At 40.7% G+C, this 284,333-nt stretch overlaps 10 protein-coding genes and 1 long non-coding RNA gene across 20 annotated transcripts; 6 read left to right on the plus strand and 5 right to left on the minus strand.

Annotated features, from left to right (window-relative positions):
- Nucleotides 1-14,176: 14,176 nt before the first annotated feature.
- myo18b (myosin XVIIIB) lies at nt 14,177-62,723 on the minus strand. 3 transcript variants are annotated; one of them, XM_028026594.1, is made up of 44 exons: nt 62,543-62,723; nt 59,319-59,461; nt 56,089-56,241; nt 54,952-55,350; nt 53,877-53,940; nt 52,296-52,408; nt 51,224-51,391; nt 50,789-50,999; nt 49,934-50,076; nt 49,745-49,845; nt 48,964-49,027; nt 46,435-46,579; nt 45,469-45,630; nt 44,368-44,458; nt 43,230-43,422; nt 42,471-42,551; nt 42,221-42,341; nt 41,951-42,098; nt 40,499-40,682; nt 40,268-40,418; nt 39,575-39,684; nt 39,421-39,486; nt 39,215-39,343; nt 38,083-38,226; nt 36,842-36,931; nt 36,623-36,742; nt 36,380-36,485; nt 34,980-35,104; nt 34,717-34,871; nt 34,372-34,495; nt 33,557-33,757; nt 33,366-33,476; nt 32,733-32,837; nt 30,081-30,242; nt 29,888-30,001; nt 28,847-28,963; nt 28,675-28,758; nt 28,304-28,441; nt 27,687-27,872; nt 22,043-22,176; nt 21,905-21,946; nt 19,012-19,149; nt 16,943-17,892; nt 14,177-14,392 (listed from the first exon to the last, which is right to left on the minus strand). In XM_028026594.1, the coding sequence occupies exons 2-43, from the start codon at nt 59,355-59,357 to the stop codon at nt 16,953-16,955; spliced, it is 6,372 nt and encodes a 2,123-aa protein (XP_027882395.1). In that variant the 5' UTR covers nt 59,358-59,461; nt 62,543-62,723; the 3' UTR covers nt 14,177-14,392; nt 16,943-16,952. The 3 variants fall into 3 exon arrangements, with proteins under 3 accessions (XP_027882395.1, XP_027882397.1, XP_027882396.1); XM_028026596.1 differs by having other exon boundaries at nt 59,315-59,461; nt 62,543-62,722; XM_028026595.1 differs by lacking the exon at nt 21,905-21,946.
- A 2,340-nt stretch (nt 62,724-65,063) lies between these two features.
- Nucleotides 65,064-138,796, minus strand: grk3 (G protein-coupled receptor kinase 3). 2 transcript variants are annotated; one of them, XM_028026598.1, is made up of 22 exons: nt 137,411-138,796; nt 136,459-136,580; nt 115,890-115,966; nt 95,625-95,698; nt 95,404-95,505; nt 93,523-93,597; nt 92,253-92,314; nt 92,115-92,166; nt 90,293-90,384; nt 90,110-90,209; nt 87,307-87,385; nt 86,989-87,119; nt 85,462-85,556; nt 83,893-84,000; nt 81,790-81,856; nt 74,510-74,610; nt 73,624-73,690; nt 72,618-72,713; nt 70,983-71,145; nt 70,379-70,515; nt 69,640-69,753; nt 69,398-69,559 (listed from the first exon to the last, which is right to left on the minus strand). In XM_028026598.1, exons 2-22 carry the CDS (start codon nt 136,569-136,571, stop codon nt 69,398-69,400), a joined length of 2,067 nt encoding a protein of 688 aa, XP_027882399.1. In that variant the 5' UTR covers nt 136,572-136,580; nt 137,411-138,796. The 2 variants fall into 2 exon arrangements, with proteins under 2 accessions (XP_027882398.1, XP_027882399.1); XM_028026597.1 differs by having other exon boundaries at nt 65,064-69,559; nt 136,459-138,795.
- On the plus strand, nt 84,007-84,525 carry LOC114150252 (uncharacterized). The gene is made up of 2 exons (XR_003596694.1): nt 84,007-84,164; nt 84,305-84,525. It is a non-coding gene; the product is annotated as an uncharacterized LOC114150252 (long non-coding RNA).
- Nucleotides 138,797-142,160: 3,364 nt separating the features above from the next.
- Nucleotides 142,161-144,430, minus strand: cryba4 (crystallin, beta A4). Its single transcript, XM_028024860.1, has 6 exons — nt 144,318-144,430; nt 143,636-143,679; nt 143,271-143,389; nt 142,998-143,139; nt 142,697-142,839; nt 142,161-142,567 (listed from the first exon to the last, which is right to left on the minus strand). Exons 2-6 carry the CDS (start codon nt 143,672-143,674, stop codon nt 142,420-142,422), a joined length of 591 nt encoding a protein of 196 aa, XP_027880661.1. The 5' UTR covers nt 143,675-143,679; nt 144,318-144,430; the 3' UTR covers nt 142,161-142,419.
- Nucleotides 144,431-151,023: 6,593 nt separating this feature from the next.
- On the plus strand, nt 151,024-155,618 carry crybb1 (crystallin, beta B1). Its single transcript, XM_028024677.1, has 6 exons — nt 151,024-151,128; nt 151,456-151,599; nt 152,579-152,697; nt 152,864-152,996; nt 154,207-154,349; nt 155,229-155,618. The coding sequence occupies exons 2-6, from the start codon at nt 151,477-151,479 to the stop codon at nt 155,404-155,406; spliced, it is 696 nt and encodes a 231-aa protein (XP_027880478.1). The 5' UTR covers nt 151,024-151,128; nt 151,456-151,476; the 3' UTR covers nt 155,407-155,618.
- A 1,135-nt stretch (nt 155,619-156,753) lies between these two features.
- Nucleotides 156,754-165,634, plus strand: acads (acyl-CoA dehydrogenase short chain). The gene is made up of 10 exons (XM_028025401.1): nt 156,754-156,901; nt 158,350-158,510; nt 159,406-159,555; nt 159,633-159,744; nt 160,296-160,447; nt 160,537-160,707; nt 162,278-162,415; nt 162,658-162,753; nt 163,956-164,012; nt 164,099-165,634. The coding sequence occupies exons 1-10, from the start codon at nt 156,874-156,876 to the stop codon at nt 164,249-164,251; spliced, it is 1,218 nt and encodes a 405-aa protein (XP_027881202.1). The 5' UTR covers nt 156,754-156,873; the 3' UTR covers nt 164,252-165,634.
- A 988-nt stretch (nt 165,635-166,622) lies between these two features.
- Nucleotides 166,623-168,220, minus strand: cldn5b (claudin 5b). Its single transcript, XM_028025402.1, has one exon. It carries the CDS (start codon nt 168,099-168,101, stop codon nt 167,454-167,456), a length of 648 nt encoding a protein of 215 aa, XP_027881203.1. The 5' UTR covers nt 168,102-168,220; the 3' UTR covers nt 166,623-167,453.
- Nucleotides 168,221-180,268: 12,048 nt separating this feature from the next.
- On the minus strand, nt 180,269-193,295 carry LOC114149935 (uncharacterized). Its single transcript, XM_028026059.1, has 5 exons — nt 193,042-193,295; nt 191,392-192,349; nt 190,125-190,168; nt 189,031-190,047; nt 180,269-180,412 (listed from the first exon to the last, which is right to left on the minus strand). Exons 2-5 carry the CDS (start codon nt 192,137-192,139, stop codon nt 180,269-180,271), a joined length of 1,953 nt encoding a protein of 650 aa, XP_027881860.1. The 5' UTR covers nt 192,140-192,349; nt 193,042-193,295.
- Nucleotides 193,296-206,632: 13,337 nt separating this feature from the next.
- septin5b (septin 5b) lies at nt 206,633-223,663 on the plus strand. The gene is made up of 12 exons (XM_028026054.1): nt 206,633-206,892; nt 207,051-207,061; nt 210,573-210,663; nt 210,786-210,872; nt 210,957-211,080; nt 213,598-213,732; nt 214,328-214,445; nt 215,623-215,724; nt 216,094-216,190; nt 216,266-216,401; nt 218,660-218,762; nt 220,269-223,663. Exons 1-12 carry the CDS (start codon nt 206,850-206,852, stop codon nt 220,329-220,331), a joined length of 1,110 nt encoding a protein of 369 aa, XP_027881855.1. The 5' UTR covers nt 206,633-206,849; the 3' UTR covers nt 220,332-223,663.
- Nucleotides 223,664-224,780: 1,117 nt separating this feature from the next.
- Nucleotides 224,781-258,236, plus strand: mctp1b (multiple C2 domains, transmembrane 1b). Of its 7 annotated transcripts, none has more exons than XM_028025301.1 (21): nt 224,781-225,497; nt 239,155-239,275; nt 239,350-239,492; nt 239,583-239,662; nt 241,927-242,050; nt 245,966-246,004; nt 247,299-247,466; nt 247,632-247,762; nt 247,998-248,184; nt 248,600-248,693; nt 248,808-248,910; nt 249,385-249,487; nt 250,085-250,186; nt 250,281-250,355; nt 251,136-251,255; nt 251,383-251,493; nt 251,583-251,636; nt 252,586-252,695; nt 254,104-254,213; nt 255,015-255,112; nt 255,214-258,236. In XM_028025301.1, the coding sequence occupies exons 1-21, from the start codon at nt 224,991-224,993 to the stop codon at nt 255,283-255,285; spliced, it is 2,652 nt and encodes an 883-aa protein (XP_027881102.1). In that variant the 5' UTR covers nt 224,781-224,990; the 3' UTR covers nt 255,286-258,236. The 7 variants fall into 7 exon arrangements, with proteins under 7 accessions (XP_027881102.1, XP_027881103.1, XP_027881105.1 ...); XM_028025302.1 differs by having other exon boundaries at nt 247,302-247,466; XM_028025306.1 differs by lacking the exon at nt 224,781-225,497 and adding an exon at nt 227,388-227,669.
- An 8,475-nt stretch (nt 258,237-266,711) lies between these two features.
- On the plus strand, nt 266,712-276,992 carry LOC114149742 (arrestin domain-containing protein 3-like). Its single transcript, XM_028025790.1, has 8 exons — nt 266,712-267,505; nt 271,463-271,544; nt 271,864-272,011; nt 272,096-272,198; nt 272,321-272,577; nt 274,248-274,401; nt 274,487-274,641; nt 275,942-276,992. The coding sequence occupies exons 1-8, from the start codon at nt 267,226-267,228 to the stop codon at nt 276,017-276,019; spliced, it is 1,257 nt and encodes a 418-aa protein (XP_027881591.1). The 5' UTR covers nt 266,712-267,225; the 3' UTR covers nt 276,020-276,992.
- Nucleotides 276,993-284,333: the final 7,341 nt, after the last annotated feature.

Genomic DNA, 284,333 nt, shown 5'->3' on the forward strand with positions numbered 1-284,333 from the left:
ACAGGAGGAAGAAGAAGAACAAAAACAAGAACGAAAAGTCTACACATCCATCGTCTGTACCTGTTTGTCCTTGCAAGGTCGCACATGTACATCAAGGACAGATCACCACGGCAACACAGAGATGCTTAGAATAAACAACCATGCACGCGCGCACACACACACACACACACACAGAATCACGCCCAAGGACAATCTGGAGAAACCAATCAATGTCCTATGCAACTGGATTTTGGACTTTGCTCTCTGTGTGAGAGCAAACAGTCACATTTCCTCCACTCTTTCCATCAACACCGGCATCCCACAAGGCTGTGTGTTTAGCCCAGGGCTTTACTGACCCTTTGCAACTACATCACTTAATCATATTGAGGCGCCAAGATGGACGTCGGAAGTAATCCAAAAATGTGATATTTGGTATTTTTCTAATCATACTTATAAAGTTTATGAGCGTTAATCTTCTTACTCTGTTTAAAGTGTTTGCTGCAAATCTGCGATTGCGCCGAGGGCCGTCAGTCATTATGACTATGATATACAGTAGTAATGATATAGATAATAACAGTTATAGCATCACTGAAAAATACACAGCACAAGTCATTACAGGATGCATTTAGAGGCAGCCGCAGCCCAGCGCAGAGTGTATCTGAAAAACACCTGGGCTGTTGTTTTGTTGAAATCAGTATCATTTCTTTGCTTTGTTTTACTCAATTGAGTCAAACCGAATCACATCAGATTACAACACTCTGAAATCAGTGAATCAGAGGACAAATTGTGTCGCTTCGCATAATTTTTTTCTACAATGTGCATCAACATTTGCGTCACATCAGAGATGCACGACCCTGTTATTTACAGTGAAGACGACATTAAACTACAAACATGTCAACAACAGTAGCCATGTCATAAAATAGTATTTCAAAGCAAAAAAAAAAAAAAACACCCTGAAATATTAGGTGGTTATTTTTACACTGCTTCAGTGTAGCTACGGATGAAGTCGCAGAGCTGAGTTGGCTGTTTTATGTTGCCCGTTCACACTGTGGTTCCACAAGTCCTGAACAATGTGTGCTTAAACAAATGAAAGCAGATGTGGGAGAAGCCCTGTGAGTTAGTGTTGCTCACGCTGCCCCATCATTTCACACACACTCCTCAACAAAGATGGGTGACCTTTGCTGTGGCAGAGCAAGCCGTGCATTAACTTCCTCATTTCGCCTGGGGCATTTTACACATTACCAGGGTTGTAATAGTTTGGGGTTTTTTCAGCATCGTTCAGTTTTATTTCATTGTGACTTTTTGTTTGTCCAATTCCGTTAGTTTTAGTGAGTTTTTACAGTGTGTTTGCTAGTTTTTATTAGTTATCATTATTAAAATATTGTTGAGTTTTAGTTATAGTAGCGGTTTTAGTTTTTTTCATACTTTGCTTGATTTGATTAGGTGTAGAATTCAAGAAGGCCAAAGTATTGTATTATGATCATGTTTACACTGATTGGGTGATGAATACTCAACATTAGATACCATCTTCAAAATATGTATTGTTATTGTTGAACAGCTGCTGACTCTGGAGTTTGAACCCAACTTCTGTTGTCACCATTTTGTGGACTAGCGTTAGCGCCACCAGGAGGAGAACGGAGAACCGCAATGCTGATATAAACTGCTAGTGTGGGGGAAAAAATCTATTTCACATCAGTTCACATGTCTAATAAATAGATCCATAAACTTAAAATCTAAGGATTTGATTTTGCAATAGAGTGGCATGTTTATTTTTGGTTGTATTTACCCAGAATGCCTTCTGCTACAGTCCGCTTTTTGCTTTTTTAGCTGCCTCGGGTCTGCTTGGCATTCATACATTTGAACGGCAGCAGAGTTCACTTCCACTGGGTTTGTAGGTGGACCAGAGTTTGCTTTTTTGGTCCGCATTAGAGTTCGCTTGCACGTTCAGTCCTCCCCAAACAAACGGGACTTTCAGAGCAACCGGACTGAAGTTGGATTAATTTGGACCAAACATGACTGGTGTGATTCACCCTAAGCTTGAGACAAAGACGTAACATTAGAACCTTGAGGTTCTTCTACCCGACAAGAGCTTTAAGGATCCGAAGTCCAGAACATCTGATCAGAACCTGACCCACCTCAACTGAATTTTGTGTGAAGGAGAAGAAGTTGTGCTGCCTGCAAGCTTTTGTTAAATCTGAAGCTCCTAACCGAAGCTTTTAGCCAGAGACTGAACACCCAGCACAGCTTGACCCAAACAGACCAGATTTCCTGGTCCAAAAATTCCCTCATTAGAACAAATTACCAGTTAAAAGAAGACAATCTCAGCACTGATGATTATGTCATTTCTGCGCTGTGGAAAAAATTAATTGCCAGACGCTGTTAGGTGAAAATCACTCAGTCAGGTTTGTTTCCTACCATATCCATGGTGTGACAGCCACAAGGTCAAACACTGGAGAAAAGGTCAGATTAAAGCTCCAAGTCAGGCTCAGAGTGGGCTGTGTGTGTCAGACAGAGACCACACACAGGTTTCACACTGAAGATAAGGAATCCCAAACAGAGCAGAGACAGTCTGGCTCCCATGCAGCTGCAGGAAACAGCCTCAAGCCTTGGCTGTGCAGCCCAGACAGGTTCATCTGGCGAGAGTTCATAAGCACTTAGAGCAAAGACATAACATGACATGACCAATATATTATTAAAGCCAGAATATATTGCATGATAACAAAATTGTCCACCACAGCACAATTAGTCATGCATTATAATGTCATTTAAACATTACAGGGACAAAATGGGGATAACCAGGTTCAATGAGACTGTAGGAGGAGCACAGGAACACCACCCGCAGCAGCACTGCCACCCGCAGCAGCACCACCACCCGCAGCAGCACCACCACCCGCAGCAGCACCGCCAGCCACAGCGCATCTGCTTCTGTTACCCTCTGCTGATTAAAGGATGTGGTCGATACTCCATCATTTTGTCTCTAAAAGTTTCACAGAGATCATTATTCTAATTGACTTCCTGTTTCAGTGTTTATGTTCACCATTAGCCATCTAAAAAAAATGCAATTTGTAAACCTGCAACATGGAAACAGTGACATAAACGTGACTGAAGGAGATCAAGATGTTTCATGGGTTCTTTTAAAGGGACAGTAATATGTATTGTCCAGGCAAAAAGGGCCATTTCATTGCACAAGTAACAAATAACTATGTTATTCTATCATTTTATAGCAAATTCAAGTAACTATGTCACATTCAGTTGTTTCAGAAATGCTGTATGTATCAAATATGACTTAAAGAAAAATTTACTTTGTAACTGAACGCCTTGAATTTGGATCTCTGTCTCTTTAAGAAACTCCTGCTCTTTCTGAAACTCCACCTTCAGGAAGTCATGACAACATGGCTCCTCTATCAACCTTTTAACAACATTTTGACCAGCTTTGCTCCTATAATGAGCTCAGCAGATGTGCAGTTCCACCAGGTGTTTGCTAATTGCTGCTGGCTAGTCTGAAGGAGCTGAGTGGAGGAGTTGAGGGGAGGGCTGCTGTGAGAGGCAGAAACTTGGAAACTGTAGCTCCAAAGAGGAGCTGCGTCTCGAAGGTGGAGCCTGGGTGGAACGTCCACCCAGGCGTTTTGCACAGCTGGATGGTTGCCGTGGAGATTAAAGCATTTCTCAAACCTTCATGAAAGAATCAAAGCAAGATTCCAGGTGTTTCTGATGAGGGAATAGCATTATAACATGATGTAAAGATAAAAAAACCTCAATTTTACACAGCACTGCCCATTTAAATCACTGTATTTTTAGTTTCTCTTGAAAAGAAATAATAAAATGTTCTATCATTCAAATGTTGCCTTTCTCAGTGTTACTTTTAGTTTCCTATTGGTGCTAGCTACACTTTCTACATGAAGCATTATCAGGTGAGAAGAAATTTTAAAAAAAAGAAAATGCCCAAAGCCAAGGCTGCATAGGAAGGAGTTCTGTTTTGTGGTTAGGCTTTAGGTTAAAGGTCACACTCAGGCTAAATGAACAGAAGTCAATGCAGGAGAAAAGTGAATATAGAATACTATGTGAGAGTGATTGCATGTAGGCGTGTGTGTGGGGTGTGTGTGTGTGTAGGGTTGGATGGAAGTGAAATATTGTGTAGATTAGTTATACACAGCCTGTTAACACAGCCTTTATTCCTGTTAATTATAATGATTTTCTGCTTACAGCAAATGAAAACACATCATTTAAGATTAGAATATTACACCATACCAATTACAGCAACAAAAAAAAGAAAAAAATCATTTCCAATGCAGAATTATCTGGTCGTTTTTTTCCTACAGGAGTTGCTCAACTTCATACTTTTAAACACCTCGCAGCAAAGCAGCTCTAATTCAGTTCCAGGAAAGGAGCGTGACAGGAGGGAGGTGAAATGTTGCAGCAATCCGTGTCAGCGATAGAGGAGGCTAAGATCCAGGTAATGCAAACAGAACACATGGAGAAAAGCATTTCATATCCCTGAGCGGCTGTTGTGTTATTTTTGCTCAACTTAAAAATGTACTAAAACATGTATCAAAAGGAAACTCCTGGGATGCGTGCTTTCATACTGCCTGTTTGTTCTGCGGCTATTTATAGCTTTAAGTTGGAAAGAAGGTTTAATCAAAAGCCTGAAGTTGATCTGAAACGTGTTAAACAACCAAAATATAATAAATCCCTTTACAGACAGAACCAGAGCAGCACCAGGAATAAGAAGCATTTCTGTTTTATTTGATGCGCTCCGTTCTCACTCCAGGGGGAAACAATCTGGCTCTGTGGCTTCTCAATGCTCATCTATGTTCTCCTGCAGCCGTGTGTTCCTGCTGCTGGGCGCCGAGCAGGTGGTGCACTTGGCTACTCGAAACAAGTTACCAACCAGAGGGAACGGGAACCAATTAAAAAGCGGGAATCTGCAGGCGGTTAAAAGATAAATGCAGCGGCTGAGAAACGCTGAGCGGCTCCAGGAAAGCTGAGCGTGGTGTTCTCTGGCGCTGCAGGTGATCGTGGTTCTGCCATGAATCCAAACAACTGCCGACTCTTTCTCAAGGTCAAACTGAGCCGGCTGAGGCTCGGTTCATGTTCTCTGCCACTGATGTAAACAGTTCACAGAGACAATATAGTGCGCCTCTCACTCTGGAACCTGGAATCAGTCTGCAGCTGCGCGTTCTATGTCAATCTCACAAATCTCAACAAAATTCAGCCGAGTGAAGTTGGCCCCCCCACCTTCCTCCAATCTGACAAAAATGGTGTCAAACGTTTGTGCTGGTGTGTGCAGCAAAAATTTCCGTTTGTGCCGTTATAATTTTAAAGCCATTAAGAAATATTTCCGGAGGTCATGAAAGGTCAACCTTCTTCAAATTAGACAAAATTGGTGTCAATCAACGCGACTACATTTGTGCAGCAAAATGTCTTAATATCTTTAAAATGATAGTGGCACAAATGAACATTTTTGCTGCACAAACGTAGCACAAAAATTTGACACCAATTTTGTCTGATTTGAAGAAGATGGGGGCGGGGGGGACTTCACTCAGGTCAAAGTTCATGTAAGCTGTGGCATTTATTAATGCTGAGAGCAGAGGATTTGTGTTGCAGTTTTGTTTTGCTGTAACTTTTGCATAATTCAGTTTTTACAGTGTGTTAGCTACTTTTTATTAGTTATTAGTTAGTTGTTATTAATTATAATGGTAGTTTTAGTTTTTTCATACCTTGGTTAATTTTAGGTGCAAAATTCACAAAGGTCAAAATATTGCATTGTGATTATGTTTACATTGTTTGGGTAATGAATACTCAACAGAAGACACCATTTTTAGAAACTGTATTATTATTGTTGAATAGCAGCTCACTCTGATGTTTTCTCCCAACTTCTGCTGTCGACATTTTGCGTACAGAAGCGTCAACGCCTCTGGGAGGAGAACGGAGAAGAGAAATGTATTGACGGCTGCCAGATGGGAAAAAAGAAAAATCAATTTCACATCACTTCAAACGGCTAATAAACAGAATCCTTAACATTAAAACTAAGGACATTACAGCTATAATTTCCACATGTTTTAGGTAGCTTTATAAACATATGGCATAATTGGTCTATCTAAATTCTCCCTAGGGGTGAGTGTGTGTGTGAATGGTTGTTTGTCCTGTTTGTCTTTGTGTTGCCCTGCGACAGACTGGCGACCTGTCCAGGGTGAACCCCGCCTCCCGCCTGGAACGTAGCTGGAGATGGGCACCAGCAACCCTCCCGACCCCATTAGGGACAAGGGTGAACAGAAAATGGATGGATGGATGGATGGATGGATGGATGGATGGATGGATGGCATAGTTTCAGTTAGTTATAGTTTTTATTTATTTCAGTTAATAGAAATATTTTTTCAATTTCTAGGAAATTGAAAAGTAACAAAAACAAGGTTTTTGTTACTTTGTTAGTTTTAGTTGCCTATGGTAACTTTGGCGAAGAACAACTAAACACTAAAACCTTTTGGGCCAAAAATGCTACAGTGCAAACTGTGACATTTTTGTGTAAACTTGTTTGATTCTGCACCGTCTTGTTTTGCACTAGCAAACATGCCACTTTAATAGTCATTTAAATCCTCTTTCTTCCCCATTCTGACCCTCGCTTTGAACTTTAGCAAGTCATCTTCATTAATAAAGTGGCCCATCAGTACTACCAAGGGGAAATATCCACTTTAGAAAGGTTTGTGAAATCTGTTTTGTGTATTCTGTGTGCAGGAGGTCTTTGTGCCTCCTGTTGATAAGGAGTCACTGCAGACAGAGTGATCTGCTAACAGATGGCAGGCCACCCCTAGCATCTCTCTTGCTGGTGTGGCACACTGTTGCCTTACCTGACTTCATTTTTAAGCATTTAAAGCTCATTACACAGGCAAGACAAACTCTCTTGGTATGAAGAAGTCCAATTTTTCACAGAGCAGCCTCAGCGCTCTCAGACTTTGAAAGCTCCAGATATGTTTTCACTGCTCAGCTCGCACAAGTGCTTTTTCAAATACTAAATGTCTCTGTCTAAGTGAGGACAGTTGACAGCCGTTTCCACGGAGAGCCCCCAGCGTTCACCCTCCCCACCCCGCTCTGTCACCGCAGCACTGGAGGCAGCATGGCTCATAGTCGGGTCTCAGATATCAGGCACAGAGTTAATAACTGGATTTTTTAAATTATTTATTTTACACATGTGCACTATATTGTCAAAAATAACTCGCTTGTCTGTTTTTCCACACATATACTTGAGTGATATACCATTTTTGGACACACAGGCTTGATTGACAGCACTAAGATCCGCCTCCTCACTCTGATTGATTGGAGCTAGCGCTGGGAGAATCCAGAGGAGCTTGATTTTTTGTTTTTCACAGATAATTTGTTCCACACCATCCTATCACAGCATAGTGACAGTATCAACAACTACTTAATTTTTTTGTTTTGTTTTTAAATAAAAGTTGCCCAGCAACAGACTGGCAACCTGTCCAGGGTGACCCCGCCTCTTGCCTGTAACGTTAGCTGGAGATAGACACCAGCACCCCTGCTGACCCCACTAGAGACAAGGGTGTTAGAAGATGGATGGATGGATAAATAAATAAAAGTTACATACTGCTCCTTTCAAGACTCATTTCCAGTTATCAGTACCACTGGATGACTGATGTTGCCAACAGTGGCAGCATTTACTTTTCATGTAAGGCCACTTTTACGGCTTTTCGGCATTTAAAGAATAAAGTCATAACTCATTTTTGTCTGACATTGTAAACTGATTGTCTGTCCTAACCACAAAAATATACTCATTTCCCATGTTGCACTTTATATATATATTTATAAAAGACATAGTCATGTAATTCATATACCGTTCTGCTGTTTTATACCATCTTTCGACTCTGAACAGAATCATCAGCACCATGTAAAGAATTCCTAAACTTTTGCCTTTATGTGCTGAGGCAGTCAGAGCTGCATGTCTCCTCCATCTCTGCCAAACAAAGAATGAAATGATTAGACGGCGGCTTTAGAGGGAGAAGAGATATCGTTCGTTCTGAGAAGCATCACTCTCCCCACCCCGCCCCACCAACCGTCCCCGGCTCGCTCCTTGTCTCATCTATCCTCATCCTATCTGATTCTCTTTGTAATCTACAATCCCTCCTTCTCCTCCATCTCCATCTTAAGCCCAATCTCATCTCTTTTATCTCTTTGCTTTACAGCCATTGGTCCTAGCTCTCCTGCCGCTGTTGTGTTTTCTTTACAAATTCCTGTGAGAAGGAAGGCGGGAGGTCGGCTGGGGAGTCGGTAAGCCTTTGCAGTGAGATGAACGCTCTGACAGCATATGGCTCTGTTGCACTACACAGCAGAGGCCTGCAGGTCACAGCTTCTTGTTTGCTGTGGCAAAAGATAGCAGAGCGCAAACAGGTGAGCCAGAACAAGGCAACAACGTTTGTAGACCTCAAAGATGAACTGAAGCTCATTTACATCAGCTTGATGTTGAACTGAAAACCAACATGTAATTATTCTCTGGGATCCAGCAGCAGACAGCCAGTGGTGCAGAGCAGGTCACACAAAGTGGACCAGCAGCTGCAGACTGGGAGTCAGTTCAGCACTGTGAAGCTTTTTTTTTTTTTTTAAATAGATGATAGTATATAATAAACTACCTTTTAAACTGTTGGGTTTTTTTGGGGGGGGTCTGTTTTTTTTTTTTTTTTTTTTACAATAGTCTGATACGAATAAATGTTGTGTGCAGGGACACTTTATATAATATTGAAAAATATCTTTATTTTCTTTAGTTTCCTTAGTTTCCAGTGAGGCTACGGAGAAAATAAAATCACCTTTAGTTACCAGATGTTGGTAATGCTCTAAAGCCCAGACTTAACCGGATATCTGGGAAAACATTGTTATGCTCTTTGTTGTTTAATATCAATGAGAACGATTATTTATAAAAAGTGAAGATTTGAGAGAACTCTGTATTAGTGTTTGAGAAAACATAGATTTAGGTTCCCATGCATTACAGAAAAACAAACAATGCGCTTATATATCCACTTGCTTTGACATGATTGACTATCAACATCATCTTCTGTTTTTAATAACTTCATATTCTAATACATTATTTTAATGCTGTCAGCCTATATAACCGTTCATACAAATGAAACTCCTGGCATCGTGTTTAATGGGCTCTCGACAATAAACCACGTAATATACTTGAAAACAAGGTAAAAACATTGACTGTTAGAATGGATGAAAAATGTTTAGATACTTAAATAGCACATTTTTACAAGAAAAATGTCTAGCATAAGCTAAAGCTAATGTTAGCCACAAAGTTTAAAGAAAGTAAAACTCACCTTTGTATCTGTGTATAACGAGGCGAACATTTTAAAACCTTTCTCCAGCTTACTAGTCGGGGCTTCCATCGATGTTCATCATTAATTGTTACCTTGGACAAGCCCTGCAAACACCCAGTGGAAAGAGCCTTTTTCAATAGATCGGAAACGATTGAGCCGCTTTTCCCCGAACGCGGAAGCTGAGGTGCAAAGAGCCCATTCCTGCCAGGAAGTTGTGATTGTTTTGAAGCAATCTGATTGGCTGACAGGTTTTAGCTTTGCGCCACACTGCCCCCTATGGGTTTAACATGTTTATAACATTTTTTTTAAACGATATGGCAGAGGTTTTCATTCATAATTATTCCTGACTTTTCGCATAAACAAGCTTATTCACATGTGATTTTTTTTACATTTTATTTCTTATTTAATTGAAACACCGCACTTGCGAAATTGTCTTTTTATGACGTTAGCAGAATTAGCGCACATCTATAATGGAAACGCAGCTAATGTATTGAAGCTACTGAGGCTAATATGTTCGGTCATTGAACAGAGGATTTAAAATATTGGCTTCTGGGTCATTTATGGCCGATAACCTCTTCTGTTCTATATCGGCTTAGAGACCAAAACACAAAGCTTGTATTTTCCTTCCACTGACACCTTCCTTTCTATACACATCCTGCAATGCGGGCCGTGTCAGTGGGGGTGTCCAGCTCTCAGCATGAGATGTCCTGAGGCAGAGAAAATTGCTAAAGTTGAGAACCTGCATTGCTCTTCTTACCGTTAACACTCTCTAACAAGCAACATTTGGTGCCACCGGCCTGCAGTCAGTCAGATCTCACCTAGAAAAACCTGATATGAACCGAGACTCACTCAACAAAGGAATGCTTTCGGCACGCGCACATATCATGTACATTTTATTGCCTTCTGTCATCAATTTTATTAGCAAGTCTCGGGGAAACAGGATTTAGCCGAAGTCGTTAGCTGCTGACAGCATGTTTGGTTGCATGACTTGATATGAGACGCATCAGAATCAGAGTCAGAGGGAGAGTCAGAGTCAGAGGGAGAGTCAGAGGGAGAGTCAGAGTCAGAGGGAGAGTCAGAGGGAGAGTCAGAGTCAGAGGGAGAGTCAGAGGGAGAGTCAGAGTCAGAGGGAGAGTCAGAGGGAGAGTCAGAGTCAGAGTCAGAGTCAGAGTCAGAGGGAGAGTCAGAGGGAGTGTCAGAGTCAGAGTCAGAGTCAGAGGGAGAGTCAGAGGGAGTGTCAGAGTCAGAGTCAGAGTCAGAGGGAGAGTCAGAGGGAGTGTCAGAGTCAGAGTCAGAGGGAGTGTCAGAGTCAGAGTCAGAGGGAGAGTCAGAGTCAGAGTCAGAGTCAGAGGGAGAGTCAGAGGGAGTGTCAGAGTCAGAGTCAGAGGGAGAGTCAGAGTCAGAGTCAGAGGGAGAGTCAGAGGGAGAGTCAGAGTCAGAGGGAGAGTCAGAGTCAGAGTCAGAGGGAGAGTCAGAGGGAGTGTCAGAGTCAGAGTCAGAGGGAGAGTCAGAGTCAGAGTCAGAGTCAGAGGGAGAGTCAGAGGGAGTGTCAGAGTCAGAGTCAGAGGGAGAGTCAGAGTCAGAGGGAGAGTCAGAGGGAGAGGGAGAGTCAGAGTCAGAGGGAGAGGGAGAGTCAGAGGGAGAGTCAGAGTCAGAGTCAGAGGGAGAGTCAGAGTCAGAGTCAGAGTCAGAGGGAGAGTCAGAGGGAGAGGGAGAGTCAGAGGGAGAGTCAGAGTCAGAGTCAGAGTCAGAGGGAGAGTCAGAGGGAGAGGGAGAGTCAGAGGGAGAGTCAGAGTCAGAGGGAGAGTCAGAGGGAGAGGGAGAGTCAGAGGGAGAGTCAGAGGGAGAGTCAGAGTCAGAGGGAGAGTCAGAGTCAGAGTCAGAGGGAGAGTCAGAGTCAGAGGGAGAGTCAGAGTCAGAGGGAGAGTCAGAGGGAGAGGGAGAGTCAGAGGGAGAGTCAGAGTCAGAGGGAGAGTCAGAGTCAGAGTCAGAGTCAGAGGGAGAGTCAGAGGGAGAGTCAGAGTCAGAGGGAGAGTCAGAGGGAGAGTCAGAGTCAGAGGGAGAGTCAGAGGGAGAGTCAGAGTCAGAGGGAGAGTCAGAGTCAGAGGGAGAGTCAGAGGGAGAGTCAGAGTCAGAGGGAGAGTCAGAGGGAGAGTCAGAGTCAGAGGGAGAGTCAGAGTCAGAGTCAGAGTCAGAGGGAGAGGCCGCCGGTCCTGTAGCTGTAACTCGGAGCGGCAGCAGCGGCCTCAGTGAACAGGACTCCTGCTCAGCCCGGATGGAGCCCAGAGGATCTGATGCAGCGGGGATGTACAGTAGTCACAGAGGAGGCTCCTCCACTGACGTGGCATAGGCTACCTAATGTGCAGCTGTTCAGCTCCTAATGAGAGCTCGCTGTTCCGCTGCGCGTTCATTGCTTCCCACAGACTGCTGCCGGAAGTACAAGAGTGCTGTGAAAAAGTATACGGCTCCTTACAGATTTCTCGTTTTACTCTATTTTGTTACATTTAAATACTTTGGAACATTGACATGATAAAACTTGATAATTAACAAGTTTTATTATCAGACAAATATAATTTGAGTAAACATGAGGATATTTGGGTTTCTCTTCTGGACCTATTAGTCTAACAAAACAATCCTGCTGGATGATGGGTGGATGAATGGATGGATGAATGGCTGGATGAGTGGATGATTGGGCTTTTTGAAAATGGAATAGAATCCGTTTTAGTTGCCAGGTTTGTACGAAAAAACAAGGAGTTCCACTTGCTTTCCCATCGTCACTTACTGTCCTCATATGTGGACTCAAAACGAATTCTACATTCGTTTGTACTTTGTATATGTTTTAATGTCTGTGACAAACAATGAATTCTGTCTATCCATAAGCTCTATGCAGCATCTACACTCACTTCTCAACTAGTCGGAAATCTTGAAAAACCTCTTGGGATAAATGGGTCAAGACTCTTGGCCAATCAGCAAACTCGGTTGCATGACACCTGCGTCACTTCGAGGTGCTAAAGTAGGCCACGAGCTGCATTTGTAAAACCATTTAAACAAGAAGAAGCGCAAAATGCTCAAAATGTTGTAGGCATAATCCAAGTGTGCGTTAAAGAACTTGGAAGTGAAAACATTTAATCAAATAATTACTGTAAAGCAGGATGGAAGAGAACACAACATGCTCTACAGTTTATCCATGAGCTCCATGCTTACAGATAGACTGTAAGAGTGAATAAATATGCAGTCTAAGAGTTTCATCTCTTCTAGCTGCTTCTGGAGTTCTTCAATATGTTTTACTCTTAATCCCACTGTGCAGCGTCTGTGAGTCTTGTAGCGCTGCGCCTTTAATCTTTGAAATTCAGGCACTGAATTCAGGAAAAGAATCTCTAAATGTCAGCAGAGATGCAACCCAATCATCAATGATGAAAGTTCAGTTGTCTATAACATACGATGAAGTGACTCCATGAACATTAATATGTGATATAACACGGGTACAAAGCTCATTGTCGTTATGCAGAGGACAATGTGAACAGTTAGATCTTCATTATTCACCATGACTCTAAGCCAGTACCTTTTCTCCCATAGCATTGTTCTGTACTAAGCTAACATTAGCATGTTTATTCAGTCTTTTGATATGACTCTTTGATAGCACAGCATGCAACATATTTTAACACTGCTCTAGTTACAGGAAAAACTGAAAAAGAAATGTTGTTCCTCTACTATTTTTCCAGGAGTTCTCTTTCATACGGTTACAGCTGTCTGGATTTCACCAGTCCGTCTCCAACCAGAGCCAGGGTAGATCACATTACACACAATAAATGCTCCTGGAACGAGCTACTGTTTTCTGAGATAGCTGGAGTCTTTTAGTTACCAGTGTCGGTACATTCTGGCGAAGCAATGTGAGAGAGAAAGAGTCCACACGCAGGAACCGCAACATCGTGTTGGTGGAACATGACCCTGAGCAGACAGAAGCACAGACGAGCGGGTTCTCCAAGCTGAGAGCAAAATTTTACAACGCTTCACACCTACTCGATCACTAACCAGGCACTCGCGGAAGCGTGTTCACTGATGAACCCATTGAACCAAGATGCACACTTGCACTCAGCGAGGAATTATTTCTGCACATTACAATCAAGCTGATACTCCATTATTCTGGTTCATATCCAGAAAGGAGGATGAGCAGCCGAGTCGAAATATGAGTGGAATTTTTACACATTTGACATTTTAGCAAACGCAGTTTGATCAGCAGGCATCCAGTCATTAAGAAGACAGAACATCACAACTTTCACTTTACCTTGTTGCAACTGAATTTCCCCACCGTGGGACGGTAAAGGATTTTATTCTATGAGGCCACAGAGACAGTTTTCGACAATTCAATTTAAAAAAAAAAAGAAAGTTCAATTTGAGTCATATTAATGATCCACTGACATATTAATGAGACCTCTGACTTCAATCTGTTAATTCACCTATTCCTAGATTTTGTTTTTGTGGAAACTCTACATTATTTGCAGGAAATTTGCCTACTCACTGATTTTTTGTGTTGAGTATATTTAAAATATTTGACATAAAAGGCAGTTTTCTAAGCTGGTGTTTGTAAAGCAGCCGATTTTTGAGGACCACGACAGTAACACTGGGAGAAGCTACATTTTTTCACAAATGATCTCTGATACCAAACTGTCACAACATGGTGACAGCTTGAATAGATATAGAATAAACATATCTTTATAAAAATTCCACACATTAAGTGTGAAGCACATTTTGCATATGTGTAAGAAAATTTTTTCTGAGCAAAAAAGGATTTTTTAAAAATGAAAAAGAACAGCAACATGCACTGTATGGACTCAAATGAAAGGCTCAAAGTAAGAAATGCACAAAGACACAACTCAAAAATGATTCATTCATTTTTAATCATATACAAACAGAACGTATTTGAAAATACAGAGAGCGTGTTTTTTTTTTGTTTTTGTTTTTTCCTGTGGCTTTAATATTCGGATGACGAGTCCAAAGCATCAGCGTCGACTTCCAGAGCATTTCATTCAGCATCCTGTGGTCTGCAAGTCTCTTTGAAGCTCACAGCTGGAAGCCAACACACAAGGAGGCTGATGGGATATTAAAAAAGAAAAAAAAAAAGCATAATAGAACATGATGGTCAGAACAGAGAGGTTGACGTGAAAGCAGGGTGTGATGATGTTCAGCTGCAGATACAAGTCCGGGCCTGGATCCGTCTACCACCTGAGAACCTCTCCTCATATTCAGCCGGGACTGGAAACGAAGAGGCCTCTTTAATTCTGCCTGAGTCACGCTACACCGACCCTCAGCAGGAGCAGCTCATTTGGGAGAAAATGACATTATTTTGTTCTGTTTTATGTGATTAATGGCCGTGGCTGATGGTTGCTGCACAGCGCTGCCAAAATAATCATGGCTGCGTTTCCCTGATAATGATCGCATTTTTCTCCTTAAAGCCGTGTTCTGAACACATTCATATAGTTCTTCAGGCAAAAAAATTAACAATGATAATAAAAGTGCATGGATGGATTTAGAAAATAAATAAATAAAACAATCTGCAAAAAAAGTTTTGTTTTTGGATATACTGCATTTTTAAATTGAATTTTTAGCCTTGAAATAAAAGCCAACCAGAGTACATTATATGAAAGGACATAACTTTACAGTATGTTCTCACTAGCTGAGTTTCCATTACAAAAGTGCGCAAAATTTCTCAATATTCTGTCAATAAAACATTACTTCCCATTTATGTTTCCATTAAATAAACAAAATTAAAATCACACATATATTTGTTGGCACGATGCGTCATTTAAAGTCCTGCTACTGATAATAATTTGATGCCGATGTGTTAACAGATTAGATATTTCTTCATTTGTAAAACCAAAAACAAAGTATAACGTTACCAGATGCTCAACATTGCTCATTTTAGTTTGTTATTATTATTATTTTCATGTTGGGAGTCCTGATAAACTTTATTCTCCTAATATTATAACCTTATTCTGGTAATACAAAAACTTTATACTCGTATTATTTTGACTTTATTGTATTATGACTGCAATCTTGTAAACTGACTCTTTTCTCGTCATTAAAAAAAATAATGTTAGTGTAGAGTTGACCTACACTACACAGTGAGTGCATTGGTGAAAAAAGAAATCACAATGTTCCACATATAAAATCTTCATAAATCAAAAAAATGTGATTAATCAATAAAACCCATTTACAAATTTCTTTTGGTCTCATGTGGTATTCAACTCCTAATATAAGCTAAATTATGGGTTTCGATTAGCCGTGAGAATTTGATATAGTTCCTCTGAATGTGTGTGGAACTCAGAGGAACTTCAATATTTTACAGAAATAGAAGCAAATCTTCAGCACACAGTAATATGCTGTGGGATCAGTAGCAGCCAAAGCTGGTGGCTCATTTGTTGATAAGGGACCTGCCTGTTTTAAGTCATGAATATATAAAACGCTGCACTGGTGTGACTTCAGCAGTGATCCCTCCGCTGGATTTCTCAATCAGCTTAAGATGCTTTTGGGAAATATGGCCCAGATATTGGAGTCATTTGATGCATGAATAACCTGATGTGTGAATGAAAACGTTCCCTCAGACGCCACTCCAGGGTTTCCCCCGGAAACCTGCGAAGCCTGGCAGCAGGGCGGTCCACCAGCGGCCCGACGCGTTTTTGAGTTAAATGTTAAAAGTTATTAAAAAAAAATTCCAGAGGTTCACTGGAGTCGCAATTTGGAAATATTAGCGTGTGAGGCTGACGGGCGGATGCAGGGACGGCGAAACTGTTACACACCAGTCCAAAAAAAAAAAAAAAAAAACCCAGAAACCGCGCTTTATCCGTCTGTTCTGTCTGCAACTCTACAACTGTGCAAAATGAAGTTATTAAAATAAATTTGCATGATGAGAACACGTCAATTTCTAAAAAAAAACAAACAAAAAACCCCTCATGTTCAGGTGCTTTTTGTCTGGCCGCATCGAGAAACTTTTTTCACAACACACGAGTCACGTGATCAACAGCCGGATGTTACTACTGGTGGACATCCAGTAGTAACATCCGGCTAACCGGAACCCACCAGGAAGTAGCAGGAGGTGATGCTGCATCTGCCTCCACTACAGCTCATAGAATCACACAGTTCATAAAAAGTTGTGTATCACTCCAGTGTGTTGAATCCATAACTCTTCTGTAAAATCACAGATTAGAATTTCCCCAAAACTATTTCCAGGTAGGCGGGGCCTATCGCTCCAAAACCTGAATGAGACGCTGACGTCTCCTCTGATTGGCTGACAGATGTTGAGCGTTAGCATCATGGCTGTATTATGAATATATCTCATGTAACTGTTTACATCCATTGCTGCCATAATTTTAATAACTTATCATGGGAACAAGTTTATTCACATGTGATTTGAATTTCATTTTTATTTAATGGAAACACCACAATTGCAAAGTTGTGTTTCTTAAACATTAGCAGAATATAGACAAAGATTGTAGTGGAAACACAGTTAATGTTCCTGGTGTATAAAAATAAACGAACAAACAATGCTCAGCCTGGTGGGGGAGGAAGTACAGCCTGGTGGCCTGCCAGGCTTATGAAACACTGAGGGAAACCCCGCGCTCCATTTCCTGTCTACAGCTCACCTGGCCTGCATCAGTCGACCTCCTTCCTCAGGTACTTCTTCATGACTGAAGCCACGTCTCCCCCCTCGCTCCCCTCCGCCTCCAGTCTCTGTCCCTGCGGTCGCTCCAGCCTCCGCCGCGGCCCGCTGCCCTGGGAGCTTCCCCCTGACCCGCCTGAACTGGACGACTCCGTCTCAGAGCTCTTCCTGCTGCGTGTGGATGGGGGCAGCTCTCCGAAGTGGACGCTCAGCGCCCTCCTGGTTCCTCTGATAGAGCTGGCCAGGCTGCTGGTGGACTGGGCCCTGCGGATGGCGGGCAGGATGTCTGAGGCAGCGTCGTCGCAGCCGCCGGTCAGACGCCGGTTTTGGAAGACCATGGGTTCCGACACCAGGGACCCCTCGCCTCCGTCTGTAGCAGCCGCGACGCTCTCCAGCATGCACCGCCGCAGCGGCTGTGGGGAGCGTTGGAAGGGAGCGGCCGCCGAGTGCAGGGGCTCGTCTTGGTCCTCCTCGGGGATGGACAGGGGCGGAGGAGGATGGCGGGAGGCAAGAGAAGAAGACAGAGAGGAGAGGCGAGGCAGGGACGGGAGCGAGGAGGCCGAGCCGCTCAAGTTGAAGCGAGGGAGCTTTTCTGAGTCGGCGACGGAGCGAGAGCTGGCGGCGCGCGGCAGCAGAGGGGACGGCGGTTTCAGGATGCCAGGGCCAGGCCGGAGCTCCTGGACATCCGCCGGACCGAGGGAAAGAGCCGATGACCTCCGCCTGAGAGTGGAGGCTCCGGTGGTTTGGTAAATGGGAAGGGACACGGCGCTGCCAGCCCCGTCCGCCACCTCTGTGCTCGCCCTGCGTTTCCGGAGTCCGTCCAGCAGCTCGGACAGCGCCGAGGAGGACGGAGCCCGGCTGAGATGTCTGGCACCGCCAGCGCCACCAACACCGCCGGCCTCAGAGCCCTCATCGTCAGGGTCCAAACAAGAACTGCAGATGGATAACAGAAAGACGTCTGTTACAGTACCTGATCACAGCACTATCATATTTATTAGTATTATAGACAGAGTTTTGAGTCCAGTTTTCCTTTTTCCAGTCCTCCTAAAGCTTTGACCTGCCTACTTTAGCCAATCCCTTTTTTTTTCATTCGCATTTAGATTGCCTCGAGTCACTGATTGCAGCATTCACTCTTCCTGGACCAGCACACATCAGCTGTGGACAATCACATGTGTTGTGTTGTGACTTTACATCATGTGGAGATGAAGCAGCATCATGAGCCAAGAAGTTATGGCCTCGGCATAAAGTCATCTTCTCAATGGACGATGACCCTCAGCATTCCTCCAAATTAATGAAAAAGTGGCTTAAAGTAGCGGTGTTATGTGTTTTCCAGACATTTAACATAATTTTGTAGCACAATGAAGTGACTATGTCACCTGTTTAAAGAATGCTGTATATATCAAAAGAAAATTGACATTGTAATTTAACAACTTGACATTGGGGTTCTGTGTCTTTAAGAATCTCCAGCTGTTTCTGAAACTCCGCCTTTAGGAAGTCATCACAACATGGCTCCTCTATTAGCCTTTAAACAACGTTTTTACCAGAGTTGCTCCTATAATGAGCTCAGCAGGTGCTCCGTTCCACCAGGTGTTTGCTAATTGCTGCTGGCTAGTCTGAAGGAGCTGAGTGGGGAGGTTGTAGGGATGGTTGCTTTGTGAGGCAGAAGCTCTGAAGCTTGGCGACTGCAGCAGAAAGGTGGAGCTGTGAATCGAAGGCAGAGCTAGGTCCAGTCAGGTGTTTTGCACAGCTCAATGGTTGCCATGGAGATTAAAGGATTTCTCAAACATGCATGAAAGAATCAAGGCAACACTCAAGGTGTTTTTGACAAGGGAACAGCATTACAACTAAAACTAAAAAAAAAAAATCAATTTCATGTAATACTGTCCCTTTTAAAAAACATTTTAAAAAATAATTTTAATTTTTCTAACAGATTGTTAAACTGTAAGACTAAAACAAAAGTGAGACTGTGTAAATTTAGTAGGTTGAATTATTTTGTAGTTATGCATTTCTTTAATTGTACAACTTGGATTTATGGATGTTATGAACACTCACCGGAAGCTGTAGGTGCTCATGGTGTCGGTGACAGACTGACGGCCATCTTGGCTGCTGAAGGGAGAGCCACCTCTACGGGAGCGAATGCCCTCTCCGACGTCCTTTGAGCCAACAGAGCCGACGCTGGACACAGAGTCACTGCAGGGGGGAAAAGACACCTTAACACACGGGCTGACCGTTTGCTTCTGCAGCCAGCAGCCAGCAGCGAGGCTCATGCAAGCACCTTATGAACATGGCAGCTCAATAACCGCTGGTTTCACCACAAGCCAGGGCGGATTTACAGCTACAGCTGCACTGCATTTATGAATTTACTTGAAAGCATGAATTAAAACAATCTCACCTTGGATCATGTTCTGGCTGCACATAGCTATTAAAGTACTTGCCCACCTTACAGATTCTTTCTTCCACACTTTTGTTTCAAGATCACTAAACCAAGATAATCTGAGTCAGTACAAATCACAACTCGTATTATTCAGACGTTACGGTGCCTACAGCAGCTTGGCCTTATGGGAAAACGTCATTTTCCCCTGTACCAAAGAATTGTTTCGAAACAGAATTCTTTTTAATGTCATTGTGCACAAATAAAGCACATCAAAATAAAAATAAAAAAGTAACTCTCAAAGACACACCTAACTGGGGAGTTAAGAATAAATAAATAAATAAATAGAGGTTACGTCACATTGGAGGTTTTAGGTCCAGTCTTCTTTGCAGATTTATTTTTAAGAGCTTCAGACACGTTGGACAGTCCTTGAGTCTGAACACTCAGTTCAAGGTCATTTCACCAATAGGATTTAAGTCCAGGTTTTGACTAGATCAAGACTTTCAATATGTTGTTTTCCTTTTTCTTTTCTTTTTTTTGGAGGGGGAGGGGGAACAGGTTAGAAGGACTTTAGCGGATGTTTGCTCAGTCGATTTCATATTGTGGAGTCATGAACTCTGACCTTTACTGAGGCAGCTCAGGATTCAGTGGTGCTTCAGATGCTCTTGGTTTTTTGTGACCTGCTGGATTGTGTTGCTGATTCACCCTGGAAGTGATCTGGGTCCTTCGTAGCAGTGGACAATAACTCACTGACACTATGGTATGCAAGAGTCTCAAAGCTTTAGAAATAACTTTGATATTCTTGAATTTCTTTAGTTGAAGGTGTGAAATCTCACCTACCTCACAGGCTTTATCAAGTCGTTTCCTGATTCTATTGGTCTGACATTCGAAAGTCTTTTTCTTTTAAAAAAACAAACAAACAATGAAATCATCATTTGAAAACTGCCTTTTGCATTTACTAGAGTTATCTGTGTCTGATATTAGCATGTCTGATGGTCTGAAACACTAAAGTCCAACATAAACAGAAGAAGTGGGTAAGGAGGCAAATGCTTCACAGCAACATTGTTTCATGTTGATCCTGAAATGTCCATCAGGAGCCTAACATAATTTAAATATGACGTGTAATTTACGGCCGTCATAAACATTTTTACAGCTGTGACACTACAGCAGCACATGCAGTCATTTTAGTTGACTTTGCTTGAAGGATAATTCTTTGTACTTGGATTTGATTTACAAAGTTCAATATTTGCGTCGGTAACACAGTTGTTCTCACCAATGTCATATTACAGGAACAGATCACACACACAATCAGCTAAAGAGATTTGATATTTGCAACTTAAAAATGGAAAGTTAAACCTTTTTGCCCATTGATTCCTTTATACCTTTCCATATTTAGACTTCACCAAAAGGAAAAATGTTTAATTACTGTACAGAAGATTCAGCCATGTTTTCTAGCGCCATTTAAAAAAAAAGAAAAAAAAGACATCTTATCATGCACACGACTTGTAAAGTTTGCTCCACTAAATCTGTAAGCTGCCAGTAAAAACCAAAGAAGAAGAAGAAGTTTGCTCTAAACGGTATGTGTTGAGTATCTAGGTTTTTCCTATCAATTGAAGAAGCTTTGTCTGGAGGCTGCAGCAGATCTAGTTAGCATTCTGGTACCCGGACCGCATGAACATTTCTAATGATTAAAGTACTACATTTATGAAGTAGGAGGACAACTTTTTGTCTGTTGACTAAAAGTATTCTAACTGAAATGTTTAAAAGCTAAATTCCTACTGGGTCACAACAAAACAGCTAACGTGCTAATGTTAGCGTAGCACTTCAAATTATTTGCCTTAAAAAGGTTGTCAGCAAGAGGAAAACATAACTTTATAAAAACGGTAAATGGATGCATGGAGTGATATATGATATATGTTTAGATATATGTTTAGAAACAAAAGCCTGTCTAGAAAAATATTCCATTGGTAGAAAATATATGTCAAAAAAACAAAAGCAGACGTGGAACAACAGTGGCAGCGAGTGAATTAGCTGCTTGTTGTTTTACTGGATTTAAACCTCTTATTTTTTATTTGAAAACCTGCAAGGTAAACAGCAGATATGACTTTTGGGAAACAAGAACTTCCCCGGTTCTTAGGAAAACTGGATAACTGTGACGTTCAGTAAGCATACAAACCTCAACCCAAACAGGCTTAGGTCAGTTTGAGCTCAACCATCAGGTCGTGTTTGGTATTACGATTTCAACAAATGTGAACCAATGAGTTTGGATTTTGATTTCAGGAACAGTAGATCAGAATACTGAATTCAAAGTTCAAAGCGTAGCCTGAAACTGAAGGCTCCTCTGCCTGAAGTGTCAAGCAGCTTTGGTGAGTCCAATGTTATGATTAGTGCTGGAACTTATATCCAAGACAAACTGGAAAATCAAGAATTATCCCAAAATAGGCTATATTCTTTTTCAACGATATAACCAATTCCAAAACCACTCTCTATGGTGAAATGTTATGAAGTCACATGAACAAACCCTGGAAGCACAGCCCCACACCATCACCTCAAACACACTCATCGGTTCCTTACAGGTCTTTTTTTCGAGTGAAGGACTCCACTGCAGTTTGAACGCTGGATTTAGAAGCACAGTGGTTAAAGATTTGGCATAAACACATGGACGGGATGATCTAATCGGAGAGTTTCCCCCCATGCCTCGAGTCCAACTACCTTTCGGTCTCGCTCTCGTCGCTCGATTCCACTTCCTCCAGGGCGGCCTGCAGATCGACGATGCGGCGGATCGATGTCTCCAGGTCGGCCTGTAACGTCTGTCGCACGGTGGAGAGCTCCTCCACCTGCATTTCCTGTAAGCAAATCAGATTAGAGGATGTTTGAAGACGCGCGGAGGTGGGGGTAAAGTGACACTCCCCCTTGGGTTGACCTTGAACCGCTCACCGCCTGCTCTTATCCCCCCACATGCAACCTGCGCAGACCTGGGCTTTCAATCTGCCATAGCGATTACTTTCAGCAGAGCTCTCATAACCTCATCAGTCAAAGCCCTGAATGTCCGTTTTCTCAAACACACACACATAATTCTATCTGTGCTCTGCGCGGTTTATCTAAAAAATTGTTACACCCACTCCCCGACACTGGGAAAACAAGTGTGATTGATTAATTCATCTTCTTTTTTTCTCCTCTTCCATTTTTTTCCTCTCTCATCCCGTCTCACACACACGTCTCCACACACAAACATGAGACCCTTCACATGGGCAAACGCCTCAAAGCTTTCAAAGTTATTGGCTTTGTTGGCTTTGAGGAGATGGGTGTGGGCGCAGCCGGTTGCCACAGAGACACACGAGCGCGTGCGGGGGTGTGTGTGCGTGCGCGCTTGTCTGTAACCTTGAAGAGACAATGAGAGTTAATCACAGTCGCAGAGAGAGAAAGCAGGATGAGGGAGAGATGACGCCGAAGAACGGCGCTGGGTAAGTAGGAGGAGGATGAATGTGTATGGAGGTTTATTCATGAAACGAGTGTGTGTGGGTGTGTGTGTGAGGGGAAGGCGGGGGAGGGGAGCAGGTGTGTGTGCGTGAGTGCAAGGCCAGTTGGTAGGTTCTTAAAGGGCAACTCTGTGCATGTGAATAGCTTTGAGCTAATAACTGAATAATTGTTGTTCCCTCAGAGGTCACGAAGGAATCTGCTGAGAGTGAGAAGCAGAAGCTGAGGAGAGCTGGCGTTCTCTCAGAAAAACAAAGTCGTGTTATTTGGGCGGCAAAATGTTAGGTAGGCTGCAGGCCAGTCCGGCATAAACGCCATCCTCCACTCTGACTGTAGTGATGTGCAGAGTTGAATTTTCACACATTCTGGAGTTGGATTAGAAAGACTGAACATCTCAGTAGAACAAGAAGCAGAAATAAGCAGTTTGTTTCAATTGTTCTGGCAACGCAAAACTGAATTATTTCTCCAAAGCGCTTTTTAAAAGCCGTGTGTATTGTAGTAGGCTACGTTCACACAGCAGGCAAATGTGACCCAAATCCACTTTCCTTTTTTTGCCCAAATGTGAACTATATATGACTTTTCCACGGCTTTAGATCAAAATGGTCCAATTCAAAAAATCTGACTTGTGCCACTTCCATGCTACTAAGTCGGATACATATCTAAATGTTTTCATAGCGTCGTGTCGCATGTTAGCAGAATTAAGACGTGCGTCATAATTACGCAGCAGAAGAAGTCACACGCGGAAAAATCTGGACGTAAATGATGGCTAAAAGTAATAATTATGAAAATTCAGAACTTACGAGAGAAATCTGTCAGTGAAGCTCATCACATCACCACCCTACCACTCTTGGCTCTGACTGACCATTGCCATCAGTTGTGTTTCCTATCCATTAGATTCCTTCATCTTGTTACGATGTGACGATGTTGTCGGCTCCCGTTGCCGAGTAACCTTCAAAACTGATACATAGGCGGCCATTATTGCTTCCATAAACAACGCGCTGCTGTGTGACATCTACGTTCTTCTTCTGCGCTTGCAGAGTTGCAATCCATTCACACATGAGTTAATAGTTTGAATAGTTCTGCACAACACTGGACCTGAGCATCATGACCTGCTGTGTGAACGCAGCCTAAGACAGGAAGAAGCGTTTTAAAACTAGCAGATACATCACCACTTATATATATCCAGCCTTGAACAGGTTTGGTTGAACTTTTTCTAATTTTGTCAAAAGCTTCCATGTATTTAATTAGTTCTAGTATTAATTAGAGGGTGACAAGAGTTTAAAGTCAGCCCCACTTTACTCTGAAACCCCCTGTATAAAATCCAGCACAACCATCAGCCACCACTCACCATCAGAGTCTACCTACATGTGATTCCTAACAGAACAACAGTTCAATAAATCTGAACCTAAATACGACACAAAAAGCAGGAAAGGCTTCGTGTTCCTCAGCTGAGGGTTGGAACCGACCAAGAGCCTCTGGGCAACACAAAAGATTGGAAGCATTTTAATAAATCGCTAAATTTGATCCAGTGAGAACTTCTGCAGGGGGATTCGATGCAGACAAAAAGCCGCCGGCATGTACAGCTCTACATGTTTAGGTTTAGGAGTCAGAATGACAGGACGCCTTCAGTACCTTATGCTTCAAAAGAAAACAAGCTTGGCGCATTTATGGTTGTGCTCGTTTACACACACATCTTAAAATGTCGCAGGGAATCTTCCCCAGTGACACTACAAGACTGATATACTTGAAACGAAGTAAAAAGGAAGCGCTCGAGTGACTACGTAGACACTCTGTGCAATCAGTGCAGCTATGATCACGCTCTCAGTAATGACAATTATGTTTTCCAAATGTCCCAGATAATAGAGCAGCTGCTGTTTTTGTTAATGAGAACAGCGGAGCTGCCGCTGCCTCTGAGGTGTGCTTCACTTGCAGTCATCGCCTGGAGGAAGCGCGTCCTGCCAGGCCGCCTGTAACGGGGCTCAGGTTTAAAGCAGCTCATGTGCTGCCCAGGTACCACTGATCAGTCCAGACGGTCCGGGTCCTCTGGGAGGAAATCGGGACTGAAAATCCTCCAGGGCTGAAGATGATGTGGGATTAAAAGACAAGCTAGAAAACAGTGCAGGATTTTGACCTCTGCATCTTTTTCACTTGAATTCAGTCTGATCAAAATGTTAGGTTGGGGTAGGTGACATGTTATTTAACAGTGCTTGTAATATCTACGATGGGAATTAAATATTCATGTGAAACCTCCGGAGAGGAGACATGGAGCAACATCTTTTAACATAATACAAGCTAGAGCCTAATCGTTTTGGATACAGGCGATGTGGCCCTCTGCCCGGGGCGGCATGCCTGGGGCGGCCCATGATGCTAAAAACAGAAACCAGTCAGTTTGGCTGTGAAAGGGCTTTCTGTTGGTATCTTAGATGATGTATCTGCATGTTCAGGCAACAGAAATGGTTGCCATGCAAATGTTGCCGGTGACCCAGAATGCCTCTCCTGCAAGAGCCACCAGTGTGTCACAAAGGGCTCACAGTGTGCTCTAGTTCTGTCCTGTATAGAAGTACTGAGAGCAATATTGGTAAAAAAAAAAAAAAGAAAGTTTTTTTTACTCCAGTCATGGTGGTAGGCTACTACACCCTTTAGCACAGCTGGCCTGATGTAGCCTGACAACCACCATCAGGTTAAGTGCCACAAAGTCTGAGACAGACGGAGCAGGGGTTTGAACCAGCAACCCACCGGTGACAGGACGACCTTTGCCCTCAGACCTGGAGAGGCGGTTAGAGGAACAAGAGGTAGAGGAGAGGAATCCTCACAACTTGAGGGACGTGGAAGTTCACTGCAGTTAAGGGAATGTACATCAACCCAGCAGACGTCCGTCGGTCCGTCCGTCTTCTCCCTGAGCTGCTCTAGTTCCAGGATAATAAGATTCTCTCTGTTCTGTAGACATCAGGAAGCTTGCTCCACTTCTCTCTGCTGTTGATTTGTTATTATTAGGAGATTCCAGCTGGGGAATCAATGATAGTTCCTTTATTATTGTTTTTTTTATGCCGTTGAGGTTTTGCTTTATTACCCCTTTCCACAACCTTTGCATTAGATCCACTAGAACTGAACTGAATTCGTGTTTGCATGGTTGCACTGACAAACAATACGCTTTTTTCTTTGGTGTTTTATGTTGATTAAAGCTTCACTGTCTGGACACTGACGGTGTTTTTGGATGTTGATTGGGGAAAAGTTGAGACGACGCCGTGAATCTGCTATAGATGGCCCTTAGCTTCCACTTCTCTAGTTTCCAGCTCAGTTAGAAAACAGACACCTGCAGAGTTCTTCATCCTGCAGCGTAAACTCAAACTGTACACTTCATGGGAAGAAACTTTCCGAAACTTTCGGAGTGTTTCCAAAAAGTTTCACTCTGAGACCTGGAGTCAAAAAGTGTCAGTGTCAGAGACTCCGGTCTCTGGTGTCGTGTAAATGAGCGGCTGGATCGCAACAAACGTGTTACGGTTTAACTGAAGAGCAGCTTTCTGTAAGCAGCCGTTTCACATTGAGTCCGAGGTCAGTCTATGGTCGAACATGTTGCTATGGACTTTTCCCAAAGGAGTAGATAGTGTGGATTAACCAGCAACTATCCAAACGTGGAAAGATGATTCTCATTATCAGTCAGAGTGGAGCAGTGTGTGTGATGTGTCCAGGTCTCTCTGTGTGTGTTTGTCAAACAACACCAGGACTGACGCAGTGGGTCCTGAGCTGTGTGTGGCGCTGCACAGCTTAAAATGGGAGTTCAAGTCTTATCAACATGCACAGAGCAGCTCACATATTATCATGACATCCTTCCTCTGGATGAAGTTGAAGACTCATACTTCTTTGAATTAGAATTTTGAATAAAACACTTGAATAAGTAGGTTCATGATTCTTTTTAAAATATCATGGCCCTTGCTTTAGAAAGTCTTGTTGAGGTTTTCATGTCAGAAATCCAGTTCAGATCTTGAGTTATGGAAGAAATAAATGGCTTTGCAATTTAAACTAATAAGTCTCTAAACGATCCTCTCTGTTATGAAGTTTCTGTAGAAAAATGACACTGCATCTGTCTGATTTCTACAAAGAGTCTTGATTTTAGCAGTGAAAGAAAAGTGTTTGTCAGTGTTTTCATGATGCTGACCACCAGGCTAAATTGGTTTCAAACAGCAGTGTGTGTTTGGAAAGGCCCTGATAAGAATATTCATAAGCTGCACTGTAAACAGTGTCGTTTTAAGCAGGTTTTATAAACATCATCAGAAGCAGCTCTGAGAGACACACTGACCTCCGTTTTATAAATAAAAATAAAAATCAGCCTGAAGATAAGAGTCAGTGAGCTGATACTCCTGCTGTAGCTGAATGTTTTATTGTATTAATATCTAAGCTAAGCAGATAAAGACTCACTCAGAATTTTAAACACTGAGTTCTAGGACTGTCAGAACACTAAAATTCAAAATCAGCACCAATACTAAGAAAAATAATCAATATCATTTTGGATTTGCCCAGGCACGAATATATTCAATGCATCCAAATGACATCCTATGTTGGTAAAATGGCCTTTTATGTTTTTCAGAAAAAGGGAGGAAAAACTGAAAGTTTGTCATCAGAACGACCTGAAGGGTAAGACATTAATTATCTTATATTTAATTTTCTGACCTCAACCACTTAACTTCAGCAACATCCTCCATTAAGATGATCAGATGAACAGTAAATCGATTTACGATTTAAGGTCATATAGACTTTGAATCTGATCAAGATGTTGAAAAGCTAGTCTGATCAGTAGTTACCAGCTCCGCTAGTAACCAGCTGCACTAGTTACCAGCTCCACTAGTTACCAGCTCCACTAGTTACCAGCTGCACTAGTTACCAGCTCCATGCGCCGGCGGCTGCTGTCCTGCTCCCTCTGGCTCAGCTCGTCCATCTCCAGCTTCATCTCCTGCAGCCGCTGCTGGTAGTATCCGGCGTGTTCCTTCTCTCGAGCTTCGGCCTGGGCGCTCTGCTCCAGCTCCTCTCCCAGGCGAACCACGCTGTCCCTCAAACGCAGCACCAGGACCTGCAAATTACACTAAATTAGCAGCCTTCTTCTTCTTCTTTTTATTTTTATGGCGGTTGGCAAACAACTTATAGGTGCATTTACCACCACCTTCCAGATTGGAGTATGGATCAGACGTTTACCTATTATAATCTCCCCATAATACCCGTTCTTCTTAGAAAACAAAAAATACTGCTAAAAACTACACCCCCAGATGATCTCTGAAACAATTCCCTAATATCTAATTTATTTTTATTCCTACTTAAATCTCTAACACCTCTCTTTCCTGAACATATTTATTACATTCTAAAAAAATATGTTGGACTGTTTCTAATTTTCCACAATAGTTACAACAATTAAATTAGCAGCCGAAACCGGGCATGGACTAAGTGCGGCATCAGACAGGGTGATAATTAATGTGTTGGAATTAGAAAAGCTGTATCTGATCTCACCTCAAACCTCTTGACTTGCCCCCTCTTAAACTCCAGCTTGTTTTCCAGGTCACACACACGGGCCTCCTGTTTGCTGACTATGCTGCGCCCCACAGTGGACGACTCCAGGAACTGCATCCTGGACACGCACTGCTGAAGCTGCAGGTGGAAGAGGCGGAAAGGCCGGGGTGAGATGAACGCATTTAAATTCAACGTGAAACCACGAGTAGCGGCGCTCCACCTGCTGCTCGCCGTTACATTAAGGCGCGCAACAAGGACGTTAAATGACCCAGAAAGCCATTACAATCTCATCTGCAGAACTCCCAGCAGCACATTCACTTCATAAAGCCCTTAGTATCGAGTTTATTTTCTGCTCGTCAAACACACATCACCTCCTCTTGGAGCGAGCGTCTCTGTTTCTTCACCTCCTCCAGCTCAGCCTGCAGCTCTCTGATCTGAGAGATGTCACTGGAGGACTGAAGGGCACAGAGTGGGACTGAGAACTTTTTCTTTTTTATTCAGGTTAGAAATTCATCCGATAAGTGAAAATAATAATAATAATACTTGTGCAATAAGAGCTTTGTGTTTCTTCATCAGCTCGTTGAGGTCTTCCTGGTCTTCCTCCAGCCTCTTCAGCAGATCCATCTTCTCATGCTGCAGCAGCAGCAACTGTTCATCCACCTGAACTCACACAGTCATAGAAATACAATAAAACAGATATTTGGACTTTTGTTGGTTTTTTTTTTTCCTAAGAAAAATAATAATAATAAATCAAGAGAAAATATAATCTTTAATATAGTTTAATATCTAAAAAAGAAACATAGTAAAATTCCTGGGTAATCTTCACTTGTGGTTACTTATGGTTTAATAAAGCTCAGATTGAAAATGTATGAGGTTCATCATAAACTCCTTCAAGGTGTAAGCAGAAGAGGATCAACGTTAAAGAAACAGATTGAATGAACAGACATAAGTTTGTCCAAAAAACTAAAAGTTGGGACAATTATTAAAAGCAAATGTACTTCAGTTGGATGAACTCATGTAATCCTGAGAGGAGTTAAAAAAATGAATAAATAAAAATCATTTGCTAAACAAATACAGTAAGGTTTGATTACTGAGTTTGTTCACAGACTTTGCTAGAATTTTGTTTTGATCTTTTTTGGAAAAGTATTCAGGAAAGATGATCCTGCTTATATTGATAATGCTAAATCGTTATGCTAAAAGTTCAGCTTCTACACTGTTTTCATCTGTGCTTCGAGTTCTCACTGTTGATAAAGATTAAATATTGCTTACTATTTTTTTCTGAATTCATTCCTCTTTAGTTTTTCATGTGTATTATTTCTGAGTGGTTTTTGAATTGTAAGAAAAACTAATAAAAAAACAGCCATTTTGAGTTAGTAGAGATTTTCTGCTCAGATGATTCATTTGCTAAAAGTCCTGTTTTAGAACCGGGCCGGTAGAAGGATTTGACTGAAAAATATATGAAATGGAGTTAATATCCATAAAAGTCTAGAGGAGCAATCACAGATTACAGTCTGCTCTGGCTGACTGAGGGTGGAGTTGGTTTTCACCAGTCTGTTGGGTTTGAACCAGCATGCAGTCACTCACCACACTCTTCTGCCTGCAGATATTCTCCAGTTCCAACTGGGCGTTGTCCAGCTCCATGGCGACGGCTTTCTGCGTGTTCTCCGCCTCCAGCCGCCTCGCCTCGCTCTCCTCCAGCTGAACGGAGACACAGAGGGTGAACACGGAGCGCCCCCGGTGACTCCCGGCGGAGCTCGGCCGAAACGGCGCCTCTCACCTGGCAGTGCAGGCGTTCGATCTGGTCTTTGCTGCCGTTGGGACGGCCCTGGCCTGAGCTGTCCAGGGTGGCGAGGAGCAGCTGGGCGTCGGCCAGCAGGGCGTGGGTTCTCTTCAGGTCTCTCCTCAGCTTCCTCTCCACGTCAAAGTCTCTGTGTCCCACCTGCAACGTGACACCGCTTAGATTCTTTAAAGACAGAAAATGGGACGAGGGTTTGGTTGCCGCCGTGTCTTTATCACACAGAAAGCTATTCGATAACAAATGAATGCGATTGCCAGGTTTTAAATAAAAAAATCACCTCATCTCTGAAGAAGCTAGTCTGTAGGTGTTCCACAGGGAACTATCCTCGGATCCTTTTTTTAAACCCTATATCTTAAATGGAAGTGTTGTGTAAAATAATAATTTTTTTTTTTTTAGCTTTACATCATGTTATTCCCTCATGAAAAACATACCTGGAGTGTTACTTTGGTTCGTTCATACATATCTGAATCACCAGTGGCAACTGCTCAGAGGTGCCTATGTGCCTGCCTGCTCTTAAGCAGCACCAGCCGAGCTTAAAGAGACAGAGGCCCAAAGCCAAGACATCAAACTGCAAAGCCATAATTCTTTGCACTTATGTTTGATATATGCAACGTTTTCATTACAATTTACTTGATTGTGCTATAAAAAGTCACCATGAGCTTGTAAAATACAGTAAAGTATTAAGACATTAAATCTGTGACATTCAAATGTATGCCGATGACACTGTAGTTATCATGTATCAGAATGACAGGCTGTAAATAAGACAGGAAGCATACTAGTTAATTATGTTTTTACCTCAAAAATCACAATGTCTGATGTTTCTGCTTCAGATGAGACACAGCTGGTTGTTCAAGAACATCAGGATTTTGTAGTTGTAAAGTAGCCAAAGACTTTTAGGCTCAAGAGAAAGTAGCTTGTGATGGTTTCTCCTCACAGAACTTAAATTTGAAAGATTAAACTAATCACAGGTCAATAGAAGACGCTAATATGACCTTTATGAATCTTTCATAAACCACTTTATGTTTAACCTCTTGATCGCATGCTTCGTTCAAACCATAATGATCATTAAACACATAAAAAGTAAAGAATGTGTTTTCACAACAGAGTTTTTAATATTGCGTCTTAGACTTTTTCTTACCAAATGTCCTGAGAAGTCCTGCTTTTCTTCCCCAGCAGCAACATTTGAATGTCTATTAGACCTGGACTGCAGATGACTTCAGATGACTTGATCCTGAACGCTTTGCCAGTTTGGCTACACACCAGGTCCTGTTCTAATTCCAGCCTTGGTGTGAATGAGTGTTAAATCAGCTGCATTTGTTTGTTTTGTGGTGGTTGGACTGCAGCAGCAACACATCCAGGCTCCATGAGAGCATTAACCTGCTATAAGAGTGATTTACGACGGAGCGCTGGCAGGAAGTGGGCCGCTGACAGACACACAGCTGTAACATTTGGCTTCCGAGAAGTTTTGAAGTTCAGTTAATTAAATTAAAATGATTATCCAGGTAACAAATGAAGCAATAAAGTAACCTTGCTGTTCAGCCCTAATTTAGTACCTATATGGCCATAGAGAGAGTTTTTAAAGCTGCAAACACTGAAGGACCTGAACCTCTTCCAGGCTGCTCTGTCCCTTCACTTCATCTCCACTAAATACACTAAGCAATATATACTTATATATAGTATTTATATTTCCCCATATAAGCATAGACCATATATGAGTACATCTTTATAAATATACAAAAATGTATTGCAATCACAACCAAAAAGGGCATTATATTTTTAGATGGAATATATGACACAAGTTACTATTAATATACACTTACAAAAGGAAAATATATTTAGCAACATATTACTGGAAATATATTATGAAATATTCTAATATATTATTTTCCTGATGCATTTTCAAATATATGTTGTACATATACTAAATTATATATTGATGATGCAGGTATTACACAATATAATAGAGTCATGAAATAAATTGAAATGTATGGCCAAACATATTTGTACCTCTATATCTTTACATGTATTACCAATACATTTTACTATATGAATCATAATACATGATGGTGAATATTTATAAACATAAAAATACATTTATTTAGCGATACACAAACTCATACATTATATTCATGTTTAATATTTTACAAAAAAGGGTTAATGGAAAGCAGCAACCATTTCAAAATATTACATGAATAATGTAACATGTTATTTAATACACGTATCATCAATATGTAATTCACTGTATTTACAGCACATATTAGAAAATGTGTTGGGAAAATAATATATTAGAATAAATTACAACACCAGTAATACAACTGGTAGATATGTTTTTCTTTCATAAGGCTGTCTGTCGTCCAGGTGAAAACTGGTTGAGCATATTATACTTTAAAAAGTTTATTCCACTTCATAACTTGAAGTTTTAAATCAATATTAAGAAATTACTGACTGAAAATGTATTTGTAAGTTAATTGTCTTATTTCAAGTGATTTGAGATATTTACACTAGAAACTAGATAAAAAAAAATATTTGGTAAGATTGAATGTTTTCTATCTGGTGACAGAATAAAGCAAAATGAGAGAAACTTTCCTTCCCCCGCCTCTCACTTGTAGGTGTGTGTAGGAGGGAGCTCACCTGCTCACACAACGTCGCTATGAGTCCCTCCAAGTCGTGCTTCTCATGAATCACCATCTGCTTCTCCTCGTACTCCTGCTCCAACTGCATCTCCAGCTGCTTCAGCTGCACAAATACACACACACGATTTCAGTCCAGGACAGCAGAGTGCGGTCAGTGTGTTCATTTCAACCTAGTTCTACTAGGAAGATGTGCTAGGGAATGTTCTTCTTTCTAACTACAACTCCAACCACTCCAAACCCTGGCTTTCTAACCAAATGGGCAGATAGAGGTTTAAAGCAGAGTGGCAAAAGCAAAAGAGGTGGATTAGTTGTGCTAGCCAACAGCTAGTTATGTCACCCAGGACGTGTTGCTGTGGAATATCATCTCTGCTGCTCAGAAATTGAGCTGCTAGCATGTCATGGCGGTCAGACTGTCTGTCTGTCTTCAGTCAGAGGACTTGGATGATAAATTTTTGATAAAGTATTTTTGAATTGAATTCCTAAATAAAATGTTTTTAAAAAGAAGCAGCTGTCAGGAGTTTAGAGTATTAACAACTAATATAAAACGTGTTATATATTTTATGGAGTCCTGAGCAGACATTGGAGCAAACATCTGTTCATCATGTAAATCTGCCTCCCCGGTCGGACCCACCCGTCTCTGAGAGGACTTATGGACGTCCTCCAACTCTTCTTCTTTGTCCTCCAGCTCCTTCTGATGCATCTGCTTCATCCTCTCCATCTCTATCTCGAACCGCATGTGGATCTGTTGGGTGAGAGGTGCAGATGAGCCGCGGCGGCCAGCAGACAGGTCTGTGCCAGCCCTCCGCCCCGCGCCCCGTCCACCTGCTGCTGCTGCTGAATCTGGGCGGACAGTCTGCTCGTCTCCTCGGCTCGCTCGCTGGCCTGGCTCTCCAGGAGGCGGATCTGTTTCTTCATGTCAGGCACCGAGTCCGAGGCCAGGTCGACCGGCAGGCTGAGGTCTCTGATCTGTGCGCACAGCTCCTCCTTCTGCTTCTGCAGGCGACTCATCTCAGCCTGGCTCTCCTGCACACACACCATGAACACAAACAGAGAAAATGTGGAGGCTGATGGCGCTGCGACTGACCTGCTGAAACGAATCAGAAAACTATCCAATGACCTCAGATTAAAAGTCTGAGGTAGCATCACTAGGCCTGTCACAATAACAAATTCTGCTGACTGATAAATTATCTCAGACGTTATTGTGATAAATGATAATATTGTTTTTTGGTTTTGTTAGAGCATTTACAAGTAAAGTAATGATATGCAAGAACACATTCTGAAAGGTCAATAAAAGATCAATAATGAAAATGTAACATATTTTCCAATATCCTAAATAAATAATTAAACAAAACAACAGAAACAACAAATAAAATGAGTCATGAAGTTTCTGTAAATACAATGAAACCAAACATTAGACTGAAAACTTTTATTGTCCAGTTTTTGGTAGAAAGAGAGAAAAGAGAAAAATCATGCAAATGGAAATTGTTGCGCTTGTTTTAATTTATCGTATGTTTCATTTATTTGTTGCTTACTGCATCAGGCCTAAGTACTGGTTTCTATTTTTAAAAAAATTACATTTACTTTCAAAAAGTGCCATGAACCAAACACTGACATTCCTTTATGAAACACAGACACACCTGCAGGCTGCGGCGCAGGCTGAACACTTCAGAACCCAGAGCTGAGTTCTCCTGCAAGGCTTTGTCCTTCTGCTCTCTCTCACTGTTGGCCTCCTCCAGAGCCTGGGCCAGCTCACTGTCAAACCTGCAGCAACACACACACACACACACACACACAGAAAGCACACAAACACCCACAAGTTTGTTGGCTGTGAGGAAAGGTCTTATTACAGCAGTGAAAATGAAGATATTTCAAAAACACGATGTAATTAGAAAGAATATTAATACGCATTATGTATTCATTAAACAGCCAGAGATGAAGTGGAGGATCAGTGAAGCAGCAAGGTGTCTGAAGGGAAGGTGAACCTTCTCTGTTTGCGCTCCAGTTCGTGCATGCGATTCTGCAGAGCATCGCTGAGTACTCTGGCATCCTGGAGGTCAGAGGTCACCCTGCGACAGTGGCGTTTCAGCTCCGACGCGCTCCTCCGAGACTGCTCCAGCTGGGCCTGCAGCGTTGCCACCTACACACACATACCCCCACACGCACACAGGTGGTGTTACCTTGAGACATTAGTGTCTCAAGGTAACACTGCCGGCGCTGCCGTGCACGTCGGCGCGTCCCGTCTCACCTTGGCGTCGAGCTGCTGTCTGCTCTGTCTCTCCGTCTCCAGCTTCTCCTCCGTCTGCTTCAGGCGTCTGCGGACGAACTCCACCTCGGTCTGGCAGCACTCCAGCTGCATGGCCAGCTCGCCCTCTGAATGACGGGACACTCGGGCATCAGTTTGTTCTGAGTCTCGGTTCATTAAAACTTTGTCCCGTCAGGCGTTCCCGAGGTCAGGTCACCGCGCTTTTCTTGAGGAAGTTTTAGTATTAAATCCCTTGATCCACAGGAACAAAGCGCCTGATAAAAGCTGCAGTTTAAATCAGGAATAGTCGGGCTGGAGGATATGACTGAAAAACATTTCATGACATAAGATTTTCATATAAGCCGAGGTGAATAATTACTATTTAGTGATTTGTTGATATCTAGTAGCATGACCTTTCTTCTTTTATCCACAGTTTTTACTTCATGTAGTTTATTTTTAAGCAGTTATGTGTCAAAACCATAAAGGGGCAGCGTTATGTGTGTTCCATACATAGTAACATTTTATAGCACAATCAAGTAACTACGCTACCTTCATTTGTTATAAAAATGCTCTTTGTATCAATGACATAAAAGAAATTTGAGTTTGTAATTTGATGCCTTGAAATTGGGCCTCTGTCTCTTTAAAGACTGCTGCTCTTTCTATAATGAGCTGAGCTGATGTGCAGGTCCACCAGGTGTTTGCTAATTGCTGCTGGCTAGTCTGAAGGAGCTGAGTGGCGGACGGCTGCTCTGTGATGAGGAAGGTCTGAGGAGGAGCTTCACCTTGAAGGCGGAGCTAGGTCCACCCAGGCGTTTTGCACAGCTGAATGGTTGCCAAGGAGATTAAAGAACGTTTCAGACATGCATGAAAGAATCAAAGCAACACTCCAGGTGTGTTTCTTATGAGGAAATTATAACATGATGTAAAACTCAAAGGAGATCATTTCACATAATATTGCCCCTTTCAACTGTTGCTGAACATGTCACTCAAAAGGCTGTTGCTAGGTAACCAAAGAGTGAGTTAGCAGATGCTACCTCCATTGCTTAGCTGACCATGAGAGGTTGAGCAGCTAAAGCCTTCCCCCTGCCTGCATCCCCCAGAATGCAGTGCAGTTCTGGATCAGATTCCAGCAAATATTCTCCATATTGAAACTTGAATATTTGATTAAATATATTATCTATTGATATTGATCACATGTCTATTGCGATTTATGTTGTTATTGATTTATAGTCCAGCCCTAAGTATAAGCCTTTTTCTGCTGTTTAATTGTTTCCTCCACCATCTCTGCATACATTGTTTTAACATTCCTGAACATTTTCTCACTTTTTCACGTTTGATCATTCAGCAGCCAAACCTCAGTGTGTTTTTGCTTTTTGTCTTGCCAGCAGACTTTCCTCTCATACCTGTTGCAGCTCCTCTCTGACTTGCAGCAACTTGAGCTTTCTGCTTCTCCTCCTCCAGCTGCTTCTCCAGGGTTTCCATAGTAACCTTACACTGGTCCAGCCGAGCCTTCAGAAGTCACAAATTAAACAGCAACAACAAAAAAAGAGACGCAATCGCTCAGATTTTTTTATTCAAACCGTTAAATTAAAATAGACAGCCGTCATCATGCTAGATGTGTCAGGTGACTTAGTTGGCCGGCTCACCAGCAGGTCCTTGTTCTCCCGGCTGAGTCGAAGCCTCTCTGCCCTCTCCACGTCCAGAGCCTGACCCACTGCATCGCCTCGGAAACGCTCATCGCTTAGCTCCGATGTCACAGCGGTAACCTGCAAATATAGATCACATTAATAGCGGTGAGCGTTTGTGTATGCGTGTGTGGGCGTGCCTGTGTGTGTGTGTGGGCGTGTGTGTGTTGCAGCTCTAACCTTGGTCTCCAGGCTGTCTGCTGTCTGCCTCAGCTCGTTCCTCTCCTTCTCAGACTTCTCCAGGCGGCGCCTCAGAGCCGATACCTCATCCTTTCAGAAAACGAAAGAGAAGCTTTTCACCAAGACACAAACATCCTTTAAGGCACATCACAAACATTTGCTGGATGAATTGCTGTTGTTTTTTTCTTGTTTCCCATCACTGAGATCAGCTGGTGTTAGATGTGTCTGTCAGGTGATGCGGATGCTGCTGCAGCTCACTGCTGTTCCGTCTGGTTTTACTGTCACTTTAAAGTGCAACGGCTCTTTAAGAAAAACACGACATTTTTCTAAATGAATTATTAAATCCCTAAGATGCATCATTACAACCCAGTGGGGGAAGTACTTTCTCATCAGCCAGACGGGTTTCCTGGAAGGTTACAATGTTTCTCCTCCATTAGCACATTGAGTTTCCTTTCAGGAGATCTCAGGTTTTTAAAAATCCATCTATGCTGCAACCCACCTGAACCCAGATCTAACAACACAGATGAATCAGAGTGAACATTTCCAACATTAGGTCCATTAGGATTAGCAAACTCCTTCCTGTTCACTGAGTGTCAGAATAATGAGAGAGGACATTTTTCTGTGATGTGATGAAATTCAAATTTTAACTGTTTGGCCAAAGTGACCATCGTTATATTTTGAGATAAATGGGAGAAGATTTCAAGCCCGAGAACAACTTCAGAACTGTACTTGGTGATGGCAGCATCATGTACACTTTACATATCAGATGATACAATGAGGAAAGAACAATATGTGGAAATACTGAAGTGAAAACTTCAAGACATCATCCAGGAAGTTAAAGCTGGATCTTCCAAATGGATGATGATCCTAAACATGCTGATTAATTAGTTTTAATGTGTCTTAAAGTTACTCAACACCTAAGCTGCCTAGAAATCAATGACAAAGGGCCACCTGGGCCGAGTCCAACCCTCAGCAGAAACGTAGCTGGATGGTTAAAAGTTTGATAAGTTCTAACGATCTGTACATTAACTGAAGGTTGGGTGAGGAACCAGAAAGTTTACATCCTGTCTATCTGATGAGAAAGCAGACAGAAGAAGAGAGTCTCAGTCACACTCTGTGTGTGTTTTATTTCACCGGCGACGTGCAGGGACGCTCTGGAGGGGATCTGTACATAAATACGAACGTCAAACGAATTCTTTAAAAGGTAGTGAACTGAAGGAGGCCCATATGAATTTCTGCACCTCCTTGGCTCTCAGCCTTTCGTTGTCCATGTTCACATCGAGCAGAGGACGCAGCCTGCAGAAAAGTTTCCACCAGCTCCATTCGGCTACGGCCTTCAGAACCCGCAGGTTCCTCTGCAGACACCTCACCGCCATCTGCTGCACCTGGAAATAAACACACACACACACACACACACACACACACACACACACACACAGGCAGAAACAGTAATGTAAAAAGTCTGAGTTAAAACCACACCTGAGATCATACAGTAAACTCATCTCATTATAGCAAGAAGTGGATGAATATTCTGGAGGCCAACTAAAACTCTGGAGCTACATGAAGAGGTCCAGAGTTCAGAGTTTTAATTCAAAGATGTTTTCAAAATCCTCTATCAATTTATGAAATCTCAGATGTCTTTGACACTCCTACTGATACTAATCACTTATGTAGCCAACTTAAGAGCTCTTTATTTAATTTCAACTTCTATTTAAATGGCATTTATTGCCTAAAAACATCTGCATATTTTGTAAAAAGAAAAAAAAAAAAAAGAAAAAAACGGACTGGGGCTCCACAAAGCGAACCGGACTGAACTGGGGCTCTGTTAGAGATTTTTTGGTATTATCATTTTATTCTTACTTTAGTTCACATTCAGCCTATAGATCATTGTGATTTTTTGTTTAAAGTGTTCTCTTCCTTACGTGTGTATGGAGGCCACTACTGTCGGTTCAACTTTACGCACCTCCTAATTTAGTAACTACCTATGATCAGTCGTATTTTGTTTTATTGACAGTACTGACCGAGATTTGAACCGGGCTCAAACCTTTGATCAGATATCACATCTGGACCTGGGTTGTTAGATGTTTGGGTTAGAAGCTTTATGACCTCTGTTGTTTTTCCTGACTGCCCCCTTGCCTGTCCTTCTTTGACAATAAAAACAGGAGCTTTTGTGAGAGCAGATCAGAACGCTCTGTAGAACTGCTCGGAGGAGAAGTTTGGCAGAGCCTTCCCTTTTGCAAAAGCTCCACGTAAAATTCATATACGTTGTCTGTGGTTCTTTCTTTTATTTAGGTTCGAAAGGAAAATGCCTATCAGGCTCCACAAAGCAAACCAGACTGGAGCTCTGGGGCAGCGAACCGGACTGGGTCTCACCTTGAGTTTGCGATACTTCTGACGTCCCACATGTCCCTTACAGGCGGCCTGTAGGTAAATCAGCCACCTGGTCACCTGCTGATCCCTCTGCTGCTCCAGGTATTGTAGCACACCTCTCTTCATAAACACCTGAGACCCAGCAGAGAAAAATATATTTCAATCATAACTGACTGACTCCTGTTTGATGGCTCCAAACCCGCTCTCACCCTGCTGGCTCCGACCACGATGCTGTTTTTATCTACGTCCAGCTCAACCAGCAGCTCTTCCACTGCCTGACACACAAAGGAGAGAAAAACAGCAGATTTATTCTGAGTTTGTGATATTTTTGTTCATGTGAACTCCAGCGATTTGCTTCTCTACCTTTCTCTCATCATGGCTGACAAACATGGAGGCGTAACGCTTCATAATCAGAGGAGAGAGAGCCTGGAAATGGCACCTGAAGTCACTGAGAGTCATGTGTTCTGGATAACCTGGAGATGGAGAGGAAAATATGGCTTTATATGCATTTCTATTTTTATTTTTTTACTGATTTAGAAACTGTTGACATTTCTATCTTTATATAGGCGTTATGGAAATATGCAAGTCTGTATTTATGTAAACAAATTTCAAAATCAGATCATCAGAAGGGGCCCTGATGTAAAATATGTAAACTATTTCACTGACCACTTTATTGGGGATTAGCTGTAAAAAATTTAAAAAGTAAAGAAAAAAATCAGGGCAGCTCAGAAGAGAAATGTTCTAGCCTGATAACAGGAAGGTGTGCTGTGAGTGTACACTATGATTCCATTGTTGTCAAACTCTTTTTTATTTTGGGCCATATCAAAAACCTGAATGTTCTTAAAGGGCCAGTTGTCCCCTCACATATTCAGAAACATTTTTTTTTTAATGAATGAAAAAATAATTTCCCATTTTTGGGACAGCAGTAACTGACAGAAACTGGTGAGTAACCAGTCAGTTTGTTCAGTTGTAGGTTGTACTGTCTGATGTCTGGCCTGTCTGAACATCTTAACTCCTGTGTTCGTACGTAAAGCTGGTCTGAGGTGAAGGGCCGACCTGTGCGGTAGAGCTGCAGGGCCGACAGGATCTGGGTGGAGTGCAGCTGCACTCTGAGAGCCGACACGTCCAAACCGCCGCTGCTCGATTTTGCGCTGACAGACTGCAGGAACACCGGCCTGGCTCGGCGGATCAGGTTCACCAGCGCGTCCTGCAAGGACCGCGAGACGATGACAACCGTCACGCTTCTGGGGTGACGTCAGAACGCGGTGACGGTAGCGCCATACATACCGCCTGCAGCTTCACTGCTATACACTGGGAGTGTCTGCGTATGGCCGCCATCCCGCCGCTGAAGGTTTTCCGGATGATTCCGTTCCGCTGCAGGGCGCGCTGGCTGCCTCCCTCCAACCCGGCCAGGCCGCGGCACAGACGGGGGAGGGAGATCCTGGGGCTGAACATGGCCTTCACCACGCCTCTGAGGGAGGACAACAGAGAAGCTCATCACACGTTCCAAAACGACGAGGCAGCTGTAACCCAAACTGATCTAATACATGACTCTTCATCAGAGCAGACAGAGCGTCTGCATAGCGTGGCGTGGGGTTACGCTTTGTTATAAATGACCCATTGCTGCCACTTTGAGTTGGACATGTGTTCATTCAGAAGCAACACAAGTTTAAAAGCTTACACTGGTGGATGTTTAGGGTTTTTCAAAAAGAATAATGAACGGTTTAACAGAAGTGTAGGAAGTCTGGGTAGAATTGCATTGTGGTTTTTGAGGTGCTATTGTGATAATGATCAAAATTATAATACCGGAAACCTCATCCTACATCACACACTTCTTATAGAAAATTGGGAGTATTTTTTCAAAATTGATATCTTTCCATTAAGCAAATTTATATTTGTGATTTCAATTTGCTTAATGGAAGCACAGCTACTGATGATCCACCCAATAGTCTCCAGCTGCGTTTCCATTATAAATGTGCACAAAACATTTTTGATATTTTGCTAATGTTAAAAAAATCTAATCAAATTTTGCAATTGTGGAGTTTTCATTAAAAAAGAAAACTTAAATTGAGAATTCTGCCATGGCACCAGCACTCAACATCTATCAGCCAATCAGAGGAGATGTCTGCTAATTAGCTGCTGTATACAAACTAACGTAACGTGTAAAAGGTTTGATGAAAAACCACTTCCTGGTGCAAAGACTTTTTAGTCAGAAATGGGTTTTTTTTAAATACCGTGTTTCTATTAAGCAAATTTATTGTTTTATTCCAATTTGTGCAGTTTTGTGGTTAATGGAAACAACTACTGTGCTTCACCCAAAAGTCCTTATCTAACAGTGAACCTACTGAGTTCATTTCATTTCCTTTCACCACAACATTAACAACCAAACATCTCACAGAAGAGTAAAATAAAATAAAAAATAAAAAAACAACAAAAAAACCCAGTAAAACTTCTAGCCATGTTGAGGCAATAAGAGTCTGGTCTGTAGGAAAAATGTTTAAAGCAATAATAACCACCAGAGAGCCTCCATGACAACAGTAGATGAAGACGGTCCGGTCAGTAAGTGAAGACTGTCCGGTCAGTAAGTGAAGACGGTCCGGTCAGTAAGTGAAGACGATCCGGTCAGTAAGTGAAGACGGTCCGGTCAGTAAGTGAAGACGGTCTGTCTTCAGGCTGTCCACCTGCTTTTGGCCTTTCATCAGATCAATATGCTGCATAACTTTGTGCTTCCAGACTCACATGGTGGAGTTTTGGAGCAGAGTGATGGCATTGAGAGCAGACGGGTTGTTCTGGATCCGACCGAACCATCCTGAGAGGTCGTACCGGACCGGGTCCAGTCCCGTCAGGTGGCTCACCTCACACTGCAGCGGCTGCTCACACTGACGTACTGCAGACACACACACACACACACTTCAGTTATGTCACTCTGAAGGAAACCGCTTGCTCATACACACAGGGTATGAGCTCTGGTTATGTGCGTGGGTGTGTGTGTGTGTGTTTGATATTTACCAGTGTTGCTGTAATACTGACAGACTCTCTGCAGGGCGGCGCTCTCACAGGAGGAGGGCGTCACCATCTCTTCATCCAGAACCCACAGCAGACCTCGAAGGTCTCCATCTGCTGCCCGGACCTGAAACACACACACACACACACACACACACACACACACACACACACACACAATCATATACACAGCTCTTTTTTAGGACAAAATCTGTCTTAAAAGACGTGTTCGGAAACGGTGTGGTGGATCTCGTACCTGCGCAGGCGACTGATCGATGGCGGACACCACCTCTGAAGACCTGCTGTCTGGACACTCGAACGCCACATGAATCCTCTCCTGCACCAGAAAACACACACAGCTCTAACACCACAGCTGTCTCTAACATTCACACACTCCGCTCATCCAGTTGTCTACCAGTTGCTGATTATCTGTATTTCTTACACTAGAAATTTATTCACTAGACTTTAGTGCTTAGGGGAAAATGTGTGGAGCAGTGAAAATCTGAGAGAAACAACTTTAACAACAGTTTATATATCATGAGGTGTTAGCCAGTGTTTATTTTTCGCATCAACTCTAAGTAGTAGTGGAAAGAAATGACTTTCAAACCATTTCACAAATAAAAATTTTACAATGGCCTAGTCAAAGTCTAAAGCTTTTTAAAATTATTATTTAATCTTTATTTCACCAGGAAAATGAAAAATCTCTTTTGCAAGAGAATCCTGGCGAAGACTGGCAGGATCACAGAGATTATAGAACATTCACGACAAAAAGAAAAAAAGTTAACGCTGTCATCAATAAATTGATCAAGATTCCCCAGTTGAAGCATCAACGAAGAAAATCTAATACAGAATCTGAATTCTGGTGTTATCAGCTGCTCTCCATCAAACCTGACTAAATTTAAAATCTTTCGCAACTGCAGCCAAAATTTGCATCAATTTCCTTCCACCTCATAATTTTACACTGTCTTGTGTCGGTGTGTCACATAAAATCCCAGCAAACTCCACTGCGTGTTACCTGTGCGTATCTCTCCAGTGTGTGAGTGAAGGTGTGTGAGTGGTAGTGCTCCAGCAGCCGCTCCTGCAGGTAATTGTGACACAGCTCGGACCAGCTGGCCCCTCGCTCCTCCGCCGAGTGTCGGGGGTTCCTGAGGCCCGGGGCGTCCACCACCATCACAGAGGCTAACGCTAGCTGCTCGCTGCTCAGAGCTCTGGAAGCAAAACAGAACCGACGTCACGCCTGCTCAGGTTTCTGCAAAAAGGCACCAGAGCTGTCAGGACGGAGACTAATCTCTCCATAAGTCAGAGTCCAAAGTGATGGACTGAATTTATATGGGCAAATCAATAAGGGGCTAATTTGGGCCCCATGCAAACGTGGTTAACTGAAGTTGTTTTGTTTTTTTTAAGTTAGGTGCAATGTAAAATATTCATATTTTAATCAACAGCCCTATAGCATTTTCTTTAGTTTTATAATAAAAACTGACCACATCTATCCTGTGACTTTTACTCTAAAGCGTTCTAATCTGCATTTTTATCTTTACTTGACCTTTATTTACACCGATTGTTTCACTGAGATCCAAACTCTCATTTACAAGAGAGAACAAATCATGACAAATACAGCAACAGAGCAAGACATGGCAATAAAATATGAGAGCAAGTTTCATAACATTTTTCTTTGTCTTAAAAAAAAAGTGTGACTTGTGCCAAATGAATTGAATGACTTTATTCAGCCTGACCCAATAAGAGATATGTGTTCAGACAGAGTGACCCAGGCTGAGAATAGACTCGAGGATTACTCGATTTATTCAAATATTGTATTGCTGAAAAATATTGTTGAAAAAGCACAAAAAAGCACAATGTATTTTTTTGTGTGTGTTACTGGCTTTTTAAATAAGTTGTAGTTTTTGGCCTGTGTGACAAATGTCTGCACAACCATACTGGATATGACACAACAGGAATGTGAAGCACAGCAACAGTAGAAAAAAACTTTTTATTTCTATAAACTGAGTCCATGCAGTGAGATGATCCAAGGCACATAGTGCTTTAGCATTCTGTTTAATCTCTATAGAGTCACTGTGTAATCCAGCTCCCTTTTCTGGGCAACAAACTGTGATTTTATGACTTGTGATGTTGCGTTGTTTAAAATGCTCTCCTACCTGTTGATGAGAGACACTATGGTGGTGAAGAGCTCTTCATAGAGACCAGCAGCCATTCCATCCACACACTGAGCAGCTGTTAGACGGGGACCTGCACAAACCGCAGTCACACAAACAGAGGAGGCTGAAAGACGTTAGCTTCACTGAAACCAGGGCCGCTCCAAGGCTTTCTGGGGCCCTAAGCAGATTTTCATTTGGGAACCCACACACTAACAAGTCAACGGCAGATGTGTCATCATTTCTAAGCTACTTTATGTATGTATGCTTACTATCATAAGCATCATTTGTAATAAGCTTACATCATGACATGTTATGGTTATTTATTTTAACCTTACATGAGCGGCAAACTAAAACAAAATGTGGATTTTGAAACGTTGAGTGGTTCTTAGGTGTGTCATATTATTTTAACTATTTTATAGTGACACCAGATGATAAACACTAAATTTACAGTAACAAGTTTGTTATCTTACATTTCCCCAACAGCAGGAAGAGATTAACTTAAAATTTGTTATTATTATAATAATATAAAAATAACTTTTTCCATGTGTAAAAGCATATAGTTCAAACTGAATGTTTGAACATACAGTATATCATCTATCAATCTCTCTCTCTCTCTCTCTCTATATATATATATAGAGAGAGAGAGAGAGAGAGAGAGAGAGAGAGAGAGAGAGAGATAGATAGATAGATAGATAGATAGATAGATAGATAGATAGATAGATAGATAGATAGATAGATAGATAGATAGATAGATAGATAGATAAAAAATGCATTGTAAGTGTATTGTTTTTTTTAATTTATTTTAAATCATGCTAGTTTGGTGCTCGTGGGGGCCCCCTGGTGCTGTGGAGGCCCTAAGCAGCCGCCTACCTCACATTGCCTTGAGCTATAGTTTAGTGTCACATCTACTTGCTTCCTTTCAGGTTACTTTGTATCTCTTGAGTTACATATCTCGATCATCTTTGATCATGTGTTTAAGATTGAAACCCCATCAGGATTGACCTCCTGGTGACCCCAAGTTAAACTCCCTCCATTGTTTCCGTCCTTCCTCCACTCTGCCTCTCTGGGAGCGTTTCCCCTCCAAGTGGTTGTGACTCTCACCCTCCTCGGCCTCGTTCCTCTCTCTGCTGACTCCGGTGGCTTTCTGCAGCAGCTGTCGCAGGTGATGCTTGAAGACGGCCGTGTCCAGCTCCTCCGCCTCACACCCCAGGACTTTGCTGGCTGCCTGAGCGCTGTCAAAGTTCACAAACTGTCTCCGGCCCACTGCACATAAGAACAGAGCGCGCTGCATCATGAAGCCTGCTGGCGTGCAGCTGGAACCAGATGCTTACAAAAAGCAATTAATCGCATGATAAATTAAAATAATTTCCATTCTAATGTCAAATATTTATTGATGGGGAATTTTGATCAGAGAGACATTATAATCCATTATATCAGTGGCTTCAGTGGTAAGTGGTTTTTGTTTGTGTTTCATTTTTGTTTTGTTTTTTTCTGGATGTTTGAGCTACAGTTCCAGTGACCAGTGTTCTTTATAAAATTAAAGTGTATTGGTTTTTGAGTGGCAGAACTCAAAACGCTCTAAAAACAACAATGTTATCAATTATCGCGATGATTCCTGGGACAATTTATCGTCCAGCAAAATATGTTATTGTGTCATGCCTAATTTCCATACATCGAATAAAAACACACAGACAATTTTTTTTCTCTAAAGTTAAATCAGTCCAAACTTCTCTTGTTTTCGGTCGGTTACAATCACCTAAATTATTTCGACATGCTAAATGAAACCAATACTAACAGTAGGTAATGTTAATATTAGCTATTGCGCTTCCAGTAACAATATATGCTGTTGAGCTGCTCCTTCCTCTTTGGAGTAGCTGATCTCTGTTCACTATTATTCTTCCTCATGGTGAGAACATTTCCACACTGCGAGGACATTTGACGTTTGATCCACTTTCACCTGAACAACAACTCTAATCAGATGAACCGTGTGGTTAAAGGCCATGAACTCGGTTCAGATATGTGTGATCGCTTAGCATGTGTGACTGATGATGATGATGATGGTGTCACCTTTACAGGCCCCAGCAGCTCCCAGATGGTAAATAGCAGCCAGGACGTGCCAGATCGCCTTCTGCTCTCCGGCTGAGAAGTTTAGCGTTTCCATGGCAGCCAGCAGCTTGGTGAAGGCGACAGACGCTCGCTGTTTTTCTTCAACCTACAAGCAGACAGGCAGACGGAGGAAGAAAAGAGGAGGCCTTCACACACCACCAGCCGAGTCACGTCACACATCAAGTAGAACTCTTTACGCTTGGTTTCATTTTTCTAGCTTTAGTCCCTCTTTACTTCATATTTACAGAAAGATTATAAAACTCATCAACTGAGACTCATATTTCATTTTAGGCAGCGGAGTGTAAACTAGAAATGTTTTTAGCACTGTACATATGAAAGCAACACCTAACAACACATTCTAAGCTCTGCTTATTTATAAAAATAGCATTTTATCAAGCATATGCTTTTTAAAGCATTTGCCCCATCTAATACAAATGACGTAACAGCAGTTATCTGGTCACACCGAACTTTAAATAATGAAAACTTGTAGTCCTTTTCACCAGCAGGTGGCGCTGTCAAACCATTCATTAGCACTAAAACCAGAACTTTAAAAAAAAAATGACACTGACATTGTTTTCATGGTTCTAGAAATGTTGCTCTCTGTAATGCAGTAAATATTTATGTTCAGATTTAAGAACATGGATGATTTCTTCATAGCTCACAGCTTCATAGCAGGAACATCATAGTTCCTGTACCAGCTGAAGGACACGTTGCAGTCAAGACGTTTCCTCAGGAAATGTGCTTATATGATAACTGTTATCTGAATGTTATTTCACTATAAGATCCTTATTATTTATGTTATTACTGGTGCTGTAAATGTAAACACACTAAAAGAATATGAAATAAAAATCTAAGCTTCTTTTGAGTTTTGTTCCCCGTCACTTCCAGCTAGGATTGATTTCCTCGCTCCGCTAACCGCTGACCGCCTGTTGCTGCTGCGGCTCACTGACACACTGCAGCTGTGTCTCACATGTTAAGGCCACTGCGGTGACACAGCAGCTGCTAATGAACGCCGTGGTTTTCAATGTGCACAGAGTGAGCTGGCTGACGATAGCACAGTGTCAGTTTTTATTTTTAAAAGACACCTGTTGCCCAGCAGAGGACGATCTGGTTATGGGAAATTTACATTTCTCTCCAATACAAACAATTCCCAGTTGAACGGCTTTGTGCCTGTAATCCTATAGGAGTAAAAGATGAACCTTTCTGTGTCCATAAACTGTAGATTGTGACAGCAACTCTGGGAACCCTTTCTATGTGAAGTCAGGATTTTGCGCCATGCAAATAAAATCAAATCTAGATTTTTAGTTTTTCTCTGGTTTATAACAATATGAGAGCAGGTGCTTTGGCACGACCCAATGGTTGCCAAGGGAGATTCAAGGATGCATGAAAAAATTATGCCGTCATATAAAGCTCAAAAAAGTCGATTTTACATAATACCTCCATTTAATGTAAAGTATTAAAGGAATGATCCGAAGGTAGGTCCTGTGGGACGTCTATACAGTTGCTTAAGAGATAATTTATGATTTTATTTAATCCAACAATCAAATTTTTTTTATATTAATTGTCGTTAGGCACAACCAAGTGGTTGCCATGGGAGATTCAAGCATTCCTCAAACCTGTAGCAAAGAATAAAAGCAACAGTCATTAATGTTTCATCATGTAACATTACAGCATGATGTAAAAGCTTCAAATTGTCTATTTTACATAGTACTGGTCCTTTAAATTTTAATGTCACACAAAATCCCCTTTTTTCTTTCTATATCTGGATTAAAACCAACAACCGTAAAGCCTCTGTTACAAACATATAGATCAACCCTGATCACGGTCTGTGTGCTGTAAGTATTTGCATTTCATGGTGGTGCATAGAAACCAGGTTTCAAAATGCAAACAGCAGAAACTGACAGAGGATAGAAAAAGTAGGAAAATAATTGAAAAAAACATCCAATCTGATTTTTCATCAGCTGATTAGAAGTTGAAGAGAAGCTCCTAAAAATGTCCAAATCTCAAGACTACGACCAGGCCGGTGTCACTCCCAGCTCCTGTGTTTCATAGTTTTACTTGAGTAAAACATGGATCTTGTTTCTTTCTGCTGATTCAAAGGTGAATTAACAGAATTTCTTAAGCGTCGTCAGGCCATAAAAGCACCGGCTCACTTGACCCGACTTTGGAAAAACTGAGAAATTCCATAAAAATCTTTAGCAAAATGATGTAACAAGCTGGCGAACCATCAACATGTATGGTATGCATTTGTAGATCTGGAAAAATGTGTGGCTGAAATGTAAAACATGTACTTTCGTATGCTGAAATTTTTTTTTTCGTATATAAAACACAAAATCACAATTCCACATGCAAATTCCCAATCACAGGAAATTTGTTGAATTTATGGTGACATGATGAACGCGTGCCGTCTTCTCCTCGTCGGCTCATCTCACCCATCAGCTCACACACTGACACACACACACACACACACTGCAGCTGCTCTTTCTGTACCTTGGTAGGATGAAGGATACCAAAAGAGTTGGAATCAGGGAGCTGGTGCAGCTGCAGTTCTGTCCTGGGGAGCAAGAAACAGGAAGTTAGTCGCTACGGGAGACACTTCCTGCCCACAGTATCGGCATCGGTAATGACTTTTTCATTTTTCTTTGGGATAAATAAAGTATTTTTTTGAATTTAATTGAGCTGAATTATTGTGGCAGTAGGGAGATAGACCCTGAACACAGAAACAAAATGGAGAAACTGATTGAGCTGTTTTGGGTTTGCAGGAGGAAATCAGAGAACTGAGAGGAAACCTGTGTGTGTATCTACTGTCTGAATATACGAAAGCATCTGGAGATTGAACCGCAGGTTAATCCAGACTTCTCTTCCTAAAATCTAGGCTGATTTCTGTTTTTATCGTTCTGTGATGTCACAGGAAGTAGTGTGTTGAAGGTGTTAAAAAACATCCACAGGTGTGCCTCCATTTAACTCAAATGTTGTAAATTAACCTATAAGAATCTTATAAAACCATGACATCATCATCGGAACCTTTTTCTTTTATGTTTTCAGGCACACTCAGGTATGTAAACTTCAGATTTTTACAGAACGTAATGAAAAGTAATCAGTTTCTCCTTCCAAATTTTGCAAAATTGACATAATTCTGGAAATCTTCAACATAATTGGTTAAATTAAGTGAGAAACTGACAGAATCTATAGCAGAAAATATAACTTTGAGAACTAAAACTCTTCCTATGAGCACATGCCATTGAAAAGCTGCTTTGATTTCAAACATTACCTCATTTCTGAGCTGAGTCCCGCCAGCATCTGGGAGAAGACCAGGAAGTTGCTTTCTCCTGGACTTTTCTGACACACTGTCCATTTATCCAGCATCATGGTCTGTGTAACGGAGAGCCGCACAGCAGCAGGAATCAGCTTCAGTGTGTTTGACCGCTAATCCATGTGTGTGCGTGTGTGTGCTGCGTACCTGCAGGTGTCCGGCAGAGACCTGGCCGGCGTGGTTAAAGTCCAGAGAGAAGACCGTGGCGAACCGAGATGAGGTGTCGCTGTGCGGGGAGCTCACACAGCCAAAGGACCTCAGGATGGAGAACATGGCGCTCACACGCTCCACTGTGGGACAAATACTGAGGATGAAGGACGGCCGGAGCACAGCGGGGCTTTTTACAGGTTAGTTTGATTTCACTGTGACTTTTTGTTTGTCTAATTCAGTTAATTTTAATTAGTTTTTAGAGTGTGCATGCTAGTTTTTACTAGTTATTATTGGTTAAATATTGTTTAGTTTTTAGCAGTTTTACTTCTTTCATATTTTTGTTCATTTTTAGGTGCAGAATTCAAAAAGGTCAAAGTACTGCACTGTGACTATGTTTACACTGACTGAGTACTGAGACCATTTTCAATTATTGTTGAACAGCTGACTCTGGAGTTTCCTCCCAACTTGTGTTGTCACCACGTTGCAGACCAGCGTTAGCGCCACCAAGAGGAGAATGGAGGAACTGTAATTTATCAACAGCTGATGTAAAACTGCTGGTGTGGGGGGAAAAATAGATTTCTCATCAGTTCAAAAGACTAATTTTAAGTTTTATAAGCACAAAAACAAAGGAAATCATATGTATGATTTCAATATGTTTAGTTAGTTTCATAAACACACAATATAGTTCCACTTTTTCCACATTAATTACTGTTTATACTTCAGTTAATGAAAATGTTTTCTCAGTTTCACTTTTTCCTTGTTTCATTCGTTTCAGTCAGCTACAATACTGTTGGCATGAAACTCTGTGGGATGCGTGGTGTGTCTGGTTCTGTCGTGATCCGGAGTTCTCACCGCTGATGTTCGGTCCGGCTGCTCCGGCCCGTTTCAGCAGAGTGTGTGTGAACGCCTGGCAGGTGGCGGTCTTCCCCGTGCCGCTGCGTCCCAACGCGCACACACTGTGGTCCCTCCGGGTTCCCACCAGGGACAGATACACCCGCTTGACCAGCGCGGCCAGAGCAGGGGGGGCGTCCCACACACACTCCCCCCGCCGCGTCTTCAGGGTCTGCGGCAAAAAGAACCGAGGAGAAAAACTGCGTGAAAAGAAAAAGTTTGTGGGACTTTTGTTGCCTTGAAGGCGGAGTTAGGTCCACCCAGGTGTTTCCCACAGCTGAAGGGTTCCCACAGGAGATTAAAGGATTTCTCAAACAATGCGTGAAAGAATCAAAGCATCACTCCAGGCATGTATTTGACGAGGAAACATCGTTATTAAAGTGTGTAGGAGCTGACCTTGCTGGGGGTCTGCAGCGGGGGCCACAGGCTGACCAGGTTGGGTCCAGAATGAGTGAGGGGCATGCTGGCTTTGGAGCGACTGGTCAGTGTGTGCAGAACTCCGCTTTCATTCACACACTGCAGGTCGCTCAGGTCCTCACACACGTCCAGCTCTGACGGGTTACACTGGGGAGGCAGAGAGCTGTTAGCTGCAGCAGCTCTGATTCAGAGCCCTGCAAAGTTATACGGGTGCAGAAAGAATATTAAAAAAAAAACTCTGCCAAATCATTTAGTTTTTCTCTTTCAAAAGTATGTGTATATGTATATATTTTTCTTTCTTTAAATAAAGAATAAAGTGCAAAAAGTAAAACGTTAAAGAAAGGGGGCAGGATGAAATAAATGTATACTTCTGCCTACTTCCTTTTAAACCCAGTAGTTATGTAAATATGGATCATGGGATCTGAATGTGAATCTGTTTGAAATAAGCAAATAAAATGAACTCATTTTCATTTGAGCACCAAACCAACAGGAAGTTTTTAAGCAAAAAGATTTTCCTAAAACGTTTGTACTTTTACTAAATGTACTTAAGCTTACTTAACATCTACTTCAATCCTAATCCCGCCTCACTCAGGGTTACAAGAGTTCAAGTTGTGCTTTGTAATATTATTATTCAAAACACTTTAAATAACAGTTTGGAGCATTCTTTGTCATTTCACAGCTTCCTAATTCTGCTTTGTTCTCACTGATAAACTATTTACATTATTAATAGATAAGATAAAAATCCCTCTGAATGCAAAAAAAAAAACGTTTTACCCCAAAACTCCTCATGTGGGAGTTTTAGCTTCATTTGGTCCAATTCCACAAAAAGTAAAGCTGCTATTGCATTTTAGACAATGAAATGTTGATCTCCTTATTTAAAAAGGAAAAAAAGAAAAATCTGCGGATTTCTTTCAATGTGATAAATCGATTAACCACCAGAATAATCGATTACTAAAATAATTGCTAGTTGCAGCTCTAACGCATATTATTATTGCTGTTATTAATCTTTGTAATTAAAAGAAAAAAAAAGAACAGAAAGAAAAGCAGTCACCTTTTCAACTTCAAACTCTGTGACATCGTGGAGCGAGCCGTCCGTCTCCAGCCGCACTCTGACCCGACCCGACGGGAGGTCAGGTGTTCCTTCATCCGGCTTCAGCTGAGTGGCTGGAAAGACAAGAAGTGAGGATCTTTTAAAAACAGATTTAACAGATCCCAGGTGATCGAACAAGCACGCCTCCTTATTTATCCTCAGGTTGAGTTTCCCATTCAGATTCTCTGCTTTCTGCACAGCACAGGTGGAGGTCAGAGGTCAGGGCTGCCAGGCTCTAACTGGATGGGTGTGGTGGCTGGATGAAAGCAGCAGCTGGAACTCATCGACAGCAGGACGTCCAGCCACTGCTGGCTCACTGCAGACTGTGTGTGGATTAACAGATGATGTTACTAATCCCAGATCACGTCGCTGCAGAGCCGCAGTGTGTTTACACACACACACACCGGCTAACGCAGCTCAGCTGCACGATCCGCTCATTAAAACTGTCACTGACAGACAGAAAGTATTTTTAAAAGATGCTTTAGTAGCTTGGTGGTTGTCACCTTTTCTTTGTTATTTTTACAAATTACCAAATAAATGACAATGAATGGATTTTTTATTTATTGGTCTAAATAAAAATGCAATTCACTTTAATTCTACTCAAAAAATAATAATTCATTGATCCCAAAAGGAAATGAAATGCTGCTGTAACTCTTTAATTCAAGATTCTTCAAAGAGATGCTGACGGCTGTGGACAGGAAGGACCTCCTATAGAGGTCTGTGTTACAGCAAAACTGAAGACGCCTCTGACTGAAGACACTCTGTCTTAGAAGAGCAAGGTCAGGGGTGTCTAAGTTTCTTGGTTTTATGAAGAATCGTTCTTGCTTTGTCATCTGCAGAGGTTCTACAGTGATCCCCAGAACAGAACCAGAACCAGAACCAGAACAGAACCAGAACAGAACCAGTCTTCTTTACCAGATTGTTGAGGCTTTTTAGGTCTCTGGTTCTATCACATGAACTCGATGGTCAGGTTGTGCAGTGCTCAGAGCTCAGGTCTCATTCCCTGATTAAAGACGAATGGAGTCGATGGAATCATGAACATGGATGAAGAGTCGGGAGGCTTCACTGACGTCTCCTCAGGTGTAAGTGTGGTTAAGACATTTTGACTTTCATTGTCTTTATCCAGGCAGCTGGTTTGCTAAATGTAAAAGTTTCTGACAGTACGATAAGAAGACTGAACAGCTACGGTTGGTTTGGCAGCGTTTGGTGTAAACACAGAGCTGGAGTTTGGCCATGGAGGAAATAAAACCAGGTCTATGAACAAGAGTCAGACTAAAGTCCCTCCAGCAATGCTATAAAGACTGATATAATCAGACAAAAAGACTAGAGAGTTACTGTTGCACTTCGTTTTCATAGAGTTGTTTTCACACAGCCTGGCCTTTTAATCTGTAGTTTTATGAACTAAATAATGACAGGAAACATCTCCTGTTGTGGATCTGCTGAAGTTACTTTTCAATCTGGTAAAGACCAGGTTTTTTCTTTCCACCAGTGCTGTGAGTGTAGTGTAAGCGTTGCCGCCTGCTGTGTGTGTTCTTCGCTCACCGCGGGTGAAGCCGTCCTTGTGGACGAACCACACAGGTCCGACCTCGTACCACACGTCCCTCACCTGACAGGACAGACAGCAAAACAACAAACAGGTCAGATCACTAAAAACTAAAACACATAGAAAACACAAAGCCATTTAACTCATTTCTGTCTTTTTTTTTCTTCTTTAGATTTTTGTAGTTGTACATACAAATAACGTCTGTCTTAAATCTGAAATAGGTTTATTTGAAATAACATCCAATCCACCAAAGGGTCTTCTTAAGGCTTCCATGTATTTTTGTAAAAAAAATTTAAAAAAAGAAAAAGAAAAATTTAAAATCTTGTGGAGAAACTGATAATGACATTTAGCAAGAACCTTCACTATCTTTTCTACAAAGCTTCAAGGCAATGATGTGTTTGTGTGTTTTTCAATAATAATGAACTAAATCAATGGATTCCAGAGAGATGCACAAAAGATTTCAAATCCATCTCAGAACGTCAAACTTCAAAGGCTCATCATGTAAGAGCTTGATATGAAAAGACACATTGTGTAATGTACTGTAAGTGAACAACATCCGTCCTCCTTTGTTTTTTAGGCTTTTAATTTTATTGCGTAGAAGTTCAATGCCACAAACGTCCAGCGGCTGTTTACTCAGAAACACCCCTGTGTGCAGCCATTCATTATGCTCAACTAAACACAGTGAAGGTTTGAAAAGAAAAATCAGCTAGAAACGTTTCAAAGACCAACAAAAAAAACTAATAACTGGCCTAAAAAGTGAAATAGCTGCAAGGCAAATGTCATACTAATGTTCATTTCATGAAAATATTAGTTGTTTGATTTATTGATGTGCAGGAAAAGTCAAAATAATTTGCAATTTTATTATTATTTGCAATCATACTTGCAGAGAAAAAGCTGATTTTGGCCCCTGAGGACTTTAAGCTTTGGGATTTTGGCCCTCGGTTCAAAACATTTGAACGCCTCCCTCTGGTTCGTGTTTAGCTTAGTAGTGATGGCGCCTCCGCCGGGTGTGAATAAGGGACTAAATCAAAGGATAAAATATTCCTTTTTAAACGACATCATGAACAGACGCACCTCCTTCCCGTTCTGCTCCGTCCCGGTTGCGTCAGCTTGCCTCCCCTCTGGCTCCTGTCTCTCCTCGATGCCGTTCTGGTTGGTTTCCACCAGCCTCCCGTCGTCCGTCCTCCTCTTGTTCGGCTCGACCTGCAGCTTCTTCCTGCCCGCCACTTCTTGCTTCTTTTCCTGTTGCTGGTTTTGCTTCGGGGGCTCAGGTGAGAGCGTCTGTCCGTTGGAGTCCGGAGTCATTATGTGGCGCTGGGACGGCAGGCCTCCGTCCGACTGGACGGAGTCGGACCGTTTCTGTTTGCTGTTGTTGACCTGTTCGGCCCGCAGAGCCATCTCGGCCTCCAGGATCGGAGGAGTCTGATCCGGGACCAGGAACTGCTGCACCAGGTTGTCGCTCAGTTTGTGCGGCTGAATGAGGAGAGAAATGAAGAGATGATGATGATGATTTATTTGGATGCAGCAACAAAACCTCCTGAAGGAAATTTGTCAGAGACGAGGCCCATAAAGGTTCTTCACAGAAACAAATGCATTAAATGGACTGAAACACATGACATGAAGAATATACAGGAAAATGCAACTTCAAAAACTCCTGTGATTAACACTTAGTTATGCAACATGTGGATGCCTCCACTACGCTGCAGAACGCTGTGATGGACACAAAGACCTATTCAGAAAGTATAAGTGATTCTTAGTGTAAAGTCATTGTCAACAACAGACACTGAAAGCATCTCATACTGGGACTAATGTATGATCAGAACCTGAAGGAGACTGTAGGTGTTTAGTGGTGTTAGAATGGAGCCTTGAGGAACGCCACATGTGAAATCTGCAAATGACAATAAGTAGTTGATATCTGATATACAATTCAGCACATTAAGTCCCGCCCATTTTTGCAGTCTACCAATCAGCATGCTGTGATTATCGGCGTCAAATTCAGTCCAGTTGTTTTCCCTTTTCTTCACCTGCTGAAACATGAGGTGTGGTAAAAACAGAAGTTGTATTTTATGACGATCTCAGATTTTCTAAATCAATAAACCCAAGAAACTCAACACATAAATAAATGTGTTTAATGCTGTTGAGTCTGTTGTATTTGAGTGTTTGGAGGGAGCATTAACTAACTAAAGCCTGTCCATGTAGTCATCGACTTACTGTTCTCTCCTCTTTGACTTCTTTGACCTCTGGCTCCTTATGTTTGGTCTCCTTCTCCGAGTCTCTGACCAGCTGCTTCAGGATGCCTCCAGGCAGGACGGACAGTGGCGGTGGAGGGATGGTGGCGGCCGCCGGCTTGTTCTCCTCCTTTATCTGGAGGTTTAGGAATTAGAGGAACCACGCAGAGTCGGACAAAAACAGGAAGTCATTGTGCGGTGCATGCTGAAGCTTCATCAGATGAGATGCAGCCATGCAATGTTTGACAGAAAGCCGTCAAACAGACAAAAAGAAATATCTGCTCACCTACCAAGACTTGACCTTCCGCCTAAACTAACGGCTGAGATAGAAATCATTGTTGAAAGAAGCTCTAAACTCAGATCAGATCCATGTGGAAAAACACACCGTTCATATTTTTATAGGAGAGGGAAGCATGAGTTATTGATCCAAAGTATTTCCTGTTGCATTTTTCAGATCCGACGCGTCACACATATTTAATTACTTCCATAATTTTTTTTTCCCCACAGTCTTTTCATGGTGACCAGGCCCGTCACCGTAACAACGTGACCCAGAAACTATTCCGATAAACGGTAATATTGTTGTTTTGACACTAATTAATAAAAATAATGGTAGAATTATGCGAGTTTACTCTCTCGACTTTAATTTTGCAAAGAAAACTTAACACTAGAACTGGAAAACATTTGAAATATCTCAAATAAAACATAAAACATTCACAAACAATAATGTACAACAGAATTATGAAACCAAATACACAACCGTCTTTTAGTCTCCAAGTCAAAATTCATAATTCAAACGTTTGTTCCCATTAAAAGGTTCTTTTTTCTCTCTAAAACTGAACTTTCTTCTTCTGTTGTTGAATGAAATCATTTGGATAATAATATCCAAATAATATTCCACCTCTGATTAGGTGCAATCAACTTGATTGTCAGTAAATATATTTTGACATAATAGACAGTTTTGTTGTTCCATTAATGAAAATGTGTAATAAGACCGGACCCTGATTAATGCACTTCATCCTACAGTTTGATCATCAGTAGATATTGAGACTGATCAGTTTTATTCATAACATTGATGAATCTCTGATACATTAATAATTTTTCTTAGTCTATCAAATTTGCCACGTTTAAATATCTTCCACGCAATTAAGGGTAACATTATGAAGTATTTGGAAGTGTGAGGTATTACATTTAACACAAGAAAATTAAAAATATAGATATGACGATGTTTATCTAACAGGAATCAGCAAAACAATCTTGTTTCAAGTTGCATGAAATAATATTTTTTGGGGAAAAAAAATCTGCTACTGAAAATTTGTTTTAATTTTTAAATAGAAGCATTTTATTTTTTTTTATAGTTTAAAATAAAGAAAAAGAGGCTTGATTCATTATCTTCCAGCGCAGGGCTTTATTTGTGGAAAATTATGCTTTTTTAAATCTTATTATTATTTTTACATTAAGTTTCCAGTATTGAAACTTTTGGTGTCATTTTGTTGTGGAAATTCAATGACATAATTCAATAAATTATGTGAAAAAAACTGCCAAAATGTACATTTGTTCTAACTTTAAAAACATTTATTGGTTCTTCATCACTTTCAGCCAAAGTTACTGAAAGCCAGTGTGAAAACTCCAAAGAGCCACTCTGAGCTCAGCAGCAGATCAATCCCAGATATCAATGCCAAGCTGGTATCGGATCCATACTGGCATGATGAGATCGATATTTTAACTTCATTTGTTTGGAAATGTTTGTTTTGTCAAATTTGAGTTGTGTTTTTTTCTATTGTTTCTGTTTGTCATGTAAATATGTTATTAAAATATTCAATAAGCTTTGTCTAAATTCTGCTCTAAGTTTAGCCAAAACACTTGAAAAATAAACTACAAAAACACAGAAGACTGATGACAGTCGAGCTGCAATATGGACGTTTACCGGCCCTGTATTAAATGGGATCAACACCAAAATATGCCGCATGTCACACCGAGACTTTTTGTTATTCAGTGCGATTCCTAGAAAACATCTTCAAGGCCCCAATCTGTGGACCTGCCAGCCCAGCGCTCTGAGTGACCAGCAGCCTGCAGATAAACAGCTTGGCTGACCGGCATGTCAGAGCTCCAACTGCCTGATGAAATGTATTTTAAGCACTCTCTTGTAGATGCTGCTCTAAATGTAGCTTCAGGAAAAGCATCCAAAGGAAATTGGTCCTGGAATAAATTCAGATTTTATTTGTTTTTATTTAAGATCCCAGGCAGCTGCAGAAGAACCACGGCTATTCATACTGAGGTCCAACAGAAGAAATATACACTAACCTTGAACGACCCTTTACACAACCTATTGCGATTATTGTTTCTACATTCTGTAGAGTGATCATGTGTCTATACACACACACACACAAACACGATGATTAGGTATTTAATTCCATTCAGTCAAACTTCTATTTAAAACTATTATCTTCTACACTAAAGGATATTAACAATGTTAAATTAAGCAAAAATAAATAAAAAAGTCAGCTAAGTTCCTGTTTTGAACTTAATCTGAAAATATAGGTCATATGTAGGGTGTGTCCAAAGCGAGGGGCAGGGGCCATTTGCGGCCCTCAGTCCAATTCTAGGTGGGCTCTTGACAGCTGTTTAAGCAAAGCCTACATTTAGTTTGCCAGTTCAGGCAGTTGATGCAGATACACATTTAAAAACAATGTTACACTGAGTAAAAATTAGATTTATAAAGGTGAATGGATGGATAACATGAGCTCTGCTAAAGCTCGAGGTTTGGGCTGGGTCTTGTGGAGTTGATCGGGTTCTACTCTCTGTTTGGGCTGGAAACTGTCCGTCAGACCTGGCAACCCAGAGCGCCTGGTCAAACCCTCCTGACAGTTTCTCTGTAATCGTTAAGCCTGACTCTATGCTCCAGGGTTTCACCAGGGAAAATCTCCAGCGTGGGCGTTAAATGACCTTTATTGTGTGTTTTCCTGGATGAAGCAGCCAGATTCCCTCTTCCTGTCCTCCACATGTTGGTGAGCAGAGCTAAAACTCTATAAATGGCCGTCTGGTACATGCAGGATGACTAAAACACTGGAACTGCACAATGACATGCCACAGTGACTCAGGATCAGAACACAGGCTACCACTGACTGTGTAATCAATACTTTATCACACACACACACACACACACGCCTAGGCAGGGACTAGAATCAACACAGCATGCAGCCCTCCTGCACCTCCCTTCTGCTCCCACAGCTTTAAGCGGGAAGACAATGCCATGGTTGCTCCGAGGAGGAGGGCGGGGCTCAGGGGGGTGTGGCGGTGGTCGTGGGGAGGAGGGGTCACGGTGAGGTCAGCCAGTGGTGGTGTGTGTGTGAGACAACCTATCATTGGAAAGAAGCAGTTAAAAAAGGAGGGAAGTTGTGCAGACAGAGAGGACCTGAGCTACGAAACAAACGCACCCATCACTGGGATTCGGTTTGATGTGGCTGAGGGGTTTCAGTCTTGTTTTTTTTTTTGTTTTTTTTTTTGGAAGAAACCATTTTCTCATCCTGATTCGAAGACTAAATTAAGTTTCAACTTCTTTTTGCTTCGTCTTCTTCTGTTTCTCTCCGCTTTCCTCCCAGTTTTTCCATGACAAAGAAAATCAATCAATCAATCATTATCAAACTGAAAAACCCACAAAAAAATCTGTTTAGTTATTCATAATGTCAAGTAATGTAGGAAGTCTAACAATCAATGAGGTGTTTGGGAGAGAACAAAGCCCAGAGCATCATTAATCCTCCACCGTACTTAAAGTGTTATGTGTTTTCCAGCCACATAGAATCACTTCATAGCAGAATGAAGTAACTCTGTGACCTTCAGTTGTTATAAAAATGATGTATAAATCAAAATGTCATGTAGCAAAAGTACAGAAAGCAAAAAATATTTAAAAATCATAAGCAAGAACTTAAGAATACCTTATTTACAAGTAAAACTAATTAAACTGACTGATTTTTATGAATGACTAAAAGACAGTCACTACACAGGCTGTCTCAGCAACAGATCTCAGAAATACTGAAAAACAACACAACTAACTAAACCTTTGTTATTATCCACAAGGTACATGTTGCTGGTTACCTTGACCCACTGCCAGATTACATATTTATTAACTAAAACCCTTTACTTTGTCCCATTAGCTACACTCAGCATGGCTAACTGTGTCTAATCATTAACACTAAAGAATCTTTGAATCACAGCAGTGGAAAGCTAACATCTGATCTGTTTTAGCTCATTTTAGCTACTTAAACGATCTGCTTGTTCAAATTAAACTGTTCAGATGATTTCTTCACTTTCTAACAGACTCACAGTGATACAATATTTTTCTACAGCGGGAAAGAGAGCTATTATTTATAAAAACTTCACGAAACCCGTAGTCTGTAATTTTTTTATTACAAACTACGGGACTTTTGGACTTAGCCCTGCGACACAAAGAGCAGCGAAGGAACGGCTACCATCTGAGAAAAAAGACATCCAGAGGAGAGACACGTTCTGCAGGCAGTAAAAGTCAGCAAAGACATTTTCTCTGATAAATCTTCACTCAAGCTATCAAGTTATTTGTCCAGAAAAGAATAGTGGAGAGCAGCAGCGAAGCTTGGCGACACGGTCCATGTGTGGAGTTGCTTCTGATCCAAAACACTGAACTTTCTACACAAACCAGTGAGACCAGGAGGGAGAGCAGCTCCTACCAAACAATCTGAGAACCATCTGATGACTTACAGAGTCTTCAGTCCAGCATGATGAGGCTAGATGTTACAAGGCTAACACGACTACAATGAGCAAAAAAAACACACACATCAAAAGGGAGTCAATAAAGACTCTTAGCATGAATTTAAAATATTTAATTTTATATATAAAAACAAAAAACTCAAAGATTCTGAAACACAAAATGCTTTTTGCTGTTCTGCAGCTTCCCTTAATGATATGAGATAAAATAAGAAGAACAACAAAACAAAAAAAACAATGTTTAAAGCTTCCACTGAGCTGCTGCAGTGTTTCCACTCTGCTCAGAAACTCCCATTTTACAGTTAGCCACTGATGGTGTCATGGAGGACATGCTGCTGTGAAAAAGTCTTAGTTGCCCAGATACTGAGCTGCTAGCATGTCAAGCCAGACATGTATGACAGTCATCTGACTGAACAGTGTCTTCAGTCAGAGGTCTCTTCAGATGTGCTGCAATACTGACTGCTACTGGACAGCCTTCCTGAACACAGTATGACAAGAGCACTATGTGCATTTTGACATTTTATTTCCCTTTGGGATAAATAAAGTATTTTTGAAAGAAATTGAAATAAACGTGCCCAGTTTCTAAATCAAAGTTGCTTATTGAGCTGTAAGTTAATTATAAACTAATGAATCAATGACTAAGTTTATGAAACTCAGCAGTAAATCTCAGTGTTTCCAACCAAACCATTGGGGCCAGGAGAGTCACTGTTACTGTCAGGACGGCTAAAAACTCGCTTAGAGGCGCAAATGTTGAACGTCTTTTTGACAAGACGGCTTTTAGAAAAATATATACTGTAGGAAATTTGTCATTTTAAAGAGCTGCCATTTATTTCTATTAGGATTAAAATAGAGATAAAGATAAAAATTTAGCAGAAAAAATGATGGATCTTGTTTTCAGTGGGACAGAAAATGATGTGATAAGTTAAAAGAAGCATGTAGATTCCAACCTAATGAAGAGAAAATCTACGGCGGCACATTGGAGGGCGCATTAAGGTGAGGGAGTACTTTTAAAAACAAAAGTACTGTCTTTGGGTTTTTTAAACAGGGAATATGTTTCACCAAAAAAAACAAGGACATTTCTGAGTTCCAAAAGTCAAATATTTGTATGAAATTTTGAGATTCATTTTAGAAATTTTCTTTAAAAAAACAAGAAAAATTTAAAAAGTCAAAAATGTAACATTTTTGACTTTTGCCGTTTTTATGTCTAGAAGTTTTTTGGCAGAAATTGACTATTTTTTTCCTTTCTACTTCCAGTGACCCTTTATGCAAAAATCCTATCTAGAAACATATCACTGACTGTTTTAGTGTCATTCTTTGTAGAAGTTCAGTGCAAATATTGCACGTGTAAACTGCAAAACTAAAAACCTCCATTTGTTATTCAATAAAGTTAAAAATATCAGCTGTTTTTTTTTTTCTTTAGCCAAAGTTATTAACAGTCATGGTGGAAGGTCCAAAGAGCCACAGGTTGCAGACCCCTGATCTGGAAGTTTTCATTCTTATTTCTTATTTACTATTTCAAATCCAAATCTAGTGGCTTCAGTCAGTTTTTTTTCTCTCACCCTGAGAAAAGAGCTAGCACTGCAGGGCCGCACCAGCCGACCCCAGAACCACGCTCTGAACCGACTCCTGGAGGAAAATTCCAACCCCAGGTTTTAACGTCCATCTCTCTTTGTCTCCATAAAACTCAAAAATGTCTTTACCTCCAGCTGTGTGTGAACACCAGGCAGGCAGGGGGAACGTGGGGCTGGAAACCTTCTGAAGAAGCTTCTCAGAGATCCAGAAGGCCGGCGGCGGATCCGGGGAGGGCCAAGTAAAAACGTCCTGCTGTCACACAGACACCACCACAGACTTACACTGGGTATGACTGAACGAGGGGGGCATGTAGCAATAGAACCAGAAATAGAGCAACACACACTTAAAGTAGCAGCACACAACGGCTGGCAGGACACTCTATAAATATCAGCAGGCGCTGGGCGGGGTGGAGGAAGGGGATACAACCCTGTTTGGACAACTGGCTGACATGGATCCTCAGGAAAACACGATTTAGGGAGACAAACTGCCAAGAAAAGTCACTTCTTATTGTCTGCATTAATTATTTCAACACTTTGAGTCTTAGGTGAGGAGATCCAAAAAACATATGACCAATCGACCGGACAGAAAGTTAAAATCAACCCCTCCGTCCCACCAGACCGGCTTTAGAGACGGAACCTGTGAGTTCTGCTAAATGATGTGACAGAGGCTGACAGGTCACCTGATGGAAGGGGAATGATGGCCGCCCGGCCCGGCGGGGTCCCTGACAGGACACACTGCACATGTGCAGATCTGCAACTCATCAGCCGTCTGCTGTGACTGACAGCTACAGGTGGGGGAGGGGGAGGGATGGAAGGAGGAGCCTGCTTATTTCTGGTAGGAGGAGACAAAACAAGCAGAAAACCCCCTCACTGATCACAGTTATTACAACAGGAGCCGGTCGAACCGGTTATCACTGAATGGGCTTTCATATGAGTCGCTATTTTTCCTGCTGTCAATGTTTCCAACAGGTTTGCTGTGACATGCTCGGCTTCCAGGAGGGAAAACATTTGCTTCCCTTTGTGATTTCTTATTTGTTCACCAGATTTAAGAAAAGAGAGGACCTTTTTGGCTGTGCGGTTGACCGTTGAGTCGTGTGTGAGTTGTAGTCTCCCACAGACAGAGATCCTGTTGCTTGTTGTAAAAACTATTTTACCAGACAAGCAAACTAAGCACACACTATTGTTAGCACTGCAGCACAGCTAGCTGCAACAAGATTGTAGAAGTGCTTATGTGAATGCCAAACGGACGGAGACAGCTTTTTTGGAAATGAAATGATAAAATAAGTTCAGGAAGTGGACAGCAGGGCATTGGAATGGGGAAAACGTATATTTTTTCATACTTCATTTTCCTTTAGCACTCTTACCCAGCTCTGGAAATTGATTGAACCGTGATTGATTGCTTTACAAACTGATCTGAATGTCCTTCAGGAAAGCTGAGGCTCACAGGAAACCAAGCAGCCAAGGTTAAGGCAACCATCAAAGCAACCTGGGCCAGTCACCTTTTAGCCACGCCCAGATCAAGGTGTGATCTGTGTCTGTGTACTTCAGACACAAAGTATTGAGGTTTTGGTACATGGATATTCTTTTTTAGCCGGTCCATAATATTGAATAAAAAGTTCTTTCAAGGGTCAGTATTATGGAGCTTTACCTTATATTCTAAAATGATTCCCTCATCAGAAACACACCTGGAGTGTTGCTTTAATTTCTTCAATTCCTTCAACTAATCAACTAATTTGTTGATTAGTTGATAAGATTTCCCCTGACGAAAAAAAGGCTATCAAAAAAAATGAAAAAATAAAAGCTATTTACGCAAATCAACCCTTTTTTTGTTTGTTTGAGAAATCCTTGAGTCTCCCGTGGCAACCATTCAGCTGTGCAAAACGCCTGCTCTGCCTTCGAGGACGACGCTCCTCAGAGCTTCTGCTTCAGCTCCCCATGACTCCTCCACTCAGCTCCTTCAGACTAGCCAGCAGCAATCAGCAAACACCTGGTGGAACGGAGCACCAGCTGAGCTCATTATAGGAGATACCTCTCAGAGCAACACTGGTAAAAAGGTTAAAGGGTCAATAGAGGAGCCATGTTGTGATGTCACCCTGAAGGTGGAGTCCCAGAAAGAGCAGGAGTTTCTTAAAGAGACAGAGGCCCAATTTCAAGGCATTAAATCAAAAAGTCACATTTCTTTTAAGTTGTATTTGATTATGCAACATTTTTATAAACAACTGAAAGCAAGAGTTATTTCATTGTGCTACAAAATGGAACGATGTACCTGGAAATCACACAATACTGTCCCTTTAAATATGTTTGATGTATTTTTCTTCAGTTCTCATCAGTTGTTGAGCACAATCTTCAAAATTACAGAAATAAAGACTCGGAATATATCATTCTGTGTATTTTGATTGTATATACCAGCTTCAATTTTTTTTATAACAAATTTGAGATTAAGTTCAAATTTCCACCTCTTGGAGAGCAAATCTGTCGCAGACACTGCAAGGCAACCTGACCCACCATGATGTTTGACCAAGGCCTCCCTGAGAGGACACCAATGTATGATATACACTTTTGTTGATTAGTTGGCATGGGGACTATGAGGAAATGAGACAAAAAGACTTCAAATGAGTCAAATACAAAATAAATGCAACATGACAAGAGGCAACACAGAAAAAGTCGTTTTTATTCTTGAACTGTTCTTACAAGCAGTCCAACACGCAACTTTCTATCTCAAAAACAAAAAAGAATCCTTGAAATAAAATAAACTTTAGAATATTCACTGAATAATATCAGTCAGATAGCAGTATTCTTTTTTTCTTCTTTTACCTTAATTTGAATAACCCAAAAGCAGTAGTATTTGTGTTTGTGGCGTGTGAAGACGAGAAGAGTTTCAGACGGGTGTAAACTGGAGGGGTTTTCTACAGTAAGCCTCGGCCCAAAAGCTCCGACGTGTGGAGGAGAGACGTCGGCTCCCGGCTCCCCATGCACACAATAAATATGAAAAAAAAAATGAAAAAAAAGCACAGAGTCTGGTGTCTGAACAAAAATAATCATCTGGAACTCGCAGGTACAATATCTCTAATAAGTCTTTTTTTTATGTGCAAGATTCAAGCTGAAGTCATCACCACAAACAATTATACTCACATCAACATCCCCGACCTCCCCTCGACAAGTTCATTTTGTTTTCTACATTAAATCTTTTAAATAAACCTAGAGCGTTTTGTCATTTCATATACACATATATTTATATATACTATATATATTTTTTTTCCTATATGCTGTCCTTTTTTAAAATCGCGTTGAGCGTGTGTCTGAGGGAGGGAAATCTGTGTGTGACGTAGAAAGAAAGTAAAACGTCCACCGGATGGCGATACGAGGCGTTAATGAGCCTCACGTATCTCCCAATACTCACGACTTACACACAGTGTGGAGAGAGAGAGAGAGAAAACTTTCAGGAACAAGTACACGGAACCGGGCGGTGTGTGTTTTCAGAATCCCCCGTGGCAACCCGAACACACTAACACACACACACACGCCGACACACAAACACCAGTGGAGAAACGTTTGGTCACAGTTTTGTACCCTTCTGACAAAATCTCCTCCTTAAAAAGTTTGTGAGAGTGGACTTTCAATCGTTTTGTATGCCGACATGTCCGTAACGAGAAGCAAACGTCCAACTTCCGGTTAGTTCCACTCCTTCATTTCAACAACAACAACAAAAATTTCAACATAAAAAGTTATTTGGCACATTTAACAACTGGTAAGTAACACATTGGGCTAAAAAGGTGCAATGACATAACTCTCAATGAAAACAATAAAAACCATTTTGGTTTATAAAAATAAAAGACACCTTAAGAGGTGGCAAAAAATCTCTACAACGTGATAAGATTTCCCCCTGACGAAAAAAAGGCTATCAAAAGAAAATGAAAAAATAAAAGCTATTTACGCAAATCAACCCTTTTTTCTACTGAAGCTTTTCGCATTACAGTTTTGCAACAAGGACATTGTACTGCATAAAAAAATAAAAACCCTGAAATTACAATAGATTTCTCCTTCCATTGCACATCCTGTAACACTGCGACAACCCGTCCCGTAAACGCCCCGGTGCTCGACATGTTTCAGCCCCGACCGAACCGGGTCATGAAAAACACAACGCACTAATGAACGGGAGCTGAACAGACAGCTGATGTGTTCGGCTTTCTGCTTTAAACGTGACATGATTTAAAGCTGACTGGATGAGCTGAATTAGCTTCGTCTCTCACATTTGCTCCAGATATGGCAACTGTAAAGTCAAACTGAAGGAGCTTTTAAAAACGGCGTGCAGCATTTCAGAAAGAAAAGATTCCCTGTGCCTTATATATAGTTAGGACATGCAGCTGACGCATACTAAAATGGAACGAAATTAGGTGAACATTTTTAAACATTGAATGTTTTTAAATGGAATACAGATTATGAAAATTACAGACAGAAATGTGAAAAGTCTAACTTTGACTTCGTCCCAGTTGGACTTGAGAAAAGGCTCTACTTCAGTCAGTTGGTTTGCACAAACAAACTGAACAAGTCAACAAAGCAGCATTACTGACCAGGTGTGTAACAACTTCTACACCGAAGAGTGTTATCACTCAAGTGGATTAGCAGAATGACTGTGGTGCTTTCAATTACTGGAAAAAAAAATCTGACTATTGGCCACAAGATTTGGTCAAAACAGAATATTCCTCATTTAAGCAAAACATGAGACTCTGGTATGTCGGAGACTCTTATTGTGGAGTGAGAACAGAAGTAGTACTTGAGTGTGTTGATATAGAGTTGGCTAAGAAAGACTTCTTTTTGGCTCGCTGTCAGCACTATAGAGGCTGGCGACATTTTCAAATAGCTTATGTGGAAGCCTTTTGGAAACTCAATAGAAAATTGCAACTGCAAAACCGCTAGCTGCTAATGATGCTAATGTGAGTAAAGTTAGGAGCTGAAGATGCTAAAATTAGCATCATTAACCACAAGCAACATTGCAGGCTAACATTGGTAAAGTTAGAATTATTAGCCACAAGCAGCATTAGTGGCTAATACTGTTAAAGTTAGCATTATTATTGTTGAGCGTCATTAGCTCCCAGCGTTGCTCGAGATAGCATCAGACGCTACAAGAAATATTAATGGCTAATGTTGTTAAAGTTAGCATAATCAGTTGCAAGCATCATCAGCGGCTAACGTTGGTAAATTTAGCATTACTAGCACCATAAGATGTTAATGCTTCTTACAGATGGCTTTTCAGTTTTTTAAGGTAGCCTGGACAGTTTGGGATTTCTTTTTCTTTTGTCCAATACTTGGGCTGAACCTAAACCTGATAATTCTGCACAATGCGATTTCTGAAACCTTTATTTTGTCTGTGAAATCCCAGAAAGGGAGCATTTTCACTTCTATAGCGGTTCTTATTAAACCATAGCGATTTTGTCAAACCTGGACTGATATTTTCTAAACCAATTACAAATTCCTTAAAACCGAAACTGTCATACCACCGTGGACAACAAAACAAAAAAGGGAATTTGTAGCTTTACCAAAATATTGCTAAAAATCTTGAACCCAATATTATGACTATACTTGAGAGCTGGATATGTTGTTATTGGCAGACTGTGTAGCAGGTTGGGTTTGGTCCTCCAGGCGCCTTCAGAGGTCAAAGAGCAAAAGCCAGAAAAATAAAAGAAAACCAAAGGTTGTAAAACTTTCTCTCAGCTTCAGCTCCTCCTCGTCCAACTTGTGCTCACTCTGACAACAAACACCGGCTGAACCTGCAAAGCCACTAGAATGCGTGTGTCTGTGTGATGGCATCGTCTGGAAACAGCCCAGCAGAGGTAACGCAGCACCGACACCTGCTCTTCCACACACACCTTACGCCCTCACACACTCTGCAGAGAGAGAGAGACCATCCCCGTCCTCCTGTGTTGGGGTAAAGCCTTGCGAGGCTTTTGGACAGGCAGATAGAGAGGTCCTCCGCCAATGCAAACACACTGGACCAAAACATGGGATGCACAGAGAAAGGGTTGTTTATATACACTGAACACGCCCCGCCCCTCCTGCGAGGCTTACACACGTCATCATCCACGGTTACCCATCCTCAGGTACATTGGTCTTCACAGTTCCCATGGCAACCCGTTGCTGTTTGACAGCCAATGGAATCTCGGTCGCCATGGAAACTGGCTGGAAACAGGAGCCAATCTGAAAAGAGTCTGTTGGTCCTCTTGTTTTTCAGGACTGGAATGATAAATCGGCCGCCAACAAACACCCTGAGAGGGTCCGGAGGGACGGGGAGCTCCCACTGGCCGCTCAGGTGACTCAAGTAAAATATCCATGTTGGCACTTTGCACACTTCAGTAACTGAGAGGAGGGGTTGGTGGTAAGAGGTACGGGGGGACAGGATACAGTCGAGCAGCAGATTTGTTTTTACATTCCCCGCAGTAGCCCCGCCCCTTCTGCATCGCCTGGGAAAGAGGAATTCTCTCTGATTGGACCTCCTGCTGTATCTGACGTTTAAAACTCCATTTCGTTTCGCAGTCGTTTTTCAGATTCTTCCAGGAGATCCGGTTCAAGTGAGGAGGGGTGACCCTGGAGGTGCGGGGGGATGAAGGAGAGCCGGGGAAGGTGGAGGACCGGTCCGACAAATCCTCGTCACATCCATGCAGAGGGTTCTGCTCTCCTTCAGTCCGCCCCGCCCCGCCTCTCCTCTCCGTGACTGGCAGAGTCCCGTGGATGAAACGGAAAAGAAACCGGTGAACCTCCTCTGATGGTGTGTGTGTGTGTGTGTGTGAGTGTGTGTGTGTGTGGTGGCGTGGGGGTGTGTGTGTGTGTGGGTAAGGGGCTGGCAGGTCCACACACACTGCGAGGCGTCGCCATGAAGTTGGGGCCGATGTCTTGCAGAAATGATGTGGTGTGCAGAGTGTATGTGTCTACATGTTTGCGTGAGGGCGTGTGCATGTATAGATATAGAAAGGTATGTGCTCCTTTTATTCACAGGCCGTTGCTGTTGCGGTGTGTGAGCGGCGGTTTGGAGAGCTCCACCACGGCGGCTCGGCCTTTCCCGATCACCTTGGGCGCGCGGCGCAGCAGCTTCTGGGCCTCTGTGAATGCCTCGTTCAGCTCCTTCTTCCACTGCACAAACTCTGGGTCACTCTGAGGGAAACGCAACGGAACGGGTCAGCAGGGCTCAAAGCGTCGCTGGTTGGAACGGACGGAACGAGGAAGCCACCCACCTCACACTGCAGGACGAACTGCTTCCCTCCTTTGATGCGCAGCAGGATGCACTTCTTGTCTTTAACCTGCGTCTCTTCCACCGACACAATCTGCTCCATGGTCAGCAGGCTTTGCTGTGAAAAAAAGTCGATGAGTAACACATGAGGTAACATGAAGCGTCAGAAATTTTTTGAGGCCTTTGCCGATTGGTTCCAGAATGCCTAGCCTCAAACCAGTTCCTTACATTCTGTTGGAACTGCCATCCATGGTTCTAATGAAACATTAAGATTTTAAATAGGGGTGCAACGGCTACAGTTTTCTGGCCGATCACCGATTATGTCAATAACAGATTAATCACAATGAAGCGGATTAAATGTTTCAGCCCTAATCAGAACTGGTATTGAGGATTTTTCTTAGGACTGGTCTAGGGACACCACAGGTTGTGTAAACGGACGAGTGAGCTCCTGGGCAGCGCTAAGGGAAGGCTGCTCTTCATCTAACTGCAGCAGGAGGAAGAGGAGGAAACACACGTGCTGCCAGGTGGAGAGCAGGGAGGTGAAGCAGACAGCAGAGACACTCACCCTGTCTTTTACCATTTTTAAAGTCTTTAGCCACTTTTCCTTCAGAGGTGAGACGGGACAAACGAGCAAAGAGACAAACAAGATTTTCACACACACACACACACAAACACACACATAGAGAGAGAGACGGAACAGACAGGCGGTGGGAAAGTGAAGCGCGATGTGTCTGCACACTCACCCGCGACTCGCCCTCTCCCCTCCACTCCACCCGGTTGGGGAACAGGTAGAAGTAGCGGCGCTGCCACTGGGTGAGGAAAGGGTTGCCCAGCTTCAGCATGTAGCCGTGCATTATGCAGTCCTTCCCAAAAGCATAGTCTGTGCACACACACATATACGCTCACGGTTAGAAGGTGACACAAAGTGTTCTGGATAAGCCTGTCACAATAAGCAATAGATCAATTATTCGCATTATAAATTAAAATGGGTTCAATAATTTCAATTTGCATGACTGATCCTCTCTTATCTACCTAAAACTGGATGATAAACGTTTTCAGTCTGATGCTTTGGCCTCAACTGGCCCCTTTGGTTACAGAGATTTCATAATTCATTTTATTTTGTTCATTTGTTTTGGATCTATAAAATGTCCTCCAGTTTTAGTGTTAAACATCTGGTAGAAAATAAAGTTTATTGATCTTGGAGAAGATGTATTATGCATTATTTTATCATTACCATTATGTTACATAAAAATGGTTTGAAAACAGCAACATCATCCTTTACCGCAATCATTTCGGGGACAATTTATCGTCATGGTGACGGGCCTGTTTCCGGGCCAGCGGCCTTACCCTCCTCGTGGCCCAGCTGCTTGTTCTTGGCCCTCTTGCGAACCTCTATCTTGTCCGTGTCCAGGTTGACGGCCTCGTACACAGTCTCAGCCACCTCCTGCTGCCAGCGCTCCGATATGACCAGAGGGAAGTTCTTGTACAGCTCCTGGTCGCTGTCCAGCAGCTGCAGTGAGACGGACAGAAGACAGAGCAGCAATGCCACCATGACAACAGGACAAAAAGACAAAGAGCAGAGACTCTGCCTGAGCCAAGCACTTCATCAGACTCTGAACCCAGCTGCTTTCCTCCGGCACCTAGCTTGGTCTTTAACAGTTATCTGTTAACTCTATAGGTTTGCTTGGTTAGCAGGGACAAAAACCTGATTTACTTCCTGCTGACTTAGCATTAAAGGTCATCACCACTGTTTTATTTATGATGGCACTTGACAATATGCAATGTCTGTTAATGGTTTATCAATTGATGACCGTATGTTGATTGTATGACTTTAAGTGTTTTTATGATGTAGAACACTTTGAACTGCTTTGTTGCTGAAATGTTCTATACAAATAAACTTCATTAAGTGATTGAGCTAATGACTGTTAGATACTGCAGGTCTTCAAATGTAAAAAGTACATCATATTAAATCAGTCATTATTTATTATGGAGCTGAACTCTTTTCTTTGCTTAGAAAAATATGTTGTCTTTCATTTGGAGAATATGAAAATTATCTGATGCACAAAACGTTCGAGATAAAAGGTTTTATATCTACTATTGTGGCAGCTCTTTACATGGCTCCCCACCCAGGGCGCCCTTCAATCTGGGGTCAACATTTGAAAAAAACTTTCCCATCAGCGGTGCTCAGAAAGTCTTTACTAAGTGCTTGTTTGCATGTAAAGTCAATAGTGAAAGGGCGCCTCCTGGTGTTTGGAAAACAACCGCAGCGCATTAGGATGGCTGTCTGAAGAAGACTGACTCTACAATCTGACATACTTTGACTAACCCAATCTGAGCTGGAAGATTCTACCCCCAACAAAGAGTTGTTCAAACACAAGTTGAAATTTAAATGAAGAATTTATCATTTGGTTGCCGTTTCCATTAGAACCCCCTCAAACAGAGAGAAGACTAAAATGGACAAACATGAACTAAATCACTGGATTAATAGCTCATTTGTGAAATATTAGCATATTTATTAATTGTTAATATTAGTAATAAATATTTCTTACTACTACCAATTATATGAAGTGATGTATACACTAATTCTTCTACAAAAGGATCCTATGAACACTTCAGTCAGATAACGCTGAGCAGGTCATTTTCAGATTTCCACCAATTTTACACTGAAAATCTCGACTAAATCTTTTGTGTCTTTCTCAAAGCCACAGAACAGGTTATTTCTGGTAAGTTTCATGATTAGCAGCTCGCTAATGAATAAACTCTTTACTCCACCAGTTAATTGAGAACTCTTCAGGTTTCAGAGACCGTTGCATGTAGCAGTGGCCTTTTTTTTTTTTTCAACCTATCTGCTTCAGGTGAAGCTAGGAGGATGAGATTCTGAAACGTATAAGACGATGGGAGACTCAAAGTCCTGTCAGCAGCTGCAGTGGAAGATAAGAGGATTAGAAATGAGGCGTGCAGATGCTCCAGGAATTGTTTTACCTTGATGCCCTTGGTGTCCTCCTCATCAAATGAGCCGATGTCAAAAGCGTCCGCGGCATTCACCTCTCCTCTGGGCGGGATTAAAGGAGGGGGGTACTGCAGGGCGGAGAACAGAGGGACAACTGTCAGCTGAAACAATCACACAACGCTAAGAAAGACACAGAGAGAAAGAGGAACAACAAAGCAACAACTCTGTAGTGCTGTGGTAACCATAGAAACATCCACCTGACCAGATCTGAGCTACAAACAGAACATAAGAGTTGAGGCAATTTAGTGCGACTCCCTGAAAACCGAACAGAAACGATGCAGATGGACATGCTCCATCATTTTGGAAGGTTATCAGTGATTAGTAAAGCATTCAGTTCTTATGATCCTCCAATCTGGAGCAAACTTCAAAAAAACTAAAAAAAACCCCACCAGTTTACAACTGCCTTGGATTCATAATAACTGGAGCATTGATCAGTATATTTGATGTGAATTTGCTTGGTGACGTTTGACAGGATGTTATGTTAGCTGCTCATTTCATAATTGGTTACTACATGGTGTTTTTAATGATGCAAGGCATTTTGAACTGCTTTGTTGCTGAAATGTGCTATACAAATAAACTTGGCTTAATTTATATGTTCTTAAATAAAGAGTGTTAGTTACTAAATGTATTTTCTTCTATCAAAATGAAAGCAAAAACAAACAAAAAGAACTTGAAAATTATAATAGATAAGGTCACCAAATCCAGCAACTTTTGACTCAAACATGGCTAAATATGCCAAAGTCTTTCAAAAAAAAGTTTTTCTATTTGTTGCTAAGTTTTTTTATTTTTATTTATTATTATTATTTTTAGGAGAAAGTGCTTTCAATTTTGCAAGTTTGGCCCACAGAGTATAAAGTCTGTACACCTGTGGCCTAGATAAACATTATGTCTGGACAAAATACCCAGAATCATAAAGCGCACATATATTTAGTGGGAATGAACCTGGGTCTCATCAGAAACGTGACGGAGCTCACTCACCTTCTGCAGGTACACCTGCTGCCAGTCGATACCTTTGAAAAACTGATGCTCCTTCACCTCTAGCGCTCTAGATGGGAGACACAACAGATGCCTCATTTCAGCACAAGGTGGCAGTGTTGCCCACATTGCCGGTCTGTGACAGCTTCATCCGGTCTGTAAAAGGCCCTGATGTAAAATGACAGCACTGACTTCACCCATCACTCAGTGCACCACGACTCATCTACTCATCTCAGCGTTTCACAAAAGTGAGCACGCCCCTCACTGTTTGGTTAATGTTTTATCACATCTTTGATAAGTTGTCTCAAAGATAAATCACTTTTATACAATGTAAACACAGCCATTCATGACTGAAATCTACTTACAAAAGATGCAACACAAAGTGATCGTCTTTTCCAAGCTTTCTGATTTTCTTCTATTGCCATGGTAACTACATCGACTCACTGACTTGCGCACACCTTGGTGCAGCCAAATCCGCTGTTAATTGATGTATTGAAACTTGGCTGGATACAGCGAATAAAGGCAGAACTAGATAATGTTTTTATTGCTGAAAACAGAAAATATTTTTCAGTCTTTTCAACCGAGTCCTTGAATGGCTTTAATTTAACAAAGAAAACATTTGAAGTTGTGGCTCTACAATCTGGTTCCTACAAAAAAACAGAAGTGAATATTTGTTTAATTAACATGGTTCATGTTTAGGTTATTACTGAATAGGGAAATAAAATGAACTTTTTTGTTGATTTTAGATTTCAACATGATATTTTCTGGCCCGTCAGTATTTTTGAGCTGAAGGTTTTTGGCCCATGCGACAAAAAGGTTTTGACACCCCGGGCCCATCTAGATATCGCCGTTGATGTGAACAGACATTTCATGTGAGTGTTTGTCGTACCCCCGGCCCTGGCAACCGAGCCGCTTGGACACGTCTCTTTGGAGCAACCCCTCCAGCAGATCCTTGAGCTCTGGGGTGAACGAATCTGGGAGCTCCACATTCTGCAGGGAACAGACAGGAGACAGAAAGGCACGTTACAGTCGGACATTATGTCAAGATAAACCAGCATCATTTGCACCCATTACCATTTTTTGAGAAAAAAACATCAAGCCATCTGCTCCCAAGGAGACCTCAGTGTTCTTGAATAAATCTTTGCTACCTATACATATTGTCTTCCATTAAATTAGGCTAAACTTCTCCTGTTGCAGGTCAATTGGGTAACTTTATTTCTAACAACTGGCACAATAGCAAGATTTTTTTTCTTTTTCTGTTTTTTATTGTATACAAATCTCCTCAGTACATTTTAAACTGCCTGTTAAGATTTCTCAAATGTTCCAGGTTTTCTTCCAGGTTGCTATGATTCTGGTCCATTCCTTCAGGTTTCAAAGCCTCCTTGTGCTCTCAGGTTTTTGTCACTGAGGTCAGTGGTCACTGTTCGGAGGTCAGGGCTTTCAGATGGACACTCCATAATATTAACTTCACTGTCATTAATCCATTTTGTTACTTGTTTGGTAGAACTTTCAGAGATAGAATAGAATAGAATTCAACTTTATTGTCATTGCACTGTCACAAGTACAAGCAACGAGATGTAGTTTGCATCTATCCAGAAGTGCTCTACGAGATATAAATATTTATTTACAGATGTACAAGACCATGTATGTATGGACTATAAGGGATTATAGCATTTAAGACCATTTTAAGACCTATATGTGCCTAAGGCCTTCTTAGACATGTCTGTATAAAAATTACTATTTCCTCCACATCGTTTAAAAAACGATCGTGAACACGGGATCAGTTTAAGAAAAGGTTTCATCCACATGAACCCGTCAAATCCGCCCCTCAGCGTTGTTTTAAACATGCCAAACCCATAAGGGCAGTGTAGCGCAATCCTAAAACAAGTATTTGTTGCAGACTGTAATGCACGAGACCCTCAATCTCCACTTTCCCATGAACACAAATAGCGTTTTCTCAAGTCTCCACTTTGGTCAGAGTTTTTAGAAATAGTTGTTTTTATTAATATTAAACTTTTCAAAACACATTAAAATGTATCCATTTACCCAGATATCCAGCTGTGTGTGGAGTAGGCCTTAGCTTTATCTTCCTGTCTGATGTCCTGAGATGATCTCTGGGACACAGAACTGCTCTCCTTGGATAAAGATGGCTGAATAGTCCCAATTTATTCACTCTAGCTTGCAATTGAACAGATGACTGTGCTACCATCAGGCATCTGGAGATTGTGAACCTGAACCTGACTTGTGGTTCAGGTTCAGTTCTGATTTCAGTTAATTTTTCCATGATGTCACTCATAGAAGATGTTGCTTTCAAAAGATTAAACAACATTAAATTATCTCCTGGGATTGGCTAAATTGCTTCAGACACATACCTACAGTAAGTGTACACACTTTGAAGAAAGAAAGATATTGTCAAAGAATATCTTTGTTAGCTTTAGTAATCCTGGCTGGCATAAAAAGAGGAAATGTTCCGATTTAATGTCACTGAGGGACAAAAAGGATATGCCTGTATGTAAATATCTGGTTTCAACTCAAACAGCTGTGCTTGTGTTTCTTCCATTGATTTTTGTCAACATCTTTCTTTATCCCACTTCGAGAGTCAGACAGGTGTTAGAGCAGAGTTAATCCTTCAGCCAGCCAGCATTACTGTGGATTATAGAGATGCAACAGTGGATTCCCAAAATCAAACGATAAATGGGATTACTGCAAAGTTCAAGCTGCATCTTCGTTCTAAACGGGACATTTGTTTGGACAGCCGTTATAACGGTATCCAGTTTCCATTTTAAAGAAATTAAACGGGCCGCTGAGTTGAGGTTGATCGACTGAGTTGTTCTTTACAGATGATGACGTCTTCACAAACCAAAATCCCCCATTTATGCTGACCACATCTCTGTGTTGATACTTGTAGGTTCTATGAATTATAGACGTGGATAAATGTCTTTGTTCTCTTTTTACTTTTTAAAATAAATGCTTCTTCTACAGAAAATGATTCATATAAAAACAATCCGTCTAATCTGATTGACTTTAGTCTGTGATAGAGTAAACAATTACAACCATAGTGTAAGGAAATATTTTGTTGTTGTTGTTTTCTACAAAGATGCTTTAAATTAGTATTGACCAGTTTGTTGGTACCCTAAAGAAACTATTAGTGCTGCTGTTACATTCATGTTTCAAGTAGAGGTGAACTGATAAATCAGCCCTGAATTCCTTAAACTTGGGCTGAGAAACTGATTTGATCTGTCTCCACAAAGGTCTGAAAATCAGCAACTGACAAATTTTGCTGTGAAATAAGAAGGCTGACCGATAGACCCGCCCACAGCCATTACAGAGACAAACTTCCACTAGGTACATTTGTATTACTGTGTGCATCATTCTGAGACCGGACCGGAGAAAGCAATGACTAGTTGTGTTTGAGGAGCTCAGAGAGACGATTCTAGATATCCATGTTAAAGGAAAGGGCAAAAAGATCAACTTCAATCAGCTTCATGTTTCCGTGGTCAAAGCTGCCAAAAGGAGAATCAGGAGAAAGCAGCAAAACTCTCAAGGTTATAGTGGGAAACGTAATCCTACATTGATCAGGTGGATAGTGTGGATGGTGGAAGAAGAGCCAAGAAAACCATCCAAAACTAACCAGATTCCTCTTGGTTAAGAAGAGCATTAATAGGTTCCTCTCCTATGAGAAAAACAAAAATAAATTCAGACTGGAATTCACCTGAATGTGTGCTGATGGGCTCCACGGTCTCCCCAATGGTCAGTCCCATCCGCTCTATGAAATGATGTTTATAGCAGTACACCAGACCAACAGTGAGACACAGAAATCAAGTTGGGTTGGTTTGGGAGATACTTTGCTGTATCTGGTGAGGGGAACCTTTGATCTGAACAGGGTCTAATTAAATCTCATCCAAGAGCCAAAACTATGTCCAGAGTCAAAAAGCTCAGTGTCAGTCACAGATTATGACCCAAAACTCACACACAGCTAGGAGCAGTCAGGAAGGGCTGAGAATTAATTATTACAGAATAGTTTGTTCTCTGCGATCTGCCCAGATCTGAATACTACTGAACATCTATGGCACGGTCTGGAGCTCCAGTCCTCACAGACAGCTGCATTCCTGGTGCCTTGCACCTAAATAAATGGGCTGAATCATCAGCATAAAGTCCTGATATTGGCCTAACTATTTGGTCCAGGTGTGTCAAAGCAGAGCTGTGTAAATGTTACAGGACAGGAAGCTGGAGGGCCCTAAACTGTGGGAAAACCTAAAAACCCCTTGGTGGAGATGGCACCCCAGAAACCTGAAACGACCTGAGCAGATTCTCCTGAAGAGTAAAATGACCAAATGTAGACGTCTCACTGTGAAGTACTGAGATCCCGAAGAAGGTGATGCTACTAAACATCTGAAGGGTCTAATCCTATTCATTTGTTTAATTATAGTATATTTGGACTACAAGTCACTGGGTTTTTTTTTATAGTTTAGCTGGTCCTGAGATTTATAGTCCAGAGTGAGCATAAACACTCTGGACTGTTTTTTATTTCCTCTTCATGACCTCATTTTTGTTAATCCTTCCTGACGGACATGAATGAAGGGTCAAACTTTCTGGATATTAGCTGGCCGGAGTTGAAGAAACGACTCAACAATCAGATGATTGAATAATGTGCTGTGGTACAGTTACGTCTCCACGTCCCGGTAAAGGCCAGGGAGGCGGGCGTTGTTGGTACATCCGCCTCTCTGTCAGACTGGATTCACTGCAGGTGTCTCCGCTCCACTGCACACTTATACTCCGGAGGTGACAGAGTTCGGCAAATAAGCTACATAAAATAATTTACTGAATCAATTAAAAGTGAGGTTCTGATTTGTGTTGCTAATCGAATAAACAATAATTGTATGTTTGTATAATCACTCCTACTGACCACTAAAAGCTTTTTTCTCCCAGTGAGCACGCACAAAGTCACACACCGATAAGCAGATCTGTAGGCAACTTGGGGGCACATTGACATATGATGGAAGTAGATAAGAGCTACTCTTTGAGCCGATCGACCCTGCACAAACATCTGTTTATGTCAAAGAAGCTACAAAAACCAGAATACATGTCGCAGTCCCACAGACAAAAAGTGTCACTTATTTTCTTGCTGCACTGCTCTGAGCTGCAACCTGGTAGTGAGGAGCCAGATTGTCTCCTCCACCCAACAGCTCATTTGCAGCAGCGTGTTGGTCTGCTGCTGACAGCCTTTATCTGCCGTTTCATGGAGATGTTTGAGAGATCAGAGGTGCCAGCGTCCAGGACCCGCTCCATCCATCTCTGCCCAGGTCTCTGCTTCCTCTGAGTTCATGCAACCAGGTCATTCATCATGCTGAATAAACACAAACATGCACCGGGTTGGACGTTTAGAGCAGGACTGCAGTCTTTCACAGAGCCACTGCTGGTCATCTCTGTAACACACCCAGACTAGGATTAGAGGATAAACCAGATTAAGTGGCTGGATTCCAATCCTAATCTGGATTTATTGTGATATGAAAGATTAGACTTTCTCTGTTTAGAGACCTTGCTCTGCTAGAGAGAAGGGAAAGGGTGCAGCTCCCTCTTCCCATTCCTTACAAGTAACACAACTGGACTTAGACACTGGGATGAGTTGTATTTCAGATGCGCAGCAGCTGGTGCAGGCAGAGCTGCCGCGATGCTTCGACACGTCAAGAGTTCAGTGTGAATGGAGAGGAGGAGGCAGGCCAGGATAGGTGGGCGAGAGCACATATGTCACAGTGTGGGCTCAATGGATGTCATTCATCCTGAGCGTGACCCGTGACATCAAAAAGGCCTGGCAGCATATTCCTCTGAGAGGCTACACACACACACCCACACACCCACACACGCATATTGTTCTTTAAATCATGGATGGTTGAGGATTTCTGCCAGTGAATCTGGCCAGTGATCGTTCATTAGCTGTGTTTTCATTACAAATGTGCACAAAACTTGGTCCATATTCCATTAATGTCGAAAAACACAATTACGCAACTGCTGTTTCCAATTAAATATCAATTAAAATGAGATGTGAATAAGTTCACGCATTAAGTCATGAAAATAGAGCCGCACCATGATCCATCCTACCACTTCCTGTCTTCTTCATCTTTTCCGCCAGCAGTAACATAAGGTTGATCATATGACTTGTGATGTGAAAAAGTGTTTCCATTGCAGTTTTGCACAACACACTAATTTCAATATAGCTGAAAACCACCTCATCCTAGAGCAAAAACGTTTTTGAAATTGGTGTTTCCATTAAACAAATTTATTTTTGTAACCCATATTTACATAATTCTATGGTTAATGGAAAAGCAAAAAATAATGTTTCACACAATTCTTTTAAACAGGGTCTACAGCTGCAGTAAGGCTGCAGCTAACGATTATTTTATTAACTATTCTGATGATTTATCAATTAATCAGATAAAAAACTGCCACATTCTGCCAATTAACCACTTTTTATATATTGATATATTACATACTTTAAAATACAAACAATTCAATTTCTTTTTTAAATAACAGTGTAAAAAGAATGCAATAACAGCATTTGTTTAAAGAGCGCTTGATCATTTGTAGCAAAACATGCATCTGCAGATAAAAAATACTTCCATTATCAAAATATGAAAAGCTCAGCCATTCCTGTTTAGCTTAACGTGAATACATAATAGTGCTTATCTGATGATATTTTTTTGTTAATTTGATAGCAAAAGGTGCTTAGAGTGAAATTATTTTTTTACTGGGTTTGAAACAGATAAAGCTAAAGCTGCCACTTGAAGAGTTTTGGGTAGAACATATTCACACAAAAAGCAGCATTCAGTTTTAATGCTCCACTAAACTGGAACAAACTTCCAGAAAACTGCAGAGGAGCCGAAACACAGAGTTCCTTTAAATCACAGCTAAAAACAACCCTGTTTAGAGTTGCCTTTAATTCATAAAAACTGGAACATGGATCCACATATTTGATATGTAATTGCTTGATTATTTTGACAATGGCATATGACAAAACAGAAAAAAAAATAAAAATTTTAGATTCCCCCTTTGAGTAAGATTAATCTAGAAGTAATGACACATTTGAGTCATTGTCCAAAACAACAGGGCTCATACGAGGACACAAACGGAGCATGAGGAGCAGCTAATACTCAGACCCATCTGCCTCAATAGTCAAGGGGCAGGAAATGACGTCATACTGGAAGTGAACGAGTTCCAGCTGCGAGCGAGGCTGGGACTGAAATCTAGTTTGTTAAAAGACGACAAACCCTCAGCAGACTTCCTCTTTCTTCCACGGCGCCGCTCAGGTAAGGACGGGTCGCTGGACTTACTGTCCTTCAGATGTAACAAAAACTCCCAGAGAATCTCTGAATGTAGCATCGGTCCATGGGAAGGATCTGAACGCCACTCTTATGTTTGCTGTGCGTCTGTTATGTGTTTACACCTGTTCACACAGCAACACACTGGAAGCCATTTTAGCATCAAACAGCAGCATATATAAGGGAACGAATCATTTCAAAGTATTCCTTTGTGTTGAATTGATTTTTTTTTTGTAAATTTCACCAATTAAATTTTTCAGTGTAAAGTATAAAACCCTTATGCTTTATCACATTTTAACATGTTAAAGCAAAAATAACATTTCCGATCATATTGTCAGTTTTGTTTTTAATGGTGAATCAAAATTCTTATGATTACTTTTTCACGATAAATGAAATGTTCCAGCCCATGTCTGTGGCTGGAACATGAGAGGCAGAATCCTAAGATTTGATGAAAAGGGGAACTTAGCCATATTTCTGTTAAAACCTTCATCTAGAGAAATAATGAGACACTTCAAAGCCATTAGGCCACTGTCACTCCCTGCACTGTCACTGTACCAATCATATTTGCACACTTCAGCTGCCATGGAGGCAGACGAAATGCCTCTGACCCAGTGAGAGAGTGCCATCCTCTCATGAGAAACACAGACGGATAACGGAAACATTTCTATCTGAAGGACAACCATCAACCTGGTTATGGCTCCCTTGGAGTTTCCTCACATCGGTTGTTCAGAAGAGTCCAACAAAAAAAAAACATGCATTTAGAATTGAGCACAGACTCGTATCGCCTTCTACGTTTATAGCGTGTTTACACAGAGGAGGTCTACTGTGTAATGAGGGGATATCTGCAGCTTACCATGGTCAGCGTCATGCGGTCTATCTCATGTTTATCTTTGGTCTTGTGCTGTCTGAAGGGGCTGTGCCTGAAGACGACAGAGAGAGGAGAGCCTGATGTCACCAGCTGGAGACAAGTGGAAATGGGAAGGAAGAGTGGAAGCGACTGGGAAGGGTGAAGATGGTTCAGGGTGAACAAATAGCTATACACACACACACACACACACCCCCACACAAAAAAAAAACACCGCCGACTCGGCTTCTTTTCAAAACATGTCATGCTCCGGCCCCCTTAGTTAAAATTTAAAACTGTGCTCAGAAAACGTCCAGCCCAATAATTCAGAAATGGTAATTTGAAGTGACCCAGATTTGACTGGGTCTAATTAGGATGCGGAGGAGGAGACAGTTCACATCCTGGAAGAAAACTTCACCATCACACTCTCGCAGCTCTCTTTTGTGGCACTTCTTTTGTTTTGCTGACTAATTGGAAGTATAATAATTATTGCAATCAACTTTAATGGCTTAGAAACTTATTTTATGACCAAAAAAAAGGGTATATTCACTGGATTTTTGCACCGACGTAGAATGATCAACTTATTTGAATGCATAGACGAAGCTGTGAAAGTTCTGAAATCACCCTAAATGTAAGCAATAAAAGAGCAACACTTGTGCTTAAAATCACTGTCTTCTTGTGTTGCCAACGGTTACCTCTAAATAAAAGAGTGGAGTAATCATTGCTTAGGAGAAAGAAGACTTCACATAGAAGGAGACTACTGCTAATAATGTTAGGCAACAAAGAGTCATTTTCCTGATTAATGAGAACTTCAAGCTGCAGTAAAGAATGGTGTGTTCCATTTTTAGTCAGAAATTCCGACTTCCCAGACAAAAAAAAAAAAAAAAAATCCACTGCAACGTCCCCAGTAGTCGGACTTCCCACTGGGAAAGTGGGAGCAATTCCGACTACCCTCAGTTACGTCTTCTAGGACTTTGAATTTTAATATGGCCGCTCCTCGCATGGGAAAAATAAGAGAAGGCCACCTTAGTCCAGAGCTGCCTCTCATTTAAGAGGAGGCTTCCTCATAAATGTAGCCATGAGTTTAACAGATACAGGGTGGGATCAAGACAGTCTCCATCTTCTTCGGACAATCCAGGTACTTTTATGATCTGGGTATGTTACTGTGCCAACATGGTAAAGAACATTGACTTTTCAGATCTATAACCAAGATGTTCTCAAGATTTTAACCCCACTGAGAACCTTTAGGCAAAAGCCAGCAAACTGCAGTCATCTCCAAGCACCAAGGAAATCAAAATGGACAATTTATTTAATGTTGTTTTAATTTTTTTAATTTGACAAGTTTACAGGAAGGTTTTATTTAAGGATTTTTGGTTTCTAGAAGTCTGGTAGGCAGGACACCCCTGGGTGCCTAGTGACTGTTAGTTTTTCATAAAATTTGGTGAATTACAGTAAATTTGTGATTTAGCTCTGGGGACAACACTCTTTTTTCCATGGTTTGGTGATCTATGCCTGATATTAAAATTGGTTTGATAATGTTAAACGGTGACAAAAAGCAAAAACAGCATAAAATGGAGTAGATACTTTTTCTTACTGCAAACTCCAAAGTTTTAAGTAATGACTATATCCTTTACATTCATATTCTAATAAAGAGTCCTGTATCTAAAAACTCTATTTTCCCCTCATACTGGAAACAGTCAGCTTCTCTCTCAGTCACACACAAACTCTTCTTCTTTAAGGACGTGGATCCAAACATCAATGGAAATACACCTCACTCACTCTCTCTCACACACATACACACACACACACACACACACACACACCCTTTACCTGGATTTTGGCCTGCTGGGACCAGACCTCTGGCATTTACACACTCTAGATCAAACACACGCACACACTCTCTCTCATATACAAACAAGATCAAACACACACCAAACAGAAGGCGGGCGGGTGAGAGGAACTCGGAGAGAAGGGGAAGTGAGCATATTCAAAGAGGCTCACACAGAGAGCCAGGAGAGGTTTCAAAGCGGACAGGACGTCAGGATGCGGAGGGAGTGGAGAGCACGGAAGAGGAGGAGGAGGAGAGCAGCGAGGAAAGCTGGAGCTTTTTACCCTCTGAGGAGTTTGAAGAGCATGCAGCCTAAAGAGAACCAGTCTGCGCTGCTGTCGTACGCCGTTCCCTTCTGAAGGACCTCTGGAGCCATGTAGCCATGAGTCCCACTGTGACACACACACACACACAGCGAGTTGGTGATTTACAGAGCAAGACAACCAAACAGGAGAGTGGAAAAATGTGACCGGATGTAAAACATTTCTAACAAATTGGTTTGAAAGGAAATGATTTAAACTCATTAACTGCTTCTACAAGAAGAAGAACAGAAACGGTGAGACATCTGCTATACATGCAAGTCCAACTGATGCTGTACAGAAATCAGCAGCTTGTTTTTATTTTTATTTGTGTCAATGCTTTAAAATACATTCCTAAAAATGTTGGATTCTTTTGCTGCTTCCTGAATTTCTGCAGATTACAAGATGGAGTCGGTTTATCTCCAGAACATATTAGTCACATCATCCCTGCAAGCGCATTTCATAATGAGTTTGACAAATAAACAACAGTTGCTGTTAGTGAATGATTCTCAAAAAGCTAGCTGGGATTTCTGGACTTTCTGACACTGCAAACCAGACGTCACGGCCTTCTCATCTCCAAAACCCCAAATCATTCCAAATAAAGGTTGTGGGTGGTAACAGGTGGTCTGTTTCTTAAATGCACTTCTGACTTATTTGAAAAATTTTTTATTTCTACCAAAAATACAGACAAAATAATGTCCAAGATATTTTTATTAACTTGATGTAAATTAAATTAAAGTTAACTTAATTTGATCTTCCAAGTTCAAAAGTGGTCAAAAAAATAATTTTAACACACTTTCCCTCATCACACCAGACATTTGACAAACAAAAATGTCTGTTGACACACCCACGGTGTGTTCCTAATTTCTTAAATTAATGGGAGGGTGTAAAAGTTACCAAAGTAATCATAATTCCAAGTACAAAAATGAACTACAGGTTTTGTTTAAAAAATAACTCAAGTACATCTTAACTGTCTAAAGAAGAAAACTGAATTGGCAGAAGTTATGATTTATAAAAATTCAACATAAATGGCCAGAACACCAGACATGTACACATTGTTCCAAGAAGCATTTATAAAACCGAAGGTGGTATTTACAACAGACAGAAGTGTTTACAAATCCAGTTTAGAGCAGTGAAATGACCTGCATTTTACCACTCAATTCATTTTTAATCCAAATCTTTATTTATGGGTCATTTCTCTTAAATAAAGTAGACTAAATTATCTCTCTGAACACAAACAACTGACAGGTCAAACAGAAAAAAAAAACTCTTTCTTTTCCATATTTATCACATTTTTCTTTTATATATAATTATTCCTCCATGTAAAAAAAAACCCATTAAACCAGCTGCAGAGACCTTAAATATAAGCAGAAATCAGTATCAGCCAATAAAAACTAAAGAATCGTCACATCTTTGACGCTCTCTGCTCTGTGAAATGAGTGAAGCCACCATTTTAAAACCACCAAAGCGACAAAGCCGCAGATAAAACATCTCTTATCGACCTTCTTCCTCCTAAGAAGTAAACGTTTGTGAGTGTGAGGCACTTGCACTTACACGCTAGCGTGGGGCTTCTTCTTGGAGAAGTCGCAGGCCAGGCCGAGGTCTGAGATCCGAACGTGGCCGTGTTCGTCCAAAAGGATGTTGGCCGGCTGACGGAGGACGACAACAAGCAGAGGTTACCACTTCACATTCTGAGCAGACGCAGACAGCAGAATTCGGCCTCCTGTCCTGGTTTCCTTCTGTGACTCTCTCGCTCTTTTTCACTCTGCAGCGCTCGGTGTTGACGTATCATTCGGCTTGCACTCGACTGTTTATGGAAGCTCTGAAAATGTTCCCTGAACTTCTGCAAAATCTTGGCTATTGTTATGGCAACCCGTCCAAACAACAGAACCAGAGCTAAAACAGGGGAAAGGATGAAAACAAGGATTTTCATGTGGATGGGTGTAGTTAAAGCTTGTTGTTCTGCTCTATGCAGTGGCAGCAGGTAGGGGAGATCCCTGACAGACACCCTTTATTCATACTTTTTTTCTACTTCTATTAATGTAATTTAGGCAAGATAAAAAGCCTTACGTCAGCTGTCAAGGTTCATCCTGTAATTTGATATTAAAAATGTACCAGGCAGTGTTGGAAATTAAATGAAACTCAAAGAGCAATGACTAGATTTGAATTATTAAAATCTCCGATTGGCAGTAAAGGGAAACGCTGACAGCCCAATAGAGCGCCCCCTGTGGCCTGGCTAGATGTGGTTATTCAGTGTGGAAAAACCTGTCCCCCTCCTCTCCTCCCTGTGGGGGCGCTGCAACAAGAACTACTGAAAGAAATGACATGAAAACATCTGAAGAAAATACTGAGTACAATTTCAGTCTTCATGAAATGTAAGCAAATATGGAGCGGAGTCAGAGTTTCGCGATTGGAGTATTTCTTCTTTGTCTTTGGTAAAAGACCACATGCCATTTCTCTAACAAGTTTGTTTTGGTTGCATTTACCCAGAATGCCCTGCGCTGTAGTGTACTTCCTGCTTTTGGAGCGCTCTCTGGTTCACTTGGTGTTCACATATGCATTTGAACCAAGTCAGAGTTCACTCTAACCATACCGAGATACAGCAGGCTCTTTATGGCGCATTGCAGCCGTTGTAATTTACAAAACTTTAATAAACAATAAAAACTGAACTATTGCCTCGTTTGTTCACAGAACATGGAGATATTAATAACACTTACCAAATAGGAAACCATAGTTTGCTACATTTTATGTTATGGCTCCTACAGTAGCAATTACGTAAAATTAAATTAAAGAAATTTGCTTTCATGCATCTTGACAAAAAACAAACTGTTTTTAGATTTCTAACTAGGAAGTATACATATTTTATTGGCAATTTTCTCAGCTTTAATTTAATAACAGAAATGTAAATATATAGACAGAACAGTAAACAAAAAATAGGCTTATGAACATTCATGTGACAGATTAATTCACATCCCACATTAGAACCGTCACTAGCTATAGCAGCTAATCGGTGTTGTCCTATCTGGTAATATACATCGATGTGCTTGATGCCACTTTGGCATTTCAGGATCAGCGGCTCACCTTGAGGTCTCTGTAGACGACGAAGCGGTTGTGCATGTGCTCCAGGCCCAGGATGATTTCAGCAGCGTAGAACCGCATCTCTTTCTCACTAAACACACCGTGCTGGGAGAGGTGGTAGTGCAGGTCGCCCCCTGAACACACAGGAACAGTGTATCATAACACTGATAACGACGTGCTCTAAGTTTTGTCTGAAGAGTGAATATCGTTGAGGGCGGGAAGGAGCCCATCAGCCAGAGTCGGGTTGTGTGATCCAATCGGCCCGTCTGAGGATGAAGCCTCAGAGTTTGATCTGGGATGATGAGTCAGAGGTCAGCCTACCGTTCATGAGGTCCAGGATGAAGCAGAGCTTGTCGGGGGTGTGGAAGGCGTACGTCATACACACGATGAATGGGCAGTCCTGGAAGGAAGACAGACACATCGTCATCATCATCAATAAGTTTAAACTTGTTTTCATTCAGTGATGCTGTTACATCTTTGATTCAAATTCATTTCCTGATGATCCCACTGTCACTGGGCTGGGTCACCATGTCTATCACCATGGTGACTCAGACCGGTGCTGACCTTCCATCTATCCTAGACTTTTACAGGTCAGTGATATCTGTGCAGACATCCAGGACACAAACTGTTTAGACATTTACCTTTAGGTTTCCCTCAGCCTCTCTTTCTGATAAAAACAATGAACATCTTCCAGCAACTCTCCTGTGAAACCAAAGTTACCGTTCCAGTCTGTGTACACACACACACACACACCACCCCAGCAAAGCTGATTCTCATTGTAAATGCAACAACAGTTATGTGTAATTTTAAAAAGTAAAAAGAGAAAATCTGGGGATCTTTACTTGCTTAGTTTTACAATTTATTTCATTTCCCTTTAGAATCAATAAAGTATTTTTGAAGAGAAAGAAGTGTAAGAGTGTGTATAGATAAGGTGACTAGAGTGTGTGTGTTATCAGCTCAATGCTCTTTCTGCAAGTGTCTTGACCCTGACTGTTAGATTTATCAAAAACCTCCAGACTATTGTTCCCAGAACAGCTGCTCAGAAAAGTATTCACACCCCTCTTACAGGCTGGTTCTGGTTGGCTGCTTACAGCACCTGTACAGATTTGGCACCAACAGGCTTCCTGTCTGATTCTGCACCGCTGTTCATAGTGGGTGATTAAAAAACATAACTGTTCTGAGTTATTCACTGTATTAAAATAAACACAGCAACACTTCAAGTTAAAATTATTTTCAGATTAAGACCCTACGGTGTCGACTGATCCACTATTCATTAGCTTTAGTCTTTAGCCTAAACGATGTCAACACAATGAAACACCTAACGGCTCCTTGGCAGGAAGAAGGCCGTTTCATTCTTCACTGTAAATATTAGTGTTAGTAGTAGAAGGACACAGCCTGCTGCTGCTTAGCTCAGACTTCCAGGTGGACAGAGTGCATTCTACCTCTAGGGATTACAGCTGGTTACATTACTACTCACCATCATAATGCCTCACTGTTTTTATTACGGACAAGAGAGTCTGACTGTAAAAAATTGATTAGCTGTTGTTGCATTTGACACCAGCATTAACAATCCATCTTACAGAATTGAATGATGTCCTGGAATTAACTGCACCAATTGCAGTTTTCTGGTTGATCACTGATCTTTAAAAACCGTGACCTGCTGATTGTGGATGAACTTTTTTTTATCTGAAAAGTCGCAAAATATAGCAACAAAGTTGCTAAGTTGACAACAGTGGGGTGACTATTATTAACCACGCTGTGACTGTAAATCCTACCTGCTCAGAGTTTCATAATAAATGGAGCACTGACCAACATATTTGCTGTGTGTTGATGATTTTGAGGAGGGCACTTGGCAAAATGTAATGTTTTACCAGCTTCTCTATAGGTGACTGGATGTTGTTTCTATGACTTTTTATTTTTGTGTTTTTATGATGTACAGCATTTTGAATTCCCTCGTTGCTGAAATGTGCCATACAAATAAACTTGATTAATTGATAAAATTGCGCAAATTGGAATTATGAAAGTTAGTTTCACAATTCCAATTTGAAATTTCAAATTCATGTGTTGCTTAATGGTAACAAACCAATTTTGAACAAAAAAAAAAACAAAAAACAAAAAAACATATGTTTTCCAATAAAAAGCTTTTGTTCTAGGATGAGGTGGTCTTTCAGCTGTATTGAAATTAGGGTATTTTGCAAAAAAATGCAATGGAAACAATATTTTCGGTGGAAAAGACAAAGAAGACGACAGGAAGCAGTAGGAAGATGGTGATGCAATATTTTTTTAACAAACGTATTTTGTGGGATTTTATGTTATTTAACGGAAACACTGCAATTGCAAAATTGTGTCTTTTCAACATTAGTGGAATATTGACAACGTTTTGTGCACATTTGCAATTGAAATGCAGTTACTGGCTGATTTTCAGACCTTTCTGGATTTAGGTAAGAACAGTGAATTGGTTTCACTTGTAAGTATCAGCTAATCTCCCAAAGTAAAAAGAATCTGGGCCGATTTGTCAGATGAACAATTTATCTGTTGACTCTTAGTTTATTCTAGTTTTGTTGGCGACCACAATGCTTAACAATTCCAAAATAAAGTGGCCACACACCACCAGAAAAAGAGGTGTGACGGCTCATTTTTATGTTCAAGAGCGTTCAGACCTCTACTTAATGCTGTTCAGTAGAGCTCATCTGACCCAAATATGAGGGTTACTACCAGGTCAGAATTGTAAAACAAAACCACTATTTCCCCCTTTAAACAGTTGCTTATGTTGGGTAAATCAGATGCCAGCTGTGTGCTACTGGGAGGTCTGAGCATCTGTCAGAACCTCTGACATGTAGATCTGTGCGGAGGAAAGGTCGCATCAAGCAGCTGATGTGAAGCTGTTTCACAGGACGGACGTCTGTGAGAAAACGGAGTGTTAAATTATGACTTACATGGCGTGTGCTAAAAAGCACACAACTGACAGAGGAGATCAGAGATGAAATGTCAGGTGAGAGGTGGTAAAACTCTGAATCGGCTGCGTATAAAACCTAACTAACCCACAGGAATGTGAGTTAGCGGTGCGATAATTTGTTTCAAACGACTAAAGCTTAAAGAAAAGCCATCTGGAGTCGACACTCACCCCTGTGCTGACTAGCGACAGCATGATTCTCTCGTTGAGCGCCAGAGTCTCGCCCTGCTTCATTTTGATCCTCTTCTTGTCCAAGCACTTCATGGCGTACCTGGAATCCAGAGAGCGTCAGAGGCGTTACAACAAAGCGGGGGACGCGGCCGGGTTTCTAACGGTTTCAGCTGTTTTGCTCACATCTTCCCCGTGTCGGCCTTTCTGCAGCCGTACACCTCCCCGAAGCCGCCCCGGCCGATGATCCGATGCACGCTGAAGTCGTTCATGGTCAGCTGAGAGAGAACAGAGAGAGAACAGCAACCTTTTATTATGATTTTTTTTTTATTCTAATGTTCTGTCAGAACATATAAAACTAAAACTAACAGACAGCAGTGTGTTATTGAAAACAAGCCATAATGACGATTTCTTTGCTGCTGTAGAGTAGAAACGATCAGATATTGATATCTGGACCGGTCCTGATATTGAAAAAATTCCAGATCAGATATTGGTGGTAATATACCCCATCTACCGTATAAGGACAGATCTATTCAGTCTAATTTCAAGTCTTGAGACTCATTTCTGAATAGTTTGCTCATTTCTGTTAAGATGAAGGAAAGTGAGGTATTCCAGCTTGGATGATTCAAAAATTAAGAATCAATTTTTACTATCAATCAATCAATCAATCAAATTTTATTTGTATAGCATATTTCAGCAGCAAGGCATTTCAAAGTGCTTTACATCATTACAAACACAGAAACACAAAGCAACATAGAATCAACAATCAAAACACGACATTAAGTCAAGTTCCATCAATAAATTTGTGATTTATTATGTTTCAAATACAAACCTAAACAGGTGGGTTTTTATTCGAGATTTAATAGAAGTCAGTGTTTCAGCTGTTTTACAGTTTTCTGGAAGTTTGTTCCAAATTTGTGGTGCATAGATGCTGAAAGCTGCTTCTCCTCGTTTGGTTCTGGTTCTGGGGATGCAGAGCAGAACCAGAACCAGAACCAGACGACCTGAGAGGTCTGGAAGGTTGATACAATAGCAGATCTTTAATGTATTGTGGTGCGAAGCCGTTCAGTGATTTGTAAACTAACAACAGTATTTTAAAGTCTATTCTTTGAGCTACAGGGAGCCAGTGGAGGGACTTTAAAACTGGTGTTATGTGCTCTATCTTCCTGGTTTTAGTGAGAACGCCAGCAGTCAAAAGGAAGTCAAAAAAGTGGATTGGCGAATCCCCAGCAGAAACAACCGGAAGAATTAAAACTGCATTAAATTCATAAATTATCTGATCATTTTCTACTCATAGTTGAAATGAGTTAATAGTTTTTGCTTTATACTTTTAGTTTCTGCTTAGGCTTGAGCTTCACACAACCACAAACGCTTTCTGGGAACTACACAGCTTAGACCAAAACCAATGTTTTCCATAAGTTTAGAAGTTCAGTTTAAGAGCTTTTTAACATACAATCACAAATATTGGAATTCCATGTCATTATGTAGCCAGCCATGCAGGTCTAAATACAACTTTATTTTGCTTTGCATTTGTATACTGCTTCCTTTACTTTATCCTGATTAAATTACTAAAATAAAGTGAAAAAGAATAGAGTAATAAAGTGGACATGGCGGTGGCAGCATCATGCAGTGGCTCCTTTTCTTCAGCTTAGTCAGGGAAGCTGCTCAGAAGTAATGAGTTAGTTTATGAAGAAGAATGAAAGCTTCAGTCTCTAGTTGAACCTGACACCTGCAGTAGCCGCAGCGTCTGCATGACAAAAAATGCACACCACACTTTTCAGATTTCTAGTTGCGAAAATGTTGAGAATGAATTTTTCCCTCCACTTTGTAATTATGCTTGACTTCGTGTTGACCCATAAGCTAAAATCTGAATGAAAGCCACTGCAATTTGTGGCTGTAACATAACCATACACTGCTTTCGTATAGCAATGTACCATGTCATAATTACCGATGTTCTACCTTCGATCAAACTTTGTGTGTGAAGCGGACGTCACAATCTCGTACTCACATGGATGTTGAGTTCCACGTTCTTCCACTGGCAAAACCGAGTGAACTTGTCACTGAGGTCAGAACAGAAACAGGGTAAAAATGGGACTGTGCCAGCAGTGAGAGCCATTGCTGCGTTTCCACACGTTCACCAGCTCACCTTTCAATGAACTTCTGGAAGATGTTCCCTCTCAAGCTGTCGCAGATCTCCACTATGTATGGCTGCAAGAGACACACAGAGGCTCAGCTCAGAAGCTTTATGAGAAACATTCACTTCTAACATGAACGCAGCTCTCGTTTTTGCTCATAAGACCAAAGAGAGAAACAGTAACATTTTTCAAGCATCTGTTTTAATAAACGGCCAACAGTTCCAGCTGAATGTACGATTTAAATATTGAGTAATAACACAGGAAATACTGGCATATGTATGGCGTATTTTGGAGTTGCAATGAGTCACAGGGGATAAGTGAGTAAACAGACTAATAGCCAGGCTGTGGGCTAAAAGAGGAAAAGAGTGATTTGATTTACCAAGATGCAGGCCAACTTTTGTCTGGCTTGTTCTGGACTTATTCTGCTGGGCCTTTCCTTCCAACAACTGATACTTAAGAGTAAGGCATGTGTACCAAAACTATAAAATATTAGACTTAACTTGGATGAATAGCATTAATTCAGGGAGGAGAGTATCAGAGGTTGGCAGATCTCTATCTGCCAAACACAATGAGGTGTGTACTGTCACAGCTTACAGTGAAGACAGTAACGAGACGGTTTCTAATATACACTAGGAACCAGAGGAAATGGAAAACTCTTCCGACTGAGAAAAGTTCAAGCAGCTGAAAGGAGTGTGCTTGTTTGTTGCTATGGTTTCTCACTTTTTTCCCTCGTTCTGCAGGTGTAGAAGCAAACTTCTAGGGTGTTTTTTCTTTAGCTTTATTTCTCTACTACTTTTATCTCCTTTCCAACTAAACCTTTTCCTTCCTCTCCCTTTATTTTCCGTCTTTGTGTCCATTACAATTTAAATAAACCCAAAGACACATTGTCAAACAGGACACGTTAAAGAAAGTAAAAGACAAGCAAAGTCTGTCGCACACCATGAGACATTGCTATATTATTTTATTGAGTCAAGGATTCCTCAAACATGCATGAAAGAATCAAGCCAACACTCCAGGTATGTTTTTGATGAAGGAATAACATTATAACATGATGTAAAGCTCAAAAAGTTGATTTACAGCATGATATAACTTCCACAGTGTCTAGAGACAGCAGTCTCTCTTTCCTGACCGGATTCATACTTTGCTAACTATCCGAGCAAAAATGTGAAAGCAAAAGTTTCACATCCATTTTGAAAAGCTGATTTTACACTCCATGAATCATAATCTGCTTCATGTTTTGTGTAAAAATGCAAACTCCTATGTGCTGGGAGGGTGTTTTACCTGGAAGAGAGTTGGTGGGACCAATTTCTTTGCCAGATGACTCTGCACATGGTCCACTGCCTTCTTGGAAAATGGCTGGAAAAAAAAAACATGGGGTGATTAAAGATGCAGCGTGAACAGTAGTTTCAGTTCTGCTTCCTCTGTGCGAGAAGGCTGTCCCCTGGGTCAACATGCTGCTGCTGCAGGGAGGCTCCAGAGGTAGCTGGGTGTGTGTGGGCCGTTTTTAAGTTTAAAGTTATCACATCAAAATAATTATGACTCAAAAAGGTCTTAACATTTTTCTTTTTTGCAAAAACGTATGGTTCACTGTCTTAGATACTTGGATTTCTTATCCATACTTAATGCTTGTTTCATTTTTAACGCTGAAATCTCACGATGAGAAAGGCCTTATAAATAAAATGTATTATTATTATTAATATTAGTTATCCACTTTAGTTATGTGCTAGTATGTTCTACGAAATAAACAGCCTGCTTAAATACGCATTGAAGTTTATGATTGCAGCATGTTGAGTTCTTAGGAGTTGGGGACTTTTTGCAAGACGTATATTTTATGTCTGCAAATTTGTGTTGACTAATCTAGAAACATTAAATTAAAAAAACTCTGAGCCGAGCTGCAAGCTGTGAACTGAACTGGGATCAGCAAAGCGAGAGAACGAAAGCGTCTGCAGCATCCATTCAGGTGAAGCTGCTATCTCAGACACACAGCCAGAGGGGAAAATGAAGCAGCAGCTGGATTTGGGTTTAAGGTTTTCTTTCCAACACTGCCGACATTTAAGATAATTCCAGATAAAATCTACAACCAATAAAAATGAGGCGAACTCGACGGATGCCAGCGTCCCGTTTAATCCAGTTTTAGTGCTTCGTGTAGCGACATCAGCGTTTCTTTTTTATTTTTATTGATTGGCCTAGCTGACACAAGATGAGTACGGAAGTATTTACACACCTGCATCCTGACAGGGACATTAGCAAAATCAACCAATTGCCCTTCATGCAGCTGGGCAAACAGACAAGACTTTTCTGCACAATGAAAAGTCACTATCTAACAAACAAAGGAAGTTTTTAAACGTAATGCATTAAAAATATATATATATATTTTTTACTTAATACATTAGGTTTTTTGGTGGTGTTTTAACTAGCAAGTTTTTTTGTTTAGCTGCTGGAAAAGTAAAAACACATGACTGATAGGTCGTTCATGTTAGAAACAACCAAGCATCTGGATGTGTAGCCAGAACTGAGAGAGGTGGAATTGTAATTTCTGTGACTTCTTTCACAATCTCATAATTATGACCTTCAGCCTTTGTTTATGTCCAGATTTACACAGTCCAACTTCTTCTGGTGCAGCTTTACGATGCATTTCTCATGTCAATGACCTAAAGGTCAGACAAAATGCAGCGTTCAGACTTTGGACGCATCTGATTAAGTTCCACATATGGAAGTGGCACAAATCACATATTTTGGGGGGAAAATGTCGGAACTCGGTTGTTCAGAGCGCTATGAAAAAGTCAGACACAGGCCACATTTTGGGGAAAAAAATAAAATAGTAATAAAAAATCAGATTTGAGTCGCATTCGCTTGCTGTGTGAACGTAATCTTTGGTGGCATGTGCTTCAAATTGGAGAATTTTAACCAGAAAGACTGACCTTGGCATGCTGCTTATAGAACGGTCTGGTTCAGAACTTTCACAGCAAGATATGCCATTTAAAAACACATATGGTGCAGCAACATGGAACCTAATCTGAGTTAATGAATCATTCCATCTTGACTTAAGGAGCTGAATGAATCCCCCGATAGAAATGATTCATTTTCTGCTTTAAGTTGAAGTCAGCAGCATGCTGGAGGCTGCCTGACCGACAACAGGTGTCTCTCTCTGTGCATCCTCACATGTGAACAGGACAGCAGCTCCTTCATGATGTAGACGTCATAAATCTGCCGGCTGCGGCTCAGACGCTCCTCCTCAGAGTCCAGCTTCTCGTACTCCTTGATCTGAAACAGAAACGGGACTCAGACTCACAGAGCTTCCTGGGGGGCTAAATGTGGCAGAGCTGGATTATAAGGGCCTAATGCCACCCACACACACACACACATACACACGTCCGACTTACTTCTTCGTAGAACTTGAGCTGAGGCACAGCCTCGTCGATCTCGTTCATACAGAAATCTTTAAACAGCAGGAATCCTGGGAAAAAAAACAAAAGACACAAAGTGGTGAGAAAAAAACCTACATGTTCACTGATGCAACTAATAAAATTGTTCATAGTGTTATAATCACTAAATAAAATGACAGCTTTCCGTATAACAGTGAAGTGATTCCTGAGTGACCGTAAAAAACAATTCGCACACATACACACATATATATATATATAAATATATATATACATAAACAGTATATACAGTACAGACCAAAAGTTTGGACACACCTTTTAATTCAATGAGTTTCCTTCATTTTCATGACTATTGACATTGTAGATTCACACTGAAGGCATCAAAACTATGAACAACACATGTGGAAATATGCACTAAACAAAAAAGTGTAAAACAACTGAAAATACCCTTTATATTCTAGTTTCTTCAAAGTAGCAACCTTTTGCTGTGATTACTGCTTTGCACACACTCTGCATTTTCTTGATGAGCTTCAAGAGGTAGTCACCTGAAATGGTTTTCACTTCATAGGTCAACGTGCCCTGTCAGGTTAATAAGTGGGATTTCTTGCCTTATAAATAGTCATAAAAATAAAGAAACCCCATTGAATTAGAAGGTGTGTCCAAACTTTTGGTCTGTACTGTATATATATAACTAATAAAATCATGATCCCTTCAACCGCCATCTTTTAATTTGGTGTTAAAACAGAGTTCCTTTTGTATCCCACAGTAATATGAAATATGCTCCTTTTTAAGAAATGTGTTTAATGTGGGGGAAAAAAAGACGTTAGAGAATCACTGCAAACGTCTATGTATGAAAGATCTAACAGATGTGACCGAGCTGTAATGTTTAGAAGCAAGTGTTTCTATGTTGCATTTGAGATCAGAGTCTACCATTGGCCGAAGCCTCACTACCTCTGAACCCACTTCACAAAAAAATGTAATAAAATAATTGAGAAAAAAAAAATAAATACTTCGATTGTTCTATTAAATAAGATGTCAGAAAGCAAAAAAGAAAACTAACTGACTGATTATGACAATGTTTACACTAAAGTCACAGACAGACGGACGACATACAGGTAAGATGGATGGATAGCTGACTGGCTAACGGATTGTTTCATGAAAACACTTGAATCAAGTTCTCCACTTCTCCAGACTGCACAGGAAGCATGTACTGGTAGAAATCCTTCTCCCAAACATACTAATATATATTAATACATACACAGGCAGGATGCATGATCCTCAGTGAGAACAAACAGCAGCGTTACAGAATCTGTGAACCAAGCTGCAGCCTAAGAAACACAAAGGAAGGAAGCAGCCTGTTTCTGCCTCTGGCCCCACTGGTATGCTTACCGTCAGTTCAAACAAATGCTGCTTTCACGGTCATTACGGAACAATTAGCACTCAGTGTTCTAGAATGAAATCGGTTGTATGTATTGTTTCCGTTTCATTTGCCCTCACCATGTCACACTCGATGTGCAGAATGCTCAGGCTTTTCTTTACAGTCATTTGTAAATAATAACTTTATAGTTATATTTCAGGAAATGAAAGAAAAAAAACTATGAAAGAGGGGAAAAAATAATTCTACTTCATGTGCAATATTGCAGAGCTGCAACTAAATTATTTTAGTTATTGATTATTCTGACGATCAATTGATAAAAAAAGCACTCTGAAACCACTGCAGCCTCTTTTTAACAATATTAGAAATACATTAAAAGACGTCAATAAACTATTCAATTCCCTTTTGAATAAACAATTCAACATTTAATTGTCTAAAATGCAACTAGAGTTCTTTAGTGAACTCTTGATTACTTGTAGTAAAGGATGAATCTGCAGTTTAAATATGTCAACATGTGAAAAGCTCAGGACTTACTGTATCAATACAATGTAAAGTTTTATACAGAATTTAAAACAGGTGAAGAAAAAAAACAGAGTCCTGGGTTGAACACAGATACATGTTTTTATATCTTAAATGGAAAATGTGTGTTTTGGCTCAATTAACTTTCTCTTCCAACAAAACGGCCTTTTTTTGAGTCTGTATAGTTTATTTAACGATTAATCCTTTACTAAATTGGTTGACAGTTACTTCAATAATTGATCCAGATCTACAATATTTGCACACTTATAACCTTAGTATTTGTACAAAGAACATTTCAATTTATTTTTATAATGAACCTGTTAGAAATCCTTCTTAAAAGCTAGATGTGTGTCTAAAACAATCTCCAACTATCAGAGCTGAAATAACTCCAAGACATTAACCATCTAGTCATTAAACATCCAGTGAAACAGAGGCGGCTCTCTTAATTAAAATCAGACAGATTGGCTAAAAACATGGCCGACTCCAATGTCCCGGCGAAGGACAATATGTCGCCGCGGGGCGTCCCTGAATCCTCACCGAAACGCCACGAGGAGCTGAAGAGGTGAAAGAAAAACTCTTCTATGTTGCTTCCAGAGATGAAACCCACTGTTTCCATGGTAATTGCGTGTGTGGGGGTGGGCGTGTGTGTGTGTGGGTGGGCGTGTGTGTGTGTCTATGTGCGAACAATGGTGTGAAGACACAGATTAGATGTCGAAATGATCACATCGCTCTCCAGGAGGCCCGCTCCCGTATTATGGCCGGCCGTCGAACTGCTTCCTAAAAGCTGCATGTGAGACGTTTCACAGCTCCCCCGGTGGTCGTAGTACAGATTCACATCAAAGGGGGGGAAAGGAGAGGGATAAAAACAGAGGTTTAATGAACTGAGAGGCACACTGCAACATGTTGCAGCTTTTATGTAACACGGAGCTCAGCAAACCACCTGATTCTCACTGCATCCCGAAGCCCGAGATGCAGCCACTTTCTAACCCAGGGCTTTGTGTTAACATGGGACAAAACGTCATCTCAAGAGTACTAGCAGGCCAAACTATAAAACACTATAATAAAACAACAATCCTCGAAGGCTTTATTGAGAATTTATTTCCTGTTCAGCAATGAATAAAGCATAAAATACTTCAATTAAACAAATAATTTTGTAGGGAAGCCATGCGTAAATCACTGTAGATCCAAAACTTCAGAAGGGTTTCGTATGATGGTGTATTAGGGACATTGTTGGTAGAAAGAAACAAAAAGAGAAGGCATACATCTCAACAGTAATTTATGAAGTGGAACATTTCAAAAAACACACCTGGAATATTTGGTAAACCAACACAACTTAGTGAATAAAATCAGGCCAAAGTTCATCGACCTTGTCAGATACTAAAAAGGTCGTACTTAAACTCTTTACCAGGCATTACTGCTGCCAGAGATTGCTCAACAGTCATGTGTTGGTCATATTTCCACATTTTGGCTGAGTGTTTCCTATTTATAGAAGATGGTTCAACATTCCCCGGCTGGTATATACCCAAGTTTACATTTTCTATCTATTCCAGAAAGCTCTGACATGAAAAAGCAGGAGATTCAAAGGTGAACCTTTAATCTTGGCTGTAGCTAAAGCAGATGCCCCCAGTGTTCCTGTACTCAGTCCCCCTGTGGTTTCATCCGATTAGAGCCAGGTATTAGCAAAATTAGACTGTTAATGGGATCCAATCGTTGACACCAATCCTGACCTGGATGGAGACTTAACCTTGCCCATAATTCCTGGGATTCCTTTCAGGAAATATATTATTTTCTTTTTAAGAAACAGTTTTGACTCTTCTGGGGAGCTTTGTTTTAAATCTGGTTCATAGAAATACATTTGTCAAAAAAAAAAAATTATCAAGTAGCAAATTCTTCCATACACTGGTGGCTCTGTTTCTTACAAAATGCATGAAACTCAAAGGAATTTCTAAGTCCAACTCTTCAGCTTAGAGGTGAGAATGTTCTCCAATTTGTGGTAAGTGTGGTCTGTGCTAGTTTGAAACTTCTGCCTCTCTTTAATACGTTAATACTTTAATTCAAGCTATGCGTAGCATCAATATCTGATGAAATTACGCTTTGAGTAGGATGGTTGATTCACACCAAGCCAGTAGAGAAGAACAATTCACTTTCTTTTCTTTTTTCTTATCTTTTCAAAAATTTGCTTAAATTTGCGTGCTCTGTGTTGGGGGCTGCTGAGGGGTCGGCAGTTCGGCGAAGGCGGTTTGCTGTCGCCCCCTGCTGGTCGGGTGGAGTGGGTGCTGTGGGTGGCGACTCCGTGCAGTTTGCTGGGTTTGGTTTGGTGCAAACTTTTTGGACTACTTTAATAATCAACTGAGCTTATAGCACTAGCAATATGAAAACATGTGATTGAACTAAAATTACTAAAATTGTCATTTACTTTTCATCCAAATGACAATTATATGGAAACAGCTTGTGAATTAAACAGAATTTAGGGCTGCTGTCCAGACAATAGCTGTGTTTCTACTGACCATGTAATTCCAAAATCTGACATTTTGAAAACAAATTTGCTTTATGGAAACACGCCAAAAACATGGCGTGGCAAGTTTTTTAATACTTTATCGCATCACCAGACCTATTCATCTCCGATTGTAATTATGTTTCTTATTTAATAAAAGCACCGCAGTGGCAAAATTGTATTTTGTTTGACAGTAACAAAATATTGTTAAAGTTGTGAGCACATTTGTAACGGAAACGCAGCTAATGACAAAATGCCAAATGAGCTTTTCAAAAAGACGACAGAAGTAGAAAAAGATGAGATGACTGCAGCTTTAAGACAAACACAGACACACACATCCTCACTAGCAGAACATTAAACAGGTTAATAAATGGCAATATAAAGTAATAATGTCATACATTATATGGTGACTTCACATATTCCAGATGTTATGAACTTCATTTATCCATGCTAATGTAATATTTAGTCAGTTGGACAGAGTCTTGCAGCAGCAGATTGTTCACACCGGACACTAATGACACTGGCCAAATGACTAAAGGTCACTCAGTGATGGAAGCACAGATGAGAGAGGAAAGAAGAAAACAGACATATTGTTACTGATATTACCGTCACAATAATTAGCAACATCATTGCGAGATTATCAAATATGATTATTGAGAATAAAGTAGCTCTATTTAAATAGAAGAGCTTTACTATGCAAGCTTAGGTTTGTTCCATGTATAGAGTGCTTTACAAAAGTATTCATACTCCCTCAGAGCTGTGAGGCCGTCACAGAAGAGACGAGCTGCATTTATAGCTAGAATAATTGGGGCGTCGTAGTAAAAGGGGGCTCAGTTCAAATCCACACCACACTTTTGAGAGCATTATTAAACAAAATTTAAACGGATCATGGATATGATGGGTAAGAGTTCCATTTGGGATCATTAAAGTATTTTTTAATTGAACAATTTTCTTTCAACTAGTTATGCACTTTCTGTTGGTTCATACATAAACTCCCAGTGAAATACAACTTTATACATTTATCCTTGAACTAGAAGTCTTGGTTGAAGATTATTTGAGCTTAATAATAGCAAGACAAAAAATCTTTGTGCATTTTCAAATTGCAAAACGTTCCTTAGATGAAGTACAGTAACAGTTTAGCAAGTAAAAGCAAATGACGTACCATACAGTATATATATTCCTCTAGGCAACAGGATATATATATATATCTATCTATATCTATATATATAGATAGATATAGATATACTGTATGTATGTATATATATATATATATATATATATATATATATATATATTCCTCCAGGCAACAGGAATATTTTTGTAGAGCAGATTACTGTGACTGGTGTGATCTGGTTGAATTTTAAACTAATTTTTTGTCATTCAATTTGCATCTGATCAAAAACATTCAGCGTTGTATGGCAAACAGAATCTTTGGCAAACTCTGAAGATTACTTTTTATTTTAAATGTTGTAAATTACACTAGTATGTTGATTAATGTGCATTATCCCTTTATGAAAACAATAAAATTTTAAATTCAAATTTTTAAATATCAGATTGAGGGTATGTGAAATGGACTGTTTTCATAACCTACTTTTTTAAACTTATTCTCACGCTAAAACAACAGCTGAACAGAAACTCGACAGCATGTAGAAAGCGGCCTCTGTCTCTGATTCGGTTCCAGACATGTTGAGACCAGCAGCCATTTGTTTTGGATTTCATGCCTACTATCGCCCATTCTCACGTCTTCCCTTCTTCCTTATCTCTTTTCCAGATGTGACGCATCATTTCCCCTGTGCTCCTCCAATGACAATTGGGCTCATCCAAACAAACGGCCTGGAGCGCAGCCGCACGTGGCATGCGTCCGCAGCAAAGAGCACCGGGGTGTCCGAAAGCTGTGCACCTCAGCAGGCCTTGTGGTGCACAACTCTTCGGCGGTGGGGACTGGACGTGTTCAAGAGGCATTAACGGAGGGGAAAAACAGCACTTCTTACATCACCGAGACGGGAGGATTAACCCTAATCTGTGAACACTTCAACACTACCTGGCTAATTCGACAAATAGCCTCTTCCAGAGAAGTCCCTGGCACACACTCGCTCACCTCTGGTTGAAGTCAGACGTGGCTTTCCTGTGAGCTTCGTTTCATTAGTGGGATCAACCTGAGCAGTCTAAAAATACCAGGCTAGCTAGCGGAGGCAGCCTCTGTGTTCTGTCACCTGCACAGAGGCTGCTGGGTTCCAAATACACTGCAGAACATGTCCTGGCCGTTTCTGACGGCTGAAAACTGGCAGAGAACCTGCAGACATTTAAGAACCTTTTTTTCTAGATTGAAATCATTTCTTGTCATCTTAGAGGAATCACTTTACCATATCTGTGTCCCAATGGGACATGATCGCCGTGACAAAAGCTTTCATACAGCCTGACTGCTGAGTCATTTTCTCTGAAGCGAGACTCATTTTTGACTCAGTTCCCCATTGTTCCAACTATTCTTATTCTCCCCAAAGAAGATGATTCTCTCAAAGAAGCAGAATTGTGTGTCTTCTAGGCACTCTGCCATTTTATGGCACAATCTAGTAATTATGTTAACTTTAGTTGTTATGAATATGCTATATATTAAATATGATGTTGAAATTGGGCCTCTGTCTCTTTAAAAAGTCCTGCTCTTTCTTAAACGTTGCCTCCAGAAAGTCATCACGACATGGCTCTTCTATTAACCCTTAAACAATGTTTTTACCAGTGTTGCTGTGAGACGTAACTACAATAACGAGCTCAGCAGATCTCCAGTTCCACCAGATGTTCGCCAATTACTTCTGGGTAGTCTGAAGGAGCTGAGTGGGAGAGGCCTGCTCTGACAGGTGGTTGTTTGGTAGCTTGGAAACTGGAGCTCTGAGGAGGAGCTGCATCTCGAAGGCGGGCCTAGGTCCACCCAGGTAGTTTTCACAGCTGAATGGTTGCTATGGAGATTAAAGGATTGAGGTGAAGCTGAAAAACAGCTGATTTTTTGTAACACTGCCCCTTTAATACAACAAAATCTAAATGCTCGTCCTCTTGGAAAGAAGAAAAATAAAAAATGAAGCTGAAATATAAAAACAGGACAAAGAAAACATGGAACTGATTACCTCAGTGATTTCTCAAGTTAAATATTTAAGTATAATTAAGGGAAGGAGTTTAAGGTGTTCATTTTGATTAATTACATAGATTTTTATTGGTTCAAAATGCCAACACAATTATTTGCATTCATTTTAAATATAAAAAAGTCCCTAACAGGAACCTTTGCATTGTGTTTCTAGTACAATTGTAAATCCGACACACAAGAAACGACACTTGCCAACAACAGCGATGGACGACAAAGCCTCTTCTCTTGGGCCACTCAGTTAATTTTTGCTTCAAAAGTGACCTGACTGAACAATGGAAAAGACTGTTATTGTGTTCAAATTGTGCTAAAAGGAGTTATCCCATTAGTAAAGCTATTCAAACCCAAAATAGCATCTCAATGCTAAACATGTAGCAGCAACACAAACAACCAAAACGCTAATATCAGCGTAAGCAGCACTTTGCACCAATCTGGTGGTTAACAAATTAAAAACAATGTTTTTGTTATTGAGCTCATATGTGTATTCAACAGTTTAGCATCTAAAAGGGTTTTTTGCATTGAAGATGTTTATTTTGCAATTAACGCTGAAATATTTTCATGCAGTCCCACCACTACTATTGGTGGTGGTGGGAGATTTTGTATCTTTTCTATTACAAAATAGAAAAGATGAACTTTCTACAGATAATTAGTTTTTCACAGGAACAATTGTTCACAACTCCTGCAGTAAAAGTCAACAATACACTGCTGCTAACCGCCCTGCTACAATAGCAGAATGCATGCGCTGCACCTGTCTAACTACAAAGGTACTGACCATCATCTGGTCATAGACCCACCCATTTTACAAACATGTGGCTCTCTGCTGGATCAACTTTTGTCACAGGAGGCATTTTTTATCTTTATTCATCTTTATTCACACACTACACAGCAGTTTTCTGCCTAAATGGTTGTTATACATGAAATACATTAAATATCTGTAACAGTGGAATCATTTTACGCAGTGCCCAGAAAGGTTCAAACAGCCAATGTTCTAACTTCCTGCTATAGTGGACTGTACTACTGCTTTTTTTTATTATCATTACTGGCTTTGAAGTCAAACACACCATCACCTTATTTGAAATCTGTTTATCTTGAGCTGATAATATGATATACTTGTCATAACACCATATGTCCTAAATACTAGAGATTGGAAATATCAAATCGTTTATCATGTACCTGGGAAAATTAATCAGGATGTTTAGTCAACCTCTCATAATAAAGATAAACTCTGATTGATGTTTGCCAACCTCAAAAACAGATATGTGGGGATAATTATTTTGAAATAGTTTTTTCCCCCCCTCTGTTGTTTCCATAGGAACATCGATAATTGCTTTGTTTCAAGCTATGATTTATTGGTGTGATTATTGTGTAGTGTTCAGCAACATAAGAAAACTACTTAACATAAGTAGAAGAGTGAAGTGGTCCATTTCATACTGGACAGTGTTATTAGACCCATATAATGTGACGTAATATATAATGAGTTTGTAAGACTCGACTCTTCAGTGACAGATTTACAGTTAAAAAATTTTTAAATAATATGTATAACCACTTATACTCTTACATTAATACAGCCCAGAAGAAGATGTGGTGATGTCATGCTGCCTCAGTGATTTTCATACATCAGAATCAGGAGTAGAATTGAGTTGGAAGAGATGTTTTGTGGTACTACCGTGACAACAATAGTGAACTGAACAGCAGTCACAGAAAAACACAAGAGAAATGCTGTTCTTAGAAACATGATAGCAATTAGTTTCTTTCAGACATCAGTCACACAAAGAAATGTTATTTGTACCACTTAACTGCTCAATGGGATGAAACTAGATTTCATCCCATTTTCAAATGTATTGGTATCTATTGATGCTCGCATTAAACAAAGATTTTAGAAAAACAGTAAAAGACTCCTGACAGTTTTGAGGGGTTTTAAACATAATTAATTAGAATTTATTTTGACGATAAATCAAAATTCTTATTGTGATAAGAAATTTATCACAATAAACGATACGATAAATGTATCTCATCTCTATGTAACTGTTTTTGCAGAGGAGAAGCGATATTTGTTCATAGGTGTTCATAGGTATCTCATAGGTGCACCATCCATGGTGCACCTATGAGATCCATGACCGAGACTGCATTTCTATGACAATAACCAAATGTGACGGACCATCTTTCTGCTTACACACAGGTTAGAGGACAGGTAAAGGACGTGAAGCAGATGAGGGGATGAAGGGCGGTGGTTTGAGCCGGAGAGGCTTGGAGCTTGGATAAGTTTTCCCTCATCTATTAGGACAATGTTTGGTTGGAGTAAACGAGGATCAGCTCTTTGCTTAAAAGTGGTGGGGCAAAACGAACACACTGAGCAAGTGCTATTTGTGTCCTGGTTGGTCTCTGGTGGAAACCATGTGACAGGAAATGACTCCAGTTGAGCAACAGCCAGGGTAAAAAAACGAATATAAAAAGCTCATTTCTTTCTGCTCGACTCATCAATAGATTGAAGATAACTGATTAATAATTGGACAGCAAACAGATAGCAAATGAAAAAAATGTTAACAGAATTTGAACCAGTTGAATCTAAAGCTATGCTACTAAGACATGTTTATATGCGAAGGAGATGTTTTATCAAAAATGCAAAATACATATATTTTTGTACAGTTTATGACTTAGATTGTGACAGTGCTATTTCAGCAAATGGCGTTTTTAGAGTGTATACTTTAAATTAATGGTTACTGGTTTACCAAATTGTTTGATTATTTCAGTAACTGATTTATTATGATTAACCTGATAATTTCAGCTCTTATCTAAAGTAAAAGACCAAATTAAAAAGCTGCTAACTGATAGAGGTTTATTTTCAAAAACAAATAATTCCCTTCAGAGTTGCCGGACATTATAAATGACAAATGGCTAAATAAAACCCCAACTTCCAGCACTTCAGTTACAGTACAAGCATAAACAAATTTTACTGTATTGTTTATCATAGTGACCTTTAAAGAAGCCTACCTTATGGATTTTTATTGTCATTTTATGTTCCTTGACAAAATGTGGTATTGTTTTACTACCTAGAACTGACTAACCTGCTGCTAAAAAAATGTGTGAATTTTCAGAAATTCACTAATTTAATGTGTAAACAGGAGAGGAAAAACTAAAGTCTGGAAAAAAAATCTCTTCCTTGTGCCTTGTTTTCATTCCAAGGTGACAAAACAGCTTTGTTTCGTTTTGAGGCAAAATGGGAAAAGACAAAAAATAAAATAAAATAAATAAATAAATCACGTGAGTCAGGGGACGACTTGACTGTGCTACATTATACATACACTGACCTTTATAGGGTCGCACAGAGCCACCATTTCTCTGTCTGGGGTGTGTGTGTGTGTGTGTGTGTGTGTGTGTGTGTGTGTGTGTGTGTGTGTGTGTGTGCGCGTGCGTGCGTGCGACAGACACTCACCCTGCTTCAGGATTCAGCAAACAATGTTATGTATTCTACTGACTGCTGTACACTGATGGTCACTAAATAGCGTTAGCAGAGATCATGCTAGCTGCTAGCATGTACATCAGGTATCTTGCACTGTGCGTTATGATTTTATGAAGAGACGTTTCAAACATAATATGCCAACTGTTTGACAGCTGCAGCAGTTCTTTGATGATGTTTAATTCCTTTTCATGTTCCACCAACAACCTGAGCTCCAGAGCACAGGGTAGAGTTCTCTCACATGCAGCTGGAATTTAAAAGCAATCCTGAAGACTATATGGAAGATTATAGAAATTCCTAAATGCACAGGGTGATCTACACCAACTGCTGAGGCTGCACAGAAAGTGATGTGCAACGAGGAAAATAATTTCCATCCTTTCTTTTAGGATTTTTTTTTCATCTTTAAGACTTTTTAAGGATGCAGACACTCCTGCCATGTCTAAACTAGTGATGCACCGATCCACTTTTTTCACTCCTGACACCAATGCAGATATCTGATGTTCAGCATAGGCCGATATCGATTCGTTTCAGAAAAACAGAGCTGAACTGACTTAGAATTTACTGATTTACACATTTATTTGTTAATGCTACATCAGTACAACACTTAAATACACCAATAGCGTCACAAACTTGGGCAAACATGTAAACACACAACTTGTTGAGCCAGTGCAGTCAGGAGTAGAACAGGCAATGTAAAATAAATAACTGACAAAAACAATAGGTTGAATATGTTGGTCAAACATAAAAATAAACTGCAACTAACCTTCCATCAGGCTTTACTTGTGCTAAGTATTTATTTGTTTAAGTTAGTTTTTTTTAAGTTTGCCTTTTGTAAGGCTTCATAATTGACATTTAGGTAATGTCTCCAATAACACATAATTTTCCTAGTGATATTTTCAAACTTCCTGCCAATTTTAAACATTTTTTAACTCACAAACACAGCGGGCAGCTGGACGACCGACTGCCCCAGCAGCCTACCACAGGCCTTAACAGGTTTTCTGGATGAAATAAAAATATTAGAAATAGAATGCTAATGAATGATTGTGTGGTGGGTTTCCCCTGCAGTCAACCATGATGAGCTGACTAACTTTAGGAAGGAATCAACTGTCTAAAAGGTTCCTAACTGTATCACCACAGCACTGTTTGACTACATGTCTTGAACAAATTGACACGCAGATGTTTAACCTTGAAACAACTAGGACTGTTTGTAAAAGTTGCAGAAATATTAACAAATAGCATGATTCATACATGTGTTTAAAGACGTGATTAGCCAACTGGACTGGATGCAGATCAGCAGCATACGCAGAGTATCTATCTCAGCACGGCGCACGTCCCTCAGTACAAGACGTCAACACTAGCCTCAGACATCTGAGCGGAACTGAGGCGTCTGCTAACATGTGATGTGACCTTTATCGTGTCGCTGGGTTTCAGGTTGTGAACAATAAAGGCTGAAAGCACAGCGGCATGCTTCAAAAACGTGTTCAACCTGAAAGCACAATGAGGTCGCCAGTAGGAAACCGGTTGCATCAACCCAAGCTGCCAGGTCTCCTCTAACACACACTACGTTTCACACTACTAGTTACATGCACCAGTGTTACCACTGGTCTGCAGAAGAGTCACACTGACACATAAAAGGTGATGTTTGTGAGCGTGGAAAAGATCGGAAACTTTGAATGTAAGGTGAAAAAATATACATATGCAAGTTTATGCCACCACATTTAGAAAATTCTAAATGTGGTGGCCTTCAAGGGATCAGAAAAAAAGGATATCTGTAGGGTTGAAACCATTAATCATGATGAATCAATTATAGAAATAATTGTTAACAGACTCAAAAAAAGGCCATTTGCTGAAGTGAAAACAGTCACAGCAGTAATTAAGCCCAAACTGTACAAAAAACATCTATGCTTTGCATACAGATTAACAAAAATCTTCAAATTCTGTAACCCTTCAAATTCCCTTTGCTGTCCAATTATTAATTAGTTAATCCAAAAAAAATTGTTCAAACATTAGCTCTATACTTCATTGATGATACATAAAGCAGAAAGAACTGAGCCTTTCACATGTTGATTTTAGAAGCATGTTTTAGCTGCTACAAATGATGTCTGTTCACTAAAGGAATCCAGTTAATGCATTTTAGGCATTTTTTTCACATTTGAAAAGCCATTATTGTTTTACTTCTATATTATGCATTTTAAATATTGTATAAATCATTAAGCATATGATTAAGTGAAAGTTGCAGAATGCGCAATGAATACTTGAGTGAATAATCGATTACTAAAATGATTGTTAGATGCAGCCCTAGATACATCACACAATACAGAATTCTTCAAATTCTCCATTTCAAAATTCCATCATTTTCTAGATTCTCAACTAGTTTTCCAACAGATGTTATTATTCTGTGAACCTCTGAGAAAGTCAGCGTTTATATTTACGTTCTGATAATGTCAGCATCAAATTCTGAACCGTGTTCCTGTTTTGTTTTGTTGTTTTTAGTTTCCATATCAGAGATGCACCAATCTGTGGCTCCAAATCAGACGGTTTTCCCTTGATCGGTTCTGATCAAAGCCAAGAATTCCATTCATTTTTCTTCTGCAACCAGATCAACCAGAAGTAAATGCTTTGATGTTACTTTAATAAAAATCAGATAAATTGGATTAAATGCTCCAATTTAATTAAAGATGAGTGCTTTGAAGCACAAATGGGAATAATCTTCTACAGTAACAATTTCATTTCTGTCGTATTTAACCCGAATACTTCCAAACAAAGAGCAGCACAATTTATCTCTTTTGGCGTGTTAGAAAATTGGAACATGATGACACTTAAACCAGCAACTCAGACAGCAACCAGCATCAGCCCAGTGCAACTCTACTCTCGTTTAAATTCTAGAAAACAGACCTTCAGAATCTGGATGAAATGGTCCAACATTAAATAAGAGTTCTCTTTAATATTGTGATTGCTTTTATATTGTGATGTAAAGCACTTTGAACTGCCTCGTTGCCGTTGACCTGGGACGAAGTGTTGAACAGAACTGAATTAAGATGCGCGTCTCTCCGTCATGAAACGCTTTGCAGGTCTTCAGCGATGTGGTTTAGTTGTCCAGCAATGCCGAGTCGACTAGATGAGGGGCATAAAACAGCCCTGAAGATATTAAAGCTTTTACAACCAAGCTAAGCACATCCCTGCATGGGGAGCTGAGGGGAAGACAATCTCATACCACAGCTGTAGTGGGCGGGTAGAAGGGGCGGAGGGGGTTATAAGTGCACTCTGAGGGGTTATTTCTGCAAACAACTGTCATAGAGCTGCGACTGTTAGACGTGGTGAGTCGGAGCGGCTGTTGTGGGATCCTCTGGAATAGAGACGGCGTGACTCATGATTGGTGAATAAACAGCCAGGTGGCTTAGGCACTGTGTGACATCAGAATACAAGCTGCGGTGCTTTCTGGGAAACGCCGACCACGAGAGGGTTTCTCCTTTTACACCCACCCAACCCTGAAAGACCCCCCTCCGCACCTCTGTCTCCCTCCGATTCCCATCACCTGTTTCATTCCTCCTTTAATCAATTTCATTTCTCTCCGTCGACTAGCAAAATGCAGCAGTTCTGGCACGGTTACCACAGCAACCGCAGTTGCTAAGCAACCCACAACTCTCCATCACCCATTCCAGAAGTCTAACAGATGGAGAGGGAGAATGCCAAAGCAAAAGTGAGAGAGAGAGAGATGGGGAGGGGGAGGTACATTAGGAGAGAATAGAGAGAAAAAGTAAAGAATAAAAATGGAGGAAGAGCCGCAAGGCAGAGAGAGGCAGGGATGATGAAATCCAAATCAACTTGTGAATGACCCCCCTCGTCTCCCCTGCCTCCAGAGTTTAGCGTCATATTTTATAGCTTTCATTTTAGAAAGCAATTGATGCCATCGTAACTCACACCCACAAATCCAAAATATTCCGACAAACAACCGCGGGGAGGGAGAGGGTCGGCTGGTAGTCCAATAAACACACGCAGACACGATCATAACCCAGGAGTACAGTAGCCCACGGAAATGAAGTCAGACTGTCTTCTAGTGTAAACGCAGCTCATATTAAAATCTCCATTCTGCGATAAACGAGCAGGTTGGAGAAGGTTTTGTGCCCTCGAGATACACACGACTAGCGAATCGCCGAAGATCTCATCTAAAAGAAATATGAGCTTTTTAATGCGTTTTTAATTTGGTTTCTATGATGCTGCAGATTAAAACAAGACTAATGAAAGCTCTGAGATGAAAAACAAAACAGAAGTAGTAAACAAAGAGCAGGGCGCATTAGTGAACTGGCCGCAGCTGTGAAATCAATCATCCCAGTAGAAAACTATAATTTACTGGTATATTAGAGTAGAAACAGCTCCCAGACCTCAACGTTACCATGGTAAAGTGTTTCCAATGCCTGCTTTGCCTCATTATTAGGTTGTAAATATCCTAAAACTTCCCGTACAGTAGGCAAGAGGTGTGTGAGTGTGCCAAAATATTCATGAGGTCTTCTGACTGATGGGCGCTCTGTTCTGCCTCTATCAGTTTTAAATGAAAACTAGTGATGAGAATGTTTTGTTTTCAAGACTCGCTCTGTACAAAGTGGTGACTAGAGATGCACTGATCCACGTTTTTCACTTCCAATACCGATATCACGATTAGTATCATCTGATACAGAAAAACAGCTGAACTGATTTAAAAAATGTCATGTTCTGTCTGTGGAATTTGGGAGATTTCATTGATTGATGAAACTGTTTACATGCAATGCATATGTGGCCTTTTTTTAAAATTCAACATTCACCCAGAGCTGCTGCCTAGTTGCTGTTTCGGCAAAGTGCGCAGGGGGTGTATGCATGCAGGTGGAGCGGAGATGTATGTAGTTAGATGGAACACATTGCTCAGAGCAATTTAGCTTTAAGAGAGGTGAACGGAGCCTTGTGCCAGAAGGCCATTAAAATGCTGTTTACATCATTTTAAACTGTGTGACTGTGAGCGTGAGTGAGAATAAAAATAGCAACAGGTATTTTGTTCCATATAACACAGTAGGAGTTTAACAGGTAAACCTTTATGGATGCAAACTCCACTAAAAACCCACCTGTTTAGGATTGTATTTGAAACTTAATCAATTACAAATTTATTGATGGAACCTGACTTAATGCTGTGTTTTGATTGTTGATTCTATGTTGCATTGTGTTTCTGTGTTTGATATGATGTAAAGCACTTTGAAATGCCTTGCTGCTGAAATGTGCTATACAAATAAATGTGATTGATTGATTGATTGATTTACAGACAAACCAGAAAATAAGTTTCCTACCATTCTGATGGCAACAAATGGGCAGCAGAGTCAAGTCTGTCACAATAAGCAATAATTCAATTAATTGCATAGTAAATTAAAATGAGAGCTATAACTTCTGTTTAGAAAGCAGTCGTTAAAGGGATGCTCCCCTTTAATATTGCTAAAACGTCAGCATTTTGAGAAACAATGCAAATATTTGACAGCGAATATGAAGTAGTTTGCACTACCTCCTACTTTTGCCTGTTTATTGCACTGATTAATTTCAGATTTCTGTGTATTTTTTATCCACGTTGATGTAAAAAGTCCTGCAATGGACTGGCGACCTGTTCAGGGTGACCTCGCCTCTCGCCCAAAATGTCTCGTTGTAGATAGGCACAGGCACCAGCACCCCTCCTGACCCCGCTAGGGACAAGGGTATAAGGAAATGGTGATTATATGGATGGAAGTGAGTTATTATTGTTACAGGTTGATTTTTTTAAGAAGAGTGGGTAAGCACCGATATAAAATTTGGGCCAGTATTTACTAATGTTTTATTTGACAAAATTATTTGACTACTTGAATAATCGATAGAATACTCGATTACTAAAATACTTTTACACAACAGCTCTGATACCAATCCAAAAAAAGTCCTATTTACATCTCAGTGACGCAAGTTAAGCTCCTCGTAAACAACACAAAGAATCCATGTGTGAGCTGCGACATAACTGCTAGTCTTCCATAGATTCACCTATCTGAACGCCTTACAAAAGGATGAGGATGAAGTTGGAATAGAAAATAAAGTGAGTTTTGGAAGTGGAAGCTCAGTGAGGAACGAGGGAGATTTGCTGAGATCTGGGTTTTCTGCAGCCATGAGTGTCACAAGAGCTGATTGTAGTAAAAAGAGGCTCAGCATGGCAGAGTTTCTCTGAACTGCTGCTTTTCACTTCATGCACACATACACTTTGCCTGCTGCTTAAAACAAAGACTTTAATGGATTTCTGGGAAGTTTCTGGTTATTGTTTGTCTAAATGTAGTAACATGAAAATCAGTGGAATGCATGGAAATTGTTTCCGAGTAGTCTTAGTAAAGCAGAAGTTTAGGTTCGTCTGTCATGACTGAACTGATGAAAAAACAAGCTGTCATCTCCATTGTTCCAGAAGATTTCTTAGGAAATGTCCAAACAGCCACCTCATGCAGAGCGACATGCAAAACTATTGAAATATAAAATATGTAAAACAGCTGGCTAAAACCAGGAAGCTTATTGCAAAACGACAGAAGACAGTTCCGCATTCTTTGAGCTCAGTTATTGGAACAACTGGACAATTGGGAATACAGTACCTAGAAACAACAGTTTGTGGAAAATTTATCATCTCGCGTTTAGTCATTTAAATCGGAGAATTTAGCTTTATACCCATCTTTCTGTTATGAATATGCTTGTCTTTTAAATAAAATGTTTCTATTAAAATGAGGTTTAAAAATAAAATCTACCAACTCTCTAGACAAAAAATTAATTCCTTGTCCAACCTAATACCTGAGGCAAAACAACTGGGATTTGTTAAATTTTTATTATTATAGCTCTACACGGGCTTTACTGTGACAAATACTTATTTAGAAGAGAAGTACGGCTGCAGCTGAATTATTTTAGTAATCAATTGATCTAATGATTAGTCGGATAAAAAAAATTGGCACATACTGCAGATTTTTCATTTTGCCATTTAAAACTTTTTTATACAATATTAGAAATACACTAAATAATTGCAAATTAAATAATTAAATCCCTTTTTACATTTGATTGCCTAAAATTCAAATACAGCATTCTGTTAGTGAACCCTTGATCATTTGTAGCAAAGGATACATCTGTAGCACCTAAGCAATGAAATGTTTACTTTACAGATTAAAATATTTGCTAATTTGCAAATTTTAAGGCATTTCTAATATTGTATAAAAAGGCTTATGTGGTTAATAGAAAAATCTGCAGAATGTGCACATTTTCTTATCTGAATTGATTAATTGTCAGAATAATCGTTAGCTTCAGCCCTACTACAGATGCATGATCCTGCTGTGATCTTGGGCGTTTATAGTTTTCTAAGGAGGTCACACCTTTTCTGGACAAAAGAAATCCCCAAGTATTACTGACTTATAAAAAAAAAAAAAAACTCCATCTTGCCTGCATGTCCAGACCAAAACGGAGAGGATGGAGGAGATGAAACTGAACACAACCGACAGAAATTAAATGAGTGTTAAGCCTGACGGAGACGGAGAGAGAGAGGAGCCGGAGACGGAGCCAGGGACAATTAACACCGCCTGTTCTCATGGGGCGGGGCGGGGGAGAGGGGGAGAAGTGTAAGTATACCAAGCGCAGGCCTGCAGGGTGGCTGCGGTCCCCTGGTAAGGCACACAGCCGGTCAGCTGTGAACAGAGACGCTGTGCTCTATGGCGGAGAGGAGGAGCTTCCACTGACCCGGCCTCAGGAAGCAGCAGACATGATGCTAGCTAGCAGAACAAGCCGCCCACATGCAGCCCTCACAGCAGCAGCATCACAGATCAACCGCTTGGTTTCAAAGAAAGCCCCTCTGGAGACAACAAGAACCGCGGCTGGAGATGGACCCGTCACCTTTTTGGGTTCAGGTCCGCTCATACATCTGCTGATCCTAATGTTTTCCACCGCAGCTCCATTTATCTGGATTCTACAGCCATGCTTTTGGTGAAAACTACACAGATAAACCACATGCACAGCCAGCATGTGTGGCTCTAGTGCCACATTATTTGCTTCCATCGACAATCAGAAAAGCATCAGACAAATTTTATGTGGATCATATCTATGTGGTCATTTGATGATCAACCCTTAAATGTCTCTGATGAAGGCCATCCTGAGGCAACACCACTCTGCCACAGACACTCAGCCCATAAAAATAAAATCACTTACATTTATTTATAGACATGAGAATGATGCATTTTCATGTCCCATTCTGCAACATTTTAAACTTCCACTCTAAAACGCTACAAAATACCAGACACAATAAGTATTTACAGTAGCTCACCATTTATTGGCCCCTCTGCTGAAGATATGTAAATGTCTCATAAATTAATCCCTCTTTCTTAAAAAAAAAGTATTTACAGTTGATTTCATCTTTTCAGTTATTGTTCTGACTGGTGATAGCCATTTTTTTCTTAAAATAAAATTTCATAAATATTACCTAGGTGGCTTACTTCAAGGCGAGGAAATGCCATTCCTCTCATTTTGAGGAATGGCAAAGCTTCCTAGCCTCCATAAAATCGTACTGATACAGAATTTTAAAAAAACAGGAAATAGAAAATGTTAAGAGGTGCACATTAAAAATGAACCTTGATGAGTTTCCAGAGGTGAATAAAAACAGTTATTTCCTGTCCACTGCATAAAAGCATTCAAATAAGGTCACCTCTGTTTTGGTTCTTAATTGTCGGTGTTAAAACACGTTAGTGTAAGAAAGATTTTTAACTCTTAAAGTCTTTACAAACAGTGGCATCCCCAGAAAGTTTAAATAAAGATGAAATAAAAATGAAAATAGTAATTAAAATACATAAATATATATTTAAATTTTTTATTACCATTATACTTACTTTTGATTTTATAAATTTCTTTCTTTAAATGTTTATTGGATTCTACGCTTATGTCTTGATTGAAGATGATTATGACCTTTATATGACCTGACAATGATTCTCTGGGGGTGGGGGAGGGGCTAACAGTGGGGACACCACTGTTCACACATCTTTACCAGAGGTACCAATAAATGTGGAAAGTGTTCATTATTTAAAACTATGTAATTACAATCATAGAAGCTAATAAAACATAACGGTGGATGGGACCTCATGACTGGTATTTTAACGCTGCTAATGTTTAGATTTAATATTATAGGATTTATGGTATAAATAATCACAATCAGAGGAGAGATCATAGACTGGAAACATGGAGAAGAGGAGACGGAATGATGCTAGGTGTGAAAAAGCTTTACTCCCTTTAAAAGAGGTGAGACTTACCAATTTTCTGGTTGAAAATTTTGTCAAAAGTGAGTTCGTCCCTTTCCTCCAGGTACTTCTGCATTACACTGCGAATACTGTAAAAACAAACAAATAAAAAAAAAAAGAGTCAGTTATTAAAGCATCCACATGCCTCCTCCAGCTTCCTCAGAGATCCTGACCCAGGTTTGAAGCCTCCCAGCCTCCCAGCCAGCCAGCCAGCCGTCCCCCCACAGGGAGGAACTGCAGGGAGGGAACAGGGACACATGGGAAGCTTCTGGGGGGCCTGGAGAGATACAAGCCATCCTGGGACTGGGTGTTAATGAGAATAAGCCCAAGGAGAATGAATCAATTAACACCCTTCCTGATAGGCCCATTAACACTTTATCAGCACCCTGCACACAGAACACACACAGCAGTAGGCTGAACAGAAAATCATCTGGATGCCGACGGCCATCTAGATTTCTCAACTAATTTAAAATCTAAATTTCAGGTGACGATAGTCTGGACATCTGAAATGACTTTTGGACTATTCTAATTATATACTTTCTAAAAAGAACTACACAGATGTAAAGAGGACACATTTTATTGCTTCTATTTGATTACCGGTAAGTAAACGGTTCTGAAACTTTTCCTGTTGATTACCGTAGGTCTGTAACAATAATCAATAAATCAATTAATCGCATGATAAATTAAAACAAGCTCAATTTCCATTGGCATGATTTATCATTCTTCTCTTCCTGCCAAAAACTGGATGATAAAGTCTGCAGTTTGGTGATTTGGTTTCAACTAGCCCTTTTTTGAACAACAACTTTGTTTACAGACACCTCAGAATTTCTTTTATTTACCGTTTCTGTTCTGTTTATTTATTTTGGATATTTAAAATGTCTTCCAGTTTCAGTGTTAAATGTTCAGCAGAATTTAAAGTTTATTGATATTTGAGAATGCGCTCTTGCATTATTATTCCATTACTATATGACTTAAAATAGTCTCAAAAACAACAATATTATCATTTATCGCAATACTGCTGGATAATTTATCGTCCAGCAAAATTTGTTATCGTGACAGGCCTAGATTACCACCTCAGAAAATACACAACTACAGAATAACAAGCCACATCCACCAGCCTTCTGCTTTACGTCACTTTGGTGTCAGTAGGAAAGTTTTTATTACAAATGTGCTGTCTATCAGAAAAAGGGCATTTTGGTGTGTTTCCATTAAGTACATTTATTTTCATAATGTCTCATTGTACACAGATATGATCAATGGAAACGGTACGGAAAAACAATTGACTTAAAGCATTTCTTTTGTTAAACACAGACATAAATGTACTGAATTACACATTTATTTGATAACTTTGCATCAGTACAGAACACTACGCACCAATAGTTTCAGAATCTTGGTCAAACATGCCAAAAAAAAAACAAAAAAACTTTCATTTGTTCTGTCGGTGCCATAATAACAGCCATTCTTAAATAAATAAATTAACTGAAATGAAAAAATAAACCTTCTCTCAAATGGTTCAGATAGCTTAGTTGTTCAAATATAGTTTTTTTTGTAAGTTGCAATTAACTAAAGTCCTGCAAAAATGCTAAACAAGTCACAGCACCACTAATAAAAATGGAAAAGTAGCTTCAGACATTAACCTGTCTATTTTGTTCTGATAAGTTGATTGTCACTTTTTTTGACAGAACTAGCCAACTGTTCAGAAATGGGTCTCAAGACTTGAAATTCAGTCAAATTTAAGACGAGCAAAGACTCAAAACCGGACTTTGTCGTGAATACAGACTCGACTGAGTCTCAAGACCTGAGAACAAAATGCTGAGCCGTCTTTATCTGGAGTCATCAGGGGTGAAGATAAGATGCTAAGTAAGTCACAGACTGGAGCTCAGGAAGTGATGTGCATGTTCTGCCGTGAGTTTGATTTAGCACACAAGACAGGAGCTAACAAAAGTTTACAACAACCTGTTCATGTCAGCTGTGGAACCCAAAGGGGCAGCACTTCATCAGGAACATGTGATTGTGATACTTACGTTGGACAGTCCAACACATGTACAACACAACAGCAATTTCAATTTGTTATAATTAGCACACAATTTACAGCTCTTCAGGTTGTGTGGGTTATAAGGGGAAGGTCCGTTTCAGCAAAGGTGGAAAAGGAAGACGACTGAGGCAAATGTGGATCAATCATAATTAGGCTTGCCGTAATAATCAATAAATCAAATGGCATGACAAATTAAAACGAACTCAATTTCAATTTGTGTGATTTCTCTTTTTCTCGCTTTCTTTCTACCAAAAAGTGGACAAACGTTTTTGATCTGATGTTTTGGTCTCAACTAAAGCATTTTCTGAAAGACATTTTCCAGTGTTAAATGTTCATTAGAATTTAAAGTTTATTGATCTTTGAGAATGTGTTCTTTCATTATTATACCATTATAATAATGGTATATAATAGTATATTACATACCATTATAAAACATTATAAAATGGTCTCAAAGCAACATTATGGTTTATCGCAATAACTTCTGGGACAATTTATCATCCAACAAAATTTGTTATGGTGGCACGCCTAATCATAATCAATATTCTTAGCCATATTTACTAAAGCTGAAATGACTCATCGAATGATTTGCGTACGCTATTAAAATTCCTCAAGGCAAATTATCTGCATTAACACTTCGTTAAATTATGTTTAACTATATAGCGCACTGTGTTCCAAACAGATGATTATTTCCACCACTGAGCTGTTATTGAGGAATGCTAAGTGCCTTCAGCATCTATGGAGGGAGACGGATACAAAAAGTGTCAAAAGTGATGGATCACTTTAAACTGGCTGCTAACAGGTCACGTTTTAGTTCCCTTTGGAAAACACCAGCTTTTTTTTTTCATCTGTGACTCTTAGAACAAAATCTGGAATGTCAAACATGTACAAATAAATGCATTTCAGCTAACATTACATTGCTGATCAAGAAGAGTAATGACGTGAAAAAACAACTGAAAGTATTTTGTTTAAAAAAAAAGTTTCTACACTTCATATAGAGACTGAAAGTGTTGTTTGATATGCATTGCATTTTCAGAAGTGAAATGTTTTATTTAAAAAAAGGAAGCCATTGTGTTTTTTTACTAAGACTGCACATATGGCTGAAAAAAGTATCACAATATAATTGTCTATAGTTATAATTATTCATTCTTTTTTTTATTAAAATAACTGAAATACTGCCAAACTGATCACATCACCTTTAATGTTTTATCCACATTTTTCTCTCCATGCTGTTGTTCATTTATTTTAAGCAGTTGTGAAGCACGGTGATGAAACTATAAACTGCTGCACACGTTACTCAACAGGTTGTTGCTGGGTAACTTAAGAGTGAATGAGTAAGTTGATGTCACCAACCTAGCTTAGCTTGACGTGAGAGGTTGAGCAGCTAAAGCCTTTCCTCTGCCAACTTATCCCAGAATGCTGAGTGGCTCTGGATCGGAGTTCATCAAAATTATTGAATACTCCGTCAGATGTAGTATCTATCGATATTGATCATGTGCCTAACGCAATATACACTGCCTGGCCAAAAAAACAGTCGCCACCAAAAAATGGTCACACTCTCTAATATTTTGTTGGACCGCCTTTAGCTTTGATTACAGCCCGCATTCGCTGTGGCATTGTTTCAATAAGCTTCTGCAGGGTCACAAGATTTATTTCCATCCAGTGTTGCATTAATCTTTCACCAAGATCTTGTATTGATGATGGGAGAGTCTGACCACTGCGCAAAGCCGTCTCCAGCACATCCCAAAGATTCTCAATGGGGTTAAGGTCTGGACTCTGTGGTGGCCAATCCATGTGTGAAAAAGATGTCTCATGCTCCCTGAACCACTCTTTCACAATGTGAGCCCCATGAATCCTGGCATTGTCATCTTGGAATATGCCCGTTCCATTTGGGAAGACAAAATCCATTGATGGAATAACCTGGTCATTCAGTATATTCAGGTAGTCAGCTGACCTCATTCTTTGGGCACACAATGTTGCTGAACCTTGACCTGACCAACTGCAGCAACCCCAGATCATAGCACTGCCCCCACAGGCTTGTACAGTAGGCACTAGGCATGATGGGTGCATCACTTCACCTGCCTCTCTTCTTACCCTGATGCGCCCATCACTCTGGAACAGGGTAAATCTGGACTCATCAGACCACATGACCCTCTTCCATTCCTCCAGAGTCCAATCTTTATGCTCCCTAGCAAACTGAAGCCTTTTTTTCTGGTTAGCCTTACTGATTAGAGGTTTTCTTACGGCTACACAGCTGTTCAATCCCAACCCCTTGAGTTCCCTTCGCATTGTGCGTGTGGAAATGCTTTTGTGTTCACAATTAAACATACTCCTGAGTTCTGCTGTTGTTTTTCTTCGATTTGATTTGACCAAACGTTTAAGTAATCGCCGATCACGATCATTCAGGATTTTTTTCTGACCACATTTCTTCCTGGAAGACGATGGTTCCCCACCATCCTTCCAGTTTTTAATGATGCGTTGGACAGTTCTTAACCCAATTCTAGTAGTTTCTGCAATCTCCTTAGATGTTTTCTCTGCTTGATGCATGCCAATGATTTGACCCTTCTTAAACAGACCAACGTCTTTTCCACGACCACAGGATGTGTCTTTTGCCATGGTTGTTTAAGAAATGAGGAATTACTCATTGCATCAGCTGGGGTTAAATAACTTGTTGCCAGCTGAAAGATAATCGCCTATGCAGTACTTATCCAATAGGAGGCTTGTACCTATTTGCTTAGTTAAATCCAGGTGGCGACTTTTTTTTTTGGCCAGATAGTGTATATTGTTATTGATTTCTTGTCCAGCTCTACTTTTTTACAAACATTTTATTTTGTATATTTCCGTTACTAGGTTAAGTAGCTGCAACAAAACGGGCCTTTTTCCCCCTTTCAATTACTTGCTTAATCATCAGAATTATTTATAGATTACTTTATTACTACAACAGTAGGGCGGTGGTAAGCTCCGGTAATCCATCATACCACCGCTCAGGTCACCGTCATGGTTTGGTGCTGTGGGTCAGATTTTGTGTTTTATTTTCAATATTTCTGCTATCATGAATCCAGAGAAGTACTGACCAATCAAGATCCAGCACTAGGTGCAACCATAGAAGCATATGACTGACACTGGTTTTATTTTTCAGCATGGGAATGACCCATAACAAACAACCTACCAATGCATTGAAAGTCAGACATAAAAAAATAAAAATAAAAACCACACACAATGGAGCGCTGTGAGTCATGGATCGGTCTCCCTCGAGTCTGGACCGTAACATTATTAAAGCAGTGTGGGTTCATCTCGACAGCAAGGCAAACAAAAGGCCGCCAACATCAAAAGATCTTTGAAATGTTCTTCAACAAGTGTCCACAGCTATTTCCTAAAGCTACTGGGAGAAAAATAAAAACAAGAACACATTCCATAAACAACAGAGAGCAAGTCTGAAAGAAATAAATGTGGTCATTATCACCACCATTAGCAGGAACCTTTTCTTCATACTTTAGATATTTTAATAAAATGCTCCAACACAGGAGGCTGGAGACATCTGAGCAGAACTGTGTTCCATACTAGGGCTGCAACCAACGATTAATTTAGATTCAATTATTCTGTCGATTATTCAAATAAGAAAAATTGACAGTTGGCAAATTTTTCCATTTCCCCACCGAAATACTTCAATGGCTTTTTTGAATAAAATAAACATTTTATTGCTTAAAATGCAATAAAACAGTATTCCTTCAGTGAATGATTGGTCATTTGTAGCTGAAGATCCATCAGCAGCTACAAAGAAAGCAACATATGAAAATACAGTGTAGGGCTGATCTGGTGATTAATTTTTGGATTAACTATTTAATAATTGGATAGTAAAAGGTACTTAATAGGATTTTTTTTGTACAGAATTTGAACCAGGTGGAGCTAAAATGCCACTAGAGGATTTCTTGGCCAGACATAATTTACCAAAAAAGAAGGTTTGTCATAAATTCAAAATGGGTTTTTTTTTGTAGAATCTTGGCTTACTGCTCTAAGTATGTTGCCATTTCAGTAAATTACCTTTTTTGAGTCTGTATACTCCAGTTAATGATCTATTCCTAAATTGGTAGACAATTATTTAAATAACTAATCAATCAGGATTAATCCAATTAATTGCTTCATCCGTAAGATAGACAATAAATCACAACTATCGACCTCATTTTAATTATCGCCTTTATCGTCTCTTCCGGCATTTTGTCTTTCTGTTGATGACACTGAATGAAAAAAGGCTCAACTCCGGTGCTCTCCACTGACCTTCCTCATTTCTTTAGCGTAATGCCCAGCACACGACACGATCTTAGATCTGTCGGCCGATTGTCAGCCCATTTTCAAAACCTGACAGATCACACATTAGCCGACAGAAATCCTAGGTTTAACGGTTCGATCTGGTTCGATTTTGCCTTGTGATGTCCAACAATGGGCACAAAATAGTCCAGTTAACTAATTAGGCATTAATCAATGCTTTACTGCAATCTACCTGCAATGCATGTGGCTAGTGTCAGTCCTGACTGAATGAAAGTCATTATAATGATTTATGTCAAGTTAACAAAGAACAGCTGAAAAGTTACCGGCAATTTCGCTCCAACTCCTCCCCTTGTCATTTCTATATTCTTTGCAGGAAATGTTGAATAAACATTAATGTTTCCAGGTATCATCTCCAAAGTCCGCTGGACTTCGCTGTGTCAGCTGTTTGGGATTCCCCTCCTAATTTCCCCTCAGACACCACGAAGAGGAATCCGTGCCTTCTGATTGGCTACCTGTCACATTCAACAGGTCTCCCAGTTGAGAAAAAACCCTGATTTAGATAGGAGCGACCACGATGATCTACAGTAACACACAACACACTACAGGTTGATCGGTTATGAAATCGTAAGCGACAATCTTAGAACGATCAACTTTCTAAGATTGTCATAAGGGGAAAATCAGGGCAAAAAAATCGTGTAGTGTGAACTATTGCATCAGGTAGTCGATGTGCCCATTTTGCCCTTCAGTAATCTAATTATTACTGAAGGACAACATAGTATACAGACTTCATAATCTGCACTCCTTTGGTTGAATGCAGTATTTATTTCCACTTTGGCTTTATGTTGTTTAGTCTTTATTCAAGTAAATTTTTTGTTAATGGAGACTCAGAATCCATTTTATTTTTGTTTTTGGTTGTTTTGTTTATTTTGTTTATCAGTTCCAGTATTAAGTGTTCTTTTGAAAATAAAGCGCATCTATCTTTGGCAGGAAATTGCATGCATTATTACGTCATTTCCATTAAATCAGTGTGAAAAGGTCTTCAAACAATATTATCGTTTATCACAATAATTTTTGAGACAATTAATCGCTCAGCAAAATTTGTTATCGTGACAGGCCTAGCAAGGCATGACTTTGTTGCCATGTGACAGAAGACCCCAGCTAGTGGTGTTGATGACACAGATGGGTGCAACCTTTTTGGTGAACACTATGCAACATTTCAGCTTCAGCCACAGCTGCTGAAACAAGAACTGAGGAAGTCGACACTTCCTCTTCAGACACGGCCTTCTTGCCTCACTGAATCACTAGCAGCTGACTAGATTATTTGTTTAAAACTAAACCCAGCATACCACAAAGACGGTTACCATTTCCAGTTACGAGCATTGTAAGATTATTAAAACTTATCAAAAGTGCAGCAGGTCGTTCCAGAACGCTGAGGTCAGGACGGCTGGGTGCAGACGGCTTCTAGGGAAAACCCAGATAATGAATACATCTATTACAGTAATAAATCATGCAATGCAGTACGATTTGGACTAAAAGGCCATACAGATAATCCGTCTGTTAACATATTGACACTCCTCTGTACAAAAGGACCGAACGGACATTTTCTGGACATTATCAATTGAGTTTAAGCCAAGCGAAGCTCAGCTGGGAACAACAGTTGTGGCATAACATCAACATTAGCTTATGGGTGCAGATGACCGCGACACAGAGGGGCAACAAAGAAGGTCCTGCTGCGACAGAGCGCTTTGAGTGACAGACTGGCTGCCGGTGCACGCTGATAAATAAGGCTGGGTTGCCTGCAGCGGATTGACACGATGTGGACAAATTATGAGAGGCGGCGTTGGTTCTGCTGCTGGTTCTCAGAGAGCTTAAACAATCAGCAACAATGAGGGGTGATGAGCAAAATAAAGAACGCTTTCGTTTGCTGTCATCGCCCCACAGGCAGCAACGTTCCTGAACTCAGGAAGACGTCAATCAGCCAGGCAACAGTATTTAACAATATACGTTCTGTGATGTGTAGGTTTTCAGACCGCATCATTTCATCAGTTTTATCAACATAAACACCCAAATGATGGTATATGAACGTATGTATAGCTTTACAAATGCATGTTTAAGTATCAATGTGTGTATGTGTGTAGATTGCCGGGTCTATTAATATGGTAGGCAAGTATAAGCCTTGACTTCTGCCTATTCCTTTTATTGTAGCTAATCAGTTGGCTAAATAGTTATTTTAAATCATTATTTTGTTTCGTTTTTTTTGTAATGTTGTAAACTGACCAAAATAAAGTTAATTTGATCTGATTTATGAGAAGCTCCTAAACTCTGTTCTTAGGCTACAAATCTAACAGGAATGATTTTTATTCATTGTTTATTATAAGATTAGCCGCTAGTATGGCTGGGCATTTATAGCATCGTTTATCCTTTATTGTGGTAAATTTCTTAAAAGAATTGTCATTTATCTTCCATCCATCCATTTTCTGTTCACCCTTGTCCCTAATGGGGTCGGGAGGGTTGCCGGTGCCTATCTCCAGCTACGTTCCGGGCGGGAGGCGGGGTTCACCCTGGACAGGTCGCCAGTCTGTCGCAGGGCAACACAAAGACATACAGGACAAACAACCATGCACACACACACTCACACCTAGGGAGAATTTAGATAGACCAATTAACCTAACAGTCATGTTTTTGGACTGTGGGAGGAAGCCGGAGTACCCGGAGAGAACCCACGCATGCACAGGGAGAACATGCAAACTCCATGCAGAAAGACCCCGGCCGGGAATCGAACCCAGGACCTTCTTGCTGCAAGGCAACAGTGCTACCAACTGCGCCACTGAGCAGCCGGGTCATTTATCTTTGTCACCATAAATTCCAATTACTGTTTACAAATAAAACTGTCTGTATTGTCAGGACTGGTAGCTTTGTTATTTTTATTCCACTGTTAAATGAGAGCATCAATAAATATGACAATAAGATTAAATGTAGTTACTGGGTGAAGTTTACTGATTTAAATCATACTTCTTTATGTGACTGGTGTCTTAAAGAAGCATATTATAAGTGGGAATGTTATTCAAGAGCAGTATTTGTGTTTGTGGGGCTATAATTGCTGTGACACGCTGTCACGATCATACAGTTACCTAAAAATAAAAAATAAAAATTAAAAAATAGTAAATGGTTCTTATCAACACTTTTATTTAGTACCACAAACAGTGCCACAAAATATCGTGCTAGAACTTTAAGTGCATGTTGCCCATCAGTAGTAGATAGGCAGAGCAGCTAACTGCTTTAATGCTAATTTGGCTTCCATCGCCGGTCGTCCCTTCCAACCAACCATTTTTTCGGATAACAGGATGGACTGTTTACAGCTGGAAGTTCACTCATAACGTGACTGTTTTGTGGCTCATCTCTGACCTAGAGCTGTTTCAGCTTCAGGAGCGGTGACGGATACTTGGCTTTTGCACTATTCTTTCTCGTTTCCACAAAACTCTGCAACACTATCGTGGGACATTTCCTTTTCCATGTATGGTAAAGATGAGGTATTTCACCATTTTTCATGGGTTGTGCTATGGTGAGAAACAGCTGAGAGAAGACGTTTTATCTCAGGAACACGTTTTATGTTTACGCTGAATTCCACTCCAGTTAATGATCACTAACCTGCCTTTAAACAAAAGCCGCAGCGTTCTAGTACCAAAGTTAAAGTGATTCATCTCAGAGCTCTGCTAGGTATGAGATTCTCACAGTACGGCAACTCTGAAGAAAAATACCACATTTTAAAATATAGAGGTGCACCAAAGTTTCTGGCCAATCACCGATCTGTAGAAGCCTGACCTGCTGACTCTGATTTTAGTCAATACACATTTTATTTGTCTGAAGTTGATAAATACTTGTACTTGCAGAGCGCTTCACCAAGTCCAGAGGCCATCAAAGCGTCATTCACACTACAGCCATTCACCCATTCATACACACACACACACACTGATGATGGCAAGCTACTGGATAGTAGTAGCCACGCCTGACCTACTGGGCAAACTCCTACCACAATCGTCACACCTAGAGGTATCTTTAATATCCCCATATATTGTAATTTGTAATATAAACAACAAAAAAAGGCATTCACTAACAATAAATACAGTAAATACAATAAAAACCATCACAGTGTAAACATAAAAACATAACTACTGAGAAATTCAACAAGGAGTATTTAAAAGGAGGGTAACAGCAAAATGAATTCTTAAGTTAAAAGGACAGTACTGTGTGTTTTCCAGACACACTGATCTTTTATAGCACATCCAGAGGCCTGTCACGATCAATTCTGCTCATGTCTCAAAAATTATTGTGATAAATGATACAATTTTTTGAATACCATTTTAAACTGATGTAATGGTAATGACATAATAATGCAAGCACATCCTGCCAAAAACAAATACACTTTATTTTCTATTAACACTTTATTTTCCAGTTCCATTAACACTGGAACTGGTAAACAAAATAAACAAAACAACCAAAAACAGAAATAAAATGGACTCTCAGTCTCCATCAACAAAATATACGCTTGAATAAAATCTAAACAACATAAAACCAAAGTGGAAATAAAAACTACATTAAACCTAATATATTATCATAATTATTATTATTATATATTATTGCCCTTCAATAATCATTACATTTAGAAAAGATGGGCATATCCGACTAACTGGCGCAATAGTTCACTCCTCCCTTACACTAAGAAAATGAGGGAGGCAGAGGTCAGTGGAGACAACCGGAGTTGATCATTTTGTCTTCCAGTGTCATCAATAGAAAGAGAAAATGCAGGAAGAAATGATAACGCCAATAAATTAAAATGAGGTTGATAATTTTCATTCATCATGTGATTAATTGATTTGTTAATCACAACAAGGTTACATATTCATGTAACTACGTTACCTTCAGATGTTATAAAAATGCTGTAGGAAGTATGACTAAAAGACATTTGACTTTGTAATTTAATGCCTTGAAATTGGGCCTCTGTCTATTATTTTTTTATTTAAATAAATAATTAAATCACAATACTGTAACCAGTACAGCCACCTGTGTAATTGTCCATCCCAAGTGTGAACATCTAATGCACTTGAAGTCCTCTAAAAAAGCCAATTCCCGATCAGATATTGGCATCAGAAATCGTTAAGATAAACTAAGAAAACAGGTATTGGATTATATCAGCTTGCTTCTACAATCTCAGACAGAAGCAGTCTGCTCCAGTATTTAGTCAGCTCCAGTATAAGGTGTTTGGCCTTCAGTGTGAAGCAACAAGGATTGATTGGATGCGCATCACTAATTCATTCAGATCTAATTCCAGCCAATGAGCAAATTCTTGTTCCTCCAAGGTTAATGCATGAGCAACACCATTAATGTAGCAAAAGTACAAGAGAAAGTGGAAGATCAGGAAAGACGAGTAGCTTGAATAATGAGATTTCACATGGGAAAAGTTTATGAACATGTGGGATTTTTCTCCTTTTTTTCATGTTCTGTTTATGTTTAGAGTGAAAGCCAATTTGTTTACATTTATAAATTTACAACACGAGTAAACAGGTTGTCATAGTCAAGGACTAAGGATCTATGAGAACAGGCAGATGGAAACTCATTCACAGGCGACTTTAAATATATTTATGGCAGACGTCCAAAGATATTCCAGGAAATAAAGATATTTTCAGAGAGTCTTTTCGCCTAGATATTTTTTCTCAAACCTTTGGTTCATCATTTGCTCTTATGGTGACTGCATGTTGAGAAGCAGACGGGATCAAAAAGAACAGCACATTTTTCTTCTGACTATGAGAAAAACCTCCGTTTAGCACACGAAGATTAGGGTGTGCTCACACTGCCAAGAAAATATTGAATAGTAAGCCAGAATTCTCTCCACTGTCTCCTGGCAGCCCTTTACTGAAATATGCTGGAGCTCTTCAAGCAATATAAAAAGCAGCACTTAGGTGGAGGGAGACCCCTTTAAAACAGATCAGCCCAAAGATAGATCTCAAACTCACTGTTGCCCAAATGTTTGTCCTTTCAAGGTTTGTCAAGTGTCGTAATGCTGCTTTTCACATCAAAAGGTGTTTTCACACCTTTGAAAAACCTGTTCTCCTCCTCGCCTGTGGTGGCGCTGCACCAAGAACCACTGAAGAAAACGACACAAAAACCTTTGAAGAAGATACTGAGCGCAACTTCCTTCTTTACAAAATCTAAACAATTGAATTTTTGCGGTTTTAGGATTTTTTTTTTCCTTTGTCTTTAGCAATAAACTACGAGTAATTTCTCCTGGTGCTAGACTCACATTTTTGGGTTCTCCAATCCGCTTGGCGTTTACATAGTCATTCGAACCGCACCAGTGTTCACTTCAACCAAACAAAGACCTGGTTTTGTAGGCAGGCCAGAGTTCACTTTATGGGTTCAATTGTGCATTCACACTTCGCCAAACAAACAGGACTTTCAAGCCAAATGGACTGGAGTTGGATTAAAGCGGACCAAACAGGTGTAAATGCACCCTAAGAGGCACTTACTTTATGCCAGGGGAAAATTAAACGTTGTCGTAATTCATATCATACGAGTATCTTCAAAGATTTGTGGATGGTGACGCTATGGGCAGGACAGGTTTATGGTCACAGTCAGTCTTTACAGGTCTCTCTGATAGTCTGACTGCACTGACATGCTAATGGCTCAATTTCTGAGCAGCAGAGACAATATCTGGATGACGGAAGCACTGCTAATCCATCTCGTTTGCTTTTGCTGCTTCTCTTTAAATCTCTGTCTATCCTTGTGCGCAGAACGTTGAGCAGAGAGACCAAGCCAGGAATATGATCCTTGCCCATTATTATTAATGAAAGAGATGGTTTGAACCTCATTCATTTTGTGGTCTTAAATCATTTCCAGTGGGGGTGTTATTGTTTTCTAACCATCTAATTTCAACCTCTTAAAAATATATACATCATGTTGCACTACGTCTGGATGTGCTCTACTAACGATACATTTTGATTGATTCTTGGGAATACACACAGAAACTGAGGTTACAAATAATGTTAGCCGCATTAAATGCAAAGGTAAGTTTAAAATGTCAAAGCTGTCATAATTTGATTTCCTTACAACTCAATCCCTTTAAACAGAGACTGCTCTCTCACACAATGGGATCTTGCTTCTGCACTTGTTCAGAACCTTTGCCACCTAAAATCCATCTGTATGTGTATTTTACGTTACAAAAGTTATCCTTTGACAAAACGAGGTCATCCCCCGCCCCATCTACACAACTTCCACCGTGGCTGTCATAATCTCACTTCTCTGTCAGAGGACTTGGCCCCGGCTTGCCGAGAATGTTGCAGTGCCACGCTACCTCCAGAGCGCCGAAGTGGACTGCAACCCGCCACCTCAATGAGCAGCCGCCTAAAGGCTTACAGCATGCGTGCATGCTCAAGGACCACAACTGAAGCGTGCTTACAGAAAGGTTTGTCAGCATGCACCTGTTTCTGAAATTTGCCATGTACGGCTGTTTACAGGAAGCGGTTTTGCAGGTAAAGTCCGCATGCCCGCCAGCCTGCTCTTACTCCTGCTCATCCTCTATGATCTTTTAACAATTTGAATCTGAGTAATTTCTCTGAAGCACTCAAAGCGCAACAAGCTTTGGGGTGACACTGCACAGGAAGGAAACATAATGTAACCATATCATTCTGACATAATGGACACATTACTGGATAAACGACCTGATTGAAAAGTACGTTTTCATGTTAATGCGAGCCTTTTGCGGCACTGATTTACTCGATAGCTGCATAATAGTGCTTCTGTAAGTCCATTAGTTGATGCATTTATCTGGCCAGCTTCAATATTATCGTGTGTAATAACTAATGGGGCTCATTTGTAGCATATAATCTCAAAGGCCATGCTTTTATTTTTGGATATATATATATATATATATATATATATATAAATATAAAAGAAAAACATTTGCTCCCTATGTAGGCGTCAATTTCACCACTGAACTACTTCAGGTAAACTCCCCTGTACCTTAAGGTCTTCCCCTTCTCTGTACTGTTAGTTTCACCCCCTCATTTTAATCTACATGCTTGATCTGATCAGAGTTTGACTATTTTAAGTGTAAATCAGTCCCTCCAAAATTGTGAGATTTTTGTGTATTGTTTTTGTTTTGTCTTTTTTTAATCAAAAAATACTAATTTTGTGGTGCTACTTTAGAAATGTTTCCAAGAAATCTCGTGATATTTCCACTTATTAAACCCCAAAATCTAAGCAGACAAATCATTTTTATTCTTTGAAGGACTTAAAGTAGCTTAATTTTTGTGTCTCACCATTAAACCTATCACAAGAAGCAATTAATTACATGATAAATTAAAATGACCTTGATCATTTCCATTCCAATGATTCCTATTTTTTGAAGGGCAGTTTTGTTTACAGAGAGACAGACTGTCTTGGGAAACAGTGTCTTCGGTCAGAGGCTTCTTCAAATTCGCTGAAATACAGGCCACAACAGGAGATCTTTCCTGCCAGCAGCCATCACCATGTATAATAACCTGAATTAATACGAGCTACACCATTTAATTTCCTTTTGGGATCCATAAAGTATTTTTGCATTTGAGTTTGTGAACAAACTAATTCACGACTGATTTTAATTGCCTTATTTAATGGAAACACCGCAATTACAAAACTTTGGTTTTTTGACACCTTGCAAATAGACCGTTTCGAGTAAAAGGTTCATGATCCCGCCAAGTTGCAAAATTTTAGAGTTGCACGACATGGAGCTCAAGATCAAGAAGCAGGGCAGTGGGATGGGAGTTCAATATGTCAACTATAAACCCAGTTTATAAAAAAACCTGTTTAAACACCGTGGGTCTATTTGTATCAATCCGGACACAAATGAGGACCTTTGAATAATTTCTATTTCTAGCATCAATTTTACTACCTGTATTCATATCACTGAAAACATGACAGTAAAGCATTAAAGAAAACCCCAGATTCATTAGATCAACCAAATCATTTGCACGGCAAATAAAGTTTTGCATACCACGGACACAGAACCAGCCTCCAACTGTTAGGAACTGGGGGAAAGCTTACTGGGAAAGTGAGGCTGACAAAAAAAAAAATCAGAGCAGACCAACGACGAGTAGCAGGAGTTGAGTTTTATCAAAACAGATTATTTAAAGATGCCTACCAAGAACTAATCTTTGGGATAGGATTGGATTTTGCTGAGTGTTAACTGTGTACGCCTATTTGATCTGAACATTATACTCCCAATTATGTTGCGATATGACAGAGCTGAAATCATCAATTTCATCAGCAAGACCAAGCTCAGAATCAGAAACTTTGATTATTTTGTGATAAATCCAGGAATGATGATGGACAGGTATGCTAGCTAACAGTGGACGAACCCTCCTGTGAACAGGTCCGGCCCGCCTCCAGAAGCAAAACGAACAGGGAAGTCAGAGAGTTGGACGCTGTACGTCAGAACTCTGTGGAGCGGCGATCCAGCCGAGATCCCTTTATCACATTATGATGGCACACCGTTATCAACCATCAGGCTCTCTCTGAACACACAAATTCATGAGTGGCTTACTAAACTGTCTGAGGTGTTATGATTCACTGTCTTGTTTTCAGTTTTTCACCTCTCAGCTAATCTCTTACCATTCACCGCCATTCCAACAATAACAGTATCATTCATTGCTTTTATTTCATTTGCTCTGTAAAATCAAAACACTTAGCGTGCCAGTTAGTGGATAAAAAGCTGCAATTAAACCAGCCCAATATTCAGAAGATGTAGTAGTGATATATGTTTTATTTAGGGCGGAAACCATCAGCTTGTTCATGGTTAATTGATCATTGAAATAGTTGTCAAATAGTCGAAAAAATTAATTTAACTATTTGTTTATTTACATCTTTTAATTTATTTCTAATAATGTTAAAAATAGCTCTAGTTGCCATAAAAAAATCTAAAGAATGTGCTATTTTTATCCAATAATTGGTAGATTAATAAATTTATGAAATAATCGTCAGTTGCAGCCGTAGACGATAAAGATAATGATATTGACTTTTGTAAAATGCCTTGACACGATATTTATTATGAATTGGTGTTTTATAAATAACCAATATTTTCCATATTTGGTCATCTATATCATCTCTGCATGCCAACATGACTTTTACTGCCTTTGGTGCTCAGATCTGATATTATAGATCAAGATTTTAAAGCCCATGGAGATTGGTGATGATGGAAAGGAAAATATAAATAATTGTCAATACTGACATAAAATATTTGAACAACATCATATTGCCAGTATTTTTTTTTTTTCAATAAATCGAGCACCCCTTTCAGACTTGTTTCGTGAATGTTTTGTATTTGGTAGCAGAGTACATTCATAAATATCCTGAAAGTCAACAGAAATGTAGATTTTCTGTGAGTGAGATTCAAACCATCTGCAGTGAAAGTGTTTTTCCCAAATGGTCTATAGTGAGTACTACCGTATTTTTTGGACGATAAGCCACTACTTTTTTCCCACACTTTGGACCATGTCCGGTGCGGCTTTTCTGTGGATTTTTCTTCAACAGCCAGAGGGCTCTTTAGCAGGAAGTGAATCATTGGAATTCAAAATTGAAAATCAAAGAAGAAAGTGCTGATTTTCATTTAGAACAAGCACGTGCTAGCAGCAGGCACGACGGAGAAATGTTTTCAAACTCATACCCCCTCATCATGGAGACCACACGAAGAAATTCATATCATAACACTTTTAAGTTGAAGGCTATCAATCTGGCACTACAGAGCGATAGCCGCTGCACGTAAGCTCAGCGTGAACGAATCCATGGTTCGGCGTTGGAGACGCAGGGCTGCGTTCTTAATAGCAGATTTGTGTCCTTGTGGAAAACCGAGAGCGGCGGAGATACCAGCGGCTTATAGTCCGGTGCGGCTTATATATGTATGTTTCCAGATTTTAAGGAAAAAAACTTTGTGGGTGCGGCTTATAATGCGGTGTCCAGAAAATACGGTAATTTGAATGTAACTGGCCTAGTTGTGGCTCTGTAAGTGTTCCTGTCAACCACCTGAATGGTCAACCCATGCAAATCTGAAACTGCAGCCTCATACGAATAGATTCTGCCACAAAGGCTGCTATCCGAGGAACTGTGGACAGCATCACTTTGCATAAGCATGTATCAGGGTATAAAATAAAAGGTTTTGACTGTACTCTGCTTATGGACAAAAAAAAAGGAGGACGCTGGCTTTAATGGACTATCTGACCAGAGAAAGCTTTATCTGTGAGCTCATTTTCAGAGCGGAACCAGCAGAAACCGAAACCAGCAACCCCAGCGGAGGAAGGAAAAGCACATCCATCAGATCGCAAAGCAGCAGTGATGTGCCATTAATGAGATCTGGATCTAAGAACATTAGCAACGCAAAAAGTCAAAAAATAAAACAAACCAATGTGTGTGGAAGTCTAAATGCTTTGTACACACTCACGCTGCTGCCGATAACTGCTAAATGAATTGCAATTGCAAAATTGTGTTTTTTCAACATCAGGGGAATATTGACAAAGTTTTGTATACATTTGTAAAGGAAATGTTGCTAGAGGAACGATACATCAGCATCAGTATCTGCACATGTTTGCCAGTTTTTAACATATTGCCATGGGTCTGATAAATAAAACTGGGTTGATATAAAAAAATATTTTCACATTGTTGCCATTTGTATGAATGGGGGGGAGGAGAGTTGTTCCTGTGGGTTTTGTTTGGTCATGCGACAGTGATGGTGATGCAGCGCAGTATTGTGGTCATTTTTTTACAACGTCGAAAGGGAAGCGTAGGGAAATATCGATTAACGGCCATAACAGATGGTTTAACATCAGCCCAAATTTTCATATGGTGCATTGCTAGCTGCTATATTTGCCCAATCGCTATAGCATCAGCTCCATCTTAGCACCTCTTTTAAAACAGCAGGCACAATTGTTTTAAAGAGGGGTTAGAAAAAGCATGTCTGACCTCAAAGCACAGGTCAGACATTGAGTTGAGAAATGTGAGCATTTCTCAATTCGAATGTTTAAGTGTGTGTGGGTGTGAGTGAGTGAGAAAGCAAAAATTGTTTTGCACTACCGAGTAATTTTATGAAAAGGCTGCATTTTTGGAAATTGCACTTCACTTTTGAACAACGTTTTAGCAAAAACTAAAAATATTGTTTCACTTCACACTGTTAAACATTAACAGTGACTTGAATTTTACGACTTGGGTTTGTTAGTCTGCTAAATGTGTGGCACTTCATTTCTTTTACTTGAATTATTTATTTACTACAGTCCGGTTGAGATTTTACGTCTGATTGTGCGATGGATTAAAGAAAATAAAATATACATATTACAACATTAAAGAACTGTTTTTATTACTTTGGTTAAAATATTTTAATTTCCAGCACACTCCCATTAGAGTAACCTAAAAAAATTAACCAACAATTTGTTACATTAATTGAATAATAAGAAAAAAATAATTGAAACTAATCTAGAGAAGTCATTGTTAAGTGCAGCCCCAACTGTCACATTTACAAACCTCCCATGTAAAGAAACTCTCAATAACCAAATCTCAACCACATCCTGTTTTACCGAGTTGCACGCTATGACCTAAAACCGAACACTATGAAGCCCCACTGCAACACGCCTCTCTGTAAATGCTTAATAAGAGGGCAAAGCGATGTCAGTTCAATCAGAATGGGGCTGTAGTCTTTTCTGACGGCCCACTAAGAGTGGGTGCTTGCAAACAACATGAGTGAGGGTGTGTGGGACGGCAGGGGCCGGGGGGAGGGGGGAGGGGGGGTGCTAACGTCAAGAGCTGCTACATGCTGGTAGCACAGCTGCACCAGCTTCACAGGCAAGACCCAGCAGCAGCTACCAGTTTGAAGCTAACGCCGTTGTACAGCTATCAGTCAAATAAGCCTGCGAGCAAGTGACAGCTATGAGAGGGTACACTGTGGAGCACAGAACATGGAAAGGACACAGTCGGCCACTGCTTTCTATTTGCCTCGGAATCGTGAGCTGATTTTGAAGCACACGCTGATATTTCAGTCAGGCTGACACGAGATTAACCTCATGGATAAATCAATCAGATCCGAGTTGGCTAATCTTCCGTTAATCACTAATCTGATCCATTTTATTTAGGAAGCACATTTAAAAGAAACAATACGTTTATCCACTAGGTAAATTAACATTAAAACAAAACAATCATCCTCTCTTAAATAATACGAATGCTACAATCCATACAAATAAACACACACAAAAAAAAAGTTAGGAACGGATCTAGGTCTTTGTTGATGGGTACGCCCATTTCATACTGATATGTATAGAGGAATTATTGGTTTGTAAACACAGCCAATGAGCATGGTACCTGACTGCAGCAAGAGCCAGGCCGGGTAAATATGAACCAAATTCATATTTAGCGTGCAAATTACAGATGAAATACAATAATTTCTTCCTATTTTGGTCACAATTATCAGGAAAGGGTGGCGCCCCCTTAATTGTAAATTATTTTATTAGCCTAATTGTAAATAGTTTAAACAGCTAGAAAAGTGTATTCTTTCCTGCCCTCTAAAGGTGACATGCACAGTAGAGTAGCTGATAAAATGGGCATTTATTGCATTTTTTGTTACAAAAACTACAGAGAATGCAATATCTCCCTGATTTGCTTTCTAAAATCCCTGCAAACTACATGTAGAATCCAAACAGAAAGAAACTAGAAAGGTATGAAACGATGCGCACATTCAGACGCAAACAGACACTTTAATGAATTAACAAATAATAATCTTATAATTGCCTCAATGCTAATAGGATTCAAAAACTACCAACACTGTCAAACAAAATGTACGCCATTTTGTTTTACTTCTATACATTTCATTCTTTTGGAAAATTTTTATTTAATTTTTTTTAAATTGGCCCAAATTGGAATCGGCAGATCAAACCTCAAAGAGAAACAAAAATCGGTTGCACTGATCAGGAAAGGCCTGATCTGTGCATTTTTTAGCAAAGAAAAAAAAAAAGGCATGCACAATCTATAATAGTTGTTCCTGTTTTTTGGTATCTGCTTGCAGGAGGCCAGAGAGCAACAGCGTGGTTTGCAGAAAACCGAACAGACAGAAAGCATCAGCCTTTTTGTTTAAATCAAGCATGTACAGTAAGGACAGGTTTGACAGTAAGCACGCCTCCTTCCTCCTATGCAGCCACATACGCTTCACAAAGACTCCATGCTAATTGCAAACAGTCACAACCACTTAACATCATAGGGCCTCGCTGATGAGCTTACCTGGGCTCAGGGAGGATGATTTTCTTACTGGCACGGGCGGCAGGAGTAGACTTGCTCTTCTCCATCGCCATCAAATAGCTGACATCGGCGAGTACCGCTTCGAGGTCCGCCATTTTTCGACCCTTTGGAGGAGCAAATTAATAAAAACAGCAGGCTTCCTGTGGTGCTTTAAAAAAAAAAAAACTATTCAGGGAATTAAAAGAACTGTTTCCTCCAGCGGAGAGGACCACCATCAAGGGCCCGAGGTGCGATGACAGGGGGGGCCGGTAAAGGGGAGGGGATCCGGAGGAAGCGGAATCGTGTAGATGTCTGCGGCTGCTAACCTCAAGCCAACATCATTATTAAGACACAAAAAGGGAATTCATGGGGTTGGGGGGGACATTAAGGTGGGCTGATCGGATAAAAAAAAAAATTCAATAAGAAGCAGTCCGTGGATCAGCTCGATCGCCGTCCTTGCAATCCCATTTGGCGCAAAACTGCAGCCGGATTGCGCCGTGTGAGCGCCGGGAGGAAAGGTGCTAAAATAAGCAGGAACTGGCTCGTTTTGGTGTCAGCGCTTCCTCGCTTCACAGGGCTGCCGTAATATGCAGCCTTAGTGGACAGCTGTCAAATTCTGCACGTCTCTCGGGACTTGCTTGCTGAAAAAATGTGCCCAAACGATCGGTTTGTCTCCAGTTCCACATGGGGTTTCGATTCGGGATTTTCCCTTCAAATGTAAACAAATGTGCAGTAAGGAGGGGATGTGTGTGTGTGTGTGTGGGGGGGGGGGGGGGTCCAATTTTAGAGAAATGGCAGGCGGAGTCTGCAGTCAGAACGTGAGATGTAACTCCCGATTGTTTTTGTGGCCTCGATAGCAGCAGAGGATCTGAGTTAAAGCAAACAAACAGGAACACGTGTGGCTCGTTTTGCTCGAACCATCACATTTAGGGAAGGGGAGGGGGGATGGATTTACCGAAAAGACCTGAAAGAGACCCTCCAGGGCAGGCTAAATGTGGCGATCCGTTGTCCTCGTCTCAAAATATTAGAATCCTTTAAGCGAGCTTTGGCACCGATGAGTCCATGCGATCGGAGGATGAAAAACAAGCAGCATTCACAACAATGATCTCCGTTCAGTCCCAGTCTCCGCTGTCTGTGTGGCTATTTGTTTTTCCTCTTCTGCTCCGTCCTTTTTCTCGCTCGGCTTCCTTCCTGTTGCAGCCGATGTGCTCCGTGCGGGGCGCAGCAATCACGCCGAAAATACCGTTGGAAAAGACGCGGATAAACACCTTGAACGCTTTAGCTCCAAATCCGGAGCGGGCTCGGCGTGATTAACTAATCACAAGCCAAATCCGCGCGTCGTGGAGCTAGCCTGCTGTAGCCTCCTGCTGGTGTCGATATTCGGGTCCGCCTGCTAGCTAGCCAACATGCTAGCTAGCAAAAATGAAACCTGCTAGCCAGAAGGCTAAATTACCAGTGAGCGAACTGCTGGGTTTCGACAGCTGCATTAAAAAGCCCGTAAAGCCGCTTGTCAACACGGTTACTACAAGCTGGTTGACCAACAGCGGCGCTGCTCCCACACCGCGCAGCAGTGGATCTAAAAAGCTAACGGCTGCGGGTGTTCTTGCTTCCGTCTCCTTGTTATTGGGGAAGTCTCGCTGCGCTTCCGAGAAACAGCCCAGGAACTTGAGCAGAAAAATATCAGTAAAGATGACAAATATGGTCCATGGCTTCTCGTTGAGTTATCCCGAGCACGGGGAGGAGACCCGGCACGGAGCTGCACACAGTGACGGCAGCAGAGGAGGGAGGGCGCGCGGACAGATGGAGAGAGCAGCTCGGCTGTCCAGCGGTGGTTTCACAGAGCTGGGAGTCGAGGTTACTAACAGTTAAGGCGAAGATCGTTGGGGAGACGGTTATATTTTCCCACGCCAAAATGGAAGAAACACGATGGACGTGCCACTGTTTTTGAGGTCTTCTCACACCGGGAGTTGAAAATACTAAGAAAAACCAACAAGAGTGGAGCAGGTCGTCGTTTTCCGCGCCAGCCAGAGCCGAGCGGCTCCTGCCTACCAGGCTGTCGGTGATAGGGGAGCCCTCTCTCTCAAGCTGCCTGTGAGGAGCACTAACGCGGTCCCTTCGCTGTCTCGGCGACGTATGCCAGTCGATAGAGCCCGCACCGTTCAGTCAAGTGTATCGTTTCCCAGCAAAAACGTGGCACATGTTTGCTCGAAAACCCTCCGCGCTGTATATTTCTGTAGGGGTTTTTGCTAACACGGTAGCGTCTCCGCTTGACTCTCGGTTCGACTTCCTCTCCCACTGCGGCGGAGAGAGGCCGGTAAAACATGGAGCGGCTTGTTCTGGGGCAGGAGCCGGAGCTCAGTGTTTTTAAGTGCTTGGAGAAGGAAGCGTTTGTGCTTCAGCCAGCCTCTTTTTTAGTGGATGCCAAATGCATGTCTGTCAGAAATTTGACGAATACACAAATGAGCTTTGTGGCCCGCAGGTGAATATACACGTACTAGTCGCGACGTCGTGATTCACCCTAAATATCAGAACAGCCAATAAGCCGCAGCCATTTGTGACATTTAATATCACGGTACTACATTTATCTGTCAGGGTGACACACAGGGGATTCATGCGATGTTGAGGTAGAAATGCAGTGCCCTTCCCTGGCCTGCCGCGGTAATGCTTCTGTTAATACACTGAGAAATCTAAAACCTTTTTATTGGCATAATTGTACGAGAATGATACAATCAAAGCCTTTGGCGAGCAAAAGTCTGAAATTTGTTTCGTCCATTTCATTTCCACAGTATTATGCATGTACACGTATTTCCACTGTAGCAACAGCTGGATGTCTTTTGAGGTATGTGTCTCTCACACCTCGCGCATCCACAGGCTGAGAATGCTTTAGACAGATTGGATAGAGACCATCTGTTAAATTTCAAGTCTTACCACAAATTCTCAGTTCATTTTATGTTTTACTTTGACTGGGTCATTTGACATTTGATCTCAGGTATGTAGTCCTACTTGAAGATGGAATTCTATTCCATTCTCAGGCCTTTTACAGTCTTAAATCATTTTCCTACAGGATTTTTCTGTAATTAACTAGATCCATCCATTTCTGCTGCGAGAAGAATCCTGAGCATATTGTTGCTGCCACCAGTCGAATGGCATGCTCAGGGTGATGTGCAGTGCTAGTTATACACCACACATAGCGTTTTGCTTGTACACTACAAAAGCGTCTTATCTGACCAGAGCACCATCTTCCGTATGTTTGCTGTATCTCCTACATTGAATGTGGAAAACTTCAGCAGGACTTTTTATGGCCTCTCCTCCCAAAACGGCAGATCCACAGAGCACACAAATATTTTTCCTGTACACTTATTCTCCCACCTGAACCGTGGAGCTTCTCCATAGGTACGAAGTGCCCATACTTTTTCCATGTTAAGACGGTGAATCAAACATCTCTGTAAGATGATCAAAACTTGGGATGTAGTTTTAGAACTTAACCCTGCTTGGCTTTGGATGGCAGACACTGTGCTACGGCTCAACATGTCCACTTTGACGGAATCCCTCAATATTCCAATAGTCTTATTGTTGAGGCTTTCTCCTGGCATCCCATCTGAGCTAGCATGACCACCATATGCTCTGACATGCCCAAATTAAAAAAGTCACCCTTTCACTTTCAAATTTCACAACAAGAAAAAGCCTCCTGACCCGGACAGGACACCCAACCCCATGTCACCTACAGATCTTTGCATTGGTGTGTGAATGAGAATGTGTGATGTAAAGCTCTCTGAACTTTCAGTCCATTTACACTAATGTTGTGACGACGACTCCGCTAAAACTTTGCTGTTTATTATTATTTATTTATTTATTTTTGCCAATTTGTGTAAGTGATCACCTTTTTCTGACAAGATTGTGCTGGATGTATGAATCTTCTGATCAGGCCCTGAATTTTTCTGTGTTTCAATTATACATTTCTTAGCTTCAGTCTCGGCTTCATTTAACCTCCCACTCTGCTGTGATGAGACATTCAGAAATCATTCAGATTTCTGACACTCTCACCCAAGGCTGATATTTCTCATTACCGCCTTGCTGATTAGAGAGTCATTTTAATTGGAAATGCGAATGAGTGCTGGTCACAATCAAATGTAATCCAACAACAATTTTACAAATCGATCAAATCTAAAAGAGGTTAATCAGAATGTAATTCTCTGGGGGGGTAAAATCTATAATGTACAAAAATGTATGTATATTATAGACAAATGGGTGACGGAGCGCAGCGGAGGAACCAAACCCAGTCATTCACATCATGGACAGAAAACCTACGAATGATTGTGCAAAGTGAGAGTTCACTTAACAAAATTGACTGACGATGAGTACGTAAACTAAAAACTGGAGTATGGACTTTAATTTTTTTTTTGTTCAATAAATGTCTTTGTGACACTTATCGAAAAAAAATGTCACATTCTCTATATTATTAAATTGATAATAATAATATTATTAAATTATGGCTCTATATTATTAAATTGAATATAATTTTGGATTTTTGTATAATTTTTGGCCAGGTTAACTTAAAAAGTCAGCTATTATTGTTACAGGTTAGCTTCCCAAACTACAGAAAAGTAAGTGTAGGGATGCTCAAATATGAACAATTGGGCCGATGTTGATATCCGATTGTATTACTGCTGTTATGGCCGTATTTACAAATATTTTACTTGATCAAAATTTGTATTCAAATAATTGATTAAACATCAGTATAATCGATAACATACTCAATTACTTACCACAGCCCTATTGTTAAGTAAGAAAAATTAGAGGTATTCTGTAGTGTTAATCTGTAGTCTTATAGAACATACAGGAACATTAAAACACAGCTGTTGGACCTTAAGGAAATACTAAGCTTGGTTTCAATTTTAATAAATGACAGCACTAATCTATTTATTAGTTGAGGATCTGAAAAAATGAATATTCCTTTTAATCAAAAATTGTCTTTGGAATGTATGTTTATAGACCGATGAGTGTTTTATTAAAGGCTGACGCTAACACTTGTTTGTATATGTTCATTGTCACAAAATGCAAAACCGGCCCAGACTGAAGTAATGTATACTGGCCTTTAGGGCCAAAAAGCCATCAGGGAGCCACCTCAGAGCATTTGATTTCTTATGCAGAAATCAAATACTTGAGGTGAACTTTCTATATAAAGTTAAGTTTACCATAAATGAGCCTACAATTAAAAAAAAGCATCCAATTCTCTCTTAAAGGTTGAAAAAGAATATTGAAATTGAAATTTTGTAACAGTTAGCCAAAAGGGAAGCTAATAGTTAAAGTAATGAAATACATTTAAATCTTACTAAATTCTCTACATGTGTCAGCTCTTTGTGTTCTCTATTAATTAATTGTCTTGAATGTAGGAGTTTCCCGAATAAAACTCTGCTTCTGTCCCCACTCAGACATGGGTCAGCTCTGAGAAAATGGTCAGATTTTTCTGTTAATCCATTTTGTAAATACCAGAAACACATTAAAGAATTTTGAAACAATTAGTTTTTTAATTTTCGCAAACCTTTGAGGTGCTAAAAACAACATTAAATAGGTCTGCTTCATAAATGTCCAAACTGAATAATTGAAAAGCCATTTTGGAGGTTTAAAAACTGCTCAGATAACGTCTGTCATGAAAATGGGCTATTCTATTTGACAAAAAAAACCAACCTAGAAAATACAAGATAGACCATTTACTGGGTTCTTTATTGGACTCTTTTCCACTTTTGCAATTAGTTACCCTGAACACCATCATTTGACCGGTGAAGAAGTGAACATATTTCATCACATCATGAGCAAAAATGTGGAACGTGTTCCTCAGATAACCAGATACACTGGTGGAAATCAGTAGGATTTAAGAAAAACAGTTTATTCAGCATCAGAAGCCAGAAGAGGTCGTGGGTGAAGGGTCAAACGGAAAATCGGGTTCATTTCATGAATGGGCTGTTACTGCTGAATGCGGCGGATGGACTGGATCTGAGGGGTCTGGCAGTGGGAGCCAAACTCCCTGAAGTGTTTGTACTCCCCACAGTGACGATCACACTCCATGATATACTGGTAGCCACGATAACCAGGGTACTGGTAGCAGACAAATCTGTGGAGGGTGAGGGGTTAGGGCAGGAGGAAGTAAGTCCAAAATGTGGTTATGTAAAAATCCAAGCAGAATATAAATATTCTGGTTGGAAAAGAATAACTGGATAGGAAAGTAACTGGGAACACTCACGCTCCTGACTGGACCCTGAAAGATCCCACTTCGTTGTTGCACCAGCCCATGGCCTGGAGGGAGGGATAATCGTCACTAAGCTCACCCTTACGGCCCATGAAGTTCTCACGCTCGAAGATAGTCATACGACACTCTCTGTGGTTCTGTTGAGGGGGATACAAGGGTGGGAGAAGTAGAAAAACAGAAACACTCAAGTTGTTGGTCTGGTCAAACAGGTCTAACGTTATCATCCAAAGTAATTACTTGTCACACTTTTACAGACAACAACTTTCCCCTAAGCAACTGACAAGTAGAGACTTACAGCACAGGCAATAGGTCTGAAGGAAGTCATCCTCTCGATGTGATAGGCATTGCTGCCTCCAAAAGCATCACACTGGGGGTACTCTCCCCTCTCCAGGATGAACTGCTGTCCCTGGTAGGAGGCGTGCTCATAACCCACCCAGCTGGGACGAAGCAAGGGAAAGCAGCTCTCCGTTAGTACTGACAAATCTCAGAGGGCTATTTCTGCTGTCCAGCATCGACTTTTATGACAGTGCTGCAGTTTGTGCTGCCCTCTTCAAGCAGATGTACTCACGCTCCGCTCTCCACCCTGAGGGAGCGCACACTCTCGAAGCCGAACTCCATCACATTGCAGCACTCGGAGGTGAACTCATGGCGGCGGCCCTGGAAGCACTCCTCATCGTAGACAATAATCTGTGAGGGAGACGACGACAGACTATGAAGAGGCTACTCTGGACCCCGAATCACTAACTACCTCCTAAACTCACAACAAGGCAAACAAAATTGCATTAGCCAACCAATGTTAAGGCTTGGGACTGTTCATTTTGCTTGCTTGTTCAATCATTGGGTCTACCAGAGGAAATCTCATCTTTGGGATAGCATAAAGGTTTGAAAAAGGCCAGGTGATGTCGTAGTCTACTCCAACACCTGTGGACTCACCTTCCAGTGGCCGGAGAACTTGGTGCAGTGGTGAGTCATCTTGTCTGGAAGAAAGAAGAAGAGACCTACTTTGACAATGCTACCAAGGAAGGGTGTGGCAGGAGGTCAGTGTGCACACAGTTTGAGAGAGTCCATGCTTTCACCTGAGTGTAGAGAGATAAAACCATGGCAACACCTTGGAAAACTTGAAAATAGTCACTCAGGAGGAAACATTAGGAGAAAATCTGACCTGCCTTACTTCAGCACTTCATTCTACACCTCAAGTAAATGAGATAGTTTCTTGAGTGGCCCAAGTCTACAGCAATTGCATGTGTGGAAATCCTGAAAAACTCCTCCACTGTGGTCAGGATGCCGCAGTCCACTGGACCGTAACACCAGAACTGTTGGCATTCATTAATTGTTGTCTACTTTTGGCTCACTCTCTCCACCCTCCACCCATTCTATCTGTTCATCAAATTCTCTCTCCATTTCCTCCCTGAAAATGTTGCAGGCATTGAGATGTAACCGCCACCGTTGCTCTTTATCTCACCCGTTGGGTGTGGTGATGGCCTTCGGGCCCTGGGGCCCATATAGCTCTGCTGTTTTTATGGCTGGGATAAAGCAGGGGTTTGAATACATACCGGGTGCAACTTTTGCACCCTGGCCTGGCTTGCCCTGACTGTCTGAGGGACAGGGGACTCACCTTGCTCTGATGCCCTTAGGTCCTGTTGTCAGAGTGAGAGGAGCCACGCGCCCCCACCCTTTTAAAGCCTCCCCTGACGAGGGGTCACGCTAAAACCCCCGGCTCAGCAGCAGGGAGGGGCTTTGCTTTGTGCCCCCTCCTGTTCGACCCCCACCCACTCGACAAAAGCATGGTTAATCTGTGAAGGGACAGAAATGCAGACACCACATTATCACCCACACTGAGATGTAGGAATATAAGAGTGACAAGGCTGTGAGCGCCGAGAAAACACTGAGGGCAAAGGACACAAGAAGGGTTGGAGGAGGGAGAGAAAAAATGTCGCCCAAAGCTGCTAGACTTATTTTTACATCTGGTCACATGTGGGGGTAGTTTCAGAATGAATTTTCTTGGAAGTCATTTGCTCATTTAAATTGCTTTTTGATTTAAAAGATTATCAGCAGAGCCAGAAATGTCCTCCTCTGTCCTGCAATTGATTCTAATGAAAATAATATATATTAGCACGTGTTGTATTTGCTTCTAAATGACAAACAAAACCGTCTCAGAGCAATGTTGCACTAGGTAAGCAGAATTTTACTTGAGTTTGACAGAATTCCTTAATTCTGTCAATTAAGGAATTGGCAGAATCTAGCCTATGTCTGTCTGAAGACATGATGTGGGCCAAAAGATCTAAATAAGCAGTATCTCATGTCCTGATCCATCCATCCATCCGTCCGTCCATCCATCCATCCATCCATTTTCTGTACACCGTTCTCCCTTGTGGGGTCGGGAGGGGTGCTGGTACCTATCTCCAGTGAGACAATTCGGGCGAGAGGCCGGGTACACCCTGGACAGGTCGCCAGTCTGTCGCAGGTTGTGACTGCCAAAGATTAAATAAACAATTATTGGGCTTTAGGGGGTAGCTTTTAAAATAGGGCCAGGTTGGTTTGGATACATTTTTTTACCATAAAAAAATGTCATTTGGAAACTGCCTCTCAGTATCTCAGTATGACAATAAAAGTTGTTTGGTGGTTGAAAACGTTCAGGTGTAACAGAAAGCAAAAAAAAAAAAACAACAACATAGAAATCATAACACCTTAACTTCTATGTACTATCTATGTATGTTTTTCTTAGTGAAACTGTGTACAACTGGTCCATTATCAAAGTGGTCTTTTTAAATTCAAGTTCTATTTGGGCTCCTAGATCAGCACAAGGTCCGAATCAACCACAAAGATTAATTATACCTCTGGCCGTCCCTGGACTGAATTTAACATTTCAGCTGCTTCCTCTGTTCCTTTCCATATTGAACATTCTTAGTGCAGAGTGTCTTCACTAACCGAAAGCGTCAGTGATATCATCAGCTGCAGTCCAACATGAGAGCAATCAGAAATATAAACACACTAGAGGAAGTCATCCATCCAGACATCTGGTGAAGCAGCAGTTAGCCTGTTATAGTCACACTCCCTTCATGAGATTCTCTGTGACATCAAATTATAACTCTACTTGGAAAACGACTCTTATCAGCTGTAAACCTTTACGTGCCTTAAAAAGAGACTGAGCACTCCAACTTAAGATCTCACAATGTCAGGGACTTGGGGTTGGACTCACCTCTAACCGTTTTCAACACATTTAACAGGAACTGCATGTCCCCAGGCTTCAAACAGGTTGAACCAGGAGACTCCAGTTTGTTTAAAGTGATTAAGCAGCCCTTGTATGTGGGTGCGTGTGTAGGCGTGTGTCTGTGTGTGTGTGTACTTGCATAATCAGCTACTTGTAAACAGGGAAGTCAGAGGTACTTCTCTTATGAGCAACTCAAATTCCTAAAAGAACAACTCTACTTCCTGTGAGCCCAAAGGAATTTTGGCCACTTCAAGGTGTAATTTAAAGGGGCAGTATTCAGAAAAATTGACTTTTTTGAGCTTTACATCATGTTATAAAAACATACCTGAAGTGTTGTCTTGATTATTTCATGCATGTTTGACAAATCCTTTAATCTTCCATGGCAACCAATCAGCTGTGCAAAACGGCTGAGTGGACCTAGCTCCTCCTGTAAGACATAGCTCCTCCTCAGAGCTGCAGTTTCCAAGTTTCTGCCTTAAAGAGCAGTTCTCTCCTGTGACTCCACCACTCACCAAGTGCTCCTTCAGACTAATCAGCAGCAATTGGCAAACACCTGGTCGAACTGCGCTCATTATACCAGCTTCTTCTCAGTGCATGTGTAAAATGTTGGTAAAAATGTTGTCAAAGGGTTACTGGAGGAGCCATGTTGTGATGACTTCTTGAAGACAGAGTTTTAGAAAGAGCAGGAATTTTTAAAGAGGCAGAGGCTCAATTTCAAGGTGGTACATTATAGAGTGAAATTTCTTTCTAGCCATATTTGAAATATATAGCATTTTTATAACAGCTGAAGTTAACATATTTATGTAATTGTCCTCTAAAATGGCACTATGTGGCTGGAAAATACATAATACTGCCCCTTTAAATACACATTACTTCACTCAGCTAACCAAAATGCAAATATATTTCTGTTTTCTTTATTGATGTTCTGCCTTAACAGATTTCTTTTGTAAGTCCAAAAACCATTAGAAACCAAGTCAAGAGTGTTGACTTCATTTCTCAGGTGTAAGTGTGGCTGTTTCATCTCTCCTCATGTCTGATGGAGCCGTTTAAATGCAAATGTCATCAAAAGATCAGAAGTCAACATAATTAACTGGATTTCTCTTGCAAGTTAAACAAATTTAATTCAGTACACTCCAGGTAAAGTCAAGATCTGTTCATTATTAGGCAGAAACATGAAGTGTGGAAGTAACAGCAACTATGACCTGCAATAGGAAACCTGGTGGATCTCCTAAGAGTCATTTATATGTTGAATGAATGGAATAATAATGAAGGGGGCTGCATGTCAACAGCTAATAGGATTCTACCAGGATCATTGGGGCTGGTGTTTATCTCCAGTGGTTTCTGGACGAGAGGTGGGTTCCTCAAAGGACAAAACAGAGACACACAAGATAAGCAACCATGCATAGGTAAATTAACTAAACATGGCTGTTTTTGGGACCCCCCCCCCCACCACCACAGCTGTGGAAAGAACATACAAACTCCACACAGAAAGGCTTGCCATGATTTGAATCCATGACTTATTGTTTAAAAGCAGCAGTGCTCACAACCATATCATTTTGCAGCCCTCCATCAGAATCTGAGAAATCATTTGGACTTGATAAAGCGCTATTCAAGTAAATGACATATAACATTTACCTTGTTGCTTGTTGCTATGAAGAACTTTCAGGCAGTCTGTGCAACTATCTGGTAGGGGCATGTAAGGTAAAGATACAGTAAAACTACAGCAGCGTAGTTTTGCATCGCCTGACACACATAACTTCTTAACAGTACCATGCATTAGACAGGTTTCATCACATGATGTGTTTCAAACCGATGTAAATTTTAAACACAGTGCTCTATGGCAACTTTGCGGAGTTTCATCCATGCCTCCTGCGGTTTCCTCTCTGTAAGATCTCATCTTCATTGGACATGGCACGGTCAACTGGTGATTTATGAATGGCCAGAGGGAGCTTAAACAAAGGATTTCTGGTTCCTATCACCCTCTGTCTTTCACAGTAAGGCACTGGCCTGTCAGTAATCCAAGGTGGAGTACCATGGTGTGTTGGCTGTCTTCAGTCAGGAGTTCCAGACTGGCTGATGCATGGTTTCATCATACAACCTGGGAGGGAAAACAATTTGGCATCCCTGATGAGCCCCCAATCTGGTGAATATACATCACACATAAAAATGACCATAAAAATGAGCCAGTGGGTGTTCTGTCTTTACTCCAAGCAAATTTAGGTTTAATCACCCGCACATGGACAATATATGGCTTATTAATTAATTAACTATTTCCATGAGGCTAATATTTTCTAGGTCTATTTTGATCATATTTCCTGATGCCTAAACACATTAGAAACTGATTACAACTGTCACAAAAATATTCATAAGAAGTATAATTAAGTATATGCCAGACTATTTAAAAAGATGAACTACAAGCATTTGTCAATCTAAAATTTGTCCTCTTATATCATCTTGACGAGCAAAATACGGTTTAGTTCATGACAGAACTAAACCTATGTTTACTTCTATTTCATCTTGTTTGAACACCTGAACACTAAAACTAAAACCTACAGTGATGAGATATATGTTGACATTAAAGTATCCACCTTCATGTTTCTGAGATGTCTTGAAATATTTATTGTTTTTGACAAATCATTAAGAATATACAATAAACTTATTTTCAAATAATGAAAATCAACATTTTAAAAGTGTGTTTAAAAAAATGTATAAAATGAATATAAATTCAACATTTGTTCAGGTATCACCATGAGAACACATTTCAGTCTCCACTAATACGTCATGAGATGAGTCTGACTCCAGCATCAGCTGTATCATGGGATGATTTGGGAGTCATACAGATTATACTGCAGGATTAGTTTGCACCTAATCTGCATATATCAAATAATTTTTTTTATCCAGCTTCACCACTGGAAATCGTCGCAGCGGAGGCGACATAATCCAGATGTAATCCATCTGACATAATCCTGGAATTATCAACATGATCAGCAGCAACCTTTATTTCACTCCTGGAAGGATCAGTGAAAGGGATAGCTTCAATTAAAGCAGTGGTGTTTTTAACAAAAGATTGATCAGTGAGTTATTTTGAATCTTCGGTTGATGAAAGGTTTTTATTAACAAAAATCCCCTCAGTGTTTTGTGTTGTCACCAGTTGCTTGAAATAGAGACAGTAATAATTTCTCAGAACATAGCCAACTAATATAAAGCTGACATCTTCCAAACCACTGACTAGTGAAGTAAGGAGAAGTATTGTTTTGTAGGTTTGGAAAAATACTAGGCTACCACTGGTTTGTCCCTTCGCCATTTCAAACATCCTGTCCTTTCTGACACTTCTTTTGACTCATTTTGTGTACATTACATTACTTTACACACTAAATGGAGTAAGGTTTTGTTAATCAAAAATGATAGTGATAGTCCACTACTGAATGCATTTCAGCTAATGTTAGCTAACCTGCCATTTTGCCTTTGATAGCAGACATGTTACTGAATGCATTTGAGCTAATTTCCACTAATATTAATTTATAAATTGCTGGTTTTGCATTCCAGATGTAGTAAGTTGCTGTAGGTCAACATGCTATTGATAGCGTACATCCTACTGACAGAATTCTTGCTAACTTTAGCATTTTAGCTAATTCTGGACATGTTCATGACATTACAGAAAGGCAGACATAAACTATCTAGTTGTTTTATGCTGATACGGATTTGAGACTCAAACTGGAGGCCTGCTCATCCTGACTCTCCATAAAAACTTCTGATTTGGTCTGAGTATGCACACTTTGGCTGGCCCCTTCTAAATCTGATGAGAAATTATCTAGTTCACTCCAGGATTATAAGCATAAATACTCATAAAAAGTTCAAATATAACTTCTAATATCTCTTTATTGCATATTATTTTGATCATATTGTATTACACACTATTTCTAGCCTGTTAGGTCTCATCTCTATTGGGGCCAGATGACTTGTGAAATATGACACATTATGAGCTCTGATCAAACCAAAATAACTCAAAGCAACTTCCTGCTTTATAATCCCATCTTCCTACAGTAAGCTATGAAAAGAATTTAGAAAATTATTTTGAATTGTTGTCAAGGAGGATACAAAATATTCTTGGTGCATGGTCTGTAAGAAACACATAGCTCTTTTTTATACCTGAAAAGTTGGGCACAAAACATTTAATGCAGCCGTTAAATGAAATGGCAAAGAGGCAAAACTACCAGCTCCCTGTTAGATGCTATGAAAAGTGCCAAACTCCAAGGACCAACACAAAGACAGATAAATAAAACTTTATCCTTAAGGTATTCTTTCAAAAGCCACTATGATAACATCTGGTATAGTTTTGAAACCCCCCCCCCTTAAGGTATAAATTGACACTTTTGACCCAAACAAATGGGGAAACAGTTTAGTGGTGGGTGCCCCAATTAAATTGACTGGTATTAATTTGATTGTATGGATTTTTAAAATGTAACAAACAAACTCGTTAAGGTGGTCTTACAAAACAGACAACACACACATCAGTGTAACCCTTCAGAAGAGTAACAGCCAGTGCATAAAAACAAAGGTTCAGTTCAGTTTTAATGGAGGTTGAAACAAACAGTTTACCTTGACTTGGAACTTTGCCCAAGGCACAGTGATGGTTGCTAACCCTACTCTTGCTTAAAACCTCTAATCTGGTCTTAAGCTAGTTAAAATGTAAACATTAGTAAAAATTAAATTTATTTTTGCATTTTTACAGTAGGAAGTACTGCATATTTTCAGTATGTTTTGTCTTGTTTTGGCTCGTCAGAGGTAAAGGACGGTGATTTAAAATGCTCTGTCTTTGTTCTCGGGTCCCCAGGCTATTGAATATGGTACATTGTTGTTAGCCTGTGTAGGTGATTACCTCTTTGTGTCCCCCTGGATCTTTGCATTCCTTGTGTCTACATACAGCTATAGCTCACAGGCTCAGCAGCCCAACCCAGGGTAAAACTGCATGGGTCAGTGCTTTCCTTTGACAGTGAAATGCTTACAGGCAGGCCAGAGGGGGCCGGCAATGTTTCCAGGCTATGCGATGACCTGCCGCTTTGGCGCAGGCCAACTGTGATGACGCGAGGCTTTCTATTGTGCCGTGAGCCCATACGTTTGGCCTTTGCCAGGGTATAAAAGCTTGGGTCTAGCTCTGACGGAACCAGCACGAGCCAGCTTCCCTCACACGGCACTGCAATCTGTACTAACGCAGGTAAGGACACACAGACACACCCATACACAGCCGAGCACCAGAGCTGCACATCCAGAGCCAGGGTCCACTCCCCGTCATCCACAAGCCCCCCCCCTCTAGCTCCCTATCTCAGCCAAGGGGAAAGGCCCAAACAGAAGTGTAGCATAAAAATGAGCTGAACATAAACAACAATAAATCCCAACAAAGCACATTTCCCTCCAGATGATGTTAATGTTTTGGAGCTCTTCCCATTCTTTTGCATCAACCTCCACAATTCTGTTTGTTTACACTTCTATTTTTGACCCACCCCCCATTCCCTCTCCTCGGCTTCCTGCATCCGACTCACAGACTCTCCTGAAGCCCCTCACCATGTCTCAGACTGCCAAGTCCGCCTCCAGCCAGGGCGCTGATGCCAAGGACAAGGGAGCCCCAGCTCCAGCTGCCACCAGCAAGGCCACCAAGACCGGCGATCCTGGCATGGGATCCTACAGAGTGAGTCACTGCAGCAACATCAGTGCACATCAGCTTAGATTTTGTTTGTTCTGTCCGGACATGAAGAAAGAGTTGAGTGGGATCTTTGAAGGAATCCAGCTGGAGACGATGTAAGAGTGGAAAAACAAGCAAGTAAGGAGTGGAAGACATTTGTTAGAAGATGTAGAAACAGTGAGGTGCAGAATTCTATAGAGATTTTAGACTCTAATATCATTTTCAAGGGAATAACCTGAGGTTGGAACTGAAATTTGATATTTTTTTCATTTCAGTGGACAGATCTAAAGCTGCAGTATGTAACTTTTGTAAAATATATATTTTTGTATTATATTTGTTCAAACTGTCAATATGTTGTGGCAGTATGTGAAACAAATAGTCTGAAAAAAATCGAGCTCCACTGCCTCCTCCCAGTAGAAACAACCAATCAGAACCAGGAGGAGGGTCTTAGTGCTGTCAATTACAATTTTTAACAAATATGTTAAAAACATGTATATTTTCTTTTTATTATAGTTACATACTGTATCTTTAAAGGAAGCTGTTTTATAAGCAGTTTTCTGGAAGTTTGTTCCAGATTAGAGGAGCTTTTAAAAGTCCAGCTTTACTAAAAATTTAAAATGATTGGCAGGAAGAAAAAAAATCACAGCTATTTATACAGTAGATAAATTCATACCAAGAGTTAAACTTTTTTTTTTTAAAGTAAATTTTTCCAGAACTATCACTTTTGTTTCTGAAAAATCCATATCTATGACAAAAACAGAGATTTCCTCCAAAACCTGCTATGATAAGTTGTGAAACATATTTTATATTCATATTAACATAATTTCTAGTTTCAGGCTGTAAAAGCGTGTCTTTAAAAGTGAAACTTTATTCCGACTGGGTTCCAGTTGGATATCACATGAACAACATCTGTCTGCACAATTAGGGAGGATTAAACTGAGTTTCCTGTAATCCACCCAACATTTCCATCATCCCCTCTGTGCAGATCATGCTGTTCGACCAGGAGAACTTCCAGGGCAGGATGATGGAGGTCCAGAATGAGTGTATGAACGTGTGTGACCGTGGCATGGATAGAGTGCGTAGTATCATTGTGGAGTGCGGCCCGTAAGTTCCCACACAGAGAAGTGATCTGAGCACCTCCGACCTCTCTGTACTTCTCCTCTTCATGTGTGTTACTCTTTTCTGCTGTCCTCCTTCTCCCTTCCTCTGTGTTTATCCCTGAATCCCCGTGCCCGGTCCCCTCACCCCCCAACACACCCACCCGCTCTAGCTTCGTTGCCTTTGAGCAGACCAACTTCCGTGGCGAGATGTTCATCCTGGAGAAGGGAGAGTATCCTCGCTGGGATACCTGGAGCAACTCCTACCGCAGCGACTGCCTCATGTCCCTCAGGCCCATCCGCATGGTACTGTCAACACCCAAACTTAAAGGGGCGGTGTTATGTCAGTTGCTACACCCTCATGAAAAACACACCTGGAGTGTTGCCTGGGTGGACCTAGTGCCACCTCCGAGGTGCAGCTTCTCCTCTGAGCTGCAGCTTCACAGCTTCTGCCTCACAGAGCGACTCTCACCCACAGCTCCTTCAGACTAGCCAGAAGCAATTAGCAAACACCAGGTAGAACTGCACACCTACTAAGGTCATTACAGGAGCTACCTCTCAGTGCAACGCTGGTAAAATTATTTTGAAATGGTTAATAGAGGAGCCATGTTGTGCTGACTTCCTGAAGGTGGAGCTTTAGAAAGAGCAGGAGCTTCTTAAAGAGACAGAAGCTCAATATCAACGTGTTAAATTACAAAGTCAAATTTTTATGACGTCAAATTTGATATATGCAGCATTTTATAACAACTGAAGATAACAAAGTTACTTTATTGTGCAGTATGTGCCTGAAAAATACATAATACTACCCCTTTAATGAAAACATATGTCAGATAGGAGTATAATCAAGACTATTAAAAATGGAAATTTATATGTCATTACTTTCTGTTACCACCCAAGCAGACTTTCATTGAAGCCATATTTCATATCCAGTGAAAGGTGAAAAACCTTCAGTATAGAAAGGTTTCCTATATCCATTGATGTCTTGGTGTGGTGGAAAGTGAAAAGGTTTAACCAGGCTATGCTGAGCTGAACAAAGCTCAGCTTTCAATGTCTCTCTTTCTAGAGCAGAACTGCGACCACATCAGAGCGGCTGAACAAAGGCTGGACTTTCAGTGTTTTTATTTAGGCTAAATTTAAATAGTGCATGCCAGGATATCTCCCTGTTCACCAAATTCTGTTTACTGCTGTTTGAAGGAAGTAAAGCCTTAACTGGACAAAAGCTTAATATTAATGATCACACTTTTTTTTTAGAAGAAGAAAACAACTTGTCATTCTTCAGATTTGCATTGTCAGCTTATTTGGTCCATTTTAAATTCAAACTATTTCTGACACATGTACATTGTTATCTAAAATAGCAACTACAGTAAAGAAGTCTGTATTGAGGAAACTCAGTGAAATTTAATTCCAGTCCCTGAGGGTTAAAACTAGAACAACACTGCCCTCTTTAGAGTCACTGACAACACTGACACAAAGTCAGGAATAAAATCTCTCTGTGTTTTGGTTTTCCTCTCTGCAGGACAGCTTGGAGCACAAGATCTGCCTGTTTGAGCTCTCCGACTTCAAGGGCAACAAGATGGAGATTCAGGAGGATGATGTGCCCACCCTCTGGGCGCACGGCTTCTGCGACAGAGTGGGCAGCGTGAGGGTGCCAGGAGGAGCGTGAGTGGACACACATTTGGTCAGGCAGATAGTTATTGATAGCTCCTTGGGGAGCTTTTGAGTATCCTTCTGACCCTGTTAACCTTTTTAAGGGAACTCTAAAGCTCTAGCTCCAACCGGAACCTCCTTAAAGGCACAAGAATCTCTTTGGGAGACCTTTTCAAACCCAACAAAACCAGCTTCATGGAAAGTTAAATATTGCTAGCATTGCTAAACTGACCCTTGATGAACAGCAATGCTCCAAAAAATGTATTTAATTTATCACCACGACTCAGGACAGCGATTTTTACCTGCTATAAATACCTAAACCAAACTGCAAAGTTCTAAAAGAGACTCATAATCTATTGACTGACCTGCATAATGTCTTAAGATGCAATCATAGCCCCTAAAATATGTATGAAGTATCTGCTGTAAGGACCCCAGTCACAATGTACTATTATGAAGTCCCATAATAGACCTGTTTGCAAAACAAAGGACCAAACAACTTTTCTGCAGGAATCGTAACTTGGTAATTTCTTTAAATGCAACTCTGTACTTCTAGGCTCCACTAATGACCAATAAGGCCAAATAAGGCATCTCTTCTTAGTGACAGAAAACAAAATTCCTTAGAACCTTGTTCCTTAAACTCTGTATTGACTACAACCATGACCACTGACCTTTCTGTGAGTCCTGCACAAGATCATAAATGAGATTAAGTAGCTCCAGTTGACCTTGTAAAATCATTCTCAGAGACTCACAGAGATTAAAACGATCTATTTGGGAAGCATTAGGATATGAGAACTTATTACAAGACCTCTGGTACCTCATCGTCTCCTGCAATTAGAAGCTAAGTACACAGGGATGCACATAACACTCCCTCTCTCTCCATGTGTCTCTCAGCTGGGTGGGTTACCAGTACCCTGGATACAGAGGCTACCAGTACCTGTTTGAGTGCGGTGACTACAGACACTACAACGACTTCTGCGCCTTCCAGCCCCAGATCCAGTCCATGCGCCGCATCAGGGACATGCAGTTCCACCAGAGAGGATGCTTCACCTTCACCACCGCCAGCAAGTGAAACACACCTGCTTGACCGCCTGGTGGCGCTGTAGCTCTCTCAGCTTTTTATCTCTCCAAGCTTCTTCTTTCTCCAATTCTCTGGTCCTTTCCTTGACCTCCGACAGCGTTGCTCCATCCCAAAGGAAAGAGAGATCGAGAGCAATACACTGGACAACCTTAAGTGACTTTTTATGGTGCTAAAAAATAAACGTGAAAAACCTGATCCCTTTACGACTGGATAAGCTTGATTTATTTTACAGAAAGTGGTATGTTTTGTGTTTAGACTGTGATATAACTCATTTGTTTATATCTTTCTTTTTTCTGCCCTGGCATCTGAGTCGAACATTCGGGTGGGTCTTGTGTCTTGCAGTGTCAAGGCAAATAAAATATTGATCCTCTTGACCTTACAGAATTAATCGCACGATGCACTTTATGTGGTTGAGGCAACAAACTGAACATGACAATTATAGAAGAATCGATTCTCCTAAAGACGAGTATGACGTAGATTTATGTCATCCTACCAGTTTGAAATGTATTCACCCCTGATTTATCACTGAACAAGTCAGAATTTTTCATCAGCGTGTTCTAATTAATTCCAAAGGATTCATTTATTGCTTTTTTCCTAATATAATTATTTTGTATTTCTCATAAAAATATGACAAAGCAAACTACATCAAGCACCAGAGGCAAGTTGCTTTGGTAACAACACACAGTGGAAACTTTGAAATTTGCTTTGAATTTTAGGCATCAACTTCACATACTGATGTATTACATTTATGTACAGTGCAGTGAAAAACATGCCCTTACGAATTTGTTTTTTCAAATTATTTTTGCTTCAGTTTAGTCACTTCAACGCTTTAAAATCATCAAAGAAAATCAATGTCAAATTGAGATAATATGAACAAAACAAAAATCAGCTTTGAAATTCTAACTTAATTTCTTCAGCTATGAAAGCCAACCTGCAAGACAAAATCTAATTAAGATTTTGCCCCTTGTACAGAAATTTTAAAAAGAAATAATCAACTTTATTCCGGTTTATGAAAGAGATGAGTCGACTGTATTTCTACTTTAACCCTTGAAAACTCCGAAATGCTGCAGATTGATTGGTGTAACTTCTTTTCTTTGTTTTTCTAGTGAGGTCTGTTATTTACGAGGTACAGTGAATCCAGCAATGCGTCACGTGGTCCACATGCTTCCTCTGTCCTCTTTAGGTGTGCTCGTAAATTATATAAACACGACTTTCAATGTAAGCTTGAAAAGGTCATCCTAAATGTTAAGAGGTGAATAGGACAAGCAATTTTCGTTTTTTACATTAATTATTTTTAAATTGGACATTTTATGATTTTTATATGAATCGCACCATGCCGACTCATTCAGCGAATGATGCTCTACCAACCTAATACAGTAATGACGATCACGATAAAACCTGAAGGCAACACATAATTTCATAAACTTTCAGCTGAGGTTGTACCGTGAGGAAGGTACCATGTCGGCACTTTTTAAAGCTAGAAAAGGTGAGTTTCTAAGGACAAAGCCGAAAGAAGACCAATGAGAAACGTTAAAACAAGCTAGAGAATCACGTTAGAGGCGGGTTAGTTAAGTAAGAGCTATTTAACAGTATAATGGTTGAACACATTAACAGCTGTTCTCGCATCTTGGATTACCTGACATCTGTAACTTGTGTAGTTTAACCCCAGTGGAAAACAAACCTGGGTGATTTTTCTCTCCTCGCTGGGATTAGAAGCAAGTAACGCGTTATGTAGCTGTGTTTTCAGTTAGCTCGCTGGCTAAGTACGGTTTCAGTTTAGCTGTAAAAATCAAAAACTTCTTCCGCTCCCGACTTAGTTACAGAGAGGAAATCAAAGCACCCGGTGCTGCTGTTTAAATGTTGCATTCACGGGGTCATTTATTTGATGAAGGTGACTGATGGTGGGAATGACCTTTCACCTACATAAGCAAACGAACGCTAGATAGCTAGTGGTGCGTTTAAAGACCCTGCTGCTGTTCAGTGCGGTCTTCTCAGTGAGTAGTGTATTGAATGCAGCCTAGTTGACCATAGTTTGATTACCTTTAACTATGCCAATGGCAAAAAGGGTCAAAATAAGCCTGCCTAATTTATTTTTATACATGTTACGGGGCGGCAGCGGCACGGGTGGAAGAGCAGGCGGCCGCGGAGGTTACGAGTTCGACTCCCGCTCGTTCGCGAAGATTTTAAGGAGGATGTGCGAGAGAGGCAGCTAAAATATAACTTGGCCATAAAAACAAACATGATACATTCCACAAATGCCACCAAAATAGGTGGTGGACAGCCAAAGTAGATAAAATGCATCAGCCACTTCGTTTTTAATCTGATATCTGAACTGAAATATTTTCCGGCCTCTGCCAAAATCAGAAATCATGGAGCTGAGATTTTTGGCCCTTTTTTGTGGTATTTATTTAGATAAGAGAACGTGATTATAAGTAGTACTTAAAAAAAAATCATCACTCAGTCTACAGACAGAGCCCCAGCACTAAAATGCAGTTCTAAACAAAATCCCACATCATCAAATAGGTCACTTCATTATATTACATAATACAGTTTCACTGCTAAATGCCTTTAATTTATGCTTTTAGATTCATATTTAAAAGCATAAATATACATTTATGCTTTTAAATTCATATTTATTGTTAATCTGATGGAAACAACAGTGGAGAAAAAAAGTTTGCTTCAGTTTCTGGTATAGGCAGTCAATTAATTTAACATTCTGGTTTTATGAAGTGTGTTATTTTTTTATAAAGCAAGCCAATAACTGGAATTGTAATTAATAGTGCATATTTTTCGATTGCTTTGGGTAAAGTACTTTGCTGCATTTCCTCTGCTTTTTTAACATATCTCTCTTTTCTTTCTTTAATTTAGTTATCCATTTTAGCAAACGCATCAGCCCTTAGTGTTGATCCCTGTCCGTGTTCCTTTGTCCCTCAGTTATAGACTTCTGTCTCCATGGCAGCCGCAGTCTGTCCCAGCTGGCCGAGTTGCCGGAGACGCATCAGTTACTGAGGCAGACCTGCAGAGACTTTGCAGACAGAGAACTGGCCCCCATTGCTGCCAAGCTCGATAAGGAGCATTTTTACCCTGCTAAGCAGGTACTATCTCACACACACAAATATACACACAGCTGCACAACAAGAGGATTTGTAAATGATTGATTATATGTAAACTTTAGTTTAAGTAGAAAAATGAAGATTTGATTCAACAGAAAAATAGTACTGAATGTTATTTTACTGTTTTTAACACGAGTCTTGCACATTAAAGAAAGTATAACCGACAGCTCAGTCTCTGTTCCTGTCTTGTTTTTAGAGGTGTCCTGATAAAATGTTTTCACTTCCAATACGATGCAGATTTTTCAGCTTTGAGCCCTGGCCGATACCGATATCGACACAATACGATATCAGGACGAATCATCCATATTTTTACTTATTTTGTACTGAGCAATGTTAGAAAAGGCTTGATTTAAAGTACTAGTTCCACTGGCAGATGACATTATTTATAACAAAACACTTTCCCCGTGTTATAAATGAAATAATCTGCCAGTGGAACTACCATAGTTAACTTAACTTAATAGAAGTTAATAATTCTATTAATAGAATTATTAACTTTAAACAAGCTCATATCTTGCTAAAAACCTACTTAGTTTTGTCTTATTTCAAGTGTGAAATAAGATACAGCAGAAGAGGAATAATTATGTTAATAGTTCATAATTATGTTATTTGGCATATTTTTATCAAATGACAATAGAAATACTTGGTAAGATTTTGTGTTTTTTGCCATGATTTTATGGAAACCTTATTGAAATTCAACAGGTGAATAATGTCTGACATTAAAATGAATTCGAACTGCGATAAAACCAAAGGAAACTGTTGGGGGTCAAATGGTTTATCATCATGCTCTAGGAATTTGTGTCTAAACTGATCTATTGTTTTGCATATCATGACTTGTATAGAAAGAAAGATGTTGGCGGCCATTGTTCTGCTTATTCAGGTAAAGGAGCTGGGGGCGATGGGTGTGATGGCCATCGAGGTGCCAGAGGAGCTGGGTGGAGCGGGGATGGACTACCTGGCTTACAGCCTGGCCATGGAGGAAATCAGCCGAGGCTGCGCCAGCACGGGCGTGGTGGTCTCCGTTAACAACGTAGGAGCAACCAATCAGCATGGAGGAGCGAGGCAGACGGCGCTGGTCTAATGCTGGGACTGTTCTGTGATTCTCAGTCTCTATACATCGGGCCCATCCTGAAGTTTGGCACAGAGGAACAGAAGAAGCAGTGGATCAGCCCGTTCACTGCTGGAGACAAGGTCGGCTGCTTCGCCCTCAGCGAGCCAGGTAACCATAGCTACCGTTTGTAGCATCGCACTGTTTTAGCAACAGGAAACTGAGCAGAACACACAGACGCATGTTTTACTGTAAGCTAGCCCGCACGATTATTATTACACGATTAATTGATTAATTGCTTATTGCTTGAGTAAAAGTCTTCAGTCAGAGGCCTTTCCGGAATTGTTGCAAGACGGTCTGCTACTGGAAATCCTTCCTATCCACAGCAACTCTTTGAAGACTCTTGATTTACATGAGTTATGACAAGATTTAATTTCCCTTGGAGATAAATAATGTTGCTTTTTATTGAATTGAAATCATTGGTGTACTTAGTCTTTCACACCCATGTCATGGCTGCTTATTTGTCTAATAAAAACAGACCCTAGAATCTGTTGGGATTAGACTGAAATAACTTGAGAATTTCTTTTTTTTGACCTGATTATTACTAGCTTGGCCTGAAGCTTAAAACCACAGTGTACGTTCTGTTTTCCATGACTTTGTCTTTGTTCCAGCAGTCATTCAATAGTAATGCGATTATCTAACAGTGTGAACCTAAACGTCAGGAAACGGGAGCGATGCGGGCGCTGCCTCCACCACCGCCCATCAGGACGGAGAGGAGTGGGTGCTGAACGGAACCAAAGCCTGGATCACCAACTGCTGGGACGCCTCGGCTACGGTCGTGTTCGCCACCACGGACAAGAAGCTCAAACACAAGGCACGGCAGTGAGGCACGGCGTTTCTGTCTGCAGAGAGAAAGCAGCTCCCTTTAACTCATCCTTCCTCCCACTCCGTCTATGTCTGCAGGGAATCAGTGCCTTCCTGATCCCCATGCCGCACCCTGGACTCTCTCTGGGAAAAAAGGAGGACAAGCTGGGCATCAAGGCCTCGTCCACCGCAAACATCATCCTGGAGGACTGCAGGATCCCACTGAACAACATGCTGGGGCCCCGCGGCGCCGGATTCAAAATCGCTATGGTATTCTAACGCTTCATCACTACTGCAGTCATAAATCTTTACATTCAGCCCCTCCTGCTGCTCACTGGATGGATGGATGCTGAACATCCACTGTTACTGATTCAGAGAAGCAGGCCACACTAACAGGAATTAGACAGGAATGAAATGATTTATTGATTATTGAGATAATCTTCAACAAATTTAGTCAGCAATTAATTGTCAACTAGACTGTACAGATAAAAAAAGGCAATTTGCTGAAAGAACAACATATTCAGAGCAGTCAAAACTGTATAAAAATTAAACATTTTGCAAAATAAGAAAAGAAAAATCTGTAAATTTGTTCTACCCAGAACTCCTCAAGTGAAAGTTTTAGCTTCCCCCTGCTCAAATTCTGTATAGGAAATCTCATTTTAAGCATGTTTTGTTGTCTAATTACTCATCAATTAATCCAAAAAAAAAAAAAAAATCAGCAGATCAGCCCCACATTGTATTGATAAATCCAGCAGAAAGACCTGAGATTTTCATATTGATGTTGGAAGAATTTTTTAGCTGCAGATGAATTTACTATGAATGATCAAGTGTTCACTAAATGAATGCAGTTGCTGTATTTTAGGCAAAAAATGTTTTTCTTATTTAAAAAGGAAAAAATATTTAATTGCAAGTATTTCTAATATTGCAATATTAGAAAAATATGCAGAATGTGACGATTTTGTTTTTTAATCTATTCGTCTTCAGAATAATGGTTAGATTAATCGATGACTAAAATAATCGTTTTTTTGCCACCCTAATAATAATAATAATAATAATAATAATAAATGCTAAAGTCCCATAGCCATAGTTGTGATGGTGACTTTTTACCATTCTGTTTTATTTAATTTGTTTATTACATGATTAATAAAGGTCATAGCAGTAGTCCACTCCACGTTTTTCCTTTTTATTTCAACATGAAAATGCACAAATTAATAATAAATTGTGTAAGAATATTGTGTTACTTAGTGAAAATAACAACAACAAAAAAGCTCTTAATCTGAGCTAAAGCTGGGTGTTTCAAAGGAAACCAAAATTTAGTTGACAATTTTATCACAGTTTTATACATGTGTAAAACAAAATTATTTATAGTAATGATGCAATGAAATATTTCAGCAAAGATCTCTTTAGATTGTTTTGTCACATAATGCTAACATTATGTGACAGCCCGTTTTTGCTCTTAATGCACAAAAACATGAAATTCTGCCCACATTTAAACAGACTAACATCTTTGTTGAGTGTTTCTCTCTCTGATGCTGCATTCAAGGGCTCTGTTAAAACTAGAACTGATTATGTAGGGGTTGTATGAAATGTGGTGGTGATGACTGGAAGCAGCTAAAAGTCTCACTTTTTCTGTCAAGACGAGAAAAACTTCCAAAATAGCCTGTTGTTTTCTTAACATGCTATTTTTGCCAGGAAAAAAACTGACTGGTTTTAAAGAGTACTTTATGGAGTTCTCTAATTTTCAAGATCTCTGCATATTTAGGTGCAAATAACGATGTGTTTGTGTCCTCTGGTGGTGTTTACGTCTGGCTAAGTTGCATGACGCTTGTGCGTCCCTCAGCAAACCCTGGACAGCGGGCGGATCGGCATCGCGTCCCAGGCTCTCGGCATCGCTCAGGCGTCGCTGGACTGCGCCGCCGACTACGCACACAAGAGGACCGCCTTCGGAGCGCCCATTGGCAAGCTGCAAGCCATCCAGGCAAGACCAGCCGCTCTCAAACAGAACCACATGCTGGACTTCCTGTTAAAGACAGAGCTAGAGCTAGTTTTAGTCTGATTCATTACAGTTTAGTGTGTTACCGGGTAAAAACGGACTTCAGAGAAAACCGAAGTTCAGTTTAGGAGTTTATAAACACAGAATCTTAATACAGTTTCTTAATTCCAGGGTGCCAGTCCCTCAGACTGAACTCTTTTGTTTTTCTCTGTGTTGACCTGATCCAGTTTAAACTGGCTGACATGGCCGTGGCCATAGAGAGCGCCCGCCTGCTCACCTGGAAAGCTTCACTCCTCCGAGACGCGAAGAAAGCCTTCACCAAGGTAAACTGTGGGCCTCTGCACAACGAATGGAACATACTCAACATTTGAATCTGATGTCATTCAGACATTTCCTCATTATTTATTGTCCTTTGCTCTCATGTCACAAAGTTTAACTCCTAAAGAGTTTAGATGCAGAAATAACTCAATTAAAGTGGGACACAGGTGAATCATGTTGTAGGTTTCTTCACTTTAAGTCAGTTTACTACATTACAAACATCTCAAGGACTTTACAGGACAAACGGATTCAATTAATCTACAGAATCAGTTCAGTTCTGCTCATAAAAACAGGTTAAAACTCTGTTTCACATGTAATAATTTGATCCTGTGGTAATATTCACTTTATTACACCAACTGGTAAAAAGTTTCTATCTGACAAAACAATCACTTGTGCTAAGCATGCATGTGGTGACAGTGGAAAGGAATGACTCATTTTAATTGAAAACTGTATAGCCTACCGACAAAATAAGCTACATTTTCTATTCAAAAGCACTTTTTGCTGTTAAAGTATTGAATAAATACACATATGAGCTCAATGACAAAGATATGTAGTGTTTTTATTTTGTTATTCAACCATCAGATTGGTGCAAAATGGGGACGTCTGTGCTGCTGCAACATGTTTAGCATTCAGATGCTATTTTAGACCTGAAAAACTTTGCTAATATGCTAAATCTTTTTAGCACAACTTGTGTTTACCAGCATCCAAGCAAATCATTTTTAAAGCAAAAATTGACTCACTGTGGGCCAACAGAAGCAGCTTCGTCATCCGTTACTTTGTTATTTCAACTGATGATGTCGCATTTATGTTAAATTTAAGGGGACATATCAGAAACACACAAAGACAAAGGTTCGGGCCAGAACCTTTCTATGTTTTGAAAATAATGGACAAAAAAAATGTCAACGAGTATAAAATTGATGTAATTGATTTAAAAAATTTACATCTTAAAGTCCCGGTAAAAAAATCTTTATGAAAGAAATCCACAAACGTATGGGACTAAATTTATATTTATTTACCTTGGGGATTAGTTTGTTTAATGTAGTTCTTGTGTCTTGTTTGTAGTATTAAAAAAAAAATCAATAAACAAACCAAAAATAAAAAACACATTCAGTGATCAAACCAGTTCAGGTCACAGGAACCAACTAAAAAGTTGATCATTGTTACATCTCTGGGTGACGGACATTTCTCTGATGGTGTTTTCCCGCAGGAAGCAGCCATGGCCAAACTGGCGGCGTCTGAGGCCGCCACTTTCTGCTCCCATCAGGTAAGAAAACAGCAAACGGAGGACTGGAGCAGAACCGAAGCGGTGGTCGGTGTAAAACCTTGTTCTGTTTCTGCATTGTGACTCAGGCCATCCAGATCCTGGGCGGGATGGGCTACGTGACGGACATGCCCGCCGAGAGACACTACCGCGACGCCCGCATCACAGAGATCTACGAGGGCACCAGTGAGATCCAGAGGCTGGTCATCGCCGGTCAGATCCTGAAGGAATACCAGTCATAGGAGCTCTTCTGCACTAAATGGACACTTTATCCTGGATGAAATACAGTTTTCTATTTTTGTTTGTTTGTTTGTTTTCCCAACGGTAAAGGCCTTTTTGTTGATGTTAGCTGAGGCTTGAAGAGAAGATTCAGGTGGTTTTAAACCAGCAAGATATTCTGGCATTGATTGAAATACACTGGAAATGAAATAAGAGCTTAACTGGCCAGTTAAAATATTTAACTGGCCAAAATATTTAAAATCAGGGCATCTTTTCTCCAAACCTCATATTCTAAGTGCAGACGTTTCTGGGTTTATGTTGACGTTCTGTTCCAAACCATTCCCAGAATCCTTTTCTTTTCACCGCTCATCATGTGCCATTCAGAGGTCCGACCACCAGGTGGCGACAGAGAGTCATCGTGCATCTTGACCCATTTCTGCATCCTAACATCAGGAGCGGTTGTGTAATAGGAACACTGTGATCACACTTGCAGATCATCAGAATGTTTAGTTCTCTGCTGCGATAAAGACGCTCTCATTGAAACAGTTTTGATTCATTATCTGAAGGTGTGTGTGATGACACACTGTGTGTTTGCCTCACACGCCTTTCAGCGCTCAGCATTTACATATTTGATTGTAATTTATTATGTGCAGGTGTTAATAAAAACGCAGCGGTTTGAGATTGGAACGATGGTGGGAAGAAGCAGCTCCAGTCTGTGTGTGTGTGTTGGGGTGTGTGTGTGTGTTTACTCCTTTCCTCTCCATTACTCCATGTGAAGGCTCTGACTGCTGATCTAGGCCAAGATTCCGGATGCTGGAATGGCTCCCTGCTGATTGTACTGACGATAGGGAGCATTGTTCACTGCAGCCGCGCTGCTTGTTTACCGCGTGTGAAACGCCGACCTGATTACCGAACCTCAGTTTAATAGTCCTATTTATTTCCCTTATTTCACATACAAACAGGAGCTTTTACACAAGCACTTATGGGGGCCAAGTTCCTGAAGGTTTCCTCTAGCTAACAGGATGTGTTAGGGGATTTCTTTAGGTCTTCACTCACATGCTATCCCAAGAACTTCATCTTTAAAGTTCTTGCACACTCTTAAAGTGACACTTTGCTGAAGCAATTTTTGATCCATTATTAGGTCAGTCAGTTTAACAGGCTGCTGAAAGCCTCTGTTTATGACATGCAGACGTATGAAAGGCTCTTAGATTTACAGTTTGACAGACTTTGTGTGACGTTCCCAGGACATGCGCAACACAATGACACATGAAAATGACAAGAAAAAATGAAAAAGATATAAAATTTTATTTGGATGTTGTTGATTTTGGCTTAAACTCCATTTGGAGCAGTTAGTTGGAGAACGTGTTAGGCTCTAGAACCGCTTCTAAATAAAAAATTTCATTGGTTAGTGTTGAAGTAGCTTAATTATTTTATTTTTTTGTCATGCATGTTTGAAAAAAATTCTTGAATCTCCCATGGCAACCATTCTGGTGAGCCTAAACGCCTACTCATTCAAAGAGCCACCTATTTGCACTAAGCTCCTCGTTGGAGCTGCAGTCTCCAGCTGAGTCTTGCCACTCAGCTCCTTCAGACTAGCCAGCAGCCATTAGCAAACACCTGGTGGAAGTGGTGGAACACTGAGTGTGTCAAACAAACTTCCTCTCAGCCAACGCTCTAAAGCAGGGGTCTCAAACTCCAGTCCTTGAGGGCCGCAGTTCTACAGTTTTAGATGTGCCACAGGTACAAAACACTGGAATGAAATGGCTTAATGACCTCCTCCTTGTGTAGATCAGTTCTCCAGAGCCTTAATGACCTAATTATTCTTTTCAGGTGTGGAGCAGCAGAGTCACATCTAAAAGTTGCAGGACTGCGGCCCTTGAGGACTGGAGTTTGAGACCCCTGCTCTAAAGGATGGTTGTAAACGGCATACTGGAGGAGCCATGTTGTGATGACTTGCTGGAGGCAGAGTGTTGGCAGGAGCTGGAGCTTCTTAAAGAGACAGATGCCCAATTTTAAGGCAATAAATTACAAAGTCAAACTTCTAAGTCACGTTTAATATACAGCATTTTTGTAACAACTGAAGGTAACAGAGTTGTGCTATAAACTGGCACTATGTGCCTGGAAAGAAACATGTTACACTTTTAAATTTAAAATTGTATCAGTACTGAACAGGAAAAGAAACTATACATGAAAATGATCTGATTAAAATGAATATTGTCATAAATTGCTTTACATAAGTAAAGTCCAAAAAGCTTTTAATAAATGGTTGCCATGGAGAAGGGCACTGTGCTGGAGCTCTGTAGCAGCTCAGACTTACTTTCCCCTCCATTAAGTTAACATTCTGGGCGTGATGACAAGATAATCTTTAGTCAATCTTCTTATTTATTTTTTTCCATTTTCTACATTTAAACGTTTTAATAAAGACTGTGACAGTGGAGATGGCTCTCAGTTATTACTTCCTTTTCCTGTTGAAGCCATTGCCTTTAAATCAACGCACATCTGCCTGACTGCCATGTTTCCTTTCCATCCTCAAGAGGTTCTAACAGAAATGTGCCCATCCCAGATTCTAGTTGTATATTAATGCAACTAATTCAAAGTTCATAGACACTCTGATTATCTTAAAAAGTTTTTTTTTTTCCACAAAGGCTTCACGTGCATTTCTATGTGTAAGATAATCCCTGGTGAATTTAACTCTCCACTAAATAAATGCACTGAAATTCAAGATCAGATCTTCGTTTCTTGTCACCATGTTAGAGCCCCGCATCTGTCCCGTTAGCCTTCCATGAGTATTGGTATAATTCATATTTCTTACTTAATTTCTTTTTCTAAAGAAAAACAAAAATACTTCTAATATCACATGAGACTCTTTATGTAAAAAAAAATTATAATAAAATACAGTACATTTTGTTTTATTGTTTATAAGAAAAAGAAATCTGTACAAAAATGACAAAAAACAGCACCTGCTCGGTTTTACAGTCAGTGACTGGATCGGAACCTCACCACATTATAATGACCTGGTTCTGATTGTCCTCAGAGTTCAGGCTCCTGGCGGTGCCGACGCGCTACGAACCGCCTCAGTCAATTACCTTCATTTCAACAACATTCATATTTTTACAGGCTTTTCTCCTGCGAACCTCTGAGCTCCGGGTGGGCGAACCGCCCGAAACTGGACGGGCTTCTGCCCAACTAAAAGTCCCCTAAACAAAACTGTCCTCCAGTGGATTTTTACACGTAGTGCTTCTTGTCAAACTCGCCGCTGACCGTGATGGTTTTGGTGGGGGCCAGTTTGATGGGGAAGGGGCTTCTGGGTCCCTGGGAGAAGGAGCAGCAGAGCAGCGTGCCGCCGGACAACAGCAGGGCGGCGGCGGCCCAGCCGATGTAGATGGACGCCCCGATCTCCCTCTTCTGAGCGGGGGGGACCTTCGGGTTGTGGAAGTCCGTGATGATGTTGTTGGCCATCCAGCAGAGGGGAACCAGCACGAAGAGCCCGCAGAGGATGTAGATGACCCCGCCGGCGTACACCACCCTCCTCTTCACCGTCTCGTCCTTGAGGCAGTTGGTGCACTGCGCCCCGGCCACCGTCACCGTCAGCCCCACGACCCCCAGCAGGGCCGAGATGACCGTCAGGGCGCGGGCCGTCTGCAGGTCCTGCGCCAGCGCCAGCACCGAGTCGTGGATCTTGCACTGCATGTGTCCGGTGCTCTGCACCACGCAGGACATCCACAGCCCCTCCCAGATGGTCTGCGCCACCACGATGTTGCCCTCGATGAAGGCGTTCACCTTCCAGGTGGGCAGCCCGCAGGCGATCATCACCAGTAGCCAGCCGGCGACGCACAGGATCATCCCCAGGACCTCCAGGCAGGCGGCGAACATGGTTCTGGTTGTGTCGGTGCTGCTGGGTCCCTGAGTACGTGACGCGTGCTGCGCTCCTTTCTGATCACAGCTGGTCGGAGAAGTTCTGCTCTGGCCTTTTTATTCAGCATTGGATCAGAAACACACTCACACACACACACGCCCTCACGCACAACGGCAAAACAGTAAAACTTTGGGCCAATCAGCAGCGGAGGCGTCTTCGCGTCAGCTAATGAGGAGGATGAGGAGGATGAGGAGGGCAGGGTCTGTCGGGTACATAAGCACGTGCTCATGTAGACGCGGGAGAATGTTTACAGTTCAGAGGTGGTGCCCCCTGACCTTCCCGCTCTAACCCCCCCATGAGACGGACAGCTGCCCAGTGTAAGAGGAACGAAACGTGGCTTTAGATTTATATAGAAGATCAGGGCCACTAAAGAAAAGTACTCTGACTTTATTCCCAGAATTCTGACGTATTTTGTTCTGAAATTCTGACTTGTTTCCTGGAACTCCCATGTTTCCTCCTGGAATTAGAGACACTTGGCCCAGCCTGCCCGCTGGTGTTGGTCATTCTGTCAGCCTGCCCAGGGCAGCTGTGGCTCCAGTCCGGTAGCCTGCCATCATCAGTGTGTGAATGAGTCCCTTGAGGTTTCAATTGGAGACATAAAGGGCTTTATAAATAAAATGGATTATTATTATTATTACTATTAGTCATTTTGCTATTAAGAGTTTTTATGAAGAACTGCTGGATGTTGAAGTGTTCTTCCTGACTGCTGTCTGCTTTTCTGACCTACACAAAGAGCAAGCCAAGCAGCAAAACAGACCTTTTTTTTTATGTGATCACACATTTCACTTATAAAAGTTTCGACAAAAAGAAAAAAAAAGGGGGGGTCATTCTAAAAATGGCGTGCGAGGGGTGGAAATGAGCAACGATCGAGTGTTTCTGTGCCGCCACGTCTGATGTTCACTGCAGAACGAAGCCGCTGCGCCACACCCGCTCTAATCACGCCGCTGCCGTTACTGGACACAATCTCAGTGTTGCCCTCGCTCTGTCTAATTCAGACAAACATGTTTGAATCATAACAGAGTACTTAGTAGGGTTACTGTGCTGGGCTTTCCGTTGACTCACCCAGAGGGACCTCTGAGGCAGATAACACAAAATGGAAGGAGGAAGAGGTGTGGTTCAGCGACAACATCTCTGTTCTCTAAAGAACACTTGGCCCAAAGCTTGGACCTGGAGATGGGAGTGATGCCCCCCAACAGAAACGACCATATCCTAACAAGTGGGTCAGAAAAGCAGCAGCAGGGGTTGATTACTACCCCTGCTGTATCTGCTCATCTCCCCTTCACAGACATTCTAGGCTTTCTGATGATGACACATTGCACAGAGATTTATATAAATGACACGTGAATGAACAGCATCAAGGAGAAGCTGCTGGTGTCCTTCTACAAGTGCTCCATAGAGAGCATACTGACTTACTGTATCTGCGTCTGGTATAACAGCAGCACTACGGCTCAAAGGAAAGCTCTCCAAAGGGTTGTGAATACAGCCCAAAAAATCATTGGCTGCCCTCTCCCCTCACTGGAGGACCTGTACAGCGACCGCTGTCTAAGAAAAGCACAACACATCACAAAGGACACTTCTCACCCCGGACCTTCTCTGTTCACACTGCTGCCTTCAGGCACAAGATACAGAGCAACCAGAACCAGAACCAACCGTCTCAGAGACAGTTTCTACCCGACAGCAATAACAAAACTAAATGCAATCAAAAACAACCATTAATCATCATGAATGATGTATGTGAGAATGTGGCTATTCTTATTTATTAGTTGTTTTTTTTTTTACCAGTTGTTTGTTGATTCTTACATTGTGTGTGAATTGTGAGACAGTTATTTTTTGTTTTTAAGCAAATGCACTGACTGATGGCACCTTTTAAATTTCGTTGTCCTTGTGACAATGACAATAAAGATTTATCTTATCTTAAAAAGAAATTATCTTTAACTTTATTTTACAGTCAAAGCTTTGCTACTTGGCTCAAAGTTTGTATTGATGTGTCTCTGGTGACCGCGCTCTGGGTGACGCTTTTCACAAGGACGTTGTGAATTGAAAGAGCGGATGTGGGAAACAGTGGAAGGCCAAAAAGTTAAGTAAGCCAACCAACACGAATGGTAAACCTCATGACTACTGGACAGTTTCCCCCTCCTAACCAGTATCGCCCTCTCCTACTTTCATTTTGCCCCTTAAAGGGGCAGCATTATGTAAAATTGACCTTTTTGAAATGTACATGATGTTATAATGTTATTCCCTCATCAAAAACACACCTGGAGTGTTGTCTTAATTCATTCATGCATGTTTGATAAATCTATTCATCTCCATGGCAACCATTAAGCTGTGCAAAACACATGGGTGGACGCAGCTCCTCCTTGGAGCTTCAGCTTCCAAGCTTACAGAGCAGCCCTCCCCTTCGCTCCTCCACTCAGCTCCTTCAGACTAGCCAGCAGCAATTAGCAAACACCTGGTGGATCTGCACATCTGCTGAGCTCATTATAAAAAAGTACTAGCTCCACTAGCAGATGATTTCATTTGTTATAAGACATTTTTCCCACATTATAGATGAAAAAAATCTGCCAGTGGAGCTAGTACTTAAAAAAAAAGCACTATTAAGGAAATATTGACTTGAAAAACTCATCTATTTTGCTTAAAAGTTACTTGTAAGTTAGTTTAGTATGTTTCAAGTGTATATACTTGCACTGGAAACCAGATCAAAAACACTTGGTAAGATTTTGTGTTTTTGCAGTGTTGCCAGGGTATGTAAACTTATGAGCCCAGCTGTAGATACAGACGTGTGGAGGAAATGACCTGCCAGCTAAGAATGTAAAGCCAAACCTGCTGCTGGTCACTCAGTCTAAACTGGACGCCTGTATGATGACAAAGGAAACAATCCTTCAGAAAAACACAATCAGCTTCACACCTGGAGATCTCATTACTGCAGTGCACGCACACACACACACACACACACACACACACACACACACACACACACACACACAAGTGCATGAAACAGAACATGTCATGATGTCACGTAGCAGGTGAGTGGGTCAGATTGGATAAATAACCCCAGTGAATATGTCTTAATCAACATTGAGGCAGTGGAGACGGCCAGCAGACTCAATAAGGGGACCAAAATATTGTCATCATGTGTGTGTGCATGTGTGTGTGTTCTGAGTGTGTGTTTAAAAAGCCAGATGCTTCCTCTTCTCTCTCTTTGGTTTAATGTTTATGGCTGGTCAAAAAACAGCATCCTCCTTCTGCAGGCTCCAAAACATCCGACGTTTACCTTCTGGATTGTAAAACACAGAAAGCCAGCGGGTCAGTGTGTGATAACAAGGTTTCACCACCTCTTCTTATTCTAAGGTTTTTATATTTATTTGATTCTCTCTTTTTCTACTATGCCGTAGCCTGGCCTTCCTATGCTGTTCTGCTCAATTCTCATCTCCCCTTCACAGACATTCTAGGCTTTCTGCCATTGACTTGGATTTCTCCTGTCGATTTTTCTCCCAGACCAATAAGCGAGCAGAAGGAGAAGTTGTGAACAATGACGTTGATTTTCTGTCTGTAGTTTCAGCGATGGCAGTAGAGGAGGTGAACGAAGTCGTGTTGGTCACAATTAATTAATGAATTAATTCCAAACATTGAATTAACATCAGCAGCTTCGTTCGGCTACACTTCTCTCTTTGGATCGAAGGATGTTTGCATAAAGTGCAGGCAATTTCTGCTAAACTTCATAGCGGTGAACTGGTGCATTACATGCGTCAAGGGCAAATGTTAGTGATTGGGTAAAATTCAAAACATCAACAAAGCCCACAGCTCCTTCACTACAGCACTTTCAAAGTTGCGCCCCTGGTCAGTGTGCAACTTAACAGGACGCCCAAATCGGCAGAAGAAGTTTCTCCACAGCACCTGGCCACTGTGTTGGCCTTTTGTTATTTTTAGGAGCAAATATGGGGCGGGTCTTTGCTCCTTTTTGTGTGCTAACACATGTGATTAATCTAAAACGTTTACCTCGTTTGTAGCTGCGTTTCCATTTACCATAATTGTGCAATTTAACATTTCGAAAATAAATTCACTTAGTAGAACCACACCATTGTTTTTCGATAGTTTTGGCGCTATGATGTTTTCTTTTTTTACCGTACCGAAATTGGTTTAGTTTGCAAAACTGCAGTGGAAACACATTTTTCACATCACACCAGTCACATGATCAACAACAGGATGTTGTCGCTGGTGGAAACCACGAAGAAGACAACAGGAAGTAGTTGGAGGATGATCACGCAGCATATTTTTTAATGACTTATCACTGAACAAACTCATTTCAATGTGATTTTAATTCTGTTTCTTATTTAATGGAAACATTGCATATGCAAATTGTGTTTTTTCGACATTAGTGGCAAATTGACAAGGTTTTACAGACATTTGCATATAAAGCAGCTACTGTTGCATAATGCAGATTAATCGTACTACCTATTTTGAGCTAAAAGCGTCAAGTACACCTCGCTGCAGCAAACAGAAAGGGGCAGGGACGGACCACTGTCAGTCTCATACCTTATTTGGAAACGGGACCATTGCACTCCGGAAGTGAAGGGGGCGCTATTTCCTATATAATCTGCAGCCTCCTGTTTTTATTTTCTTTTTAAATCTGCGATATATTTTCACCTTTAGGAAGGATTTTCACTCTCAGCATGTATTTGAATTTCTTTCTTTTATTTACTTCAGCGCAACTCACAGTTTTTAACACATTTTGTAGCTTTCGGTGTACTTCTAAATCTGCTCCTTAGTCGCATCGTTTTGGGCCTGTTACTGCCTCTAGTGGCGTGGGGGTGGTAACACATCTAATCTAATTACATTACCAAATCCTCCTTCATCGGAGCATGCGTTGGAGCCCAGGTGTGAAATAATTAGAAATAAATGCTGTAGACGTATAACATTGTGTGCAAGGAATCCATATGGGGGCCAACTTTTAATATTTTAATATTATTGAAATAAATTAGCTTTTTGATTTACTCATTCGAGACGTGGACATTTACAGTTATTTAAATCAAGTTTTGAATAACCTTTTTTTTTAAAGAGCAAATGTGAATATGTTTTATTTTGCCAGTAATTTTGATGTCCTTCTGCCTTGATACACCAGTTAGTACTGCACTTTGCTTTTACTTTTTATGTGTATTTTGTCTGTTACAAGTAACTTTTACACACAACAGAGGAGATTGTTTTAAGTTAATAATTCCTTAGCATTGATTTTAAAAAAGTATTAGTTTGACTGGCAGATTATTTCACTTATGGGAAAAATATCTTGCTAAAAGTATAATCTGTCAGTGGAAGTAGTAGTTTTTAAAAATTCATATTAAGGAATCATTTACTTTAAAAAGCTCCTGTCTTGCTCAAAAGTTACTTGTAAGTTAGTGTCAGGTCTAAATACCTATTAAAACAATTTAAACAAACACAGGAAAGACAAGAGAGTTAGATTCTTTGTTTCTCGCGAGGAGAACGGACAGAGATGTGCTTTCAGTTACAAATCTCCAACCGCTCTGAAAACACATCTCCCGCTCCTCTGTTTTATTGATTTTAGGAAACCTGCCACACGGGGCGCTGCAACTCTAGGGGGTGGGGTCAAAGCATTTTAGTTGCAGTGCTACAAGACAATCACTAAACTAAACACATGGTATCTACAATCTAAATCCTTCTTGCTCCAAGCACGGCGTAGAATAGGACTCGTTGTATAGCTTCAAAGCAACGGCTTTATATCACAAAGAACAAAGCAGAGTTTCCTCCAGGGTTGTAAAACTCAGCTTGGAACAACTAACACCTCCATCTCTCAGGGAGTCCTGCTAAGAATATCTGTCACCTCCCTCTTCCAAGGAGGGATTAGGAAGAAATCAGAATTAATGAACACACAGAAACATTATCTAAATGTAACTACAAGGCTACATAATACAACAAATATTTGATAATACTAATAATACAATTTACCCAACATTTCCCTCCTGTTTATCAGATATTTGGTGCACTTCTAATATCCCTCCAAAAACAGTCACTTCAAATGATTTTCAGCTGGGAGATCAAGTTTTGGAAAGCAAACATGTTTACACTCAGAGGTCACATCCAGTCCAAAAGCCAGGATCTGGATACCTGTCAGAAGAATCCTCATCAGAGTATCCTCTCTAATAAAGGATACATCTGTGCCATCACCGATCACAAGTTGTTAAAACAGACATTACATCATCGACAGGAGTTTTCATTAGCATCATAAACATAAGCACAACATTCTCTAGTGTCATCGTCATTATCAGTGTCAGCATAATCAAACAATGGCTTAACTTAAAGAAAGTAAATTTGCTTTGTCATTTTCCATCAAGGGAATTACTTTAATCCTTTTTATCAAAGAAGCAGACCTTGAATGAGACCACATCCGCAGGGCCTGCAAAAACTGTTATGACAAAACAGAGATCAGATTCTCCAAAGGCATCAATTCATTTGTGTAGTCATCACAAATATCTTCAATTCACTGTGTCCGAGTGAATTCTCCAACGCTCGTGGCTCTGTGGCTGCTATCGTCAAAACAAGTGTGCAACCGCTTCTTCAAGCAGTGGCACTCTGCCTCAGAGACAACAGCTTGTGTTGCAGAGTTCAGAGTCAGGCTTGGAGCTCAGAACTCCAAGCCAGGCTGTATGTAGTTAGCCATGAGCAACTCATCACGTGAAGCCTTATCTCCTACCTTGTCCAGTTCTGCTCATTAAATGGTGGATGTGATCTATTCAATCTATGCTTCAATTATATATATATATCACAACTCCAACCGATGGAAAATACCAAAACCCTGTAATCACCGGCTTCAAAAGACACGTTTCCAAAGTATTGTTTTGCCAAAATGTTAAACATATGCAGATCTTTTCTTAAACCAATCTTGTAAAATAGAACTAAACAAACAAAACAAAACAAATAAACAAAAGCTTAAAATTCGCCGCAGTTGTACAGTTTACATTTATCATCAAAACAATGAATATCAATGTGAATTAGACAGTCCAGTTTAAATTACTTTTATAGTACAAACTGGATCTTACTGGTTATTTGTCTAAAACATTCAACATGCTTTCCTTAAACAAAATTCAAAAGAGTTAAACCTGGAGAAATTATAATGTCAACTTAACAAATCTAGACATTTTCAAAATATACCAATTTTACCTAGGTCTTTTACTTGTCGTTGAATTTAAAGTTTTATTCAAAATCGTTTTAAATGGATATAAATCAAAACAAAATCAAGTTTAGAAAAATCACCATAATCCCACCTGAGTACTTTTACTGATTAGTGATAACTTTAATCAATAACAGATTCTTCAAAACATTTCTTAAAACATTCTTGCTCCATTAAATTAATGCTCTGAAAATGGCTAACACAATAATATTTTTAATTTCTATAATTATTTTCCCAAGTTAATTTACCAAAATATGCTTCATTAATCGCTATAAATTTGTTATCTATCGTTTCAAAATACTTTAGCCCATTGTCAGAACATCTTTCAATGGAGAACGACTCAAATCCATTCAAAAGAAACATATTTCACCAGACCATATCTTTCCTTTCACTTTTTTATGTGTAACACAGATCAAACATGTTCTTCAAATAAAAAATTTTATTTAAGTAATATAAATTTCAGTAATCTCTAATTAAGTAAAATAAACCCATAAAAATAAACCCATAACATATTCTCCCCCTTTTGATGATGCATTAACTGTTAAATGCAACATCATTTCCAGCACCCGAAATAAAAATGTTGATGAAACAGGGTTAACATTTTAGCTGAGAACCCCACCGATATGCAATGCTGCCGTTTTCTAAAAAGTAAAGTTTTCAAAACAAACAGAATACGTCATTTTAGCATGTGTTAAACCTTCAAGAATACGATGTTCCCAAAATACTTCACATTACAGGTTTAAAACTCATTATTTCATCGTACTCTTATGACTTACAAATAATTCAGTTTAAAACGTCTCAAGAAGTTTACTAATGTCTGACAAAGCATGTTTACCAATTAAGACTCAGTGAAGGTTTTGCATAAACCAGCCAGAGAGACGTTGAAGAAAATTCAAAATATAGTTAACAAAGAAAATCCAAAACATAATAAATTAGGCCCAAACTGAGGTCAACATAACAAAAACACAATACAGGTAGTAACAGAACAACTCAAACACAAACTGACCTAACACAGACATGAGGGGACATTAGATAATGGCTGATCAGACCATTAACACACTAAGGGGTAATTAAACACACAAAACCCTAACAAATACTGGTCAGTATATGACTAAATCTACAAATGAAAGAAAGTAATTAGTAATATTTAACTAAATAAAAGCACTGATACTTAAAGTTAACTAAATGAGTGCACAACAAATAGCCAACCAAAGAGTCAGACCAACGAAAACAATTCAAAAATAAAAATCCAAACTACTCACTACTCAATGAGAATTAATAAGGATTTTAGGAGGAACTCTTAATTCTTCTACTGCTTTATTAGGCTTTGACACTCGAATCATCAGATATGTTTTAGTTTCTTCTAATTTTAAAATTTGAACTTAAAACCTTTTTAGGGTACCTTTCGGCGTTCCACCACTAAAATTATAACCTATATTCTGATATTTTGTCAGGAGGTACTTTTAGATGATGGGAGAGAAAGTGATTTACATCACACCTTCTCGTTCTGTCTTGCAGAGCTACTGCAAGTGGGGGTTACTTCACACTTAAAAATAGTGGTATGCAAAGAGGCTTCACATGTTAATTAGTTGAATCTAGTGGGGTAGAAGTTACAGCCCAGCTGTTGCTTGTTCTCCCGTGCTGAATGTCTGTGAGTGAGGGTTGCAACTCCTGCGTGGGCTTCATTATTCTCATGTCTACATAAACATACTTATCGCTTTTTCCAGTGTTGTTCAATTTATGTATGTTTCTTAATTTTCTGATTTTATTTGCAGCCCTCTCGTCTTTCTGTAGGCACTATTTAATCATCTCTCATTACAGTTTAATATTGATTCTCTACAATAGGTCCATATGATCCTTTTTGATTAACCCATAAGTTATTTCAAACTTAATATTATCCTTCAACAACAAATTTGTACAGTGTAGCAAACTTTTTCTATATTCAATCAATTTCTAGTCAACAAGTGAGTTACTTCTATTTTATTCTGTCTTAATCATCCATAATTCCTGTAGATTTAATAATATTTTATCTATCCTAAAGTTTTGGTCAGTTTAAAAAGACTGATTGTGAAACTATCTAGAATCGGTTGCATACTGCAGTTTGTTGTTATCTAAGCAATGCCTCTTACAGTTAGAGCCTGTTTCTATTTATTTATTCACTTTTGTATCTGTCTTACCATCCCCCCAGTTGAGACATGCAAAACCGCCATGGCTCAACATTACAGCCCACCTATATAAGTTTTTTCGGCAAGATAGGCCTATTTGCAGGTCACTTATAGATTTGATCTTCTATTTTTGCTCCAGTTTTAAACCAAAGAACTTTTCCCTTTTCAGGACTTAATTGTTGCATGTCTTGTAGGATCTTATGTCATATGTTTGATTTTTTTTCCATATGTAAGACCTTTATTTGCCCCTCCGCTGCTTTTTTTGCCATCTTATCAGCGAAGGCGTTCCCTAGAGACACTTTATCTGTCCCTGTGGTGTGTGCGGCACATTTACAGATCGCTAGTTGTTTTGGTAGCTGCACAGCTTGTAATAAATCTTTTAATAGGTCTGCATGAGTTGCTATAATAATGTGCTCATACAGGAGAGATGCCTTGCAGACGGAAAAAGTCATATTTGTTTGTCTAAAACCGCTTTTTCTGCTTCCTCTGTCCATTCCAAAGAGGAAGACATTTTTAGATCTTTTTCATACATTAGTTTGCTTAAAGGAGCCACTAATTCTGCATAAATAGGCACCCAGTTTCGACAATAGTTAGTTAACCCTGTGGAAGCACTAGTTTCTATGTTTGAGGAAGTAGTCACCCAATCGGTAGCTGCTTCTCCTTCTTCAGCAAGATTACCTAAATGATTCCACTGCTCATTTCTTTGTTTAAACAGAGATACATGCGGGGAGGTCCACGTTCTGTCTAAAGATTTTAAATCATCAGGAAGAGCAACAGCTGCAACGGCTGTGTGTTTTGTATCTGTATACAGATAGGTCACTGTGATCTTAGCTGGAGTGACCTTGTTGAGCCTGTCTTCATAATTCTTGTCAGGCCCAGCCGCATTCTTGAACCAAAGAGTTATGTGTAAATTGTCAGGAGGCATTTGATCCTGCAGGGCAGAGATGGCTTTACCTCCCTCAGTCAGAAGTGCCTGAGCAAAGTTATGTGGGGGTCTGTCGGGCACATCTAATGTATAACAATAGTGTGGATTTCCATTTCCTTTAACAACAAAGAAATCTCCCTTTTTTATTTCTGACTGCCTTTTAACTGCTATGTGCCCATCAGTGGTTGGAATCAAAGCTAATCCTAGCTGTATAAGGCCATCTCTGCCTAATAAGTTTACTAGGCATTCTGGGAGCATCAAAATGGACAACTGACAAGCTTGTCCCTGTGGATCTCTAAGCCAGACTGGCTCTGATTCATTGACTTGTGTTAATTTTCCCCCAGCTGACCTCACGACGACAGTTTCCCCACTAATCTTTACCCCAGAAATGTTTTCTCTGCATGTTGTTCTACATGCACCAGTGTCACAAAGGAAAACTACAGGTCTACCATTCATGAAAAGAGTTATTTCTGGTCTTACACTATCCATAGATAATAAATCCTGTAGATTTAATCGGACCTCTTCACTCTCTAAACTTTCTGATTCTAGTCATGCTGACTGATCTGTGTATTTTTCTGGGCAATTTCTGGCTATGTGTCCTTCCTTCCCACAACACCAACATCCTAAATCATTTTTTCTGGAATTTCTTCTTCCCATTCTCCCTTGCTGTCCTCTGAGGTTCTGAGTTCTACCCCTAAACTTTCCTCTTCCTCTCCTTTCTTGATAAAATATTTGCTCCTCATCTTGGAAAAAGGCTCCTGAAACCTTTTTCTTTTCTTTTGAGACCTTTTCTACGTGTATAGCGTGGTTAATGTATTCATCTAAAATCCCAGTCCTCAATCCCATGTAATGTTGATGCATTCTCAGGCTGTATTCATCAAACGCTTCTTCCTCCTCTTCTCTTTTTTGTGCTAATTCTAACCAAAATGTTATATCCTCATACCCTTCTTTGCACATTTTCTTTTGGTTTGACTTTGTTTTTTGTTTTATTTTATCCTGCAGTACTGTTAGTTTTTGTGAGTTTAGACGGCCGTCAAAGTTATAGTTTGTTATCCATTTATCTAAATGTTTTATTTTATGCGGATCCTGATTTTCAACATATTTCCAGTCATTTGTTTTTAAACTGTCTGTTGGCTTATTCTTACTTATATTTTTCCCCATTTTTTTTTTTTTATTTATAAAATTTGGCCCAGTTTGTCGACGCCTAGGGAGTCCTAAAAACTGGGGTTCTGTTCAGTAGGCCAGCAATTGAAACAACCTGTTGAGGTAACCCACGCTTCAACTCTTTCGAGTGGGGGTTCTTACCTCTGCATCCTCAAGAGGTTTGCTGGTTACAATCCTACTGTTTTATATGAGGTAAAATACCAAGTGGTATTTACACCTCCAAGCACTCGCACAATCACACACTTGTTGCGGACTTTAAGCGCCTGCTTCGCCGGACTCCGCCGTCCGTTCCAATTACAATTTTAGTGCCTGATTTAAATATTTTTATTGTTGATTAAATTTTATTATTATATATCGAATTGAGGAAATTTTATTGTTGTTATCATTTTATTATTATTCCGAATGTATTAAATTTTATTATTCTCGTTTTTATTGCCGAAAAATTTTTATTTTTTTTTTTTTATCACCTAATTAATTAAATTTTACAGCAGGTTTGCACCAGGCTCCGTGCACCTGTTTCAACGAAATTTTGCGCAAGGACTTCGTACGCCCTTCACGGATTTTTTGTGCTCTATTTTTACCTGTTAGAGTCTAGAATTTACAGGGTTTTGTATTCGCGCAATGACCCTCAGTCATTCGCCACACTTTTAAACAAGAATCCACTCACCCTCTGTCTTCCCCTCAGAGTCGTCAACCGTCAGATTCCAACAGGTAGGCCGACACCAGCCCTTCAACAGGTTTTGAGAAGTTTCCAATAAGAAACTTGCCGTGCGCACGGTCTTTAACCGGAGTCGACCAGACCTGCTGGGATCTGTTCGGTATGTTGACTTCCGGCTGCGAAGGACCATATAAATGTCAGGTCTAAATACCTATTAGAGACAATTTTAACAAACATAGGAAAGACAAGAGAGTTAGATTCTTTGTTTCTCGCGAGGAGAACGGACAGAGATGTGCTTTCAGTTACAAATCTCCAACCGCTCTGAAAACACATCTCCCGCTCCTCTGTTTTATTGATTTTAGGAACCCTGCCACACGGGGCGCTGCAACTCTAGGGGGTGGGGTCAAAGCATTTTAGTTGCAGTGCTACAAGACAATCACTAAACTAAACACATGGTATCTACAATCTAAATCCTTCTTGCTCCAAGCACGGCGTAGAATAGGACACGTTGTATAGCTTCAAAGCAACGGCTTTATATCACAAAGAACAAAGCAGAGTTTCCTCCAGGGTTGTAAAACTCAGCTTGGAACAACTAACACCTCCATTTCACAGGGAGTCCTGCTAAGAATATCTGTCACCTCCCTCTTCCAAGGAGGGATTAGGAAGAAATCAGAATTAATGAACACACAGAAACATTATCTAAATGTAACTACAAGGCTACATAATACAACAAATATTTGATAATACTAATAATACAATTTACCCAACAGTTAGTCTTGTCTTAAAAAACTAGACCAAAAATACTTGGTCAGAGTTTGTGTTTTCGCAGTGGATTTATTACATGTTAACAGATCAAGAAAAGAAAAAAAAGCAATTGGCTGAGTTTTATTTTGGAATATCAGAATGCCACACTTTTCAAACATTTATAATGAAAAACTGTTCAAAAAATTCTTTCTGCTTAAACTTTACAATTATGTTCATTAAAATTCAAACAAAATCCGCTGAAGTTTGTGTTTATAAGGCAACAAAAAGGGAAAAAAATCGTTTAAAATCAGTGTAAAAGCTGTGGTGTGTCGCTCAGCTGCTCCTCTGTGAGGGCAGCCAGTAAATGCAGGGAACCGCTTTAGTGTTGCCAAACATGTCGTCCAGCAGCTTTGCAGAAGAATCCTCGGCTATTTTAAGAGAGAAAAAAAAACCACAGAAAAAAAGACAGAAGTTCAACAAGAATTTATCATCGATCACACCGTATCCAGGTAAAGGATCTAACATGAGTCGTTGTTCTGACCACCTGTGCTGCCTCGTCGTTTCCTACCGCAGCACGGATAAATGGCTAAGTCGGTGTAAGATGTTTACAAAACGAAAACTATAGCAGGCAGTGTTAATGTTAAATATTATCATTTCTGATCACTCATTTCTTTATGTGACGAGACTGAAGTGGAAGCTTAGAAGTTATGCTTAGCATAGCACTGGAACAATTTACACGACAAAAACACAAAAACATCACTTCCTTCATCAGAATATCCTACCCGTTTAAAATGAAAAGCTATCGCAGATGTTTGCACTAATCCTTTTATGAGAACTCTATATTCAAGAAAGAATTTGATGTAAATTGTACGTTTTGTGATTCATATCCTTAAACTGTTGTCCACCTGTTTTGCCGCTGTCCCTTTGTTGATGCTTTTTGGCAGAATCGGTGTGACTTCATCCACAACAACATAGAAGCACAATCCGTTATGGGAAGATGTCTTACTTGGCCTCACTAAAAGCAATTCAGAGTTTCTCATAAATCATTTATTGTCATTAGCTAAATATCATATTAATTGTTCCAGGTAGAGAAAGCCATGCCTTGCTGCATTTTACAATGAAGTGAAGTTTTATATCCCGACTATGAAAGACTCTGACAAAAAATAGCTATTAAAACAATTGAAATCTGTCCTGCTTTGAATGTACAGTTGGGAACCGAAGCCCCTTAGCTTTTTCTTGAATACTGTTTATCTGTATTTATCTGTATTAGTTTTTCTGGAGGCATAACAAATGTTTCACTCTGTCGTTATACAGTGTATCTGCGAATAAAGTTTAAAAAAAAACATCCTCCCCCCCACCCAGCAACAGACTTCTTGTGACTTTGATTTGAAGCAGTGATGTCACTCATCCTGTCTGTGACATCACTGGTCACTGTCTCTGTATTCCCAGATTCCACAGAAAAATTCATTTGCGGTTTTAGGTTCGACACAGAGAGATAAGTATCATGGCACAGAAGGAATTTTTTTTTGCAGAAATAAAGAACACTGCAACAGGAGGAAACGGTTTCCTGTTGGCAGGAATAGAGATTTTTGAAAGCAGCTGCATGAAGTATCAGCATGAAAACGAGCAGCTTAAAGACATGGTGGCAACGTTGAGGAGAAAAATTGAGCGTCTCCAACTTAGTCAGAACACCGACGATGTGAGAAGCTATCAAACTGTCAACGAGATGCTTCGAAGTCGCAAAGAACATTATAAACAACAAATCAGACGTCTCCATTCAGATTTGGACAAAGCCAGGAAAACCTTACAAAGACTACAAACTGACTACAAGGCCATAGTGAGAACCAATGTGCTCCTGGAACGGACACACAAAACTATAAAAGAAAACATACAGGATTCGCTGAGAGAGAAGACAGAAAAGATTGAATGGCTGGAAAGGGAAAATGATGAATTAAACAAAGAGATTGTTGTTTTGAAAGTGAAGATGGACAGACATAAATCCAGGATGGCAAAAGAATCAGAGGATGAGATGCTGTTGCTGGAAGAAACGCCAACGACCACCATCTTTCAGAGAATCGGACACGCCTTCCTGGACCTGTACGAGTCGGCAACAACACGAAACTGGTTGCCGTCATGGCCCTTTTAATTTCTAAAGTCTTCAGTGTCCGTTCCAGGAGCACATTAGTTCTCACCGTGGCCTGATTCAATTAGTATGATTGCTTCATTATTGTCACTCAAGCATGTTTCTGTCAGAAACATAACAATGATGTTAAACACAGTGATGAAATCATTAATTAATAGAGCTTCAGCACAGAGAAGTCTGGTATTTAAAAGAGCTAGTTTAAGTGCCTTTGAGGCCAAAAGTTCTTCAGTCTGAGGTTCCTTTAGGCAGGGGAACAGTCTGAGGTTTGAATTAGGACAGTTGTATTTTATATTTCTGGTTTTTGTAAATTTTCTTGTAGTTATCCGGACGGGTAATGTCCTGTTTTGCAGTGCCGGGGGGCCAGACACATTCTGGAGGAAGATATGTGTAAAGATAAAATCTGGACCCCGGCCTCAGACCTCAGAAACGCAGAGTGGTGGATCCTCTGGGAAGTCAGAGGCAGGTGACTTAAATGAAGTGAGGTCTGCTACGTGAGCGCTAAGGAGAGACGTCCCAAGTAAAACCTGTTGATTCATTCCATCTGTAAATTTAAGAAACTCCGGTCCAGAAGACATTTCTTCATAGGTATCTTGTGAATCCTGTGAATGAGAGGGTGAGCAGAGAGGGGAGGGTAGGGGGGAAGGAAGAAGGGAACCAGAGGCTCAGGCTGGAGTGAAGAAAATCTGTTTTTCAGTGGGATTCCCACAGTCAGAATGTTTTGAGGCCCGGGCTGGTAGCTCTGTCTTTGGGAGCGGGGTCGGTGGAACCGTTTGGGTTGCAGCTGCTTGTTTGTTTGTTTTCCTTTGGTGGAGCAGGTGTTGAGGTTGAAGGTGGGTTTCGGCTCAGAGCCGGCCACGCTGATTCGTCCAGGTGAGGGATTTCTCCCTGTCAGTCATCTCATCGGATCTGCGGGGTGAGACTTTTGCTTCGGCTTGGCCCTGTAGTGGAAAAATGAAAGTAAGGTCACACCTGCTAGTTGTATTACTATATGTTTATTCTAAGTTTCAGTATTCCCACCAAGTTAAACTATTTTGGTTTCATGTACAAGGTTGGACGTTGTTTTAAAATAAAACTAAAATAGTGAAGGATCCGATAAACCTTTCACCCTGGGGAATAGAGATTGACCGTGTTAACAGGAAACGTTGGGTTAAAGTCCCACAGGGAAAATAAACAATAAAAAAAAGAGAAAACAACGGATGGGAGAGAGTCCCTCCGGAATTGTTTGAGTTTCAGTCTCAAACGGAAGAAAAAGGGAACCACGGGTTTCTAGGCTGAGGGTCCTAGTGAAAGACCTTATCGGTGAATAAGGCCGGTATTTTCTTACGTTTTGGTTTTCTAAATTAGGGGAACTAAACCTTTAGAGAATCCTAAAGACCTTTATCGAAAATAAAGGCCCCTCTTAAAGGAGTAAGAGGCAGAGCTACCACAAAGCGGATTTGTTGGATTCTGCGAAGACGTTTGTAGTCTAAAGATTGATATCCCACCCTATTCAAGAAGAATGGGTCTACGTGGTTCCAGAAGTTCCTTTAAAGATGGCAAAACATATAGAGGACTGCCTCCCTGGCAAGGAGGGGTTGCAGGATAACTTTTCCTACCAAACACAATCATATGGTTACAGGGATGAATGGATGACTGCCGGTAGGTTTTTCATATCTTGCATATATGTTTTTGTTTCATCGTACAGAATAATGTTTCAATGACTAAATGAATATGTAATGTCTTAAAATGTATGGGATAATCTTTACTTCTCACCATAAAAATTGTAGAAATTTCCTTTTATATATATGGTAATGTCAAGGTTTGGGGTTGTCTAAAGGTGCGTTCACACCAAACGCGTTACGTCAAAAACGTGCCCAAAGCTTCAAGTTTGACGCTTGTCCACTTTGCTGCGTTCACACCAAACGCGTTTTGAGCGTCAGGCGCGTCTGGTTAACAGTCAAAGTCTATGTGGAGGCTCGTCGAAGGCCGTTGCGCGCTTTGAATCGTTTGGAGCGTTTGACGCGTCAAGGTCGTCCAACGGAAAACAACGGCTAGAGCTGACGTGCCCTCGACGCGCCTCCACATAGTCTTTCAATGTACACCAGACGCACCAAATGCTAGTTGTCAAGCATTTGGCATCAAGCGTCTGCATTCAAAGTGCACAAGCGTTGAACTTGAAGCTTCGGAGGCGTTTCTGATGCAAGTAACGTGTTTGGTGTGGACCACCATTAGAATTCAGGCACTTGACGTTTTGCTCTACACCTATCGTTTTGCCCATCTGGTTTACATTCACAGTCTATATGGAGGCGTGTCAGACGCATCAGCTCTAGCCGCTGTTTTCTGATGGACGCTCCGATAATAGCGTGTTTGGTGTGAACGCACCATTATGGCGCGTTTAGCACGAGGCAATAAACCACTTTAAATATACAAGATTACAGTCCTGTTACCACTAAGTTACTGGTATGACTTTCATATCTGTATTGACACATTTCGAGATGAAAAACAGGGCTTGCAAATGTCAGCAGGCTAATAATTTGCTGTGCCAAAATAAGCATCCCTGCTAACATAGTAAGCCTTTCTGCATAATCACACCTATTCTACAAACTACTGGTATGAGTTTCATATCAATAACATTATATTTGTGGGAAGTAGACAGGCCATGTATATATCGGCAAGATAATAATTAGCTTTGCCAAAAAATGCATCCCTCTCTTTTCTAGAAGAAAGAAAGAGTTAAGATTGAAATAACCTTTTCTACATAATCACACTTGTTCTATGAGCTGCTGGTATGAGTTTCATATCAATAGGACAATATTTGGGGAAAATATATAAGGCAAGCAGATGTTGGCAGGCAAATAATTTGCTTTGCCAGAAAATGCATCCCCCTCCAAACTTGAAGAAATAAGGAGTTAAGTGGGATTTCACCTTTTCTACATAATCACACTTGTTCTCTAAACTACTGGTATAAGTTTCATATCAATAGGACAATAGACAGGGGATGCAGATATTGTCAGGCTCAGACATTAAAATGCATCTTCTCCTATATTAATAGACTGGACAGTTAATGGTGATATCAAGTGTCCTACATAATGGACCTCTGTTTTCTCATGCTTTAAGTCAGGGGTGTCAAACTCACTTTGGTTTAGGGGCCGCATACAGTTTAGTCTGATCTCAAGGGGCCACACAGGTAAACTCATTGCAAGATTAAATAGAACTAAAATAAAAGTGGACTTGTTGATTTTTATATTAAACGAATTTCACTTTTACCAAATATATTATGAATAACCTCAGACTTTTTAAGGAAGGTATGGGCAATTTCAACAATACCTTTACTCAGTTAAACATTTATTAAGTGCATTATGCATAAGAAGGGCAGCCCTGGCGGAGTCCAACTCTCACCGGAAACGAGCCCGACTTACTGCCGGCAATGCGGACCAGACTCTGACACCGGTCATACAGGGACCTGACAGCCCGTATCAAAGGGCCCGGTACCCCATACTCCCGGAGAACCCCTCACAGGGCTCCCCGAGGGACACGGTCGAACGCCTTCTCCAAGTCCACAAAACACATGTAGACTGGTTGGGCGAACTCCCATGCACCCTCCAGGACCCTGCCGAGGGTGTAGAGCTGGTCCAGTGTTCCACGACCAGGACGAAAACCACACTGCTCTTCCTGAATCCGAGGTTCGACTATCCGACGGACCCTCCTCTCCAGGACCCCTGAATAGACCTTGCCAGGGAGGCTTAAGAGTGTGACCCCTCTATAATTGGAGCACACCCTCCGGTCCCCCTTTTTGAACAGGGGGACCACCACCCCAGTCTGCCAATCCAGGGGAACTGCCCCCGATGTCCATGCGATATTGCAGAGTCGCGCCAACCAACACAACCCTACAACATCCAGAGCCTTAAGGAACTCCGGGCGGATCTCATCCACCCCCGGGGCCTTGCCACCGAGGAGCTTTTTAACCACCTCGGCGACCTCGTCCCCAGAGATTGGAGAGCCCAACCCAGAGTCCCCAGGCTCCGCTTCCTTCCGGTGAGAGTTGGACTCCGCCAGGGCTGCCCTTTGTCACCGATTCTGTTCATCACTTTCATGGACAGAATTTCTAGGCGCAGCCAAGGTGTTGAGGGGATCCGATTTGGTGGCCTTAGGATCTCATCTCTGCTTTTCGCAGACGATGTGGTCCTTTTGGCTTCATGAGATCGTGATCTGCAGCTCTCGCTGGAGCGGTTCGCAGCCGAGTGTGAAGCGGCCGGGATGGGGATCAGTGCCTCCAAATCCGAGGCCATGGTCTTGAGCCGGAAAAGGGTAGAGTGCCTTCTCCGGGTCAGGGGGGGTGTCCTGCCCCAAGTGGAGGAGTTTAAGTATCTCGGGATCTTGTTCACGAATGGGGGAAGAAGGGAGCGGGAGATCGACAGGCGGATTGGCGCAGCGTCTGCTGTCAAGCGGGCGCTGTACCGGTCCGTCGTGGTGAAGAGAGAGCTGAGCCAAAAAGCGAAGCTCTCGATTTACCGGTCGATCTACGTTCCCACCCTCATCTATGGTCATGAGCTTTGGGTCATGACCGAAAGAACGAGATCGCGGATACAAGCGGCCGAAATGGGTTTTCTCCGTAGGGTGGCTGGGCTCTCCCTTAGAGATAGGGTGAGAAGCTCAGTCATCCGGGAGGGACTCAGAGTAGAGCCGCTGCTCCTTCACATCGAGAGGAGCCAGTTGAGGTGGCTTGGGCATCTGGTCAGGATGCCTCCTGGACGCCTCCCTGGTGAGGTGTTCTGGGCACGTCCCACCGGGAGGAGGCCCAGAGGAAGACCCAGGACACGCTGGAGAGACTATGTCTCTCGGCTGGCCTGGGAACGCCTCGGGATTCCCCCGGAAGAGCTAGAAGAAGTGGCCGGGGAGAGGGAAGTCTGGGCCTCCCTTCTGAAGCTGCTACCCACGCGACCCGACCTCGGATAAGCGGAAGAAGATGGATGGATGGATGGATGGATGGATGCATAAGAAGTGATCACAATGTTGCAAAAACATTTATTCATTATTAACTTAAAACATTGTCCTGCATGACAGAATGCATTAAACAGATACAAATTAAGAAATGATTTAAAATCAATTTTCCACATCTGGGAAGCAATTTGAACAAATTATTTGACTTCACATATTTGAGGTCTTTAGTGGCAGCTGTTTCAAACAGACGTTTGATTAAGTAGATTCCTCACCTTTCTTGTTGATGCATAAAATGTATACATATAGAAAAACGTGCATACATAACATGTATTGCATGCATGAGAAATATTTTACTCAACAAAACTCTTTGTTGTAAATCTGTTACTGACTAGCACTAACTTTAGCAGAATTAATTCAGCAAATATTTAAAGCTGTATTTTTTAATAGTGCAACGTTGTCAGTAACATTCCATAGGATTTAGTTTTACTCAGTTTTTGCCCCTGAAATTTGGCATCTTTTATCCTGGACAAGTACATCAATATCAAGCATCATGTCCTGAGCAGCAGCCAGTTTCAGAGTCTCATTAAAGTGCTAATGTGTGAGCTTTGAGCGCAGCTTTGTTTTATTTATATTCATTAGTGACTAAATTTGCTCACAAAGGCAGGTAGTCCCAAACATGGACATATTTGCAGCCAGTGCAATTTAGGACAGCCTGGTAGGAGACACTTGTAAAATGTGTCCAAGCCAAACTGATGCTAATTTGTCCTTCAATTCCACATCACTCTGAAAATCAATGATTTCAAGTTGCATGTCTTTAGGATCTATCTGGATACCTTCACTTGTCACTAGGCGCCCAATGTATCGCACTTGTCGTCTGAAAAGTTCGCATTTCTTTGGGCGTAGCTTAATGCCATGTTCCCGTAGCCGACGGAGCACCCGCCTCAAGTCCTCCACGTGGTCATTGAATGATTTGGAAAAACAAAGTACATCATCCAGATACGGGGAGCAGCATTCGTCCCTCATACCATCAGGTGCGCCCTCCATACATCTTTGAAAAGCTGCCGGGGCGTTGGTAAGGCCAAAAGGGAGGCGAAGCCACTCATATAGTCCCCAAGGGGTACTGAAGGCGGTCAGGTGCCTGGAACTCTCATCGACAAAACCCTGGTGGTAAGCACTGCCCTGGTCGAGTATGGAGAACCAGGAGTAGCCCCCCAGGTTGTCCAGCAGGTCCTGAATGCGCGGCAGCGGATGACGGTCTGGGACAGTTATATGATTTAACGCCCTATAGTCGACACACAGACGTAGGCTCTTATCTTTTTTTCGTATGCAGACCACGGGAGATGAGTACGGTGAGGTGGACTTTCTTATCCAGCCATGGTCAAGTAATTTCCGCACATATTCTTTTACTTCTCCGTACAGTGGTTTGGGGATCGCATTATAGCGCTTTTGAACAGGGGTCTCATCATTAAGCTGGATTTTGAGTTTCAAATTTGGGATGCAACCGATGTCAGCATCATCCTTGGCAAAGACATCTGATTCCTCATATAACATCTCTCTGGCAATGTTTTGTTCATCCTCTTCGAGGTGTGACAATTCAATAGGTGGATGCCATTTTTCTCTAATCAGAGCAGAGCAGGTTTGAACAGTGAAACTGTTTGTCTGCTTCGGATTGCTGGGAGAATGGGTAATAGGTTTTACCTCACTAATTCCCTCAATTGTGCCCAATATGGTTCTCTGTGGCAGATAGATGTCATGTTTGGTGAAGTTCTGAAGGGGGATTTTTGCAGTTTTTGATGCGCCTGAGGGGACGTTGACTAAAGTAGGAAGGGGGTCTAAACCCTCAGGACAGTTGTTCTCTAGGCTGGGCTCAAATAGCATTGTTCCACCCTGTGGCCATGCTCTGACTCTGCACCTCACCTCACAGATTTGACCAGCAGGGATTGTTAGTCCTTTCTTTCCGACTCGCACAGGGCAAGGGGAAGGTGTTTCATCAGGGGACAATATCTGGAGGATGGAGATCGAGTTTCCACTGTTTGTTCACTGAGACTCATGGCTTCCTTTAGTATGGCAGCAATATCTACCTGTTCTTTGTTTTCCTCGATCATCTCTGCAATGACATTGCTACCTAAAAGGGGACCATTAACACAACTCTGACTAATTAATATGGGTACTTGAATGTCAACGTGTCCATGGCTCTTACTGCGTATCTGTAAGTCAACATAAGCCCATCCATCGAACGAAACCGTGGTGCCATTAGCTGCAGATACTTCAAGCGGTTGGTCTGGGAATAAGGATGAGAGTGGCTGTATATTAACAGTGGGTAGCGCTTCATCTACCCATGCTCTCCCCACCATGGTCACCTCAGCCCCTGAGTCAAGCAGCATTTGAAGTGGGACTCCATTCACTGCGCATGAGACCATACATCGCTTGCCAATTAATTGTGCTACACGGTTTCTAGATGTGGGCTGGGACAGCAGTGTAGTTGAGTCTACTGGGTTTGCGGTTTCAACTGAGTTAACCTGTGCTGGAGGCTTGTTACTGGCGACGGTCACAGGCAGCCTCATTCCTGTGACCTCCTCTCGTTTACCGACACCTTTCTTTGCAGACATCCAACTGCTCTATGACCTTCTTGGCCACAAACAAAACAGTGTGGGCAGCTCCTAATGTTCTTTTGCACACACTCCTGACATCTGCCTCTGTTCTCAGCTGATATCTGGGATCGATTTGAGGGCCGGGTGAAGGGGGAACAAGGACTCCCATTGGTCACAGGCTCTAAAGGTTTGACAACGCGGGCAACTTGTTGAGCGATCGAGTTCACCTGTGCAGTCAGTTCTAGAATAGCAACACGGTTAGCCTGTAATTCAGCATCAACAGCCGTCGGTTTAGTCTGGTCAGTTTGAGCCACATTTACAGACACTGGTCGGGTTTTAGTCACTGTACCAAGGCGTTTCAACCTATCCGTCTCCTCACCAGTGGACTTAGTGATCTGTTCTAAGAGAAAGTCATCAGTAACCTTTAAGTTTGTGAGAAAAGGTTTCAGGTCACATCTTACATGGCTATTTTTCTCATTTAACCCTTGGTAAAGAGTGTGAAGAAATGTACCTTGGACGAGTTTTTTATCATAACAAAAATCTGCACCTGGCTGTTGTGACTCAAAAATAATCCTCTGTTTTAGACCCATGATACGATAAAAGAATTGCTGTGGGGCCTCTTTGTCTTGCTGTCTAGCAGTACTAAGCTCCTGAAAAAGTTCGGTCCCGTTTTTGTCTCTAATATGAGAGCGGAGAAACCTTTTTAACTCACTCATAGTAAGATCATCTTTGCTAGTCAACATCTCCCTGAACGTACCAGGTTTAGTTATCTTAAACACAGTGCGAATAACTTCTGTCTCACTAAACCCTTCCAGTAAACCTTGATCCATCTGTTCACAGAGGCTGCTGTAGGACACTTCAGACCCGGTGTCAGAAATCTGACCACCATAAATCTTAAACTCTCTACGTGGAAACAGAGCAGCTACATCAGTGAGTTTTACAACCTGCTCACCAACACTGGAAGACAGGCTGGCACGGCCAGAAAGGGCGGCGCCTGCGCTGTTGGCGGTGGACTCAACTGGCGATGTGGTGGAAAGGTTCCTGGGGGGTCCATTATCGTCTCTGGCTGTGGTCGGTTGAGGGCTGGGAAAGTCTCTTTCTCCAGGTGATGGTAGCAGGTGGTAGCCCATGGATACAGTAGTCGGACTGATCCGTCGACGAATGTCTGTATCCTCCCCCTGGGGGGGTGCAGCCTCACTGACTTCTCTCGCTCCCCCCACCGTATCTTCTTCATTCGTGTCTTGTAACAGGTGATCGAGCATGTCGTCAAGGTGAAGAATCTGAGACATGCCTTCATCTTCCATGCCGCTTAGCTTCTCGCTTCTTAAGAAATCGTCAATCAGATCAAACAGTTCTGGTTCACTCAGTGCCATAAGGCCCTCAGCGTCCGGCCCCGATCCGTCATCAATTGCACTGGCGATGACCTGTAGTTGACTGATACTCAATGCAAGCAGTCTCTTTCGGATTTTGAAAACCAGCATCCTTCGCGGGGTTGTGGTAGCCATCTTTAACCTCTGTAACCTCTACTCTCTGGATGACGCACAGCACTGCAGCCTTCCTTGAAGCTTTGGACACAGGTTTTCTCTGTAGCAGTTCCCACTCTCCCCACTAGGTGGCACTGGTGATCCCGGACGAGCCCCCAATTGTTACCAGCCCCAGACCTAGGGGGAATCTGGGCCGGTACAAGCGATGCACAGGCAGGATGCGCTGTGGATCTGTGAATGATGAGGAACAGACACGTTAATACGTTGTGCCTTGCTCTGCTGGCAGCGGTTTATTATTAACTGCAACAGTCTTAAACATTCAGTCATTCCATTTAAACACAAATATCAAACTATCCTTGCTTTGACAATATCACAAAACATCATAACATTGGGATAGTATTCATGTCAAAATACACTGTCATAGTCTTTCACTTCAAAACAGCTCAAATACAATTGACCTCTTGGTTTGCAATATTGTTAATAACCTGAGTAATACAAACAAATACTCTTTTGTAAAATAAAATAAAGTGCAACATATTAACCCATTACGTGTGTCTGTCTCTGAGTGTATATGTCGTTCATTGCAAAATAAACTTAATGTTCATCAAAATAATAACTTCCCAACACCAAAGACAGTAATAACTCTAATGCCCATTCATACCTTCAGCCATTGGCTCAGATACAAAAAGTAAACGTAAACGAATACGATGTTCTCTTTCACACGCACCTCTGTACATCCCATGTTCTCTGTAATCAAGCCGTTAAAGAACTACTAACGGTAGCCATTATTCGACTCGACAAAACAAATCAAATACTTTTCAGAACCCGGATCAAGTTCTCTCAAAATGTTACTATAATGTCACAGACAGTTCACATTACTTTCAACATCTTTAAGAATGTTTAGGAATAGTTATAAATAGTACCTGTGAATGATGAGGAACAGACACGTTAATACGTTGTGCCTTGCTCTGCTGGCAGCGGTTTATTATTAACTGCGCATGCGCGGGCAGAGACTATAGAAGTTTCCTCGTTTGTTCATTCACTCACAGTAGCGCCCTCTACTGACTAGGTAGTCATTGACATGAGTCAATTAATGTTAGACAGCTGTTCTAATCATCTTAAAATAATGAATGGGGGTGACTGTTTTAGTAACACATTAATTTCTAGATCCACTACATCAACGGGCAAATCAGAAGCTCTGACTGTGAGCGGTGAGCGAAAAACTGAGAGTTCTGTCTCGAGTTCGCTGAACAGTGAAATGCAGCATCGCTGTATTTCACCGCAGCATCACAACATCATCAACATTTTTTTGTTTTATTTTATTCTTATTTTTAGGAGCAAATATGGGGCGGGTCTTTTCTCCTTTTTGTGTGCTAACACATGTGATTAATCTAAAACGTTTACCTCGTTTGTAGCTGCGTTTCCATTTACCATAATTGTGCAATTTAACATTTCGAAAATAAATTCACTTAGTAGAACCACACCATTGTTTTTCGATAGTTTTGGCGCTATGATGTTTTCTTTTTTTACCGTACCGAAATTGGTTTAGTTTGCAAAACTGCAGTGGAAACACATTTTTCACATCACACCAGTCACATGATCAACAACAGGATGTTGTCGCTGGTGGAAACCACGAAGAAGACAACAGGAAGTAGTTGGAGGATGATCACGCAGCATATTTTTTAATGACTTATCACTGAACAAACTCATTTCAATGTGATTTTAATTCTGTTTCTTATTTAATGGAAACATTGCATATGCAAATTGTGTTTTTTCGACATTAGTGGCAAATTGACAAGGTTTTACAGACATTTGCATATAAAGCAGCTACTGTTGCATAACGCAGATTAATCGTACTACCTATTTTGAGCTAAAAGCGTGAAGTACACCTCGCTGCAGCAAACAGAAAGGGGCAGGGACGGACCACTGTCAGTCTCATACCTTATTTGGAAACGGGACCATTGCACTCCGGAAGTGAAGGGGGCGCTATTTCCTATATAATCTGCAGCCTCCCGTTTTTATTTTCTTTTTAAATCTGCGATATATTTTCACCTTTAGGAAGGATTTTCACTCTCAGCATGTATTTGAATTTCTTTCTTTTATTTACTTCAGCGCAACTCACAGTTTTTAACACATTTTGTAGCTTTCGGTGTACTTCTAAATCTGCTCCTTAGTCGCATCGTTTTGGGCCTGTTACTGCCTCTAGTGGCGTGGGGGTGGTAACACATCTAATCTAATTACATTACCAAATCCTCCTTCATCGGAGCATGCGTTGGAGCCCAGGTGTGAAATAATTAGAAATAAATGCTGTAGACGTATAACATTGTGTGCAAGGAATCCATATGGGGGCCAACTTTTAATATTTTAATATTATTGAAATAAATTAGCTTTTTGATTTACTCATTCGAGACGTGGACATTTACAGTTATTTAAATCAAGTTTTGAATAACTTTTTTTTTTTTTTTTTTGTGGGGGTCTTTTTGTGGCTCTAGTGTCCCTTATGTGACAGCAGACTGACAGGAAACGGGGAAGGAGAGAGGGGAAGACATGTCGTCCGGTCCGAGAATCGAACCCGCGTCGAGGACTCAAGGCCTCCAAATACGGGCCGAACTAACCGCTACGCCACCGCGGCACGCCCATAAGTCTTTTTTTTTAAAGAGCAAATGTGAATATGTTTTATTTTGCCAGTAATTTTGATGTCCTTCTGCCTTGATACACCAGTTAGTACTGCACTTTGCTTTTACTTTTTATGTGTATTTTGTCTGTTACAAGTAACTTTTACACACAACAGAGGAGATTGTTTTAAGTTAATAATTCCTTAGCATTGTTTTTAAAAAAGTATTAGTTTGACTGGCAGATTATTTCACTTATGGGAAAAATATCTTGCTAAAAGTATAATCTGTCAGTGGAAGTAGTAGTTTTTAAAAATTAATATTAAGGAATCATTTACTTTAAAAAGCTCCTATCTTGCTGAAAAGTTACTTGTAAGTTAGTCTTGTCTTAAAAAACTAGACCAAAAATACTTGGTCAGAGTTTGTGTTTTCGCAGTGGATTTATTACATGTTAACAGATCAAGAAAAGAAAAAAAAGCAATTGGCTGAGTTTTATTTTGGAATATCAGAATGCCACACTTTTCAAACATTTATAATGAAAAACTGTTCAAAAAATTCTTTCTGCTTAAACTTTACAATTATGTTCATTAAAATTCAAACAAAATCCGCTGAAGTTTGTGTTTATAAGGCAACAAAAAGGGAAAAAAATCGTTTAAAATCAGTGTAAAAGCTGTGGTGTGTCGCTCAGCTGCTCCTCTGTGAGGGCAGCCAGTAAATGCAGGGAACCGCTTTAGTGTTGCCAAACATGTCGTCCAGCAGCTTTGCAGAAGAATCCTCGGCTATTTTAAGAGGAAAAAAAAACCACAGAAAAAAAGACAGAAGTTCAACAAGAATTTATCATCGATCACACCGTATCCAGGTAAAGGATCTAACATGAGTCGTTGTTCTGACCACCTGTGCTGCCACGTCGTTTCCTAAATTGTACGTTTTGTGATTCATATCCTTAAACTGTTGTCCACCTGTTTTGCCGCTGTCCCTTTGTTGATGCTTTTTGGCAGAATCGGTGTGACTTCATCCACAACAACATAGAAGCACAATCTACGCTGTTATGGGAAGATGTCTTACTTGGCCTCACTAAAAGCAATTCAGAGTTTCTCATAAATCATTTATTGTCATTAGCTAAATATCATATTCATTGTTCCAGGTAGAGAAAGCCATGCCTTGCTGCATTTTACAATGAAGTGAAGTTTTATATCCCGACTATGAAAGACTCTGACAAAAAATAGCTATTAAAACAATTGAAATCTGTCCTGCTTTGAATGTACAGTTGGGAACCGAAGCCCCTTAGCTTTTTCTTGAATACTGTTTATCTGTATTTCTCTGTATTAGTTTTTCTGGAGGCATAACAAATGTTTCACTCTGTCGTTATACAGTGTATCTGCGAATAAAGTTTAAAAAAAAACATCCTCCCCCCCACCCCGCCCCCGCAACAGACTTCTTGTGACTTTGATTTGAAGCAGTGATGTCACTCATCCTGTCTGTGACATCACTGGTCACTGTCTCTGTATTCCCAGATTCCACAGAAAAATTCATTTGCGGTTTTAGGTTCGACACAGAGAGATAAGTATCATGGCACAGAAGGAATTTTTTTTTGCAGAAATAAAGAACACTGCAACAGGAGGAAACGGTTTCCTGTTGGCAGGAATAGAGATTTTTGAGAGCAGCTGCATGAAGTATCAGCATGAAAACGAGCAGCTTAAAGACATGGTGGCAACGTTGAGGAGAAAAATCGAGCGTCTCCAACTTAGTCAGAACACCGACGATGTGAGAAACTATCAAACTGTCAACGAGATGCTTCGAAGTCGCAAAGAACATTATAAACAACAAATTAGACGTCTCCATTCAGATTTGGACAAAGCCAGGAATAATTTACAAAGACTACAAACTGACTACGAGGCCATAGTGAGAACCAATGTGCTCCTGGAACGGACACACAAAACTATAAAAGAAAACATACAGGATTCGCTGAGAGAGAAGACAGAAAAGATTGAATGGCTGGAAAGAGAAAATGATGAATTAAACAAAGAGATAGTTGTTTTGAACGTGAAGCTGGACAGACATAAATCCAGGATGGTAAAAGAATCAGAGGATGAGATGCTGTTGCTGGAAGAAACACCAACGACCACCATCTTTCAGAGAATTGGGCACGCCTTCCTGGACCTGTACGAGTCGGCAACAATACAAAACTGGTTGCCGTCATGGCCCTTTTAATTTCTAAAGTCTTCTGTGTCCGTTCCAGGAGCACATTAGTTCTCACCGTGGCCTGATTCAATTAGTATGATTGCTTCATTATTGTCACTCAAGCATGTTTCTGTCAGAAACATAACAATGATGTTAAACACAGTGATGAAATCATTAATTAATAGAGCTTCAGCACAGAGAAGTCTGGTATTTTAAAGAGCTAGTTTAAGTGCCTTTGAGGCCAAAAGTTCTTCAGTCTGAGGTTCCTTTAGGCAGGGGAACAGTCTGAGGTTTGAATTAGGACAGTTGTATTTTATATTTCTGGTTTTTGTAAATTTTCTTGTAGTTATCCGGACGGGTAATGTCCTGTTTTGCAGTGCCGGGGGGCCAGACACATTCTGGAGGAAGATATGTGTAAAGATAAAATCTGGACCCCGGCCTCAGACCTCAGAAACGCAGAGTGGTGGATCCTCTGGGAAGTCAGAGGCAGGTGACTTAAATGAAGTGAGGTCTGCTACGTGAGCGCTAAGGAGAGACGTCCCAAGTAAAACCTGTTGATTCATTCCATCTGTAAATTTAAGAAACTCCGGTCCAGAAGACATTTCTTCATAGGTATCTTGTGAATCCTGTGAATGAGAGGGTGAGCAGAGAGGGGAGGGTAGGGGGGAAGGAAGAAGGGAACCAGAGGCTCAGGCTGGAGTGAAGAAAATCTGTTTTTCAGTGGGATTCCCACAGAGTCAGAATGTTTTGAGGCCCGGGCTGGTAGCTCTGTCTTTGGGAGCGGGGTCGGTGGAACCGTTTTGGTTGCAGCTGCTTGTTTGTTTGTTTTCCTTTGGTGGAGCAGGTGTTGAGGTTGAAGGTGGGTTTCGGCTCAGAGCCGGCCACGCTGATTCGTCCAGGTGAGGGATTTCTCCCTGTCAGTCGTCTCATCGGATCTGCGGTGTGAGACTTTTGCTTCGGCTTGGCACTGTAGTGGAAAAATGAAAGTAAGGTCACACCTGCTAGTTGTATTACTATATGTTTATTCTAAGTTTCAGTATATTCCCACCAAGTTAAACTATTTTGGTTTCATGTACAAGGTTGGACGTTGTACATTTTCACTCTCAGCATGTATTTGAATTTCTCTCTTTTATTTACTTCAACGCAACTCAGAGTTTTTAACAACTGCCGCTGGAGTTTTTCTGGTTACAAAAAACGATTGTCTCGCATGATCTCGTGTGATTTCACATGATCTCACTCGTCGTCTTCAGCACAGGATCTGTCTGACTGTAACGAATCAACATGATTAAATCTCATAAATGTTAAGTTGTTGAATTTCTTGTTTATCCAACATGATTGTATCACGTTTTTGTTTGAAACATGAAATTATTTAGTTAAAAGTACGTAATATTCTTTTGTTAATGTAATAACCCCCTAAGTTCATTTTTTGAGTGTACCAGGAAAACACTTTGAAGTCTGTGTAACATGACAAAGAGCTGGGAATACTTGACAAACAAAGCGGTGAAGGCAGTGCAAAGACCTGGACTGGAAACAATCTGTTCGAAAGCAACAAATCAGTTAACCAAATCACCAAATCTGAGAAATCTTTACATTTACGTTTGAGTTCCTGCTGTAGAGCTAAATATTCCCATTCTGTTAAACCAAACACAATGTCATTAAAGAAGCATAAAAACCATCTACAGTAAAGGTCTAAGTTAGCTATTTCCTTCTTTTTAAAACTTTCATTGTATTTTATGTTGTGACAGTGCGGCTGATCAGTTGGGTGAGTTGCCATGGCGCCCACTCTGCCCTGTACTGTTGCATTTTGTTATGTGGAGTTGCAGGGTTGGTGTATGTGGTGACGCAGCAGCAGCGTGTCAGAGGCCTGAGACACGGCCGTGTTAGGATGTCCTGTGTCTTATCACTTCCCTGTGACTCCATTGTTCCCCAAGCCAGCGGGGAATGTTCACCTCCTCCTTTTCCACATCAGCCCTGTTTTATTATCCCCCATCAAATGTCACCTACCGATGTTACCTGGCACACGTGGATGAGCGAGGCCTTGTTTTTTGATGCTTTGTTGTGTGTTTGTCCGGTACCAGAGTTTGGCACATGGTGATTGATTCTGGTTGATGCTGGTTTGTCTGCCAGAGAGTTTGAACTTAGAGAGCGTGCTCTGCTGGGTTGGTAATAAAACAACAGTAGGAACTGCAATGACGAACAATGACGAACAATGACATGCAGTGACATGGGTCTAGATATTTATATACACTAAATAAAAGAGCTAACTTTTTTTCTCATTGTCTGAATTTAAATCTGACCAAACGTTTCTTGTTTTAGCTTAGTTAGAATGACTAAAATTAGTTCTATGCACTAAATGCCAGAAAACCTGGCAAGAACATTTATTTTTGAATGTTTTTGTTGAAGTTACTTAGCCTTTATTGTTGTTACTTTGAATTTTGTTAAATTTTATTCTTAGTTTATATTTTTTGGGGGGTTGTTTACAGAGTTTATTTGTAGGTCTCTTTTATTTATTTATTGTTTCCTTCTTTTTAAAAAAAAAAATAGACAGGAAGAGCTGTGGGTCCATTATTTATAAGTGTAGGGACTGTTATAGGACCAGCATGCATTGGGTTTGGGGCATATGTTTTTTTTTTTGTTTTTTTTTTTACCAGAGCAGAAGAGGCAGCAGGAAACAAAGAAAAGTTTGATTTGTGTTATTTTCTTGCCAACTGGAGAAAATAAACCATAAAAGTGAACCTTTAAATCCAGTGATTCAGACAGGAGGAAATCCCAACAAAAGTAGGTCATCAGTCTGCGGGGATAACACACAGTGTACACGTTCAGTGCCGCTGGTTCCACGAACTCTCCGTGCCTCTGCCTTCTCTTCTCCTAGAGACTCATTCCACCTGCTTTAACAAAGGCTGGATATGACGGAGTCCTGCAGCTGAGCCTGTCTTCTGGAGTCCATTAAAAGGCCAAAGCTGTGTTGAAAGAACTGCAATCTACTGCAGCCATTTACTGTCTGGTCATTGTTAATGCTTCATCTGTTTGACCTGATAAGCACTGTTTCAAATGAAGGTAAAAAAAAAAAATAAAAAAAACTTCAAAACACAAATATCAGGTTTATCTTCATGTATGCCAACATCATTCAGTCTAAAATGTTGTAACGTGGAAAATTGTTTGAAAAGACTCAATGGTCAAGAATGTGGAACCCGCAGATTAGTATGTAATTTTAAAAAAAATATCCCATAAAAATGATCTTTCTTAAAGCTACAGTATGAATTTTTTTTAAAAAACAAAAATGTAGTGTAGCACCTCCTCCACCGCAAACTGTCCACAAGCTTCCATCAGAGAACACTGATAAAGCAAAATAAAGCCCTCCATTGTAACGTATGGAGCCAAAAATAAACGCCGTTTCCTGGAGAACGATAGGCCACGTATAATGTGTTGTTTCCAGCGTTGATGGCTTTGAACAATATTGGTCGTTTTCATTTTAAGTCAGCTTTCTATTTTCTGTTGATCCTACAGTCAGGTGTTTCCTGTGTGATGGCAGACTAAATGTTTTTTAGATGTGTCCCTTGTCCTTCACACTTGAATTAAATGGTGAAACTGCATCACTAACATACAGCTCTACCTCAGCTCTGCTAATGAGCTAATACTGGAGCCAGCAGCCAGGTGTGCTGGAGCAAAGATTCAAGACACCAGCCCTGGAGGAGAGTAGTTTAAAAGTTAAATCTTTTATTTAGTTTAAAAGATTTAGCTTGAATAACTAAACAGGTCACTGAACTTACTCCAAATCCAAAGGAAAGAGTAACCAGCAAACAGAGTGATAATAAAAACACACCGTGTGTTTGTGCACACTTAAAGATGTGCACAAAACTTTGTTAATATTTCGCTAATGTCGGAAAAACGCAATTTTGCGATTGCTGTGTTTCCATAAAATAAGAAACTCAATTAAAATCACACGTAAATAAGTTTGTTCAAGAGATAAACCATAAAAGAATGTGATCCTCCAGCTACTTCCTGTCATCTTCTTCTTCGTGGGTTTTGCGTCAACATCCAGTTGTTGATTACGTGACTGGTGAAATGTGAAAAAAATGTTTCCATTGCAGTTTTGCGAAATAAAACAATTTTAATACGGCCCAAAACTATGGAAGCTCGTTTCCTCCACTCTGTAAAAAAAAAATATATATTTCATTATTTTGAGATACTATCTCATTATAATGAGATAATTTATTTTTATTTTTTTCACAGAATGGCGGAAATGGGCTTCCATACAAAACCAAACCTCATCCTAGTGCCAAAAACCTTTACCGAAAAAAGAGCTTTTTTTGCAAAATTGACGAGTTTCCATTATCCATCCATCTTCTTCCATTAAGCAAATTTATTTTTGAAATGTCGATGGAAACGCAGCTATTGAATATTGATAAAACTCAATAGCTGTGTAAGTGGTGATGGCAGCCGTTAACAGGGGGTTGATTTCTCCAGAGGTCAGAGTGATGGATGCACAGGAAGTAATCCCAGAGGAGCTAACATCAAGTGATTAAAGGACAATAGTGACTCAAACCTACATTAAAGGCACATGTGTTGACAACAACGTAAATGAACTCAGTCACAATAGGCATGATTATACTGATGATAGATAATACTGAAGGATCTTGCTGCGGCGGCCATTTTGTGTTCAGTTGTGTGGCCGTGAGCGTGGATGTGCTGCAGGAGGCTGTTTGACACGGTCTTGCTACTCCTGCTCTCTGTTTATGCCTGGACTTGTTTTGGATTCCGGAAGCATTTTCCCGTCTTATCTGACCCATCAACTCATTTCCTGTGTGCAGCAGCACCATTTCCTGTCTCTGTGGAGCGCGATCACAGATAACACGGGGGCCACACAGATCATAACCCATTTTACACACCTCCCCCCGTCTATTCTTTTCTCTGTTTGCCTCTGCTCTCAGGCTGTCACGATCTTTGAGGTTTCTACATGTCCACAAACGCTTATCTGAGAAACGTGACTTTGTCTTCTTGGAATTTTGACCAGCTGGTTTCTCATAAGAACAGTGAAACACACCGACTATAACTCTTGGCTTTTTTTTAAAAATTTTTTATTTGTCTTCTTGGTATTCCTGTGTGTTTTGCGAAGAACAAATAACCGTCCGAGCCCATTGTCCCCATGCCACTGAGAAGGAGAAAATGCTCCACCAGAACAATACACACTTCCTCCTGGTAGGTTCTGTGCTCCTTGGCAGCCAACAAATCAACTGAAAACACATGTAATAGGCCATTGTACGGCGCTCACTCCACACTTCCTGTGGTAACCTGCTTCCCAGCTGAAGTCACTGTGTCGTCGCAGGGGAAGTGTTCACACAGTAGTGTTGTCATATAGATCTTTTTTACAGTTTTATTTATGTTATTTTGAAGATATTGCTTCCATCTCCACATATGGGGCCCTCTGTGGCTCCAGAGCCTGTCAGGCTTCCATTCAAACAATGTTACCAAGTTTACAACATGCTGAGAGTTTGGGGAGTATCTCATCCAAGTCAAGCTCATCAGTGTAGCGCATTTCAGCAACAAGGCAGTTCAAAGTGTTTTACATGACAAAAACATAATCAACAAAAAAAAAAAGAGAGAGAGAGAGGTAATGAAAAGTTGCAATCCAAACTGAAACCAATAATATTCCAGATGCAGCTGAAGAATGTTTTTTTAGCCTTAATTTAAAGGAACTCAGTGTCTCCAGCTGTTTTGCAGTTTCTGGAAGTTTCCAGATTTATGGTGCAGCTGATTGCTGTTTCCAGAAGGCGTGGTCGGTACAACAACAGCAGATCTTTAATGTATCATGGTGTTAAGTGAAGTTTCTCAGATCCATCTTGTGCAACAACAAGAGCAGGATATCTCCCTACCAAATCCTGGAGCCAACACATTCTTTTTCAGATTTTCGTAAGAAACTCCATGACTCCATTCCTTCCTTTGACACTGATCAGTATTATATCTTCCTAGGAAAGGGAGGGTCTCTAAATACTGTAGATTTTACTGTAAGTAGTCAGCCAAGCAGCAACAGCTGTTCATGATATTTCAGGGGAACACATGGATTTGTTTTTCCTCTGAGGTTCTTCTTTTCCCAGAATTGAATCTTCCTACTGAGTTTTGCAAACGCCATGGAAAGTTAACACAGCTGGAGCTGTGAGGTTGTTTTTCTTTTTGACCGTATCAAAAGTGCAACAAAAACACTTTTTTTTGCGTCTCAGAAGTCACATGATCAACAACCCGATGTTGCCAGTGGCTGCGTTTCCATTACAGGTGTGAGCAAAACGTTGTCCATATTCCGCTAGTGTAAAAAAAACAACAACACATGTTCACATTTTTCGTTGTAAAAAAATTTTTTTCATACCAGATGATTTTCAAAGAGCCTTCAAATCCAGTATATTTAAAGATTTATTGTACATATAAACCTGAGAGGCTCAGTCTGCTGTAGCTCTGTAATGTTTTTCTTATTTTTGCTCAACATATCAGGAGATGCCCCATGTCTGCATCACTCATCTTCTCTCACATGCATTGTCTGGTTTAGCTGCATATGGTTATTATTATATATTCTGTTTGGGCTGAGTCTTTCTCTGGAACTTAGCTCTCCTTTAAGCATTCCTTTTAATCTGTGAAAGTTGTGCAACTTTCTTGTGAAGTAAGGAGGCGGAAAATATTCTAGATAATATGCTGACTACCAGGAAATTCTTTTGCCTAATCCTTTTTTTTTAAAACTTTCCCATATATTTTAAATATAATATGAGTACTGGAAATCCCTCTAGTGGACATTATAACTCAAAACAAGTGAACTGGACTTCGATGCTGATCGTTAAATTCCAAAAGAACATACCAAAAAAAGTCTACATCAGAAAGTTGACTTCTTGTGTCAACATAAGAAGCTAACATTATAAATCTCTGTTTTGAACTGTGTGAAGTCAGCTGGAACATATTGAGTGAAACTGATCACTATTTTGTAGATCTATGCAGGAACGTTCATGTGTTTCTGGTGTTTGACACTTGATAAAAACAATTCCTCTTCTTTGAGCCATGAAAGAATACCATGGTGCAGGTGACATTTCAATTATTGACATGGAGGAGTTCTCATCCTCACTGTCACTCGCCCTTTCTATTTGGGCCCCCCCCAAAAATCACCAAACGGCGACTTAGACTCAAGGAATTTTATTGGTCTCCCTCCCAGAAGCTGCAGGCAGTCTTATATTAAAGTCATGCGTTGGTGATTGATAGATGAAAAAAGGGGGAAAACATTTTTATTTTCCACTTAGCATCCAGCTCACCATGTCCAAACCATAGATGTTTGTGACAGTGGCCCTGATACCTGGATAAATCATTTGTTTCTCTTGGAGCTTCTGCTTCGTCCATCCTGAGGGTCGATGGCAGCGGCAGACGACACCATGGCCACTGGCTTGTTGTTCAGCCACTTGAGGACAGGAAGTTCAGGTGGAAGCTTCGTTTGATGCCCATTCCTTTCTTCTTGAAAGGTTTATGCCTTATAATGTTGCACTCTTTGGTCTGTGCCAGTCCCTCACAGAGTCCAGCAGGATGAAAGTGGTAAAGAACCAGTCAAAGAACAGATGGGTGCCTCAGGGGACAAACTTGGCCAAATGCTTTTTCTGCACCAGCAGCGTTTCCATGACAAATGCGCGCAAATCTTTTTCTATATTCTGCTGATGGTGAACGAACACAATTTTGCAATTGCAATGCCTTTGTTAAATAAGAAATTAAATTAAGTTTACACCTAAATAAACTTTTTCCTGCGATAAGTCATTAAAAATTATGGCAGCAATGGATGTAAACAGTTCCATGAAAAGTATATTCATAATTCAGCCATGGTGCTGGCGCTCATCATCAATCAGCCAATCAGAGGAGACATCAATGTTTTATTCAGGGTTTGGAGCGACAAGCCCCGCCTACTTGGGACTTTTGTATGTGGAGTTTTGAAGGAAATTGTAGTCTGCGATTTTACAGAAGAGTTATGGATTCAACAGGTTAAAATGACACACATCTAATGCCATGAGAGCATTAGAGGAACTAACTTCATTTTGTCAAAAACAAAACAAAACAAAACAAAAAAAGCCATCATCCTCATCTTCATCCTACCACTTCTTCTTGTTTTTGTTGTTTTCATCAGTAGTAACATCCGGCTGTTGAAAAAAGTCTTTCCATTTCAGTTTTGCAAAATGCATCTATTTTCAATAAGGCCAACAAAACCAATTAATTCTAGCGCAAAATAACTTCTTATAATTTTTTTTTTTTTTCAAAATGTTGTGTTTCCATTAAGCAAATTTATTTACATACTTTGACTTTGCACAACTCTATGGTTAATGATAACGATACTGCCCCATGAAACAGACTTTATATTTATTTTCTTTTTCTTTCAGGCACATCTTATCTGGAGCTTTTGATCTCATCAGTGGCGGTGTCTGATTTGGGCAATGAGTTTAAATCCCAGCCAGTGAATCTCTCCGTGGAGTTTACATGTTCCTCCCACACATTTATGAATTCTCTCTGGGTGCTTCTGCTTCCTCCCACATGCTGGACGCAACATCTCACCACTGCTCCATGACTTCTCCATTAACAAGGCAACCTTTACAAAACTGACCATTGTCAACAACTTTGTCATGTCATCGAGTTTCTTTAAATCAGGAAGTAATTTTGCTTTTGAGATTTTTTTAAAAAAAAACTTATACTTCATGTGTCACAGCAAGGTTTTAATTTAAAGATGATCTGATTTTACAAGTTGGGCACTAATTAGCGTGGGTGTTTCTCCTTAAGTTATTTTGTTTTTTTTTACAAAAAAATTACTTTTAATTTTTAATTTAGCAAGGTTTATTTTATGATAGATTAGTTAAGATTGATATTTTTCAAACATTTTGCATTTATTCACATTGTCTGATAACATTTTCTTTAATTATTTTATATCTATTATATATATATATATATATATATATATATATATATATATATATATATATATATATATATATATATATATATACACTGCTCAAAAAAATAAAGGGAACACTTAAACAGGTGTTTAAAACTTAAAGTGTTACCTTTATTTTTTTGAGCAGTATATATATATATATACCATGTGCATCCAATGGTTCAAATATTGTATCCTGAAGGAGGTGCCGTGTATCAGGATGACAATGCACCAATACACACAGTAAGACTGGTGAAAGTGAAGTTGAACATCTCTCATGGCCTGCACAGTCACCAGATCTAAATATTATTGAGCCACTTTGGGGTGTTTTGGAGGAGCGAGTCAGGAAACATTTTCCTCCACCAGCATCATGTCGTGACCTGGCCACTATCCTGCAAGAAGAATGGCTTAAAAGCCCTCTGACCACTGTGCAGGACTTGTATATGTCATTTCCAAGACGAATTGATGTTGTATTGGCCGCAAAAGGAGGCCCTACACCATACTAATAAGTTATTGTGGTCTAAAACCATGTTTCAGTTTCATTGTCCAACCCAACCCATTGTCCAACCCATATATATATATATGTACAAAAATTACATATATATATATATCTATATCTATATATATATATATATATATATAGATATAGATATAGATATATATATGTATGTAATTTTTGTCGATGCAACAGAGTGGCCCATTTGAAAGCGGCCTAGTATTTTGTTTACGTGAAGACGGACACTGCCCCCACCTGGTGGCCTGGTGTATTGCTAATATATTTTTTCTCTTTTTTTTTCACCCACACAGCTACCAGACCCAGGGACCGTCTCTGAATGCACCTCCAGGAAGCCATGGTAACAGATGTGCTTCTCTCCGTGTGATTCGGGTTCGTTTTGGCTCGTGTCTGCTCCCTTCCTGCCCTCGTGCCGCGGTGACGGACATTTGGTTCTGCTCTGACCCGCCCCTTCCATTCAGCCAGGCAGCATCTTCCATCGGGTCCAACATGACGTCCATCAGCAGGTACCGGAGCCGCGCGCTCCGTGCAGGTGAGCTCCCCTCAGGTGACAGAGAACCGACACAACCCGGCAGGCTGGGTGATGCAGCTTTCATGCCTGGTTCTCTCTGTGTTTCTCTCCGCTTCTCCTCCGCCTTGGGAGCGGCCGCGCTGCTCCATGTCTGCTGGAATTCGGCTTCGTGATGGCAGAGGATTCGGAGGTAAAGAGCACAGGGCTGCTGGAGGTGTGTGAATGTGTGTTGAAAAAGACCCATCTCCAGCCACCGTCTGCATTTACAACAGCTGACAGAGATTATGTCGTCTAGATGGGGGGTAGTCACTCATGACTGAGGGCACTGAAATATGATTTATGCATCCGCCTCCCAATAAATAAGAATATTATGAGCTGTATACGAGCACGTTAATAGAAAGTTGAGTGGAAAGAAAAGATGCACACGATAACCGCAGCCTTGAGAGGACAGAACAGCAAAGTGTAGTCAGAGAGTCAGGAGGGACACACACTCCTTAACCCAGGGGTGTCCAAACTTTTTGCAAAGAGGGCCAGATTTGATCAAGTGAAGATGCCCGGGGGCCAATAGTTTGTTCGGACATTTTTTAACTACAAAAGTTTCACACACTGTTATAAAACAATTTTCATTGTCACAATTATCTTTATTTTTCAAATGACAAAAAAAAAAAAAAAATATAAGCCACTCAGGCAAATGAGAACAACTCTAAAAACCCAAATTCTGCCTTTCTTTCATATCTGGAGAGTCAGATAACATTGAACAAACTGTATGAAATACCTTAAATTTACATGAGTTTAAAAATATCTTTGCCTCAAGAACATTTTAAACAGGAGTTATAAGTAATGCAAAGTTGTCTGTTATTATTAAATCTTAAAACAAGTGAATTTTGCTCGTCATTTACAATATCTACAGGTTCATAACCAAATCTTACTCAAGAGTTTAATAAAAATAAGTGCCATAAATCCAGGTGCATAAATGTTCTTTTGGCTCTTCACTGCTGATAGTGACAGACGTTACCGTTCAAAACACTCAGTTTCATGTCTTCAACTCTCAGTGCCACACTGTTACTGCCAGGCAAACATTTTTCTCAAATTCTTGCTTCTTCTCAGGGCAAAATGTTCTCCACCATTTTCATAACACAGTCTTTGATAAATGTATCTTCAGTAAAAGGTTTGCCATGTTTAGCTAATAACATTAACTTCGTAGCTGCTTTGGTGGTATTTTCTTTTGACTCACAGGCCCGCGTGAAGAATCGCTGTTGTGATGCCAGTGCAGCTTGGAGCTGCTTCACTTTTTCAGCACGGTCACTTCCTGTTAGCTTGTTGTATGTGTTAGCATGTTTAGTCTGGTAGTGTCTCTTTACGTTGAAATCCTTAAACAAGGCAACCGTCTCATTACAAATTAGACAAGCACAATTGCCTTGATTTTCAGTGAAGAAGTATTATAATTCCCATCTCTCTTGAAAGCGGCGGCCCTCACTGTCAACTTGTTTTCTTTGCAGTGGCCATGGCAGAAATGAGCGGAGAGCGGTTCGCTGCACGGAGGCAGAGACTGATAGTATTAAAGTGGTGCTGCCACCATTTGGTGAAAGGAGGAATTACAGTTTCAAGTTTTATGATTTATTTATTCTGTTTCACGGTGCAGGCGGGCCATAAATAATACATTATAAGACCGAAGCTGCGGGCCGTATGAAATCTGACTGCGGGCCGTGATTGGCCCCCGGGCCGGACTTTGGACATGCCTACCTTAACCTGACACGGAGGGAAAGTTTATGTTTCTATTGGAAATCAAGAGCCAGAGTGGACAGGAATATAATCCACTTTGCTTCAAGTCCAGTGTGAACATTGAAAAAATTTTAAAAAATAGGTGATCCAGCTTTAAAAAAAGAAGAGTTTATTTGTTACAAGTTACTAAATGAAATGTATCCAAGTAAATATATTAAGTTTACTAAGTTGTCATGTTAAACAATCGTAATTAAAGTAAGTTTGACAAACTTAATTTGATTAAATTAACTCAGTTTTTTCTTTCTGTGATGAAGATATTGATTGTATCTTGAAAATGGAACCATGGAATTAAAATCCACACTTTTAGAGTTTCACATTTTGAATGTTACAGAAATAAATACATTTTTCTCTCATATTCATATGTATTGTTATGGACCCAAAGTAAATAAAATGAATTTCACGGAATGTCCTTCACCAATTTAAATAAAATAATGCGTTACAGCTAATTGTTCAAGCTACAAATCTGATTTCAGAATGATTCAAATTAAAATGACAGCTTGAGCAAAATTAAACAAATTAGAATTATTTTTTAAAATTTTGTTCAAAGAAACATTTTTTTTTCAGTGCACTCACCTGTCCTCACCCTGCTGGTCAGAACAGAGAGGTACAGAGCTGAGACTGTCCGTCTAGTGGAATTAACTAACCAACAATATTTAAACATTCTGTCTTATTCAGATGGGACGCTGTGCTTAAATATGCAGTCGAAGTCATTTTTAATTCAGGCATCATTATGCATGACCTAATTCAACTTTTGCCTCATGAATGATAAAACTGAAAAGGCTGGATGAGCCTTTAAAGCTTCTGCCTGAACTCTGGAGTCACTTCTTCTGCTCCTCCATCTGTACAAACTGACAGTATCAGCTTTCAGAAGGAAACCCAGGAGAACTGCTCTCCATTTTGAAGTCATACGTATCTATTTGTAGTCCAGCAGTGACGGCGGGCCTGAATTTGAATGAGAGACTCAAAACGTGTCTCTGTTTCTGTCTCTCTTCTGCTTTCTTGGGTCTGATCCGACAAAAACTCAATGTGTGTTTGTTAAGTGGGCGCAACTAGGTGTTTGTTGCTTTAGTGCAACCTGCAGCTCCAGAGCCGGAAAAGGCTCTTTGGACCTTTCACAGTGGCTGACCCTAAACCTGTTTGATACAATTAATTTCAATTCATCCATCCATTTTCTTACACTCTTGTCCCTAGTGGGGTCAGGCGCCTATCTCCAGCAAATGTCCAGCGGGTGAGAGGCAGGGTTTACCCTGGACAGGTCGCCAGTCTGTCGCAGGGCAACACATAAACAGACGGGACAAACAACCATGCACACACACACACACACACACACACACACACACACACACACACACACACACACACACACACACACACTCTCACACCTAGGGAAAATTTAGAGACCAATTAACCTGACAGTCATGTTTTTGGACTGTGGGAGGAAGCCGGAGAACCCGGAGAGAACCCACGCATGCACAGGGAGAACATGCAAACTCCATGCAGAAAGACCCCAGGCCGGGGGAATCGAACCCAGGACCTTCTTGCTGCAAAGCAACAGTGCTACCAACTGCACCACTGTGCAGCCCCTCAATTCAATTCAATTCAATTTAGTTCAGTTCAATTAAATTCCTTAATTTAATTTATTATTATTTCAATTTACAACAAATGCCATCTCGAGGTTATTTCAATTCAATCACACAGTTGATCATAGTTATGAAATATTGCATTAAGTTCAGATCATTTAAATTAGTTTTGAAGTTTCTAAGGAAACCCATCAGATTTCATCGACTCATTGACTTGCAGAGCTTTCTCACTCTATCAGGAGTTCTCTCTCTCCATCCTCAGTGCATCATAAATTGTGGGGTGTTTGTGTGTGTGTGTGTGTGTGTGTGTGCTGTAATATCACCTTTGCTTGTCTCTAGGACAGAGAGTATGTGGGCTTTGCGACGCTGCCCAACCAACTGCACAGGAAGTCAGTGAAAAAAGGCTTCGACTTCACACTCATGGTGGCAGGTGAGTCTGCTGGTTGGGGTGAAATAAGATCATCAATAATATATATACAGTATATATATTGAGAGAGAGAGTGTGAGTGTGTATATGAATAAACTGTAACTACTAAAACTTTTGTGATGCAGGTGAGTTTGGTCTGGGTAAATCTACGCTGGTCAACAGCCTGTTCCTCACCGACCTGTACAAAGAGAGGAAGCTGCTCAACGCTGAGGGTGAGCTGCTGATTCTGCTTTTGTCTTTACGGTTTTAATCTGAATATCTGACTGACTGCTGTGTTGTTTCTCCTCCCTGAAAAGAGCGAATCAAGCAGACGGTAGAGATCACAAAGCGCACGGTGGACATCGAGGAGAAGGGCGTGAAGCTCAAGCTCACCATCGTGGATGTGCCAGGTTTTGGAGACGCTGTCAACAACACAGAGTGGTAAAAACCAAAACATTCAAACTTTGTCCAGGAGCTCCTGTAGCATGAGTGGCTGGTTTACAGAATACATTTAAAAACAAAGTTCTTTGATTGTATATCTCAGCCTGCACTGCCTCTGTTCTTATTTTGCTTTTATTTCTTCGATTATTATTTTTATTAAGAATATTATAGTTTTATAAAGATGCTATTCAAATGCCCTGTGAGATTAGTTGGCATGAACAATATGGCTCTCCACCGAGGGCGTCATGATGTCAAGGGGACAGCGCTAGTGGTTTGAAGAAAAATGTTTTCTCATTTTCAGTCAATAGATTGTTTTTTATTTTTAAAATTTTCAAGCAGTTATGAGGTATGGCGGTAAAACCTTAAACTGCTGCTGCACAAGTTACTCAACAGGTTGTTGCTTGGTAACCAAAGAGTGAGTGAGTTAGTTGATGGCAGCAACCTAGCTTAGCTGCTTTGTGAAGTTGAGCAACTAAAGCCTTTCCCCTGCCTTCATCTCCCAGAATGCTGTGCGGTTCTGGATGGGAGTTCAGTGAAATAGTTGAATATTCTATCAGACATATCATCTGTTGATATTGATCAGGTGTCGATCACCATATATGATGTTATTGATTTATTGTCTAGCCCTATCACATTGTTAGCGTTAGCTTGCAGAGCAACAGCATTTTGAACTGTTCTTGTTAACCTACAGCAAAGTTATACACCATTTTTAAGTCATAATCTATTTGTAGTCCAGCAGTGACGACAAATAGAAACCGTCAGTGCTGGACATAATGCAATAATGTTTTTGCATTATGTCATTTTAAGCCAATAGAGAGGCGAGGAACTCTTATTAATAAAAAACTTAAGCAATGTAAGAAAACATGGCTTTCTGGAGGTGGCGTCTGATAAGAGACTCTGTTACTTTTTTTTTTTTAGCATTAATTAAAAACTTTTAATTAATTAAAAACTCCAAATATGCTGGTCAAACCTGGACTGAATTCAACTTTGGATTTGTGAAACCTATAAGTGAAAACATTTAGAACTTGTTCAAATCGTTTGTGTATTGTACATTTGACCCATGATGCCAGTCATGCAAGAACTGCTGCTGACTGGAACAGAGAAAGCAGAGACACACGCAATGCTTTTAGTTATTAGATGAACATAAATGAATTATGACAATTTATATGCAGAGCTGCAAAGACTTTTATTTTCCTCCATTAAGCAAAGCCAAATCCTGTACCCTCAAATTTAATCAGCCTGCAGTAGACACAGTGGTTGGCATGGCAACCAGGTTGTAGAGCAATATGACAGAGACACTGTCTCACATCAACAGAATGAAGCTTGTCTTTGTGAATCATACAGTTTTGTTGTCCCTGACAGAAAACTAGTTGGCACGACTAACAGTTATGGATGTTCAACACAGACACTGACACATCGGCTGGGATCTGATGCCTTGCTCATGAGGCAGGCATGATTTCACCTTTCACCCCTGCAGACAGTTGCTGAGTGACAGAATGGTCTCCAGATGTGAACGGCGGTGAGACCAAAACCCAGCAGCATGGAGAGGAAAACACAGCAGGTTCCACCTTTGGACTAGAACCGCAATGATCCGATATTAATATCTGTATCGGAGCTGATGTCGAAAAAATTCTGGATCAGGTGACAACGTGCCCCATTCATGAGTGCAGATTCATTCAGCTTAATTCTATAGTTATTTATTTGACATTATATTTAGAATTACTAATTGAACTTTCTGAACCGTTTGAAAGAAGGTTTGTTGTGGTTTATTTTAGTCCGTTATTATTTATTTCACATTGGCTGTTCTACTCCTAATCCCACTGACTGAACAGATTAAAGCTGGTTTTACATGTTTGACCAAACTTGTGATGCTGTGCTGAAGTGAGCTGTACTGGTGTGGAGTTAAAAATACATTTGTAACTGTGCTCCTTTTTATTTTATTTATTTTTTCATGTATCTGTTTCTGTCCGCTAACACAGTATGTTTATTCTGACTTGATCCATCTCATGTATTTCATGTAGGTGTATATATGTGTATATATGTGTGTTTAATTGGGTGTGTTCTAGCCCAATTAGGTTAGTATGTTAACGGTACACTGTTGGCTATATAACTATTGCACTGTCTTTACATTGTACCTCATGTTAAAGCATAAATAAATTTGGAAAAAAAAAGAATTGTAATTCAGTACATTTATGTAAAAAAACATTTGTAGTGAATTCATCTGATGTTCTGTATCGGATCGGTATCGGCTGCTACTAAGCCTCAGATATCGGTATCGGTATCAGAGGAGAATAAAGTGAATTGGTCCGTTCCTGGACTGTTTATGGTTTCCACAGCTATTTGTGTGCTCGTAGTGCCTGAGAGCCATGTGGACACATTCTATTGATGATATTTCTAGCTCTCTCACAGCTCCTGCTGTTTCCCTGGAGATGTGACTCTCCAGCTATTTGGCTAAGTTACTTTCTGCTGCCATCTAGAACAGCCATGCAGTGAAAGGTGTGTGCTTGTGTTTTGTAGCTGGACTCCGGTAACAGACTACATCAACCAGCAGTTTGAACAATACTTCAGGGATGAAAGTGGAGTGAACAGGAAGAACATCCAGGATAACAGGGTCCACTGCTGCCTTTACTTTATATCCCCATTTGGACAAGGGTAATACACACACGCACGCTCACCCCCACACTCACACACACACACACACACACCCCTACACGCATAAATACCCTGAGACATACATGTCTAGAACTTGAGCACATTTCTTCAGTTTCTGTCACATTTCCATGTTTCAAATCATCAAATAAGTTTCACTGAATAAACACAGAAAGACAAATTGGAAAATGTGACCTGACCCTTTGTGTTTTTTGGTCAGCAGTGATCTGTGTTAGAAACGTTTCAAACCAGTGACTTTTTTTCATCAGTTTTGGAATTTGTGTGTGTTAACGGCAAGTTTAACAGAACCAAAAAGTATGATTATTGATAGTATTTCATGATTTTATCAGAGTGATTGAACTTTCCCACAAGAGTTGGTTATCTAATCCACCTAATCTCATTTTCCCTCACTAAATGAAATCATCATGTAAAAAGTATTTTTTTGTATTTGCTCCGGTTATATTGGTGCGGGAAAAAAAAAATCTCATTAATGATGTGAAACATTTAAGTGCAACACAAACGCAAAAACTGAATAAATCTGAAAAGAAATATTTTTTTCATTGTATTGAACGTGTGCTACGTTAACATCCTGTCTCAGGCTCCGCCCCATCGATGTGGAGTTCATGAAGGCCCTGCAGGATAAAGTCAACGTGGTTCCGCTCATCGCTAAGGCCGACTGCCTCACGCCTTCTGAGATAAAGAGGCTCAAAGAACAGGTATCTGTCTACTTCAGGAACTGGATTTTCTGAGGAATAATAAGAGTTTATAAAGCAGAACCACATTCAGACAGTGAGCTGCAACCTGGAACACTCTAAAGAAGTGTTCTTCTTTATGACGCTGTATTTCATGTTAGTCTCATGAAACTTGGAAATTTCCAAGCTTTGTGTGCTTTTTCTTGTAGATTTTTTACTTTTCAAAATAAGAAATTTCCTTGTTTCATTTCTAGAATTTTTTTTAATATTAGTCTCCAAACTTTTGAGTTTTTTCCAGCAATTATTCAACTTTTCAAAATCAGAAATTTCCATGTTTTTTTTTCCTAGAAAATTTCTGAGATTCATCTTAAAATTTCTGAGTTTTTTCTTCCCAATTTTTGACCTTTGGTGTTCAGAAATTGCCTTCTTTTTTCTAGAAATGTTATAATTACCTCGAAATTTCAGATTTTTTTGTTGTTGGCAGAAATCTAGCTTTGTTACTACAAAGCTATGCCGACTTAGTTCTTCTAGTGTTGAAAGTAGCAGAATAAACATTAACTTGTTTAATTTGTTAACCTTCATCACTGGAATTCATAATAAATGTCTACATAAAAACCTCCAGATCACTTCAAATCTGACAATTGTGATAATTATAATGGTGAATATACAGTTTGCACCATTTGTGAAGCACATTAAAATGTTTTATTTAATTTTTGGAAATAAATTTATACATGTCCTATAGAACACAAAACCTCATTTGGCCATTCAGCTTCACAAACTTTATTCCCCAGTTCCGTTATAATTATCCTTACTTAACTTTTAGACTTTTAGATCTTGAAATTGGAACCTATGCATTTTAATCTGTGCAGCAATTACATGCTTGAAGTATGGAAAACGACCCGTGACATGTGATGGTTGTTATGACAACCATGCGTTATTTTTGTACTCTCTAGTCTGAAGTAAATGAAGCAAACAACCAAAAAAGAACCCATTCACCAGCCTTCAGCAGAATGTCAGCTTTAGACTCTGGAGCGGTTTCAGGATGACTCAGACTTCTCCATAAGGAGGTTTTATTTGAAGTGAATTTTGAGCTTTCACACACAGCTCCCACGTTTCTCCTGAAATGTTCCAGCTCTGCACGCTGAGGCGCATGTGTTCCTGCTGTGACCCGTCACATCCCTGTTGTGTTTGGTCCTTCCAGGTGAGGGAAGAGATCGATAAGTTTGGGATAAAGATCTACCAGTTCCCCGACTGCGACTCTGATGAAGACGAGGAGATCAAACAGCAGGATAAAGGGCTGAAGGTAGGCCTAAAGAGCCTAAAACATGTACGGTGAAATTTTGAGCAGTAAATTGAATGGCAGCGCGCTCTGCTCAGGAATAATATGTTTGCTGTTTTTTTTTATTTCCCCCTCAGATATTGTATTTTTCGGTTTACTTGTTATTTTTTGGTTACAGATTAAAGCAGTGATTTATTATCTGCCACTCTACCCTGTGCACGTTTTCAAAAGATTTTTCAGAAAAGGTTTTATTTACTCAACTATAACATCAAAATAAGTTGTTTGATTAATCTGCGTTATGTAATATTCAAATATTCCCCTTATTAACGTTGGCAGTTCTTTGTAAGCGTGATCGTAAAACAGGATGTTCAAACGTCTGTGTCGGCGTTGCAGGAGAGCCTTCCGTTTGCAGTGATCGGCGGGAACACTGTGCTGGAGGTCAGAGGTCAGAGGGTGAGGGGCCGCCTCTACCCGTGGGGGATCGTGGAGGGTAAGGCCCCGAGCTGCAGTCTGCAGCCGCCGCTCCCGGTGCATGTCGGCCCCTCATGTCGGTCTCTTCCCGCAGTGGAGAACCCGTCCCACTGTGACTTCGGGAAGCTCAGGAACATGCTGATTAGGACGCACATGCACGACCTGAAGGACACCACCAACGACTGTCACTATGAAAACTACCGGGCCCAGTGCATCCAGAACATGACCAGGTGAGCCGGAACCACTGGACAGCAAGTTGATTCCAATTTTTAATCAAGTTAATTGCAGGGTCTGTAATTAGTTTACTGCATTTTAATCAAAAACTACATAAAGCAACATTTCCAGTTCAAAAACTCTTCTTCTCCTGTGAAATTATTGAATAAATAGACATATTTATAACAAAGATATTCATTGTTTTTAATCTGTGGTTTATGTTATTCAACCATCAGATTGGTGCAAAGTGTTATTAGACATTCATCTTTCCAGTGTTTCAGGAAGTTCTGCTCATTCATGGAGCTTCTTTAGAAATATGGACTGTGGACGTTGACGTTAGCGTTAGCTGCTACATGTTTAGCATTGAGATGCTATGTTATGCTTGAATAGCCTTGCTGATAGGCCATCTCCTTTCAAGGAATCCACTTTTTTCACTTCCAATAATACAGTTAACTGAGGTTTAGTATCGGCTGATAACAATCTGATGCAGAGAAACAGCTGAATTGACTTTAAATGTTTCTTTGTCTTTAAACAGACATAAATGTACTGAATTACAAATGTATTTGATAACTCTGCACTAGTGCATTTCACATCAACAGCTTCACCAGCTTGGTCAAACATGTAAAAACAAAACAACTTTAATCTGTTCAGTCAGAGCGATTAGGAGTAGAACAGCCAATGTAAAATAAAACTGACAGTCAACAGGTTGATTACTTTGGTCGAACATGTAAACAATTAACCTGCAACAAACCGTCTTTGGTTCAGAAAGTGCAATAAGGAATTCTAAAGGTGATGTAAAACTAATAAAACATAGAACTAGACCGAATAGATCTGCTCTTAAGGATTGGGCACATTGTCACCAATACCTAATTTGCAATATTTTTTTTCAATATCGGGACCGATATTGATATTGGATCTGTGCATCGCTAGACCTTTTAGCACAGCTTGAACATAACAGTAGTCTTTTCCAGCGTCCATTGTCTTTTGAAGCAGAAACTAACCTGCTGTGTGTTTGAGTCAGTGTGTGTTTGAGTCAGTGTGTGTTTGAGCAGTTTTAATGTTATTCTTGGGTAATGTTATGAAAACCTTAAAAGTGTTCTAGATAATGCTGATGCTAACCTTGATGACTTGATTTTTTAATGTTTAACAGACCAAACCAGAACTGATAAGTAAAAGATAAATTATTTTAGAGCAGCTGGGTGCAAGATGCAATCTAAAAAAAATAAATAAATAAAAAGCTGTGGAAGAGGCTCCACACAAAGCGTCCCTAGTGTGGGATGGATGCTCCTCTGTGGAAAGTGTCTGCTGATGAGTGTGGGTGAAAGCAGCTTTGGAGCAGGTTGCTGTTGGAGATCAGAGAGCTGGGCCATAAAAATACCTTCAGCACTCTGGAGTTCTAACAACACAACGCTCAGTTTCACTGTGTTACAGCATTTAAGCAGAAATGTAAAGCAAAAGACGAAAAAATAAAATTGTGCAACAGGATTTACTTGCTGCACTCTGAAAGCATAAATGTGATTACAGTGATGAGGGAAACGCAGCATTATCACCCAGTGCTGTGTTATTATGTTTATAGCTATGCTAATGATATTTATAACACGTGTTTATATGTTTGTTCTTATTTCAATTTTGTAAAAGCAGCAGAGAAATCACAGCTGTGTGTCCGTCACTGTTACCAGTTACAGCTATAGAACTTTTTTAGATAAACATTAAAATTCAGATTTTATGTTGCGTTCTTACTTCCAGGCTCTTCCTTCCTTGTGTCCCAGCTCCATTGCTTCTATTATTTTTCCTGCCTCCCATTTCTTCCTACTCTACTACACTTTTTCCTGACACGTTGGTTAGTTTTAGTATTACTTTTATCTGTTTTAGCTGTTTTCTCCCACTGTTGGTATGACAGAAAACAAAAATATTTCAAAAAATGTTACTTAATTTATTTAATCCTGTTGTTCTGTGTTTATGATGCTCACAATTTCTGCAGTGTCAGAAATATTGCCCAAAAATATAAATAAAAAATATATATATATTAACCTCACTATTTTAATTAAACAAAGACCCCAAAATATTGTGCTAAACCTGCAGGTTCATAGCGTCTGTCCAGTAATGCAGAACTGCAGTAAAGATGCTATTTTTTGTTGTAAATGAAGAAATAAACAAACTCAACAGGTAAAGTTTTTTTTTACCCGCTCATGTCTGAGCAGAAACAATTTGTCATAAAGCAGCCAGATCCAAGGCTGCCTCTTCTTATTGGTCACATGAGTTTTTCCTGTTACAGTAAGATGAATGCGGATAAGCGTGTGGAGAGTCCCATCCCGATCCTGCCGCTGTCCACGCCCGCCGTGGAGACAGAGAAGCTTATCAAGAGGAAAGATGAAGAAGTGAGTGGCAGGAGACACACACTACTGTCACATGCCACATCTTGCAAAAATAATGAGAATTTCTTGAATTTTGTCTCATTTTTCCTCAATGCATCAACTAAATTTAATGTATTTTCCAATATGTTTTCCTAATAGACCGAAACAGGTTGTGTGTAAATGTGAGGTGGAGGAAAATAACGCATATTTTGTTCTAACACAAATACATCTCAAAACTAGTTCTTGTGTTGATATTTGGATAATCTGAGCCACTAGCGTTACATTAACATTGGAAAAAAAAAAATAAATATGAACAAAACAAAAATATATATAATTTTTGATAAAAATCTCAGTAGATTTACTGTCATTTTTTAAGGACTGCCATTTTATTTGTATCCATATTGAAGAAAAGAGGATGGATACATTTTCTTTTATGGGATGTTGACATTTATAGAAAATGTAAAAAAAGAAAAGCATAAAGTTTCCAACTTAAAGCCGCACCTTCTTAGGAAGGTGTAAAGGTCTTACACCTTCCTAAGAAATGGTGTAAGACATTTTTTGCCAAAAGTGCTTTTTTCCCTATTCTTCAAGGTGACAATATGTTTTTCACATATTTGTTAAAACTATCCCCATGTTGTGACAGTGTAAGATGAGACAACCAATCAGAACCAGGAGGAAGGTCTTAGCGCTGTCAATCCCCCTCATGTACCCGCTGCTCAATGTTCTAATAGTGGAGGAACAACTTATTGTCACATGAAAACAGTTAATCCACCATCGTTGGTGGCCATGCTAACTAGCCTTTCATTCACAACAAACTGCTAGCAGAGGGTAAAGGGAATGAGCAGCACCACATGGAGGATGATTAACAACATTAAGACCCGCCTCCTGGCTCTCATTGGTTGTTTCTAATTAGCACTGGGAGAAAGCAGAGGAACTCCAGTTTTTTTACAGGTTATCTGTCTCATACCAAACTGTCACAACAGAGTGATAGTTTGAATAAATATGTAAAAAAATAAAATACAATTTTATGAAAGTTACATACTACAGCTTGAATGATAAGAAAAAAAAATAGCAACCCTCCCTCCCCCCAAACAACCTGCATTTGCTGTTATATCCATGTTTCAAAACATTATTATCTTTATGATTTGCATAAACATCACTAATGTTCTCTAACAGAAGCATTTCTACTGAGATTCAGTTTCACAGCTGAATTGTTTACTTACTGGTTAAGTTCTGAAGGAAATTAATTGCAATTGATTTTATTTGGGGGTATTAGACCCCAGAGGGGTCAACACTTTTACATTTTGGTAACTAATATAAAACATAATGCATCATTTCCATTCCTGTCACAGTTACGCACTACTTAGTGTTGGTTTATCACATAAATCGATGTTAAAAGTTCCCTGAAGTTTACGTTCATGGTGTGATAACTTGTGAAAAAGGTTGAAGAGTTTTGAAAGTCTGTCTGCTCCTCACGCTGCTCTCCTCTCCTCTCCGTCTCTCTGTCTCCATGTGGCTGGTCCTCTGCAGCTGAGGAGGATGCAGCAGATGCTGCAGAAGATGCAGCAGCAGATGCACGGGCAGGACCTGTGACCTCCAATCGGCCCTTTTACAGCAGCTATAATCTCACACACACACGCGCACACACACAGTGTAACCCACACTGCTCCCCTTCTTTCAGGGACGAGATGAGGAAATCTCTCTTTACTAATTAACAGATAAAGTGTTTTTAAGACAGCATGCTTTCTCTTCAGTGCAGTCCTCAGCCAAGTGATCTATAGATTTTTAGCCAGTAGATTGAAGTTATCAGATAGGCCAAAGTAGATTAACAAAGTAGATGCAGCGCTTTGCTGAAATACTGAATAAGTATTCCAACAGTGGTCAAACGTTATGATGCTTTTGAATATTAAGATCAGAAATTTGAATATTCTTAGAAACAGGAAGCGGGTTTGTCAACTGAACATATCAGAATCGAGTTTTCATAGTTATTTAAAGTCATTAAATATAAGAAATAAAGACTTCCTGTTGTGACAGGAAAAAACAAAAGCACAATATTAGATGTAGAAGTCTTGAGTTATTGATGGTGTTTGGATAAATGATTCTCACCAAACTGTAATGAGACTCCTGTCAGTTTTCTAACAGGGTTCTTTGTTCACAGAGCATCAGAGGTTTGGGTTCCTCATCATGGTCTTTATTATCATATTCATCCTGAACTATGAATGATGCGTTTATGCTGCTATTTAAGATGCAGCTTCAATGAATCTTAAAAGCAAGAAAAGGTGCACATGTTTGAATTTATGGTGGACTTTCTGAAATCCACATAAGCTCAAATGTATACATACCCAGTGCATAGAGTTAATAACAGATAATGTCCCTGTTTTGCAGCTTGCGGTTGGATATCAGAGTTTCTTATTAGAACCGGTGGAGTTCATTTTAAAAGGCTGGTTTCTGAAAACAGAAAGGGCTTTTTGGTATAATTCAAAAAAGTTTTCATTGACCTGACGTCAGGAAATTGTAGAAATATCATATTTTTTTTTTCCTAACCCACTTTTGATTCAGGGTCACTGAACATCAAACTTTTTTTTTTTTTTTACAATATATTTATTAAGAAACACAGAAAATATACATTCAAGCAAACATTGAAAACCACCAGCCCCCACAGTCAACACTCAGGATATAAGATACAATAAAATTCAACAAAAAAATGAAATAAAAAAAGAAATTAAATGAAATGAAAACTGGGGACAAAGTAAAAATGTATAGATACATTTTTGCACAATAAAGTTGAACTTCTTCAACTCTAGGACCTTGATAAGGTATCGCTCTCTTGTTAAAAAATGTAGCTGTATGAATTTATATTAATCTTTGGTGTTGTTCTTTTATTTAATTCCATTACATTCATTCATTTCAGCTTGATTACTTTACAAAAATTGCATGAAGCTCTCTCAGATTTCCTTATATTTACTGTTTTTTCCTCTAACAACATGTTAATTTCTCTGGAACATCAAACTCATGGTGCGTTCCAGGTACCTGGGAATTGGGAACTCTGAGCTGGGATTGATGTCAGACCAAGGTAACGACATTCTAGTCGTTCAAGTCGAAATTTCAACATGGCGACGCCCATAAACGTTGTTATCAAGGCCTCTTCCAAACATTGTTTTAAGCTTTACTTCCCATAATCAAACACTACTTTCATTGTGTTCAGTTTATCATTGCAGGCACGTCATGTAACATTGATTTTACAATTATTTTCTCTTACGTGTGTGTCTCGTGAAATAAACATGTTTCCACCACAGCTTACTGCTGATTAAGTGAGGAGCGGCCATATTGAAATGCAAAGTCTGCCATACAAGTATCAACTGGAGGGAGTCGGAGTTTCTCCCAGCTTCCCAGTGGGAATAAATCCAACTTTTTTCCTACTAGGAAGCTGCCATTTCCCCAGTTCAGAGTATAACTGGAACGCAGTATTAGTCTAAGGTTTATCCTGACCTCTGACCTCTGATGAAAAGGTAATTGGTTCAGATGTTCAAGAACAACAGAATGATTGACAAACAGTAAGTTCTGGAACACCAGTGAGCCAAATAACATCAGGTTGTGGTGCAGAACAAGAAATAAAACTGGAATGTTCAATTTGGACTAGAATTCATTTAGTTTCTAGCTTTAGGTTTTTAGGTAAGATGGAAATTGAGCTTTTTTTCCTCACAATGGTGATAAATTTCTTTAGTGATGCCAAGGTGAGGGTCATAAACCTAAACACACTGTACTAACTGTGAAGCACGGTCAGAAATCCAACCAGAATGATAATAGATACAAAGAAGCAGCTGTTTTTTCATCAACTTTTTATCTACAATTTAGATCCTGTTTGTATTGAAGAATATATAAAATAAACCTGAACAGCCGTTAACCATCTACAGAGAAATTATGATAAAATAAAAGCAAACAAATTGTTGTAAACAGTCCTGTTCCACTGACTGTGGTCCTGTTTTTCTAATTAACTATAAGACCCATTGTTTTGTTTGCTGTCTAATCTGGTTATTTTATTCTAATATGAAGTGCAGATTAATCGTTTTGAATACGTGAACATATTGAATTATAAAGTAAAGTCTTGAAGGCTTGTGCAGCAGTTTCTACAGGATCATTCTAACATGTCTAGGATTAAAACAGAAAAAATTCTGGTTCTGACCAAACCCACTGACACACAGACGGTTCTGACAAATATCCTGGTACCGTCTCTTGGTTTTAACATCAGAATTAATTACATCTGATGAAGATTGTTAAATGTTTCTGTGCTGGTAAACTTTATTCAGTAATCAAATATTTGACACAGGTTGTCCAGCTACTTCCTGCTGTCTTTATAGTCTTTCCCACCAGTAGTAACTTCCTGTTGTTGATCACATGACTCGTGTGATGCGAAATAAACTAATACCTGAAAAACCTAATCATCCTCACTCAAAAACGTCTTAGCATTTTGTTTTTTGAAATTGCTTTGTTTCCATTAAACAAATTCAGTTTTGTTATTCCAATTTTGGCAATATTACGGTCATCGGAAGAAAGGCTAGTGTGAATATAATCTCCTTTTATGTTTCTCACAAGTAATAACTGACACCAACATACAGCTAATGTTTCCACAAACCTTCATCTTTTCAGTTCCAGAGAGTTTAGACGACATTTCATCACACTGCTTTTCTACACTTCAGTGCTGTACTCTTCTGGGGAATTGTAATGATTTGTACATATGAAGGTAAATCTTGTGAAATGAAATACAGCCAGAGGAAGTCGATCAGAAAACAAATGTTTGCTGAACTCCCTGACAGCAACAGAGTTTTCCAGCAATCAGGACTGCAAGTCTTTTTTTTTCTGTTTCTGTGGTTGATCAGACTGTTTTTAAATTTTGTGATGATAATAAAAATGATGTGAGAATTGTCTCAGCAGTCTGAATTTTCTGTTTTCACTCGAGAGATGTTGTAGAACTGTCTATAACGTTCATGATGTTTTCAACATTACTCTTCATTGGCAATACTTAGACATAACTCCCACTCCAAATCATTAAATTTGCTTTTGCGATTTCAAATAATAAATGAGATTCTAACAGTGACCTTTTACAGCGTTTATACACCGTGAAATTATATTTAAAACATTCTCTGATTGATTAACCCTAAGAGACATGTTGACAATAGAAACCTTACTTACAATGACAGTTGATCATTTCTGTCAAATTGCCCGGAACGTAGCTGGAGATGGGCACCAGCAACCCTCCCGACCCCATTAGGGACAAGGGTGAACAGAAAATGGATGGATGGATGCTGAGACTTGCGTTTCTAGAACTGCTTTATTATTGCCATTAACTGAGCGGCTGGCCCATAGGGGGCGCTGGGGCGCCGCCCTCCCTGATGTGGAGGGTGAAAGAAAATCCAAAAATGATCTATAAACATTCAAAATGTTCATAGATGTACCTCGGAGGCGGAGCTCGGTGCAGGCAGGCGATTTGCAGAGCTGACTGGTTGCCACGGGAGATTAAAGTATTTCTCAAACATGCATGAAAGAATCAAGGCAAAACTCCAGGTATGTTTTTGATGAGGGAATACCATCATAACATGATGTAAAGCTCCAAAACATTTACACATCACCGCCCCTTTCACTGTAATAATGGTCCCTAAGACCGAACTGGACCTTATTGGTACAGGGTTCCGTTGTGGAAACGCCTAAAATCCTTCATTCAGTTTCTATGCACAACAAATTTGGAACAAACCTTCAGAAAACTGCAAAGATGCCGAGACACTGAGCTTCTTTAAATCAAGGCCACTATTTAGAGCTGCCTTTGATCAATAGCGGGAACATTGACCTGTTTGATGTGCTTGATGATTTTGATGACGGCATTTGACAATATTTATCGCTGTTTTCGCAATTGTTTTTTTTTATTTATCGCAATTATCGCTGGTTTCACAGTCACTGTATTTTGTCTTAAAGGTGTAAAGCAGTTTGAAGTGCCTTGTTGCTGTAACAGAAGAACCAGACCTGACTTCAGATCAGTTGAAAGCGTTTCTGTGTTGTGTTCTGTGGACAGAGTGGGAGAAGCTTCGGGGTGAAACGGCAGCCAGCTGTGCAGCAGAGACTGCCCAGCCTGCATATCCGTGTTTCAGCGGGTTGCTCTCGGTGTAGTGCGGGCTTATTTTTTTTATTTTTTTTATCTTTTTATTACTGGTTGCGTAAGTCGGCAGAGCAGCAGCGTCCGTCAGAGCTCTGGGCAGGAGGATGGAGGGGAGTGAAGGGGACGAGAATGAGAGCGGCTCGGTGTGGAAACAGTTTCAAGCCAAGGCTAAGCCGCTTCTCAGTCCCAAGCTGGGCGGCCGAGAGCCGGACGAGCAGAGCAAGAGGAGCATGTGGATGTTCAAGAAGACTAAGCGGAAGGAGAACGTCGCTCTGGACCGGGTTATCTCTTCCTCGCAGCCCGACCTGCTCTTCTCCGCTGAGGTGACGGACGTGAAACCGCAGGAGGCTCCGCTCTGCGGCAAACCTCCCGGGAGCAGCGCCCTGCCTGGCCGGGAGAAGCTCCACTCGTCCATCAAGCGCAAGTCCGCCGGCGCGAGCAAATCCACGGTGGCTCAGCTGGTTCAGTCCCACCACAAGAGCTCCTCGTTGGGGTCCGCGTGCCTGGAGAGGCTGACGGAGCCTCCGGGCGGCAGCCGCGGGAGCGACGCGGCCGCAGCGCAGCAGGCGGCGGCGGTGGAAAGCCACCTGGAGAGGAAGCATGAGCAGGCGGTGAGTCCGGAGGGTCACTTACCTGACTTTACTCGAAGTTTTACTGAATGACGTTTAGTGTGAATGGCTGGGTGCCAGCATGTTTCCCGGAAGTAGGAAACAGACTACAAGTAAACTTGTATAAGTCAACTGGAGTGGACTAATGAAAGTATTAGGACACAACAGTAAAAGTCTTGATGTTTCCAGGAGGTCGCAGCTACTAATTTTATTCAGTTGTTTCTTGATTCATTCTGTGTTCAGACTGATGAGAAACTCACTTTCCTGATTGAGTCATTCGTCTGTGTGAACAACAAAGCAGAACAGTAAATCGATCCGATCAGAATCAGCTCCAATCAAATCAGTTACTCAGGTTTCATTGTAAACAACAAACTGGACAGCATTTCTCTGGGATGTGTAACAGCGTTAAAAACCATTAAATGTAGATAAACGAAGACAAAGCAATAAGGCTTCCGACAGATGGATTATGATAGTAATAAATGCATAATTCAGCAGCAGTTCAGCATGTTTACAGGATGCTGGGCAGCCATGTGGCTGGTTTTGCTCTCAGTGTTATTCAGTTTCTCTGATGGCAGCAGCTCATTAGCCTGATAGAGACCGTTTGAACAGTCAGCTCCTTCCTCTGAGGATCCTCTAATATGGTTCAGTTTCCCGGAAGTGGTTCCCAAACTTTTTCCGTTTTACAAGAAAATCTTTGCGCGCCCCCTGGTACCCACACCACCTCCAAACTCTGTTGCAGTTTATTTCCCACCTCAACCCTTAGCTCTGAATAATACTAATAAAAAAAGGTAAACTGCAATAAATTACATGTTATCAAATACACTATAACCACTTTTAAATAACAAAACAACAAGCCTTCATAGTGTAACAATTTTAAGGGTAACTGTTTTTTTTTTGCAATACACAGATGTGAAAATTTTATATCTGACAATAAAACTGCTGTTATTCATATTATATGTGTTTCACTACTCTTCCTAGACCTTAACAAAAAAAAACTACCACTGACTTCACCACTGTTTCAGTTAAACTCTCCACAATCCTGCACTGCATCACTATCACTGTCACGTGACCAAAACAAATATCACATGATCAACATCCCCCCTGGAACAAAGGGCATCAAGATGCCAATAAATATCGGTTGTTAAAATCTGCCCAGTTGTATACATCGGGCCGTTACTGATACCGATCGCGCAAGCCTACTTTTTTGTATTTTTTTTTTAAACATTCGACAGTACAAGAAACACGTTTTTCCAAAAATTAGCTCAACTTCCTCAAGATGAACAACTCCTGAGAGATTGAGCCTTAGGTTGTTGTCTCTGTCCATATAGACATCTTTCTCTATAGATATACATATATTGATTTATCATTCCCATGAATGAGTCCCACAACTGCTGTAATATTCACAGGTTTATTGATGAGGATTTTCTTATATGTGGTAGTAGAGTGAACAGCAGTGGATTCTGAACTACAAAATCTCACTGATGAAACAGAAAATTTGATTTATCAATAAAATTGGTGTATTGCCAAGCTCTAAAACTAGTGAACGGGATACAAACAGATCATAAAAACAGAGGACATGTGGGATATAAAATAATTATAATGTCACTATAAGGGGATGAATGGGATGAAGGGGTTGAAGAAATAACATGTCAGTTGGAGGAAGTTCATTTTGGAAGCAAGCCTGACTTGAGATGCAGCCCAATCATAACATGTAAAAGTCGTAGTTAAATCTTTAGGAAGCCTTTCTGAAGCGACTGTTTGAAGAATGCTGGTTGCTTCTCTGTGGAGCTGAGTAGTAAACTGGAGTCTGACTCACATCTGGGGCAAATTAAAGATGTGGGGAGGAGTGGGATGGTGAAACTTGATTTCAGACTCAAGTTTCACACAGACGTCTGCAAATGTTAGAGAAAAACTCCTTTTACATTTTTCATGTAATGTTCTGCAAAACCTTTGACCCCTCTATGTCAGAATACGAATCCTCTCTGCCGTTTACATGGTAACACCACATGTTGTAAAGAACTGAGGAGAGAAATATACATTCTTGGTAACTGTGCTGCGACGGACGTAAGAGGTTTGCCTACAGCGGAGCTGGACAGTGTCAGCATTTCCTGAGGAATGTCAGAAAGGCTCAGCCTGGGTCCGTATGGTACTGACACCCTGCTGGAGAGACTCCAGGTTTGTCTTCACTCTAAAGCACATAAAAGAAATCTGCCAGTAGTTATTTAGTTGCTTCTTTGAGCTTTAATAACACCAGCAGGCTATCGTTAAAGCAGCTATTGCTTCTAACTCTGAATGCTCTTGGACATTTTTGTTTAACTGCTTCTGCTTTGCCTGTTTTTTCCTGTTTAACTCTTTAGAAAATGTTGAAAAGTGAGCTTGGCTTTAGCCTTTCTCATATGTCCAGTGTCATGCCCAACATCAGGGGTGTTCCGATGCTATACTGATATGTTTGAGTATTGGCTACTAATGATAATAACCCAATACATTATCAGTAGAAATCATGGCTCTTTTTATTGCTTATTTTGCAGCATGGTATGTCAGAAAAGGCTGGGTCAAATGAAATCACTCAAACAGAGAACAATATTCAACAGCAATGGGCATCAGAACAACTGACCCATTTATCATTAACCAGTGGGTCTGTGTGTGGGATACAAGCACTGCTGGGGTGGACTAAATGTTCGAGGTCCTGAGTATGTTAGATTTTAGCTGCAAGCTGATATAATCCAACACTCCGATTTCCAATATTCATATCAGATCAATAGATTTTTCAGTCCTTCTGTTTTGTTTAAACCTGTGGTTCCCAAAGTATTCACCTTCTGACCCACAAAATGAGCATGTAAACCCACCCACTGGATGAACATTTGTTCTAAATCAGCTAAACATGTTCGTATTAACAGCAGGAACAGCCTACATCTTGCTTTTATCTATTTGTAAGTACAGTTTTTTGATCTCTTCTAACATTCATGGTGTGCATATATATGCTTTACTATTCGTTGGAAACTTTGGGAACCACAAAAATCTGAAACCAAATATTGTAGATAATGGAACTGATTTTAACAGCAACAATGTCCCCCAAAAAGACTAATTAATTCATACAAGGTGTATACCTGTGACTGATCCAGCCACGGTACTATCCATCTGGTCCATCAAGAGTCCCTAATTTCATCAGTTTATAAAACCTTTGAAAATCTGTCGTTAGATATTTCTTGGCCCAGTCTAGACTTTTCAGTTTTTGTGTCTAGTTCAGTGGTTGTGGGGTTTCAGCCTTGGTCATGTAGTTCCTGGTACAGTTGCAGTTATGGAATATGACAGCACTGGAAGATAACGGCTTCCTGGTAGCTTGACGCTACGGGCGAACATTTAATGTATCGTTTATCATTTATCACAATACATTTCTTATCATGATAAAAGTTTGATTCATCTTTGTCATGATGAATTTCAATTAATGGTGTTCAAAAACCCGCAAAAAACTGTTTGTAGGGATTTTTAGTTTTACTATTTTACAACACTGTTCAAGAAGACTGAATACTGATACTTTAATGACAAACAACACACTTTTGTTATATGACTAGTGTCCTGAAGTAACATGTTACAAACGGATGTGATTTGGCATTGGTATGTGTTGCTGTATCAGCCAAACAGTTACCTAAAAAAGAAGTAATAAATAGTTATTATTGTCACTCTATGGTTTTTGCTGCCTCAAAGTTAATAATTTCATGTGTGGGTCAGATCAGATGGTATGAGGGGGAAAAACTTCTTTTGTCTGCACTTGTTGTTCCTGACATGTCTGTGTGTGACCCGATGAGGCCGTTGTCCTGTTTTTTCTGGTCATACCCTGAAGAGCACTCTTTTAGTTACTCCTAATCCACTGGGAAAGGATTATCATCCAGCCAAGCAGGCTGACTCGTTGCTGTCCTTCTGTCGTTTTTTTTTTTTTTTTTCATTCAGCAACTTGACTTGGTCTCCTGCTTCCTTCTAGTCAGGAGCTATCTCTGAGACATTCTCAGTTTCTCTGCTTTTGTATATTTCTCAACTCTGTGTTGAACTTTAAGAGCTTTTTTTTTTGTGAGGGATCCTCTGGTGTCATCCCCAACCCTGGATCTTTTATTAAGCGAAACCCCGGTGGCACGGCCCCGTCTAGCGATCCAAAGGTTTCTTCGCTGCGCCTCTTCAGATGACCCCTTCTGCCTCGCCTCGTCATGTGAACGCCTGCTGTCGGTGAGCTCTTTTCCTTTTGCTCCAGCATGAATCCAGTAACTGAGTGAGGAAAACAGCAGTTCGGTTTGACAAAAGGAAAGTAGGAGATGGACTAAAGTAACACAAACATTTTCACTTAAAGTTCCAGTTCTACTAGAGACCAAACCAGTGAAAATCATGTTTTAAATGAACATGTATGTATTGTTGTTGATGAGTGTCTGTCAGATTACGTAGACTCAGTATTTCTATCTCCTGTGGGTGATCGGTGACCCAGATGGTGAACCAGACAGCGGTCCAGATTATTCTGCTGTTATCCACTCAGATAAACAAGAAAATAGACTAAAAGGTGTTTCAGCAATATGACAACACCGTCCCACTCTAAGGTTTATACTCTGGTTACTGTCATGGTTTGATGTTCATATCTAGGGTTCATATGCGTATTTCCCACTCTGGGATACGGACGTCATTCCTGAACTGCATGATGGCTGGACATTCCTTTGTATTATCATATAACTACCTTCATTAAATAAAGTTTTTTTGTATGCTTGTTTTTGCCAAAAGTGATTTCTTTGCCTAAGTCATATCTGGGCAATATAGAGATGGGGATTTTTTTTGTTTGTTTTTTTAATTAGATTTTTTTTAATCAATTTCAAAAAATGACTTGGGCAATTATTTTAGTTAGGTGACAATATGATTGTTTGACCAGGTGAGAATGAACTTGTGGAGCTCTAATGTGATATTCATTAATGTTTCTAGAAAGTAGTACAGACAATCCTAATGAACTGCAAACAGGAAATGTTCAGCTGGATTTAATATAAGTGAGAATTAAACTTTCTTTTTTTATTCAATAATTATAAATATCTGGTTTCAGATCAGATGTATGTTAAAAGTTGCTTTTGAGATTTTTGAACATTAAGATTTTTATTTATATACCACTTCACAAGTTGAAGAGCTTCTCCTGAAGCCACATGAACAGATGACCTCTGATGTCTCCTTAAATTCAGATCTTTTAGAAGAACTTTAAATAAAAATAAAGTGTTTAACAGCCCAGAAGATGTTTTGTATCATTTTTAAATTTGTACCCCCAGCTCTACCTAGGTCTCCTATAAAGAAGGAACCGTTTCAATGTGGAAAAGAGTCTAAACTGCTCTGAGGGTTCCTGCAGAAAGAGTCTATTAGTTACAGTATTGATCACTGTCTGTAAGAGCAGTGTGTGTCTGTAAAGAGCCCACAAGCTTCAACCACCATCTTATTGAAGACTCTATGTATCTTCATCAACTCTTCTTATTTAATTTATTCCAAACCTCCCTATTCAGCATCTGTATCTTTTATCTCATAGTTATGAATATATCTTTTAATAGAAGTACATCCATCCATGGAATATGATGTCATTGACCATATTTTCTATTTTGTCATATAGGATTGTACACAAAATATTATATATATACATACAGTATATATATATATTTAAAATGCTTCTGTCTGCCTCTGTGTCACAAATGGCCATGTAATCATCTGTGGAAGCCAGGATTATGCTTTGGCTTCAACAAAGTACAATCACTTATTTTTCTCAATAACATTCAAATCAGTTTGTAACTGTAATATGTTTTTAGTCTATATTTGATCATCCGTGTTGACTTTAAACTACAATACTAATAGTGTGTTTATCAGTTCTAATTTATAATCTCAGCTTGGATTCATTTCCCACATCATAACCAGTAATCTGAAACTGAAACAATGGCTGCTAAACTGATCCTGAAGCCTGACACACACGTGTGAGTAAAAACAAAGACAAAGCTTTAAAATAGGCGTTCATTAGACTGCCTGATGGGATTGATTTGGTCTAACTCTATTCTCAGCTTTGCTTCCTGATTTAGTGCCATAGTTAATTCTGACTAAGCAGCTTGTTAGCGCTGGCAGTTCATGTCAGCCTTGTCATGTAAACTTCTTACCTCGTTCTGTCGCCGTTTCAGCTTTGCTGGTTGCACTCATCTCTTGTCTTTCTCCTTCCCAAGGAAAACTATCTGTGAGTCTCTGTTAGCAAATATCTTATGTACTGCTGATTTATACTATAAAAAAAAACACATAAGCATTTTTTTACACAAAGTCTGGTGTGAAATGAGAATATACTTTTCCTGTTTTCGTTCAATTACGATTCCCAATTTTTTTCTTCTATTTATTAAATGCCAGAATAATAAGAAAGATAATTTTTTAAAGGGAATTTATATTACTTTCTTCAAAGTCAAAAGTCTAAGTACTTTTCATTACTATTTGGTGCCATTGCCCTTAAACTGTGTGACTTGGATATCCTTCCACAAGCTGCTCAGTAATTTTGGCCCATCTATGGGAGAAAATTGCTGTCAATAATATTGCAGAGTTATAACTTTGTAAATTGTATTTCATCACCTTCCTAAAATAAGTAATTATATGCCAAAATAAATAATCTTTTAGTTTTTATTGCCATAAGATGATTTAGGCAAAAAAAAACAAAAACACTTTTGGCAAAAAATGACATAGAAAGGTGACAATGTCATGAATTGGTGCGGTGGATGTGGTGAGGCAGACGCAGCAGACCCAGGTAACGTGAGAAATGACGGTTTTAATGATAAATAAGTCCAAAATAGTCCACAAACAACCAGGCAACACTACTGAGCAGACGCCAGGGCTCAACGCCGGTAGCAACTGGTAGATTGACTGGGCAACACAAAGGACTGAACGCACATAAGACAAGGACCCAACAAAGAACAGACACACAGGTGATACTATATACACTGGGGGTAATCAGGGAACAAGAAACACCTGGGAACTAATCAAGGGGAGAACAGGACAACACGGAGACACAGAGACACCGAAAACTCGAAATTAACACACAGAAAACACAGAACATGACAGGCAATTTGTACCTTGTAAGCTTTTATTCTCACAGATAAAACCTTTGATTTTACATCTACTGTATGTATAATTTGAAAAACACAAAACAAACATAAATCTTAATGTTTTTACATTTCTTGACTTGCATTTACAAATTTAGACTCCTGCGCGTACATTTTTAATTGACAATAATCTGGCCCCAAAATAATTGATCCAAAACAGGAAAAGTTTATTATGATTTTACGTCAGAAAGTGTGAAGAAGGATGCATGTGCCTTTTTATACAGCATATGTAAACCTGTGGTTTGAACCGTACCTCTGGTGGTGTCATCACTTTGATGAAACAGAGATTGGTTTTAGGGCCACCAGCAAGTCAAAGTGGAGGTAAGACCACGGTGAATCTCTGTCAGCTCAAAATAACTTCAACTTAAAAAAAAAGATTAATGGAAATCATATTTTCACAAACTGTTGGGACACATCCTGTTTGCAGTAGATGGTCATTTGCATAAAAGTTTGTGGTTGCTTAAAAGAAAGCCTGTGGCACGCTGCAGTTTGTGAAATGACCGTAACGCCTGGAGCAAAGTAGAAAGTGTCAGGAAATTGTTCAAGAGACACAAAACCAACCTCATAAAAAATTTTCCGGTAGTGTTCTTTCAACCATTCATGCCCCGTTTCTCTTAAACTAATTTATTTTCGTAATTTCAATTAGCACAATCTAATGGCTAATGGAAGCACAGTCAGTTCGTCCCAGCCATACTGCATGCTGAGGAAAAGGTTTGTGTAAAGAGTTTATCAGTTTGGACTCTGAATATGAGATACATTTAGTTTTCAATGTTTGTATGTGGCAGAGATCAGTCTCAGTCATTCCTCTCACCTGCTAGAAGACATTCGTTTTCTCCGTACTCGGCGGCGCAGCAGCAGGTTGCTTCTGCTTTCTGGCTCCTGGTTACCTGCAGCCCAGCGGAGCTGTGAATAATTCATGCTACCTCTTGTTGCTAACAGCTTTGATCTTAGAGATTGGACACTTTTACCTTGCCACACTCATGGCTTTTGCTCAGCATTTCTGCTCCGTCATGTTTTTATCAGATCCCGGCTGTCTGGGTGGTCTGACCTCAGATGAGTATCAGTTCTTGCTTCTCCTTACAGATTCTGCCTCATTACTGGAATAAGTCATACTATGTGTTATATGCAGTGCTGATCTGTGAGACTGGGAAAGTAAATGTATTTTTCTCTTTATCTTGAACACTTTGTTGGGATTCTATGCAATGAACTGACACAAAGAGCTTTACTGGGATGTAAAGCGGAAGGAAAAGGATGTACGGCTGTACGATAAAACGATAACGACACCTATTGCGATAGAAACGTGATTAACAGCAATAGAAAATACATCAGATAGAATTTTGATCGTTTCACTGAGCTGGGATCCAGAACCCCACAGCATTCTGGGGGATGTAGGCAGATGAAAGGCTTTAGCTGCTCAACCTCTCATGGTCAGCTAAGCAAGGTTGTTCCGGTGGCATCAACTAATTCACTCACTCTTTGGTTACCTAGCAACAACTTGCTGAGTAACATGTGTAGCGGTAGTTTCATGATGCTCCCAACATGCTTTGGCGTCCACATGACTCAAAGTGAAGATCCGACAGACATGATGATGATGATGATAACGTTGAGAGTTGATGCAACAAGTTGCAAAGACGCATCAGTGTGACTGCTGCTCTCCGTGTAGCACTGTCTGAGTTTCTATTATAAATGTGCACAAATCTTTGTCTACATTCTGCTGATGGTGAAAAAACACAATTTCACAATGGTGGTGTTCTTCATTAAATAAGAAATGAAATTAAAATCACACTTGTTAAGCTTGTTCACACAATAAGTGATTAAAAATCAAGGCAGTGACAGATATAAGCAATTACATGAGATATATTCAGAATTCAGCCATGATGCTACCGCTCATTATCTACCAACCAATCAGAGGAGACGTCAGCATCTTATTGAGGCGTTGGAGCGACAAGCCCTGCCTCACTTGGGAACGGCAACATATGCGGCGCTTTTGAGGGAAATTGCAGTATGCAATTATGGATTCAACACATGGAATGACACACAACTTTTTATGAACTATGATGCTCTGGTGGAGCAGCAGACCGTCAGAGAAAACACTCGTCCCCAAAGTGATTCATGCCTTTCAAAATATTGTACAACAATAAGTGTTTCACCCTGTTACCTTTAATCAGAAACTAGAACACCAGCTGCATTTACAGGCCAGATTAGTAGTAAATCAAGGTCACCTCAGTAGTAGTTCATACCAAGTTTAACTGCAGCGCCTCTATGTGATGATTTTAACTGAATAAAGAACCAACACTAAAATACAGATATACAGTAGATAAGAGATATGCTCTTATAATTGTATCACACTATTTTGTGGTAGTTGTTGTAATGCTGGAGAACAAGACAATAAAAAAGTATTCACAACTTGTTTTGGGCAACTGCACGAATCAAAGTTCTGCGAACATGAAATATTGCTCTGTATTTAATCATCTTATTTTCATATTTATTGATGTTCTAATGGAACCAGCAGAAGGGAAGATAGTATAAGAAACTATTCTTAGAATGCAGCCCGTCTCAGTAACACTGGGGTACAAAAAAATATTTTTAGAAGTTGTCTTCGTTTTTTCAACTGAACTAGGACCATTTGGGGTTGTAGAAGTTGTAGACCCCTCCTCTGGTTTGTACAAATCCACACTTTGCTTTTCAGATTAGACTTTTTAAAACATCTCTGAGGCCAAAACTCACAGGCCATTAAGCAACACTTGGATTACGAGGCAACAGGAATCCTTAACGACCCCCCTGCAGTCCGCAGCGATCCATCCGGTTTAAACGCTGGAGCAATCTGCTGCTCTCACACTCCAGACTCATTTATCATCGCCATCGATCCGGACGTTCACAGGGACTTGTGTGAATGTGTTGACAGGATGCAGGATTCCCTGCGGCTTCCTGGCATTTAGGACGCAGCATGGAGAGATGGATGTTAACTTTTCGCTGTTGCTTACTGGCAGAGTGGAGCGCGTTCTGTCTGACACATCATACGTATCCACCACGGCGTAGTGGGACCAGACAGAGAGATTCTTTTTTAAATTACTTACAAGAATACAGTCATGACATTAGCAGCGTGAAGACACAATATTACCAGAAGAACGTCATAAAATGACCAGAAAAAAAGTTATTTTTATGGGAGCAAAGCTGATGGAGTTATCGAATTGTTGAGACTTGATTTTATTTTTGTGAGTTTATTCTTGTATTATTTTGTCTTAGTTGTTGGATGACTTTGTTCTTGTAATAATACTGACTTTATTGTCGTGCAACTTTTTTCTCACAATGTTATGACTTTGTTCTTGTATTTTGAGGTTATTCCTGTAATATTTTGACTTAATTGTCAAATGACTAGTCTCATGATATTATGACTTCATTCTGGTAATATTATGAACTTTTTCTTGTACAACTTTTTTCTCGCAACATTATGATTCACTTCTTGTATATTCATTATTATTTTTTATCCTGGCTGTCATACTCCATCATATGCATCAAATATCAGTTTCAAAATGTTATATTTAATCTTGTGTGGATCATTCTTGAAATGATAAAGGAAGATTTAACTAAAGTTTATGGTTTGGGGGCGACTTCATTACTTTTTTTGGATCACGGCAATCAGATTTAGAAAGAACATTGTTGCCAGTTGTCATCATTAGCAGCATTATGAATTTGTCATGGTGTCAGGAGGAGACACAGCAAACATTCAATAATTAATGCTGAGCAGACTCAGCATTAATTATTGCAGAGGGGGAGAAAATGCTTTCACGACGGGACACACACTAACGGCCACAAGATGGAAATAAACATCGTCTTAGTGCTGAAACGATTAATTGTGATGAATCGATTATTGAAATAACCGTCAACTAATCATCAACTGGAGTATAAAGACTTAAAAAAGGACATTTTCTGAAAGAGCTGTAATTAAGCCAAAACTGTGCAAAAATAAATTTACATTTTGAATTTAAGATAATAATAATAAAAAATTAAATATAAAAACACCTGGGACCTCGTGCATAAAGCGTGCGTGCATTGTGCGGTCCCATATTTTACGCATAAGTCGGCATGTATAAAAATTAACTTTGCGTCAAAGTTTGCGTAAATATACGCACACTTTTTCGCTGGTGTGAAAATCTGCGTCAGCCACGCAAACTTTTTCTGTGGACAATATCAAACTACAAACCGTCAAAAGTCACTTAAATCCACTGAAATCTGACTCCATTCGGTGTTATTTAGACCAAGACCCATCAAACCCGATGTTTTTCATGATTTTAATATTTTATTGTTTAAATATAAACAATGAAACTGAACCACATTTATCCTCAGACAATAATCTAACACGCACACAAAATAAAGAAAATAACAATAAATGTATATTAAAACCTCGCTTAATGTAAATAGTACGTTTCTCAGTTTTTGTCTCATAAAGATGTAACTCATTGGTCTGAAGTGCATGAAATGCATCTATGGGGTCATTTCATTCTCACTAAAAGAAGAAAACAGGGTTGGATCAGCAGATTAACTTCAACCTGCTGATTAAAAATAATCAACAGGTTTGATTATTTTTAAGGTGATCAAGGTGTGATGTAATCACACGTAGGCTATATACTGTAAGTAGCTGCATTAAGGTGAGCCGCGTAATTGTGGAGCGTTTTGGCTCAGATGGAGAACATCGCCAATGGAAGGATTCAGAGGGAGCGATTGATCATATTGATCTGCTGGGAAATGTTGATGATGGTTTATGAGTGTTTAGAATAATCCAGACTGAACATCCTGGAGCTCTGAGCAAAACTCAAAGAGCCGTGCGGTACCGGTACCGGTCCAGCTGCAGTCATCCTTCAGTCGAGCCGCCCGCTTTGTGAATGCGCCTTATGGACATAAAGCATCCTAGTATTTAGAATAAACGTCCACATTCCCATTCAAAGGACTCTCTGACTCTCTGTCTGTCTTTAAATCCCGGCTGAATGCCACTGATGTTCAAACAGTATTGCATTTGCAGGATCTCTCTCTCTCTATTTTTATTTGGATTTTTTCTTCTTTAAAATGTATTTTTATTTCTGTGAGGTGACATTATGTGTCCTCAAAGCACCTTTGAAATAAAATATATAATTATTATTATTATAAATACTTATACTGCTTCGAACAAGGACGTTGCCATGGTTATTGCTTCACATGGTGTCAAACTAACGGGTATTTACACCAATTTGCATATGTATTTATGATGGCGACAGGGCGAACCAGCAGCTGCTCTCTGTTTCCCGCAAATTAGGATTTATAAAGGAAAGGTGCGTGGCCGCGTGCATGCGCACGGCTTTCTGAATCTGATTTTTTTTGTGCGCCGCACTTTTCAAAAATTTTCCGTAGGCCAACTTTTAGTGTGAAAACTGCGCACTCTGTTATGCATGAGGCCTCTGGTCTGTAAATATGTTCTCCTCATGTGTTATAGTTTAGCTTCACCTGGTTAAAGTTCTGTAGAAAAACAAACAAATTCTCCTTATTAAGCACCTTCTGATTTCCAATTATTAATGGGTTCATCCAAAAACGCTCGCAGGTCAGCCGATGTATTGATGTTAAGTCCAGCAGCACTTCTAACATGTTGATGTTAAAAGTATTTCATTATCTGCAGATGAATTATTTACTACAAATGATCAAGCGTTCACTAAAGTAATAATCTGCTATTACATTTTAGGCTATAAAATATTTATTTTCTTATTTAAATAAGGATTTTATTTATTTATTTGCATCTTTTAATGTCTTTCTAATATTGCATAAAAAGACTTACATATTTTTTATTCGATTAATCGATTAATCGTCAGAATAACTGATAGATTAATTGATACCTAGAATAGTTGTTAGTTGCAGCCCTACGTCGGTTTTTAATATGGAAACAGTTTGACTTATTATAACTAAAATCATCCAATACAGTAATGCAAATATATCATATCTTCCCAACATATGTACAATCTTTCTTAATCGTTTTTAGTGCACAGACAGCATATTGCAAATATTACACGCTTTGCAAAAAATACTGTACATATTTTTAACACAACATTGTAACATTTTTCCGTATTCCTTTATATTTTCCTCCCATGCAGTTGGACTTTTTTTTGCAAGACTTTGAAGTGAAACATTTTGCCCTTGGTAAAAATTGATAACTTTTGGTTGCATCTCATCTGAAGTTTTACTCAAGCCCAGACTTCCTCGTTCAAAGGTGCTGATGTGGAAAGGGTAGCTGTACAAAAAAACGGAAGAAACATCATCTAGCATCAGTGTGGTCGGTCGGGAGGAAGCTTGAATCGTGTAATTTCCTGTCGGCCGTCCTCTGAGGGATCAGTTGAGTTACACACTCTAGTCAGTGTCAGTATGAATGCAGCAAAGACAGAGAAAACTCTGATCCAACACCTGCAGGAAGACTCTGGCATTCCTCTTCAGAATGTTGGTGAGTTTGCATCGACGCGGGTTCACGCAACAGCAGCGACTCTAATGAATGCGTCCGTCTCTCCTGACAGGGCATGGGGGCGTCCTGCTCCTCGGGGAGCCCCTCTGAGGCAGCCAGCCCCCCACCAGGGATGTATAAGCTGGAGATCGAGCTGAAGCGAGGACACAACCTCGCCATCCGAGACCGAGGAGGTGCATGTGGACGTCTTTCTTCTGCTTTTTTTTTTTTTTGCCTCTGTGGATGTATTAACGGATAATCTGTTCAGGCTCCAGCGATCCCTACGTCAAGTTCAAGCTGGCTGGTAAAGAGGTGTTCAGAAGCAAGACCATCCACAAAAACCTCAACCCGGTGTGGGACGAGAAGACCACGCTCATCGTGGACAGTCTGAGCGAACCGCTCTACGTCAAGGTAAAGATTAAAAACACACAGAAGACATTTTGAAATCGATGGCGAAACAGAACCAGCAGTCAGTGGAGATGTTGTGTTGCTCTCCTGCAGGTCTTTGACTATGACTTTGGTCTTCAGGACGACTTCATGGGTTCTGCTTTTCTTTACCTGGAGTCTCTAGAGCAGCAGAGGTCTGGTAGACGTTCCTGTCATCATGTAGGATTTGTGTCATGTTACAGACGGGCCTAAGAATCCAAACTAGCTCATTGCGCTGTAGTTCCAGTCGTTTAGGTCGTCTTTGTGGTTGTTGTTCTTCTCTCTGTGGTGGTTAGTGGTTGCATGTCTCTGTTGCTGTTCTGTGTTTCTCTTCTGAGCAACGTTAGTTTCTCTCTTGACCATTCTACCGTCCGGTGGCTGTTGTCATCCTCGTAGCTGCTTATGTGTGTCTCCGTGTCGTTTTGTGCTGCTTTGTGCCGGTTGCTGTTGCATGCCTCCATGTGAGCCACCTGTCTGTGGTTGGGGTTGCCAGATTTTGACAACTGAAATAGGACCTGTACCAACTTCCACTTTCCTTGTTTTGAGAGGAAACACTTTCATGTTGACCTAAAGCGTAGCTGTAAGTCACCCATGACTGTTGGTTGTGTTGATATAATGTTTCAACCTAAATGGCTTTCAGCAGACCTGTTTAACGGAGAGCCTTTATTAATTCATTTATTTTTTATGCACATATCAAAATGTAGATGTGCACCGCATCACAAGACAATTTTCTTTCACAGATTCATTTCAATATAAATTATATTTGAGAGAAAAAAACAGTTCCTTATATGTGAAGCTGAATTTCAGTATAATTTAATAACAAAGACTCGGTTTATTAAAGTGGTTGGTAACCAATGAGACATCAGACTCTTTGGAGAGTAAATGCACTTTTAGCTTTAGTGATAGGTTCCCATCAGGACAGTGACGGCTCCTCCACCACCAGTTTTATTTGCTAACTAGCTTTTTATTGACTCTAATTTTCACTGTGCCTTAAAATAAGTTTTTATTAGTGACTAAACACATTAAGGTCTCCACTTCTGACGGCTTAAATTACAGAAGAAAAGTATTTAAAGAAAATTAACTTCAGTTCTAGGTTTCATGGACCTAAGAGCCTACTTACTGCTTCATGCACACAGTAATGAAAAACAAACAAAATATACTTTATGATTTCTCTGCATCGTCTGTTAGCAAACAGGATCAATGTTGGATTTATGGGTTGGAACATCAGAGCAGAGATAAAATCACATATGTGAACCAGAAGAGATTAGAAAGTGGCTTGGCCTGAGAAACGGGTCAAATGCTTCTCTAATGTGGGTCATATAAACGTCCCACACCCGCCTCCATCGGACCTGTACAGGTAACTAACCTGTGGTCATTATGTAACCTGTAAACAGTCCCAGCCTGTTGTTAAACAGATTTTCTAACCGTGTGGGCTCAGTATGCAAATGTTGTTGTGGATGGTCGGCAACCCTGTCTGTGATGGTTTTGGTTCCCCCTCCGGTCCACTTCCATGTGTTGCATGTTTTTTTTTGCTTTCCTCTGTGAGCCTTTTGTGTCTCTGGGAGAGATTTTCTTCATCTCCTTCCTGTTGCTTGTGCCAGTTTGTGGTGAACATCTGAAACTGCATTTCACACTCACACAGTAAAACAAGCTTACATGCCTTCCTTGCACTTAGCATGAAAATGTTCAGTTTTCCTGCGACAGACTGGCGACCTGTCCAGGTGACCCCGCCTCTCGCCCGAAACGTTAGCTGGAGATAGACACCAGCAGCCCTCATGACCCCACTAGGGACAAGGGTGTAAGAAAATTGATGGATATTCAGTTTTCAAGTGTCAGCATGTTGGACTCTATGCATTTCAGCTTTCAAATTAAATTCACTTCATTTTCACTTTAAGTCATAAGACTTTGCCAACAATTAATACATTCCAAACAATCCTTTTTCAAAGTGAATATTTCCCACTCTGATATTGATGACGATATATTTGCTGTACATTGTGCAGCTCTCATCCAAACCTACATGACCCATGTAAAAAGGTCACCTTGTTAAATCATGTATTAAATCTGTTTAAACTCCATTTTTTATAAAAATGTGCTCAATTTTTCAACTCTAACTCCATCCTTATTACCTGACCTTCAAGATATAATAACTGATTTAAATAGAGTCTCTGCCGGTTGAAAGATGTCCAACAGCAACACATCTGCTAAAAAAACCAGAAAAAACCCATTAACATCCATGAGTCTGGAACTTAGCTCCAGTTAGAAATCCCAGATAGAAAAATACATATTTATTAAAAATCCTAATACTCAAAAATAACAACTATCCATGCAATATGAAGAGCAAAACATGTTTTGTTTTTTTCTGCTAATGTTTTTTCATGTGGGAGCATGACTCCAGCACACACACATGCTTGTGTTGCAGGACGATACCGTTGACTCTGGTGCTGAAGGACCCGCAGCTCCCCAACGAGGACCTGGGCTCTCTGGAGCTGGCAGTTACCCTGACGCCTAAAAGCAGCCCCATGGAGGAGCCTCGAGACACGGCGGTGTGTACTCATATTCTCTGTCAGATACGGTCGATGTCGCTGTCAGCTAGGGATTTTTTTTGCAATGTCAGACATCTGATAAATTAGCTTGTTTAGCCTCACAGGGCAAAAACAGTGGTTCACTCTAAACCAGTAGATAGAAACAAGCCTAATTCGCTTTTTCTTTTTTTTTTTGCATCATTTTAAAAGTTTGTTCCAAGTTTGCTCATTATTACTACAGGACTAAGAATGTCTCCAGCTCAGGGGACAAGCTGGGTTGCTATAGATACAGGTTAGCAGAGTTCTCACTGTTCCTATAGAAATCATTTATATCATTCCTGGCTCTTTGTCCTCATTTTGTTATTTGTATCTTTTATTACAGTCTTCAAAATGCTGCCAGAACCTTTCTCAGTGTTTTTGTAACCAAATATTGTTGGCAACCCCAACAAGAAGTTGACTTCTTAAGAGCCTTTTTACTTCAAAATAAGAGTCCTAAACAACAAACCGCTGGGTGCCAAGATTTGGGCACTCGCCGTTTTGATGATGAAAAATTTCACAGTGTTTAAACATTGATTAAACTTTAAAAAATATTTAGGTTTATGTTATTAAAGCTAAAGTTTAACCAGTAATACTTTTATAACAAGTTTATGTCAGATCATGATTTCTAGGTAAATGTCAAGTTGTCATAACAAAGATGTTTTGAATAATGTCAACTTTGTATTAAAAGTGTCATGATTTACCGAATGACACTTTATGACAACAGTCATAAATATTCATGAAGACGTACTCATGTTCATGACAGGTGTTATGTCATGTTTATGATGGTGTCATGACAGTTTTATTCATAACCCGTCAAATAAAGTGTTACCAAAATGATTACAGATGCCAAAAAGTGAAATAGTGCCAGCAGATGTTAAAACAGAAGAGCAGCTAAACAGAAAAAAAATCTTAAAAAGATAAATCCCTGCAACACCCTATTAGTTTCTGTTTTCACCAGTTTCACCGTGGTGCTGCAAATAATGAAGTATATTTTTTTTCCACAGAATGCTGAATATTATATTGTTGAATATAATATTCAGCAATAAATTGCTGAATATTATATTTATGAACTTGTTGATTAAAGAAAGTCTCCAGTTAGATCTTCCACATGTTTGTGTTTCCTGCAGCGAGGCGAGGTTAAGACGTATCGGTGGAAACCTTATGTGAATAAAGTGAGTGTAGCCGTGCTTTAGCTTGTAGCGTCGCCTCCTTTAGCTCCTTTAGCTTCACCTCTGAGTTTAACTAGCTTGTTCCTCAGCAGCCTGAGTAGAAAACATTCAGAGGACCTCTGTGAAAGGATTTCTACTCTCTGGCATCAACGTTACTTTTGTGGTATTGAATTTTAAACCTTTTAGTTTTACACCTGATAACCCTCCAAAGGAATGTTGGATCAGATGCCCCATATGACACAGATACTTCCCCCCATATCAGCAGCTTCTGTATGGAGGAAGCCCATTTTAGCTGCTTTTATGTGCGATCCTATCCTTTCTGTCAGGAATCAAAGTTTTATGACGGCAGGGAAAGGCAGGAACCCAGATGGAGCCGTAAACGGAGAGGTGGTTGAAACGTCACCCTCATTACTGGATGAGCTGCGCTTATTTATTCATGCCAAAATGCAGACATCAAGGTAAAAGCTCCATTCATACATAACCCCAGGACGGCTTTTTCCGTTGCCAGAGTTCTGTGTGAAATTATCTACGTGCCATGGAGGGTTCCTGCACAGCTGACCGAGGGGATGTAACCGCCACTAAAACTAACGGCTCTGATTTCTTTCTGTGGAGTCTGGAATTCTGCTAGCGTATCCTGTTAGCATGTAACATCTATAGAGCTGGTGAAAGCTGCGTTCACACAGTAGGCGAATGCGACTCAATTCAGATGTTTTTACCCACATGTGAACCATATGTGACTTTGTCACGGCGGTCTGATCGGCCCAATTCTGATGTTTTCAAAAACAAAAAAAAAAGTTGATTTGTGCCACTTTTGTATGTAGAACTAAATGTGATACATATTTGATTGATTTCTGCAGTCCGAATGGTTTATGTCACTTTTTATGTGACTTTTCTATTGTTGACATGAGACGTGCATCATATTTCTGCACCAGAAGACGCCAGACTGGATGTAAATGATGGCTGAAAAAACTCACGATTATGAAATTATGAAAGAAGTGCATCACATCACAATCCCCCCACTCCTGGTCCGACTACACGTCCAATCAGATTCTGATTGGACGTGTACGCTTCGTGCAGTGAACACTTCACTAAAGGCCGTTGCCGTTACTTGTGCTTTCTGTTTATTAGCTTCCTTCATTTTGTTATGATTTTGTGACATTACGGTTGCTCCCATTGCTTTAAAAATTTGAATTAGACTTCCATACACAGTGTGCTGCTATGCAATGTCAACGTATTTTTTGTCATGAAACGATAAAAAAAAGAAAGGTTTTCAGCAAAAAAATCCTAACTGAGCATGAAGACCTGCTGTGTGAACGCAGCCTAACTTGTTCCGATTGTGTTACAAATGACCAAAGGCAGCTCTAAAAGAATAATTATACAGCTGCATTGTGCAAAGGGCTAACATTTAAAACTGCGTTTAGTATTTTCACTTGTTCCTTAGCGATGTCCCAATCAGGACTTTTTGTCCTGGATGCCAGTCATTGTTTTAATTTGATGGTGGCAGGTATTTTATCTCCACTGGAGTTGGGACTGTAATGTTCTAACATTCCTTCAGTTGAAATATGCAGAGATTTATGATTTGTTTCTAAAAACATGCAGCTACTGTCTTAAAATGTCTTGCTGCTGAAATGTGCTATACAAATAAAATTTGATTGATTGATTGATTAAATAAACTCATATTTTTGCTGCTGTTGATGAAGTGGTAAGCTAGCGTTAGCGTGTGCCCTCTTTGCTTTGATATCACTTGTTGATCTTTTGACTCAGTTGAGGTTAAGTTATATGACAAACACCTACAGAAAAAAGTGAAAAACGTTGCTTTCCTGCATCGAAAATGTTGTGTTTGGCTTTAAATGTAATCAAATTTAACAACTAAATTTAATACCAACCGCTTCTCAAGAGACGCCTGATCGTAATCATTTAACAAAAATCTTGATTAGGACCTTATGCTGACTGGTGGGATCAGATGTGAACATCCCTGTCATGATAAAGAAATATTTTGTCTGAGTTATATTTCCTCTGAGTCTCTGAAAAATCATTGGAGTGATACATCTGATTATCAGCATGTTTTTTCCGCTGGATGTGTAGACTGGGCTCGGTTCTGAATGGTTGTTTCAACCCAGGTTGGATGGATCTATGTAAGATGGCAGGAGTAAATTCACTGCAATAGGTTCTGTTCTGTGACAGTTTTAGCAACAATAATATGTATATTTTTTTTCAGTAACTGCTTTAGAAATTAGAGAACCCTTTCATATTCAAAAACTCTCATTTCTGATGAAATTGTTGCTGCAAAAAATGCTTGAAGTTCTTCACGATTCTGTATTTTGACGTTTGGGATTATTTTCTGTTCAGAGAGTCTTCAGATACATTCTATGCTCCAAGTCATTAAGCACAGCTTGTCTCATCCATATATTATTCACCATATGAAATAATAATAAGCTGAGTCTCAGTCTGAAACGCAGCTCTATTCAGAGGGATGGATTCAGAATCAGGCGACAGCATTCTGAAGAAGTGTGGGAAAGAAATGAGCAAACGGGAAAATCATCAGAACTGAAAATAAATGAAACATCTGTTTATGTTGCTTTATTAATGGGCCTTAAATAAAGCAGCACGTCTCCCTACCTCATGGTTTAGCTTCAGTTAGTCCCAGTAGAGCTGATCCTCTAGTGGCTTTAGGCCGAGATGTTTAGGTTTCAACGTATAAAAGCTGAACAGTGTTTAATGTCTTCAGACCATGCTGCTCAGGAGGTCCTGGAAACGATCCACAAAGGTAAACACCATCACCACCTTGTGTGTGTGTGCAGCCACAGCATCCTCCACCAGCTTCCTGTCACTTCTCCTTCACCATGTCTGCATTTCAAAGCAGCGCCTCCATTTTGTGTTAGAGTTCTTGTTGCTGCTGTCGGTTCCGTTGGCTGAGGCTCCGCTCTCCAAGCTGGATCCGGTGGGACGTTTCTGGAGCAAAGTGATCCAGAGCATGCACATTACATAACTGATTTAACTGATCTTTTTAAAATTATTATTTAAGTATCAGGCACAGATAAAAATAAACCAACGGCTTCAGTGTTAAGTTTTAAGGCTAAGTTTTAATAACTCCACTTTAAGTTTTAAAGTGGAGTTATTATGTAAAATCTACTTTTTGTTTTAGCTCTATTAATCTCATAATATTATTAATTCATCAACAAAACACCTGGAGTGTGGCTTTGATTTTATTTTTGACAAATCCTTTCACTTCTAGGGTTACATAAATCCTTGGTCCCACGAAACACTCCCTGCTTCCACAAAGCTCCGCCTTAGAGCTGCAGTCCTCAGCTGAGCTTCTGCCTCACAGAGCGCCGCTCCCCCTGCTCCTCCCGCACGCCGCTCCTAAAGACTAGCCAGCAGCAATTAGCAAACACCTGGTGGATCTGCGAATCCACTGAGCTCGTCATACAAACTACTTCTTAATGGCTTAATGGAGAAACAGGAAGCAGGAGTTTCTTAAAAAGACAGAGGCCTAATTTCAAGTTGTGAACCCAGTGTGTTGTGTCTGTGTTCAGCCCCCTTGTGTCTGAACGCTGTAACGCCACCATTTGCTGTTTTTTTTTTTTGCTTTATTTTTTGGCTCATTTTGCTTTGCTCTGGCATGAATGTATGAACAGTGTCTGTGGAACATCAATCAGTTAGCTTTAGGCCGGGACTTTGACTGGACCACAAGTCAAAGCATTTGCACCGTTTGGTTGTAGTTCTGGCTGCATGTTCACAGCTGCTGCGTTGCAGTTATTAGGTTTAGAGAACAGTCACCGTTCACACAGGGCCATGTAGGTTTGGATTATTTTTCTCCCATAATAAAAAACACCTTCACTTAAAAACGGCACTTTGTGTTTGCTTGAATTGTCCTTGACGTTTCCTAAATTGGTTTGATTGGTGTGAAAAACAAGCAAAAAATTAGTAGATCAGGAAAACAGTTTGTCCTGCATGTCTTATTCCTCGCTTTGAGATGAATACATTCCTTTGTGTGTGTGTGTGTGTGTGTGTGTGTGTGTGTGTGTGTGTGTGTGCGTGTGTGTGTGTGTGTGGATCAGCAGCAGCAGTCATTGCGTCTCACTGACGTGCATCGGAAGTCCCAGCTGTGGCGAGGGATCGTCAGCATCACGCTGATCGAAGGTCGGAACCTCACGCCCATGGACCCCAACGGCCTGAGCGACCCCTACGCCAAGTTCAGGCTGGGGCCACAGAAGTACAAGAGCAAGGTGGGTCAGACGTGACGTGACCTCTGCTAGGAACCAGGCAGCATGACGTCACTGCAGGTCATTTACCTGGTGCCCAGGTTCAACTGAAATCCAGTTTCACCGAGTCCAGTTTGGGGAGGGGATTAAGAATTGTGTGTGTGTGTGTGTGTGTCTGTGTGTGTGCAGACGGTGTCGAAGACTCTGAGTCCTCAGTGGAGGGAGCAGTTTGACCTTCATCTGTATGAGGAAACAGGAGGCGTTCTAGAGATCACAGTGTGGGACAAAGACACGGGGAGGAGAGACGACTTCATCGGACGGTCAGAACCAGAACCAGCTTTATTCAACGTGTTCGCTTCCACTTTTCTCCCAATGAACACTTTTTAAATCTATGAACATAAGAAGGACTGGGCTGAGGAAGTGCAGATAAGCCTGGTGTTGATGTGATTCAGTAGAACCAGAACCACCGACCGTTTCCTGGTAGACCAGTAGATCCTCTACTGGTTCCTGTGACGTCATCTGAAGAGTTACCCAGCCTTTCTGCTCCTGTTCCAGCTGCCAGTTGGACCTATCCACTCTGAGTAAAGAGAAGACCCATCACCTGGAGCTGCCGCTGGAGGAGTCCCGGGGCGTCCTGGTGCTGCTGGTCACGCTGACGGCGTCGGCGGCGGTCTCCATCGCCGACCTGTCCCTCACGCCGCTGGAGGACCCAGAAGAACGCAGAGAGATCCTCAAACGATACGTCAGTGGCCTTCTGACGTTCACATCTCACATCCACTAACTTTAAAACAATACTTCCATTAGCCAGGCCTGTCATGATAACACATTTACTGGACCATAAATTGTTGTCCAGTTTATCACGATAATCCTGGTGACTATCGTGATAAACGATGATATTGTTTTTTGAGACGGAGTAAATTGATAGTGGCATAGCAATGCAAGTTCTCTCTCGCTCTAGAAAATTATTTAGTAAAGATCACTTAACACTGGAACTGGAAGATATTTTAAATATACAACATAAAGCACAACAACCAAAAATAACAGTGAAAAGGGAAATAAAAAAACACTTTCAACCGAAACCATAAATAAAATGGATTATGATGCCTCTGAAAAATTACCATCCAAAAGATTGCAGCACACACATTTCTTTGCCGCAGGGTGTGAGGAAGTCGTTGTCCAACCTGAGGGACGTGGGCATCGTCCAGGTGAAGGTGCTGAGAGCCGAGGGGCTGATGGTCGCTGACGTAACAGGTACCAGCGCCTCCTGGCTTCTTCTTCTTCTTCTGCTTCTCCTCAGAAACCACCTGCCACCAAACACACTCTCTAATCTGACTGCTCTCTCTCTCTTTCTCTCTTTTTTTTCAGGTAAAAGTGACCCTTTCTGCGTGCTGGAGCTGAATAACGACAGACTGCAGACACATACCATATACAAGAATCTCAACCCTGAGTGGAACAAAGTCTTTACCTTGTGAGTCACGTTTTGCTGCAGCATCTTCCTCCTAATTCTTCATTATGGGGCCGTTAACGTTTTCTCCAGTGGACTGAGAGGCTGTAAAATCCCCCCTGAGTCATCCTGAGTTATGAGCTTGTTGATGCTGGAACACCCACATGTGTTGTTCCAGGCTGGGGAAACCAAAAAGCACAAGTTAAAGTTTGAATTTCAGAATATAGAAGCAGAAAATGTAGCTGGTTTAGCTTAGAGGATGGACAGCTAGTTAGACTATCTGTTATTGAGATAAAACACACATAATATAAATCAGGAATTTAAAGTAAAGTAAAGGCATAAATCATACACTGTTTTTTTTTTCATGCACATTTCAAAGTATTTTGTTAGAAAAAGTTGACAAAAATAGCAAAATTTGGAATAACCTCCTCAGTTTCCCAAAAACGTTTGTTACGCTGACTCTGGCTCAGTCTGGCCTCACCTCTCCTCTCTGCACAGCAATGTGAAAGATGTTCACTCGGTCCTGGAGGTGTCGGTGTTTGACGAAGACAGAGACAGGAGTGCAGACTTCCTGGGAAAAGTGGCCATTCCTCTTTTGAATGTGAGTATTAGAGGTTGTTCAGACTCCTGGGAATGTTCTTCATTTTGACTCGTTAAAGCCACACGGTTACATGCGGCTGATCAAATACAAGGCAACGGATGATCATGAAGGGAAGTTGAACTAATGGCTTCCGTGTTTTTAATGATGTTGTTTTTTTCACTAACACGTTTTAGAAAATCTCTGAGGCCATAACAATGGAGATAATCCATCAAGGCCAAAGTTCATATGTGCTGGTCTAAAAGTCAGATGTTTTTCTAACTATAAAGTTGGAATTTAGACGTTTATTACAATTTAGTTAATAGCTCCGTTAGAATGTATGAGACATGAGTTTTTTAAAAATGGAAACAAACTAAACGTTGTCCCTGCTGATATCCAAAGTAATTACATTTAATGTCCAGCAGTTTTAAATTTTAGGTTTAATTTATATGCAAACATTATTCTGAAGATTTGTTGGATCACTTTGACTAAACACAGCATGATAACCAAGAGAGCTTTAGTCTGCAGTGCTTGTTGGAAATTCGCAGAATGGTTTTGTGGTCTGTAAGCCAAGTCAGGGTGTGTGGTTTAGCTTCATAACTCAGTGTGTGTGTGTTGTAGATCCGGAACGGCGTGCAGAGAGCATACCTGCTAAAAAACAAGGAGCTCACCGGCCCGACCAAAGGAGTCATCTACCTGGAGATGGAAGTCATCTACAACACGGTGATTGTGACGCTCCGGCTTCTGTGTTCACACGAATCCTGCAGTTTGTTCCGTCCAAAGCGTCAAAGTTTTTCCTTGATGTGCTTTTCTTCAGATAAAGGCTGCTTTAAAAACCGTGGTTCCTGCAGAGCAGAAATACGTGGAGGAAGAACCAAAAGTTTCCAAGCAGGTGTGTGTTGTTACGCAATTACATTTATGATTATGATCAAAATTAAAGCACAACTGTTGTTGGGTTCAGGTCCAGTCCTGATCCTTGATTCATAACTGCGTTTCCATACACCATATGTTTGCGCATTTTGACATTTCGAAAATAAATTAGCTTAAGGAAAACTCTCATTTTTCAATAAATGGTTTTGGTGCTAGGATGAAGTGGCTTTTATTGTTTGTTTTTTTTGTGGCTGTATTGAAATTGGTTTATTTTGCCAAACTTAAATGGAAACACTTTTCCATTGCATCACATGAGTGATGAGCAACCGAACGTTGCCACTGGTGCAAACCATGAAGAAGAAGACCACAGGAAGTAGCTGGAGGAAGATGGCGCCCCGGTGTGTTTTTTTAATGAATTATCATGTGAACAAACTTATTTACATGTGATTTTTAATTGCATTTCTTATTTAATGGAAACACCACAATTGCCAAAAGAGAACCCATGCCCCAGCTAGAATTTTTCAATATACATATTTTTGAAAACAGATATTTCTCTGTTTTTAAAAGCTTCCTCTGGTCTAAAACACGACAGTACCTCTCCTCCGCCAGTAGGGGGCAGCTTAGTTGAAACCGATGACATTTTATTTGAAAGCATCTAACAAATCCATGATGTTAATAAGAGATCAAATGTTTTGACTTTATAGAGTTTGTGCTAATCACCAAACGTCTTCATTGTGTATTTTAGCCAAACTGTATTATTATGTTATAACATTCGCAGCAGGTAAAACCTTTTGCCTTCCAGCTGCTGCAGCAGAACTTTAACCGGGTCAAGCGGTGCATCATGGTCCTCTTCAGCTATGGTACCTACATTAACAGCTGCTTTGAGTGGGAGTCGTCACAGAGGAGCATCACTGCTTTCATTGTACGGAGAACACACACACTCACACACACACACACACACACACACACACACACACACACACACACCCACACACACACACACGCCTACACAGGTTGCTGTTTCCCCACCGTGTCTGCTCTGTTCCCAGCTGTTCGTGGTGGTGGTCTGGAACTTTGAGCTCTACATGCTGCCACTTGGCCTGGTTCTGCTGCTGGTCTGGAACTACTTCTTCTCCTCAGGCAGAGAGACGGCGGAGACGGTGAGCACTGAGACTCGTTTTGTGTTCAGGTGTGTGCGTGTGTTTTACAGACCAATCATCTGCTGAAGCTCTCTCTCTCTGTTCTGCAGTCCATGGAGGCCATGTTTGAATGGGAGGATGATGAAGAGGACAAGGAAGAAAGGGTGCTGCTGTCATTGAGGAAGTCATTCCTCTGCTCTCGATAGATGTAGCTTACCTAGATAGTGACCATGTAGCCAAATAAAGTTGTCCTGAAATATCTTCTGATGTAAGCTGGGGTCACTGGTTGGTAGCAACTGAAGGTGACATGGCTACTGAATTGTGTTTAATTATGAATCATATGTGCCAGGAATACACAATGATGCCCCCTTTAACGAAAGGCACCCATATACTGTATCTATAGCAGCGGTGTCCAATATGTCCCCCAGGGGCCATTTGTGGACCCTGGACTGACTCTGTCTGGCCCCTGATTTCCGTTCAAGAATGATACAAAGGTGTTTGATGTCGGTGGAAACATTATTTCTTTATTTCTCAATTTTTCATTAGTTGTTTTATTTTTTTAAAAAGATGGAAGTACAGACAAAGTAAAATCTCCTCACAACAGAAGACATTTACAACATATTATTTGTCTTTTTGCATTCTATCCACTTTTATTCAAAAAATCTGACTTACCTGGACCCAAATGTGCTTTTACTTCATGTATTAAATTTGGCTAAATAGAAAAAGCATTTTCAAAGAAAGAGTTTCCTATGTTTAGATTTTACTGGTTAAAAATGTCTACATTTGTTCTGTTGTTTTTTTTGTTTTTTGGGGGGTTTTTTTGTTTTCAAATTGATACTTGGAAAATTTGCAAATTGTCTTATTTTGATTTCTGCAAAACGATTTTAAAGTTTTGAAAGTATAAAAATTTGCTAATCCCTTCCCAACAAAAGATCCGACTATGTCATTATTTGTTGCATAGTAAGTTGTGGGCCAAAAACATTATTTTTGGCCCATTTGTTTGGGCGCCCCTAAATGAAATGAACAGATTCCAACTGTGCATACTTATCTAGACTTTATACATACAGTGTCAAATATTGAAAACTTCTGGAACCTTTTCCTCTCTCCTGTCAGGACTCTGAGCACAAAGGCTTCATGGATAAACTGTACGCCATCCAGGACGTGTTCATCAGCGTACAGAGCGCTCTGGATGAAGTCGCTTCGTTTGGAGAGAGGTTAAAGAAGTAGGTTCTCTGCAGGTTGCCATGCTTGTGTCGCCCTTCACAACCAAACAGCAGAAACAAACCAAGAACTTATAAAGACAGGCTTCAGGTTTTGTTGTTAGGTAATGGACAACTGATAACATCACTTCACTACGCATGTCTCTTAATGTTGTCATTTTTTATAAATATTAGTTTTTCCCATATGTTATGCTAACTTTTAGCCCAGGTTGGGACAGGTCACAATATATCATGTGATGTGTATTTCTGAACCATTCAAGTCTCATTAAGTGGATCTTGACATGGAAGTCTGGAGTTTGCTTTGGAGACTGTGTCAGCAATCATCTTTAATGTGAAATCCACACAGAACGAAGCATCAAAATATCTCCTTTTGAAGTTGAAAGCAATGAAAATAATACATTTTTATTGCTTTCCCAGAAGGAGTTTTGTGATCTGGATGGTGGCTTCGTATTGCTCTCTTTCTGCTGACCTTTGCCCCCTGTCAGTCACTCCAGTGACTGCCTGTATCTCTTCACTTCACTTCAGTCAAAATCCACGTCTCTCTCCCTCTAAACATGCCAGTTTCTTGCAACTTGCAACATTTCCAGGCTGGGTTTCCACCGAACATGAGCCGCTATATCATCATCGCAATATCTATGCAATATCTATACTATGCAGTATTCATGTTGTAAAGGACTAATTGGAAAGCAATAACAAAAACCGTCTGTGTTGTTGGGATTGTTAGTTGTACTATTTTCTCCACTGTTTGTTCATTGAGTGTCAATAAATGTGAAAATATGATGAAAGCTAGCTACTGTGAGCAGCTTAATAATCCAAATCTCACTTCCTGAAGAGACTGGTGTCCTAAAAAAAACATATTATAACCAGAATGTTTTTAAGAGCAGTATTAGTGTTTGTGCCATGCACTCATAACCATACAGTTACCTAAAAATATAGTAATAAATGGTTCTTATTGTAATGTTTATCATTGTCACAATAGTACCACAAAATATGGTGATAAAGTTTTAGGTCCATATCGATCTCCCCTATTGGTCAATACGACTTCTGAAGTTGTGTTTTTCACACTAATTCAATACTTAGCCAGTATGACAGAGTCACACAACAGCAAGAGTCTTACATTAGACACAAATGACATCGGCAAAAATACTAAAGGTCACCGAGTTGTCACCGAGTCACCGAGTGACCTTTAGTCACCGACTGACTAAAGGTCACCGAGTTGGAAGCTCAGATTAGCAAGAGAAGAAATGAAAACAGGCCAACATCACACCTGATATCGTCATAGCAAGACTTCGGGATATTATGCCTACGCAGCTGTTTTTATTAGTGACTGTATTTCTGGAGACTCAAACCTTTCAGCAGTAATTCTCACATAGCAGGTCACATATTCATTCCTTCTCTGTGTCTCCTGCAGCACCTTTAACTGGACAGTGCCTTTCCTCAGCTGGTTGGCGATTGCTGCCCTGTGCCTGGCCACACTGCTGCTCTACCTCATACCGCTGCGATACCTCGTACTCGCCTGGGGTGAGTCCCGATCCACTCGCTGCTTTATGGTGAACTTTCATTCACTCCAAATGGGCTACAAAGCAAAGCCTCATTCGGAACGGCCTGATCTCAGTCCCACAGTTGTTGTTCTATCAGGAGGAAAAGGACAAAATTCCAACAAGCTGGTGTGAGGAGCTCAAATTGTTTGACTGAAATCATAAAGTTGAAAGGCCATTTTACTAAATACAAAAAAATCAAAAGACAAAAGAAGGTAAAATTCTGACTTTATTCAGAAAGTTAATGTCTAAAGAATCTCTGTCTTTATTTTAGTCATCCTAACTGACTCTGGAGAAGAAGAAAAGTGTGATTTAAAGTCAGACAGTTAAAAAATGGTTGTGTTGTAAACATCTGGTTTCCACCCAAATTATTCATAACCCTGGCAGATTTAAGAAGCTTCTCTCATTCTGATAGAGATTGAGAGACATTTCTCTAAAAGATGACAAAACTATAAAGGAGATTCATTCTTATTAAAATAATTATCATTTTAAAATGACGTTCTGTAAATCCTTTCTACCAGGTTATATAGGTTATATCTGTAGACCTGTCACAATAATCAATAAATTAAAATGAAAACAACAATATTATCGTTTAAAACAACTTCTGGGACAATTTATCATCCAGCAAAATTTGTTATTGTGACAGGCCTACATGTCTTCTCCCTCCTGCCCACAGCTGCCACAGTTATCTACAATAACTCACTAAGATTTAGAGTTTAAATGAGTTACAACATTTCATTTCCCTTTGGGATGAATAAAGTCATTTTGAATTTGAATTCTACAGGTGTGAACAAGTTCACTAAGAAGCTTCGTGATCCATACATGATCGAAAACAACGAGCTTCTGGACTTCCTGTCCAGAGTTCCGTCTGATGTTCAAATGGTGGGTACGGCGGCCATGTTGGCAGCAGCAAGGCTCATGATGAACATGTCAGAATTCATGTCTCTCTCTATCTCTCTTTCTTTCTCTCTCTCTCTTGACAGATGCAGTACAGAGAGCTGAGAGCCGATCCGGGACAAAGCCCCAACAAGCGCAGGCGGGCGTACCCCAGCTAGCTGGAAGCTGTAAACTTTGTACATTTATTGTAATTTCATATTTGGTTTGTTAACCGTGTCCTCTTGTACATTTGATTCTGACGAAGATGCATTTACTGATTTATTTTGTTGCTACCAAACTGAATTGTTTTCTAAATATTTGAAAGAAGAAGTGGTTGTTGTTTTTTTTAGCTAATTTATTTCTCTCCACCCAACCCAACCCTCCTTGTTAAAGTGATGAAATAAAGGAATGTGTCGTCTGCATGCAGTGCTGCTGTCGCATGCAACCGGAGCAGAGTCACTCTGACCTGAATGTGCCGTCGCCGTGTCTGAAAACAGAGCTGCATGCTGTTTCTGTTCCGACCCAGGATGTCCTCAACCTCAGAGACCAGCGCCACAAGGTCCGCTGTTATTCCACCCATTGGTTTTCTTTTTATTTCCGTCAGTCGGGGGAACAAATGTTTTCGTGTGAATTCAGCTTCAAGTACATGGCAACAGCCAAAGTCGCTGCAGCCTAAAGATTTCTCCACTCAAATGAGTTTTTATATTCCTGTGGGGGTTCTCATGAGCGGTTATAAGCAGTTAGTGTTTTACTTCCAGTTTGTAGCTTTTTTATTATCTGATGAATGCCAGTTTAAAACAGCTTTAGAACAAAATTTTACCAAGTAACATTTGAAATAAGATAAAACTAACTTCCAAGTAAGATACAGAAGCTTATTTTAGGTTAATAATTCCTTACTATTTATAGAAAATGTACTTGTTCCTTTGTCAGATTATTTCATTTGTGACATGGGAAAAATGTTTTCTTATAGGTGGAATAATTTGCTGGTGGAACTAGTACTTTGTAAATCAATTTTAAGGTGCTACTTGTGTAAAACAAGCTCTTATATCTGACTGAAAAGTTACCAGTAAGTTAGTTCTGTCTTATTTCAAGTGTATTGAAATATTTGCACCAGAAGCTAGACAAAATTACTTTGTAAGTAACTTTATCTACTTAATAAGTAAATAAAATGACTTCTTGGCAGATTGATAGATTGACAGCCTGCAGTCTGCTGGTCCTCTGCGTGTCCGGGCCGGGTGAAGGTTTCCCGTGTTGGGAAAAAACAACAACAAAAAACCCAAAACATCTTTCCCAAAAATATTCATCTAAATGCAGGAGCTAAGTCAGTCAGCAAACAGTTTAATTTTGCGGAGATTTCCTGTGCTTTTCTTTCCTGAAGTTGTTTGGAACAAGATATGAAACTGCAGCAGACGTAACAGTGAAGTCTGAACCCTTTATATTTGCTCATACTGTATAGTTTTGTCTCCCACTGATGTAAAAACTGTTTGAGTTGTTTTAAATGAGCTGAAATGATTAGCCGTTGGTCTTCCACTGCTATGAGGATTTCTTTCTTTCACAGCAGCACAAACATTTTACTTTTTAGATCTCAAGAAATTTGAGAACCGATTCACCTGATCAGCCATCAGTCCAAGTGTAACAACTCAGTAAATGTACAGAGAGGTCTATGTAAGAAGAAAACATTTCAGGGGGGGTTTGGCAGATGATTTCCTCTGCAGTTCTGAGTGAAGAGTTAAAATACGACGGCTTCAACTGCTCAACTCGTCTCAGATTTTATTTTTGAAACTCTTCAGTCACAAATGTAAGTCTGGGTGGTTTAAGGAGCAAAAATAACATCTACAGTTCCTGTCTTTGCTGCACAAACACAATAGATGGGATTGTTTTTTCAGTCTGTTTTAATCTACAGCAAAAAAAATTATAAAATTTAGACATAGCACGAAATTTATTCAACTTCTAAATATTTCTAACTTTATAGAAGTTAAAATGTTGTAAACACAAATGAAATGTCGTCTTCCTTACACCTGTTCCCAGATTAAAGGAAATAAAAAACAGTTAACTATCAATGCAATTTTATCATAGCTTTTAAAGTATTTAATGACCGTTCTTTAAGGTCTGCAACTTTTGTCCAATTAGACTTTTTTTTTCTTATCTTGTTTCTCTCAAATGCAAATTATTGGATGTCTCCATCATTTTTGTCTTGATGTGGAAGTGAGATGGCAAATGTGCCACACACCTGGATATGTTTTTATTTAGGTGTGTTATACTCAGCTGGTAAAAATAGAATTTTTAAAAAAATTCTTTTCCATTAATTAGCAAAAAAACAAAAAAGAAAAAATCAAGACAAAAAGTAAACTAACTGAACATCCTCCAAAAGTATTCCATATTTTCTGTCTGTTGTAAACCAAACAAACACAAACTGAATCAGTTTTGAACCAAAATGTTGATCTAAATTCTGAGGACAATAATTTGGTGCTTTTCTCATAAGCGTGGATATATTTCCAGCCTTGTGTAGCTTTTGTAACTTTTCATAAGTCCATTCTGTTAATGCGACCAGACATATCTGAATCGTGCATATTCATATCTCAGTATCTGTTTAATGCTTTGGGTGGGAATGCAGCCAATATCTTGCAGCGGTCAGACATTTGGAGCTGACCTCCTCTTAGTGTTTACAACTGCTAGGAATCAGTTTCTCTGGTTTTGTCAGCAACTTTAGATGGAAGCTCTTTCAGCAGATGTCAGTGTTCATATGAACAATGAGCACTGATGTCTGATAACCAAAGAACAAGAAGCATAAAGACCTTATTTGACCCGGTTTGTGTTCCTTTTTTAAGATTTTTTTCCCCGCTGCTCTTTGTTTCACTTTGTTGATCCTGTTTTATCGCTGTCTTCCTCTCAGCATCTCCGTCTTTGTCTTTTTAACGTTGGGATGCAAAGACCTGCATGTATGTGGAAGCTGCTGTCTGTAAGTGTTTTGCATGATTGATCCTAAACTATACAAGTGCATTTATGAACACTAAACGTGCGTAAAAGATGATTATTGATTCGACGTAGTGTTAACTCCCCTGACGAGACTGCACTTCTGTCGTTATTGATCTGTTTTTGACTTCTTTGAGAAAATATATTTCTTCACAGACGTGTGTGGCTTTCTGTGTCTTACATAAGCAAATAAATGAGGCAGAGCTTTGTGAACAAGATGCAGGATTTTTAGGATGGAATTTGATGTTGGGAAGTCACTGAGGTCAGACTGTTCTAGAGGATTCCAGATTCAGTCGGTTCTGCGGTGAAAAGGGAAGTTGTTGATATAAAAACCTCCACCAAACACAACTGAAAGTAGAGCTGACTGACTTACCACTGCTAAATATGCATCGCAGGAAGTCTAAATGAATATTAATTGTAAAAGATCTAGAAAGAACTAAACCACACTTCATGTTCCTCATATTAAATATGACAAAAAATCCTCCAGGTAATATCAGTGGTGTTTCCTGAGAGTCTTTACTGTACAAACAAAGATTTGTGCAGTAAGTGGAACTGACTTTTTTTTAACTAGGTCAAAGAAGTCAATTCCACACACATAGCTAGCTAGCTAGCTGTCAAATGCAGTTTGGACTATTTAAAACAAACTTCATTGAAATGAATCTTTAGCACCAGATAGCGGACGCTGTGAATCAAACACCAACTTCACCGTCATCAGGTCACGGGGGTCAACAGCAACTTTCTGTTGCTCATTGCCGCCACAGGAGACGATGGACATAAAAATAAGCAGCAGAAAAGTTTTCCAGGCCACAGATGATAAGCTTGTTGTTTCGTCCTGAACAGAAGGTAATATTGCCCAGATTAAAACTGTCACCAGATCAGTGGATGTTGTGAGGCATTGCTGCTGCTGCTGCCGCCGCTCATAATTAAGCAACAGGGAGACGTGATCCCAACTTTACTGGGTTATTTCAGCAGGATGATGGCAGACGGCTGGACTCCCACCAGCTGGTTGAGTTTGACAGCTTGGCTGCAGCTTCTATTGAGTTCTTACTCAGGTTCCTAAAGGGACTCAAAGATGTGAGTTTGCAGGTCTGTCCTCGGTCAGCCAGTCAATAAAGCAAAACAAATCAGACACACACACACAGCTAAAGGTCCTCATGAATGGGGCTTTTACGATGTGTTTTTTAATTTAAAAAATATATAAATTCTGGCGTTCATAGTGTCAACAAATATCAAGCTGGAGAAATATGACTACAATGAATAAAAAAGAGGCTGCTTCCAGGTTGTGTGTTAAAACGTTGGCCAGCAGGTGGCGTCATTAGCATTAGTTTTGTTGAGCACAGAGCTGAAACCTGGACTGGTTAGGTTCAGGATAAGAGTCAGGGCTAGGCTACAGAAATGAATGGAAATCAATGCAAACTCTTAATGTGGATAGAAATAAAGCTTGGCGTGTGTGTGTGTGTGTGTGTGTGTGTGTGTGTGTGTGTGTAAGGGTAAGGGTAAAGGGGAAGGGAGATATGACAGAGAGAAAGGAATACCCAGCAGTGAGGTTCCAGATCTAGACTCTAACCATAACTTGATCATGCATCTTGTGTAGACAACCAGATACAGTCATGCTCAGCAGATCAGTTCAAGAACACTTTACTTTTTCCTTTTCAAAATTCAGCAAACATTACAAGTAAGATCAAAAGAAATATCCTCTGGATCTACTGATTATACAACAAACACAATTGCAGATAAGAACAAAAAATGACTTCTTGCACTTCAGGAAAAAGATCCAATTGTTGAGATATTATTGAGTGATAGATATCGAACTTATGGGTCCCCTCACTGTACTTACAGCCGAGGTAGCGAAATAACTTCTAATGTCTGTCGTCCTTTTCTTTATTGGTGGCGACATGGTCTCAGAGACTCATAATAAATGTCAAACTCAGAAGGAGACGCGTTCACTGTCAGCACCATGGACCAAGCTTCCGTTCCGCGTGTGGCCAGCTGGCCGCCGCCTGGTGCAGCTAATCAAAGAACGAAGATCCACGTTCTGTGAGCCAATAGCGGGTCGTCATAGTTCAGAACAGCGAATTTTAAAATGAATGCTACCACTTCGTAGTACATTGAAATATTAAACTAATCAATGTAGATTTTCGTTTATTTATTTTGTTTTTGTTAAAAAATACATATGTTTTTTTTTTTTATTAATATGGCAAAAATTGGTCGGGACTATTTTATATCCCTTGAATATTGGTCGTGACATGTCACGACCGTCCATACCCAAACCTACGCCCATGGTTGAAACAGATATTTACATCTATTGTCTTCAGAGACAACCTTTTCTTTTCAACATCTTGAGTAAGACTATTTTTTTGTTTTAGGTCAGTTATTATTAAAGATTGATCACCATAGGTTGTTTTTTTTAAGACCGATGGCGATACTGATTATTTTGACATCAGTCTAATCGATCCCTGACATCTGCTGTCGATTTCTTTGTGCTGATTTTTGAAGCCGAAGTTGTTTTTTCTTCCTCCCTTCACACAATACAAATCACACAAATGTCCATTAAGTTTAGTGGTGAGGCGAGTTTTGTCCCGCTATTGCAAGGACGATTGTAAAAATATAAATAGAAACAGTTTTTCTAACGTCAACATCAGACCTACGTTTTTATTCACAAAACTGTGTATGAAAAAATATTCTTGCCCATAATTTGATAGTTAGAGGACACAGATCCTCCTCCTCCTCCTCACCTTGGACCCAGAGTCTGAATAACATGGAGGCTCTGAGAGTCATTACTAGACTGAGGGCAGCCAAACATTATTGTTGAGGGGCACAAACAGGCCTCTGACATACAGATTTTAAGAAATTTACAATTGAAAAAAAATAATTTGAAAAAAAACCCCTCAAAAAGGGTACTATGGGCATCAAGGATACAAGGGGCAGGGGCTCAAGCCCCCTTTAACCCTCCCGCCCCTTTTCCCGTTCCTGCCCTAACACACGCCTTTCCAAATCCTTTCATCAAATTTACCCCGCCTGTTTCAGTCACAAAGTTATTATCTAAGGATTTGTAAAGCTACATGAAAACAGGTGCATGTTTCTTAAACAAATACTGATTTAGTCTTTTTCTTTTCTTTTCTTTTTTTTTGGAGAAGTGTGTACATGTCAGTTGTTTCTCCACCGCTGTCAATCAATCACGTTTAGATTGATTGACAGCGCTAAGACCCTCCTCCTGGCTGTGACTGGTTTGTTTTTGGTTGGGATTGGTAATAGTTGCTCAGTATGGAACACGTCTAGTGACATGGGAGAGAAAAAAATAAGAAATCATGGCAACAACTTATGGAAACAACTTAATTATGACAAGTTGTGACCAGGAGCTACTAAATTGTCAGCACAAGTTTTTTTTTATTTTTGTTAACTTTCTCCCATGTAATCAGATGGAGGAAGAGGAGATGATCGATCATTTCACAGGTTATCTGTCTCATAACAAACTGTCACGACATGGTGACCGTTTTATCAAATATGTAAAAGATATTCTTATAAAAGTTCCATACTGCAACTTTAATAAACTAAAACATCATTTGGAAATTGCTTTTTGTATCTACTCAGATGATCTTTGTCTGGTATTGCAGGTTAGATGATGATCTGAAACATTTACATCTTCCTGTATGTGGGACAAAACAGGAAAAACAGAAGGACTGTGAAACAGGGATTTCTGTTTTTTTCTTCACAGAATTGTTGCCACATGTTTGGAACTTTATTACAAATCTTGACCTACGCAACAGTGTTACAGCTGGATGAAATACTCATACCCAGTTGACCCATCCTTCACAGTCCGTCACGGCTTCAACCCTTCACTAATCCTCACCTCATCTCTCTCCTCTCCCATCACCCTCATCCTTTTCCCTGTTTCCTCAACTCATCCTTCATCTTGATGCACTCCTCCTTGCTGCAGGAGGGAAAAGTCATTCCCTAAGATGAGTCTCGTCCTCCCAAACCGCGGTCAGTAAGACTAGGTTACCATCCTGACTCCCAGTCATCCATCCCTTTGACCCATTCCGTCAACATACCTTTGAACTACCCATGAAGTACTGCACATTTTAGAACTTTAAAGTCAGAACTGATTGACCAGTTTACTGCAGGGAGTGTTCCTAATCAGCCTGTCTGCCGTTCAAATCGGTCCCCCGGAGAAAATACACAAAATATCATGAGAAAGAAAATCAACAGCCGGTGTCAAACTGCTGAGCCCTTAAAATGTTCCTGTACAGCATCAGAGGATTCCCAGAGACGTCCAAATGTGTTTTCATGAATGTCTCACTAACATTGATTTCTACATCACTTCATGTTTTCAAACTACAGTAAAGCAGGTCAATAAAGACTTTATGCAGATTTTGTGATGTAATTCATCTAAAGCTAGTGTCTCAGTCTAAATGTTTTTCTGGTTTAAACTGGGTTCCTCTGGTTGGAGCTTTTGTTCCCTTTTGATGATCAGAACATGGTGGTAAAAACGTTTCACCTCAGTATAAATCTGTTCACAATGCAAAGGGAACTGCTCTGCAGCTGCCAGTTGCACTTCTGCAGCAGCGACTTTGGCTAGGCCACAGTGCAGACGGGAAATGTCATTCCAGAACGCTCACTTATCAGCGACCAACACGGACAGCAGAAATGAGGCTGGAAGCGAGCGGGGTTAGATATTCTCCAAACTGCAGGCCCAACCTTGGACATGCTGTTTTCTCTCTTTATTTTCATTCGTTCAGACGTTATTTTGACGTCCCTCCATCTACTGCTGTGCCCTTTGTTGTTCATGTTTGGTTAGTTTGGTGGTTAAACCTGACTGATCATAGTGAAGAATCCTTTGGTTATAAACACCCTGATGGTGATAGAGTTTGTTTTTTTTTAGCTCTCTGAACCAGGGGTGCCGTAGAGGGGGTAAAAGTTATTACAATTCTTAGGGCCCCTAACCGAAAGGGGGCCCTCCACAATTTATTTCTTTATTTAGTTTTTGTTCATAGAAACAAAAATAAAAAATAGGACCCTGTCAATTACAAAATGAATCATACTGTGTTTTCTAAAATAGTTTTTAGCAGTAAAAATCAAATGTTCCCAGATCAAAAAACACACGTCCATATTTGCCCTGAACCTCCTGGATCTGCATGAAATGGTTCGTTCCTGCTTGGAGCTTGACGGTGACGCTGTTCAGCAGAAGTCAGTGGAAGACAAGAACGACTGTGGCTGTTACTATGCTGCTAAGAAAAAGAATAAAGTTAGGTTTTCACAAAGAAACAGAGAGAGGGAGAAAAAAACAAGTGTCAATTTATAACCCAGTTTTTCTCCAAGAGAGGTGGGTAGACTGTGTGAGATTAGCAACCATTTAGCATAATTAGCTTAGCTACAGACTGTTTGCCTCCTTTTCACTAGCATTCTATGAATGAAGAAAAAAATTACCAAGATATTCATATATTTAACTTGCACCTTTTACCACTTAACAACAGATGAGTCAGTCAGCAGCAGCTCTAGTCCCTCCTGACCCGTCCTCTCCTGAGTCAAATTAAAGCTGCAGTATGTAACTTTTATAATTTTTTTTTTTTTTTCACATATTTGTTAAATTGTCTTTATGTTGTGACAGTATGGTATAGAAATAATTTATGAAAATGTTATTTAATCTGCTTTCTCCCAGTACTATCTAGAAACAACCAATCAGAGACAGGAGAGTTTTACTGCTGTCAATCACTATCTCATGTGGCTGCTCCCCTTTTCTCCCCCTCCATGCTATGCTGTAGCTAGCATAGCCTGTACTTAATGCTTAGTCTAGTTAGCATGGCTACCAGTGACGGCAGATAAACATTTTCATTGTAACGATATGTTGTTTCTCCACCATTAGCACATTTAGTAGTGAGAGAATGAAGTTGATTGACAGCGCTAAGCCCCTCCTCCTGGTTCTGATTGGTTGTTTTTGGCCAGAACGTTGCATTACTTTAGCTAGTAATAGTAGTTCAGGAGGATTAGATTGATCTTTTCACAGATTATCTGTCTCATAACAAACTGTCACGACATGGTGACAGCTTTAACTAATATAGAGAACACATTTTATTAGAGTTATATACTGCAGCTTGAATAAATTGAGGGGATCTGTTTTGGTGGCTGTAGGATCACATCTCTGCTTTTTGAAGATAATGTGGTCCTTCTGGCTTCATCAGGTCGTGATCTACAGCTTTCACTGGAGATGTTAGCAGAAAAGTGTGAAGCAGCCGGGATGAAGATCCGAGCCGCTAAACCGGGGACCACATTCTTGAGCCGGAAAAGTGTAGAGTGCCTTATCTGAGTCACAGGGGATGTCATGGCTCAAGTGGAGGAGTTTAAGTATACCAGGATCTTGTTCACACATTAGGGAAAAAATGGAGCTAAAGAGACAAACAGGCAGATTGGTGCAGCGTCTGCAGTGAAGCGAACGTTGTACCGGTAAAGACAGAGCTGAGTCAAAAAGAGGAGCTCTTGATTTTCCAGTTGATCTATGTTCCCACCCTCATCTTTGGTCATGACCTTTGGGACAAGGTCACAGACACAAGCGGCCGAAATGACTTTTCTCTGTAGGGTGTCTGGGCCCTAGAGATATGGTGAGAAGCTCGGTCATCCGGGAGGGACTCAGAGTAGAGCCGCTGCTCCTTGATGTCAAGAGGAGCCAGTTGGTCAGGATGTGTCCTGGACGCCTCCCTGGTGAGGTGTTCCAGAGGAAGACCCAGGGCACGCTGGAAGGACAGTTTCCTGGCTGGACTGGGAACTTCCTGGTATTCCCCCAGAGGACCTGGAACAAGTGCTTGGGGAGAAGGAAGTCTGGGTCTCCGGAAAAGCGGGAGACTATCTATGTATGTGTGGATGAGTGGATCGATTGAATGAATGAGTGGATTGGTTAATTATACAATGGAGTTTGTGGTCAATTCAATGACTGCATTCTGGTCTGTTCTTGTGGCTGCAAAACATACAAATCATCAGTTTAACATAAAATATTTCTGCTAATAAGTTGCTTTGCTTGGTCTCAGTCATCATAAGGTCTTTGTTCAACAATCCTATGCAGGCTAGTCGGATTCAAACATGTGAAACAAAAGTTGTTGAGTTTTTTTTATAGTCAACTGAGCTCTTTATGGACTGTTTCCTGGCCCATCCAGTGATGAGACCTTTGGAAGACTCAGACTTAATGGTGGGAAAGAATCTTTCTCTCAATATGAGGGGTCTCAAATTGTTAAAAAATGGTTGAACTCTACAACTATGAACACCTTTCAACCATATGGAAGCAGTAAATGTGTACTTGGTTTTATCCGGATTTCATATTTATTTCATAAGTAGTTGAGTCGGTACTGAGTCTGATAATTTTGTAACTCTTGCAGTCTGTGCTTGGACTGAGGACATGGACCAGACAAGGATTGGTCAGTGCAGGGATTCAGTCATAGCGGTCAGGAGATGAATTGAGTGAGGCAGCTCATAAAGATGTGAAGTTCCTCCTTCCTGCTGATAGCTTCTAAATTGATGTAACACCAATCCATAAGAAAGCATAACAGCTGCTGAACCGCAGGAAAATCTACTGTAATATGAGATAAGATGAAAAATCTCACTTTAGATCTAGATCTTCACGAAGTAGACATGAAGAGCTGAAAGTAACACATCATGCCCTGGACTAAAGTCATTTAAAAACAGATGAGAAACAAAGTTATAGACGTAGTTATAGTTTTCTGGAGATTCTAATTCCATTTGAAAGGTTTTGAACTAAAATACATTAACAATCCAATTATGAATTACATTTTAATAATCCACAGCAGAATTGTCCAAAACTCCACAGATGTAAACGACTCACTGCCAGACATTGTTGCCAACACTGGATCAAGAAAATATTAGGTCTTCTAAATGTTCACATATGGATGAGCTTTTTAAAACTTAGTAGGTAAATGTATTGTTTTATAATACAGCTTGTTTGTATTTACTTTATTGTATAAGTGTGATACTTTGAAAAGTCAAAAAGAGCAAAAACAGAAAAAATCTGTAATGAAGTCTATACTTTTTTTTTGCCACAGTTTCACTTTAAGCTATTGTTTTTTGTTTTGTTTTTTTAACTTTTGCATCATATTTTAATTAACTGATATTAACTTTTATAAGAAAGAGAGGTTAACAGCAGTGACACCATTTAGTTGAAACAATTATTTATTAACATTGCGGGCCTCCCTCACCTGAGATCTGTATTCTCTATTTCTAAATAAAACCATAAACTTACTAAGTTTTTATCTAATAAAAACTTAGTTTTTATTTCACTACTTTCTTATATAATAAGTTTTATTATTTTATTTATTAAATTGAATCGTTTATTTTTTATTAGCGTATTCAATAATTAAAACCGGAAATGAAACTGGCACATTGATCATTTAATTTGTAGCCCTACAGACATGCTACAAAGTTATACAATAAGATCATTTAAAATAAGAAAACAAACAAAGTGAAAAAGCTCCTATTTATGCAGGATTCTGATCTTTTTGCTGATCATCAATAAAAAGAACAACAAACTTTTTTCAAACTCCATTCGCCGCCAGCTGAGAGGCGGGCCAACATGCTCCACCATCTTCCACTGGTGTTGCAGTTTCTCAACTTCACCATTTTGCACAGAGTCCTTCCAGCATGTTTTTATATATTTATATAATTACCGTTTCATAAGATTCGTCGGAGACAGATTCGCCTGTTTAGAAAAGGCTGAGCCCAGCAGCAGCAGCAGCAGCAGCAGCAGCAGCAGCAGCAGGCCGGTTGGTCGGAGCGCACATGCTCAGTGGGATTATTATTGGGTTGGTTTTTTTTTTCCCGAGCGGAGGCTTTAAGAGCGCAGCCGCTGCATGCAGACGGCAGCAGAGAGGCTGAGCCGGAGCTGAGAGAGAGAGAGAGAGAGAGAGAGAGAGAGAGAGCGCACACCCGGAGGAGGAGAGCTGCAGGAGGAGGAGAGCTGAAGCGAACCATCAGCTGCCAGATGAGCCATCCCTGACAGCTGCAGACCCGGCTCTATGCTGGGCACCCGCAGCCCCTGGCTGCTCCCGCTCCCAACTTCTCCTCAATAGACTCCTATTTTTTTAAATACACATTTTCCTACATTTTTATTTTTTATTTTTATTCGGCTTTCTAAAAGCATTTCCATCATGGTGCTGGGCAAAGTTAAGGCCCTGGCGGTCTACTTCGACTGCCTGAACGAGAACAACCTGCCCGTGTTCTCCGGGGGAGACCTGGTCTCCGGGCGGGTGGTGGTGGAGGTGACCGGGGATGTGCGGGTGAAGAGGCTGGACATCACCGCGCGGGGGCTCGCCAAGGTCCGGTGGACGGAGTCGAGAAACGCCGGGGCCAACACCGCTTACACCCAGAACTACACGGAGGAGGTGGACTACCTGCATCACTGCGACACCCTGATCGGAGAGGAAAGAGGTAAGAGCGAGGGTGATGATGTTGATGATGATGATGATCACCACAAACTTCTGACATAGAAAACTTTAGGAATGCAGAGGGCGCAGTCCATCAGTCACAGTGGTACTGATGCAACAGCTGATGCCCGAACTGCAGCTCCTCTGCTCGGTGTGTTCACAAGCCGTTTCACCGCCGGCAGCAGCGGGACGGATGGAGGCTTTTAGGGGCTGATTTCTGTCCAATCTAAACCTTCTGATCGCGACTTGTTGTTGTTCTCCTTCCTTGTGGAGAGTTGCGGAAAACTAAAAAGTTGCGAACGCTTCGAATGTACAATAAACGCGATCAAAGACACAAAGTGATCGTCAAGGTTTTGAGTTTTAAACCAACTTTTCCTGAACGACACACGCGGAAAGGCGATTTTCACTGCTGACATCAATGATAAGGACAGATCTGGCTACTCCCTTTGTTAGAAGCGGTTCAAACCTGTTCAGAAACTGCCAGAGACAGGGGGAGGGGAGGGGAGAACCAGGCTGACTCTCAGTCTGAGTGTGTGTGTGCGTGTGTGTGTGTGTGTGTGTGTGTGTGTGTAGGGAATTATGCTTCAGCTGCTGCCTATAAGCCTGCCTCCACTTTTCACAGTCTTGTTGTTCTGTTGCCCTGGTGATAAATAAAATAAGATGCAAAATAGACCGTTGGATTAAACCTTTATGGAAATACAAGCTGCACTCAGAGATGTGCTGACCTCTGACCCTGCAGCTTGGCTGGACTCAGGCAGTGGAGCATGTGAATGACCCCAGAGCATCCAAGAGCCGAGGCTCATGTTTTAGCTGATTGTAAGAAACTAATTATTCCACCGCATGAGTCCCAATACAAAGAAATATTACTCTACCTACATCTGGCAATTTGTCCTTTCTTGCTTAGCAAATTACAAAAATAATATGAATATCTCATTTTGTCCCCAAAGGTTCTTCAGACTTCAAATATATTTGATCCAAAACCCATAAAAAGTTTCAATTCTGGCATTTGTTAACGAACACAAACAGAAACAAGGCGTTTTTACTTTTTAACAAGTTTGAATAAAAAGGTGATCAAACTGCATCTAAAAAAATCACTCGGTTCCATATATATTTTTTAGAATGCACAATGGCAATACAATAGGATGTATTTAAAGTTTTTTTCTTTATTGTGTCTTGACACTTTAAGCTTATTTAAAGTAATTTATTCATTCAAGTTGATAGCAATACATAAGCATACTTTATACAATTAAAACAACTCTCCTTTCCTCATTTTAAAAATGATTTGATTTAAAAAACAAAAACAAATAAGATCATGTTCTCCAGTATCTGCTGTTGTTTTAGAAGAAGATGTTCAGATGAACACAAAGGAAAAACTCAGGAAAACAGGCCGGAAACAAACAACTTTATTGGCTGAAATGAAGCAGACATTAACAACGGCTGGTGTCAGCGCAGCGTTCGCGTGAGAACAGCAGGTCCACCTGAAGTTCATCTTTAGAGTAACAACACCCTTCCTCTCCTTCCTCTCCTTCCTCTCCTTCCTCTCCTTCCTCTCCTTCCTCGCCCCTTCTTCCACCTTCTCAGGCCACACACTCCACGGGCTCCACTCGTGTGGGCGGGTAGCTCGCGGGCCAACTAGCCAATCAGCGCTCGTCCCTTTAAATTCGTCTCACGTGCTTGGCCAATAGGAGGCCGAGTTGCGACGCGCTCGTCGGAGTTTCCAGCTAGAATAAGCTGCTCAGTCTGGTTCATACCGGTCTACTCCTGCTTGAGCTGCGCTGCCAGTGACTGGGTTCGCGCGCCCGGCCGCCCGCCCGCGCAGCAAACTCTCTCGCTCACACACACACACACACACACACACACACACACACACACACGCACCCACACACACACACACACACACACAGAGGAAGTGTCTCGCGTCGCGCTCACATTGCAGAGATGCAGGATGAGGTGGCAGGAAGCGAGTCGCGGCGGGTGGACTGAGAACTCTTACACAAACTGAACTGATAGATGACACCAGAAATGAGGAAGTGAGGAAGGTCACGATGACGTTTCTCCCTCTGAAGCTTTTCCTTTGACTGCTGTTTAGCTTCGCTACACGTGTTGATAGCTTAGCAGAAATACAGCTATAGGTTGTTCAACTAGGGACAAAGATAGTATAAAAAAACCTCAAATACATTTCTAAGTATAATAAATAGTAATGTATAAATACAAATATGATTTATTTATTTGTTTGTATCTTTATTTAATGTAGTGAGTATTTTTTTTATTCATTGTTTCACCTATTTGCAGTCCTGTGCGTATTTATTTTCCATTGACATCTTTATTTCATATCTTTCCTTACAAGCTGCCATAGCAACACATTTACCTCTATATTTCCAAATATGTTTCTTACAAATATTTAGAATAGAAACAGAAATAGCTTTTATTGTCCCACAGAGGGGGAATTCAGATGTAACAGCAGCATTAGACATAAGGTCACACACACAAAAAAAAAGTTCCAAAGATGTTAAAAAAAAGTATACAAAAAAACAAGATTAGCAACAATAGTAGTAATAATTATACGATATACAGGATTATAATATAAATATACTGGGCAGTTATTAGATTAGAAATATTGTGCTCACTATTGTGCAACTGAGTTAGATGATTTTTTTAAATGTCCAAATGTGCATGTGTCTGAACTTTCAAAAACACAACAGATGATGTACAGTACAGCATCTCAGGTGGGCAAGAACAGAAATGTCATTAAAAATGATTAAAACACAAACAAACAAAACAATGCAAATGATTGTGCCAGCACGGACGTAAACACAGTGGTGGGAACAGTCTAACAAGTAGCAAGTTTTAAAATATTACAGTAGTGCTTCTCATTCCACTGATATGAGAAGCACTATATTCATTTTGAATATATTGTTATCAAAATCAAAGGTTAAATTTTTCATAATCGCAATGTAAATATCACAACAGAGTTGGTATTTATTACTGGTTCTCAAATTTTCTGGCCTACAAAACAGCAGTGAAAAAGACTCTCGACTCCAACTACCAGCTGAATTTACATACAATCTTGGTCTAACAACCACACAAACATTTCCGAACTCATTATTGTGAGTTATGAATGGCTTCATAATCCAAAGTGTGGGAATCAATGACTTATCAGATAATCTCACATTGAAACCAACAGAAACGTGTATTTTCTGTATTGCCAACAGACATAAAACATTCCAGTCAAAACGGGGAAGAAAAAGGCTGCTTGATTGTTTCATAACATGACTTTCATATTTCCCAGTGCAAAAAATAATATATCTTTAGACACAAACAAAATTAAAACAAAAAACTCAAATTAATCGCCTCAACTATTGTAACATTTTACAGACATTACATAAGAACAACATAAAGTGCCTATAGCATTCCCTGTTGGGGGCCTGTCCGGGAATGCTAGGGGGGCCTTAGAAAGCTGGGTGGAAGAAATAAAATAATAATAATAATATATATATAAAAATCTTATCTAATAAATTTTTTGCATAAAACCAAATCTGCTTTTCCAGATTTAATAAATTATTATTATATATTATAAACTATTATTATATAATAATAACAATTATTATTATAATTTATTATAATAAATTATTATATTATTATTATAAAACATAATTCAAAACTATCCATTGAAATGTTATTCGCCATGCTCATTTTTCTGATTGGCTTCCAAGAACAAAATGAAAGATTTCTTGAAAATAAAAAGACCAAAGGAACTATCCTACTGCAAAAAACCCCTAAAGTCAGAAGGTGTGAGGCATTTATGCTAAACATAATAGTTATTAAATATTGACTAAAAGTGAGGAAAAACAGTCTAAAAGTTGATGTATTGTCACATATCACCATGGTCTGTGGGTCCCGGGCCAGAAACTGATGTTCATGAATTACAGCGGAATTCAAAGTCTTGTTCTCTGTGTTTCAGATGAAGATGCTCTGGAGGAGGGCATGACTGTCCTGCACGCCGGCCTGCATGAGTTCGCCTTCAGCTTCAACCTGCCTCAGATGTGAGTGTCCTCAGAGTTCAGCCTGGATAATCTGATGCAAAGTTCCATTAGGAGAAAGCTGTCCTTTCATGTTGATCATCTGAAGCCCTGTTTGGAGCCTCTGACGGGGCCCCACACCTCCGCCTGGAGCCCTGAACTAAACTAACCAACCAACCGTGTATGAAGCAATTAAATCTAACTCTGTCTCAAGCAGCTTCAGCTCTTCAGAAAATATGCAGGGTCAGGAAAGTCATTAAAGCTTTGGCCTGAAGGAAAGGCTTGAGTTGGGTTTGACCGGACCACCCACGTTTCTGGGCCTCACTCCGCCTCTCTCCTGCAGGGCTCTGGCCACTTCGTTTGAAGGGAAGCACGGCAGCGTGCGGTACTGGGTGAAAGCCGAGCTGCACCGGCCCTGGCTGCTGCCTGTCAAAGTCAAGAAGGAGTTCATTGTGTTCGAACACATCGACATCAACACGCCTCTCCTGCTGGTAGGAGCTGCTGCTTTATTCATCGGCGTCTTTAATAGTATCGCCTGCTAAATGGTGTGTGTGTGTATGTGTGTGTGTGAACAGGCCCCCCAGGCCGGGACAAAGGAGAAGACTCTGTGTTGCTGGTTCTGCGCGTCGGGTCCAATCTCCCTCAGTGCCAAAATAGAGCGGAAGGGCTACACACCAGGTGAGCCACGCCTCTTCTTTACGTTCATCCTCCTCTTCCTCTCAGTATTCCCCTCTAAAGTTTCACCTGTGTCCCTTCCTCTCTCAGTCTGACAGACTGATCTCTTCTCCCCTCTCTCCCAGGCGAGTCCATCCAGATCTTTGCCGAGGTGGAAAACTGTTCGTCCCGCGTCGTGGTGCCCAAAGCGGCGCTGTACCAGACACAGACCTTCTTCGCCAAGGGCAAGGGCAGGCAGATCCAGCAGTTGGTGTCCAACCTGCGGGGAGAACCTCTGCAGCAGGGGAAGAGCCAAAGCTGGGAGGGCAAGCTGCTCAAGATCCCCCCGGTGTCGCCCTCCATACTGGACTGTCCCATCATCAGAGTGGAGTACGCCCTCATGGTGAGTACAGGGTGACTGTCGGAGAGTCAAGCTAAGTGCTTCCCCTCCCGCTGTCCATCGGTGTCTGGTGACAAACATGCAGCATTAGGAAAACGGAGATGTGAATGAAGTTGCATTTTGAGACGTACATGAGGTGTGTGAAGGACTCAGGTCAACTGGTAACGTTCATTAACCGAGGGATTAAATAAGCTTATGCTTCATGCTGCTCCTTTTACAGACACATTAGGTAATCATGCATATTTATAAAATGAAATCACATGCTCACAATAAAGTTTTCAATTCAAATTCTAAAATGAATCAACAGAATTACATGTGAACAAAACTTTCATTAAAAACACTAAAAACTAAATTTGCTACCATTTTCCATAAACACATCAAAAGAACAGATTAATTATCCATGCTTCTAGATTTGTTTTAAAGTTTTGAATAGCATAAGACTAGATACTATTATTGTAAGATGTGTATGTTTTTTTCACATTTGCGCTATAAGTCACTGGCACAGGAAGTTAGGAGCAGCAGCTCCCCTTGTGGTGAATTAGAGAGATAACGACTTTAAGAAAACTTCAAAAATATCAAACAGCAAAAACATCAACTGTCCTAGTCGGTGGTGATGTTGATCAAAATATTGTTTGCTGGGCGTGTCATGGTGGCGTAGCGGTTAGCGCGACCCATATTTGGAGGCCTTGAGTCCTCGACACGGCCGTCGCGGGTTCGACTCCCAGACCCGACGACATTTGCCGCATGTCTTCCCCCGTTTCCTGTCAGCCTACTATCATATAAGGGACACTAGAGCCCACAAAAAGACCCCTGGAGGGGTAAAAAAAAAAAAATTAATTATATATATATATATATATATTGTTTGCTGTTATTTAACCACAAAAGGTAAGGTTAGCATTACAGCACAGCTAGCTGCCACAGGAACTTCGAAGTGTAGATTAAAAGTAAACTGAAATCTTTCAGCTCCTGCCCCAGTGGTACCCAAAAGATAGATAAGTAATGGTAGCCTAGGCCTTTATTATTGCTGAGAATGTAATGATAGTTAAAAACAATAAGAAACAATAAGAAAGTTTATTTGTCTACAAAAGAAATGGAGACAAAATAGAACAACAGCTGACAAACGAGTGAGCATCCATGCTGTGTGTTGTCTGTCATCTCCTGTCCGAATGAGGAATAACAACAAACAGTGATTGTCAGTAACTCATAAACTAGACAAACTTAGTAAAACATTAAAAGCACAGAGCAGTAGGAGCCTGATTACCTTCACTAATCTCCAAGCTGATGACTCTCTGATAGCATAAACTCATGAAACATTGTTGAGGGCTGGTAAAAGCGTTAATCCCCAGCATGACCGCTCCTTTGTTTTTACTTCTCTGGCTTCTTGAACTTTGGCTGAGCTGTAATATTTTGGGTAAGGTGATATAAGGGAACTGTTCAGAGCGCCATTGTTTGATGTTTTTCTGAAGAAAAGGTGAATAACAAGGTTAAGATGTTTGAGGCGGCAGGGGGTTAGAAGCCCTGGGTATTTATGTTCCTCACATTCCTGTTGCTTTGATTGCGAAGTTGCCTCTTGTTATATTATGTGTGTGTGTGTGTGTGTGTGTGCAGCTGAATTTCACCAACACAAAGATACCAGCGGCTCCTGCTAACTCAAAAGCATGTCTTCCCTCCAGGTGTACGTGGACATTCCCGGCGGGTTGAACCTGTCGCTCTCGTTGCCTCTGGTCATCGGCACCATACCGCTCCACGCCTGCGCCACCCGCACCTCCAGCATCAGCAGCAACTGCAGCTCGGTCAGCTGGATGGGCCTGCCGGAGAGAGCCGAGGGTACGCACGGGGTTAAACCCACGTTTTCCGCCCTGCAGCTCCTTTGGGGACAGAACGATATCTTACACCTGCTTGTTTTCTGCAGCTCCACCAAGCTACAGCGATCTGGCAATATCAGAGGCGCACAGGCGGAACTGTCTGCAGGGCTGTGATAGCTCTGATGGGGAGGGAGAGGACCAAGGATCTGTGCTGACATACATCACAGAGTTCAGATATCTCCCCCCGCCACTCTACTCTGAGGTAAACACACACACACACACACACACACACACACACACAACACAGAGCATGTCAGTGGTTTAGTGTTAACAAGGTAGTAAACGTCAGAAATGCAGAAAAAAAGGTTTAATATTACGATTCAGAAAGATGCAAAAAATAAAATAAAAAGTAAGTTAGAAACTGTTGAAATAAATGTACACAAAATGTCCACACTTTGGACATTTTGTGTACAAATGTCTACAATTTTTCACAGAACTGGACCTATGAACAGGAACCTTTACAATGTCACAAGATAAACCAGACAAATCGGAAAGATTCAAAAAACACTTCAATAAAAAAAAATGTGGCGTGCACAAACTTTGGTGCACAATTATTGTAAGAGTTTGTGTTGATCAAGTGCAGCAAACACTTTTCCTGCAACATTGTGCCAAATATTATTAAGAAGGTAAAAAAGCTTTAAGGCCTTTGAATACAAGTTTATAAAATCCAATAAAAAACTAAAGTAGCTTAACCAAAACTGATGATTGCAAATCACTGAAAAATTCAGTGTAAATAAAATGTGTCCAAAATATTAAATAAATTCAGCAAAAAATGTGATTAATTAAAACTCATTAAAATCAGGGAAGCACCAAGCCAGAGTTTTGTGGACGTTTTCTCATCTCTGCTGTTTCTAAAACTTTCTCCAATTGGCATCGATTGCAGATGAGCATTCAGAATATTTGTTTCAAGCCTTCCTGCTGTGAGCGCTCATTCATTTTTTATATTAGGAGCAGAGGTGACGTCACAATATATCTGTGAAACATTGTTTTACAGTTTTAACACCAAGACAAAACGACCACATCATTTTTAAACTGTCCGTAGCATCATGTTAAAGATTAGCCGAGTTGGAGCAGCTAGCATCACAAAAACAGCCGTTTTTACATTTATAGCTTTGTGTAGCTACAGTGGGTGAGGGACCACAGTCGTCCTCTCCGAAACTAAATCTGTGACTTCTTGAAACCCCCTCTGAAATTAAATACATCCTAATATTCATTATTATGCACAGCAGAAGCTAACATCTACAGCCTTCCTCTCTTCTGTACAGCCAGTCAGCGCCAAGTGGCTGCAAAAATAGGCAGGGGCCACACAGAGCTGGTTGACATTACTTCACTTTGTGTTGTATTATCTATGAAAGCTAGATGGGAAGTTATTAGTACTTTATGTTATTCACACTGAGCGAAATGAAAAGAAAAGTAGTTGAACCCTTACCTGCTGAGTAGCAACAGGCTCTTACAGGGGAGTCAGAGAATTCAGTGTCATTCTTCCCCCCTCCTTTCCTCAGGTGGACCCCTACCCCGACACCGTGGAGGTCTGTGGCACTGCAGACGTCCGGAGACCCGACATGTGTCCGTCCCGCTGAGGGGGTCCTACCCAGTCTACCCATGCTCAGCCAGAAGTCCTACATGACTTCTCACCGGGATGTCACTGTAGATGTGGCCGGACCCCTGCTGACCTGAGGACAGCCGACCGACGGAGTCCACGGCGACTCATGGACGAAATGGACCAGGGTTACGCTGGACAAACCATTTGCTGTCCTCAAGACAAGGACAAATCCAATGTCCTCTGAGAGCGGCGTGAATACCTGTCTCTCCTCCCCCCCACCGCTCAGAAGACGTCTCCTCCCGCCTCACAGAGAGGTTTGCACATGCCGTTCCAACCGGTTCCCTCTCAGAACGCCGCGGGCCGACATGCCTCAGTAGACGGAACGTCCGCAGCGCTCTGACTGGCACATGGCGATGAGAGCTGTCTCCAGCGGAAGTCCGGTGAATTTCCCTGAGATTCTCCAACTCAAACCAGAAACAAGACGATGACGACAGAAACGTGTCACATATTTGAGCGACCAACTCAAGGGCTTCGAGCTCAAGTCGAGTGTGAATGTGTGTGTGCGTGAGTGTGTGTGTGTATGTGTAAAGGCTACAGGGTGTGTGCCGACTTAAATGTTAGGACAAAGCACAACTCGGACCAACCCAGACAGTGAACCACAAGTTGCCTGTTGGTTTCTGCTCTGAGATGAAGCCTGTGTAGCTGCAGATTCTTCCACGACCTGGACGGATGTTAGAACGCAAAAAAAAGAAAGAAAGAAAGAAAAAAAAACAGATCAATGTTTACAGAGAATTATATCAGATTAAGAATGTTCAAACACACTTTCTTCCACCTAAACGTTCAGATTACCAAGTGCAATATATTTTTTTATATTTGAGGGTTTTTTGCACTAGCTTTTCATGTACTCTGTTGCTGTTTATTCCATTTCTGTGCATTATATATTATTGTCATGACCTCGTTGCTTTCACGATCAACTTTGGATCAAATAAAAGGTTTATTTTCTAAAATAATCCAGTGACTCAATCATTTGTTGCTATGACAACAGGATACAGGGCTTTGCCACGTTTTTTCCACAACCTGAACCTACATTGGGGTTTTAATTAGACAATCCAGCATGAAGTATTTGTGAAGAGACAGGAAACAATATATTACAATATATTGTTTTAAGAGTTTTTTGTTTTTTTTCAAAATAAAAATTTGAGGAAAATCCAACAATTCAGCTGAAAGACGAAGCTCCGCCCCAATCTTAAACAGTTTCCAGCTGTGACCGGTTTTTGTTCCGGATTGCCCTGAATGCATCACCTCCCCTGTCATGCAGGCAGAGCTGCATGACATGAGAGAAATAACCAGAATACTGTTAGTTATCATGTGTCTGTTGTGATAAACACAAACTTTTCTCACATTTCCTTTTATTTTCTATCAAGGGAAGCAAAGATACACCTAATTGTGCTCATCGCAAATCATCTAAAATGTAATAACCTACCTAATATTTACATCTAAGCAACTATTTTCAAGTAGTAAATGAAAGATGGCGCTGCCAGCAGAGCTCTGGTGAAGGAAAAGGCTTTTAAAGGTGCAGTTCTGATCATGTCAGCAGCTTACATCACTGACTGCTCTAACCCAAACCGATCTACTACACATTTCTTCTGGAAGTCCATCCTACCTGGAAATTAGAACATTTCCTGTTTTCAGCAGAAGAGTGATATGAGTTATGAAGGAATGTGTTTGGCCAGGGATTTCAGTGATGTCAAACAGCAGGAGGTCACGTCTCAGTTACAGTTCACACTGTCTGTTCCAGATGAAACCTCTCTACCTCACACTGATTTCACTTCTATTTTTGCTTGTAATGCTTACTACTATCCATAACAGGGAGCTTCTCAAGCTGTCCCTTTATTAATGATCCATGTTTGATCAACTGATCAGGCTCAGTTGATCAGTGGATGTCACTTTGTCCAGCCTCATTCAGTTCAGTTCAGTTCTGTAGCGCCAGTTCACAACATGTCAACAAGTCATTTCAGTCCAATCATACAAACATTCCACGCAGTTTATTAAAAAAAAAAAAAAAAGCATCAAGTTCAGTTCATTATTCAAATTTATTAAAAACGTTTGAATCTCAGTAAACCCGCCAGACTGCCTGGAGTCACCGACCAGCAGCATCCACTCCAACATGTAGCGACAGCAGACCTGGTGATGTTTACAGCAATCCCTCAGTAGAGAGGAAAAAACCCCTTTAACAGCAGGAAACCTCCAGCAGAACCAGAACCGGGCAAAAAATGAAACAGAAGATCTGATGTGGAAGTGTTTCCTATGTAAGACCGAACAAAAAGTACCAGGAGAAGGAGGGAGCTTAGTTCTGTTGGCAGTTGACGTCCAAGAAGGCGCCACAGCCAATCAGAACGCCAGACCAAAAAAAAAAAAAAACAACAAGAAGAGAAGAGAAAAAGTTAGCAGTTGTGTGATGAGGAAAAGTTTTGAGTTCATCCTGCAGCAGTTTACGCCTACAGCAGAAATAACTCACTTAGAATGAGGCAGGAGAGGGAAGCGTTAGAATCAGAGCCCAGATACGAGGAACGCACCGATCCACTGTGTTCACTTCCGATACCGATACAGATGCCTGAGGTTTGCTATCAGCCGATATCGATCTGATGCAGAGAGGCAGCTGAGTTGACTTAAAGCGTTCTTTCTTTTCTAAACACTGACATAAATGTGCTGAATTATAAATGTATTTAATAACGCTGCACCAGAACAGCTCACTGAAATACACCAGGAGCTTCACAAGCTTGTTCAAACATGTAAAAGCAACTTTCATAAGTGTTAGGAGTAGAACGGCCAACGTGAAATAAATAATAAACTGAATCTGAAATAAACTGCAACAAACCTTCTGTCAAACGGGTCTGACCGCGCAGTGAGGATTTCTAAATATAATGCAGAATAAATAATACATCATGTCACTTAGAGCACAAAGCATATAATTATAGGTAGACTGATACAGATATGATCTGAAATTCGATTTTTTTCTCTCTCTCTCTCTACTTTCTTTGACCCAAATAATCCCAGTACGGTTTGCTTGGTCTCACTGTTAAATTTGACCCCAATTTTAAATTCCATTTTAGCCAAAAGACAAACTTTAGTCGCTGTAATCTAAAACGCATCAATCTGCTATGCAGAGGAAATCCTTGTTAGGGCTTCCTATGGAAAAGGAAATTGATTTCAATATACATTCCTGCATCACAAAAGCTGAGACTTTGCCAGATGAGTGCAGATCTGTGAAGCTCCGCCGCCAGCAGGCTGGGGCCTAAACCAGTTTGAACCGGATCCTTCAGCAACATCTCACTGGAGATTATCAGCACACAGATATTTGTTTCACGTGGAATAGTCTGGTTTCTGGTGCGCGATACGACTCCTTCCTTTAGAGCTTTATTCTGGATTATTCTGGATTATAAGTGCGCCTTGCAATGGAAGCAGGTCGTTCTATGCAGATGTTTCCCTCCCTGCGCCGGCTGACACAGCAGGTTTACCCAGGATCAGACAGGAGGAGCGGCGGAGCGGCAGGGAGCAGGACCAGCCGTTCACAGCCGCTCTGCAGGAAAACTCATCCTGCCTGAATCCCATCGCTCTGTTTTCATTTGACTCATAAGAACACATTTACGCTCACACGCCAATACACACACACACACACACACACACACACACCCCCACACACACACACACACACACACACAAATGATGAGAGGTCACATGAAAAATGTTTTGGCTCGGTTATACAGGCTGCGTCTGTACGGCTGATAAACAGAAACTGGTTTGAACTGGCTGGTGAAGCAGGGAGAGGCAGCAGAGAGAACAGAAGAGTGTGGCATTGTTGTAGCAGTGAGGGCAGAAACGGTCCCAACAAGACACACACACACACACACACACACACGCCTGGAAGACGAGGAAACACTGACACTGAAAATAGACAGAAACGTACAAAATGTTATTCATGTCCAAGGTTCCTGCATAGACATAAGGAAAAACCTACTGATGCATAAAACAGCAGGCATAACATAATGCAGGAGAGATCAAACAGTGCATGTGGCCTCCTTCCTAAAATAATAACCTAAGTCAATTTCTGCAACAACTACAAAAATTAACACTTTTTTTTCTCAAAATATCATTTTTTGGGGGGTTGAGGGGGAACTGTTCTGGGCAAAAAAAAAAAATGACTCAGGCCATTATTTTAGGACGGTTCTGATAGTTGTGGCTCATTCCACAAACTTCAGCATATTTCATTTGGATTTGTTGAAGTAATAAAGTCACATTCATGTTTAAAGCACATTAATAACAACAGCTGTTGACCAAAGCGCTGTGGATTTTAAAAATGATAGAAAAAACAAAGGAAGATATGATTATATTTGAAGATTCAAGTATAAAGTAAGAAACCTGAGAAAAGAAAAAACATGATGAGAGCGAACAGAACTCGTTCGGATGAAAAAGTCGAGACATAAAACGAGTTTCCTTAAAATGAATTCAGTGCGTTGCTGGAGGGAATCAGACCAGGAACCTGCAGCCACAGAGCGCTGCCCAACTGTACAGTTAAAGGAAAATGAGAGCCGACTTTCAAATGTGTTTTACAAACAACAATCTTAATAGTGTGGAGTGTCTTTATACTCAGCCTCACTGTGTCAATACTTTGTAAAGTAAAGAAGTTTTTAAGTTCCCGTGTCTCTTTGCACATCTACAGATGGCAATTTTTGCCTCTGAAATTAGTAACTGTTTTCAGGTGGATTTCTGTCTGGACTTTGACTGGACCACTCTAAATATAGAACATGTTATGAAATGGCCATCTATTGTCTGCATTTCACAAGCCATACTGATTAGATTTTTATTTGTGACACATTTGGAAAACCATGAAACATTTACTTTGCAGTAATGTGCTGCTTGTGTTTGTCTGTCATAGAAAAGTCTCAACTCCCTAAACTTGTCATGATCTGTGTCTTTCTGTGTTTATTTAGAGTTTTCTGTCCCCTTAAGTCTCTTCGTTGTCCTGTCCTCCCCTTGATTGTTCCCAGGTGTGTCTCGTTTCTATGATTACCCTCCCGTGTATTTAACTCCACCTGTGTCCTTTGTTCCTCGTCGGGTCCTCGTCAATGTTAGCTTCTGTGTCGTCAATGTTAGCTTCTGTGTCGTCAATGTTTAGTCTCTTCGTGTTCAGTGTGTGTTACTCCTGCTCGTTGTTTGGACTAAGTTATTTTCATTAAAACATCATATTCATCATACCTGGGTCCGCTGCATCTGCCTCACCACTCTCACCACCCGCACTTCCTGACAGAAGGACCCGACCAAAAGTACGGTGAGGCACGCTAATTACATCATGGACCCAGGGGGCTTGCGGAAAACCATAAAGGACTATGTCGAAGAGGTGGCAAGGCCATACTCTGCCCGTCACCGCCTGAATATAGCCACACGCTTGGTGATTATGCTGGACGAATGGATCCCGCGACTTCCGCATCTGGGGCTGGCGGAGTTGCAACAGGAGGCAGAGAGGGAGTGCCTGACGGCGGCTGCCGTGCTGAGAGGTAACCCTCTGCCTCCCAATCCGCACAGTTTCTCCGCCAGCCCAGATCCAGCTCCAGCTCCGGGACCAGCACCCCCAACCGGCGCAGACGGCGCACCGGAGGCCGTTCCAGCCGGCGTTCCTGCCGGCGCACCGGAGACCGTTCCAGCCGGCGTTCCTGCCGGCGCACCGGAGGCCGTTCCAGCCGGCGTTCCTGCCGGCGCACCGGAGGCCGTTCCAGCCGGCGTTCCTGCCGGCGCACCGGAGGCCGTTCCAGCCGGCGTTCCTGCCGGCGCACCGGAGGCCGTTCCAGCCGGCGTTCCTGCCGGCGCACCGGAGGCCGAATCAGCCGGCGTTCCAGCCGGCGCACCGGAGGCCGAATCAGCCGGCGTTCCAGCCGGCGCACCGGAGGCCGAATCAGCCGGCGTTCCAGCCGGCGCACCGGAGGCCGAATCAGCCGGCGTTCCAGCCGGCGCACCGGAGGCCGAATCAGCCGGCGTTCCAGCCGGCGCACCGGAGGCCGAATCAGCCGGCGTTCCAGCCGGCGCACCCGAGGCCGAATCAGCCGGCGTTCCAGCCGGCGCACCCGAGGCCGAATCAGCCGGCGTTCCAGCCGGCGCACCCGAGGCCGAATCAGCCGGCGTTCCAGCCGGCGCACCCGAGGCCGAATCAGCCGGCGTTCCAGCCGGCGCACCCGAGGCCGAATCAGCCGGCGTTCCAGCCGGCGCACCCGAGGCCGAATCAGCCGGCGTTCCAGCCGGCGCACCCGAGGGCGAATCAGCCGGCGTTCCAGCCGGCGTTCCTGCCGGCGCACCGGAGGCCGTTCCAGCCGGCGTTCCTGCCGAGACCCTGACCTCCAGCGTTCCACCCGAGACCCTGACCTCCAGCGTTCCACCCGAGACCCTGACCTCCAGCGTTCCACCCGAGACCCTGACCTCCAGCGTTCCTCCCGAGACCGAGACCCTCAGCGTTCCTCCCGAGACCGAGACCCTCAGCGTTCCTCCCGAGACCGAGACCCTCAGCGTTCCCTCCGAGACCCCGACCCTCTGCGTTCCCTCCGAGACCCCCTGTGCCCCACCAGAGACCCTGCCTCGGGGGGCTCGTCGTCGCCGTCTGTGGGCGGCCCCCGGGACTCCCCGTTGCCACCTCCGGCGCCGCGGGCGACCGCCGGACCGCCTCCGTGGTTCCCGTCTCCAGCGCCACGGACGGCCGCCGGACCGCCTCCGTGGTTCCCGTCTCCAGCGCCGCGGACGACCGCCGGACCGCCTCCGTGGTTCCCGTCTCCAGCGCCGCGGACGGCCGCCGGACCGCCTCCGTGGTTCCCGCCTCCAGCGCCGCGGACGGCCGCCGGACCGCCTCCGTGGTTCCCGCCTCCAGCGCCGCGGACGACCGCCGGACCGCCTCCGTGGTTCCCGCCTCCAGCGCCGCGGACGACCGCCGGACCGCCTCCGTAGTTCCCGCTGCCACGGACGACCGCCAGACCACCTCAGTGGTTCCCGCCTCCTTTGCCTCCGCCCACCCTGTGGGTAGTTTTTTTTTTTTTGTTGTTTATGGACTCTTGGCCCTTCTTGTTTTTCCGCCCACAACTGTGGGTTGTTTTTTTGTTAGTTTGGACTCTGGCCCGCCGTCCGGCACCCCTCCACCCACCCTTGTTGGGTTTTTTGGGTTTTTTTTTTTTTTTCTTGGGCGTCTGGTAGCCGCCCTTGAGGGGGGGGTACTGTCATGATCTGTGTCTTTCTGTGTTTATTTAGAGTTTTCTGTCCCCTTAAGTCTCTTCGTTGTCCTGTCCTCCCCTTGATTGTTCCCAGGTGTGTCTCGTTTCTATGATTACCCTCCCGTGTATTTAACTCCACCTGTGTCCTTTGTTCCTCGTCGGGTCCTCGTCAATGTTAGCTTCTGTGTCGTCAATGTTAGCTTCTGTGTCGTCAATGTTTAGTCTCTTCGTGTTCAGTGTGTGTTACTCCTGCTCGTTGTTTGGACTAAGTTATTTTCATTAAAACATCATATTCATCATACCTGGGTCCGCTGCATCTGCCTCACCACTCTCACCACCCGCACTTCCTGACAAAACTAAATAAACTACAGCTGAAAACGGTCTGATAGAACAACGTTTACATAGAACAACGTTTCCTCCTTTCTTCTAGTCGCTGACCTTCAGGAGTTCCTCAGTCTATGAGATAAGAACGGAGCTCACTGGTCTGATGTTTAGGAAAACACAGACAACCAGGCCGGGACAAGCAGACCAGACCGACGCTTTGGGAACAGGTCTGCGTCTTTTTGCAGCACAATAAAAGCCAAACAGTAACCGTTTTACTTTTTATAAGTAAAATGCTCTATAAAGGAGAGATACACAGAAAAATACAGACTATCACAGCTGGAAACATGCTGCAGACACAGGAAACACAAACATGCTGGAGTAAAACTGCAAACCAAAAGCAAGTGCAGGAATACACAGAGAAAAATTAAAAGTCGAAACTTTAACTTGCTGCGTTTTTAGAATATTTTTATCTGAATTTGCAGTTTGGATATTTGTTTGATGGTTTTGTTTTGTTTGCAATGGAAATATAATACACTGTGAAATATTATTTTTGCACGATTTCCATCCACTGCAGCTCAAACAGGAAGTCACGCAAAGCAGAAACTGGGCCATCTTTAGGAGCGCTCAACACCAAACGCAGCGGCTTGAACATTTATTAAAAATGCGTAAAAATGCACATAAACATTATCATGTTTATGTGTTTGCTCAACCAGCAGATTCCTGCATGTACACACACACACACTGTCGGCCCTCATGCAAGGTGACGGGCAGGAATGTGGG

This window comes from Xiphophorus couchianus, chromosome 8 (genome assembly GCF_001444195.1).
Source record: "Xiphophorus couchianus chromosome 8, X_couchianus-1.0, whole genome shotgun sequence".
Taxonomy (NCBI): Eukaryota; Metazoa; Chordata; class Actinopteri; order Cyprinodontiformes; family Poeciliidae; genus Xiphophorus; species Xiphophorus couchianus.

Bases quoted from the DNA above. Each gene is read 5' to 3' on its own strand.
- myo18b (XM_028026594.1), bottom strand. From the start codon at position 59,357: ATGGCATTGTCTTCCCGCTTAAAGCTGTGGGAGCAGAAG. The intron at 42,099-42,220 runs GTAAATATCAAA...GTGTGTCTGCAG, and splicing joins TCAGTATTACAGCAACACTG to TACGTCAGTGTGAGCAGCCG. The intron at 21,947-22,042 runs GTAGTTGGACTC...TTCTAAATCCAG, and splicing joins GACGAGAGCGAGACCGAAAG to CGTTCAAACTGCAGTGGAGT.
- grk3 (XM_028026597.1), bottom strand. From the start codon at position 136,571: ATGGCGGACCTCGAAGCGGTACTCGCCGATGTCAGCTATTTGATGGCG. The intron at 93,598-95,403 runs GTGAGGATGCAC...TTTTTTTTCCAG, and splicing joins AGCTGCTGTCCTGTTCACAT to CCATTTTCCAAGAAGGCAGT. The intron at 74,611-81,789 runs GTAAGCTGCAGA...TGTTCCCTGCAG, and splicing joins ACCGCATGACGCTGACCATG to AATGTGGAGCTCCCAGATTC.
- cryba4 (XM_028024860.1), bottom strand. From the start codon at position 143,674: ATGACTCACCACTGCACCAAGTTCTCCGGCCACTGGAAG. The intron at 143,390-143,635 runs GTGAGTCCACAG...TCTCCCTCACAG, and splicing joins AGTTCTCCGGCCACTGGAAG to ATTATTGTCTACGATGAGGA. The intron at 142,840-142,997 runs GTAAGTCTCTAC...CCCCCTCAACAG, and splicing joins TCAGACCTATTGCCTGTGCT to AACCACAGAGAGTGTCGTAT.
- crybb1 (XM_028024677.1), top strand. From the start codon at position 151,477: ATGTCTCAGACTGCCAAGTCCGCCTCCAGCCAGGGCGCTGATGCCAAG. The intron at 152,698-152,863 runs GTAAGTTCCCAC...CACCCGCTCTAG, and splicing joins ATCATTGTGGAGTGCGGCCC to CTTCGTTGCCTTTGAGCAGA. The intron at 154,350-155,228 runs GTGAGTGGACAC...TGTGTCTCTCAG, and splicing joins GTGAGGGTGCCAGGAGGAGC to CTGGGTGGGTTACCAGTACC.
- acads (XM_028025401.1), top strand. From the start codon at position 156,874: ATGTCGGCACTTTTTAAAGCTAGAAAAG. The intron at 158,511-159,405 runs GTACTATCTCAC...CTGCTTATTCAG, and splicing joins ATTTTTACCCTGCTAAGCAG to GTAAAGGAGCTGGGGGCGAT. The intron at 162,416-162,657 runs GCAAGACCAGCC...GACCTGATCCAG, and splicing joins GCAAGCTGCAAGCCATCCAG to TTTAAACTGGCTGACATGGC.
- cldn5b (XM_028025402.1), bottom strand. From the start codon at position 168,101: ATGTTCGCCGCCTGCCTGGAGGTCCTGGGGATGATCCTGTGCGTCGCC.
- LOC114149935 (XM_028026059.1), bottom strand. From the start codon at position 192,139: ATGGCTACCACAACCCCGCGAAGGATGCTGGTTTTCAAAATCCGAAAG. The intron at 190,048-190,124 runs GTAGATATTGCT...TCCATCCTCCAG, and splicing joins TCGAGGAAAACAAAGAACAG to ATATTGTCCCCTGATGAAAC. The intron at 180,413-189,030 runs GTACTTTGTTTT...GGTCCTTCGCAG, and splicing joins GCTCCCCGTATCTGGATGAT to CCGGAAGTCAACATACCGAA.
- septin5b (XM_028026054.1), top strand. From the start codon at position 206,850: ATGACGTCCATCAGCAGGTACCGGAGCCGCGCGCTCCGTGCAG. The intron at 214,446-215,622 runs GTATCTGTCTAC...TGGTCCTTCCAG, and splicing joins TAAAGAGGCTCAAAGAACAG to GTGAGGGAAGAGATCGATAA. The intron at 216,402-218,659 runs GTGAGCCGGAAC...TTCCTGTTACAG, and splicing joins TGCATCCAGAACATGACCAG to TAAGATGAATGCGGATAAGC.
- mctp1b (XM_028025301.1), top strand. From the start codon at position 224,991: ATGGAGGGGAGTGAAGGGGACGAGAATGAGAGCGGCTCGGTGTGGAAA. The intron at 239,663-241,926 runs GTCTGGTAGACG...CTTGTGTTGCAG, and splicing joins GAGTCTCTAGAGCAGCAGAG to GACGATACCGTTGACTCTGG. The intron at 251,494-251,582 runs GTGAGCACTGAG...TCTGTTCTGCAG, and splicing joins GCAGAGAGACGGCGGAGACG to TCCATGGAGGCCATGTTTGA.
- LOC114149742 (XM_028025790.1), top strand. From the start codon at position 267,226: ATGGTGCTGGGCAAAGTTAAGGCCCTGGCGGTCTACTTCGACTGCCTG. The intron at 271,545-271,863 runs GTGAGTGTCCTC...TCTCTCCTGCAG, and splicing joins AGCTTCAACCTGCCTCAGAT to GGCTCTGGCCACTTCGTTTG. The intron at 272,012-272,095 runs GTAGGAGCTGCT...GTGTGTGAACAG, and splicing joins TCAACACGCCTCTCCTGCTG to GCCCCCCAGGCCGGGACAAA.